The 278,841-nt window shown below is 35.0% G+C and overlaps 1 protein-coding gene across 3 annotated transcripts; it reads right to left on the bottom strand.

The window, feature by feature from the left end:
• Nucleotides 1–51,377: 51,377 nt before the first annotated feature.
• CNTN1 (contactin 1) lies at nt 51,378–209,855 on the bottom strand (the record flags this gene model as incomplete). 3 transcript variants are annotated; one of them, XM_082635858.1, is made up of 23 exons in its annotated part: nt 51,378–51,454; nt 86,779–86,935; nt 87,722–87,834; nt 95,679–95,865; nt 103,685–103,788; nt 106,053–106,287; nt 108,712–108,782; nt 117,577–117,726; nt 128,534–128,692; nt 152,846–152,966; nt 168,623–168,798; nt 169,109–169,236; nt 174,834–174,984; nt 178,927–179,044; nt 179,704–179,828; nt 183,035–183,216; nt 183,370–183,469; nt 186,745–186,951; nt 194,127–194,222; nt 195,978–196,150; nt 199,585–199,717; nt 208,388–208,420; nt 209,795–209,855. In XM_082635858.1, the coding sequence occupies 23 exons, from the start codon at nt 209,853–209,855 to the stop codon at nt 51,378–51,380; spliced, it is 3,057 nt and encodes a 1,018-aa protein (XP_082491984.1). The 3 variants fall into 3 exon arrangements, with proteins under 3 accessions (XP_082491984.1, XP_082491985.1, XP_082491986.1); XM_082635859.1 differs by lacking the exon at nt 208,388–208,420; XM_082635860.1 differs by lacking the exons at nt 51,378–51,454; nt 86,779–86,935; nt 87,722–87,834; ... (4 more) ...; nt 117,577–117,726; nt 128,534–128,692 and adding an exon at nt 136,233–136,570.
• Nucleotides 209,856–278,841: the final 68,986 nt, after the last annotated feature.

Below are 278,841 nucleotides of genomic sequence, written 5' to 3'. Positions count from 1 at the left end.
ACTTTCATACATGCATATTGGGAAGACCATGCTTTAGTTTAATTAGGCAATATAAATTGACTATAATTTATATTTTAATAAAGTAGTAACATTTGTGAAAACCATTTTAAGAAACAATTAATAAAATGAAAATGATGTGCATGATTTGTTTCCTATTGCTGCCAAAATAGGAAAAACTTGAATATTAAAATGAAGAAAAAATGGATGAGAAAATTATGATACATCTATTAAATGGGATAGTATGTAACTGTTAAAATAATTAGGAAAACTATGTTGCTATATGACCAAGCAGGTGTAAATGCTACAGTGTAAAAATCAGGATATAAAATTACATGTGTGCAAGGATTGCAAGCAAGTGAAGTAATATATGGAGAACTATTAGATTGGATTATAACAAAATTATTGTAGTTAGATGTTCTGTTGGGTGGTGAGATCATGTTGCTCTCCTACAATTTCCAATTTTCTGTCCGGGAAAAAAACCTAAAGATTTATGACCTATAAACTGACATGACTTACCTTTAAAACATAAAAAAGTGAACCTATATTATTAAATAATAATTTAATAAAATTAAATTATTAAAATTAAAGATTAAAAGAGGCACATCATTAAAATCTGGTGGGTAAAGTTAGATGCAACATACTATCGTTTGTGTTGGACATTTTGCTATTCACAGGACAGCTGTCTTCATAATTCTATCCTTTAATTAGTCTTTACAATGTATTTATTTAAATTCTTAAACAAACTTCCAGTAATTAATTATCTGAATTAATTCTTATCAGATGTCCTTTAAAAGTGTTCAGAATACAGTTAAAATTATGTTTATTTAAAGATACAAAAATTCCACAATATTTCTGTAACTTTTTATGAAATTACTTTCCACTTCCTATTCTTATTATTTATTTTTCTTACATTGGGCTGCTTCCATTTCCATAATTCTGCCAAACTATGTCTATGGTATTTAAAACACTTAACATTTTCACAAAATGATTTTTTATAGGTAATGGGAGAGAATGTTAATATAAATTTTATAATTAGAAGATTAAAAAAAGGCATTTTTGATGCACACATATTAGTAAATTCCCCCCATTCGGGATCCTGTTACCCAAGTTTAGTTAGGTCCTCATTCTTTTTGTTTTCTCCATGGACCTCTGGTATTCACTACATGAGTCTGTTCTCCATTTTAATGCTTTACTAAAAATAATTGTTGTAATGTTTTATGGTGAAGCTTGTGTGCCACACATATTTTCCCTTCCAACCATGTATCTCAAGACAATTTTTTTCCTTTGAACAAATTATATTACCTTCCTTGAAAGAAGATTGCTTTTAGAAATTTTGCAGGTTGGATTCTGGATTATGTTCTAATAGTTGTGGTAGCTTCCTCAGGAATAGCTATAATACTTGAGTTAACTCACCATTATCTCTCCTTTACATTATACCTTACTACTTTTAATGGTCTTTTCCATCTCCAACATGGGGGAGTTTCTAAAGTCTGTCTTCAAGCTATTGATTTTCATTATTACTTCATTTTTTAGTTAATTAAAAAATTTTTTCCTCCACCCCATTTATGTCTATCATATCTATATTCTCTTATCTGTGAACTTTGAATCTATACCTGCTTTTATAATTCTTTCTGCTCCTGAGTCTGGGTCTTTTTTTCTTAATTTAGGATGTCAATTTCCTAAAATTTCCATCTGGTTTAGTAATCATTGGTATTCCTCTGAATCTTTATGCTGCTGGACCTTTTCACTTGTTCTGCAATAATTTTGCATGGTCATTATGTATGGCTTTTTAAAAACTCATCCTTGGCTTCACAGAGATCATTACAGAACATGACACAGGTAGAAAACTGAAGTTGGTGATTTGCTCTGTTCATTTGATTGATATGGACTCTTATCACTTAAGTGATGATCACAACTAGTCAGATATTTTGCTTCTGGATGTCTACAGCTCCAAACCACGAAATCAATGTCTAATTTATATCTGAGAGGCAGATATGGAACATCTTAGAATTTCTTAGCCTGTTACTTTGACATAAAACAAAAAAATATATTAAAATAATTACCCCCTCACTGTTAATATTTCCACATTTTTCCAGTGTCTACTCTACCTATATAATTTTCTTGTGGGGACTCTGTTTCCAGAGTTGCAACATGACATCACTAATATCATTCCTTCCTACCTACCTATCTCCCTTCAATAACATTGCCTTTTTCCACCAAACTCTCAACTCAGTCCCCACCACACCACCTGCTTTATATCAAATACTCCTGGAATTTTAAGCCCCTGACTAGATATAGCAGGAAAAGAAAAAATGTTTAAGGAGAGAGAGAAATATGACATTGAAGAATTAGTACCCAAGAAATTGAGGGTCAATGGTTCATTTTTTCTAGTTTATCACCCCATCAATTAAGCTTCTCTATATGCCAGGGACTGAGCTAGGTGGTAGAAATACAGCCTTAGCAAAGTAATAATAATAATAATAAACCAAAAAACTATGATCTCTGTGTTCGTGAACCTCACATTCTAGTAGGAAGTAAACATGAATAATTAAGATCTATTTTTCTATTTCTCAGGTTTCGTTTTATTTTTTACTATAAAGTGTGGTAAATATAACAAAGGGAAAGTATAGAATGCCATTAGAGAACAGAGTGTTAAATAGATTAGTGGTTCAGAGAATGATTCTCTGGATAAATGGCATTTGAGCTGAGGACTAAAGTATGAAAAAGGGTTAATCATGTGATGAGTACATATGTGCTTGTTAGGAGAGAGCTGGGATGGTGAGCAGGCAGAAGGAACACAGCCTGCTAAATGTCCTGAGGTAGAAGAGAACTTGGCACAAATCTCATGTCTGTGAAGCAGAAACCATGCAGTGAAGGAGATAAGAAGCATGACATTCCCTGAAAGTGAACCTGATACACATAGGCCACCATCCTTTCACTATTGCTTTATTTTGTTACTTCTATTTCAACAGGTAAATTATAAATTCTGTTTTACTGATATCATGGATTTTCTATCTTTAACAGAAGAATATTTATAAGTATTTTTGTTGGCAGTTGGCAGAATTTGCAGCAAAACTTGCTAACCAGATGGCATTTTAAGAAGACTCTATCAAGTGGTCAAACATTCCAAAAGCAGCATCATGGTGGTAACAGGTCACAGGTTGCCTTGTTACCCTACCATCGATATGGCCAGTACAGAGTCAATGGCCCCAAATAGATTTAGACAGTTTACTACTTATGTCAAAGCAAAGTGAGATCAGCATGGTCTCAGCTCCCCAAATTCTCAGTTTCACATTATGAATCTAAACCAGAAACGTCAGATGACACACAACACAGGTGAATGGTCACTCTGCCATTGGGGATCAGTTTCTAAACCACAGCAAGCAGTTTTGTAAATTTACACAGAAGCCTGCAGCTGTATTACAGAGGATGAGGTGCAGTTGAAAGTCCTGTGCTCAACTGAAACTAGGGAGATGACCAGGAATTAGCTCTGCGTCTTTCACAAGATCAGCATGAAAAAATGCCTGTGGCAGTTTCTCACAAGGCTTACCTCTGGTTGCTCCAAAAAGAGTCACAGGACTCTGGATCAAAACTTGGGTTAGACTATGGTCACAGTTGGCCACATGGATTATGTGGAGGCAAAATCACTAGGGCACCATGGCAGAGCCATTTCCTTATAGAATCCCCAGTCTATTTTTAATGCTGCTTTGTGTCCTTGTGTCTTTATAATCATCATAAAAATTATATAGAAGTGACTTACAGAAAAATAGTGTAAACTAATATGATACCAGACTAAAATGCCAACTCTCTATCTCTAAATATCTGTCTGTGTATTTATCTATTTATATTTCTAAAGTATAAGTATTTGCCCTAAGTATTTGTTGTTCAAGATGATTATATTGGATCTCTGTCCTCTTATTAGGGAGATTTGAATAATGCCTAAATAATTTTAAGGCTACAGAGTAATATACAGGCAGTAAGCATAGAGGTTTGTACAATTATCTATAACCAAAGAAGAGAAAACTTAGCCTTGTTTGAGGCACTCAGGAAAGCCTTCTGGAAAAACATGACAACTAAGCTAATACCTAAAGGAAGAGGATGAATCTAGCATGTAGTTCCCAAGCTTTATTCTTGGCATATGTTGTGGCTGGAAATGAAGTAAAAAATAAGTCAGTATATGGTCTTGCATAATAGTCTAACAATCTAAGTATTATAGATTTTATCTAGAGGGAGTGTAACTTTAGGAATTAAAATTGAAAGGGTGATATATTTGTGTGTCAGGTCACCCTGGCATCAGGGACTATAGATTTAATACTGCAACCCTCCCTCCCCAAACTAAATCAACCCAAAATAGAACAAATAAAGCAAATAGATTCACAGTTTTTAAAAATGGAAATTGACAACCTTATTCTAAAATTTGTTTAGAAATACAAAAATCCAAGAATAATTGAGATAATCTTGAAGGCGAAGAAAGGGTAGAAAGGCTTGCTTTAATGGATATCGATGTTTGTTATAAAGGTAATACAGAGAGTGTGACTGAAGAATAGACAAATAAGCCAACACAACGTATTAAATAACCCAGAAAGAAATCCACATTAGATATAGACATTTGATCTATGCAAAAGTTAGCACTTCCAAGAAATGGGAGAAAAATTGTCTATTTGATAAAGTGTTGAGTCAATAGGATAGTTATGTGGGGAGAAAAAATTACCTCTTCCTCATGCCTTACTGAAAAAAATATTTCCAGTTAGATTTTAGATTTTAAAGATGTGAAAGGAAAAACAAAGATAAAGATAACATAGGAAAAGGACTTCCCTTGCAGTCCAATGGTTAAGATATTGCACTTCCATTGCAGGGTCATGGGTTTGATCCCTGGTTGGGGCACTAAGATCCCACATGGCACATGGTGTGGCCAAAAATTAAAAACAAAACAAACAAAAAAAATAGGAGAATATCTTCATGACTATTGGTAGGAAATCGTTTTTTAAAATAAAACAAAAAAGCATCATTCATGTGTTTCTTAAACTGACTACTTCAAAATTAAGTAAATCTTATCAAAATATATCTTTTGAGAGTGAAAAAGCAGATTATAGAGTGGGAGAAGTATTTACATCATCTATAACTGAACCCCAAAGTAACATAAAATATTCTTACCAGTCAATAAGAAAAAGACAACTCAGCATGGAAAAAAGGCAGGAGGCTTGAACAAGACCTTCACAAAAAACTCTCAAGGGCCAATACATATGAGAAAGGGTATTGATACCATCAGAGCTCTGGATAGGAAAACAGAAGCCACATTATGTATTTGGGGTATGAAGAATTTTATTATCGCAAATTAGAAGCTTAAATAGACATTTAAAGAGTCTGAGGAGTAAAGCTCAGGGAAGCTCCCATGTCTCTTCCTCTGCATCAGTAATGTGAGCTGTGCTCAAGAGCTCATCAGAAGCTGCTGAGATCTCATGTCTATCTGTCAGTCTGACTACAACCTTCTCTGGAAAATATGACCTTTCCTTCCCTTCTTAAAATTCTCTCAACGTCAGACTTTAATCAAGAATCAAACAGACAGGAAGTTCTTGGAAATGCAATCTCTGGCTTCTCCTCTGTAACAAAGAGAACATCTTGGTAGTGATGCCAAGTTGAGAACAGATAAATCAGAACAATGTATAACCTCACTGGTAATTGGAGATATAGGAGTAAGCTTGCAAATAGGTTTACTACACACCCACCAGGTGGCTAGAAATAAAAAGACTGGCAATTGGAATTTTTGACAAATATGTGGAGTGAGAGCAATTCTCCTACATCATGGGTGAAAGCATAAATTGGTAAAACAACACTGGAAAACCATTTGGCATTGTCAATGAAGTTGAGCATAGACATATCATATGACTCATTCTATTCCTAAGTATGTATCCAACAAAAACATGTGAAATGTGTAGCAAGGACCATGTTCAATAGTGTCCACAGCTATCTGGCATATTTGAGGAAGCCAGTGTGGCTGGAGTGAGGTTGTAGGAGATGAAGTGAAATGAGGAACAGGGTGAGATTGTGCAGGGCCATGCTGGCCATTGTTAAGACTTTGAAGGGTTTCCCTCAAAGGGTTGACATAACTGTATTGTTTTTATAAAAGGATCATTCTGGTTCTGTGTTGAGAAGTGACTCAGGGGACACAAGGGCAAAGCAGGGAAACAAGGTAGGAGGCTCTTGCAAAGACCCAGGTGAGACTGATGGTGTCTTGTACCTGGGTGGTGGAGGTGAAAGTGCTGAGAAGATGGGCAGATTTTGAACGTACTTAGAAGGTAGAGCCAGGCAGGATTTATTTACGGTCTGGATGTGGGGTGAGAAAGAAGGAGAGGCTCAAGAACTACCCCAGGTTTCATGTACTGAGCAACCAGAAGACTAGAGCTGCCGATAACCAAGATGGACAAGACTGTAAGAATAGGTTTTACGCTCCTGGTGAGCTGGGTGTTGGGCATAATAAAGTTTGAAAGGCTTATTAGGAGGCCAAATAGTCACAGAATAGGGTGTAAGTGATATAAAACCTTCACAATGTAATAAAAAACAAAATACTATCTAAACAAACAAGAAACATAGACAGTATAACAAATGTTTAGCTATGTGGAAGAACAGGAGGTAGGTGGTAGCAGGATGAATTTGAATGTTCATTTCTTCACCTTCATAATAGGCAGTCAGTTACTACTCCCTGAACCTGAGATATTTAGTTCAAAAAATGATATAACATCTTTAGGTTTTCATGAACATTTAAAATTGAATTTTGAAAGATATTTTAGGATATGCTACCTTTTTTGGTGAAGAAACAATTACAAAATCTTCAATAATTCATTTAGTTTCAATTCAGCTTTTTTCTTTTAAATTAAAATAAAATGACATTGATAATTTTTAAAATAAAAGAAGCATGTACACTTCCATTTTAATAACATTATTTTGGTCTCTCAATCTAGATATCTGTGTCTCTATGCTTATGTAGGATTAGACAAATGTCTGGATTAAGGTCACTTAAATTTAACAATGATTATATCTAGGTGATGGAATAGTTTGGTTTTTTTTTAAACTTTGTTTTTTTTAAACACTGAATGGTTTGGATATTTTTTTAAACATGCAAATTTTATCTTCAAATAAACGTACAGGAGTTTCTATATTTAAGGGTAATAACAAAGTACAGATTATACAAGTTTTTTTTTATTTCATATTTTTAAAATTTGCAAAATATTAAGCAAAATGTCTGACAGTACTTCTGGGAAACCCATCTCCAAGCCAGACTCATGCCTAGGTGTGTCTATATTTACCACGTTGATGGTGGTAAACTTATAAACAAACACCTCTTTTATCTAAGGTGATTAATGTATTACTTTGTTTGAGAAAGTAAGTGAATATAATCACTTTTGTGGACCAGTAGTTTATCACATTAAATAATGAGTCCTGATTATTCACTAGCAGAATGTTTGACACCAAACAACATCCAGAGGTAAGAGTAAAGCAATCAATTGGTTTATCCATTTTGGGATGACTTAATCCATTGTCTATCCATTCCTACCCAGAGGAGCTGAGTTGCTTCAATTAGTTTCACTGTTTCTCTTTTCTTATAATTAAAAATAATTATCATTCCTTTGGTTGAGTAGGTAGTCTACAGCCTATAGCTGCAATGTCCAACATAGTAGTCACTACTTATGAGGCTATTTAAATTTAAATTTGTTAAAATTAAATAAAACCTAAAATTCAATTTCTTCTTACATTGGCACATTCCAAGTGGTCAATGGCTAGTGGGTACCTTTTTGAACTTTGAAGATACAGAAAAATTTCATTATCTCAGAATGTTCTAAAGGACAGTGCTTTGTTCCATGAAGAAAGCTTTTTGAAATGCTTCTCTAAAATGTGTTATCTCTCTTTTACTTCTCTATATCACTTTTTTTAATTGCCTTTGCAAAAAAAGCAAGGTATGTTATGCATTATCCAGTGATTTAACTATTGTAAGAATTTGGAACAAAATATGAAAAATAACTTCTTGTGAGTAGGTGTTAAAGTTGACTTTCAACTGATGATGTCACTGTAGAAAGAGCTCTGATCCCAGAGCTAACAAGGATCTGAAAAAAATCTTCAAATTTGAATATAAAAATATTGGCCATAGAGTTGCATATAGGGTTAATCTAACAACAAAGGATCATGAAAGTTATAATTCAGAATAAATGCAAAAAATTTTTCATTACTTTAGGTTTGTTTTTGAGGCATTTTATAAAGCTTATAAAAATATTTATTGAACACATCAAAAGTTCATTCTTAGATGTATTGGCATAATTTTTCTATTTCTGGGAATTTAAATAGTGCCTGCATCAAGTACATTACTTTGGAAGATGATTTTGTTCTTTAACAACTCAGGATCTGAGCTAATAATGGCAGTCAGCCACCCAATTTCATAGATTAGTTTAAAATATCTCTTGCTTACTAAGCAAAATGTCAAGGCCTTAGATATTAGCATTTACTTAATTTCCTTTGTCTAAGAGTAATCAACACCTCTCCCCATAACTTGGGAAAAGCATTTATATTAATGAGTTATTCTGTTGACACCTATTTAATACCAATAATTTATATTAATTGCTTTTCCAAAATAATAGTGTTTGTGGTTTCCAGTACTACACACATATCATTATTCATCAGCATTTAAAACACATTTTTCTGTGAACTTGGAATTGCTTTCTGTAAATGTTCCAAGAACTTGTTATGAGATTGATATTGCAAGCAGCTATGCTTTGCACATTTTAGTACAGAATGATTCTCTCTTCTGCATTATTTCAGGTATTTGGTTTCACATTTTCCAAGTTTTAAAATATGTGCTGGCAAACAAATTCCCACCTTATTGCATGAAAGTTGAAGACACAATTTAATTTATATGTTGTATAATTGAAAATATAGTCTTCTTAGTTATATTTCAGGAGTTAAGAATTTTCTTATCTCTCTTAGTATTTTTAATAGAGTAAAACAAACAAACCCATTATAAAACACAAAAAATAAAATCAAGGTGTATTAAAAAATCTACTCAAAATATTTGGTTGATTGATTATTGGTCTTATTTTCTAAATTGCAAAATTCTATATACACATTTTCCATCTTGAGCATTTTTGAGTACTCAATAAATACTACTTGGGGTAAATACTACATTTACATAATTATCACTTTACTGCTGAAGTAGAAGTTTAGCCCAGACAGAAAAAAAGTCTTCATGTCTTAAAGGCTAAAGTTCCACATGCTTATGATCTTCTCTTTCTAAAGATGTCATGGAAATAGTGGAATAAAGTCAGTGTTGGACAAGGGTGTTTGGGAGTGCACATGGATTCTTTAACCTAATACAAGAGGCTTGGTAGGATTCACACATTCCTGGAATCTGGGGATCCTCAAGGATCAAGACTGACCCAGTGAAAGATGTCTTCTGTGTATTGCTATTTACAACATGGCAGAAGGGAAGAAGGTGCTGAAGACCAGTGACTTATGTGGGGCCTACCTCTCTGTTGAAGCTCTGAGTGAAGTCCCTGACCCTTAGCTATTTTGGATTGCCCAGTTATTTATCTCCTCAGCATATTGGAGACTCTGCCTCCATTCTCTAGCTGCACTGAACCCGGTTATACTAACTGATTTCTGCTGAGCTCAACTGTCTTTGCTCTGTGAGTTAGGAGATCTATATGTCTGACAATATCAAAATAACAATTATCTGTATGAAAAAGCACCATGTAAACAAAGTTAAAAGTAAAATCGTTGACTGAAAAAAGTATGCAACAACATATAACAGAAAATAAATGGCCAGAATATTCCATAATGTCTGTAAGAAAAGACAAAAACACAGGAGAAAAATAGGCAAAATTTTGAACAAACCATTTGCAAAAGAGGAAATACAAATGAGTAAATACATATAATGGATGTTTGCCTTAAATAGGAAGCAAGGAAATGCAAATTAACACAACTGTGAAATATCTTATTCTCCCATCAGATTGAGAAAAAAAGTGGTAATATCAAGTGTTGATGAAGATTCTGGGATATTAATATTCTCGTATCTGTTGATTAATTTAAATTGCTTTAGTTTTTTTGTTTGTTTGTTTGTTTGTTTTTTTGCTGTATGCGGGCCTCTCACTGTTGTGGCCTCTCCCGTTGCAGAACACAGGCTCCGAACACCCAGGCTCAGCAGCCACGGCTCATGGGTCTAGCCACTCCACGGCAAGTGGGATCCTCCCGGACCGGGGCATGAACCCGTGTCCCCTGCATTGGCAGGTGGACTCTCAACCACTGCACCACCAGGGAAGCCCCTAAATTGCTATAGTTTGTTTTTAATCCTAGGAATATCCTACATATAAGTAATAATAATGAACATTTTTTTTACCCAATTGTCTTGATTATTCAATATCCATGCACCCTTTTTTTTTTTTTTGTAATAACATTCTGATATTCCTTTAGGAATCCAACTCATCTTCATTGGATTAAATTTTGTTGGAATTACCAATCACCCTCCCCAAGGACAAGGGATTATCATATGGTTTAAGTAAGGTTCCTCAGTGCCCTCTTTGGAATCTGAATCTCAATCAAAATTACAAGGAACTAAAAATATAGGAGTGCTAAAGACATTCCAGATTTTCAGATTTCATCAGTTTAAGATGCCATACATGCGAGATGCACCATTATTGCATGTATCACCAAAAAAGGGGTACCAGTTACACAGATAATGCTTTCCTTTCAATTAGAATTTTTTATATTTAGTAAACAAACTCCTTTAGATATACTTACAAATTCATTTTTGTCATATTTCATTACTGAACATAAAAAATAAATGTATAAGTGAAATAAATTGACTAAGGAATACCTAAATCCTTTGTGAATAACTTTTTTTCTCAGACTTATCATTATTCTTGATGCTCTGGGGTAATTGAAAGAGGGTAATTGATGGAGTATGTTTTAGTCTCAGATATACTTTTCCAAGCCACTGATACCCATTCATCACATGTTGGTGCCTGTAGTCATTTCTTCAGTGGTGAATATTAAATTCACTAATAAAACATTTATGCACTGCTGTTGCTTTTATGTGTTTTTGCATACACAATCATTTAAAAATAAATATGAATTAATAGTATAATCAAGATATTTTAAGTGTAATTAAGCCAAATGTGTAGGGTGTCAATCAAACTCATTAATTAACTGTAGTGAGAAAAATATTGACAATATTGGTTGCTCAGTGGTTGGAAGTCTGCCTGCCAATGAGGGGGACATGGGTTCGAGCCCTAGACTGAGGGGATGCCACATGCCGCAGAACAACTGGGCCAGTGAGCCACAACTACTGAGCCTGCGTGTCTGGAGCCTGTGCTCCACAACGAGAGGCCGTGATTGTGAAATGCCCATGCACTGCAATGAGGAGTGACCCCCGCTTGCTGCAGCTAGAGAGGTCCCTCATGCAGAGATGAAGAGCCAACACAGCCAAAAATAAATAAATAAATTTACAAAAAAAAAAAAAAAAAAAGAAGCAGCAAGGGAAAATCAACAAATAACACACAAGGGAATCCCCATAAGGTTAAGAGCTGATCTTTCAGCAAAACACTGCAAGCCAGAAGGGACTGGCAGGACACAGTTAAAGTGATAATTACCAAGATTAATCTAACCAGCAAGGATCTCATTCAGATTTGATGGAGAAATTAAAACCTTTACAGACAAGCAAAAGCTGAGAGAGTTCAGCACCACCAAACCAGCTTTACAACAAATGCTAAAGGAATTTCTCTAGGTAAGTAACAAAAGAGAAGGAAAAGACCTACAATAATGAAACCAAATCAATTAAGAGAATGGGAATAGGAACATACATATTGATAAGTACCCTAAATGTTAATGGATTAAATGCTCCCAGCCAAAGATGCAGACTGGCTGAATGGATACAAAAACAAGACCCTTATATATGCTATCTACAAGAGACCCACTTCAGACCTAGAGACACATACAGACTGAAAGTAAGGGGATGGAAAAAGATATTCCATGCAAATTGAAACCAAAAGAAAGCTGGAGTAGCAATTCTCATATCAGACAAAATAGACTTTAAAATAAAGACTACTACAAGAGACAAAGAAGGACACTACATAATGATCAAGGGATCTATCCAAGAAGAAGATATAACAATTGTAAATATTTATGCACCCAACATAGGAGCACTTCAATACATAAGGCAAATACTAACAGCCATAAAAAGGGAAATCGACAGTAACACATTCATAGTAGGGGACTTTAACACCCCACTTTCACCAATGAACACATCAGCCAAAATGAAAATAAATAAGGAAACACAAGCTTTAAATGATACATTAAACAGGATGGACTTAATTGATATCTATAGGAGATTCCATCCAAAAACAACAGAATACACATTTTTCTCAAGTGCTCATGGAACATTCGCCAGGATAGATCATATCTTGGGTCACAAATCAAGCCTTGGTAAATTTAAGAAAATTGAAATTATATTAATTATCTTTTCCGACCACAACGTTATGTGACTAGATATCAATTACAGGAAAAGAGCTGTAAAAAATACAAACACATGGAGGCTAAACAATACACTACTTAATAACGAAGTGATCACTGAAGAATTCAAAGAGGAAATCAAAAAATACATAGAAACAAATGACAATGGAGGCACAATGACCCAAAACCTATGGGATGCAGCAAAAGCAGTTCTAAGAGAGAAGTTTATAGCAATACAATCTTACCTTCAGAAACAGGAAACATCTCGAATTAACAACCTAACCTCGCCCATAAAGCAATTCGAGAAAGAAGAACAAAAAACCCCAAAGTTAGCAGAAGGAAAGAAATCATAAATATCAGATCAGAAATAAATGAAAAAGAAATGAAGGAAAAGATAGCAAAGATGAATAAAATTAAAACCTGGTTCCTTGAGAAGATAAACAAAATTGATAAACCATTAGCCAGACTCATCAAGAAAAAAAGAGAGAAAACACAAATCAATAGAATTAGAAATGAAAAAGGAGAAGTAACTACTGACACTGCAGAAATACAAAAGATCATGAGAGATTACTACAAGCAACTCTATGACAAAATGGACAACCTGGAAGAAATAGACAAATTCTTAGAAATGCACAACCTGCCAAGACAACCAGGAAGAAATAGAAAATATGAGCAGAGCAATCACAAGCACTGAAGTTGAAACTGATTAAAAATCTTCCAACAAACAAAAGCCCAGGACCAGATGGCTTCACAGGTGAATTATATCAAATATTTAGAGAAGAGCTAACACCTATCCTTCTCAAACTCTTCCAAAATATAGCAGAGGGAGGAACACTCCCAAACTCATTCTACGAGGCCACCATCACCCTGATACCAGAACCAGACAAATATGTCACAAAGAAATAAAACTTCAGGCCAATATCACTGATGAACATAGATGCAAAACTCCTCCACAAAATACTAGCAAACAGAATCCAACAGCACATTAAAAGGATCATACACCATGATCAATTGGGGTTTATTCTAGGAATGCAAGGATTCTTCAGTATATGCAAATCAATCAACGTGATACACCATATTAACAAACTGAAGGAGAAAAACCATATGATCATCTCAATAGATGCAGAGAAAGCTTTCGACAAAATTCAACCCCCATTTATGATAAAAACCCTGCAGAAAGTAGGCATAGAGGGAACTTTCCTCAACATAATAAAGGCCATATATGACAAACCTACAGCCAACATTGTCCTCAATGGTGAAAAACTGAAAGCATTTCCACTAAGATCAGGAACAAGACAAGGTTGCCCACTCTCACCACTATTATTCAGCATAGTTTTGGAATTTTTAGCCTGAGTAATCAGAGAAGAAAAGGAAATAAAAGGAATCCAAATCGGAAAAGAAGAAGTAAAGCTGTCACTGTTTGCAGATGACATGATATTATACATAGAGAATCCTAAAGGTGCTACCAGAAAACTACTAGAGCTAATCAATGAATTTGGTAAAGTAGCAGGATACAAAATTAATGCACAGAAATCTCTGGCATTCCTATACACTAATGATGAAAAATCTGAAAGTGAAATCAAGAAAACACTCCCATTTACCATTGCAACAAAGAGAATAAAATATCTATGAATAAACCTACTTAAGGAGACAAAAGCCCTGTATGCAGAAAATTATAAGACACTGATGAAAGAAATTAAAGATGATACAAATAGATGGAGAGATATACCATGTTCTTGGATTGGAAGAATCAACATTGTGAAAATGACTCTACTACCCAAAGCAATCTACACATTGAATGCAATCCCTATCAAACTACCACTGGCATTTTTCACAGAGCTTGAACAAAATATTTCACAATTTGTATGGAAACACAAAAGACCCCGAATGGCCAAAGCAATCTTGAGAACGAAAAATGGAGGTGGGGGAATCAGGCTCCCTGACTTCAGATTATACTACAAAGCTACAGTAATCAAGACAGTATGGTACTGGCACAAAAACAGAAATGTAGATCAATGGAACAGGATAGAAAGCCCAGTGATAAACCCACGTATATATGGTCATCTTATCTTTGATAAAGGAGGCAGGAATATACTGTGGAGAAGGGACAGCCTCTTCAATAAGTGATGCTGGGAAAACTGGACAGGTACCTTTAAAAGTATGAGATCAGAACACTCCCTAACACCATACACAAAAATAAGCTCAAAATGGATTAAAGACGTAAATGTAAGGCCAGACACTATCAAACTTTAGAGGAAAACATAGGCAGAACACTCTATGACGTAAATCACAGCAAGATCCTTTTTGACCCACCTCCTTGAGAAATGGAAATAAAAACAAAAATAAACAAATGGGACCTAATGAAACTTAAAAGCTTTTGCACAGCAAAGGAAACCATGAACAAGACCAAAAGACAACCTTCATAATGGGAGAAGATATTTGCAAATGAAGCAACTGACAAAGGATTAATCTCCAAAATTTATAAGCAGCTCATGCAGCTCAATAAAAGAAAAACAAAAAACCCAATACAAAAATGGGCAGAAGACCTAAATAGACATTTCTCCAAAGAAGATATACAGATTGCCATCAAACACATGAAAGAATGCTCAACATCATTAATCATTAGAGAAATGCAAATCAAAACAACGAGATATCATCTCACACTGGTCAGAATGGCCATCATCAAAAAATCTAGAAACAATAAATGCTGGAGAGGGTGTGGAGAAAAGGCAGCACTGTTGCACTGCTGGTGGGAATGTGAATTGGTACAGCCACTATGGAGAACAGTATGGAGTTTCATTAGAAAACTACAAATAGAACTACCATATGACCCAGCAATCCCACTACTTGGCATATAACCTGAGAAAACCATAATTCAAAAAGAGTCATGTACCAAAATGTTCATTGCAGCTCTATTTACAATAGCCTGGAGATGGAAACAACCTAAGTGTCCATCATCCGATGAATGAATAAAGAAGATGTGACACGTATATACAATGGAATATTACTCAGCAATAAGGAGAAACGAAATTGAGTTATTTGTATTGAGGTGGATTGGCCTAGAGTCTGTCCTACAGAGTGAAGTAAGTCAGAAAGAGAAAGACAAATACCATATGCTAACACATATATATGGAACCTAAGAAAAAAAAAATGTCATGAAGAACCTAGGGGTAAGATGGGAATAAAGACACAGACCTACTAGAGAATGGACTTGAGGATACGGGGAGGGGGAAGGGTAAGCTATGACAAAGTGCGAGAGTGGCATGGACATATATACACTACCAAATGTAAAATAGATAGCTAGGTGGAAGCAGCGGCATAGCACAGGGAGATCAGCTCGGTGCTTTGTGACCACCTGGATGGGAGGGATAGGGAGGGTGTGAGGGAAGGAGATGCAAGAGGGAGGAGATATGGCAACATATGTATATGTATAACTGATTCACTTTGTTATAAAGCAGAGACTAACACACTATTGTAAAGCAGTTATACTCCAATAAAGATGTAGAAAAAAAAATCTATGGGACACAGCAAGACCAGTTTTAAGAGGGAAATTTATAGCAATCCAAGCCTACCTCAGGAAATAAGAAAAATTTGAAATAATCAACCTAACCTTATACCCAAAGGAAATAGAATAAGAACAATCAAAACCCCAATTTAGTAGAAGTAAAGAAATCATGAATATCAGAGCAGACATTAATGAAATAGAGACTAAAAGAAAAAGAAAAAATAGAAAAGATTAACAAAGCTGAGAGCTGCTTCCTTGAGATGATAAACAAAATTAATAAACCTTTAGGGAGACTCATCAAGAAAAAAGAGAGAGGGTTAAATAAATAGAATCAGAAATGATAAAGGAGAAATTAGCACTAACACAAGAGAAATACAGTGAATCATAAGAAGTTACTATGAACAGTTATACACAAATAAAATGGACAACCTATAAAAAACTGGACAAATTTCTAGAGGCATGCAATCTCCCCAAACTGAATCAGGAAGAAATATATAATATGAAAAGACTGATTACCTGTAATGAAATTGAATCAGTATTGAAAAAAAAATCGCAGCAAACAAAAATCCAGGACCAGATGGCTTCAGAGGTGAATTTTACCAAACATCTAAAGAACAGTTAATGGCTATCCTTCTTAAAGTGTTCTAAAATCCTGAAGTTGAAAGAACACTTTTGAAATCATTCTATAAGGCCAACATCACCCTGGCCAAAACCAGATAAAGACACCACACAAAAAGAAAATTACATGTCAATATCACTGATGAATAGGAACATAAAAATCCTCAACAAATATGAGAAAACCAAATGCAAGAATACGTTAAACTGATCATACACCATTATCAAGTGGGATGCATTCCAGGGATACAAAGATGGTTTAATATCAGCAAATCAATCAATGTGTTATACCACATTAACAAACTGAAAAATAAAAATCATATGATCATCTCTATAGATGCTGAAAAATATTTTGACAAAATTCAACATCAATTTATGGACAAAAAACTCTCCAGAAAGTGCATATAGAGGGAACATACCTCAACATAATAAAGACCATATATGACAAACCCATAGGTAACATCATACTCAGTGGTGAAAAGCTGAAAGCATTTCCTATAAGATCAGGAACAAGACAAGGTTGCCCACTTTCACCACTTTTATTTCACATAGTATCAGAAGTCCTAGCCATAGCAGTCAGACAAGAAAAAGAAATAAAAGGATTCCAAACTGGAGAGGAAGATGTAAAACTGTCACTGTTTGCAGATGACATGATACTATTGATATATATAGAAAATCCTAAAGATGACACCAAAAATGAGAACTAGAGTGAAATTAGTAAAATTGTGGAATACAAAAATAATATAAAGAAATCTGCTGCATTTCTATATACAACAATAAACTACTTGAAAGAGAAATTAAGGAAGAAATTCTATTAACCATTGCATTCAAAATAAACAAAAAATACCTAGGAATAAATCTAACCAAGATGGTAAAACATGTGTACTCAGAAATGTATAAGATTCTGTTAAAAAAAGGGTAAGACTACACAAGCAGATGGAAAGAAGTACCATGCTCATGGACTGGAAGAATTAATATTGTTAAAATGACAATACTATCCAAGGCAATCTACAGATTCAATGCAACCCCTATCAAAAATACCAATGGAATTTTTCAGAGAACTAGAACAAATTGTTCTAAAATCTGTATGGAAACCCAAAAGACCTCAAACAGCCAAAATTATACTGAGAAAAAAAGAGCAAATATGGAGGTATCTTGCTCTGATTTCAAACTATATTACAAAGTTACAGTAATCAAAGTGGTATGATACTGGCACAAAAGCACACATGTAGAATAGAGAGCCCAGAAATGAACTCACATTTATATGGTCAATTAATCTATGACAAAGAAGGGAAGAGTATACAGTGGGGAAAAAGACAGCCTCTTCAATAATTGGTGTTGGAAAAACTGGACATGCAAAAAAATCAAACTGGAACTCTTTGTCATACCATATGCAAAAATAAGCTCAAAATGGATTAAAGACTTAAACATAAGACTTGAAATGATAAAACTGCTAGGAAAAATAAAACAAGGCAACATGCTTTTTGATGTTGGTCTTAGCAATATTTTTTCCTTTTCAGGCAAAGGAAACCAAAGCACAAATAAATAGTTGAGATCACATTAAACTAAAAAGCCTTTGCACAGCCAAGGAAACTTATCAACAAATGAAAAGATTGCCTACTGAATGGGAGAATATATTTGTAAACAATGTATCTGAAAAAGGGTTAATTTCCAGAATTTACAAAGAACTCCTACAACTCAATATCAAAAACCAAACAACTTGATTAAAAAATGGCAGAGGAGCTGAAGAGACATTTTTCCAAAGAAGACATACAGATGGCCAACAGGCACATGAAAAGATGCTCAGCATTGCCAATCATCAGGGAAATGCAAATCAAAACCACAATGAGATATCACCTCACACTTATCAGAATGACTATTATCAAAACAAAAACAAATAACAAGTGTTGGAAAGGATATGGTGAAAAGAACATTTGTACATTGTTAATGGGAATGCAAATAGGCAAAGCCACTATGGAAAACAGATAGAGATTCCTCAAAAAAGTAAAATAGAACTACCATACGATCCAGCTATTCCACTTCTTGTTATTTTCCAAAGAAAACAAAAACACTAGAAAAGATATATACATCCTTATGTTCATTGCAGCATTATTTGCAATGACCAACACATGGAAGCAACTAATGTGTCCATCAATAAATGAATTAATAAAGAAGATATATATATATATATATATACACACACACACACAATGGAAAATTAATCAGTTACAAAAAGAATAAAATTTTGTCATTTGCAAAAAGATGTACGGACCTCGAGGGTATTTTTGTAAGTGAAATAAGTCAGACAGAGGAAGACAAATACATACAATTTCATTTATATGTAGAATGTAAAGAATAAAACAAATGGATAAACAAAACAAAATAGAAACAGACTCAGATACAGAAAAGAAACAGATGGTTGCTACAGGTGCAGGGGGTGGGGGAATGAGTGAAATAGGTGAGGGAGATTAAGAGGTGCAAACTTCCAGTTGCAAAATAAATGAGTTATGGGGATGAAATATACAGCATGGGGAATATTGTTAATAATATTGTCATAATTTTTATGGTGACACGTGGTAATGAGACATTTTTATGATTATTTTGTAATGTATAGAAATTTTGAATCACTATGATTTGCAACACAGTGTTCTAGGTCAGTTATACTTCAATTTAAAAAAAGCAAAAACATGCAATCACAGTGTTCTAATAGGTTCTGCAGTGGACAACATTTACATCATCATAATGATGCAAATGCTAATTATTGATGTAATTAAAAGTATGATAAAATGGTTAGAGAATGAAGAAGGACAGGTGGAGATATTAAATCTTCATCTCATACATTTATAAATTTAAAAATAGCTTTTTTCTTTTTATTGTATCTATTTGCAATGATAGATGTTAACTAAACCTATTATGGTAATCATTTTACAATATGTGTTATCCAAACCATCATGCTGTACATTTTAAACTTATACAGTGACATATGTCAATTATTTCTCAATAAAAATGGACAAAATAGCAATCTGTAAAAATGATAATACATCACACCCAACTGGTATCATCCCAAGAATACAAGATTGGTTTAACTTTTACAAATCAATCAATATGATTTACAATATTAGTAGAATAAAGAAAAAACATGACAATTTACTAGTCAGCCCCTCTCATTTTATTGTACACAAGAGCCCTCATTTCTTCTCTCATTTCTCCTTCCTTCCTCCCCCATTCCTCTCTCCTTCCCTCCCTCCCTCCCTCCTCTCCCTTCTTCCTTCCTTCCTTCCTACTTTCCTTCCTCTTTCCCTCCCTTCCCCCTTCCTCCTTTTCTCCCTTCCTTTGTCCCTTTCTTCCTCCCTTCCTTCTTTCCTTTACCACCCTCTTCCTTCTCTCTCTCTCTCACTCTGTTCTTCTCTCTCTCTCTCTCTCCTCATTATGGTCTCATGGATACACATTTTTTAAGGATTTGTAATTCATTTAACTGTTCTTAATTGTCTTGATTTTCAAATTGTCCTGGATTTGACTACTAGTGCTGCCAAAAATCTTGGCTCCCTGTGCACTGATGTTGGATAGAACTATGGAGACAGAGATTTGGAGGATGAGAAATAGAGGCTTTTTATTTTCTTTGCCAGGCAAAGGGAAGACACAGCAGGCCAGCACCTCAAGAATTGTGCCCCCCCCCTCACCTGGGGAATTACAGGGATTCTTATAGGGGGAGTTTGCAGTCCAAAGTGAGTGATAAGGATCAAAATGGCGAAGGTCTTGTATTCTTCTTCTTTTTGCATTGTTTCAAAACAGTCACCGCTGGCATCAGGCAACCCAGTGACTGGGTCTGGCAGCCTGGTAATTGGGTCCCTTAGTTTCTGGATTATCTGCCTGTGACCTCCTTCCTGAAATGTAAAGAGCTACAAGGGGTGATTTGCTACAAGATATTATAGGGAGAGTAAATGCCAGGTGCAGGATGTAAATTACACAGAATTAGGGGTGACAGGTTAGCTTTGTGAAGGACTAATCTAGTTAGAGAAACTACAGATTAGTAACAGCTAAAATAAAACTAGGATTGATTAACCCTTTCAGGCCAGTTTATGTTTCTTCTCTAGCCTGTTCACTGTCCCCTTTACTTCCCTTGATTTCAGGAGAGAAAAAACTTCATTTCTATTTTTGTTGCAACAAATAACACACCGCTAGTTCAGTTCCTCCATATCAATGGAGGAAGGGAAACGCTCATCGTTCTTGTCTGGTTGAGGACAAAATTTCAGTAGTGTAAGCATCTGCATTATCTATAGTTTGGACTAGGTTATTTAAATCATTCAGAAACAAAGATATATTTCCTGATTCATCTGGTATGAAAGTGTAACACTCAGTATATATGATAGCACATGTTCCCCCTTGGGCTGCAGTTAGGATATCTAAGGCCATCCGGTTTTGTAAGATGGCTTTTCACATTAATGTAACCTCAGTATTCAGTAAAGACAGACCTTTTTGAGTAGCATTGACGGCCTGCTTTGTAAATTTAGCTAATGCTTCTATATGCAATGGCACACTTTCTAGGCTGATATTTGGGACAAAGAAATTTAGGTGATCATACCATTTAAAAATGGATCTGGCCCATCTAGAGTGGATATACTGTAAATTAGCAATCTTGGTTTTTGGTAAGGACTCTTGTGGGCGTCCTTGGGCCCATGGAAATCCTAACGTACATTTGCTTATCCACCCTAGAGGGAGCCATGGCCACAGGTTGGTTCCACAAAGCCAGCAGGTCCCACTGGGGGCTCTCCAATAAATACCAGGTCTTAGACCCCAACGTGTGGCAAACCAGTCACTATTCCTTAATAGCATGATGTTTTGACAATGTTCTAGAGGCATCCAACCCAGATGTCTGGTGGAATTTATCCAGTGCTGGTATGAATGGTTTCTCTGTTCCCAGCACAACGGCGCCTGTCACTCAGGCAGCCATATTCAGGGGTTAGCCAAAATAGTCCATACCAAATTTGGGTGTGCCCTTCTATTCTATGCTATAGGTTTTGTACTGACGCAGCTTTTTTTTTTTTTTTTTTCTCTAGTGTTTTTGCGGTTGCCACATCTAAATATATTGTGACACCACGAGAGAAGGTGAAATTATGGCCTGGCTGATTGATTGTGTCTTTAACTGGCCATTCAGTGAGGAGGAAATTGGTGACTTCAGAAGTGACAACCCCAGCTTCCATTACTTCAAGAATGAATTCTGCCAAATGTTTCCAATCAGAGCATTTAGGGGAAAAACCCACCAGGGCAATCTGGAGGATGCAGACACAGGTAGTTGGCAACATATCCAGCAATTAGAGTCCTTAAAAGAGTCAGCAAATGAATAAGCCCATTGTAAAAAGATATTTCTTAAACTAGGAGACTACATAGTTACCAGTATAATACAAATCTCTAGCCATCATTTCTTTTGCTTAAAGTGATACTTAAGGTCTCCAGTGGGATGTGAAGTCCACTCTTGAGGGTTCCTTTCAGTGGTTGGAGTCAGCTCTGAAGTTCCGGGGTGTGGGCCCATCTCTGGAGGTCTTTTCATCCGGGGTTTGGTGAATCCACGGCTTCACCCCTTCAAGCTTGAGAGACGTATGGGTGGTTAGAAGAACGTCGTATGGTCTCTTCCACTTTTCTTCAAGTTGATGATCAGTCCCTTGTTCTTTTCACACTTTTAATAGCACTTGATCTCCAGCCTTGAAGGGATGTAGAGGAATTTCCAGGCGTAGAGGAGACCTGTAAAATATAAACTCATTCATAGACGTTATAACATCATTGAGCTATTGGACATAGTGTTTTACTTTGGATTCATGTAAGAGAGTAACATTTCCTAATTCTGTATGATGAGCAAAGAATGGTCTCCCATAAAGAATTTCATAGGGGCTTAAACCTAGCCTGCTTCTAGGAGCCATCCGTATGTGGAGGACAGCAAAAGGCAACACTTTGTCCCATTTTAGCTGAGTCTCTTGGCATAGCTTGGCAAGATTTTCTTTAATGTGTGGTTCATCTTTTTTGTTTTTCCTATTGATTGGGGTCTCCAGGCTGAGTGAAGCTTCCACTTTATTCCTAGAATTCTACTTATGGTTTCAGTTATTTCTGCTATAAAGGCCGATCTGTTATCAGTTCGTATGGATGAAGGAAGGCCATACCTGGGTATAATTTCTTTAAGTAAGACTTTTGTCACTTCTTGAGATTTCTCAGTCCTGGTTGGGAAGGCCTCAACCCAACCTGAAAAGGTATCAATAAACACAAGTAAGTATTTTATGCAGCCCCTAGTCTTTGGCATTTGGGTGAAATCTACCTGACACTCAGCACCTGGGTGTTCTCAAACACATTGGGTTCCTTCAGGTAATCCTAGCTTACCTGGCTTAGGCTTGCTTTTTATACCAATGGGGCAGCTTTCACTTACCGTTTGTATAGTATGGTGTAAGTGTGGCCCACATATATGAGGTTTGATATAATCCATTAGTGCCTCTGGGCCATAGTGAGTGTTGTCATGTAGAAGTTTTATTATTGGCCATGCTAGGGCAGCAGGCAGCAAGATAAGACCACGTGGGTTAATTTTTCATTGTCCACTCAGGTTTGTGGAATCAAAACCTCACTCTTTTGCTCTCTGATTATCTTCTACAGTATACTGGGGATGGTACTGTGACTAGTCTATTTGGGGAAGCAAGGGTCCCACCATTACCCGTTTTAATGCAGCTTGTTTTGCTGTGGCATCTGCATTTTGGTTCCCTCTGGCTATGAATGATGTAGGTTTTTGATGTCCTGGGCAGTGTGTTATAGCTATAGCCTTTAGCTCAGTCGCTGCTCTCAAGAGGGCTAGAATTTCTGGAGCATGTTTGATGTCCTTATTGTTTGAATTCAGTAGCCCTCGTTCCTTCCATATGGCTCCGTGGGCATGCAAAACCATAAAGGCATATTTAGAGTTTGTATAGATGTTGGCCCTTTTCCCTTTTGTTAAGGTTAGGGCTCGGGTTAGAGCCATCAGCTCTGCTTTCTGTGCAGAGGTGTCGGGAGGACAGGGGCAGGGCTAACACCTCAATTACCTGTTGTTCGGTAGCCACCATATATCCTGCATATCTTTGTCCCTCCTTCACAAAACTACTGCCATCAGTAAACAGGTCCCAATCAGCCTTGCTCAGAGGTTTATCAGATAAATCCAGTGAGCTAGAATAAACAGTCTCTAATACCTTCAAACAGTCATGGAGGATGTCCTTTTCAGGGAGTGAGGGAAGCAGGGTAGCAGGATTTAAAGAACTGCTCACTGGAACAGTGACATTGGGGTCATCAAGGAGAACTGCCTGATATTTTCACAGCCTCCCTGATGTCAACCAGGATCCACCCTTTTGTTCCAAGAGCGCTAAGACTTGATGTGGAACATATACTGCTGTTGGCTGACCCAAAGTGAAGTTTTCTGCCTATTTTAGCAGATCACAGGTGGCGGCTACTGAGCGTAAGCAAGGGCGTCAGGCGGCGGCTGTGGTATCCAGCTGTTTTGAAAGATAAGCCACTGGTCTGGGGATGTCTCCCACCGGTTGTATGAGTGCACCCATGGCCAGCCCCTGTCTCTCATGTACATACAGTTTAAATTCTTTCTGAAGGTCGGGCAGGCCAAGGGCTGGTGCAGTCATGAATTTAAGTTTTAAAGTCTCGTAAGCCTTTTGGCAGTCTCCTGTCCAAACCAAGGGTTCAGAATCTGCGCCTTTCAAATCATGATATAAAGGCTTTGCAATTAACCCGAGGTTGGGTGTCCATGTGCGACAAAATCCAGCCATCCCTAGGAATCCCTGGAGTTGTCGGTGGCTTTTTGGAATGTCTAAGTTACAGATAGTCTGTTTTCTGTTGGCTATCAAGCTCCGAGTTCCTTCTTGTAATTGGAATCCTAAGTAAGTGACCTGTTGTTGACAGATTTGAGCTTTCTTTTGCAAGACTTTGCAGCCACACCAGGCCAAGTGATTTAATACTGTGACAGTGTTAGATAAGCATTGCTCTATATCTGAGCTTGCTATTAACAAATCATCCACATATTGTAGGAGGACTCCTTGGTTTAAATGTAGTCCCTGTAAATCTTTGGCCAGAATTTCACTGAAAATAGTTCTTAAATCCTTGGGGCAGTACTGTCCAGCAGTACTGACTGATTGCTTTTGTTCTCCGGTCTTACCATTCAAATGCAAATAGCTACTGTGATTCCTCCTCTACCGGTATGCAAAAGAAGGCATCTTTCAAGTCAGGTACTGTAAGGTGGAGTACTCATAGTCTCCTGGAATGTTAGTGAAAAATGTATATGGGTTGGGGACCGTGGGATGAATATCCTGCAAGATCTCGTTAACGGCTTAGGTCCTGAACAAACCGGTATTCATTTGTGTGGGGTTTCTTTACCGGCAATATTGGGATATTGCATGGGGATCTGCAGGGTCTGATGAGATCATGTTCCAAAAATTGTGTCAGCACCGGTTGGATTCCTTGAGTTGCTTCCCTTTTTAATGGATATGTTTCTTTCTGGGGCATTTTACTCCATCCTGTAGGGTGATGGAAACTGGAGTGGCAAATCTGGCATGCCCGGGCTCCCCATTGGCCCAGACAGCTGTACTCACTTTTTCTTTGATTTGTTCCAGAAACGGTTCCGTTTTATCTTCTTCCTCTTCCAGTGACTGGTGAAATCTCAGGGCACTTTCCGGCGTTATCTCTGGCACAAAAGCCACTTTTCAGGTGAGAAAGTTATTTGAGCATTCAGTTTGCACATCATATCCCTCCCTAATAGAGGAATGGGACAATCAGGCATGTAGAGGCTTTTTGTCCCCAATCTGACATTCCAGTGGTTTCAGGAACAGAGGGTTTCGCCCATTCCTGCCCTGAGACTCCTGCTACTGATATTGCATTTTTGCTCAGGGAAGTCAGTTTGCAATTGAGAACTGAGTGGGTGGCCCCAGCATCCACCAAAAAGTCCATCATTTTGCTCCCCACTGCTAGTTGTACCCAAAGCTCCTCTTTTGCTATGTTAATGGAGCTGTTAACATAGCTAGGAAACTGAGCTCCTTCATTCACAGTCACCATACTCTTCCTCAGAACTTTTTTCACTCGAGACCCCAATTGTTTTGTTTTCCCCAAGCTTCTGGGTCTCTCTGTATTTTCTGTTCAGCTTTGGGCATTCCTTTTTCCAATACCCTTTTTTTTTTTACAATATGCACATTGACCTTGGTCTAATTTGTCCCTATCCTCTTTATTTTATTGCCTAGGCTCCCGTTTTTGTTTTTCGCCAGGAGTCTTTTCCCTTGTATTTAGAATTGTTTGATTTGTAAGGGCTTACTTTTTTTTAAGCCAATTAAATAGAGCTCATTTACAAATTAACCTCGACAATATTACCCAAAAACAAAGACACATACTGAGACATACACATATATCCAGACAGACAGACCTGATAGTTTCCACTTGAGATTTAAAATGTCTCTTTGCCTCTTTTTTTTTTCTCTTGCCTTGAAGTTCTACTAATTAACCCAAGGCTGAAGTCTCAGGCAAAGCAGGCTGTGTTTGTAGCTCAAGGACATGATAAGAATTAACTTCAAGCTTTGTCCTAGGCATATTTTTGTTTTCTCAGGGTCAGAATTTTGAACAGTATTTTAACAAGCTAGATTTTTCTAATTGCACATGCAAAAAGAACTGGTTTTGCAATTTTAAAAAAGTTTTATTTTAACCAATTTTCTCTGGAGTTTAAAGAATATTGTGGCCATACTGACAAAAATTATCTTTCTCTTTCTGTGGTCATGGTTTCATAGCTAAAATTTAAACCAGATAGTACTCAAATTGACTCTGATAACAGGGGCAGACTGGCTGATAAAATGTTGTCCCAGCAGGAATTTTCCCTCTTGGGAGGTGGGGTGTTAGTGTGATCTGAAGGAGTAAGGGAACTTGCAGAAGTGGGGGAAGCTCTGTTCCCCGGCTCGGAGAGTTGGGAGAAGTTAGAAGGGGATCATTTAGAATGTGAGGAGAGTTTTTCTGATTGCTCAGGCTTTTGATTATAGGAGAAAGTCCTAGACATAAGGGAGCCTCAGTCCATTTTTCCAATCCTGTGACAATAAAGATCTAATTGTAGAAGACCTATTTTCAGGTAATTTTTCTTTGTCGTTGGATCATAGCTATAGGACGACCAGTCATTTAAAATTTTCCCCAAGGGTTCCCAGGTAGCGGTGCAACCTTAGAGGAAGTGCTTCCCATTTTAGCTGGAGTTAGTACCAGATGTCTGCGCGCTGAAACCAAAGTAACCAAAGCAAATCAAAACCTCGCCAGAAGGAAGTCACAAAGTAAAACAAGCAGCGAAGAAATGCCCAGAAATCAAAAGCCAAATGGCAGAAATGCCCCAAACGTGACTTCCAAGTCCTGCTAAACTTGTGACGTTTGTCCAAAGCGGTGCCTTGCAAATGGAATTTCCCTTCATAGGGAGAGTTCCCCAGATTGGAACCGAAGTTACCAAAATGGACAAAGTCAAAGGATCTCGGGGTGCACCCCCGGAGACTTACCAAAATGCTGGCGGGTGAGTCGCGATGTACCAAATGCCCTCTTTCTGATCCTCCAAGAGTTAATGCCTTCTTGGAGTAGAAGTCCGGGCCGATGTGGGGAAGGGGAAAAGAAGGTGTCCTCCAAGCAAAGAAAGCTTCAGCAGCTGCTAGGGCAACCTCTCCACCGTTCCCCGCCGCAGACTCGGAGTTTCGCAGCCGAGTAGGCAGGTCGGGTGTGATCGAGGCATGGTCCTGCCGCAGGGAGGCCCTGGCTATCTGGTTTCAGAGAAATCCCTCAATCCTCTGCTCTCCCAAAGGAGGCTGGTGTGGAGAGAAATCTCCAAGCCTCTATTCAAGCCGAGGGGTCCTGCGGGGCCACCTGCCCGTGATCAGATCCCAGACGAGCCCCCAAATTTTGCTGCCAAAATCTTGGCTCCCTGTGCACTGATGTAGGATAGAAATATGGAGACAGAGATTTGGAGGATGAGAAATAGAGGCTTTTTATTTTCTTTGCCAGGCAAAGGGAAGACACAGCAGGCTAGAACCTCAAGAACTGTGCCCCCCTCTCCTGGGGAATTACAGGGATTCTTATAGGGGGAGTTCGCAGTCCGAAGTGAGTGATAAGGATCAACATGGTGAAGGTCTAACCTTCTTCTTCTTGCATTGTTTCAAAACAGTCACCGCTGGCATCAGGCAACCCAGTGATTGGGTCTGGCAGCCTGGTAATTGGGTCCTTTACCCAATTTCTGGATTATCTGCCTGTGACCTCCTTCCTGAAGTGTAAACAGTTACAAGGGGTGATTGCTACAAGAGACTACAGGGAGAGTAAATGCCAAGTGCAGGATGTAAATTACACAGAATTAGGGGTGACAGGTTAGCTTTGTGAAGGACTAATCTAGTTAGAGAAACTACAGATTAGTAACAGTTAAAATAAAACTAGGATTGATTAACCCTTTCAGGCCAGTTTATGTTTCTTCTCTAACCTGTTCACATTCCCCTTTACTTTCTTTGTTTTCAGGAGAGGAAAAACTTCATTTCTATTTTTGTTGTAACACTGACAGTCTTAAAGCCAGTTCCCGTTTCGTTGAGAAGTACATCGTATCATTTATTGGGTATCTTCTTACTTTCTGGCATAACAAGTGTTCCAGGTTCATCTTTATCTACCCTGCCTCAGCCCTGGAATTAGCCATTAGTCAGAAGAGCTCTGGTCCCTTTTAAGTTTGAATGGTAGTAGAGACTAAAATCTGGGAGCTGAGTATGCTGCTTGCAGTCATTGCTATTGAGGTGTCTTTGTCCTTTCAGTAGAGAGGGCTAAAAATATGTGCATGAATATTCACATGCATACACACTCACATACATCATGTATATGTTCATGTAGATAATCATACATGTAAAGACATATTCATATACACACATACGTAGGTAGATAAACACATATACACATTCATACATATGTATATATGTATTTATACACACACACGTATATATACATTATGCACGTATTTTGGAAATCATGAATTTACATTATTATCTGCAATTCCAATCCATCCCCATGGGGTTCTTTCTTGCCTTGCCCATATCATATTTATATGTCCATTCTTCTAGGTGGGAGGACATTTTTGTGTTTTGGTTTCATTTTTGGTTTCTAGCTGTATTCATTAAGATCAAAGAGTGTTTCTGAATAGTTCTAATTCATGGAACTTACTGTTTTTAAATATGCGTGTCTCCTAATAACAGTCAACTTTTGTGACTATTCAAGTGTGGTTGAGAAAAAGATATATTATCTTTCATTGAGGTACAGTATTTGATATATATCCAAAAAAATCTATAGTACTACGTTGTGTAGAACATTTATGTCTTTATTTATTTTTTGACCACTTGATCTGTCTTATACTGAGGAGAATATGTTAAAGTCTCCTATAATTAGTATGTTTCTATTTACTTCTCATTGCATCTCTTGTAGTTTCTGTTATATATAGGTAATTCCTGTGTTACTTCGTGCAAAACATTCATAACTCATATCTTCGTTGTAAAACATCCATTGCTTTAATACTAAAATGGGTCCTTTTAGTCATTTGGCTAATGTTGCATCATTTGACTAATGTTTTTCCCTTGAATTCTACATTTTATACTTTCAAGATCTCCACTCCTGGAGGAGCTTCAAGATGGCGGAGGAGTAAGACGTGGAGATCACCTTCCTCCCCACAAATACATCAAAAATACATCTACATGTGGAACAACTCCTACAGAACACCTACTGAACACTGGCAGAAGACCACAGACTTCCAAAAAACCATGTGGCTAACACAGGTTTCGTGCTCCGGCCAGGTGTCAGGTCTGGATCTCTGAGGTGGGAAAGCCAAGTTCAGGACATTGGACCACAGGAGACATCCTGGCCTCATATATCAATCAGCAAGAGGTCTCCCAGAGATCTCTGTCTCAATGCTAAGACCCAGCTCCACTCAATGACCAGAAAGCTACAGTGCTGGACACCCCATTCCAAACAACTAGCAAGACAAGAACACAACCCCACCCATTAGCAGAGAGGCTAAAATAATAATAAGTTCACAGACACCCCAAAACACACCACCAGAAGTGGCCTGCCCATCAGAAAGACAAGATCCAGCCTCATCCACCAGCACACAGGCACCAGTCCCCTCCACCAGGAAGCCTACACAACCCTCTGAACCAACCTTACCCACTGGGGGCAAACACCAAAATCAATGGGAACTGTGAACCAGCAGCCTGTGAAAAGGAGACCCCAAGCACACTAAGTTAAACACAATGAGAAGACAGAGAAATGAAAGAACAAGGTAAAAACCCACCAGACCAAACAAATGAAGAGGAAATAGTCAGTCTACCTGAAAAAGAATTCAGAGTAATGGTAGTAAAGATGATCCAAAATTATGGAAATAGAGTGGAAAAAATACAAGAAATGATTAACAAGGAACTAGAAGAACTAAAGAGCAACCAAACAATGTTGAACAGCACAATAAATGAAATTAAAAATTCTCTAGAAGGAATCAATAGCAGAATAACTGAAGCAGAAGAACGGATAAGTGACCTGGAAGATAAAATAGTGGAAATAACTACTGCAGACCAGAATAAAGAAAGAAGAATGAAAAGAACTGAGGACAGTCTCAGAGACTTCTGGGACAACATTAAATGCACCAACATTCAAATTATAGGGGTTCCAGAAGAAGAAGAGGAAGAGAAAGGGACTGAAAAAATATTTGAAGAGATTATAGTTGAAAACTTCTCTAATATGGAAAAGGAAATAGTCAATCAAGTCCAGGGAGTGCAGAGAGTCCCATACAGGATAAATCCAAGGAGCAACATGCCAAGACACATATTAATCAAACTATCAAAAATTAAATACAAAGAAAAAATATTAAAAGCAACAAGGGAAAATCAACAAATAACATATAAGGGAATCCCCGTAAGGTTAACAGCTAACCTTTCAGCAGAAACTCTGTAAGCCAGAAGGAAGTGGCAGGATATATTTAAAGTGATGAAGGAGAAAAACCTACAGCCAAGATTACTCTACACAACAAGGATCTCATTCAGATTTGATGAAGAAATTAAAACCTTTACAGATGATCAAAAGATAAGAGAATTCAGCACCATCAAACCAGTTTTACAACAAATGCTAAAGGAACTTCTCTAGGCAGGAAACACAAGAGAAGGAAAAGACTGACAATAACAAACCCAAAACAATTAAGAAAATCATAATAAGAACATACATATCGATAATTACCTTAAATGTAAATGGATTAGATGCTCCAACCAAAAGACACAGACTGGCTGAATGGATGCAAAACAAGACCTGTATATATGCTGTCTACAAGATACCCACTTCAGACCTAGGAACACATACAGACTGAAAGTGAGGGGATGGAAAAAGATATTCCATGCAAATGGAAATCAGAAGAAAGCTGGGGTAGCAATACTCATATCAGACAAAATAGACTTTAAAGTAAAGACAATTACAAGAGACAAAGAAGGACACTACATAATGTTAAAAGCCTCAGTCGAGGAAAAGATATAACAATTGTAAATATTTATGCACTCAACATAGGAGCACCTCAATACATAAGGAAAATGCTAGCAGCCATAAAGGGGTTAATCGGTAACACAATAATACTAGGGGACTTTAACACTTCACTTTCACCAATGGACAGATCATCCAAAATGAAAATAAATAAAGAAACATAAGCTTTAAATGATACATTGAACAAGATGGACTTAGTTGATATTTATAGGACATTCCATCCAAAAACAACAGAATAAACTTTCTTCTCAAGTGCTCATGGAACATTCTCCAGGATAGATCATGTCTTAGGTCACAAATCAAGCCTTTGTAAATTTAAGAAAATTGAAACATATCAAGTATTTTTTTCTGACCACAATGCTATGAGAGTAGATATCAATTACAGGAAAAAATCTGTAAAAATTACAAACACATGGAAGCTAAAGAATACACTATTAATAACCAAGTGATCACAGAAGAAATCAAAGAGGAAATCAAAAAATACCAAGAAACAAATGACAATGAAAACATGATGACCCAAAACCTATGGGATGCAGAAAAAGCCGGTCTAAGAGGGAAGTTTATAGCAATAAAATCCTAACTTAAGAAACAAGAAACATCTCAAATAAACCATCTAAACTTACACCTGAAACAAGTAGAGAAAGAAGAACAAAAAACCCCAAAGTTAGCAGAAGGAAAGAGATCATAAAGATCAGGTCAGATATAAATGAAAAAGAAACGAAGGAAATGATAGAAAAGATCAATAAAACTAAAAGCTGGTTCTTTGAGAAGATAAATATAATTGATAAACCATTAGCCAGACTCATCAAGAAAAAAAGGGAGAAGACTCAAATCAATAGAATTAGAAATGAAAAAGGAGAAGTAACAACTGACACTGCAAAAATACAAAAGATCATGAGAGATTACTATAAGCAACTATATGCCAATAAAATGGACAACCTGGAGGAAATGGACATATTCTTAGAAAAACACAACCTTCTGCGACTGAACAAGGAAGAAACAGAAAATATAAACAGACCAGTCACATGCACTGAAATTGAAACTGTGATTAACTTCTTCCAACAAACAAAAGCCCAGGATCAGATGGCTTCACCGGCAAACTCTATTGAACATTTAGGGAACAGCTAACACCTATCCTTTGCAGACTCTTCTAAAATATAGCAGAGAGGGGAACACTCCTAAACTCATTCTACAAGGACACCATCACCCTGATACCAAAACAAGACAAAGATGTCACAAAGGAAGAAAACTACAGACCAATGTCACTGATGAACATAGATGCAAAAATCCTCCACAAAATACTAGGAAACAGAATCCAACAGCACATTAAACGGATCATATACCATGATCAAGTGGGGTTTATCCCAGGAATGCAAGCCTTCTTAAATATATGCAAATCAATCAATGTGATACACCATATTAACAAATTGAAGGACAAAAACCATATGATAATCTCAATAGATGCAAAAAAAGCTTTGGACAAAATTCAACACTCATTTATGATTAAAAAAACCTCTAGAAAGCAGGCAAAGAGGGAACTTACCTCAGCATAATAAAGGCCATATATGACAAATCCACAAGCAACATAGTTCTCAATGGTAAAAGACTGAAACCATTTCCACTAAGATCAGGAAAAAGAAAAGGTTGCCCACTCTCACCACTATCATTTAACATAGTTTTGGAATTTTTAGTCAGAGCAATCAGAGAAGAAAAAGAAATAAAAAGAATCCAAATCAGAAAAGAAGTAAAAATGTCACTGTTTGCATATCACATGATACTATACATAGAGAATCCTAAAGATGATACCAGAAAGCTACTCAAGCTAATCAATGAATTTAGTAAAGTAGCAGGATACAAAATAATGCACAGAACTCTCTTGCATTCCTATACACTAATGATGAAAAAATCTGAAAGAGAAATTAAGGAAACACTCCCATTTACCATTGCAACAAAAAAAATAAAATACCTAGGAATAAACCTACTTAAGGAGACAAAAGACCTGTATGTAGAAAACTATGACAGTGATGAAAGAGATAAAAGATGATACAAACAGATGGAGTGATATACCATGTTCTTGGATTGGAAGAATCAATTGTGAAAATTACTATACTACCCAAAGCAATCTACACATTGAATGCAATCCCTATCAAACTACCACTGGCATTTTTCACAGAGCTAGAACAAAAAATTTCACAATTTGTATGGAAACACAAAAGACCCCGAATGGCCAAAGCATTCTTGAGAATGAAAAACGGAGCTGGAGGAATCAGGCTCCCTGACTTCAGACTATACTACAAAGCTACAGTAATCAAGACAGTATGGTACTGGCACAAAAACAGAAATGTAGATCAATGGAACAGGGTAGAAAGCCCAGAGATAAACCCTCGTATATTTGGTCATCTTAACTTTGATAAAGGAGGCAGGAATATACTGTGGAGAAAGGACAGCCTCTTCAATAAGTGGTACTAGGAAAACTGGATGGGTACCTGTAAAAGTATGAGATCAGAACACTCCCTAATACCATACACAAAAATAAGCTCAAAACAGATTAAAGACCTAAATGTAAGGCCAGACACTATCAAACTCTTAGAGGAAAACATAGGCGGAACCCTCTATGGCATAAATCACAGCAAGATCCTTTTTGACCCACCTCTTAGAGAAATGGAAATAAAAACAAAAATAAACAAATGGGACCTAATGAAACTTCAAAGCTTTTGCACAGCAAAGGAAACCATAAACAAGACCAAAAGACAACCCTCATAATGGGAGAAAATATTTGCTGATGAAGCAACTGACAAAGGATTAATCTCCAATATTTATAAGCAGCTCATGCAGCTCAATAACAGAAAAACAAAAAACCCAATCCAAAAATGGGCAGAAGACCTAAATAGACATTTCCCCAAAGAAGATATACAGATTGCCATCAAACACATGAAAGAATGATCAACATCATAATCATTAGAGAAAGGCAAATCAAAACTACAATGAGGTATCACCTCACACCAATCAGAATGGCCATCATCAAAAGTCTACAAACAATAAGTGCTGGAGAGGGTTTGGAGAAAACAAACTTGCAGTGTTAGTGGGAATGTAAATTGATATAGCCACTATGGAGAACAGTATGGAGGTTCCTTAAAAAACTAAAAATTGAACTACCATATGGCCCAGCATTCCCACTACTTGGCATATACCCTGAGAAAACCATAATTCAAAAAGAATCATGTATCACAATGTTCATTGCAGCTCTATTTATAATAACCAGGACATGGAATCAACATAAGTGTCCATCAACAGTTGAATAGATAAAGAAGATGTGGTACATATATACAATGGAATATTACTCTGCCATAAAAGGAAATGAAACTGAGTTATTTGTGGTGATGTGGATGGACCTAGAGTCTGTCCTACAGAGTGAAGTAAGTCAGAGAGAGAAAAACAAATACTATACGCTAACACATATGTATGGAATGTAAGAAAAAAAAAGTGGTTCTGAAGAACCTAGGGGCAGGAGAGGAATAAAGACATAGATGTAGAGAAAGGACATCAGGACACAGGGAAGGCGATGGGTAAGATGGTACCATGTGAGAGAGTAGCATTGACATATATAAACTACCAAATGTAGAATAGATAGCTAGTAGGAAGCAGTTGCATAGCACAGGGAGATTAGCTCGGTGCTTTGTGACCACTTAGAGAGGTGGGATAGGGAGGGTGGGAGAGAGATGCAAGAGGGAGGGTATATGGAGATATATGTTTATGTATAGCTGATTCACTTTGTTATACATCAGAACCTAACACACCATTGTAAAGCAGTTATACTCCAATAAAGATGTTAAAAAAATTAACATAAATCATTAACTGTATAAGGCTCAAATTGCTTATGGGAATCTATATATTGAAATTGTCACTCTTAGAAAAGAAGTATAAATCGAAAGAACAGATGACTTTTCTTGTAGGCTGAATAATGACCCCCAAAGGTCTTAGATCCTTATCCCAGTAATCCAAATTTATACTTGTAAATGCTAATTTATACAGCAAAGACTTTGCAGATATGATTAAGGATATTGAGATGGGAAGACTATCCTGGATAATCAGAGTGGCCCTACATGCAATCCCTTATGAGAGGGAGGTAGAAGGGCATTTGACTACATATAGAAGAGGAGGGTCTCCCTGGTGGCGCAGTGGTTGAGAGTCCGCCTGCCGATGCAGGGGATACGGGTTCGTGCCCCGGTCTGGGAGGATCCCATATGCCGCGGAGCGGCTGGGCCCGTGAGCCATGGCCGCTGAGCCTGCGCATCCGGAGCCTGTGCTCCGCAACGGGAGAGGCCACAACAGTGAGAGGCCCGCGTACGGAAAAAAAAAAAAAAAAAAAAGAAGAGGAAAATTTGATGTGAATGTGGAGGCAGAGATTGGAATGATGTAGCTACAGGCCAAGAAATGCCAACAGCTACCCAAAACTGGGTAAGGAATGTACAGCAAGGAACATACTCTCCGCTAGGGCCTCCAGAGGGAGTATGGCCCTGACAACACCTTGATTTTAGTTCAATGATATTGATTTAAGACCACTGGCCTCGATAACTGTGAGAGAATAAATTTATATTATTTTAAACCATCAAGCTTGTGGTAATTTGTTATAGCAGCCGCAAGAATCTAATACAGTTATCAAAGGAGATGGCAATTATTTTCTAATTATTTTCTAAAGAAATATCAATTTTGCCACCTAAGAGATTATACATTGGAAGCTATCTAATGAGCTATTATTATATGTGATCTACAATTGTAAAATTCTTGGATGCCACTGGTTGTGGGAGAAAATAATAGAAATTCACTGTGAAAGTTTAACTAAGTCTATATTTACCTTTGCACACCTTTTCCCAGAGATAATAACCAAAAATCTAACCAAATCTTACCAAATCTTGTAGACTCTTTAAATAAATAAAGAGAAAATATATTTAATTGCTTTAAAATAGTCTGCATTCAAGTGTGTCATGAGGTGCCTTTCGGCTCATGAGAAACAAATGTTGTCTATTACTCACCTCTCCACCCTTCATTGATTTTATGGGTCTGCTTCTTTAAAGCCAGAACAGTCCAACCTCCAATCTTTTAAAATTTCTTTTCCAAATAGCAATTGCCAGATTTTCTGTGGTTTAGTTTTTTTAAGTGGCTGCATATTTAAATAAAATATTGACATCATATAAGCCCCATAAGAACTTTCTAGAACACTAGGTTCTTTAGAAGTATTATCAAATGACTCAGGTAAATGAAAGAATGAATGTTAAGATCTCCTTTTTGATAGCAGATTCTAAAGAATGCACAGAAAACAAAAGCTGCTCAGGCACCCAATCTTAAGGTGAGCCTGTTTCAGTAGGTAGAGGCAGATAGGACAAGCTGGAGATCAAAGAGCTTCATGTGACTATTCCAGGACACTGAAATCTGAGGCAACTCTTTGCTTTTGGTGTTGCCTACCCACGTGGCATTTTATGCTTCTCTAGAATGGCTACCCAAACTAAGCTTTTCTCAGTGCCAGACAACAGATTATGTCATGGAAAAAAAACCTGAGATCTAACCATCTTGGTTTTATTTGCCTTGAAGAGACTTCAATAGGAAAAACATTGTTACATTAATTAGAAGTTTAAAAAAAAGGAGTTAAGGGGGAGAAAATAAAGAAAAAGAAACCAAAATAAAAAGCCAAAACAGATTCTTAGCAAAGAACTATTTTAGGAAGTTGGAAACGTCACATTCTTTATTTGATCATTAATGAACAAAGATTTTGTATAGTTCTGTAGTGGCCTTGAGGCACCATTCCTTTGGTGAAAGAGAAATGATTATGCTAAATAAACAGGAAAATAAATTCATTGTAGAGTCCTTGGGATAGGTTCTTTTCCTGGGGGTGGCAGTAAAAAAGACCAAAATGATTTATTTTCAAAGATTGAGACAATAAAAACAGCATTATAAAAATATAGTGTATTTCTGCAATTGAAGCACAGAAGTAGCTTGTTTGTCAGTAGTTAGGATTTAGCACACAGGCTCTTAGGAGCAAGCACATTTTTAGGGTGTGATGGAAATACTCTTTATATGATACGTGTGAGATCCAATGGAATAATTATAGGGAGAAATAACTTATTTCTCTTTTTGTTTAATATTAATTTTGGAGAGGTTTACTATGCAGATTAAAGGAAATTTCTTTAGCTGTAGGTTTAATGATCAGAGGAGTTGAGCCCATGATTATTTTTGCCAACTTCCTCCTGCTATAGGGAACAAAAGTTAAACCCATAGGAATCGTGAAGCTAGCTCAATATCACTAGATCTGGGACTCAGATTTGTGGTTTAAGACTCCGGTAAATTATTTGTGTCAAAGAACTGGTGTATTTCCTAAGATTTTTCAAATGGTAAAACCCTTCCCAAACTGGGCTGCTTGGAATATTCTATTTCATAAAAAATTAACAATTTCTAAAGTATATAATCTGTCAGTTCTTAATAGAATTATTTAAAAAATAAATATTTCTGTTCAATCAAAGAAAATCATGAACATGCAGGATCAATGGCATTTCATATGCCAAAAATGCCAATCATTAAATCTTTTCTGAAAGCTTGTTTGCCTCAGTTAGCAACATAAAAAATCTCTCTGAGGATTGAAACTGTTTATTTTAGAAGTCTACCTCTTTGCTTTTTTGAATACTTTAATTCTATATCAGCATGGCTGAATTGAATAGAATAATATACTGCATCTATAATATTTACTAATGTCACAAATTTTTTTAAGTATCCATATTACGCTTTACATTCTTCCTCAGATCCTTTTTAATCATCTTCTTCTCTCTCCTGTATTATGGTCACTTTGGTCCCTGTTACCTAGTGCCTTCTAGTATCTTCCAAAAGTTTCATATCATCATTATAAATGCTTTACTGACAAATACTTTATTCCCTAGCCCCTTAACTCCAGCCAAAGAGGATTGTCTTTCCTTTTCTTGAAGGTCTTTCCCTTCTCTACTTTAATTGTTTAAGTTAGAGTGTGAAAAGATCTGGTGGGCTATTCTTTACAAATATTGAATAATATTTGCATTTTAGCTCTTGCCTATCAAAACTTAATCCAGTGTTCCTCAAGCTGGGTCTAGTCAGAGAAATTTCTTTCCACAAATTCTGAGTTCTCAAGGAGAATGTAAAAGTTTTGATCATCTTTGGATGATAGCTTTAAAAATAATGTAAGCATGTTCTGGATCCTCTGAATGACTGCTGGATAGCTTAATATTTCCTATAATTTTAGCCCTGGAATTTGTATTTACAAGTCCATTGGTGCCAAGTGGTACTATTTTATTGTCCCTGGATAATAAGAAATAAAGAGATATTCACTTAATGGTAATTGATGAGCTTGCACTAAGTGATGCCCAAATGTCAGCACTGCTTGCCAGAAATCTTTATTGTAATTATCATTGAGAAATGGCCGAAGAAGTCAGTCATCTGGTACAGGGCTGCAAGCAGCAAATTAACTTTGGCAAAACAACATCAATTATCATATTAAATCAATTATTAATTTCAATATTGCTTGCCTTGTATCTTTGTTTATTTATTTATTTATTTATTTATGGCTGTGTTGGGTCTTTGTTGCTGCATGCAGGCTTTCTCTACTCTTCGTTGCGGTGTGTGGGCTTCTCACCACAGTGGCTTCTCTTGTTGCAGAGCACCGGCTCTAGGTGCACAGGCTTCAGTAGTTGTAGCATGCAGGCTCAGTAGCTGTGGCTCGCGCGCTCTAGAGCACAGGCTCAGTAGTTGTGGCACACAGGCTTAGTTGCTTTACAGCATGTGGGATCTTCCCAGACCAGGGATTGAACCCCTGTCCCCTGCATTGGCAGGCAGATTCTTAACCACTGTGCCACCAGGGCAGTCCATTGCATAATTTTAAAGTGTACTTTGGGGTGAGTTATAAGTACAAGAAATTTATAACTAACTTTATGCTGTATATATTTAGGTAACATTTTAATAATCATAATTTTAGTTAACATGGATGGCTGTGGTTGTTTGATTTTAGCTGTGCTTTTCTCAAGTTTAAGGTCCACAAAGCCAAAAGAATAAATTATACAGAAGTCTAAAATTCATTAGACAGATGTCCTTCTGGCAATTCTCAAATCATACAGTACCAGAAGCTGCCTTCCAATATTTGGCTTTAGAAATGGCCAACGTGTAAGCAGTCGATGAATATTTCTAAGGACAGCAGATTAAATGAGGAAGGGAATGTTAACTTACTCTGTTTTTCGGTACGTGGGCCTCTCACTGTTGTGGCCTCTCCCGTTGAGGAGCACAGGCTCCAGATGTGCAGGCTCAGCGGCCATGGCTCACGGGCCCAGCTGCTCCGTGGCATGTGGGATCCTCCCGGACCGGGGCACGAACCTGCATCCCCCGCATCGGCCGGCGGACTCTCAACCACTGCACCACCAGGGAAGCCCAACTTTCTCTGTTTTAAAGTATCTGTATGACCATGTTCTCAAGAGAGATCGGAAAGCTCATCATTGATAAACCACAAAAAAATTAGAGAAACTTTGGAACAATCTGATTTATCTCTGTTCATGTAGGCAAGACTTTTCAGTCTCATGAAGATTTTTCAGACTTTTACTTTACTTCATCAGATTATCATGCATTAAGCTGTCGTCCTCCAGACATTGTATTATTTTTTTCTAGTCATGGCCATGAACAGTACGAGCATAATAAAAACGCTAGAATTATAAAGATTCAGTGCAAATATTTAAAAGTATTCAAAATCATTTCTGAAGTCATTTGAAAGCATTGGTTATTTTTTAGGAAAAATAGCTAAACCTGAAACAAGTAAATAATTCTCAACATTTTTCATTTCTTCTACTTACCATATCCAATCAAATGATGAGTTCTCTTAATTTGGCTTATTAGACATCTCTAAAAGTCTGTCTACTTTCTTTATTTTCCTCCACGACAAAATGATTTCAGGCCACCATCCTTTCTACCTGGATTATTGCTACTACTGGCCTCTAACTGTTTTCCCTCACTCCAGTACTGCTCATTTCCAAGCCACTGTCTACACTGTAGTCTGAACTAGGCTTAAAAGGCAAACATTATTATTTCCCCTCCAATGTGGTAAATTAAAGCACAGTTTCATTACCAGGACTCACAGGGCTCTCATGATCCACTAAGATATCACTCCAGCCTTGATGCTCATACTCCAGCCATACAGTCCTTTCAACTTCTAAATCTCATTTAGCCACTGTCAACTTGGTCCCTTCACAGTGACTTTCCCTTGCCAGGCACATTCTTCTCATCTCAGTGTTAACACTTTTTCCCAGCCTCCCTTCACCGCCACCCCACACACACCAGGTAGTACCTTAAACATTATCCTCTCTGAGAAGTTTTTCTTGATTCCTGGACTGCATTGCCAAGCCCACTCTACTCTGATAGCTTCTTGAATTCTCCCTATCATAGGACTTATCATATTTGACTATAATTTCTTCTTCAGTCATCTTTCTTGTTGATTAAGAATAATGTTTTATGGGCTTCCCTGGTGGCACAGTGGTTGAGAGTCTGCCTGCCGAGGCAGGGGACACGGGTTCGTGCCCTGGTCCGGGAAGATCCCACATGCCACAGAGCGGCTGGGCCCGTGAGCCGTGGCCACTGAGCCTGCGCGTCCAGAGCCTGTGCTCCACAACAGGAGAGGCCACAACAGTGAGAGGCCCGCGTACCGCAAAAAAAAAAAAAAAAAAAAAAAAAAATGTTTTATAACTCCTTTGTGGGAGATACATGTGAAGTCACATTTCCTAACAATGTTAATTTAAGACATAATTAGAAATGCAGACTTATGCACAATTAGGTTTATTGAATTTTTAACCAAATCTATTTTTTGAAACATACTATGCATATTGAAAAATGTGTGAGTCCTAAGTGTAGAGATTAATGAATTTTCACACAGTGCAATTACCACCAAATCAGGAAAAGCCATCACCCCAGAAGTCTCTTCATATTCCCTGCCAGTCACTACCTTTACCCATCTTCTCAAAGGTAACCAAATATCCTGATTTTTAATGAAACAGATCAGTTTTGAACACTTGAACCTTGAACATTTAAAACAGTACAGCATGTACTCTTTTGTGTCTAGCTTGAAAAACATGTGCATGTAAAATTCACTCTTATTGTGTGTAGCAGTAGAATATTCTTATTATTTACTGTATGATATTCCATTATATTAAAAATACCATAGTGAATTTATATAAGCCACTATTGACGGGCATTTGGGTTGATTCCAATTTTGAGTTATATGAACAATGCTAACATTGGTACTTGCTAACTTGGTACACCTATGCACACATTTTTCTATCATATATACCCATGAGTGAAGTTGCTTATTCACAGGATATGCATATCTTCATCTTCAAGGTTTCTATAGACTGTTAAGATTTTTTTATAGGCAATTCATAGGAGAAGAATATACATATAGTAATCATGCAAAGAGATGCTCAGGATATTTAGTAGTCAGAGAAATATAAACTAAAACTCTTCACACCTGGTTAGATAGGCTAAACTTTGTATCTATATAACTTTAAGTTCAGATGGGAAAATGGAAGCCATCAGGTGCTGGAAGAAGAAAAATTGGAGCCACCATTTTAAACTGGTGTCACTTTCTTTCGTTTATTGCTATACCTTCAACCACAGGTATAAGACAATATAAGTTATACATATATACTATAACTTAGTAAACTTCCACACTGAATATATACTCCAGGAAAGTTCTCCCAGAGGTGCATAAAAAGGCATGTAAAAAGCTGTTTGTTTTCAAATTGCTTTCAGTGAGGAGATTTTAAGAGAGAATGGCAATGAAGGAATGAAATATAATAAAGGCAGCTAGAGGAATAAACTAAACCTACATAGAACAACATGGACAGATTAGAACAAATAATATTAATTGAAAGAACGGAGAAACAGAATAAAATATGCAGTGAAGTATAATTTATGTAAATAAAACCAAATATAACAATACTATTTATTGTTCATGCAACAACATGTGTAAATAAAACAAAGAAGATGAACTGAAGTGACAGTGAAGGCATGGCAGGATATGGAACTGGAGTTAAATGGAAAAAAAACATAATACAATATATAAATAAATACATAAATAAATGATAAGTATGAGAGACATTGTGCTCAGACAGTACTTAGTGTGTGCCACAAATTGCAGAATATTATTGATCATTTCAACCTGATCCTGTGCTCCTGAGGTGTGAACATTTAGAAATAAAGTGTTACAGAAATAATACTCAGAGAAGGAGGTACTGGCTATTCCCTGAAAGTACAAGTGTAGATGAATTCCTTCCTCTTTGGTGATGGCCTGTTCCCCACCCAGATGTTTTCAAAAACTCAGACTTGTAAACACAACATTGTCAAAAGCTTATTATTCTCTTGTAATATTAGAATATTCAAATATTGCAATATTAGAATATTGTTCTCTTATAATATTAGAATATTAGAATATATGTAATTATCATTATTATTATATCAATCAAGTAATATGAAAATTATTTATAGAAATGTAATAGAACACTGAAAACTTAAAAATTTGTTTTTCATTCTATATATATATATATATATATATATATATATATACTGAGTTCTTATTACATACAAGGTCTTATACTGCTCTATGAAGATGAAAAGAAACACACTTCAGCCTGGTGGAACACTTTGAGCTGTAATCTTTATGGTAGATGTAAATGTAGAGAGGCTATTTCCCTTGGCAGCCGTGCTCATCTCAGCTCACCACTGCGATTCCAGCCACCTAAGCTGGTGTCTTGCTTCCTCAGTAAACTAAACAAAAAAAAATCAGCAACCTAACCTAAACATAACTCTCATCTTCTTTAAGTCAAATTTGGTCCAGAAGCTGTAAGTATTCATAAGGGTTGTTAAATACCATATTTTATCATTTCTAGTACACCCAGTGATTTTTACATGTTAATATCTCTGAAAATGGACTGCATCTTACAATGTATGGCATCTCTTAATTGCTGTCAGTGAGAAGACAATAATGACTTAGTTGTCACTGCCTGCGCATATGTGACTTTGGTCATAGCTGTTTATATTGGCATTACTTCAGTTGAGTTAGGAGTATTTTGGGGATAACACATGTTGAGTTTAATTGCTTTTTAAATGTCTTATGATTCGTCATTAAAACCAAAAATTTTTTATGTACAGAAATTTATGGAAATAGAGTATCTGGACATATAGGGATAACATTTTTTATTCCTGTTGGCAAGATCAGACAACTTCATTTGCTTAAAATTCTTGTCAGCAAGAGTCTTTATTTTATTCTATGTATAACATACTACCCCCAAAACTTAGTGGCCTGAAACATCAAATATTTGTTATCTCATGCAGTTTCTGAGGGTCATGAACCTGGGAGGATTTTCGTTGGGTAGCTCTTGCTCAGTGTCTTTCAAAGACTGCAATTATGCTTTTAGCCAAGGCTGTAGTCATGTGAAAGCTTGACTGGGACTGGGATGTGCCTGCAAGATGGCTCACTCACATGGCTGTTGGTAGGGGCCTCAGTTTCTCACTATGTGGGTATCTTCATAGGGCTGCCTGAATGCTTCCACAACATGGCAGTTAGCATTTCCCAGAACAACTGATCTGAGAAAGAGAGAGAGACAGACAGACAGATAGACAGACCAAAATGGAAACCATGGAAACCACATTGGTTTTTTATGACCTAGTTTTCAAAGTCCTGCACTGTCACTTCTGCTTTATTCTATTCACTAGAAATGAGTCATTAAATCCAGCACAACCTCAAGAGGAGGAGAATTAGTTTCTACCTCCTGAAGGGAGAACTATCAAGGAATTTATGGACATATTTTTTAAATGGCCCTAATAACTGTCTATTAATGTTTGATAAGATTGAGAAAATACTGGCAGAATGAGCATCAGAAGCTTGGAATAAATGCTGGAGCATTCTTTTAAGAAATTATGCATATACCAATACCACCAAAGAATAGTATTTTGTGCCAAAACACAAACATCATTTACCCAGAGTTTAAGATTGATTTAGAAGAGTCATATTCTGAATGTGGAAATATTTAGGACTATGTTACACAATTTATTTTGTACATAGTTTCCTCCTTGTCTATGCATAAGAATCACAAGTCCTAAAAATTTTTGTGTAAATAACTATTTCCATAAATATAAAATAAAATTCTACATGATAAACAAACATTGTGTTATGATTTAATTAGGAGTATTTTTTCTTTCTTAATGGTAAAATTAATGGCCTTTTAGATCCAATGGGATTTGGTAAATGTCTGTGGTAGACTGCATTGTTTGGCTCCAATTCGTCAGTATTCCCTATAACCACACACTTTGCTTGTAACTATAAGGTGCCCACCCATATACGTGAAAGACCTGCCCTGCTCCTTGGCTCTGGGTTTTATAATGTGACTTGATTTGGTTAATAGGATATCAGCAGTCATGAGGCAACCGAAGGCTTGAAAGTGTACATGCACATTTCCATTTGCTTCCTTGCACCTCTGCCACTGTCATGACAACATGCCAGAATTAGCCTGTTGGAAGATGAGAGAAAAGTGGAGCAGATCCAAGTTGCCCTAAAGGCCCCAACTAAAGGCGGCCTCTAACATTTGACAGTCAGCCTCCTCTCAAGCGAGTGAGAAAGCCCAGTTCACATTAGCAAAGCCACATTTCTGATCTACTGCTGACCCTGATGTGTGAGCAATTAATGTTTATTGTTACATGTCACTGAGGTTTTGTGGTTGTGTTTCTGCAGCATTATTGTGGTGATAAATAACTAATATAGTTCACTTAAAATGGTGTATGTGTTTTCACCACTTTAATATGGTATGTCCCTTCCCATTGATTAATTGGCATGATAATCTATGTGGATAAGATTTTCCACTGAAGTTCTGAAGTCCCTTGAAAACTTGTACTATGTTTGGATATACACATCATTCTTTCTTAGAAATAATGAAAAAAGTGTAGACAGGACTGCTTGACAGTTTCCCCTCACCCCTCATCACTGAAAATGTTATACATTTAAATGTAGTAAAAGGAAGATTTCAGAGCCAACAGACCCTTTTCCTTATTCTTTTACATTCTGCTATTGAGTTCAGTTCAACTAAATCAGCTCTACCTGACCAAGGATAGGTGACTTTGAGTTGACTGTGAATGCTAAGCTCTGTTCTAGATATAAACAGACAGCTATGCAATCACCTGAATTAAGATTTTTAGAAGCCCTAAATGCTAATTTGCATATATCTGGTGAAAAGTCATGGTGGGAGAGGAAATTTAAGATTTTGGGGGAATATATTAATACTATATGCCAGGCATTTTAACTCTAGCATCTTTTTGACTCATAGAATTTTAGGAAGAATAAGTGGAGTGGAGAATGTTTTTGTCTGTCCAATACCCTCCTTCTGTTAATAGCACCTGATATTTCTTTTAGGGAAATCATCCCTTTCCACTCCATGTGGCCCTGGTGGAATTTCTATTACAGTGCTCTTGCCACCTTCCAATTATTCAGAAGGACAGGCAGGAGGCCAATGATGGCCCCTGATGGCCAACCTCCTGGGCATAATATGAGTCTTTAATGAGATTTGGTATCTGTATTAGGTCAGAAAAAGAGTCCCTATTTCTTTGGGGCCACCAGCCAGCAGGATGTAGGCTTGGAACGGTCAGCACCCGTGATTCCTGTCACAAGGAGATAGCCTGCTTAAAAATGAAACGTGCACAGAGAGAACTAGAATCAGTGGATGGAGAGACGGTCTGCTGAGAACATTATTTAAGCCTTTAAATCCTGACCTTATATCTTGCAGATGCCATTATTTGAGCCAATAAATTCCTTGTTTTTCTTAAGCTTATTTGAGTTGAGTATCTGTCATTTGCAACTGAAAGGATTCTGAATGATTGAAAAGTGTTATCCTCACTTTATGGGAAAGGAAACTATCTTCCAAATGTCACATTACTTGCCCAAGGTCTCACAAGGTATCTCACAAGGTAGTAACAGAGTTAGAACATGAAAACATGATCACAGGTTTGTCCAATGCCCATGATCTTCACATAACTGCATTTTAAAAGTTTTTTAAATGTACATGCAGTAAAACTCACCCTTTTGTTGTATAGTTGTATGAGTTTTGACCAATAGATTTGCAACACTGTCACCAGTTTTGCATCCCCAGGACTTCCCTCATGCTGTCCCTTTGTAGTCAAACTCTCCTCCTATTCTTATTTTTTTTTTATTTTTTTAATTTTTTTTTTTTGCGGTACGCGGGCCTCTCACTGTTGTGGCCTCTCTCGTTGTGGAGCACAGGCTCCGGACGCACAGGCTCAGTGGCCATGGCCCACGGGCCCAGCTGCTCCACGGCATGTGGGATCTTCCCGGACTGGGGCACAAACCCGTATCCCTTGCATCGGCAGGCGGACTCTCAACCACTGTGCCACCAGGGAAGCCCTCTCCTCCTACTCTTAATGCTTGATAACCACTGACTTGTTCTCTGTCCCTAGAGTTTTGTCTTTTCCAGAATGTCATATAAATGGAATCACACAGCCTTTTGAATCTGGCTTTTCATTTAGCGTAATGCATTTGAAATCCATCCATACTGTTGTATGTTATCAACATAAATGTTTTATGAAAGTATGCTTAGAGCAGCTTTTCAATCATATTCTCATTAGTGTGAGTAGGGCATATACAGGTTTTAAAAAGATGAAAAGAATGTATACTGGGTTGAATATTCTACCAAGATTTATATCCAGCTGGAATCTATGATATTAATCAAGATTTATATCCAACTGGAATCTATTTGGAAATAAGGTCTTTGCAGATGTAATCAAATTAAGATGATGTCAGACTGGATTAGGGTGGGCCCTAATCCAATGACTGGTGTTCTTATGAGAAGAGAGAAATTTAGACACAAAGATACAAAGGGAGAATGTCACATGACAATAGAAGCAGAGATTGGAGACATGCAGCTGCAAACCAAGAAACACCAAGAATTGCCTGCAACCACAAGAAGCTACAAGAGAGTCATGGAACAGATAGACTGTCCCTCAGAGAACCAACCTTGCTGACACCTTGATTTCTGACTTCCAGCTTCCAGAACTGTAAGAGATAGATTTCTGTTATTGGAAGCACTCAGTTTGTGGTTATTTGTTGTGGCAGCCCTATGAAACTAATACAAGAAGGTATGAAGGTATAGGGGATTGCTTTTAGGGCAGCTTCCATCAAGCAAAAGAGCCCGACTGAGGAGATAGGATAGATGAAGACCAAGTTCTTTCACTTTACAGTTTTGCCTTAGGATGAGCCTGACTGAATTCTAGAGCCAAACTGTAATAGCATCATGGGTACTGGTATATTTCCCCAAGCATCAAATCTATTACTAGTAACTGAAAAGTGAAACTTGTTTTTAAAATATGATAAACAATGTAGCAACTTAATTTTGGCCTCCCCATCAACTAATTTTGAAGTCAACACATTCAAAACCGCCATGTTTCCATTGTGAAGAAAAAAAAAATGTTCAAGTTGGAGAGGGGGCACCTTTCATCAGTCTTTTTATTAAGCATCTCCAGAAGATTAGAGATTCAGGAAATTAGGTATTAAAATTTAATTAACTTTCCAAGTTACTTGAAAAAAGAAAGAAAAAAGTAAAATCCACATTCCTCTAGAGAAAAAAATCTTCTGAAGTGCATTTCAGTCTGCTGCTTGGATTTTAGACACAAACAAATTAGGGGATATTTTCAATAGACAGAAAGTATATAACCTTTTGATACTTAAGACATAGAAGCAAAAGAAAGCAAATGAACAAACTAGCATTTTAGACAAACCAAGAGAATGGATTTTTTTCTAAGAGTATTTAAATTATGTATCCATGATGTTAATATTGTCGATTAAGTTTAAAACATCAGTTAATCTACCTGTAATAATGATGAAAATCTGTGATTTTCACACCTGGCTCCTTTTCAGACACTCCTGTACAACCTAGAAAGATCCCTATGCCTCACTGCCCAGATTCTGAGTTGGTAAGTCTGAACTAACACCTAAGGAATCTATTTATTTTTTCAAGTTCTCCAGGTCATCCTGATGGACATCCAGGTTTGAGAACAGCTAACGTGGAAAATGCTCTCACAGAAAGAAGCTTTGATCTCCCAAAGCCTGGGGAATTAGAGATGGGGTCAATCCAAGGTCAAATACCAAAAGCAAAATATTAGAATGGAAGTAATATAATCCTTAAGGTCAAGAAACAGAGGCAGGGTCTAAAAGGGAAACCAGGATGCAGGGTGGAAGCAAGCTTCATGAAACAGGAAAGGAGGTCACAATGCCAATGAGAAATCACAATCAGAACACAGGGGAGGATTGTAAGCCAGAAACACAGGAAGCTCTGGCATTCAGAATTTGGGGCTCAGTCTGGCTCAGGACTCAGAGAAATCTTTACCTGAACCAGATTCCTGTCTGTAGAGTTATGCTTTTATGTAAATTCCTCTATTAAGAGTATCAGTTCATTCAGGGTTTTTCTAGTCTCTTATTTTTTCAGCATCTAGCAGCTTGCTTTAGTGTCCAGCATTAGACTGAGTGATATGCACTGACCTCTCCATAAACTGAAGTTATCTCCCAGGCGAGAGTATTTCACTGTAATAATGCCTGTGTGTGTGTATGTGTGTAGCTCTATGTTTGTGTGTATATTTTTTGTAGAATGCTTCAAACATTGAACTGTTGTTTAGCATGTAATATTTTTTTCCCATGCTATTAAACTTTTAATGAAAACCCTCTAAAAACGAATTTTCAACTTCAGGTAAATTGAAAGGACAATTGTTATTTCTTGGGTAACAGTAAGACATTTATTTCTTTATAATTTGTTTTCATTCATAAAAAGGACAAATCACAGTCCTATACTACTCCATTGAAAAAATGATAAAAAATAACTAAAAAAATCAATTCAATATTTATCAGTATCAAATAAAACTACTATCACCTTTCCTTGAAATACAAAGAAACAACAGATGTATCTATATCTATATAAAGTTTAATTAAGAATCTTGCGTCTTAAAGCAGATGGTACATTAGTTAGTTTGACAACAGTTTAAAACTGATGGTCCCAGTCAAATTTGTACACTTGTATGAGGAAATGAAAAGCTTGAGTTATCAGCGTATGAGAGATTTTAATCTACCTTATCTCTGCCACAAATTTAAAATTAAACAAACAACCTCCAAAGTCTGTTTTCTTCTTACCTTTCAGAACCATTTCATGCAAAACCAGTTTTGCTCTTTATTATCATACATTAGAAAATAAAAGGCAAGCATGCATTTGGCAAAAGATTTAGTTGTTGACTATATAAAAATGCCCAACATGGGTCACATTGCAAAAGGAAAACCCCAAAGTGTAACAATGAAAACACAAACATTTGTACAGAAGGCTCACAGAGTATTCGTTTCCCTAAAGTATGAAGAGATTTTGTGGTTTTTTTCAAATAATTAAATATTTTATGAAATCTGGTAACAATCTCAAGACTGTTGACATACTTCCACTGGAGAGTCATCCCTGTCACTTATTTTTAAAAAGTTTCATTTTATAACAAAGAGTTAAATGTAAACTAATGAAATATTTATTGGTATTTTCATAATGAAAACTCTAAACATTTATACATAGGTATATAGTACAAAAATTATACAAATTAAAGAAAGGGGGGTAAAATAGTAATAGATCTATTTTGCTTCCTGTAAATATTTTTTTTTATGATCCTATAAGGTATCCTTTCTAAAAAGATAAACTCTATCTCTAATTAGCTAGCAAGGTTGTGCTAATAAAATAGGATTATGCGTCTTGAAGCATCAGACATTGCACTATTTCATAAGCCAGCTAATCCTTTATTACTTGATTTCTTTCACATCCACACTCAAACACATTTCCGTTCACACCATGGAGAATGAAGAAATGTGCATCTTCCTTTTCACAACTTATAAAAACCTAAAGCACCAACACTTGGGAGACCACTGGACAGACACGTTATTTGTCTCCTCCTGGCCTTCCAGTTTTGCATACTCTTCAAAGTCCCATTAGCAACATCTTGATTTGGTATTCATAGCCAGTTTTCGGTATTGCATTGAAGCAGGAAATGAGTTTAAAACTAAATTAAAAAAAATAGGGAATACTGTAGTTTTTCCAAGTTACAGGTGATTTCTTGATTCCATACCTTTAATAAAGAGAGGTTTTACTTAGAATGAAGCACAAAAACAAAGTCACTAGAATATTAGATAATTCTGATATTCACTTGTCATTTATTCCTAGCTGTGTAAAGACGGTCACATCTCAATTAAAAAATGGAAGCACTCTACTTCTCAAAATTCATCATTTCACGTATGAATAAATACAGCAACATGATGATACTCTAACACAAGAGCTGTGATTTTTTGAGGTTTGAAATTGATGATAAGAAAAACATAAAATAATGTCAGAGTAGAATACAAAAGTAAAAAAAAAAGCTTCATGTAGTATATTAATTTTATTATTAAAAAACTAACTTAAAAGTATTACTGATTCTGAAAACCAAATATTTAGAAAATTACTTACTTCCAAAATAAGAATACTGAAAATAAGTTCTAGAATTTGGTTTTCAATATTCAAAATCATCCAACTCATTCAGTAGAATGTGTTGGTATTGGAAATTATGTTAAATGCTTTAGTTATACTTTTTTTTTTAAGATAACTCAAAATGCCATGAATGATAGGGGCCATTCAAAAATATGCAGGACCCAAATCAGAGAGGATAGTACAAGAGACTGTATTACTCTTACATTTACCACATACGATCAACGTTTCAACCTCTATTATATTTCACAACTTGTTATTAAATTTAAAGCACCTGTGTATGGTGATTTTTACTTTCACTCTACAGCCTATGGTATTGAATTGAACACTGTAAATTGTCCCATTGGATTAAATCATGCAACTGTCACAGAATTAGGTTAAGTGGTTTATAAGGCATATTGGAACAAGTTAAAAATCATTTTATATCCATTTAAAAGTTTATTCTTTTGGATGAAGGGGTTCCTGAATGCCTCAGTCATAACATATGCTGTAAATCAGTTGGATAGTTTGTTAAAGTACAATTTATTTGGCTTAGGATGGAGTTGAAGGAATTGGAAGGAATTGTAGTCATCACAGAGATGGAGGGTGTCCTCTGAGCTGGGCTGGGAGCAGCAGTTGTCATGCCACATTCAGAATTCCAAGTACACAAGGATGCCAAGGGCAGGCAGCAGGAAGCCAAGAAGACATGGTGATAGGATGGATGCACCTATAATGTAAACCAAAAAAGTGCATATTATTTCATTGATAATAGTCACTGTTGCTCTCATTTACCCTGCTATGGGTATTATGTAACCCTGAAACCCAAGTGGTTACTTTAAAAAAATACTAGTTTCACTTAGTCTTAAGTGACTTAAGAACAACAAAAATGTTTGATCAAGGATTGTGTGTGTGAGACTGTGTGGACTGTTTATACCAAAAGTTCATATAAATCATTTAAGATAATAAGATCACAAATGTTTCTGTTTTTCCTGTGATCCAGCAGTCCCAAACTCCCACCAGAAGGCACTAGGTCAGGAAACATGTATAAATAAGTGAAAAATCATAAGTAAGCTGTGAAAAAATAAGATAAAGAGATGCAGCAAAAATGCTAATAATGTTACATGGGGCAATGAAATCATAGTTATACTGGAAGTTCCTACATGATTTCATATCCTAATGGTTTTAAAATATTTAGGGGCTTATATGTAATGATTTTAGAAATGTATTTTTGATAATAATAAATAGTCTATTCAAAATTTTATCTAAAGAACAATTGTTCTGAGAGATGTTATGTAAATGAAGAATAAAAATGATGTAATATTCTACAGACTTAAATTACGTCTTGAATGCCACCTAGAAGGGCTCTTCCTGTGGTCAGGTAAGTTTATGGGTCCAAGTCCAGCTTCACTGGAATTCTTGAGAAAGGGCTGAAAAGTGGGACCAAGAAGGTACACTCTTCCTTTCCACTCTCCACAATTATTAGGTGCTCTCTTCAATGAGCAAAAAATAGAGTCAACAGCTTGTAAATATAATAGATTTGTGTCCATTTTTGGAAGTTTATTCTCTAAATTTGAAACTTTAAATCATTGTTATCTACTATATCAACAGTTGCCTAAATAGACCTTTCTTTGGAATATTCCTCTTACGTTTAGGAAGATTCAAGGCCATTTCTCTCGAATTTGGTCATTGAAAGCACAGTCATACTCCCTGTAAGGTGGAAGATGATTGTGTCTACATGCATTCCGCTATTGCCCTGTTAGCAGCGTTCAGTGCTGCATGGAAAATATAAGAGAGAAAACATTATCAGTCACTGATAAAGGGGTTCTTAGAAATGAGCAGGACAGTGAAGGTAAAAGTGAGGGCAGAACAGCAAGCACTATATAAACAGCCCTCAAGTAGCTGCTTATAGCTTCTTTATGATAATGCATAACGGCATTATCGGTAGCAATGATGACACAAATAATGACCATGATAGCTGCTATTCACTGTTCTACAGCCACAGGACAGACACCACACTGGCCATTTATATGTATTATGACATATATACAATAGATTATGATGGCAGATCTTATTTTCCTGACTTTATAGATTATGTGACTCAGATTCAGGTAAAATGACTTGTTCAAGGCCAGTGGCCAGTAGAAGGCAGAGCCAGGATTAGATCTCAGATTGGCCTGGCTCCAAAGTCCATGCTCTTTCTACCTCTCTGCCACTTACTACAGATAGCTTTGGAAAGGTACCAGTTCTGGAAAAGCATTAGGACACTACATCTTGCACTTAAAGTGTCAAGGCAAGGGCACAAGAGGAAAATAAATGACATACAGGAAAGCAGAGAACTTAAACTGTTTCAAAGTGTCTTTATTCTTGTAGCATTTTTCCTTCTATTTTTCTACACAGATATTTTAAAACTATGCCACAGCCCACATATTATTTTATTCAATAAGATGACCAATAATAAATCTTAATCACCAGAAAAACATTAGCTTTCAATGTTTGACCTAATTTAAATGATCTTTCCTGAAGACCTTTGTCTGAGAATGACTGCAGGATCTCTACAGTGCTCTGTCTTTGACCATGAATTACATCAGTGATGGGTACACATTCATGTATTTGCCTGAATATGTGGGTTGGCTAAGTACAAACTGTGGCCACGGAAAGAAGTTTCGTCAATTGTGGATGCCATTTTGAAGTTTTGGTGTTAGTATGAAAACCAAACACAATTTCATAATTTATGGCTTCAACATCAGGATATTTGATTTATTTAAAATAAACTCTTCATGTTTATGTGTGTTATATTTAATTTCTCTAATGGCTCAAGCTTATGTAATTGTGGTCTTCATCTTCAATTCTCTTCCACATTACAAACAAAAATTAGAGACCTGACTGAATTACTATTTTAAAGTCATTTTAAATGTGGGATCCCTATATTCTTGAGGGGTTTTAAACATATATTGGTTTTCCATCTAACAAAATGTATATCAAGCATAATTTCAGTACTTAACATGGTATGTAGTAAACGTATATTTTTCTTTTCACATAGCTACTGAATATCAAACATGAAAAAGTCATCAGTCTGGTTAATTACTTTTGCCTATAAGAACAAATGTAAGGCCAATTTAGAATACTATGTCTCTTCCATTGGATTTCTTGATTTTTTTAAACCTAAACTGCCCAGATTTATTTTTCCCTCAGGAAGGATTCCTGCTAGAGGGAGTTATATATTGAGAAGAGAAATTTAATTAAAAGTTAAGCAGTACTTAACAATCTCTCCAGGTTGACTCTAGTCAGTTTTTAATACAAATCTCTTTTCTGATGCTTAAGTTTATATACCATGGTCCAATCCAAATTGCTAATGTTTACTATTAATACTTGGAACTTTCTCCTTGTGGTGTCATGTTTATGATCGCACCTGTTAATAGCTCTAGATTGTGAACAACTTCAGGACAGGGAATATATCCAAATCATATTTTCAATTGTGTTGTCTAATACCAAGCCCAGCATATAGTGAGTTCTTGAACCCTAAAGTTATAATATGAATAATTCTTCCAGTTAAAAGCCCTGAACCTTTTCTGATTGTAGAGCACAAGGTGTGAGAGAAAGTGAAGGGGTAGGACACGGGGGTTTAAAGAAAACAAAGGCAACCACTGTGACCTGCATCTCTTATCAGAGAGATGATATTAAAAATCTGCAGTATCAGAAAGACCTTATATTACTGCTCAGCCCAAGGGGTTCTCCAACTTATCTTAATAGAATGTTACTTTGGACTCCTTCAAAGCCTTATAATCCTGGGCTGAGGGAAGAAAGCGTTTTGATAAGATGATTGATCCCCATGCCTAGGGGTATGTTTCATATATATTGGGTGTGTTAGGTACACATCAGTGGGTGTTTACTGTTGAAATTTGTCGAATTCAATAAAACTCCTGCTGGGATAGCAGCAAGTTTAGAGAAATATAAGAGTAGAAGTCTGTTTGGGATTGAGAGTAAAAATCAGATCAGAGGGAAAAAGAACAAAGTCACCTGCCTTTATTCAGGTTAGTAGTATGACAGACACAGATAATGCCCGCTTGAACTTAAATGGAGACACTGCTAAGGTCATGCAGCAGCTGGCAAATGCACAAATGACCCCTTCATTGAGTGGCTAGTGCTGTGTTACCAATGTTACTCCATACCTGCTTTACTTGTCTCATATTTTACTAGGAACACCCAATTGCTAAACTACTCTCCCCTTGAGATGGCTCCCAACCCTAGTTAAATCCTGATACTCCTGCCCTCATCTTAGAAACAGCAACTGATCCAGAACTGATTGCTTCTTCCCTTAGACCTTCCTCTGGATTCTTCAGTAAGAACTCAAACCTTACATAAGATGTTTCTCCTTCCCACTTGAGTGGTTTTCCACTACTGCTCTGGGGTACGTTTCCTTGTTACATCCAGTCAATTACAGGTAGTCCGACTGTCTATCAGACTACAGCTTTGTAATTGGTCCTTGGTTGTTTAGATTTTTGAGAACAAACAGGCAAATATGGGGGTCTGTAAGCAGGTCACTGTCTTAGCAGGAGATGTAAGGGGATACTGGGAATAGTGTAATGGGGCTCTAGAGCCAGGCAAAGAAAGCAAGAATCCAAATACTGCCTCTGCCTTTTATTGGTTAAGTCATCTTGAGCATGTTCTTTAATATTTTTATGCCTTAGTTCCTTCAAGTATAAAACAGGGGTAATATATCTCCTAGCTTTATTGTGAGTATGGAGAAGATGTATATCAATGATTCTTATATATATTTTAGCAGCATAACCTTCCTTCAGAAACAATCATATGTGGAAGCCCATTTACTGAACAAGCAGGGAGAGGGGATGCTTTATTTAAAGATGGGCCTGGGGAAGGAGACCACAGATTTGTTGCCTCCTTTATGTTCATGCTTGTACCTGTGCTCCCCCAAGCCCATCACTCCAAGCAATGTGTAGGGCTCTGCTTAACACAGTTGAAAACAGCTACTTTATGTAGAGCACTTCAAAAAGTGCATAGCTGGTAGAAAACTTCTGTAAATGATAGTGATTCATACTACATTTGATGTTGTTCATCTCTGTATACAGTCCTACACTGTATTTTTTGAAAAGTAGTTAGATAAAAACAAAGCAAACCAATAGATAAAGCAGGTGTCCCTTGCAGACAACTTACATTTGAGACCTGTATGTCTACTTACTGATCCCCAGTTACACATTGTGTCCTTTTAGATCACAAACATTCCTGAACTGTCCTTTCACCTATCAACACGGGGCATATTGGACTTTTCTGTAGTAGTCTAGCTCAAGTTGATCTCCTCTGTGACATGGCAGTCTGGGATCTTTTGTTTTAAATAACTGGAGCTCAACTGGAGAAAAAGCTGATTTTGCACTGCATTGGGACAACTAGAGCTAGTTAACTGAATACCTGTGTCTGCCACATTTCTGACTTTCATGTCTTCTTCCTTTGCAGATTGCCTCACATTCTCAGACTGACTTCTCAAGATAGACAAGAGAGTCAAGTTCACAATCATACATTCTCAAGATCAAAGAGATGATTTTTTTTTAACCCCAATTCCAGTGAGAAAACTCTCAAGGAAAGATTCTTATTTTCAAAGTCTGAGTCATATATGTACTTTCAGACCAATATTGTGGCTGAATTAGTACATTTGTGTGATTGAACTAGCTTGGAACAGGTTCCCATCCCTCAACCAATCACTGTGGCCAAGGAGGAGGGTCACTTAAGAAGACATCAACACTTTCTGATCTCAGGTATTGATTACGAGCTTTGTTTTTGGAGTTAGCCTGACCTGTTGGCAATTCTGGGTTTATCATTTACTGGCTGTGTACCCTTTGGAAAATTATTTGTGTCCGTTTACCCATTAGCTTGTTGTGAGGTTTAAGTGAGAAAATGGCACTTATTTTCTTAAATTTTGTGGCAGAAATGGGTGAAAACAAAAGTTGAAGGAGGAAGAGCTGTTTTTTACTTTCAGATACTGACACATAATTTAATGTATGAATGAATTTTCTGACCAAGAAAATTTTTTAAAAATTCATGTACTCTAATTTTCTTACAGGACTTAACACTTGAAGGATGTGAAGCCATTGAGGCAAAAACAAATACTTCAAAATTTGTCTTGACTACTGGGATTTTACAGAATGTCTGAGATAAAACAATTATAGATTCGTTATTGGTTAATTCATTTCTGGAATTTCTATCTTATATGTCTCTTCTCCCTTTCATATTTTCTTTCTCATGATTCCCCCCACCCTTTTCCTGATTCCAACCTGATTTTTTACTCTTGACTAGAAACTGGTATAGAATTTGGAATAAAACTCCTGTAACTCAGTGAGGTTAATGTTAAAATTTTCTTTGGGCCATATATATCAGAATTTTTATTTTTATAAATTGTCTAATGCTTATTAAGAATTAAAAGATGTATCTTTTTAAAAAGTTAGTTGGCTCTGCTTCAAATAGGTCTCTTGGGGAAAATGCTGTTACAGTTTTCAATTTTAAGTCCATTATTATAAGCATAACTACCTGCCTTTGACAAAATGGAGTTATGGATATTTACCCCAATCGGTTTTAAGAGTATCTGGAAAAGAAAACAAAAGAGAAAGCAGAAAATAAAATTGATTTTTTCTTTGAGATACAGCAGACTTTTTATATTTGATGATTTTTTTGGCCTTTGATATCTATTATATTATAGTGTCTATGTGTATCAGCTTGCTTATTCTGTGTTTGAGAATTTTATCTCCTTATGCTTCTTTGAGATAGCAAAATACTAAGCTATGTGAAGAAAAAAAAAGATAATTTAAGACCCATTTGCAGTTCTGTCAATAGCTAGTTGTGTAACTTTGGGCAAAAGAGAATATTTGGACTCAAAATATGGCTCTGAGGCTGGTGTGATCTTTGGCCATTTTACTTGTCAAGGCTGTGGATTTTTCCTTCTGTAAAATGATAGGGTTCAATGTTATAACTCCTTAGGTGCCTAGCATTGCCATTAGTGTATGATTCTACGCAAACCATAATGTGTTTAAGAATATCAAGCACTGAGCATAAAATTTGCAAAGATATTTGTTATATTTCCCCTTATTTATGATAAAGTTGATATTTGTTTACATATATATATACATTAAAAGCTTGATCACATAAGTGATAGTGGCTATGCTGGTTTTTTTCAAACTGGTGAAACCCACTAATCTTGCTGCTCCTACTTATTTGGCTATTATAAACACATATGTCAAACAAAATAGTTTTTTGTTCTTTTTTTGGCAAGGGTGTATGGTTTGCTGACAGCTTATCCTGACAGTCATATATTTTCCTTACTCTGGTCCTTTCCCTATCAGGAAATGTTAGATTGAAAGGATGCATTTCTTCTCTGAGAAAGGATCAAGCATCTCCAATAGAGTGATGACTAATTATTTGCTGGGAAATATAAAAGTAACTTCTAACAGTCCATTCACTAACAAACACATTCTAAATAACCTAATTTTGATATAATTCTGGGGCAAGATGAGACTATAATTCTGAGGACTTTTAAAACTGGTTTACCTACTTTTTTAGAAATGCAAGGTAAGACTTTCACAAAAGCTTGAGACTTGGCATTAGAAAGAATTCTACTTGAATACTGTTGCCCTCACTTGAGTGTGTGACCTCCACAAGGTACTTAATCTCTCAAAGCCTCCATTTCCTTATCTGTAAAATGGGGAGTACAATATTTCCCCAGCAGGGTATTTGTGATAATTAAATGAAAAAAGTTAAAAATACATAGTAAAAGCCATCTGATAATTGTGAATTTGAAATATGAAATTTAGTGTGTTCATTTAAAAATTATTATCTAGTGAATATGAGAATACACTAAGCATGGGATGAGACATAAGAGACTCAGAACTCTCTCCTATTCTATAAAATGTTCAACACACATATAATGGATTTCATGGGTTTAATTTTTTCCTCAACTTATACAAAATCTTTAACAAATAACACTCAAGTTCTTTATTCACAAACAACCAGAGCCAGCTTATTAGATCATCTTTGCATTTGGTATTGGAAATAGCTGTTTGGCAGAATAATCTTACATGGGTAGCCCTGGTTTTGTGGAATGCATCAAACTAGGACTGAGATCAGTTTTTCTCAACATCAATAAAATTTAGAGAGCCTGGGGACTTTCAGATGCTCATTCTCTTTTGCAATATTCATAAAAACAAATATTAAATTATTCCCTCCACTGCCCCAGCCTTGCCATTCCCCAATCAATTTTTGAGGCAAAGCTTTAACAAGTAGAGCCAGAAAAAAGTTTAAAAATTTGTGTGTGCTCCATGCCAAGGCTAATGGTTCCTCTTTAGTGCTAGGCTTGAGGGCCCAGTTGAACACATCTATGACTAAGACTTCCTAGACAACTTCAGGAGCTACAGACACATTCCCTACCAGGTTTACTTAAGAAGAAGTACTGCTCCCTGCACCTCTCCTACATCCCCCACAGACATACTTGCTTCTTCTATAGTTTTGCCACTTTACATTTTTAGGAGAACAACTGGTGTTTTGCGGTACTGACAATGAAGAGTAGGAGTAAAACTAATTGGTCATGACAGTCAATTTTCCTTAAACTTATCAGTGTATGTAATCAAAAGAAAGCTAAACAAAGGGAAGCAGGCAGGTATGTTTTCTCACAAAGCCCACTGAATTTTTCTTAGCTGTTCATTTACATAAATTTGAGTAAAGGATCTTTTGCTGATTTTAATACTTATGCTCAAGGTCATGATGGGCACAATGTTTACTTGTAGGTGAGACCATGGAACTAAAAAGGCTTAGTCTATCATGCTCCTGGACATCATGACTATTTATTCATAGAGGGTCTATTTTGTTTAGGCATCCCTAAAATTATAGGAGAGATGACATATTTTTAGCAGACACATATTTGCATGCCTATTTCTAGTACCAATATTTGTGGGACAAATCATTCCCCAGTTCTAGGAAAGGATAGGTATTTTGCCTTTTAAATTTGCATAGAACAGCAGGTTTTTCAAGAGATGAGAGGATGGGATGACACAGAAAAGCCCCTGTTAAGCTTTGGCATTGTGAACCCCAAAGTGGCAACTATATCCAGTTTCATGTGACTCTTTTGTGGGACGGAACTAGCAGCCATCATTCACCCAGCTGGCCTTCCTGGGGGTGGTTTCCAATTCACATGTCAGGGTTTATCAAAGTATAGATGCAGATTAATTTCAATTTAAGTATTACCTCTGCTTTTCTTTTAAATCAAATCCTCATCTGTGAGGAAAACTCCAAAAATTTAAATGTACAGATAGCTATGATATAAGAAAAATAAGAAGATTTCTTTAAATCATTTATTCATAAGTTTTCTGGACAGTCTGGTCTATAGCATGTCCTCAACAAATATTTGTTCAATGGATTATTATTATTTTTTAACTTATTAAGTGCCTATTCTGTCCAGGGAACTTTTGCAACATGTTATTTTGTTTAATTATTATAATACAGTTGAAGTGTGTCTCATTATTCTCATTTGCAGATTAAAGGTCTAAGAGTCAGATTTGCCGACCTAGCACAAGGCAAAATTGGTTATTGAACTAAAACCTGGTTCTAAGTCCAGTGTTATTTTCTCTACCCCAAAGATGCTTCATGAATCCTTCTTAATATGGCCAGACAATGCAGTGGTCCAACTTTCCTTAATGTAATGAGTTGAGAGTTGGATTTTATTACCAGTATATAAACACCCCCATGTCACAACAGCCAAGGATCCTAGTCCCCCACTAGTTTCATGTGGTGGTTCAGAGTCACAAATACCTGGGAAGCTTTCCCAGCACAAACCAGAGCAAAAGTCCCATTTGATTTTTCTTGATTCATCTTTGCTTTGGGGCTATGACAAATGAATGACTCACCTGTTTGAGGTGGTATTTTGTTATGTAAGATTTTCTTCCCTAATATAATCCTGAACTCATTTGTTTGTCAGACCTCGGGGCCTTATTGTAGGCTCCCTACTTACTGTAGGATTCAGTGTCATCCATCTATCAGCAAGGATTAATTGGTGCTTCTCTGTTTTTCCACATGAACATGAAGTTCTTATAAGAAACAGTCTGAATTCATTGAATCTTCACAACTATTAAGAGGATCAAAATCAACTGAATTTTCTTTTTGTGCTTTCACAGAAGAGACAGTTTCTCAGCTATTTTCACAATAGTCTGAAACATGTAAGGAGGTACTGGCTGAAATCAACACTAATTACTCCAAAGGATTTCTAAGAGTTTGTGCTTATTCAGTAGAAGGTATAAAATAATTTCAATCACTTTGGATGGCATCTACATGGAATTTTTGTTCTTTTTATATATTTTTCAGAGTTCTTTTTTTTTTTTTTCCAGAAGGCTCACTCTTAGTCATGTTTTCATGGTGTTAAACCCTGAAATTTTAAGTTCTTTTCAAATTCTTTTTAGGTTAAAAAAAGTGGAAAAAAAGAAGGTTGACTTTCATTATGTCTGTAAGGAGTTTATTTTAAAAAATCAACAGAGTAGTTACTCCTTGCTAACCAACAGGAATTCTGGGGAATGCTTTAAGAAACCATATTGTCTATACTGAACAAATCAAATTCTCTCACTGTGAGTGGAATTGAAATTCTTTTGTCAACATCTATATTTCTAACCAGTAATACCAGTCTTCTCCCAGTCATTTCATTATAAAATTTTGGGAGTCATTATTGACTATCTCTCCATAAGACTTGTGCCTTGTGTCTCTATGACTCGTGAGAGTGTGTTTTATACAGAGGGACTTTTGGATGTTGATTGATGATGATATACCAATATGCTTAAAATAACATAATTAATTTTCAAGATATTGAAAGAAATATAAAATCTAGAAAGAAGTTTGAGACCAATGATTTGCTTTGACATTTATTTCACCTGGCCTGTCCTACCTCTTATTTCCCTTCCCTGGCTTTTCCATATTAGGTTCTTCAGAGTTTGTCAGAGCACCACTTCTCTTGCCCTCTACACCATCTCTTCCATCCTTATTCTTATAGCCTTTTCCCATCCTTCTAAATTACTTAGCTCAGTTAATGATTGCCATGCAATCAGAATGTTAAACATAGAGTCATTTTCAAAGTGCTTTTCCCTCTCACTTGCAATACAATGTCTTGGTCACCAAGTACAATTGATTCCGTCTCCAACATCGCTCTAGAATCTCTCTGCTCCACTTTCTCTCCTGTCTCTGCCATAGTGATCCAGGACCTCGTCACCTCTTACTTAAACACAAGAAAAGTAAAAAGATGAAAAAAACAAAACCCACAAATCCAATCTGCCCCCTTTTCACAGTCTATATATAACCTATACTCCAATTATATTACCTGCCTCTCCTTTTTGAATCCTGCATTAGAGACTCACTGAATGTGATGCCATTTTTATGTATTCTCAGAGTCAACACTTGTTTTCTCAAACTCATATGCCCTATTACCCCCTTTTACGCCTGGAAAATGCTCATTGATCTTAAAAGAGTCATCAAAGTATCATTCTTTTAGGTAACTGTGCATGAATTTAATGACTTCCTCCTCAGTGCTTGCTTGTACAGCACTTAATACATTGTGCTGCCAATTATTTTTTCACCTGCCTTATTTATCTGTGACTTTATGGTTCCTTAAGAACAGAGACCATTTCTTATTCATCTTCCAACTTCCAGGGACCAAGTCCTACCTAAGACACATGGTGCTCAGTACATTTTTGTTGAATGAGTTGAACTAATGGTCCTGCTTCGGATCCCCTTCTGCTGTCATTCTACCCATGATCTCTCTTTCTCTAGGCATGTGTGAGAAGGACCATTCCTGAGAAAATGTGGTGCAATGAATTTTTTTCCCTATCAAATCTCCACTTCTAGGTAGACTCAAAATCAAGCAATCATCCCATTTAACCAACATCCAGTAGAGTGCTCAAGATGTAAATATAAACAAACAAGGCTCTTCACTGATAGTCCATATTCTGAGGATGACTGTTAGCCAGAGGTTATTTTATAATTTGGATCAAAAAGGAAATAGAATTCACTGAGAGAAATTAGCTGCACGCCAAAACTTTGCTATTTTTTCCTCTTGTGAGAGTTTTGCTAATAAACTTGTAAGCTTTTAAGTGTTATTTAACATCTTTCTTGCTTTCTGTAGTGTCTTGGCCAATTTTAAGTTGCAACTGTGTTCAGAATATAATCTTGGACCAGGAAAACAAGACTGTTCCTTTAAAGGGACATATTTAGATAATATTTTAATTTGAACACATAATTTGTACTTTAAGAATTTTAACTTTAAATCAGATGAATTTTCCACTTGTACAGATAGAGTCTAAATAATTAAAAGAAAGTAATCTGAGTTTATTTAACTTCTTCAATGACCATTTGGATGCTGCCTCATTAGATAATGGTAGAGGCTGTGACAGGTCCTGTCTACATAGTTAACAAAATGTGGTTTGGGTTTGGCTGCCAGAAATCTCACTTCTTCCTATCTGGCATTTACTACTCATTCTGCAATAATGAATTACTTATAGAAAGACCTTGGTATTTCTGGGTGTTTTCATTTATCCTCCATTGTGCCATGTCATTTCCCAGTATCAGGTTTTTGTTAAAAATTGCCACACAAAATTAATCTTCTCTGGACATAGTATAGAGATTAAGAGTACATGTATTAGAGCTATAAATCATTTGAATCCTGGCGTCTCACTTTAACAGCAATGTGATTCTGGGCAAGTTACTTAAACTCTGATGCTCAGTTACTTCATCAGTCAAATGAGGATAGTTTTACCTAATTGTGTCTTATAACAATAAAAGGTAGAGAAAGTGCATTGCTATTATATAAAAATACATCAGAGTTGGCAGCTCTTCCTATTGAAATGACTGGGAAGTTGTTTTTCTGATCTGTTCCATTTGTCAAGGAATGGATTGCCATTTATCTGTGGTAGCTGCAGGCCACATTCCAAAGAGTTCTTTACTGGACTCAGGAAGGAAAAGGTACTGGGCCAAGCCCAAACTGAAGGGCGTTTGCAAGGTAACAACTAAGATCTAGAAAACCATTCAAGACTAGCCATGAGGCATCACACTGTATTGACTACAATTTAACCACTCTGGATTTCAAAGGTTGTACAAATTTGAAAACAGACCTTAGGTACTGAAGTGAGGCCTCTGCTTCTTTTAAAGTAAGAGTAGACCCTAGGCTATAATGCCTCAACTAGAAGCTGAGAAGACAGAGAAAGAAGTCACTGCTGAGAAAGGTACACAGACATAATCTACCTTGTAGTTAGAGTTACTGGATGTCTTAGCTAAGTAGGCAGTAACCATCTGGATGTGATTGAAATTTAATTCTGATCAACTCTGCTTTGATTTTCTTTTTCTTTTAAAGATAGCTTCTCTAAGTTTTCATAGAAGAGAAAGAGCTTAACTGCCTAATATTTGTTCATGAATTCAATTTACACATAATGAGAGCTTACTACTATTCTGCCCAGTGCTAGGGTAGAAACAGCCTTTCTTCCCCCTGGAGATCACAGCTGAATCACAAGTCAACCACACTGCAGTGTTTTTTGTACTCAGAATGCCCAATACACCATGGAAGCAAAACTGAAATGAGGGGCAGCTGCAGGTGGTGGCACAAAAGGAGTTTTCTGGAGGAAAAGGGACCTGAGCTAAGAAAGAAGAGATGGGACAAAATATATGTATATGCTTCACAAATGCCCTTCTATTGTGATAATAAAATATTTACCAAGAAATGCATACTAAAAACAGAGAATCTAATGAAAAGTAATCCTTGATATTCAAAAGGAAATAAACTCTTATTCTAAGCCACTGCTTTATAATAATCTAATTTAACTTAGTTATAGTTAATCCCCTCAGAGATATTGATTTCCATGTCATTAATCCATAGAACACACCAAAATTATAAAAACATGAAAATACTTTAAAATTTAAGAAGATATTTCATCATGATCCTCTTGAACATGAATTTAATAGAAGATGAATACACATTTTGTTAGACTGTATTTCAAAAATAGTTGCTCAATGTAAGAGAAGTTATTAACCTGGGAAAATAGCCACAACAGAAACATCTGCTACTTGGAAAAATACATAATCTTCCATAAAAATATGTAATCTTTCGTTTAAAACTGGCAATGTTGCATTCCATCTACTTTTTAAAAGCCTGAGGATAAACCACAGAGGATATACTCTTCACTGACCATATAGCATATCGGTATAGAAAATATATTAAACATTAGAGCTGTGGCATTTTAAAATTAACACAAATAAATAGGAATTTATCAAATTTGCACAAATGCATCCTATGACTTGACAATCTCTAAATCTAAATGTATATAAATACATTTAGTTCATCTTGTCACTAAAATAATAATTCTCTAAATATGACATGACAATTGATAATGTGATATGAAGACATTATTCTGTGTAAAGTACATTATTCATGTGCTGCCTTGTACTGTTCACTGTAACTGCTGAAGATTAAATAAAATTATTGAGTAATTGCTATGCACTGTGATAAGCGTTCTTGCCTATGCTATCAATAGGTTAATTTTAAAGACAAGAAATTTGCTCAAGTTTAAAGTAAGGAGAGAATACCATTTCATTTCTTGCTAAAGCAAAAACTGTCTGATCATATTCTCACTGTGATTTTCCATCTTTTATATAGTTAACGTTGCCTCATACATCTGACATGACAGCAAAACATATAATCTAGGATACTAGGCATTGACAGCAATCATTAATTTATAGAGAAATGATTACAATCAAATGTGCTCTAGGAAATACTTATAACACTGAATTTAATATTGCCTGTAGAATATATGCCTTATTTTTCTTCCCAATATCAATGCTGGAACTCCTAGCATAATTTATTACTAATTTTATTAACCTCAAATTTCAGTAAAATAAATATTCATCCAGAAAGAATAACAAAGATATTTTAAAATATGATATAATTTCAGGGCTTCCCTGGTGGTGCAGTGGTTGAGAGTCCACCTGCCAATGTAGGGGACACAGGTTTGTGCCCCGGTCCGGGAAGATCCCACATGCCGCGGAGCGGCTGGGCCCGTGAGCCATGGCTGTTGAGCCTGCGCGTCTGGAGCCTGTGCTCCGCAACGGGAGAGGCCACAACAGTGAGAGGCCCGTGTACCATTAAAAAAAAAAAAAAAAAAGATAAAATTTCAAATAATCACATAATAATAAAAAGCGTCCCTATTTTCACTTTAATTTCTTTTAAAACAATGTAAATTTCCCCCTCTCTGAATTAAGGAGTTAGTTTATAAAATTTAGATATAGAATATTTGTATACTTCTTTTATCTGACCTAAAATATTGATTATTTAAATAAAATAACTCTGAATATAATTAATAGTTACAACTATATCTAATAGAAACTACTCCTTGAAGAATTAGAGAATAAGGAGACAATAGAGTAATTGGGGCTCTTGATTTAGTGATAAATTATGTTCAATTGATAAACAGGCAAAAAAGAATTTAAAAAATCAGAGCAAGAAAACTCTATGTTAAATAATTTTCTTATGTTTTAACTGAACCTAAAGTTCTACAAAAGCGTATTAACTGAATAAATATGAGATATCTTTTTGTAATGTAATTTAAATATACCTTAGTTTAAATATATTAATAATCATTAAAAATTTTTTGATAAAGGCAGTTTTTTAATCCTAAGAAAAACACAAAATAATATGTGGCTTTAGAGATCTGCACAAAGATGTGTTCAACTATCAAAATCATCCATATAAAGGGCAAAGTTATTAACAAAACCATAAAATAACCAGGGTTCCCAGAAATAAGCAATCTTCTAAAGGACAAAATCTATGTTATCAGCAGAAAAATATATTCAGTGAAAACATAAGAGACAGAAGCTAAATAACTTATCCGTGTAGTACTTTATTCTCTACATCAAATTCACTTTGGATATCAGGTACCCATAACAATATATTTATATATTTGGAGGGTTAGGCAGCCACTTATGGTGACAGTATAAAAAGAAAGAACATGTTTTCATTTATAAAAACCAAAGATTTCTCAAAAACCTTAGAATACATGAAGTTACTAAATTACTTGACGTACTTGGAAGAATATAAGAATTATGATGGCTATATATTTCAAACGTGATGGCATCATTTTTTTATGCTTCCAATCTTTTTTCTTTTAAATTTGTTTGCTTTATGTTTTGGGTTGCTCCTTGGATTACAATCTCTTTGTAATTTTAGAATCACATATGTCAGTTCTCCATTTGTCATGAAAATTATTATACTAAAAATATAAACACTTTTAAATTGTGTCAATTTTTCTTCATTTTTAGCATTTTTTCTTTAGATTTTATTGGCTCTTACATTTTATAATACATTCTTTATGACTTTATGTTTTAAGAGTTCTTTTTAACTTGATATTGCAAATCAAATACATGTATCTTATAGTTCTAGAGGGTCAACACATGTTCTTAAGGCATTTATGATCTAAGTCTTTGAAGCATTTTAGTACATCAGTATTAATTTAGATCACTTATTTTTGCTAGTTTAATTGAAAAAATAAATATTGAGTCAAAATTCTTTGCCAGGTTCTTTGGAGAATAAAACATAAATATTTACTTATTAGTTATATGGTACCTCATTTTAAAAAGGCTTTAAGATAGTTTACAAAGATACATAAATTATGATAAAGAAAAAAATATTAATTGAGGGGAAGGGAAATAAGTTTAGGAAAATTTAGATAAAGCTGAGATAATGATACATAAATAGCAACAACATCCACTAATGCTACTATTGAAAAACACTTTAGCTATATTCACCTATATTCAGTTAAAATATACAATGCTCTATGTACTGATAGTTTGCTTAAGGTGTGTTGGAAATACGGCATTGAGTTTTGGCCAGGCAATTCAAATAGAAAAATAAATCAATCATAAAGTTGATTATCTCAAAGATAAAAACAAGTATTGTGCTCAAGAAAAGTGTTCTACTTCTGGTCCTCTGACCAGAGAAAGGATGCAGATTAAGGGACAGTCTATCCCAGGGCAGTACCTGGGATAAAGGATGCTACACAATACTGGAAATGCATCTTCTCCCCCTCCCATCACCCCTAGATCGTCTAAAGGAGAGTACTGTATTGAAGGAAGATATTGATAACATATTTAGAGTGTGTATGTGTGGAGCATAAGGTTCCTATTAAATATGGTCCAGTAAGTAATATCTAAGGTGTCTACAGAGGACAATGGATTTATTTACCTGTATGAATTTTTCTTGTGTGTGTGTATGAAGCATGGGGTGGTGTTGAGGAGATAAATTTTTCTAGTATTTAGATAGAAGCAGTCTTTCTTCATATACTTCCTCTAATAAGATTTCACCTTCTCCATTAAATTGTGTACAGGAATTTGAAAAATACTGATTTAATATTAAATATCAGACATTTTATTTAAATATTTATTTATTAGCCTGGCCCAGTGTGTTCACTTCTCTAAGTTCAGTCTCACCTGAGAAAATTTTCAATTATGTTTCCATAAAAGGAGGACACTGTAGCACAGCAAAACATGTCCTCAACTATCAATGAATAATATGGTAGCAGATTTTGTGTAATTGTTTTTTGCTTTTGTTGTTTTTTTCCCTATAATGTTCCTCAATATAAGCCAATAGCACAATACAAAAGTACAATTCAATAAAAATCAATCCTATGAAGATGGAAAACACTGTCTTCTAAAGACACAGCTCACTGAAGTTTTAGATTGACCAGTTTATAAAATTGATTGGATCTCCTGGGAATGGATGGAAGGGTGTATCTCCATAGCCCATGTATTTTCTACAGGAGCAATATGGCTTCCACGGAGGTGAAAATTGGTTCTTGTGAGGTGAAGAATATCTGGGCTATTACAATGGTTTTTGCATCTCCAAAGGGCTACAGTACATAAACAGATATGCAGTCTTTCTGTGGTATTAAAATTTCATGGGTGGCAACAGCTGCTAAGGAAAAACATGTAAAAAGGATTATGAGGGAGAAAAATAATGAAAAAAGAGGGCCTCCCTGGTGGCGCAGTGGTTGAGAGTCCACCTGCCGATGCAGGGGATACGGGTTCGTGCCCCGGTCTGGGAGGATCCCATATGCCGCGGAGCGGCTGGGCCCGTGAGCCATGGCCGCTGGGCCTGTGCGTCCGGAGCCTGTGCTCCGCAACGGGAGAGGCCACGGCAGTGAGAGGCCCGCGTACAGCAAAAAAAAAATAATAATAATAATAATAATAATAATAATGAAAAAAGATTGAGAAACTCTGGTACAGAGTATTATCTCTCCCAATCATTCTTCTGTTTGGAATTGGGTGGCAAAATTGTAAGGTACAGGAAAATGGATTTTAATTTATTTATTTATTATTATGTATTACTCATAAAATATGGACACTATTGTCCCCATTCTACATGTAAAATATAGAATATACCCATGCTAAATAATCAAGCCATATAAATAATAAAAATATATACAAATATATAAGAATATTGTAGGCCTCTTGATTAGAGGAGTTAAATTTGCTAATTTGCAAGATATTGGAAAACCAATTTAAAATCTCACAGAAACAGATTTATGATTTATGAGCTAGAGAGTTAATGGCAATGACCAAGGTTGACAAAAATCAGACAGAATATAAGTATGAATATGATCTATTCACATTCTGAGAAGATGAAAGTCATTGGAGGTTTTTGCATAGATAAGACCTGACATATTTTAAAATGATCACTGTGGTCGTTCTGCTGAGAATGAATTGTAGAGTTGTAGCTAAGTGCAAAGCAGAGAAAACAGTTGGATGGCTAATCAGTAATCCTGGAGACAAAGCATGATGGCTGGATCATGATGGTGGCAGCAGAGGTGGAGGTTTCTAGATATATTTTAGTGGTAAAACGAATAGGATTTCTTGATGAAATGAAACTAGTATATAAGAGGAAAAAAGAAGTCAAAGATAACTTCCAGGAAGACTGGAGATGCATTGTTGAGACAGGTGAAAGTGTAGGAAAAGTATATATATAAAGAAAAAAAGTTTAGTTTAGATATCCAAGTGGAGATAGTGATTAGACAGTTGGATAAATCAGAGATTTATGTTTGAGAGTTTTTAGCATTTATAGCCTCAAAACAATAAGATTGCTTATGGACTAAGAAGGATAGAGTTATTGGAAGGATGATCAAGAACCAGCAAAAGAGACGTAGAACAGCATCCTATTAGGGAGGAGGAAAATCACAAGAGACTGGTGCCCAGAAAGCCAAGAAGAAGAAAGTGATCAACTGTATTCAAACTACTAAGAAATGGAGTAGGAGAAAACTAACTTCTGCATTAAAAACATGAAGTTCATTGGTGATCTTGACAAGGGCTATTTTGATAGAGTGTTGGGAGGATGCAAATTCAAAACAGGATTTGAGAAGGGGAATTAGAAACACTGAAGAAGGACAAATTATTTTTTTCATTTTGCTCTATAGAAAATCATAGAGCAATGCATTAGTTACAAGGGGAGATTTTCCTTTTTTCTTGTTGTTGTTTGTTTGTTTTTGTTTTCCCTTAACAATGGGCAAAATTGCAGAATGCTTGCATAGTGATGAGATAAATCAAAAAGAAAAATGATGCAGAAGAGAAAAGAAAGAATGGCTGAAGCAATATTCATGAATTAACAAGAGGTGATGCCATCTTGCTCACATGTGGACGGCTGCCCTTAGATAAGAATATAGAGCTCAGCCAGGGCATTAGGAAGGAAGGCAGAGCACATCGACACATATTTATGTGTTGGTTGCTTCCAATTCCTTCTATTTTCTCAGGGAAACAGGAAGCAAGTTATTGACTAAAAAGGGAAGATAGGAAAGATACTTTGGAAATTTAAGGAAGGAGAAAGAGGTATGTAATTGTTGTCTAAGGGAGAGAAGAATGAAGGTACTAGGAAAACCTAGTGGAATGGCCCAGCAACACTGTGGGCCCACTTGACATGGTCATGAGTTCAAGGTGTAACCAGTCTTAATTTGGGGTATTTTTCTCTAGCTACCATTAAATGTGAGAGTGTAGGTTTTGAGTAAGTGGACAGTTAGATTTAATCCACAATTTTTCCAAGTGAGTATGATGAAGTGAAAGAAGTAAAAGGGTACCGGTATGTATGCCAAGAAGTAATGATAATTTATGGTTGTGGGATTTCAGCTAGATATGGAGAGATTGAGAAAGGTAGGGGACATAGGAAAAGTGGTGAGATAAAGTGTTTGTGGTTCCTGGTGGGTCAAAAATTTTCAGGAACCTGAGTACTAAAAAAAATGAGAAGAAAGATAGGTGTCTTTCAGAGATGAGAATATTTGAGATTATGAAGACAGCAATGATAAGGGTAAAAATGGAGCCATGGCAAGGACAACACAAATTGGAGTAAGTGTTTCAAAGAACTGAGAGGACAGTGTGATGTAAGGATCATTGACATGTATATGGAAATCAGCAAAAGGTAGGAGAGAAGTGGTGTTGGAGAGAGTGCCAGTGATCTGTGCACCAAAATCTTCAAGGAATGAGTAGGAATGATCTCAGGGACTCATAGAAAACTTCAGGAAGGGGAAATAAGTGAGAAAAACGGATGATATGAGGTTCTAAGCAGGGAACTTGGGGCAAGAAAGATGGAGGATACAATGGAAGCATCATCAGGAAGGAAGGAGAGCACCTATCTTGTCACGAGGCCCAGTGTTCAAGGCATATGAATAGATTGCAGGGGGAGCAACATCATTGGGAGCGGTGGTCGGGGGGGGTAGTAAGGTTTCTGGTAAATTAAGAAGGTGAAGGAAACATTCAGTGAAGAGATGAATATTATAGGAGGCTACTGATGAGTGATAATGAATTCCAGAGGCAGAGTAGGCAGGTTTTAAGAATTAAGTTTGGACAGAAATGATGTCAGAAAATGGGGCACAGAGTAGTATTAATCTGTAAGACTTGAGGGTCTCCAGGCAGTAGTGCTGGGGAAGTGGTGAATGTTGGGGATGGGGATTGAAGAGGAGATTTTGGTGGGAGCACATGGAGTTCTGCTTGTATGCAGGCATAAGATATGAGGAAAGTTGTGTTTAATCAAAATTTGGATTCAACCATGTGAGGAGCATAAAGAGAGAATGAGGCAAGGTACAGTGGTTTTAATTATGAACTATGGAATCTGAGCTCTTTAAGGCCGCAACTGAGGACATCAAGGAGAATGAGGGAAAGGAAAACAAGTGATAGGGTCAATGGCAGGTCTGGGTGGGGGAAGGTGAAAGAACTGTTGGAGATAGAAGGAGATTTGAAGGAATAAACTGGAAAGAGAACAGTTAGTGGTCAGAGAATAAAAGCTTAAACTTAAGTTTTTAATATTTTGTAGCTATTGGTAAAGCCAAGATTTGCAAGGATTTTTGTGTCATAGACACCTTGGCATCCTGTGAATCTCTGAGAACACTGAAAATAATGCTTTTACATACATAAAATACAATACATAGAGTTAGAAGGAAACACATTAGATTAAAATGCATTTTTAAAATATCAAGAAAACAAATATATGTTTGTTAACACATAAAATAGTGTGCTTATTAGAACATTACATAATAAGAAATAGGATAAGTCTAATAAATATGTTTTTGAAAAAGCGATATTGCAACAGGTGAACTATTATATGAGAATATCTGGGATTGTTACTGGTGACAGTGATTTGTAGCTTAAATTCATATTTGAAGAAATCATACATTTTAGTTAGAAATTAATAAAATTTTTTATTAATTTTTTCTCAGTCAAGTTTCAGGGACCACTCAAGTTCTAATTCACATTCAAGTCTGTGAAGCCCTGTCTAGACTGTAATCATGGGTGGGTGGCTGAGGCAGGCAGAGGGCAAGATCATCAAGAAACAGGAATTAAGAGGCCAGGACATCGGAAGGATCATCTCCACACATGTTGATATCCAAAGATTTCAGAACTTCCAGGTATATCTAGACTTTGGAGCAATGACTTTGGGCCAGGTGTCTTGTTGCACTAGTCCTTTGTAATCTACAGTATCCTTGACTCTTCCTGAGTCCTCTGTAACCTACAACAAACACCCTTCCCTCTTTCTACTTCTCACGGCCACGTGAGGAAGGCTGACAATTTGCTTTAGAGATGAGAGGCAATTATTCAGGGTCTGCCTGGAATGATAGGTTGTAGAAGAAAGACTACTGGATGGAGAAATTCATACTCTTGGATTATGTTCCAAATGATTTATTTTCTCTTTATCTGGCTCATTTTGCATAGAAAGTGCCCTTGGAATGTCATTTGCTTCATTACATTGTTTTTATACTGTGAATAACCTACCAAAGAATCTGGCTTTTAGCCATACTCAACTGTGAGAAGTACTTTGAGACCTAAACATTCCTTCATCAATCACTAAAGCTGGTCCCTAATGTAGTATCAAATGGACCATTTTAATATGTTGATATATCACTTTCCAGTTTAAGAGTTATATTCCCTCTTATTGGAGCATTAAAGGTTTCCTGTTCTATTTGTGAGAATTTTGCAGGATTTTATTTTTTAAAATAACAAGCTCATTTTCTTTTCTAAATGTTTTTCAGATTTATGTTACAGTGAGTAAGTGTCAAACCTCAGGAGAGAAAATTTAAAACCCAACTCTCTTCTCAGTACAGACAATTGCCTCTATATTTTCCTAAGAAGTTTACAAATTTCAACAGAGCCTATAATTTTTCATAGGAAACTTAAGTTTGAAATGGTATTTTAATGGTTGATGTATATATCATTTTAAGATAATTATTTTAATTCACTTATTTGTTGCTCTTCTTTCAGGGGAGAATATAAAGTAATATCTTATAATTTGAGGGCAGGTACATTTATCCTAATATTCCTTCCTCAGGATCATAGAATATTTCCAACCCATTTGAGTGTACAGAACAGATATCTTAATGTACTATTTTAAGCTACCAATATATAAACATTCATAAAATGCAAAATTGAGTTTACTAATAATTAAAACTATACATTTAAGATATACCATTGCACAAGATTGCCCATCTTATGACTAATTTATTGATGCATAATATTATGACCCATTATAATATTTGTTGAAACTTTATATTCCACAAAACTTGGTATTATGTAAACAAGGTAAAATAAACAGATTACTATTTAGTAAGACTGTAATTTTGCTGATACCCAAAATTCAGAAAAAGAAAGCCCATTTTGAATGTACCATTTGTTCATTTTCTGAAACTTCTTCAATGTACTTACATTTTTCAAAAATGTTAAATTCCTTAATTTACGACTCTGTTTTGGAAAGCACTTATTACATATGGAAATTCCTTCTCAAGCTAGTTTCCAATTTTAGTTACATCAACAGTATTCTTTCCTGATTCCATCCTCCTAGTATAATTTCCTAAATGTAGCAAATACCACCAAATGCAGCTCTTGAGGGGAGGGGATTGTCTCACAGATTTAAGTATTGTGGAGTATATAATCTAAAATGCAAAACAAAGCAAAGACATGTAGAATTCTCCTGTGACAGTAATAACTTAAACTGTTCCTATGCCTATTTACCTACTTACATGTTCTTTAACAGTGGTAGTGACAAATATATAATTTTAAGGATAAACTTGTGTTTATTGACTTTGGATCAGAGTTCTCTCACTTAGTTTATTGACATACTCTTTGGTTACTTGTTTGGCATCATAAATCTTTGTTTTAGTCTCAGGATCCATGTGGTGATCACCACTTATTACCTAAATAAAAAATAATCCTGCCTAAATTTTCTGCTTTTGAAGCTAACTTTCTATCCTTCCTATAACTTTCCTCTCTCTTCTTCTGCATTTTTATGAAGTTGCTCTTTGACCTAGTTTCTTCTTCTTCCTTTTCCTATATCCACGTTTATTTACCTCGCTATTTAACTTTTAATATTAAGCAGAAATCTTTTTCTCTTTGTTTCCTTGTGAATAAAGTCTCCATTTTTTTTCAGATGTTCATTCCTCAAGGAAGATTTTTCCATCCTCAGATTTGTGGTAAATTTTATCACATTGAGCAATCACGAAAATGCCATATTATTTATTTAAGGGTAGGCTTGTGACTCCGTTCTAGACAATATGGGAAAGATTTTCTGAGGACGTTCTGGGAAAGGTCCTTCATTTTAAGAATAGAGTTTCAAAAGAGAGAGACCCCTTCTTTCCTGGACATCATCAGGCCTCTTTGTAATAATTCCTAGCACTGCGGCAGCCATCTTGCAACCACAGAGAGCCTTAGATGAGCCTTAGAATGAACCTGATTCTGAGACCTCCCAAGTAGAGAAAGCTGGAGAGGGGGGAGGGGCAACTGGTCCTTGATTATATGTTTGAGACACTGATTTCATGAAAGACATAAGGCCTACCTATTTCTCAAGCAATTTTGAGTTGAGAGTTTGTTACTGACAGCTGAAAATATTCTAATAGATACAAACTCTCTGTCCAGCTATTTAGATTTTTCTTTAACTAAAAGTAATGAATCCTTTTTTCCCTCGACCTCCTATTATATTAACAATAACTTTGGGTAACACCAGCAACAATCTGCTATCTCTATTTCTGTATCAGGCTGGTATGGGTTGTAGATACTTATACAATTATGCCAAGTGGTTCTCTGACAAATTTATTATCTGATCTCAGCTGGATTCTCAGTTTTGCTAGATAATATTTTTTTAAATCTATATACACCTGGATGTCTAATAGATGTAGCATGAGCTAGCATGCCAAAATTTGAACTCCTAATTATTTTCTCCAGTGATCTATTTTCAGTAGATGATTCTGTTAAGTAGATATTCTGTTGGCCATTTAAGTAGATGATTCCATTGGTTAATCTAAATTCCTAAGAGTTATGCCAATTCCTTTTTCACACCCCTTATCATCAGAAAATATTTTTAGGTCTTCTTCCAAATAAATCCTGACTATAACTATTTCTCACTTCTTCTACTGTGACCACACTAGTCAAAGCTGACTTCATCTCTTACTTGGACTATCACCTTTTGGCTGCTATTTCCTGCCCTACTTATTTTCTGATATTTACAGAGATTTTCCCCACAATTCACAGGATTTCTACTTCCTTCCAAAGAATAGCAAACATACAACTTGTATAATATAAATCTGATCATATCAGTCCACATTTTAAAATACTTCAATAGTTTCTTGTCACACTTAGAGTAAATTCCAAAGTCCTTAACCTTGTTATGATTCAGGTCCTATCTACCTCTCCAGGCTCATTGTGCCCACTCTCCTCATGGCTTGCTCGGCCCCAGTCACACTGGTCTCCTTGCTGGAGGCCCCAGTCACACTGGTCTCCTTGCTGGAACATTGAACATTCAAACCTACTCCTTCCTTGCGGCTTTTATTTTTTTATTTTTTATTTTTTATTTTTTTGCTGTACGCGGGCCTCTCACTGTTGTGACCTCTCCCGTTGTGGAGCACAAGCTCCAGACACACAGGCCCAGCGGCCATGGCTCACGGGCCCAGCTGTTCCATGGCATGTGGGATCTTCCCAGACTGGGGCACAAACCCATGTCGCCTGCATTGGCAGGCGGACTCTCAACCACTGCGCCACCAGGGAAGCCCGCTTGGGGCTTTTTAATGTTCTTGTAGAAATACTTTTCTTTCCAGATAACTGCATGGACAATTTCCTCACTTCATTTGATCTTCTTTTCCACTGTTACCCTGTCAGAGCAGGCTTTTCCTGCCACTCTTATTGAAAAACATGTTTTGAAAGGATACATGTACCCTAATGTCCACTGCAGCACTGTTTACAATAGCCAAGACATGGAAGCAAACTAAACGTCCATCAACAGATGAATGGGTAAAGAAGATGTGGTACATATATACCATGGAATATTATTCAACCATTAAAAAGAATGAAATAATGCCATTTGCAGTAACCTGGATGGACCTGGAGATTATCATACTAAATGAAGTAAGTCAGACAGAGAAAGACAAATATCATATGATATCACTTATATGCAGAATCTAAAAAAAACTTATGATACAAATGAGCTTATTTACAAAACAGGAACAGACTCACAAACTTAGAGAATGAATTTATGATAACAAGGGGGAAGGGTGGAGGGGAGAGATAGACTGGGAGTTTGGGATTGACATGTACACACTGCTATGTTTAAAATGAAATGCCTTTCCATGGGACAAAAAAGAAAAAGAAAACATAGGCTTTAGCCCTCTTCCATCCCTCCTTACCCACCTGACTCTGCTTTACTTTCTTCATACATTATCTCTATCTGACAAAAAGTTATATATCAATAGATTGACTTTGCCTCCTCCCTATAGTATGTAAGTTCTGTGTAGTTTGCTTAGAGAAATAAGACTTTCACCCACACTATTTTATGGAAGTTTTTCTCTTGAAATTACCAATGATTTTATTATGGGCTGAATTTTACCCCTGAAAATTCCTATGTTAAAGCCCTAATCCTTAGTACCTCATAATGTGACTGTATTGGGAGACAGAGTCTTTAAAGAGATAATTAAGTTAAAATAGGTTATTGGGGTGGGCTCTAGTCCAATATGATTGGTGTTCTTATAAGAAGGGGAAATTAGGACACAGACCTACACAGAGGGAAGACCATGTGAGGACAGAGGGAGAAAATGGCCACCTACAAGCCAAAAAGAGAGGCCTCCAAAGAAGCCAAACCTGCCAACACCTTCATCTCAGACTTCTAGTCTTCAGAATTGAAAGAAAATACATTTCTGTTGTTTAAACCAGTCTGTGATACTTTGTTATGGCAGGCCTAGCCAACTAATACAGACCTATAAAATACCAAATTCAATAGTCTTTCTCCACTCTTCAATTTCGTCAAACCCCTTTTTAGTCTTACAACTTTGAAATAAATTAAGTAAATTAGTATTTTTAAAAATACTGTTTGAAAACAACAGAAGACACCTGTATACTTATCAGCAGGCAAACAAATATTGATAACATTGTTACCATCCCATAAGCTTCTTCCTGATTGCCCCTCACAACACTGTGCTGAATTTTGTGTTAATCATTCTCTTTTGGGGGAAGTTTTACAGGTCATATATGTAACTCTTTAAAGGTTGCTTTATTATATTATTTTTGAACTTCATATAAATAAAATTACATTTAACCTATTATTCTATTACTTATTGTTTATGTGCATTAAATATTTGAGAATTTTTATAACTTCATTATTTTGCTTAAAAATAAAACATATCAATCTAGTGTCAATAACATTTAAATACAAGTTTGAAAAATATTTGCTACAAATATGGCATGAAAATGTTAAAAATCTTGCTTTATAAATTGGTCATAAAATTTAAAGAAAGTTATTAATAGTAAACAAAAAAAGAATATAAACAACTTCATAGAACTGAAACTAAGTAGCTATTAATCATATTAATATATTCATCTCAATAGTAATTAAATAATAAAAATTATGAGATAATATCTTTGCTTAATTAATGAAAAAATTTTGAATAGAAAAATGCTAGTAAAAAAAGACTTGTTTAATGATAAAATGTGGGCATCGTTATTTGGATAGCAATTTGGCAATTGTCAAGTGTTTGCCAAGTCTTTGAAAGGTCCTGCCCTTTAATCCTGTATTTCCACTTCTAGGAATCTTTTCTAAGAAAAACTTGGAAATTCAGAAAAACGGTCTGTATACAATAATATCCATTATGATGTTATCATAATACTGAAAAGGGAAATATGGGGAGTGACTAAATATAGTAGCCACATTGTTATCTGTGAGTCCTAGTGATCAGGTGATATTAATCATTATTTTCCATATCTTGGGCAAATCTCCCTTTTAGATATTTTCATGATATAGCTTTAATATCTGCAGCTTCTCTTATCCTGTAATTTTAATGGTGCTTCTAATAATATGAATTTCTATATCATGAAGTCAGTTTAGAGGTTAAAACATATTTATTTTCTCTCTTTTATTTAATTTAACTTTCCCTAAAAATCCATATTTAGCTTGGTTCTTCTTGTTAGTTTTGATGTAAACCTACTTATTTTGGGAGAAGGACATATTTTTCTTGGAATTTCAGCACCATTCCTCTTGCTTCCTATGACCTCCTGACTATCTCTGGGGTAAAAATGTGAAAACAATATTTCCTAGATTCTCTTGCCACTGAGAGGCAGGAGGGGGGTGAACTGGGAGGTCATAGAAAAACAGAAGCCACTGCTGTTCTGGCTGTGGTGGGCAGGACTGTGGGCCTCAACTGATATCAAAGGAAGGTGGTGCCACTGCCTTTGGGATTCATCTGTGGATCCCCTACTTTGGGACTGCAAGCAGATGGAACACCAGTGGGGGTTCCTTTCAACTACTTTGCTTTTCTTAAAGCCAACAGACATTCATTCTCACAGTTCTTATAAAAGATTTTCTTTTTTAAGACTCTAATACTTGATTAAATTATCCAGAGAGGTTTCATTTTTCCTGAAAGCTGAACCATCTTTCTCTGACAGAAGAGAGAGAGAGGAAAGAATTTTATAGTATATGTGGGTTGATCCTGATTTTATTGGAAACTAGTTCAATCATTATAGAATTGATCAGAGATCTGTAATCTGTTGATTAAAGTTATTGATAGTCTAAGGGCTGCTTGTAAAATGGGTGAATTCCCTCCTCATCACCAACAGTGTTTAAGCTGATGTTGAGAGGGCATAAGTCATCAATGTCCTGCAGAGAATTCCAGCCCTTGGGAAGGAGTTGAACAAGATGGTCTAGACATTTTCCTCCAGCAAGCCTATGAATACTTTTATAATATTTTTATCTCTAACTTTTATATTCCACCTGAAAATTTTTACAAGAAACACTCTAAAATGTACATTTTTACCCTCTGAATAGTATATAATATCTTCTTTAGTCATTTATCCTCAAAAAGGTCTTGTAATTTGCTTTGCTTTGCAGAGCAAGAAAAAATTAAACTATCCTATATATCGATTCTTTCTGAAGAAGAATCTGCTTGTGCTGATTGGGTTTCAGACTTTCTCTTTTCTCACCAGCCCCACCAATTCCCCTTTTGTTCCACTCCAATTTATTTTCTGCACTATAGCAAAAATGATCTTACATCAGATTGCATCACTCATCTCCTAAAGGCTCCTCAAAGTTTTCCCATTGAACATAGAATAAGGTACAAAATTCTGACAAAAACCTTTAAGGATGGGATAAGGGAGACAGTTAAAATGAGAGGAGAAGGGTATGAGATGAGTCTGAGATGGAATCAGGGCTGTTCATGGCTTTGCCCCTCTCATCTCTCCAACTCATCCCACACCTCTACGTAATGGTCACAGGTCTCCTTGAACATGTCAGGTTCTTTCCCTGTACCTGGGACTCTTAGCCCCACTTGAGTGGTCTGGCTAGTTACTTTTCTTTAGGCTTCAGCCCAAACATTTCCTACTTAAGGGAGGCTTGAACTGATCATCTCATTTAAATCAGTTTTACCTCTTTTATTCTCTATATTAGCCACTTATATTTTCCTTATAATCCTTAATAAAGCTAAATATAAATAAACTTTATTATTTGGTGTTAGTTCTTTATTTTCCTGATATCTATTAGTTTTCTTATTTTTTAAAATTGATTTACAATGCTGTGTTAGCTGCTGGTGTATGGCAAAGTAATTCAGTTTTATATTTTTTTCCATTATAGTTTATTACAAGAGACTGAATATAGTTCCCTGTGTTATACAGTAGTTACTTGTTGTTTATCTATTTTATATAGAGTACTGTGTATCTGTTAATCCAAAACTCCTAATTTATCCCTCCCCCACCCCCTTTCCCCTTTGGTAACCATAAGTTTGTTTTCTATGTCTGTGAGTCTTTTTCTGTTTTGTAAATAAGTTCATTTGTATAATATTTTAGATTCCACATATAAGTGATATCATATGATATTTGTCTTTCTCTGTCTGACTTAGTTCACTTAGTATGATAATTTCTAGGTCTATCCATGTTGCTGCATGTAAGCTTCAGAAGGGCTTGCCAATTATTGTAACCAGTAACTTAGCAGAATGCCTGACATATTGTAGGTGTTCAGTAGATGTTTAATGAATGAATCAGTTTCCTGGAGAGCAAAAGTATTATACAAATATGGAATATTTTAAGAGTAAGGTTTATTTATTAGAGGAAAAAACTATTTGCACATTGCACATACTAAAGTATAGCTTCAAAGACTAAGACCAAATTTTGTAAACCAAAATTATTTTGGTAGTAAATAAATCTTGGAGTATTATTTCTAATTTTCCTTTCTATTTTTATAATGTATTCCACTGATTAATTTTCCTATCAAATTATGTCTGAATCTAAGTTAATGAACAAGTTATGTTGGGACTGTTGTGTGAATTTACTAGTAGCTTAAAAAAAATTGGGGAAGATTCAGGAGACCCCAAGTTAATTTAGGTGCAGAGATGCCATCCATGGCCTGACAAAGTGGCAAAATCCCCTTCTAGAACTACTGCTCAAAGCTTCAGAAGGGTAAGTAAACCTCTGAGAACTCCCTTTGCTGGGAGTTCCTAGCCCTGCCCGTCAACTGCTGAAACAACCCTGAGCCATTCATAGAGCTACATTAACAATAATCAAGGCAGTGAGTCACTGTTCTAAGTCAAATTCAGAAATGTGAAAAAGTATTAGTTTGTTCAGATAACTTCTCGTCCTTTTTCATGTTTTTTTGTAAAATGAGGAATGCCAAGTACTGCTTTACAGTTGGAAAGGTTTTAAGTGTGTAGTCGGGACTGAATGGTAATAAAAGGAATTTATATTTTAGAGGTAATTTTAAATGTAAGCTACTTGTCAGCCTAGAAATACATAGGTTGAATTTACCCTCTTAAACTCTTGAATCCCACACAACATGTAGCAAAGTAAAACAAAATATTTGGTAATTTCAAAATAGTTAGGGTGATAGCATTTCCTGAATGATAATATCTGATTGTGTCATAATCACAAGTACAAGACTTTAAAGTTATGATGAGGGACCTATAAGAATGGCATGCAACTGTAACATTATTGTCATATAATATGCCATTCCAAAATTTTAGGTTAGTAGTTAATTTATTTATGGAAATATTTTTCCAAATGATACAGGACATTTACAAAGTTACAGATTTGGGGATCACTTATATAGCATCCTGTCATTAAAGAAGGCAGGATAAAGTAAATCTAAGACCACCATGCATATTACCCTCTCCTTCTATATACAGGCTATTGTACAAAATTAGATGTTCAAACTATTTTTGGTTTTTGAAAATGCTTACCAAAGATATTTTGCAAAATTGCTGACATTAATTCTTTATGAATTTTAATTTCATAAAGCATGAATTAAATCTAAACATTCTGACTATCCTCTTGTTCCTTTTCTACTACACTACTTACATGGGTAATGGAGAAGGAGCATGTGAGTAATGGAATCAAACATCTAAATGTTCCACCTAAAGACTGGTTTTCTAGCACTTTGTCTTCTGCTACTGGGAAGAAAGGACAAAGTGGAAAAAAATGTGTTTTTCATCAGTGTTGAAGTCAGTGGCTTTGGTTATATATATAGTTTAACTTAATAGATTGGAGTTACCAAAAATAGTAGGCTAAATGTTTAGATTACATCATCTATGGTGACATCAGGATAAATTACAGATTTATTCAAAGACATGAAGTCAACAAAATAAATATATAGTACCTTTAAATCAAGTGGAAAAGATGCCTTGTTCTTTTAGAACCTACCCTAGACTTTACCACTACCCTCTTTCCAGTCCAGACCATCATCATCTTAATCCTTCTATGACAATAACCTTGTAATTCATCTCCTTATATCTTACTCCCCTACTATATATATTTTCCATAATCACGAAAGTGATTTTTTAAGTGCAAATATTTGATCATATTACTCCCACCTTAAAGATTTCAAATGACTACTTTTTGCCCTCAGGAAGAAGTCCAGACTCTAGAATGTCCTTGAAAGTCTTCATCTGACTAAGATAGCTATAGTGTGTTTAAACCAAAAGAAAAATAAAAGCTCAAAATATGCACATTCACACATTAGTAATGAAATACACGCTTCTCTGTGGACATTTATTTATGACAAAAGATCCTTGTTAATCTATATTCTAACATTTGTAAGTGAATATGTCATAAGCTAAATTAATTTATTAAAATTTATATTTAGAATATTGTAGCTATCTTCACCAGATTCTTAATTTAACTCACAATGATCTATAAAAACAAAAGATTCTTAAAAGACAATATAGAATGTATTAGACATAGTATGTTTGTAACGAAACATTTACGGTATTATGTTTGCCTCACTGTGAACTATAAACATCTGATAGGGAGCAATTTATTAAGACAGCAACTGACAGTGTTTAGGTCAAAGATAAGTGGAGTTACAGATTACCATGTCTAATAAATTTTCTAGAATATTTCTAATACTAATTCTTAATCTTTGTAAGAATCAAACCTATGGATGAGTATGTCATAATGTAAATCAAGTACCCAGTCAGAAAGCATATCAACATTCTAGACATCTAAATTATAGTTTAAGTTGCCAAATTATTTTTACTCTATACAGAAATCATGAATTCATTCAAGAATTATTTGTTAAAACCCTGTTATGTGCCAGATATGTCCTCTGAGTGCTGGGGATTCAAGGGTTGAACAAGGCAGACAAGAACTTGCTCCCTCAGAGCTTACATTCAAGTAAAGATAAAGATAGACAATGAACAGTATAAATTAATAAGATAATTCTAAATAGCTATAAATATTATGAATAAATTTAAAAAGTGAGATGATATGACAAAACATTGGAGTAGAGGGCTATCTTACATTGATGGCTGTATAATAATTCTTCATTGAGAAGGTGACATCTGAGCAGAAACAAAAATGACAAGAATGACCTGCTGTGCCAAGATCCAGAGAATCCCAGGCAGCAGCAAGAAAAAGTACAGGTGGTTAAAGGTAATATGAATAATGTTGGTATGTTCAAGAAGCAAAAAGAGGTCAATGGACCAAGGGTGAAATCAATTAACTGAGGGGAGAGAGTTTGGCAAGGCCAGATTATAAAGGAATTTAGATTTCATTTTATAGGATATCTTTCTAAGAGGAGAGTTATATGATTTGACATGTTTGAAAGGATCAGTCTGGCTGCTGCATAAGGAATGGACTATAGGAAGTCAAAACTGGAAGCTTAAAACATTTCTAGAATTGTAATAGAGCCAGTGAGGAATGACTGTGATGAGGACTTGCAGGCATGTGGAAACATACAAGCAGTAGCACATTTTAAGTATGTAAGCTATGCCTTACATATTTTAGGCATTTAATGTATATTTGTTGAATGAATGGACAGCATAATGCATAAAAATATGAAAATGTAGCAGTGTATTATATTCATGGCTACTTATTTTAGGCATGAAAACTGAAACAAAGGAAAGTACTGGGAGTCTTTTAAACTTATGAGAAAGCCTAACATTTTCATTTGTATTTAAATGCTTTTCTCACTACAAATAATTTAAACAATTTGAAAATAAATCCAAACTTAAATGAGAAAATTCTAAAATGGTGCTATTCACCAAACATCTGACATTTCCTAATGTTAATTCTACAGTTGTTGTTGTTTTGGTACTGTTATGGTCAGATTGAGATAAATAATAGAAATTCTGCATTAATAAGAATATTTCCCATTATTTAGCAAAAAAGAGGAAACTATGTTTGAGGTTTCTAAAAAATCATACTCTGTGTCTTCTGCACATGGGCTGTTTACATTGGGCAATCAGACTATAAACTTGGTGTGCTGCAGCTGGTCCATACTACCTTCCAAAAGGCAACCATTACATTTTAAGGAAGTTTATGAGTGAGTTATTGAAAACACAGTTATTAAAATTGAAATTATGTACACTTATTAGTTAAATGAAAAAGTTTAAAACAAAGGTAGTAAATATTCAGTCTCTTCACTTCCTAAGTATTTACTACATTTTAATTGTCATCAATGCTCTTGAGGTTATGCCTATTGCATCTGTATGGTGACAATCCTACCACAGTGTGCTCCTAACCACCTCTTTCCAACTCCACATTTAGTGACATCATGTGGGAAGCTTGAAGTCAGACATGATGAAATATTTACATCACAAAAATTGGCAAACACGATAAACCAGGTCTTCCTCCTACCCAGGAGAGTCAATTGTTTAACATCTACCAGCACACCACTAGTTATAACTGTACTGATGCTACTGTCACTGCTACAGCATCTGTCCCTGCTACGAATTTCTACAGTCTAAATTCCAGACACTACATTCTGCTTTGCATTAGAAATGAATCAAGGGTAAAAATGAAGAGAGCAACAGTGTGCCACAGCTGGCTTTTAGACAGGGAAGGTCAGTGTTCAAAAGTACTTTACTTAGTTTGTTTGCATTTTACCACCCTCAAAATAATGTCCACATTTGCCTCTCATTTCCTTTTGTGAAACAGCCCTGCTGAGTGAGAAACTATTGAAGCTGTGTGTTATCAAAGTTCAAAATTTAGAAAAAGTTTCAAAAAAAAAAGATGCTATTTTCTCCTATTAAAATAGTGATGACTTAAAAGAAAGAGACTAATGTTGGAGTGGTGCAACATTAGTACTCATACACAATGATAATAGGAATATAAGTTGATAAATATTTTAAAATAAATTTTGAAATATAGAAGTAAAACTCTTTAACTTATTGTTTAAATTTAACCTGCAGAAAGATTATTTAAATTTAACTTGCAGAAATATTTATAAAAATGCATTCAAAATAGGGTTATTTATGATAGGAAAAACTGAAATGGGTAGAAAACTTTTGTACATTTGTTTGAGAGAATATTATGTATAATTTTAAATAAAATGCATAAAGTTTTCAATGACATGGGGGATGTTCATAAAACATAATTGATAAAATTTGGATATGACATGATATATTCAATAGAAGCCAACACATGAAATTGTATATGTATATAGGGTAACTAAAAGTAAATTCCACTGAACATTAATTAAGCAGTTAGAGTGTTTGGAATATGACTATTTTCTTTTCCTTTCATATTTTCACAATTTTCTAAAAAGACATAATAATAATGTCTAAACTAAAAGTGTTTTCAATGTAAATTATCTGAATTTATAAGAAAACCTAAAATTTCCATTTGTATTTACATGCTTTCTCACTACAAATAATTTAAATAATTTGCAAATAAATCCAAACATATTTTTAAAAAGTCTAGAATGGTACTATTCACCTAACATCTGACATTTCCTAATGTTAATTCAACAGTTTCTTTGCATAGCCATGATTGGACAAAAAACACTGGAATTGTTTTAAAGGATTTTTATTTTAGGTTCATATGTAACATATTCATCTATTTAGCTATAAATCACCAAATTTTCTTCTAAATCAATTATTGCCATCTTTGCTTTAGCATCTTCTGGCACTTCATAGTCTCATAAAATTCTCAAAATGACCTCAATTTTAATTCAGTATAATTAAACTATACCATGCATACAGGGTGAGAGAAAATATCAAAATTTTTAAAATTAGTAGAGTTCTACAGGAAGAAATAACTGCCTTAAATATTTATTTCAAATTAACCAATGCTGTGAGAAATAATTAGAGTCTGCAGAAAAGGAATAGCTATACTGAGACAAATAGACATACTGGTAAAGGAAGGAACTATCATCTACTGTCTTTCTATCTTATTATATTAATGTGTGTAAGATAAAGAAAAGGGGGTGAGAAGAATACTGATAGTTGTCCAGTGAATTTCCTTTTGATATAAGAGAAGTTTGGATATTATTATCTAATGATCTAGTATTATGTACCATTTTAATGCATTATGGTATTTTAATTGTGCTTTGCTGTCCAGATAGTAACCAATAGGTATCTGATAGGTTGCAAATGTACTTTTGTGACTCATAAAGGGAGAAGTTTCAAGTTTCAGGGCATCCTTACCATTTCAAATCTACTTACAAATGATACTGATATTAGTGTGAATATCAGTCCCACATTTACCCTTGAGAAGTTATATGGGCCTAGAACTTATGAGTACTTAATTAAAACATGTCTTAAATGATTGGCTTACCTGAAATTTTGACTTGAGACACCACTCCATCTCCTCCATCACTGTGTGCACGAACCTCTACAACATATTCTCCATCCCTGGGGATTGGGACTTCTATGGAGTGTTTATGAGTTGAATACAGCTTGCCATCATGCTGGCCATCAGGTCTATAGAGTACCTTTAAAAGTTTCAAAATATGTATATTTAATAAATTGGCAATAAGGAGTCAATGCCTTAACATTAAACTGGAATAAAAACGCTTATACTTTGTATTAATTAAAAAAAAAATCTTAGGGAGCTGTGTGTAATACTAGCTGGAAAATTCATGTTGTTTTTAATTCACAGAAATTGATTTCATCTATTTTTAGGGGGATCCAAGAGGATGCATCTTAGGCATCTAAATTTTATTTTTTGAAATTACCAAAATAGAGAGAAAGAATGTGTCTTTTTATGAAAAAGGTAAAAAATGAGGCTCTTTCAATATATTAAATTAGTCTAAAAATTGCCTAGTAATTAAAATTTTTCCACACTGTTTCTAAAAGTTAGTGTTGACTGAAAAATGTGATAGTGTGATATAGAGAATATATAGAAATAACCTTTTTTTTCATTTTTGTTCACTTACAGAGGGTACCTCATACATCAAAGAATTCACTGTGTGCTTGGTGACATTATCTTAATCATTGTCAAACAAAAATGGATTCTTTCTCTCTTTTTTAAACACTAATTATTCTAACAACTCTATTCTTTAAAGCAGTTATTCTATCTTGCTCATTTGACATAGTATTTTTCTAGAATTCACTGAAGATCTTTTCTCATTTCAAAATTTATCATGTCATCTGATTCTTCCTCACAGCTAGAATAAGAGAGAGCTGTTTGGGTTTTGGCAAAACAAAAAACCAAACATCAGTCACTCTTTGTAAGAATGAAACTTGTGTGGGAAATAATCTAGTAATCTTTTATATACCTTATATCCTGTCACTGTGGATTCATTTGATAGTGCAACCACATGATCCCAGGTGATTATGTAGCGTGAACCAGACCTTATGGAACTGATGATCCTTGGAGGCTGGCTTGGAGCTGTGAAAGTAATAACATGCAACTGATAGTCACCATATCCAATTTCAATTCTGCAAGCTGTATCACATCGGGAATTATAATACTGATAATGATGTGACAACAACAATGGCTAATTCTGATGTTTGTACTGTTTGCCTGGCACTATGGTATGCACTTTACATCCATGGGTTCATTTAATGCACTGGGACCCTGGGAGATAGGTAATAAAATAAAATGATCTCTTATTCTCTTCTCATCAACCTTCATTTGGATGTCTCTCTCCACCAGTCTTTTTTTTTTTTTTTTTTTTTTTTGCGGTACGCGGGCCTCTCACTGTTGTGGCCTCTCCCGTTGCGGAGCACAGGCTCCGGACGCGCAGGCTCAGCGGCCATGGCTCACGGGCCCAGCTGCTCCGCGGCATGTGGGATCTTGTCGCACCGGGGCATGAACCCGCATCCCCTGCATCGGCAGGCTGACTCTCAACCACTGCGCCACCAGGGAAGCTCCTCCACCAGTCTTTTAAAACTTCTGTTTTCAAGGTCATCAATCATCTCCACTTGGCCAAATCTAATGTCACTTTTTTATTCTTTTAAAACTTAACATCTTCGCAGTATTTCACAGAGTTGACCTTCCAATTCTTTCTTGAATATCTTTTCTTAAATTTCATAATCTCTTATAATCTTTCCTCCTATCTCTCAGGTTGTTCCTTCTCATTAATCATCCTTTGCTAGCTCCATGTCCTCTGCCCAGTTTCCAAATGGTGGAATGACTTAGGACTTGATCCTGAGCACGCTTCTCTCCTCTATATATGAATCTTCCCTAAACCTTACATCTGGGCCCATGGTTTTAAGTACACACAATTATATCTCAAGCTCATCTCTCTCTCGACCTCTAGACATATATGTGCAACTTCCTATCGCCTCTTAAATGTCTAAAAGATTTCTCAAATGCAATATAATCAAGACAGAACATTTACTATGTACCCCCAAATCTGCCTTTCTGTGAGACTTTCCCATATTTACTAAATGGTACAACCAAACCCCCAATTTCTCAAGCCAAAATCGATTCAGTCTTCCATTCCATTTATTGCCAACATCCAAATTAGCTGCAAATTGTCAACTCTGCCTGCCGAAAATTTTCCACTTCTTTCTATCTCTATTATCACCCAATGCTGGCCACCAACGTTTCTTCCTCAATTACTAAAAAAGGTCGCCTAATTTGCTATTCTGACTCAAATACTAAAAGAGGTCTCCTAATTTGCTATTCTGCTTTCACTTTTATTCCACCAGTATCCATTGTCTACTCAGAACAATTAAAAAAAAACATAAATTAGATATCACTTTCTGCCTTACTATCTTCCAATGATTTCTTATCACACTTAGAAAGAATTTTAACTCCTTACTATGATCTATGAGACCCTTCTTATTATGACTCCAGCACACTTTTTCCTCCTCAACCCAGAGCCTATGCTCTGGAACTATTGGCCTTTCTACAAGTAAAGCATACTGCACTCTTTTCATATAAAGTCTTTGTGCTAGTTATTTTATCTGCCTGATAGAATCTCCTCTGCAAAGACCTCCTTCTTATTACTCATATCCTAGGTCAAATGGCATCTTCTCTAAGAGGATATTCCCAACCATCAGATTCGAATTTGGCTCCTACCCAGGCAGTTTTAAATTGTATTATCTGTTTATTTATTGTATTTTATTTATTATTTAATTCTAATTGAAGTGTAGTTGATTTACTATATTATATTAGTTTCAGGTGTACAACAGTGATTCAATATTTTTATTGATTCTACCCCTTTAGAAGTTATAAAACATTGGCTATATTCCCTAGGCTGTACAATATAGCCTTGTAGTTTATTTATTTTATATATAGCAGTCTGTATCTCCTAATCCTACCCCTATTTTACTCCACCCCCTTTCCCTCTCTGCACTGGCAACCACTGGTTTGTTCTCTATATCTGTGAGTCTGCTTCTATATTGTTATGTTCATTTATGGGTTTTATATTTTACTCCACATATAAATGGTAACATTAAGTATTTGACTTTGTCTGACTTACTTCACTAAGCACAATACCCTCCAGGTCCATCCACATTGTTGCAAATGGCAAAATTTCACTCCTTCTTCAATGGCTGATTAATACTCCATTGTATATATATACCACAACTACTTTGTCCCTTCATCTATTGATGGACATTTAGGTTGCTTCCATATCTTGGTTGTAATAAATAATGCTATGAATGCTGGAGTGCATGCATCTTTTCAAATTACTGTTTTTATTTTCTTCAGATATATATCTAGGAGTGGAATTGCTGGATTTAAGGTTTTTGAGGACCTGCATATTGCTTACCATAGTGGCTGCATCAATTTACATTCCAACCAATGATACACTAGGGTTCCCTTTTCTTCACATCCTTGCCAACATTTGATATTTGCAGTATTTTTGATGACAGCCATTCTGACAACTGTGAGATGATATCTCATTGTGGTTTTGATTTGATTTTGTCAGTGATTAGTGATGTTGAGCATCTTTTCATGTGCTTATTGGCCATCTGTATGTCTTTTTGGAAAAATGCTTATTCAGATCTTCTGCCATTTTTTTTACTAGGTTGTTTGTTGTTTTGATATTGAGTTGAATGAACTGTTTACATATTTTTGATATTAATTGCTTATCTGTCATATAATTTGCACATATTTTCTCCCACCCAGTAGGTTACCTTTTCATTTTTTCAATGATTTCCTTTGCTGTGCAAAAGCTTTTAGGTTTAATTTGGCTCCATTTTTTAATTTTTGATTTTGTTTCCTTTGCCTGAGGAAACAGACCCAAAAAAATGGCAAATAGTGTTCAGCCTATCTTTTCTTATAGGAATTTTATGGTTTCTGGTCTTACATTTAGCTCTTTAATACATTTTGAGCTTATTTTTGCATATGGTATTAAGAAAATCTTCTAATTTCATTCTTTTGCATGTATCTATCCAGTTTTCCCAGTACCACTTATTGAAGAGACTGTCTTTTCCCCTTTGTATACTCTTTTTTTTTTTTTTTTTTTTTTTTTTTTGTGGTACGCGGGCCTCTCACTGTTGTGGCCTCTCCCGTTGTGGAGCACAGGCTCCGGACGCACAGGCTCAGCAGCCATGGCTCACGGCCCAGCCGCTCCGCGGCATGTGGGATCTTCCCGGACCAGGGCACGAACCCGTGTCCCCTGCATCGGCAGGCAGACTCCCAACCACTGCGCCACCAGGGAAGCCCTTCCCCTTTGTATGCTCTTGTTTCCTTTATAATATATTAATTGACTATAAGAACATGAGTTTATTTCTGGGCTCTCTATTCTCTTCTATTGACCTATGTGTCTGTATTGTGTCACTACCACACTGTTTTGATTACTGTAGCTTTGTAGTATAGTCTGAAGTCTGCAAGCATGATACCTCCAGCTCTGGTTCTTCATTCTCAAAATTATTTTGGCCATTCAGGGTATTTGTGGTTCCATAAAATTTTAGAATTATTTCTTCCAGTTGTGTGAAAAATGTCATGGGTATTTTGATACGAATTGCATTGTCTTCTCTATTGATTTGTTTTGGTCGAATTTTATTTATTTCCTCTCGTCTCTTTATTATTTCCTTCTTTCTGTTGATTTTAGGCTCTGTATCCTCTTCTTTCTCTAATTCCTTTAGATGGTAGGTTACGTTGTTTATTCAGATATTTCTTCTTTCTTCAGGTAGCCCTGTATGGCTATAAACTTCCCTCTTAGAACTACTTTTGCTATGTCCCATAGATTTTGGGAAGCTGTGTTTTTATTTTCATTTGTCTCTAGGTATTTTCTGATTTTCTCTTTGATTTCCTTCATTGACACATTGTGTTTTTAGTAGTATGTTTTTTAGTTCCCTAGGTTTATGTTTTTCCCATTTTTCTTCCTGTAATTGATTTCTAGTTTCATACTATTTTCACTATAAAAGATGATTGATATAATTTTTATCCTCTTAAGTTTTTTGAGATTTGTTTTGTGGCCTAGCATCTGATCTATCCTGGGAAGCATGCCATTTGAACTCGAAAGAAATGTGTACTCTGCTGTTTTTGGATGGAATGTTCTATAGATATCTATTAAGTCCAACTGGTCTAATGTGTCATTTAAGGCCACTGTTTCTTTTTTTTTTTAACATTGTTATTGGAGTATAATTGCTTTAAAATGTTGTATTAGTTTCTGCTGTATAACAAAGTGAATTAGCCATATATATATATATATATATATATATATATATATATACACACACATATATCCCCATATCGACTCCCTCTTGTGTCTCCCTCCCACACTCCCTACTCCACCCCTCTAGGTGGTCACAAAGCACCGAGCTGATCTCCCTGTGCTATGCAGTTGCTTCCCATTAGCTATCTATTTTACATTTGGTAGTGTGTATATGTCAATGCCACTCTCGCACTTTGTCCCAGCTTATGCTTGCCCCTCCCTGTGTCCTCAAGTCCATTCTCTATGTCTCCGTCTTTATTCCTGTCCTGCCCCTAGGTTCTTCAGAATCATGTTTTTTTGTTGTTGTTTTTTTCTGTTTTTTTTTTGTTTTTTTTTAGATTCCATATATATGTGTTAGCATACAGTATTTGTTTTTCTCTTTCTGACTTACTTCACTCTGCATGACAGAACTTCACTCTGCATGACAGACTCTAGGTCTATCCACCTCACTACAAATAACTCAATTCAGTTTCTTTTTATGGCTGAGTAATAGTCCATTGTATATATGTGCCACATCTTCTTTATCCATTCATCTGTTGATAGACACTTAGGTTGATTCCATGTTCTGGCTACTGTAAATAGTGCTGCAATGAACACTGGGGTGCATGTGTCTTTTTGAATTATGGTTTTCTTAGGGTATATGCCCAGTACTGGGATTTCTGGGTCATATGGTAGCTCTATTTTTAGTTTTTAAGGAACCTCCATACTCTTCTCCATAGTGGCTGTATCAATTTACATTCCCACCAACAGTGCAAGAAGTTTCCCTTTTCTCCACACCCTCTCCAGCATTTATTGTTTGTAGATTTTTTGATGATGAAGGCCACTGTTTCTTTATTGATAATCTGTCTGGATAATCTACCGATTGATGTAAGTGGGATGTTAAATTTCCCTACTGTAATTGTATTAGTGTCAATTTCTCCCTTTTTCTCTATTAATATTTGATTTATATGTTTAGGTGCATACATGATAACAAATGTTATACCCTCTTCTTGTATCATTTCCTTTACTATTTTATTATATTATGCACTTCTCTATCTTTTGTTATAGACTGTATCTGTTATGAGTATTGCTACCTCAGCTTTCTTTTAGTTTCCATTTGCATGAATCTCTTTCCATCTCCTCACTTTCAGTCTCTGTGTGTCTTTAGCTCTGAAGTGTCTCTTGTAAGTAACAGATAGATGGGACTTTTTCTCTATTTAATCAACTACTCTGTGTCTTTTAATTGGAGAATTTAGTGTATTGACATTTGAAGTGATTATTGATAGATATGTACATATTGACATTCTGTTACTTACTTTCTGGTTGTTTTGTAGTTGTCTTTTAGTTTCTTCCCTTGTGATTTGATGATTTTCTTTATTGGCGTGCTCATGTTCCTTTCTCTCTAGTTTTTGTGGATCTATAATTGTGGGTTTTGACTTGTAGTTACCATGGAGTCCATACATGTTGACCTACAACTCTATCTACTTGTTTTAAACTGATAATCATTTAAATTCAAACACATTCTAAAAGATCTACTTTTTAAACTCCCCTCCACACATTTTCTGTTTTGATGTCATATTTTGCTTCTTCATGTTTATCCTTTAACCCTCTATTGTGGTTATAGTTGATTTTACAATTTTCATTTTTTAATCTTCATAGTTGCTTATTTAAGTGGTGATCCACAGCTTTTACTATATATTTGCTTTTACTAGTAGGGTTTTTTCTTTCCTATCAACTCTTACTACTTGTTGTAGCCTTTTCTTTTCCACTTAGAGAAGACCCTCTAAAATTTTTTGTAAGGTTGGCTTTGTATTGATAAACTCTTTTAGTTTTTGCTTCTCCTATCTCTCCTTCAATTCTGAATGATAACCTTGCTCAGATAAGACAGTCCTGGCAAGCCAGTCAGAGCTTGAGACAGGTCCCAATTTGGAGCCTCTGTGAGCACAAGTAATGGCTGCCTTTGCCCCATTCAGATGCAGTGCTGGTTCTTTTCCAGTTCCTTCCCCCACAACTGCACACTCTCCTTGGTAATGTAGCCTGTGTCCTATCTGGGAACTTTTCTGAAGAAGGCAACTGGTGCAGGTTGGGACACATGCTGGGAAAGTCCAAGGAAAACCATCAGAGGATTTTCAATCTGATTCCTCTGTCTTGTTACCAGGAGTAAGCAACTGTGTGTGCACACTCTTCGTGAGTGGAGTCTTGTTTTCTACAGCCCTCTCGTAAGTCCCACTGGTGGTTTAATCTGCTATGGGGACTCATCTTCCTGGTGCTGGACCCCAGGGTTGGGGTGTCTGATATGTGGTTCAAACCCCTCACTCCCCAGGAGATCTCTGAGTCTGTGATATCCCCCTCATCTTTTATGTCCTGTACTACGGTCATGAGTCCCAATCTGATTACTTCTTCTCTCTTCCTACTTGACTCCATGTGGATATTACTTTACAGCCTTGGTTGTAGAAGAGTATTTCTGCCAATCTTCAGTTTGTTTTCAGGGAGAATTGCTCCATGTCTAGATGTATTTTTAATGTGTTCATGGGGGGAGGTGAGCTCAGGTCCTCTACTCTGCCATCTTGGTCTCCTCCTCCCATATTATCTGTTTATTCACTTTATTGTTCTGTCATCTGATGTTATACTTATTTATTTGCCATATTTCTCTCCCTCTCTCTCTCTTCCTCTCTTTCCATTAGTTTGTTAAACCCTGTGAGAAGAGGATCTGGGTCTTGCTTCATCCTTTCTGTATTGTCAACACTTAGACCTGTTCTGGGCACGTAACATATTATTGATGAATGAATAAATTGAAAAAAGAACAAAGGAATGAATGCTCTTTTTACAAATTAGAAAGCTGAGGTTTAAAGATTTGATGTAATAAGTCTACTGTCACACATTGAGTAAGTGATAGAGACAGATTTGAAACCCCTGTCTGATACCAAAGCTTGGATCTTACCACCATGTTCTATTATTTCATTAGAACTTTCTTTTCCCCCAAGTGAATTTCATAAATTTTCAAACTCTAATGGTAATCATGTCTTCAAATTCTTGTGAAGTTTCCCTAAATTCTGAATATAAGTTCTCCTCTTCCATCTGTTCAACTTGGGTTCCAAAAAGAGCTATCATAGTGAAGCCAGGGAGATGGGTATGATCAAAAAATGTGAGCAGGGCAGGTGGTCTTGTTATATTAACAATGAGAGCATACAGTAATAAGAGAGTGAACATAATGTTACAACATTTAACTTGTATTTGCATTGTGCAGTGACAAAGGTTTATAAATCAAAGCATAGAAAAATTATAGAATTTTCTTTTTCTCATGTTGTTGATGCATTCCTATAAAACCAAGTTTAAAACAATAACAAATTAATTGTCTAATGATACAAAATTTTGTGGACAGTCTTTACAAAGGGAGGTTCTGTAATGGAACATTAAATGTGTGAAGGTATTCTCCACATTTTTTCATCATCTACAATAACAATCAATGCTTTTGTTTGTTTTTGTTTTTTTAAATCTTGTGTGATTTTAAAGGTTAAAATTGAAAACCAAAAGTGCTCAGACTGCTAGGTAGTAATTTTCTCTCAAATATACCTACATCATCACTGAATCAATTGGGAGTTTTTGACAAGTATAAAATGAAAATATTGAGACTCACGTGCTTTCTTTGTGAAGGTCTCAATCATATCACTGGGAGGTCCACACCCTGCGCTATTGCAGGCCCTGACTTCCATAAAGTACTGGGTGTCAGGCAGAAGGTTCTCCAGCCTGGCAGAGTATTCTTGGCTAGTGACTTGCACTCTGTGTGCAGCTGCTTCTTTATCATGGACGGCCCAGTACCGAATCTGCAAACATACAAGTTGAGTAATATTTTTTCATAATTCAGACACTTCAGTTGCAAAAAATTCTTTTCAAGTTGTTCTGACACTTGATGTTGGCTGAGCATCATATTCTCAAATGTTACTTAATGTTACTTACATTTCTATCAGTCTTAGAAAATGGCAAGGCACACAATGCAGATCTGATTAGAAGTGTCAAAAGCAAATGAAAGGCTCACCTCATTGCCTGAAATAGTCACACACAGATGAAAAAAGAGAAAAAAGCCAAAAAAATGTGCATAAGATTTGCTCTCAAACTATAAAACTGGTTTCTGTTTGGAAGTATTTGCCATAATAATTTATATCATTTATTTCCAGCTTTATTTGTGTTTACATGATTGCAAATTTTTTAAGGGCCATTGATAAACAAAAATAGTCATGTGGCCTAAAACATGCTAGCTTAATTACTTTCTGCCAGCTTATTTCAGAAGTATGTATAAAAAAATTATTTCCTTTGAACTTATATAGAGGCCAGAAATCAAAGAAATATTATACCTAATAACTTGATTAGTTGTAGAAATTATCTTTAAAATAAGTTTTAAAAAATTTCATTCATGTTGTGATTAGAAATGATTACTTTTACCAACAAGCATATCAATGACAGCCTTCCTTGTCTCTTAAAGTTTAAGTAAAAGCTATGAATTATAATATTCATTCTTCTAATAAGGCTGTTTTATTGGTTAAAAATCTATAATTACATCTCAGTTATAAATAAAAAGGAGAGGATTATTTATAAGTATACTGCAATTTTATATTTTAGATGCCCTAAAACAATGGGATTTTAATTTCACAATTAACCAACATACTAGAAGATAATATCTAATATTTATATAATCCTGAAATTTTTATTTATGTAAACACATAAAAAAAATTATAAAATGGAACTGGATGGCTCAAATTCCCTTAGTAACAAAGTGAGGTTTATATGAAAAATGAGCACATTTCAGAACAAAGGCTAGTTACTACTTGCTTATTGGTTTCCTTTGTAATATTTTTATTTTGTTTACTAGGGCTCATTTTTTCTGTTGCCAATAATATATTTCCTAATAGTTTTGATGTAATCTCTTTGGCTTTTCTGTCCTCTGACCAGAAGGATGGCTTCAGAACCGAGGAAGTGGAATATTACAAGTGGTTCCAAAGGCAGATCTCAGTTGGCAGAGAAAATACTTTATGAGGATGGGACCCTCCTTGTGAAGGCATGAGTTTCCTGGTGTTGAAAACATCCAGGCAGTGCCTACATTCATCTGAGAAGGAGGAAGACGGCCTATATTTTAGTGGAAATTTGAACTGTGTGACATGTAAGGCCTCTTCCACTGCATGACTGAAGAGAAATAAAATGAACATTTATATTCTAGTGAAATGCCAAGTACTAAAGTAGGATCATCTACGTGTATTATTTTCTCAACAAACCAATAATGGTAGTATTTAGCCTGTTTTATAGCAATCAAAACTGACGCCGCCGAGGCTCAGACATTTTTATGTGGATACTTGTTGACTGAGAGCACATTTTAAAATCTTCATTCATTATAACAACTTTTCTATACCGTTTAAAGAGGAGAAGATTTTTAACTAGACCATTTCTAAAAGACACTAAGTATTAAAATGAGGACTTAAAGTGACAAAATTTTTTGACATTTTACCCAAATTCCATGAGGCATTTTGGCAATACAAAAGGAAAGAACAAAATTTTCTTTAATTTACTCTTTGCACCTATATCTTACATGACCAATTATTTTATTCATCTGATTTTGACAGGGATCTATATTACACAGTCTCCATAGAAATTCACAATAAATTTAAGCAGTGACTTAGTTATGCCCTGGTAACTCGGGAACAGAGAGAGTTATTGAGTGTATCAAATAATCTCTGACTTTCTTATTTTAGAATATGAGATTTTTTACAGACACTTTTAGAGTATTTTAAACCTCTACTAATGAAAGCATCTGATACAAAATTATTTTGGTTGAATAATCTGTCTCTCCCTAATTTAAAGCATACCTTTATATTTAACTTGCAATGTTTTCAAAGAATTCTAAAATAAATAGTGGATAAGGGCTTCCCTGGTGGCGCAGTGGTTGAGAGTCCGCCTGCCAATGCAGGGGACACAGGTTCGTGCCCCGGTTCGGGAAGATCCCACATGCCGCGGAGCGGCTGGGCCCGTGAGCCATGGCCACTGAGCCTGCGCGTCTGGAGCCTGTGCTCTGCAACGGGAGAGGCCACAACAGTGAGAGGCCCGCGTACCGCAAAAAAACAAAAAACAAAAAACAGCAAGAAGGGGGCTTCTCTGGTGGCGCAGTGGTTGAGAGTCCACCTGCCAATGCAGGGGACACGGGTTCGTGCCCCGGTCCGGGAGGATCCCACATGCCGCGGAGCGGCTGGGCCCGTGAGCCATGGCCGCTGAGCCTGCGCGTCTGGAGCCTGTGCTCTGCAACGGGAGAGGCCACAACAGTGAGAGGCCCGCGTACCGCAAAAAAAAAAAAAAAAGAAAAAAAAATAGTGGATATATGTAAAATGTAGCATTATTATTATTATTATTTTCATCTGAACTAGGCACTGGCCATGCACTTAGAAATAATTTCCACATAGATAATTTGGACCACAGTGTTTGATCCCTGCAGTGAGTTGCCCGTTGTGGTGAAGAACGAATATTAATCTGTGAGAAAATTGTTTGGATTGAAGTGTTGAACCTGTAGTCATGGAGCAGATCAAATGCACTCCTTTTGATTAATCACTAGGGAGACCAAAAGGCAGGCTGGATGAACTAGTGGAAAAAAATAAATAAATGAAGCAGGTCCTGCTTTATGGACACTAGACCATAAATTCATTTTCACATGCTAGAGCAACATATAGTGTATTTATTTCTATTTAATGCTGTGGCATTATATAAATTTAACTCTTTATTTACATGTTCCTAAAATCTCCACAACACCCCATATCTAGTGTTAACTTATCTTAGTGCTTATTAAACAATTATGGAATTATCTCATTACTGGTCTCTACTATTGCTAGGTTATAAACTCCTTGAGGACAGGTGTTCATTATTTCTAATGCTGTGTACATAGGACTGCATTTGATGTATGACACTCATTCACTCATTGAACAAATATTTTCTGGGTATCTACTTTGTACCAGCTATGTGCTAGATGCTAGGAATATAGTAGTGAACCAAGCAAACATGTTTCAAAATGTTTAAGTTTACATAAAATTACTAATATATTTGATGGAATGACCTAAGTGTATAATTTTGTCCCAAGAAAATTTACTCTTTATAGCAGTATTGGGAAGCTGAAAAGAAAAGCCTCAGAAAAAGTGCTAAATCATATAACAAAGAATAATTATAATTTCCATACATTTATGAACTATAATAACACCACTTTTGTACAAAGATAATAGTTATATCCCTTCCGGGGAAAATTTAAGAAATTTGTAGGAAAAGCAGCTCTTTAATCTCATTTTCTCCAAAGAGGCTTAGAATAAAACCTGGATGTTACAATTATGGAAGTATTTAAAGATATTTAGTACTTTTGAAAATTAGGCTTGCTCCATTTTATTATTTTCTACTTCAGTAAACTTTTGTATCAGATTTCCAAACTTTCTTCTTCAAATTCCGAATTTTCTGGAAAAAATATCTTCTGACAGCTGAATATTCTTTTGTTGTGGATTTAATACAGTTTTTAGGAAAAAAAATCTAAATACGGTTATTTAAGTGAAAAATATCTAAAAAGATATTATATGATAACTTTACATTATCCAGATCCCGGACTAATTCAAGTATTAGTACATTCTATGGGTTAGGAATAGTAATAATATATATCACTCAAAATCGGTATTCTCACACTTCTTGGAACTTATTCAAAGTTCTTTTTTATTCTAGCCATTGGTGCAGGAACCAAACAATTGTATGTAGGCTTCAACCAGCTTCCCATAAGTACTACCAGTTAGCATTTTTCCTCTGCTATTGCTGCTAACTTCTCACTCCCTGTCTTGGGTCATCCTTGATGCTGCAGTGTGAACCTTGAACTGCAATCAATGCAGGGAGGGGAGGTGATGCCCCTGGGGACACTCTTAACCAATGGGGAATAGCAGTGGATGAACGCTTCCCCTTTCATTCTATGTGGGGTAATTCTCAACCACATTTATGAAGCTCCTTAAAGATCACAAGGGATGGAGTACCAGTGCCCACAGTGGTTGCCAACAAGATAAAGCATTTTTCTAACCTTCTCCTGTTCATATTGCTTTTTCCTCATATCTGCTCCCTGGGATCATATTTAAAACAAACAACAATAACAACAAAAACACTAACTTCTTCTATACCTGTGTGTCAGACTTTGCTTTGGGGAGATCCGGATGAAGATAGATCCCTTCTCCAAAATAAGAAAATACAGCACTTCCTAAATATGAGCTTATATTCACCATAATAATTTAACGTTTAAAGACATCTGTGTAAACTACTCAGGATGGTTAATCTTTTAAGATAATTGTGAAATCAATCATCTGCATTAATCTCCAATTCAGCTGCTAAGAGGTCTTGTATTTATTATTCCCGATAGAATATTTTGCTTGTTTTAATTAAGTGAATTCTTTACCTTCTGGGTGAGTAAACTAAGTCTTTTGTGGATTCCTGGGCAGGAGCCCAAATTTCTAATAAGACTTTGATAAGAAATACTTCTCGCATTCTTCTAGTTCACCTACACTGCAGGAAATTAAGATTAAAAGTGGGGAGCTCTTTAACTAGGCCAGGGGGGGAAAAGAATAAAACTTAAACTTTCTACAAGATACACTTTCAAACTAGAAGGGATTTTTTTAAACCCAATAGCCTGCAGTTCTCACTTGAAATGTCAGGAAATTAACCATGAGATGGGGTCAATCACACAGGACTTGGGCTTTTCCAACTTTTTTTAAATCTTTCTTTATTTATTAATGTCCTGCTTTTTTTCTCTGTTTCTTTATAACTTAGACCCATAGTACATTTTCATGGGAAGTGCAGTAGGATATTAGTTTTCTTAATCGTCTATCTTGTTAAACCATTGGCTTATTCCTTCATATTTAAAAATAGTAACAATAAACACATTATAGTGAGTCAAGCTTTTCCCCCATAAAGGGGCATTTTCTTACAGGAGAATAAATGTTACAGATTTTCGCTTTTAATCATTCATGCTTGTCTCTTTGATATTTAAGGATCTGTGTGAAAGACTTAAAGGCTTTTTAAAGAAAGAATAAATGGAAACAATAATTCTATGATTTATTTCCAACTTTTTTTTGTGGTACACGGGCCTCTAGCTGTTGTGGCCTCTCCCATTGCGGAGCACAGGCTCCGGAAGCGCAGGCTCAGTGGCCACGGCTCACGGGCCCAGCCGCTCCGCGGCATGTGGGATCCTCCCGGACCGGGGCACGAACCCGTGTCCCCCACATCGGCAGGCGGACTCTCAACCACTGCGCCACCAGGGAATCCCTTCCAACATTTTTAATTAACCATTCTCTGGAGAGGCAAAACCTAGGTTCAAGTCAGTTTATACCAATTATTACTCAGATAAATGTTTTTAACTTCAAGTTCTTCACCTTTAAAATGGAGAAATAATAGTGTTTATCTCCTGGGATTGTGCGGATTCAATACAATGAGCTTAATTAAATGTTTAACATCATAGGGCTCAACAAATATTATCATTCTTATCATTATTAACATTATCATCATTGGCATCATCATCATCATCATCATCATTGTCTTCAAATGTCCAATGATATAAAACAGGGAAAAGCGTTAAACACAGGTTATTTCATTTATTCCACACAACAGGATATGAGGCATTGATTACTCTCAGCTTTAAAAGTGAGGAAACTAGGGCCCAGAAAGTTTGAATAAATTTTCCACAAAGTTTCTAAGTGACAGAGCTGAGAGATAAACCCATGTCTGTTCAGCAGCAGAGCTCATAATTTTCTAGTATGGAGTTGCGAAACGTCAGAAATCTGTGAAACTAAACTTCTCCATGGCATACGGTTTTTGATCATTTGAGAAAATCTTAGCTATTAAGATTATTTTTTGCTATTTAATTGAGAATCCTCTACTTAGCTTATTCCGCATCAAGAACGTATATTCTGATTATTGTCTAAATTCACTGGTACCAGTGCATTGTTTCACATCTCATATTTCCTTTTTACTCTGCATGTCAGAAGTTATAAAATAGTCAACATATAATTCTCAGACAAAGAAAATATCTATTTCTGTGGCATGTTTTTAGCAAATAATAATATATCTTTAGCACTTTGAGTTAATGCATGGGTTATGTATTAAATAATCATTTTTTCTATTTTTTATTGCTTACAAATGAATAATATTAAAAAAGAAGAAATCCTATGTCCAAAATATGGCTTGAAAGCTCTAAATATTGATGTGTTCTCCTAAGATACCTCAGACTTATTTATTACAGGGCTTTCTAACATCTAGTGAATTTCTCTCTCTTTTTCATTTCCATTTCTTTTCTACCAGCTGCAAATGTAAGTTTAATAAGTTATGAATATTGGAACTTCACAGTCCACTCCTATAATTCCACTCTCTTGGTGACAACTTCAGCTGATCATTTGCAAAGATGATCTGAAAACACTTTGACGTCTACCCAAATCATAACCTATGATACCAAGAAAAAAAGCTTCCTGTTAGCTTGTGAGTTTAAAACTTAAAACCTTAGGCTGCTTTTGTGGTTCTACCTCAGAAACATGGTCTTGAGAAAGCCAGGTTACAGCACTTTATTTGAGCATACTTCATTATTTCTATCAGCACTCGGTGAATATTTCCTTAGTGACCACTCTTCTTGGCACTGAGAGCAAAACAGACAAAATCCTGCCCTCATGAAATGAATATTCCATGGACAGATGATGAAGCACAAGGACTGAGAGGGCAGCTCACCAGCCATGGCTCCAGAAGGCCACTCACTGTCCACTCACTGAATAAAAAAAAGGGAGTCTGTGATCTGGCAAAAAGCACTGAACTTTGAATCAGGACACCTGACGCTTTTCCTTGGTGCTAACTAAGGCCAGTTGTTGAATCCCTTTGGTATCCATTTTCTCATCTGCAAAGGTAGGATGATGTCAGTTCCTCTTAATTTTCACTCTTTGTGCTTAAAAATATGAGATGACTTCACTTTTCCTACAAAATCAAGTCTAAATTTCGTATTAAAGATCCCAGCAGAACTAGCTTCAATTCCCCAGGTCTTATTTCCATTGACTAAGAGAAGTCCTCCCCTATCCTTCTGGCTAAATACTACTACACTTTTAAGACTTATTTTGAAGGAAATTTCCTTTGAGACATTTTGAATGTTGTCAATTTCCTGCCTTCATAGATAACATAATGGGATACATATTTAGTATATTTAGAAGTGTTTCCTTTGGAGGGCTTTTTGGATGTGGAACTAATGAGTCAAATAGGGTAAAAAAAATTAAATTACCAAACTACCAATATGATTTCCCAAAAACTTGAGATTCACCGGCATTTTATGAGAATATTTGTTTCAAAAGATTGTGCTTAAGCCCGAGTGTTATTACCTTAGTTTTTATTTTGGCCAATTGTTTACCTACACACAGGACTCTACATCTTTTATAGATAAGTCAGTTGGGAACCCCTGCTTTACTCATAAGGTAGTTAATAAATGTCCAACATATTAAACACAGAGAATATAGTGTTAGTTGTCACATAAATCAGAAGGACACAGAACTTTGAGAGATGCAACATATTTGAAAAGGTATGCTGATAATTATGAGCAAGTGTATTTAGTTTGGTAAAAATTGAACTCACCTGATAGCTTTCCACTATTTTTTCTACAACATGCTCCCAATGAACAGATATCTCAGAAGATGATAAGACTTTTACGCCTACTGCTGTTGGGGCTTCACTGGGAGCTGAAATTTGATGAGAACATTAAATTCTTACAGAAGATGCTTATTTTGTGGTCATAAGTAATACATACACACATATTCATATACATGAATGTTAATACAGACAGATACATATACATACACATGTACACACACTTTTTACAAAATATGGAAATCCATAAGGATTTCTCTGATATCTGTGAGCAAGAACCATACTAATATTTTTGTATTTCTTTTAACTAGCCTGTTTATGAAAGCCTGTGGATGCAAATTAAAATTTATTATGTTTAGCTTATCAACTCTATACTGTCAAAGAGGAAATTTTGTATTTATTACAGAAAATTACTCATTACAATTAATTTTCAACTCTCTCACACTTTCTATTTAATATAAGCTAAAGATATACAGCAATATTTCCCTCTTTCTCTTTTATGTTTAAGCTAAGATCTTTTTTTTTTTTTAAGATCCTTTGAAACAAGTTGTGACATCTACCACTTGTGCTCAGTAAAGCCTTTATAAGTCTAATCGTCCAACTGGGCATCTAGTCAAATATGTATCAAAAGGCTCTGTTCAGTGAAAAAAAAAGTAATTTACATCCCTTACAAAATTTACACAAAGCAACTAAAGAAATCTTAGGCAGGAGTGATCAATTCTTATTGTCTTTTATTAACAAGCCATAATCCTCTTTTATGCTAAAATGTTCTGCACATGAACACTGTTGTCATTCCAAATCAAGGTAAATGTGTGGCACTGTGACTGATTTCTTAGTAGTAGCAGTGAAGATGAACACTTAAGTTTTGTCACATGCACGTTTTATGAGACTCATGAAACATTTAGGAAAGAAATGTAATTAAATTCAGATGGCCATAACCAAAGAGATGACAAGCATGGCTTTTGCCTGATTACTTTAGCATCGAGTAAAACAGTAAAAAAATATATCATATTGGGTGTGAAGGTAACTTGTAAAATGCTTTACACTTTCATTTTCTCTGTGAGATGTACTTAAGTTGTTCAAACTATTGAGTCAAGTTATCGTACTTCTGCCAAATCAGAATGAATGTAGATTAAATAGTCCTGAATTATTAACTTAGAAATTTCTACTTGTTATTCTTTCTATGTATTTAATTGAGCTAACTTTAGAAAAGTATGCACGTGTTTGTGTGTGTGTGTGTGTAAACATATATATGATTGCCTTTCATGTTTGTATTGAAAGTAAAGATCATGGGATAATTTGAATAGATATTAAATTTTTAACAAATATGAAAGCTAATAACTCTATGACTGAAGAGCATAAATTCTAAGGGATAGCTAAATGTTTATTGTGGACTAAAATTAGTGTAAATTGGGTAAATTAATAGATATTGTTTTTCCTCTAAGAGATCAGAAGAGTATTTCACATAGTTTTAAGTTTTAAAACCCTTCCATTTTTGCTTCTCACACATGTGCAAAGGGAAACTTGTCCAAGCACAAATGTGTTAGGTCAGAAGGCAACGAAAAACTCTATTTGCCTTTCTAGCCATTAATTATTTACATAATGCACGTTGAGTACAAAGGTATAATAAGGAAGTCTTACCTTTTTAAATAGGAAAATAAATAATAAAAACGTGTAGCAGCTTAAATGGGAAATCATAGAAATCAATGTAATTAAGTTTAATATAAAAATATGTATCATTTAGCAGAGATATATAAAGTCCTCCAGAAGCATGCTCAGTTCAGTTAAAGTTTCTAGAAAAACAAAGAGCCAGTATCTGTATTTTTTTTCCCCGAATAGCCTTTCAGATATCTTTTTTTCTTTCCAAGAAAAAATTTCAACTGGCTTTCTGACTCCTTTTTCATAGAATTATGCCTAAGTTCCCTTTAATGAAATTCTAGCATGCTACTGTAATGACAAAAGAAGTTACATAAATGATACAATACACAATTTTGAGTTAAAAGGAGAAATTTTATCCAAAAAAAAGTGTATGTTAAGATTCCATCAAGTCTGGAGAATTTCTGACTGCAAAATTATAATCAAGAGTCCAGGAACAGGGGTCTAAGCCAAGGATTTTAGTGGAGATTTCCTAACTACCATAAACATGATCTAAAGGATGAAAGAGATTTTGGCAATTTTCCTGTCATTTAAATAGGGAGATTGACATTTTAATTTGGCACAAAATTTACTAACTCATTTACTAAATGTGTGGTATCTTAAAAAGATCTTAATAAGTAGGCCCGAAAGACAGCAAAAAGAATGCCTACTGGAGAAACAGAATCCTTCATCAGGTCAGTGGGGTCTTTCTTTCACCTACCGTCTTGCGCGGAGTGGATGACAGCTGTGAGGCTGTATGGTCCATCTCCTTTGTTGTTGAAAGCTTTGACTTTGACTTGAAATGCAGTGGAAGGGCGCATGGTCTCATCTTTATGAACGTAGCGGCCAGTATCTGGGTTAGTAACTGTCACTTTTTTCCATTCTTCCCCATCAAATGGCTTAAATGCCACTATGTAACCAAAATTGTTGCCGTAGTGGTATTCTCTTGACAACGGCTGAATAGAAATTGAAGTATTTAATAGGTTTAAGTAATACGGTTAACATGGGGAAAATCCTATGCAAACAATAAATATGCTACATATGGAAGCATGCTTTCTGTAAAAACATTCTTAGTTCATAAGTGAGAGCTGCCTGAAAAAGCCAGGGCACAAATGTACTCCAACATGTGGTGACTTCATTTACCAAATTCGTTATTTCTGGAACACTCCACGGCGGCTCCCACTCTGGCCTTTTTTACCTTCAGTTCCTTCCTTCTAGGATGCTTTCCCATTTGTCAGAAGGTCCCTCTCTCACTTTCTTGAGGTTAAAAAGCCACTTGATGTTTTCCCTGACCACAGGTTCTGCCATTTCAAGACTCTTTCTGGAATAATCCATATAGAATCCCCCCCACTTTATTTTTTTCTCTTTAATACAATAATAATGATCTACACTACATATTTTACTTATTGTCTACTTTACTGTCTCTCTCCACTAGTATAACATAAGTTTCATGAGGGCAGGGTTATTGTCAGTTTCATTTACCTAGACTCTAGAACAAAGCCTCAAGTAGTATTTATTCAATGGACAAGTAAATGAATTTCTTTAGAGTTGAAAGGTTATGGTAAGATAGTTAACAATGCTCTGGAATATCTGTATTGTAACCAAGCAATAGAAACTGGTCAGAGGAAAAAGAATGCGAAAGGAGGAAGGGATAACATTGCACTCATCTGTAGGAGACTGGCTATGGGTTCCGTCTGACTCCAGTGCTGAAGTAAGAGCCCTGTTTTGCATTATTTTCTCAGAGTTATTATTACATAACAATTGCTCAATAAAGAAGTCTGTGTCAGCCCTAACAATCCATTATTTATAAATAGTGGCTCAAAGCAAGTTCTACTGAGTATCCATCATTTAGTCTTTTTTAGCCAATAAAGTAAATGTGCCCATTGTATATTGACTTTTTTTCACTAGAATATCAAAGTTACGTTGTCTTGAGGAAAAACCTTGAACTAAATACAACACAGTAGCTTGAATATCCATAGGTTAAACAGGAATGTCTGTAAATGTACAAAGTTCAAAGGGAAAATAAGTTGTTCTTGGTTGCACAATATAGAAATCCTGACGCATGATCACAAGGATGTACAAAATATGATTTTACATCATTAATAGAATATCCTAACATCCCCACCATAATTTAAACATTTTTTCTTATTGATAGTTCTATACTTAATTTTCGAATTTTAGTAGATCAGAATTAGCTACGGAGTTTTCAAAAATTAGTGATTCTCAGGCCCTAGTCTCAGAGAATTGATTTCAAATTTTTGAAATAGGAATTTCCAATTCTGAATTTTTTGACAAGCTCCTCATCTTATTGTGATGCATATACCTACCTACACAGTTTGAGAAAATCAAACCTAAAGAAAGGAGTAAGATGTTAAAATTTTTCCAATATCTTCAGTTTTGTGTGATACACTGGCACTAAAACTGACAAATCATTTGAGATTTGAATAAAGAAAAGGCAATTTTTTTCTAAATCTTACTTAAAAATGTGATTTAAATGCCAAGTATAAAATATGACTACAGAGCACAGAGTGAAGTCAATTTCTGCTAAATATCCATTTATTATATAAATCAATTTAACTCATGTAAAGAATAAAACCTGTCATTTTTCCTGTAGTTCTAAGAATCCTTTGGAGCCTTAGTTGTGTTCTTTGACTTTCTGCAGTGATTAAATACTAAAAATACGGATGCATAGAGCTATACAAAACATGTTACCTAGATAAATGTCAGATGTCTAATTCAGGCAAATCTATGTTACCAAAGCCTTTCCCACCCCCAGTATCTCTCTCACTTCAAAAATTCAGCTAAGATGCATTGTTTTCCGGACATTATAGTCTCTGAATAAAAGCTCCCCTTTGGGTCATAAAAATTTAATACAATGTTTTGGACACCTCAATAATAAGTCATTTGTGGGGACTTCTAAGACTGACTAATGACAGATTACACATGGTGATGAAAGTAAGTCTCAAGTGAGAAAGCAAGCTCCAATTTGAAAACAGATGCTGATACAAAAGATTTTTTAACTGAATCTTTGGAGTTTTGAAAGTCCAGAGCAAATGTTATGAATTGCACTTGGGTTACCAGGCCACAGTGAGTACAAAATATCTCTCTCTTGAATGAGACAGTTGAATGTTTGTTTAATCTTTAAACCTATGGATACTTTAGCATCAATAATCTGTTTTGGTATAAGAATTGCACTAAGCCATAGTAAGCCAGGTAAAATATGGCATGCATTTAAGAAAAAAATAATAATTTTAGTAATTTATTCTTGTTTGGGTTTGGGGCATTGTCTTTTATTTCAATTTATTTCAGGAAGCAAAATGGGTTTGAGATTAAGTATAGATAAAGCAGCCTATTAACATATGCAACTTCTTAGCACTTACCGCCCATGTTATGGTCAGTTCTCTGTTGCTTCCACCCCCACCTCCTACATCTGAAGGAGCCACATTAGGTGCTGAAACAAATAAACAAGTAAACAAAGCTACAAATGAGAGGCCCTGTAATTATTTTCTTATGTTAGAGTTCCTATTCACTTAGAAACTGTACATTTTTTCTTTCACCAGGAAAGACAAGCTGCACACATGATCCACTCAGATACACTAACAATGCCGCATAGTTGCTGTAATAATGTTTTACTGCCAAGAAAAGAATTGGTTCAGTGCCACAGGAAATGTACTAGTTTCCTTCAACAAAGTAGTGAAGCAAATTTGCCTTCCCATCTTTTTTTTTCTGTGTTCTTTTATTTAATATGGTTTTGAAAGATTAGATGTCCTTTATTGGGAAAATATTTCACAGCTAGCTTTGAACTCTATGACCTAACAACTCACTGTCGTGTTAGTTTTACGCCTCAATCTACAAATAACTGTTAACAAACAGTGCATGTGCATTAACATAGGATTATGCTTCCCTGAGATATTTGGAAACAGAAATCTAATGCTGTTCTTATGCTCTTATTTTCAATCCCTAAATCTCTTCTGGAACCCTGTCCCATCAGTGACTCCAGTTCTCACCTACTTCCATCTTTTTATATCATCCTTCTATTTTTCAGTCTCTACTGTAATGACTATCCTTTTCAGTCTCTCCAGCCTTAAAAATCATCCTGTAATACTGTTTTCCTCTTAATCTCACCCTTTCCTGTCACTGAACTGCAAAGAATGATATCTGACTATTTTTATACTTCACTCCATAATCACTTTTTAACAACCCATAATCTGTTTCCACTTTTTCATATTACTGAAATCACTCTCTCAAAAATCACAAAATTGCTTTTAACTACCAAGTGTGATGGCCTCTTTGCTTTTCTCTGAGTTATTCTCTCTCCTTGGAAGTCCTTCAAGGTGGGTGCTGTATCTTATCAGATTTGTATACTCTATCTTATTGTAGGATTTACCTTATTGGATTTGCATCTAATTGGAGTTGTACAGATAATACTAAAGCATAGTTTGTTCCTGCACTCCAGGCAGTTGGAGACCAGCTACCCAGCTACACAGGTGGAGACCATGTTTTTACTGAGACATACATTTTCCCACACAACCGCTGGGGCTCAGTCTGAAATATCATTCCCGGCTCTTTTAGCATTTTAAAGAACAGATGAAATGTCAGTTCTTCCATGATTCCCCAGATAGTCCTTCCCTAAAGGAAACAGTCACACCTTCTACAGAGTACTCAGTTACTGAATTACAGATCCTAGCAAGTAATTGTGATTCACAGATAAATACTTCAAAACTTCCTCTATGTTAGCCACGTAAATTCTTTGTTGAACTATGTACATTAATTGCACAGAAACAAACAAAATACAGGCTTTTCTTTATATCTATAAAACTATATGGTTTCCTTTCCTGATTAATAAATTAATGTGAAGTTTGAGAGATATTATTTTATTATTCTATTTTATTATTTATTATTAACTCTCACTACTTGAATGTTAGAAATTAAACTGAGTGCATGGGAATGTTAAAAGGTAATTTACTTGTAGCAGTTTAGATGAAATACATATTGAAGGCTGGGATATTAAAATACTGCTGGAAACCCTTTAAGCCCCATAACTCATATTCTGAGGTTAAAATTTTACATGCTATACAGAAACAAAGAACATGTCTTATAATCAATGAATAAATCAAATTTTGTGTTTAAGTACAAATATTGTGGTCACAGGCAAATAATTTCAAAAATAACTCTAGAATAATTTAATTTATTATATTGCAATTTGTTGAATCAAATATTGCCTTCATCAGGACAAGTATTATTTGTCAAAACATTTCACTATAATCTTTTTAATTATAATCAATATTAACCTCTGTTATTTAGAACAGAGCTAAAAATAGAGTATGTTTATATTAGAGTGAATATTTTCCCCATTTCATCACTTTTAGTTTCAGGTCTAACACACTTCAAATAAGTAATTCAAGATTATTTTGCTCTTCAAAGATCATCCATTGAGCTCACGATGCTGAAAATAAGACAAAACAAAAGCATAGAAATAAAGGTAGCTGTTTTTATTTTTTTTCTTTTTTGCGGTATGCGGGCCTCTCACTGCTGTGGCCTCTCCCATTGCGGAGCACAGGCTCCGGACGCGCAGGTTCAGCGGCCATGGCCCACGGGCCCAGCCGCTCCGCGGCATGTGGGATCTTCTCGGACTGGGGCACGAACCCGTGTCCCCTGCATCGGCAGGCAGACTCTCAACCACTGCACCACCAGGGAAGCCCTAGCTATATATCTTAATAGAGTGTTTTATATCTTACTTGGAATAATAGAGTGTTTTATATTTTAATTTCCTTCTTTAAGCTTTGAATGTTCATTTGTAGCTTTAGGAGCTAAGGGATATTTTTTCACAAGTGGAATTGGCATATAACCTACATATTTGACATGAATCTGAGTATGTAACTACTCTGTATTTGTATTCAGCCCTGCAGAAACAGGAGGACTTGGCCAAATACTGATTCCTTTCAGGGAAGTAAATCACCCTGAGCACAAGGAAGTTTACTTAACTTTAGGCTCCAGGGCATCTGACGTGAGCAAAATAGATTTTCTCTTAACAATAAATTATTAAAAAGAATTTAAACAAATATTTAGGAAAAATACAAAATTCTTGAATTAACAATGAATAAACAATTAAAGATAGTGAGGCTTTTAAACTTGTCTTTTTGCCATGATTTCAGTCTAATAATGATCCCTTAATGATGTTTATAGGAAGGTTTTCATATTTCAGTTGTAGATATAAAAAATATTTAAAAAGAAAATCAAGCCAATGTCATGATTATTCTTTCCTATGAAAAGAAACGGTTGCCAATTTTACTTGTAAATTTGAATGCTTAAATAATTTGCATATAAGTAACATTTGGGGCTTTGGCGTTTTATTTAACAATAAAACTGGCGTTTTATTTAACAATGTACAAACTGCCTTGTGACAAATCCTAAATTATAAAAATCATGGAGTATAGGAAGAAAGGCCCTTGACTTAAAATATATGGACTAGGGCTTCTCTGGTGGTGCAGTGGTTTGAGAGTCCACCTGCCGATGCAAGGGACACGGGTTCATGCCCTGGTCCGGGAAGATCCCACATCCCGCGGAGCGCCTGGGCCCGTGAGCCATGGCCGCTGAGCCTGCGTGTCCGGAGCCTGTGCTCCACAACGGGAGAGGCCACAACAGTGAGAGGCCCACGTACTGCAAAAATAAATAAATAAATAAACAAAATAAAATATATGGACTACTCAGTTTTTGTTAATTATTGCTTTCCATTTTCACAGAAATAAAGTTACCATGAATGTAGCTTCTCATTTCAATTTACATCAGAATTTCACTGTGATTCAAAACAAACTTTTTAGTAAGAGATTCAAAATGGTATGTAAATAATGCTCTAGGGTCTAGATAAACAAAGGGATTAAAGCCTTACATCTGCTTTTATTCTATCTATAAATATATTTTCTTTCTGAAGACATTAATAAAATCAAATGAACTGTATAATATTTGGATATTCAAATGAGTTCTTCATAATTCTTATGATCTCCTGCTCTGATGGTGGACCAGATTGCTAACATTCTTTATGCATCTACCATGTTAAATTGATGCTCTTCCCAGGTAAAAATTATATAGAGTCTGAAATAGTTCACAAAAACATTAATGTCTTTAGATCTTATCAGGCCAAAATTGTAGTTTGCTTATTAATCTAGACTTTGTTCTCAAACAGGAAAGTTAAATGGGCGTAGCAGAGTAAATCCGTTAACTGTTCAATAGAATGATAGTCTAAAGACAAGTCATCTGGGGGAATGTTTAGATGGGCAGAAAAGAATGCTACAAACTGAAATAAGCATGATGCCTAGTAAATTTATTATAAAGAACCCAAACCGATTATGGATTTTTCACTTAAGTGAAAGAATGAACACTTCCTAGTTTATCTCAGTGTATTAAAAACAAAAGCATCTAATGCATATGTTAACATTGTTTCAAACAAAACAAATTATATTTGGTAATATATTTTTCTAAATTTTAATATTCAAATATCACAGTAGCTTTAATCACTACTTTTAATTATCCTCTATTAACTTACAATTGCAAGAACCATCCTCTTTCCCTTCCTGTTCCTCTCTTTTCCTTCTATAAATAATTTTAAGTACCAATTATAGACACTGTGTTGTGTTAAGCACTAAAGTTAACAATGTGAATAAAATCTGATTACGATCCTGAAGACGCTAGTGTAGTAAAATTAAATATGTACAACTGGTTTTAATTCAATGTGTTAAATATCCCCAATGTGTTAAAAATCCCTAGTAGAAGTTGGCTGGATGAATGGATGAATGAATGAATGAATAAAAGTCCCAGTTTATTAAAAGACTCATCTAGAACTTAGAAATGATTTTTACATATCATACCTAATTGGATACTCAGGTCAGCACTTTAAAATAAATATACAGAAAAGTAGCATTATTCTCTTTTTACAAAAAAGGTGAATGAGTCCCAAAAGTAGTCAGTTAACTAGCCCAGGTCACACTACTCACATGTAGAGAAGCTGCAACTTTACCTCAGGCCTCCTGATGGCTTAAAAATCTACACTCTTTGCTTCTTAAAAAAAAAAAAAAAAAAAAAAAAAAAAAAAAAAGATTTTTCTATTACATAACTAGTGACATCTACTAACTTTAACATAGCACCTTACTAGCTATAAAACATGTTCTTAGCACCATCCTCCTCCTTTATCAAACATATCTAAAAAATAAAAAAAATAAAAATAAATGGCACAGCCGAATAGCTTCATTAGACATGAAATTAAAGCTCTCTACATAGTATGAAAGTGCTGATTACAGTGTTATGTTACTTTTTCTCTTTTTCCTTCTTAGTTTGATCTGGCAAATAAATAGCAAAGTTGTCAAAACAAACCTGAATGTATCATTTTAGGATATCGACTTACCAACTGCACCTGCAGAGCTATTAGCTATGGGGGTATATCTTACAATGACACATCACTTTGAAGGATGCTTCTGTTATCTCTTATTTACAGTCAAAATTAAATGGGTTACAATGATTACAAACACATCTTCTAATTCTTCATTTGGGGCCATCCATTTTATAATGCACCTGTCTGAAACCAAAGAATATACCCAACTGTGCCTGGCAATCTTAAAATTAAGTAATTAGACAGATAAGGGCATATGCCACACTAGATAATGTCCTGTCTTTCAATCAGTATAATGAGGCACAGGAGCAACTTTTCCATCAAATGGGAACCAGCCTTTATCCCACATAACATATGCTGGCATCTCTTAGAGAGTTGTTATAATGGTACATGACAGGACAAACATCCCCCTGTTTCAGAAAGTATTTTTATTTTTTTGTAAGGATAAAAAATATAAATGTCCAATTTTATGAATATTCAATTTTTCAAAAACAGGATGAAATGAAAAACAGAAATTAAAGAGAAAGTCTGTTGGATTGGACTGTATTAAATATAAAATTTATTCCTTAAGATGATTAAAATTACATGAAATTGTATGATCCTCTTTTATGTTAATAACAATGGAAATATATTGCCAAAAAAGGTGATTTATTAGAGTAGACAGTATTTTCTTATAAGCATATTAAAGCTTAAAATGAGCATTAATGGCATAATAAAAATTTTATTCAGCAAATATTTTGCACTAGACAGCACTAACTTTGCTTTATTTACATGTTTTAATCATAAAAAAATTCATAAGATAAATAATTTCCACTTAGAGATGAGAAACCTGAGGCTCAGAGAGGTTAAGTAACATGCCTCTAATCACAGAGTTTTAAATGATGGAACCAGTATTCTACTAAAGGATCAGTGTCCCAGAGCTTTAATGCTGCATATTGCCCTCCTAGAAAATTATTTAGGAATGAAGCTTTTAGAATTGCAAAGCCCTGAATTTGAATCCTAGCTCTGCTTCACATTAACCAAGTGTAATCTTGACTTCTTTGTCTGTAAAATTAGGAAAAATAATACCAGTTGCATAAAGTTATTGTGGGAATTAAGTGGAGCAATGCAAGTAGAGTTTAGCACTCTGTGATAACATACAGCAAGTGCATAAATGATAGTAGCCATAAAACTTGATTAATAAAGGATCCAAAAATATTTTCTTATGAAAGGTTAACAAATGCATTAGAGGTTATAGGATTTATTTTTTCACAATTGAAAGGAAGGCATCATCTTATTATATCACGATTGGGCCACATCTTGCATTGTGAATAAGACCGTTATCACTTCATATGTTTGTTTTGTGTCTGAAGGCTTTTAAGAGAAATTATTTTCCAAGTACACTAGAGAGAGAATTAATTCCTTAACAAAATACCATTTGAGCAAACATGTTAGAGGTCATGCTTAATGAAGGTGATCCCAAAAGTTGTTAGTTGAAAGTAACAACCTTACCAAAATTTTAGGTTTGATATCACTAAAACAAATTTTTCCCAGCATTTCTAAAGATAAGAAGACATTAAGGTTGGAAAGTCATCAGAGTTACATACAAACTACAGGTAGCAAGCACATCAAAAAGTATTCTTATCTCCTAAATATGATACTAAATATAAATTATATTTATAGATTCACAGATGAAAGAATCAGATTGGATCTTTCTTTCTGAAACATGTTTTGCTGTTGTTGTTCTTAAAAACATATTTAATTTAATCAAATATACACTGAGACTTAAAAAAAAATCCAAGTTCTTATAATTCTGTCCAGACGATCAACCAAAGTATACTAAAGCAATCGTTTTTGAAATAAATAATACATAATTTTTTGGTAACAGAGTTCCTACAATTTTTTGGTAACAGAGGAGAGGGTCAACTCCTATCATCAATGCCAGAGAAAGTATCTTCCCTCCCCATGAACAATGTTGTTTTTGGATCAGAAATAATTCATATTGTAATAGTCAACAGATCACAGAAAATTAATCAAGCTCATTGAGATAAAAAAGGCCTATATCTGAGATAAGCATGTTATAATTTTTAACTGAAATAAGTTTGCTTAGACCAACTTAATCATTTGATATTTTTGCAATTTTATTTTGAAAATGAATACTTGTTATATCAAAGCAAGTGCATGATCTCTCAGCATGAATTATGTGGTTGAAACCACCAGTCAGATAATGTGCCAGTTCCTTTTTATTTTTGTTTTTCAAGAAAGGGCAACTGTGTTCAGTCCATCACACAGAAACTTCTATTACAAACATAGGAGGCTCTAGGGAATAATCAAAACCAAACAAACACAAGGATCCTGGGTATGTGGTATCTGTGTTCTCTAAAGCTGCAACATATATTACCTCCGTATCCTAATGAGATTTCTGTGAGGCAGAGAAAAAGGAACAATCGTGTTCATTTCACAGGTGGATATACTAAAAACAAAAAAACGGTGTTTAAGTCATATCTAGCTCTGTAACTGAAAATGAAATATGAGCTTCTATTAGAACGCAAAAATAAAGGCTCATATAAATGGCTGTGTGTTTAGGAGTCCTGCTTGAGAAAAAACCTTTAAGAGAGAAAGTTGAATGTATCAGGTCTATGTTTAATTCTGAATCTTGCAAGTAGTTATATTAACCTAGGTAAACTGTTTAGTGTTTCGGAGTCTATTGCCTATTAATGAGCATTGGATTGTAATACCTACCTCAAAATATTATTGTGAGGATTAACTGAAAAATATCTGAAAATGCTCAGCACAAATCAGTATTTTAGTGTTTCTGTTCTTCCTTTATTACAGAATCATCAGTTTTATCTGATAAATTACATGAAATTACATGAAACTTTAAGAGATCGTTTGTTGATGGCAGTCTCTGTTAATAACTTGGCTTTAAAAACCAAAGACAGTACAATTCATAATTCTATTTAGAAGTTAGACCAAGGAATTGACGTAGCCAGAAATGTGGATAAGTGATATTAAGATATCACAGCAGAATTTTAATGTCATTCTGTCATCCATTTAAAATATTTTCCCCCAAATAAAGCACTGAAGTTTGGCAAGGCGCAGTAAAAGTAAACAAACTCAGAGAGTCTACAAAACATTTTCTTTTTCATAGACAGGGAATAATAAAGAAGAGTTATTATTAGAATAAGAACAATGTTTTTGCCTAGAAATTCAAGGGAGAAGGAAAACAGAGTGGGGTATTTCTTGTATAAAAGGCTATTAAAATGGAGTTGGTATTCAGCATAAAAATGTGAACCTAAATTGGAAGAATAGCCATAGTTGAGCTGTGATAAAAGAGCACATTTAGAGTGACACCTAATATTAAAAGAACACATTATAGCTATTTCTGAGATGTTCTGACTCCCCAGGTGGTATAGATCCATCACATTCCCTCCTTGCCAGGCTCACCCTACTCTCCGGCCCATACCCTCCATCCATGTGGCTGTTCGGTTATCCATGTCTTTGAGAGATAAGACAAATTGTGAGTCTTCTAAATCATGGAATCTGCTTAACCACGACTCTGCCCGGTTAAGATTCAAAATTTATATTAAAGTTTATATTCTAAACACCAACTTCATTTAAGTGGTGTTCAGTGGATCATATAGTTGCCTCTATTTACCTCTTTTCCATTAATCATGTAAGAATATTCTAAAGCTTTATATTTTCTCTTTTGGTTTTTGACTGTCTTGACACAGAATGCACACACCTGTGTGAGATATATATACACACATTTTTTAGATAAATTACTTACCTCAGAGAATTATTTCCAAATACATTCACTTATATGCTAAAGTGTCACTGAATTTATAAACGTTTTAAATTTTAAAAAGTTTCTTCTACATACCAGCACCATCTGTTTTAATTTTGCTTGATGGTATACTGGGCTCTCCTATACCCAATGTATTGGTTGCTAGCACACGAAATTCATATTCCATCCACGGGATTAAATCCACTGCTCTTGCTGCCTCCATATTTCCTTCAATAATTGGGGGATCTAAATAAAATAAATATTAAATAGAGAATATTAGTTGAATAACATAATTCTTATAATTCTCTGTTTTTATTTTACTGTTTTGAGAAAATGGCACATGTTCCATTGAGTTGAAATAAAAATAAAAAGTAGGAATGACAAAATGTTAAGTTCAAGGGAGTGAGAGGAGAGGTCCTTAATAGATAACACGTTAGAAAGAGAGGCACATGGATCATTTATTTATTAAGTACCGGGTGGGAGCACTGAGATTCTGCATTTTTAACCAGCTCCCACCTCTTGCTTCTTCTGCTCGTCCACTGGCTACAACCCAAACAGCGAGGGGCTGTATTCTGAAGACAGAATCCAGAAAGATTTCTTGAGGCAAAGGTACAACATGTGCAGTTAAAATTTTTATGGACTGCCACTGATGTAGTGTATGGGTAGTGAATGATTTATTACTAGGGTACCTGTATGTTTATACTTTTTTTAATTAGCTTTTTAGATTTATACCCAAATCATTTGGGGCACTGATAATAAAGGTTATAATAATTCATTCAGATTTATTAAGTATTTCTCAGAATTGATGCTACTAGATACTAGCAGGAAAATTATAACTTAGGGGTAAGATACATTCAAGATTGCTTATTTAATTGAGTTATGATAAAACATACAACCAAGGCAGGACTATACATTATTTTAAGCTCTCCTAAAATATTCTCACATGTGTTTTAAATAATTAACCTACACATACATATGCATGTAAATACCTGTACATCACTTATTGGAAAATGTGTTCCCTTAGGCTTATATATGACTTATTGTATTACTTAAGGAATTTTTATCTGGCACTGCAAACCATGAATAAATAGCTTTTTAAGATGTTGTACCCATCGTCACAATAAATGTTAAGCATCTCAGTGCCCAGTTTCTACTTTTAGACAAATTCCTAATGGCTCAGACTATCCCATGCCTCACACTGTCATGTGTGGCATGTGTGGTATAACTCTCCGAGGCACTAATTTTGCCATCCAGTCTCTTATTTTGTTAAGAATTTGTTTTATATATTTGACATATATTTTTGACTTTCTGATTAAAAGTTTGGCTTTCCTTCTCTTCTGTTTTAATTCTGCCTCTTTATCTCCTGTTTTCTCTACCCCTTCCTCACACCAAATTGGGATTTGTTTGTCTTACTTCATGTGCATAGGAGTTATTTTAGGTAATTGGAAGAGGGAAGATGAAGTTTTGATTTGCCAAGGACTCTTCATGGAGAAAAGGAAAACACAGAGCTGGTTGTTATGACACTGGGTAGAGTGGCCCCCTTCTTCACTAAATACCTTTTTATGATTTTGAGCCTCCTATAGAAGGAGCCATTGTAGTGGGTTGAATGGTGACTCCCCCCACACAAGAGATATATCTATGTTCAAATCACCAGAACCTATGAATGTGACCTTATTTGGAAAAAGGGTCTTTTAGACCATTTTAATTTTAAGACAAATTAAGTTAAGAATTTTTGGATAAGATATCCTGGATTAACTAGATGGGCCCTAAATCCAATGACAAGTGTCCTTATAAAAGAAACACAGCAGAGACATATAGGAGAGTGAAATGTGACCACAAAGGCAGAAATTAAAGTGATGCAGCCACAAGCCAAGGAGTATTTGTAGCCTCTGGAAGCTAGAAGAGGCAAGGAATGGGTTGTTCCCTGGGATCCTTGGAGAAGGTGCAGCCCTGTCAACACCTTAGTTTTGTACTTCTGTTGTTTCAAATCATCAGATCTGTGGTAATGTGTTATGACAGACATAAGGAATTAATACAGAGGTTTAGAGGCTGAAGCTGATGGAAATATTTGTGAGTTTGTGAGTCCGGGGTGTCCAAGTAAAAAAGTATAATAGAAGGGTCAAGGAGGCAGTCTGATCCTCTCTCCTGCTTCTTATGCTGCAAAACCCCAGCACCATTTAAATGCTTGAAGAATGGAAATGCGGGAACCATTCTAAAGGGTCCCTCTTGGCAAGGGCATGGTGTTCTCACGATGGTAAAGGCTACCCTGGGGCTTTTCCAATCAGCTGGGCAGTCAACATGTAGGGGCAGGTGAAGGCTGGGTCAGACAGGAAGAGGCAGATGGATGTGCAGTGAAAACTGCAGCTGATAGACTGATTCTGAGCATGTATGAGGATCCAGTATGAAAATATCTCCAAACAAATGGAAGATCAGGAATGTGTTCAAAGAGTAGAAATTAATACTTTACTACAGAAAACATTTGGAAGAATGAGGAGAGATAAAGAAAAGTCAACTGGAGTCATTTTAGGGTAGGTTTTAGATTCCAGATGAGGAGTAAGTCCTGTGACTAAATGAAGTCTGAGATGAAGAAAGGAAGAAGAATAGGCAGAAAGCCTTGGAGTTACAACCATGAGAAGACAGACCTCAGTGGGAAACCCTTGACCCAGTGATGCAAACAACTTTCAAAAGGGGAAGCTGGAAGTGGATGTTAGGAAGATGGACTTCCAAAATGTACCTTCTGAATGATTAAGGAAGGAATTTGATATCTATAAGTTAATAATATAGTCTACAAGGATAGCTAACAGTTGTGAACACCTCTCTTTTTAGAACAAAACCAATTATGATCACATTACACATTAATATCAGTACCTATGAGAAGATAAGTATCTAAAACAAATAAGTTTTTGCCATATCTTTATAATACCCCCTCTATAAAACCATTTATATAGGGCTTCCCTGGTGGTGCAGTGGTTGGCAGTCCACATGCCGATGCAGGCAACATGGGTTCGTGCCCCGGTCCGGGAAGATCCCACATGTTGCGGAGTGGCTGGGCCCATGAGCCATGGCCGTTGAGCCTGTGCGTCTGGAGCCTGTGATCCGCAACGGGAGAGTCCACAACAGTGAGAGGCCCGCATATCGCAAAAACAAACAAACAAAAAACATTTATATAGGTAATAGGGCTAACTTAGCAAAAAATGGCTAATGCCAATCATTTTAGAAAAATGTATTTAGGATTAAAAATGGCTCTGTATCTGGCCTGCTTTCCTTCCCCAGAGGGGGACAGGACTTTGGATGCATACCACATCATAAGAACAGGGTTTAAAAGTTTGCTCTCTAACTTTTTTCCAGTCCAATCTTGAGCTCAGTAGCCCATATCACCACTTTACAACTTGAACTTCAAGACCGGCTATGTCCATACCAGGCCACACCTATAATATGTCTCTATGTCCCCCCTTGTTTGTTCCTGGTTATTATTTATGGACATGCATATGTTTCTTTTACTTCTTAGTCATGTTTGGGAACCACTCAGTGCCAGGTACACCTAGAATGATGTTTTGTAAGTAGAAGTACTTAATAAATATTTGTATAAATTATAAGTAAACTACAAATACAAAAGTTGTGCTTATTTAGAGTCGACAATGTCTTAATGCAAGAAGCACAATTGTGTGTGTAACTTTATTGTCTCCTTCAACCCTGAATCAGGCAGGCAACTGGTAGAAGAAAAGAGGACACCCTATTACCTTGTCCCACCACAAAATAGCCACGCTCTATGGCTCTTATGTCTGTATTTAGCTCATAAATCATCCTGCCTTGTCTAAAGCAGAGGGTAGACCTCATCTCCATCCTCCTAAGCTCTCTCCCACCCTCTTTAACTCTGACTTGATCCTTTTCAATTTCTCTCTTCCACTGCTACTGTGTTTTACCTCTAGTACTCATTTTTATTTATTTTATTCTGAGCCCTAAATGTCCCTATAAAAGGATTTGTACCTTCTCCAACCCCTTCAGCCCTGGTAGGGACTATTGGATGGATTTTATTTTTCCAAAACCACCCACATAGATAGGTTGTAAGCAAAGGTCATCTTTGCTTTGGAAAGAGATTCTTGCTCCAAGCCAACTGCACAATAATCAGGAGCAGAGGGACTTTGTGTTCCCTCTCTTCAGCCAAGTTCCTTGCAACCTGTTTGCTATTCCTGGAGTCAGAAGGAGAGGAGAGTACTTGGCAAAATAGAGGCAAGTACCAGGAATCAGGACTGTGGTCTCAAGTTCCTGAGTTTTAACTGGGTCATTTCTGAGTCAGCCCACTTGTTACAGACAATCTCAGTTTTGGAAATCAGATTTTAACTGTATAAAGGCTGTCAGAGGCTTCTTTCTATATAAAAAAAAAAAACTAAAATGTTGTATATTAACCTGGTAGGTATTTAAATCTTGATTTTACTTCTAAGTGTAAATTTCAAGCAAAGGGATACAGAATAAGAGACATACTCCTTACTTTAATATTCAGGTCAAAAGACTCCCTTTAGAAGGTTTTATTTTGATAACCAGCCATGAGCACTAATCTACAGATCTATTTTCAAATAGCTTTAGTCCATAAGGTTCAGAATAAAAAAAAAATTCTGACTATTCTTTGCAGGAAAAGAGAAGCAAGCCTCATGGGTATCCCAAGGCCAATAGTCACAATTGCCTGGCAACCATGATTTGTGGTGCTCTGCCTTCAGACCACAACAACTAGTTCCCTGAGCAGCTTCAGAACTAGGCAGAATGACCTCCAGACTAAAAAGCAGATGTTTCAAAATTAACTCCAGGTTATATAATCACACCTGTTCTAGATTCTTGGAAGTTGCCATAGTGAGTTCTGCTCTTTCCTCGGGGTTTAAATACAGTTTGAACCCTTAGGATCCTCCATCTCAATCTAAAACCCAAGTATTTGAAACTACCCAGAAAGAATTACCCACTTGGGGATCTAGCTGAAAAAGCTGGTCCATTGTTTCAGAATGAAAATGGACAATTAAAGGCCTCTCTCTGGCTCTGACACAACTACTCAGTGTGATGTTAGAGGCTCTAGACCCAACCTGTAGATATCTGGCAGGATTCACAGAAGAACCAGAGGTGTGACAATGTTCCTTGCAGAGAAAGAGAATCGGATTGTTCTCTGAACTTCCAGAAAGTGTGATTCATTGATTATTCTCTATGGAAAGTTTGCATGCTGCCTCATAAAAACCCAGAAGTTTATCTTTGAAATAAGAGCAACAAAAGTGAAGCTATGGAAAGGCAAAAAATAAAACAGTAAATTCTAAAATGTAAATCTCCTACAAGGAGCCTAATGTTTTTTCTTTTTTTTTTAACCTATCAATTTGACAAAGATTTAAAAAGAAAATACTAATCCTAAGTAAAGGTATGGTGGAAGAGACGCTTATATACTGTTGATTGGAATAAAACTTATTCCACCTTTCTACAGTATAATTTTGTAGAAAGCTCATGGGCTTAAGCATGCGTACACTCAATAATTTAACTCACAAATGTCTATTCTGAGGAAATAATCTAAAATTCAGAGGAACATTTATGTGCCACAATGATAATTGCAGAGGATTGGTAACAATTAATTCTAGTCTTCCACAAGACAGAATTTAAATATAAAGACACTTTTCTGCCCCTTTTTCAAGAACATATCTGAGGTTCTCTCAATTGCTCCTCATAGCACAGTTTCCAGGCCATTTTATGTTCTGGCCAACATTCCTTTTCCACACAAAGACACACACACACACACCATCACCAACAATATTCTATAATTTTTCCTCTGAAAGTAGCAGCATAGAATCCAACACACATTCTAAATGTGACCTGAGCATCTTGTAGAACCCTAGGAATGGTATCAGGTTTCTGTTGTCCATCCTCAAAAATATTCCAGAGAAGTAATGCTTACAGTTGATTGTTTTAAAGATCTACAGTCTATTATTTCATCTCATTATTCTAAATGTAATCATTGGAATGCTGAAAGTTGGTATCTTTGAAAAATATTTATTGGACACCTTAACTAATTACCTGCATGAAACTGAATTTAATCTTATACCTTCTTTTCTCAGTGGACACCACTGTAAATAAGAACCATGTGATTTTTATTTCTGCATTGGTTGTAAATTTTTTTTCCACTTCCATTTAGAACACAGTCACAATAACTTTACTGACCAACTAACAGGAAGAACATGCAAGATAATCTACAAAATAATAGTTTTTTAGAGCCCATCAGAGAGCTGAACTTGTGAAGAAATCCAATGAACTAAAGTCATCATCAGTAGAGTCATGGGGAGAGGAGAATTTAGTCATAGACGTTCATAAGAAAAAGGCAGTTTAACTTTTCATAGATATTTAAAGATAAAGTGCAGGTTGGCATGGCTATTTTGAATCCCTGGGAGCCCCAAATCAAGGAGAGTCCTTACATGTTGACTAACTCTTTCTCTGTAGGCTTTACCAGATGCATTCAAGAAAGTTCAGAAGCTAGACAAGAGTGCTGAGAGACCACCCTTAAAGGCATAGACACCTCAGATCTGCTCAAATCTAAGAGCAGAGCAGGAAAATTGAGACCCTGCATGCACTCTGAGCCTTACATTAGATATAAGTGAGTGCCCACGTGTGGCTGGGTGAGTGGTAAGAGGGTAACAGAGATTTGCCTCCCATCTGAGGAACAGGTGCTTTGGATCTGTGAAGTCTGAGGGAAGGATAGGAGAACTGAGAAAATTCTCCCCCACCATCCCAGCACTCTGTGCTTTAGACTGTTTAGCAGACAACAGCTGTCTGGGACAGGAGCAGGGGAGGAGCAAGAGCCCTTTCTGATGTGCAAGCTGGAGAAGAAAGCTGAAGTCTGATAGGAAGACTGGAAAACCTCCAGACATGCAATATGGGGGAAAGGTTGTGATCCTGTACTCAAAACACTTAAAGCCTGTATAGAACTGAATTTAACAGCAAAGCTCAGATCATCTCAATGACAGATTAGATTGACTCAACCCCTGAAAGAATGACATGAATTTTCCTGGGAAAAAAAATTTACTCAGCTTCTACTGTTCTTTTACACACAATATTTGAAAATCAATCAACACACACACACACACACACACACACACACATTGTCCACAATCTGTGGAACACATCAAACACTCTAACATATATTTCACTAGAGACCAAGAAGAGCGAGAGTGGGACAGAGGAATATCTAAAGTGATAATGTCTGAGAATTTCCAAAACTGAAGGAAGATATCACCTCAAAGGTCTAAGATGCCAGTAAACTGCATCTGGATAAATATATTCTCATCAAGCTGAAAAGCAAATACAAAGGGAAATCTTGAAAGCAGCTAGAGAATATGGACACATTAAATACAGAAATATAAGGTAAAAAGAATAGTTGACTTCTTGTCAGAAACAATGAAGGCAAAAAGACAGACACTTTATTAAGTGCTCAAAAAAAGCAGCTTAGAACATATATCCAAAAAATCACTTAAATATTAAAAGAAAACTATTTGTTAGTGTAAAAAAAAGCTGAAGGTCTTTGACTCCAGCAACCTGAAGAGTTAGACATGTTAAAAGAAGTTCTTTACTTAGAAAAGTTATAACAGATAGAAATCCAGTTCTACAGAAAGCAATGGGAAACCCAGAAATAGAAAATATATTGGTAAGTATGAAGGACTTAGAAACAACTTTCAGCAACTGAGAATAGAAAAGAACTTCCATCCAAGATGCCCTTTATCACCAGGGGCATAAAGGGGGGAAAAGAGCTGTCAACCAAGAAAATAAAACTACCTTTTGAAAATGAAAGCAAAATAAAGACATTCCCAGATAAACAAAAACAGATGATTTGTTGGGAGCAGACCTGACTTACCAGAAATATTCCAGAAAGTTCTTCAGGCTGAAAGCAGTTGACCATTGACAGTAATTTGAAAAAAAATCCAAAAAAAAAATAAGGAGCACTGGTAAAGGTAATTATGTAATTAGAAAAGTATAAATACATATTTCTTCTTTCTTCTCTTATCTGATTTAAAGGCCATTGTACAGAATATCTATCTATCTATCTATTTATCTATCTTTATCTATCTACTTATGCATTTATCCATACACATATACATATGTATAAATGTATATATACGGTGTGTGTATGTAATAAAATTGTGTTGTTGGGCTTACAGCATGTAGAAATGTAATATATTTGACATAACTTAAAGGGACAGGTAGAAGTGAAGTTGTATTACAGTAAGAAAATAACATCAGATGATAATTCAAATTGACAGAAACAAATGAGGAGGATCAGAAATGTTAAATATTTAATATGTTGCTTAATATAACAAACTATAAATATATACTTGTTTTCCTTTCTTCTCTTAACTTCTTTAAAAGACATTAAAATTATATAAAGCAATAATTTCAGCAGAAGTTTATTGAATTTGCAACATACATAGGTGTATAATATATACAATATAGATGTATGAATAATAATCCATAGCACAAAAAAGGGGCAGAATGGAATAGTGCTAAGAGTAATGTTTCTGTATCTCACTGATATTGTTGGTAAAAATATGAAGTTTATTGTGATAAATTCCATTATACCAGGTAAGCTCTAGAGTAATCATTAAGTTTTTATATTTAGAGAATTTCATTAAATTAGTTGAATTTTTATGCTAGAAAATATTCATTTAATGCAAAAGAAAGCAATAAAGAAGAAATAAAAGGACATAAACAAATGAAACATTTAGAAAGCAAAGATACAGTGGCAGATATAAATTCAGCTACGTCAATGACAATATTAAACATCAATGGATTAAATAATCTAATCAAAAGGCAGAGATTGTCAGACTGGATAATAAAAAAGATCCAACTATATGCTGTCAACAGAAAATATACTTTAGATTCAAATATACAAATAGGTTGGCAATTGTAAAAGATATAACATGCAAGCAGGTGCCATAACAAATTGAAGTGGCTATGCTAATATTAGAAGCATCCTATTTAAATGCAACTTTTGCCTCCCCATCTCCCTTCTCTGTTGTTTTTCTTTATGACTAATCACCATGTGACTTATTATATATTTTAATTAGTTGTTTATTACCATCTTTCCTACTAGAATGTAAGCTCTTTGAAGGTAGGGTTGTGGCTTTTCTTTTGATTTTTTTTCTCTCTGTTTTATTCACTGTTGGTCAACTATGTATCTAGGACAGGTTCAGGCACACAGTGGGAGCTCAATAAATATATATTTAATGAATGAGCACTATGGGCTCTGATCTAGTTGCTAGGGATAGCACAGTGAATCAAACAAAAGTCTTCCCCCTCATGGAACTTAATTTATAGTGGAAAAAAATTTTTAATGGGAAGCATATTTTAATTGAGCCATATGTTAAGCATAATGTGGTAAGTATGGTAAGCACTAATGGAAATGATTGCAATCATTATTCCTTTTTCAAAGCCAAACCAAATTTTAACCATATGTTTATTTATTTCATTTGCTCTCTAGTATCTATAATTAATGTAAATTTGGCTAGATATCAATTATTATCTATGGTTTTATCATTATCATCCATTTTCATTCTATTTAGAGAAGTAGAAACTGCTCATGCTTTATGTTTATCAAATATCTAAATGGTTTTTAAAATTGTTTTTCAAAAGGTCTGATTTTGCCAAGTATATTTATAGATAATTCTTACACTCACAAGCATAATGTAATAGAAATGTTTCACTTGTTTCTAATTCATCTGAACTTCATACACTTATGTGGAGAATTACTTAATGCTAAAATATATCCTAAACACTTGTAACAGATTTCAAGTTTACATTTCATTTATTTCCCATGATAGGAAGAAATTATCAAAAAAAAAAAGGTGAATCTAAATTAAAACTTATCAGGGAGCAATACAAATAAATTCTGTTATGTTAAGATTAAAGTGAGCAGGTTTAAGATAGGCTGGGATTAATTCTTTTTCATTTTTTAAAAAAGAGGAACATTCTATTCACTTTTGTCTTTTTTTCTCCCCTCTGGTGACAACTGAGAACATATTTTTATGCCTCTTTATGCATGTAAAAGAAATTCTGATAACTGCAAGTTTGGTTAAAAATATTGTCAACAATGACAAAGATAAACGGGTTATTTTATCAAAACGATCCTCTATCTTCTTTCATGTTCTATGAAAAAATACGCTGATGTGTGATATTTGAAGACTAGTGATGACAAATGGCAATGGTAATAACTTATACACAAGGAAAAGTACCCACCTGCTCTTAGTTGGTTTTTGTCTGTTAGAAAATCTTAATATGAGAGAAAAAAAAAAGGTTGAGGTACTAAACTTCTTAAAAAACCTGTTTTGAGGAAATTCAAGCCAGATAAGAACATATTCAGAAAGTAAAAAGTTATGGTAGTAAGATTTAGGTGCTTAATCTTTATGATTAATTGTGTCTTTTTTTAGAATGCAGAACTATAGTGCCTATATAATTGGACAAAAAGGGTCATAAATAATAAGTTATAGATGTCATTTGCCAAATCCACCTTCCTTATATTTTTCTCCTAGTACATCTTAGAGTTAACACGTAGCTCAAATAAGAAACCCAGGAGACCTCTTTGCTTCCCCATTATAGATTTAGACATGCTGCTTCTTCTCCTATAGCTTTAAAACATTTATTTTGCTGTGGTTTTCTTTACTACTAAAACATCGGGATTGTTTGTTTTAAGAAAGTTTTCAGGGTCGATGATAAAATTCCTAAAACATCCAGGGTTTTTTTGTTTGTTTATTTTTGATGAAAGAATTCATCTCAAGGGCTTCCCTGGTGGCACGGTGGTTGAGAGTCAGCCTGCCGATGCAGGGGACACGGGTTCGTGCCCCAGTCCGGGAAGATCCCACATGCCGCGGAGCAGCTGGGCCCGTGAGCCATGGGCGCTGGCTGAGCCTGTGTGTCTGGAGCCTGTGCTCCGCAACGGGAGAGGCCACAGCAGTGAGAGGCCTGCGTACCGCAAAAAAAAAAAAAAAAAAAAAAAAAAAAATTCTTCTCAAAATATGAACAGATTTATCAAACAAATAAAACTCACCTGTCTTTGCATCTTTCCAGTCATCTGAAAGAATAGTCTTGGTCTGGATGGTATATTTAGATATAGGACTATGATTGTCTGAACCACGGCTCCAAGTAAGTCCCACAGAAGTGGCCCTAATGTCTTCTATTCGCAGACCACCTGGAGGGCCTGGAGGGCCTGTAATGAAAATTTGGGTAATGAATCAATGAATCCCAGCTAGTGAATTAAGTGGACATTAGAATACAAAAATGCCCTCTTTGCAATTAATCTAAAGAACATTTACACGATGAAATCAGTGGTGTCACATTCCATTTAAACATAAACTATAAGAAGCAGTAATAATGGTGTTTATGTTTTTTACTAAATGCTTTCATGATGTCTCTTTTTATGAAAGGAGATAAATTCTGTCCTTTAAAAATGGCATTATTATTATATCATACATATGATACTCCTTGACTCATAAAATGCATTTGGCATCAAATGAACCTGACATAACAGATTGTAGCATAGCGATAGTTAATGAATGTTTGCTGAATATATGGATCAGAGCTGACAGCACAGTCCAGATATGAGAGTAGTCAGTCATATGTTTCATTCTGTCTACCCAAAAGGAGGCAGTACATATAACTCTAAATGTTATAGATAATTTATGTTACTTGGAGTAGAAATTTCTGAGAATGCTTGTATGTATCATTTTGGATAATACATTTCATGTTAGTTAAACTAATAGAAATAAATAATATTAAAAGAAATATTTCTATTTATATAAAATGTAGAAAACAACTGTCAATTCAGATATACGAGGAATGATCTGAAAACATCAAATAATATACTGAAGAGTCTTAGGCCAGAAGAATTTTTACTGCAGAACATAAAACAATGTTAAAAATAGGCTTTCAGAGATGCTTCGTAATTCAGTATTAATATTATTCTCTAAACTGAGAACACTGTTCTGGGTGGTAGAGATGACAAGATAAATGAGACATAACTTTTAGGTTTTGAACAGCACTTTTTCTTGAAAAGGGTGAATTGGCCCGGTAAATAAATAACAGTAATAGACAGTAGTGAATGCTAGGATTATGGCATACATAGTATACGTTTCTTCTTTGTAAAAATGTTAAAAAAAAAGTCCTTTAGGTGGTAATGTGGCATCTATCAGTTACAATGCTAAAGAAGGCTCTCAATTGCCAGAGAACTCCTAGAATAGACATTTCAGACAGTGACATCACTTGTTGTCTTTGCACCAGAAAGGACGCCATCCCCAACTGAATTAGGCATAGTGAATATAATAATCAACAACTTTGTTAAGTGGCAACTTTTTTGTTGAAAAAGTATTAAATAAAACAAAGCTTTAATCTTTTAGCTGAAAATAAGTGCCTTCCTATTTAAATGTCAGATCAGATGCTTTGTCTACTTGACCTTTTTTTCTCCACATGGACTTTGGTCTTTGCAAAGGTATAGACAACACCACAAACCTTCACCAATTTCCTTGCGGTTGGTCCCAAGGAGGAAAACGTGTGTGTAGATCAACACAACTGCATTACTACTAATATTAAAATAACACAGGACACAGCCTATTTGATGGTAGTAAATTTTATTTGGAATTATATGACAAATTAATAAAGGTAAATAAATTTTTGTAAATGTATCATCTGTAATAGTATTCTTATACTTCCTGATGTTAATTAAAAGTAATAATAATACACCATCCACAATTAATGAAAATAGACACATAAATTATATAAAACACGTTTGATATTCAGAAAGAACACGTTGTATTTTTCATATGTAAAAACCACATTGAAATACAATGCACATTCTTGATCAGAACCACGAAATTCCTTATCTCACATGAAGTATCATCCCAAGTCAATTACTGACTGGAATATTTCAGAGTATTAAAATTAAAAATTAGAAATGAAAAATAAAAAATATAAATTTTAAAAGGAAGAGAAAGTCTTATAGTGAAGGCATTCAGACACTTTTTCTGAGCATAAAGTTATGGCATTCAGAAAATGTTAAAGGGAATTTAAGGCAAAATTGCCATTGGTTAGTCTTTTACCGTTAAAGTGAAAATAATTTCACTGCTATTATTCTGTGAAGTTCTTTGATGGCAAATGAATGACCTTCACAAAGTCAGATTAAAGTCACATACTATTAGTGTATCTGTTGGGACATTATATGCATGATAATTTATCCAGTCACCCATTCACTGAGGAACAATATTGTTGAGCAAAAGACTGTAATTATACTTATGCATTTTTTCCTCTGATATATGCCTGGCCTATAGTGAGTTCTTAGTAAATATTTGGTGAAGACATAAATAAATTTATCACATTGGGCTTCAGACAGTTCTGTAAACATAACAGTCATTCACAATACAATCTGTATTGAAATACTGTATCATCATAAGAAGGTGAAATTGAGAAAACAAATGGAACGGAGTTGGTTGATATTCCCAAAAGCACTGTGTGGCAATATTATTTGGTAATGGCTCACTTTGATATAAAGTAGATTTTTCCATCTAGTAATTAAATACAAATATCCTCCAGAAAATACCTGAGAGAAAATATACTATTAAAGAGCAGAGATTTTAGAGTTAAAAAAGACTTGACTTTAAATCCAGTGCCTTGATTTATCTTGGGCAAGTTTCTCAAATTTACTAAACTTTCATGTTCTCATCTATAAAACAGGAGTAATAAAAATTGACCAGATAAGATTGTTGTTAGGACTGAAATAAAAACTTTAAAGAATGTAGTTAGGCCTGGTCCACAGGAAGTCCTTAGTAAATTTTAGCTATTAATGTTATTATTGTTACAACTGTAAGAGCTTTCTGGGCATCTGAGCTATAGGACAGGAGTAATACTTGTTAACAATTAACAGGGATTTGTTTACCAGATTGTTCATTTATCACTTGTTTCCACTCAAAAGTAAGGTGGTTCTAGTAAATTTGATGGAGGTAAGGAATGGCTGGGGATGTGAAGGCTCTCTAATGTGTACTAAGGAATCAAGATGCAGCAAAAATAGAGTGGTTCTATGGAGACAAACTGGGCCAGCCCTGCACTGTCTCCCAGAAGGAAGGTTTTCTAAGCAGTGTAGCTGATGTTACTTGTTCAGATTTTCTGTTCAGAATGGAGAAAAAAAGTGTTGTGGTAGAAAATGAAATAATGCAGCCACTAGTTCCTCAGCACAAAGGCAGGCATTTAGGAACTGGCAGTCCTGATTCTTTCTTCAGTGACAAAAAAGCAATACATAATTCTGACTCAGAGTTTGTTTGTTTCTTTTTTAAGCTCTCATCACTGTGCAAACACTTCCAAGAAATCTTTAAGGAAATAATTGAAGCTAGCGAAAATGTAAGTGAATGGACAGTTAGATGCAGGTTATTTCACTATTACTCTATCCGTATACCTTTCCAGTTTCTTAGGTGTCCTCAGGCAGATAGCTAATGATTGCTAAGAACACTAAATATACCAAATTTAAATTATCATGAAACAGAGAAATTGGTCAGAGGGAAAGGACCTTTGGAATTTGACCTGTATTTTAAATGCCTAAGTATATTAGATGACACATTATTTTATTCTTCCATTTTTTTCTGTCTTTTGTTTTTATCATTAATGACCCATAGTGGGAATAAAAAAAGAAGGAACTGGAATATTTCTCTGATTAGCCCGGCAAAGGCTTTTCATCAGTTCTTCTCACTATTAGTAAATACTTAAGGGAGTTGGAAAGAGAAGAAAATGAGAAAAAGAGAAAAAGAGATAGGAAGGAGGGGATAAAAAGTTATTCCAAGTATGTTTTTGTTTTTAGTTTTTATGAATATGGTTTTATCTATACTACTTGCTTGTCACTACATACCCTCCATGCCCTGGAGTTCTGAAATTCATTTTATTAAGCTTATATATCATGTCTGTAAAACAGTGCTGCTATTTTTGTTTTCCGATTCTTCCAAATGCTGATAGATGTCGTTAAGTGTGGACATCACTAACTGTGTTAGGCCCGTCCAGCTGACTAAATTCCTCCTTTATAAATTAACAGTACAGACTTCAGTGTTGATTCTTTGCATCTTCTTTTCCTTTTCAATATCAGAGTGTTCAACCACTACCTTTCTGTACTTCTTCAGGTAGAGGCTGCCACTATGGACTGTTCTTCCTTTTTTATTTGCATTACCCTCTATCTTTCAATTCTTGTGTTTCACCCATTATAACCTTTCTCTCTGGCTTTAAATATCTCTCTCAGAGATTACTGACTGAGAAAGCTCCAAAAAATCTCACCTATGGGGGATAATTAGTAGTCTATCAAGATCCTTGTTAGTGTTATGTTTCTACATTGTGAGTTCTTCAAAATCAGGCAAAAGGAGTCTATAATTACTGAGGCTTTTTTCTGTCACTTTTTTTTACATAGTGGAGGCTTTGGAAATAGCCAGAATAGTCCTTTATCATCTGTGGCTCAATGCAGTTTCACTGGCCACAACCATATTCTCTTTTCCTAAATTTTTCTAGGTTCTCAATGTTTTTACTATTAAATCACTGACTACAGGCAAATACTGAAAACATTTGGTTATGTAATGTAGATCACACACACTTTAGAGATCACTGAAGCCAATACCTGTACATTTTACAGAAGTATGCTGAAGGTCAGAAAGGTTATTGCCAGAATCAAACAGCTGGTCTGTGACAGAGTACAGAAAAAGACAAGAGACTGAGTTTCCTGGTACAACCCAGGCAAAGTGAGAAGAAGCTCGCTTGAAATTCAAATCATGCAGCCCAAACGTGTCTGTCCACAAAAAGCCTGCAGAGAACTACCTGATAACTGACACATTTATACTGTGCTTCTCTTGGATTTGTCTGCATGTTTAAAAAAGTATGAACTCATAAGAGCATAAAATGTTAGTGAATCCAAAAAAGGAAATTTATATTGTCTATTTTAATAAAAGTAATATATTTTACTAAGTCCTTATTATATCTGAGTCATTGCTAAATCTTTTATAATTCTTACAAATAACGCTATGATGTAGGCACTATTATTTCCACTATTTTACAAATGAGGAAACCCAGACATGGACAGATTAAATAAAATAACCACAGTCATCTAACAAGCAAATGGCAAAGCTAAGACTTGAATTCAACTGATTTGCCATGCGACTTTTCATTAACTATAGTAAAAACAATCATTTAAAAACAGCATTATCAGCTTCAAATTCAAAAGTGGTATTTACTGCTTTCCTTTAGAGACCTTTTTTGTTGGTGAGAATATGAATTACTTGGGCACTAGTGTATATTGTGGGAAAAATGACAAAAACTGTGATATATTGACTACAGCTTTTTAAATCTTTTTGTGATCTGTTAATTCAGATAAGTGAAGGTAAAGATATCACCCATTTATAAATTCCTACTACATGCCCAGTTTTTTTTTTTTAATTATCATGAAGGGATTTGTTAAACTTTCCTGAATTTTACTAGTGTTTTTAGAAAAAAAATACCTATGTGTGAACAAAATACAGATGTTATTTCCACTCAGTTTTCTTTCATATGTAAAGTAATTAGAAGGAAAAATGAACATAAATACAATTATTTCTCAATTCTGCCATTTCTTCTTTAGGAATGTAGTAACACTCAGTGAAGTAGTTTTTAGACATTTGAGGAAAAATAGCAGGAAAACATTTTTCAAAATGATTATTCACACATTATAAGCTGACTATATTTTCTCAATCAATAACAGACTAATTTTCCCATAAGTCAAGTGGGATAGAAGATTTGAAACTGGGATCCTTCAGGATTAAACACGATGGATGCATAGTAGCCATGACTATACCCCAGGCGTCACTTGAGTCAGCATCAATACTTAGTCAGTAACCCTAACACACTTTCTCCCTCCAAAAGGCTGACCGGCTCTCTGAATAACTGTAGTTGGAACTGGACCCAGAAAAACTGCTGGTCCTTCTGGGACTCCACTCCACATAGCACACATTTAATGCAAGCCTTGGCGCTAAGCAGGAAAGACATCTCAGTGTCATCCTATTTCCATTTGTAATTGCTCCGTAAGTAATTAAAAGCAAAGCACCACATACGAATATCCTGTGGTTCACTGTTTATTTTTACCAAAAGAGCAAATTTTAATGAAAAGTTTAAATGTTAAGAAAACAAAGAACTTTCAGTACAAATTATCATCCCTTTTAAAATAAAATAATCTGAAAATAACAATGCTGAAACAACATCAGTTATTATTAAGGCACATGGCTTCTTCTTTACCAAAACATGTCAGTTAGAGTCTCCTTATTACTACATGCCCGTTCTTGTTCTGAAAATTAGTTAAGACAACAGCTTTATTATAAGGTAATAAAACACAAATTTGTGTGCTCTTGTTAAAGCGTTAAGACTGTACTAAGATGAAGCTGAATATTAAACATCTCTACCATTTAATAGGAATATAGTAGTTTTTAACCTCTAAAATTGGTATTTTAACCTCTTACATTGTCAAAAATGAACGTAGATCCCTATTAGAAATTAGAATGAGGATAAAGGAGCTAAATGAATCTATGTAATTCTAGTTGATATTGATGCAGTTTATCTAAACAAAAATATTCTCCTTTTCCTGCCACTTGTCATACTTGTCATGTGGTTTCCTTTCTAATTTTTATTCTGTCTTTCCCAACTATATTCCTATCTGATCTTGGTGGTATACTTTCAGTGATGGACTATGGACCACAAAGCTGGTTCATGCACATCTCCATGGCAACATTTATGGATACATGACAATCTCGAATTATTTTAAAATATCTTATTAAAATGACAGTTGCCCTAGATCTCCAGTCTAAATCCTAAGATGCTTCCTTCTGTGAGAATAATTAACACTAGAAAATGAAAAATTGTGGAAATAAGTAACATTTTGAGCCAGAGACATGTATTCCTTTACGATGACTAATCAATTATTTTTTAACTACATACATATTTAGGGGTCATTACATATCTCTCAAAGCTTTCCTAAGAGTTCTTCCAACCACAGACGGGAATTCTAGAGTTACTAAATGAAAAGTTCATATAATATCCCGCACTTAACCATAAACCTGTTTAAGAAGAGCAAATTATTTCTTGTGAAGAAATAAGAATTTTAAGTTTGTGTCTTTGACCAAAGGGCAGAAATGAAAATATTTTCAAATAATGAAATTTAAGCAGTTCCAGAAAGAATTATATACACTTCAATTTTAATCTGCCATTTCTGTTCATGTCCTTCCCAAAAGTCTTGACCTTCCTCTCAAAACAAAAGATCCAAGAAGGCTGAGGCTAGGAGTTAACAGAATTAAATATGCATACGTGCTGTTAATGGCTTAGTCATCTTCACTTAAATCTTGCTACTGAGATGACAGTTTTCTCCACATGCTGACCAATTTCACTTCCCAGTCCCAGGAATTGTTCCAAAAACCTTACAGAGCCATGGGCAGTCTTCAGTTGTTTATTGCTGCTTTTCATCTTTTCTTGCCAAAAAATATATATGGCACCAGGATACAAAAGGCCACTGGAATAATGCCCCTTAGCTTACATCCTAACTAAGATGACTCATCAGTGAATTTGACAACAACAGTGTTCATTACCTGCTTGGGTAAATCAAACAGTCCATTCAGTGGCAACACTCCTGTATTATAATTCACCAGTTCTTCATTTTTTTTTTCAGATAATGAGCTAATTTCTGAGATATGTAAGTTCAAAGAAAAACAGGACATGAAAACACGAAAATTTTACTTGGCCATTATATGATGTACTGGGTTAGTTCAGTAGGCATTTTTCAGATATTAATAAAGCTATACAATTATATTTTTAAATATCATTCTGCTTTAGATATTCAAAAGGGAAAAAAATCCTCTAAGAACTAGATTTTGGCAGGGGGAACTGCAGAAGCTACAAGATTGAGTTAATTAGTAAAATCTAGTATAATATGTTAAAAAAAAAAAAGTTTTCCCACAAAGAGTGAGTGTCAACGATCACCAGGTTGGAGGCAGGCTTGCACAGACAGGGAGAAAAGGATCCGCCATGTTTTTCTCTCCATCTTTTCTGTTTTTACCTGCAAGAGGAAAGATCAAGGCTGAAGGGCAAGTGTGGATGCCCATTTAGGAGCAGGAAGCCATATACTTCAGGAATTTGCCTAGTATCCTTAATGGGTAAGTTGAAATAATGAACAAAGAAAAACATCTTCTAAACACTGTAGATGGGAGTCCAAAAAGGAGAAGGCTGAAGTGACAAGCTTTGGCCCAATCAAATCTGTTTCCCTCAGAAATAGTTGACTGACTTTGTAAGGAACAAGAATTGTAACTGGATCCCTTCCTCCCATTTAAAAAACCCTCAAATTCCTAGAGCCTTTGTAATTCCACTCCACATAGTACAAGTCTACCTACCCAAACATATGCTCATGCCTTCAAGGCTTCTAAGTAAGAAAAAAATCCTGAGGATAAATTTAAGCAGCGATTTGTGAAATTTAATCAGAGGTTGGGGCTGGAAGTCATGGGAACCTGTGTCTTGATTAATATTATATTTATTGTTTATGTCTATATAGATGTTAATAGCAAAAGGGAGGGAAGTAAAAGAAAATGTTTATAGAAAGTCATCATGGGCAACGTGTGAACTGGAGTTGTTATTATTCTTTCATAAATATGGACTCTGAGGCTTATGATGATTAACTGACTGGCCTAAGACCACAGGTTATTCAGCAGGTGAAGTGCGTTTCTAATCTATGTTTGCCTAATGCCAAAAGCCATACATTTTCCATTGTGTCATGCGGATCTTTTTTTTTTTTTTTTTTTCCGGTACGCAGGCCTCTCACTGTTGTGGCCTCTCCCGTTGCAGAGCACAGGCTCCGGATTCGCAGGCTCAGCGGCCATGGCTCATGGGCCCAGCCGCTCCGCGGCATGTGGGATCCTCCCGGACCGGGGCATGAACCCGTGTCCCTTGCATCGGCAGGCGGACTCCCAACCACTGCGCCACCAGGGAAGCCCCATGCGGATCTTTTAATGACTATAAGCATATATTAGTATAACTATATTATTATAAAAATATGGTATTAACAAGATGATCATCCTCCCTATGGTTATGGTTCCCTAACCATAACTAGGGATAGTTTGATTATTATAATTAGACCACTTTATAACTACTAGTGTCCCCCTGGTTATAGTTATTTAAGTAGGAGAAATAGTATCTAGGAAAACTGCTGACTGCTTATTGTAAATTTAGTCCTATGATAAATGGTAACAAAGGTCACAAAACGCATTTGTCTCTTACATTTGTCTTTCAAACGCAAGAGATTTCCAAGTCTTTTGATGAGAACTGAAATTGCTAATTTTAAATATATTCTTTTTTTTTTCTCCCTTTTAAATGAAGTTTTGGTAGTTTTGTGGAGAGAGGGGGCTGTGAACAGTCACACAGGGAGCCTCCCCAAACTGTTGAACATTGGAGTGCCATTTCTTGAATTAGTAACGGAGGCTTCCAACCTCTGCAGGAACATATCAAGCAGTGGTCCTCCAACTTGTTTAAACCACAAACATCAGAAGTACCTGGTGTGTTCCAAACAGGGACAGTCACTTGCCCCAGAGAAATTCTCAGGGATGTGCAGCAGGGGGGCTCAAGCACTAGCTGTTGAGAGCCACTAAGACTGTAGTGAGATAATTCTCAGAAGTATATTCCTCAGTGTGACAGAGCCCAGACTGTTCAGTGACACACAAGGGATCACTACCTTCTAGTGGGTCACAAGTTATTTGCTACTACGAATATTGAAAATTCATAAGCTTGTACATTTTTTTTTGTGTAAAAATGAAGTAGATTCAGGGTTATCCTTTTAATTATGCTAGCTCTTGTTCACTGTTCACTTTCATCCCAATGCACTTTCAGATAAGGGAGTTGGTATTCCAGCAGTGCCCTGGGAAATGCATGTGGGCCACAACCAAGTCCCTCCCCTCATCCCATGTCAACAGAGTGACCATGCCAAGCATTGGGCAATTAGAAATTAAAATGGTGTTTTAATTGTTTGGAAAATAAAAAGGAATTTATTTTATTTTATTTTTTTTTGATTTATTCCACAATCTGCATTCACTCATGAGTGTACTGGGCAGTTAAACATTATAATGGAAAGATGCTGTGGCAGAGAGAAGATTGGGAGCTCCCCGCTGTGTTGATCTAATGAGATGTCCTAAGCCAAATTTAGATAACGGATGGGAGACGGGATTCTGTCACACAAGGACCGGATCCTGTAGTCACCTCTGAAGAGGAAATAGGGAAGGTGTAAACTATGAAATAGCTGGATTTGTAGGATACCAATGGAGATTCCATAGTTGCTTGTAGTACCCTTTTACATTTCTCCCTTTCCCTTTGAGTATGTCTCTATTTATGCCAGTGATGATGGTAGTTTGAGGACCTATGTGATAGGAATTTAAATGGACTAAAATCTCCTCTCTACAGCTTGTTAAACTGACTACAGGTTTAGAGGGTAAAAGTTTTCTGAGTTTCCTTCATTTTCATTTACTTAGGTGTAAGAAATTCTGTGACCCAATCAAATTCCCAGGGTCTGGGCTGGTGAGGTTGGCTGGTGGGAAGGAGATAGATGGTGGTGGCAGGAAGCCAGTCTGCAAAAGTCACCATGAGGAAATAATTGAACATTCCTGAGACTTGAAATGGCAGACTTTACAAAAATCACACCAAAAAAATAGTTATGCTTAAAAAGGATTTTATACCATTGAGTCTTCTGTTGGTTATTTTTTCAATAATTAAGCTAAAGCATTTTCTCTTCTTTTTTAAATAAAATGAACCAAAAAGAGAAGACATTATGAAATTCTAATTTCAAATAACTTAAAATTTTACTTTCTGAATTAACTTTGAATTATCAATGCTTCAGAGTATTTGGGTGGACAATTTAACAAACAAACCATATACCAACGTGAAATAGATGTACAATGTGATTGTACATGTACAATGATCTGATTTTTATATTTGGGAAGTTAAACACTAAAGAGAAGTGAGAAAAAGTAAGTTATGTAGTGAATTCGAAACACTGATAACTGGCCAAGTTCTGGTTTGATCATGTGAACTCTGAGGAATATTTTCATTTCCTTTTTCTTCTTCTGTTTTAAACTTCCTTTGCCTATGAATGGATTACCAGTCCTTGCATGACTACCACACAGCAGTTTTGTTAGGATGACATGATAAAATTTATATGAAAGTCCTGTAGACACATACATTCTAATCTAAAACACTTAAAAATTTTGAATGTACTATTTTTAAGGCCAAAGAATACATTATAAAATCAAGCTTAAAACCATCTACTATGATTTATTGTTTTTGCTGTTGTAATTATAATTGTTTGACATTGACTACATGAAAAAGAATTTTAATTATTATAGCTTTCCCTTTTTATTAGACCAGTCATAGATATATTATGGGCAAAAATAAAATTGCAAAATCTGCATCAGTAACTTTTCTATAGAATAAACATTTTTTACCAAAAAAGAAAAAAGCCTACATTTTAATTTTTCCACATTGATTATTTTATCTCATTGAATATATCTGAATTAGTGTTTGATTATATTATGTTACAGCAATGAACTGGGTGTTATATGTGAAGCCAGACTGCTTCTTTTCAAATCTTGTCCTTTCACTTAGTAGCTAAATGATCTTGGGCAAGTAACTTAGCCTCACTGGTACTCAATTTCCTTATGTGTAAAATGGGGATAATGATCATATCCATCTCTTAAAATAGTGCTGTTAAAATTAGCCTTTAGGGACTTCCCTGGTGGTGCAGTGGATAAGAATCTGCCCACAAATGCAGGGGACATGGGTTGGATCCCTGATCTGGGAGGATCCCACATGCTGCAGAGCAACTAAGTCTGTGTGCCACAACTGAGCCTGTGCTCTAGAGCCCACGAGCCACAACTACTGAGCCCATATGCCACAACTACTGAAGCCTATGTGCCTAGAGCCCATGCTCTGCACCAAGAGAAACCACCGCAATGGGAAGCCTGAGCACCATGCGAAGAGTAGCCCCTGCTTGTCGCAACTAGAGAAAGCCCATGCACAGCAACAAAGACCCAAGCAGCCAAAAAATAAATAAAATAAAATAAATAAATAAAAATAAGACTTTAATAAATATTACGTATCCTAACATAATATAATAAATATATGCTATGTAATTTGTATTTTGTTATAAAATATAATTATGTCATATATTATACATTAACTTATATAATTACATATCTTTATTTTTTAATTTTATATTCATAATATATGTCTTTTCACAGGATAAAGATTAGAGTTGGAAACATATAATATTTTGCCAGCATAATTTAAAATTATTTTTTAAAATATGAACTAATTGCCATTTATTCATGTCCATAAAGACTTTTGGATATCACTGGTTATCTGTAGTGCTTGTAATTTGATGTAATTGTCAGCTTAATTTGACATTACTGTCTGGTAAGTAGACACTGATGTATAAAGCCCATGATGGGCCAGTGAGGTGGAGTGTCTAAAAGCCTGCCAGACTATTAAGTTCTGTAAATCTTTCCTGCTTTCTCTCCTGGAATCAGAGTGAGGAGAAGCAAGTTTGCTGATTATTTTTTAAGGGAATCGTGGATACAGGCTGACTGTGTAGCAAAGAATAAATTCCAGTTTGCCAAAAGCTGACCAGTTTGATTATGAGACAAAGAGAGTCAGGAGCAATTAATTGAAGAAGAGAAGAAAACCTACAAGGAAACTTCTCTCACTGTACTCCAGTGAGGAAAAAGAAAAGTAATCTAAATTTATATCAGTGCATCCTTCACAGTGTCATCTACCAGTTTAAAACCCTCACACAGTTATGTTTCAATTTTTGAATTTGTAAAATGAAGGGTTAAACTAAATCACTTTCAAGATCCATCTTAAAGCTTAAAATATCATGACTCATTCTGAATGAACTACATAGTTTGTTGATATATTTGAACACTTCCTTAAATTTATGTCAATTTACATTGAACTGACTTTGAAAAATACAATTTCAAATTATTGATGTACTTCATAACTTTAGTAGTAATTGGGAAAGATGCTACTTTTACTAGAGCTTTTATCAAATAGAACTACTTGTAAGTTCTAGCTTTGAAACAATCAGGCTACCTGGTAAATTCTGTATTTATTATAAACAGATACACCTTTCAGCTCATTATTTCAGCTTTAGCTTACAACAGTTATGGAGAACTGGCCCTTAGCAGCTTTTGAATTTGTTGATTCTCAATGGAAATGAGAAAGCTTAATTTCTGGGTAGGTTTCACTATTAATAGATGTATGGCTGTGGTTTAGTGCCAAGTGGGGTCAGGATGCCTCCGAATGGCGCCCTGTCAGTCGTTGCTCCAGCCAATGTGGGCAGTGAGGGCCATTTTCCTGTCTCAGTCCTGCAAGGACTGACGAGATGGAATCTTTAGTCTGTCTCTGTGGCAAACTTTCTTGGCCAAAGCAAGTGGAAAGCAGAGGCAATTATCCAAGTATCTGAGGTAAATGTGTGTTTTTCTGACCGAAATACTTGAAAAGCTACCTAAACTATTCTCTTTGATTTGACTCTGATGATCTGGACACATCTTTCTGCCTGTATAAGTGAATCTCTTTTCAGGATGTCTTCACATATGCATGTGTGTGTGAGGCGGGTGGAGGTGGTAAGCTGTGTGTGTACTTGTGCGTCTGTCTGGCTTTGTATGCACACCATGTGCAACTTTTTAACTTGTTCTTCCTAATTTTATAGTGATTAAACTAATTAATTTAAAAGTCCTTTTGAATTAATTTAGGCATGCCATGCTTAAATAATAATTTTGAACATAAATCCACATTTGGTTATTAATAATAACTTGAATATAGGAATTCTTTTTTTTTTTTTTTTTTTTGCGGTATGCGGGCCTCTCACTGTTGTGGCCTCTCCCATTGCAGAGCACAGGCTCCGGACGTGCAGGCTCAATGGCCATGGCTCACGGGGCCCAGCTGCTCCGCGGCATGTGGGATCTTCCCAGACCGGGGTACAAACCTGTGTCCCCTGCATCGGCAGGCGGACTCTCAACCACTGCGCCAACAGGGAAGCCCAGAATATAGGAATTCTTGAACACTGGGTAAATATTTATGCCAGACACCGCAGAAATCTAAATCCTGATTTAGCACCAAGAGTTCCACTAACTTTTAACATGACGGCAGACTCACCGTCCTTTTGCTTTCACAAATAGCCAGGGTCCCTGAGTTAGCCATACAAATAGAATGCTAAATAATCCAACTGGTGGTAATTTAACCTTTTTAAATAAATGTCTTTGACTTTATTTTTCCCACAATGTTTTAAAAACTCAACTACTATTTATTAGCATGTGCTGGACAATGGATGGGAAAGCAAGAAGAGCAGAACTGCAGTGAGTAACTTTCACCATTTAGTAGCAGCAGTTCTAGAACAGACTTGGTAATTGTTTGGGTACTATCCAAATTAACTATTGAAAGTTTTAGAATATTAAAGTATTAAAATTTTAAAGCACTAACTACAGAAGTTTTAGAAATTAACTATAGATTTTATTTATTCCTACTGTCTGGAAGAAGCCTAGGTTCCAAAATGATTGTCATGAAATAGATGGGTAATACAAGACAAGTCTCTTTCCCTTGAAGTCTAAATTTTGTAGTATAAAGGGATGGAAATTTTCTAGATGACCTCCAGGGTTAATTCTAGATTTAAAATTGTATATTCCAATTTTAACATAAATGCAGATATTTCATGTAGCTACTCTGAAGAAGTTGGAAGGAAAAAAGATGTAACTGGTTCATGATTTTCCAATAATAAGACCATTAGAACCCTTTTATCTGAGACAAAGAAAATGTTTACTTCATATTTTTTAAGAAAGAGTACTAATTAATCTGGAACAACATCTCTAAGTAAATGGTTCAAAATTGTTTGCCTGGATAGCGAAGAGAGGTGTGCTCTGGATATGAACTCTGCTAACATAGAATATCTGGGAGTAACAAATACTCAAGAGCATTTTCTGTAGAAAAGACCATTGGCCAACCGTTATGATTGTTTAAAATGCAGCAGTATTATTCAGACTAAAAAGTATATTGACAGCTTCCAGCAGGTTATTTATTTGGCTATATTACCTTAACTTAGCCAACACAGGATTTAAAAGTGGATTAGTCATCAACCAAAATGACCTCCTTAAGAAAGAATCTGGTAACCATGTCATTAGGCCAAGTAATAAAAACTTCAGGGGATTACATCAAATAAAGATGACATCTAACATATCCATTTCCATTCTGCAACTGTATTTTGACATTAGAATCACACACACACATTTTGGCATTCTTACATACACACATGCACACACACAATATTCTAATCTAAATGAAAATCTACATAAAACTATGAATATAAGCTTCTAATATAAAAATATAAACAATACAAACAATTTGTGGATGCAATGATTTACAAAGTTTTGTATTATCAACTGGACCTTTAGTTACACTTTTTCCTAAATGTTTCCAAATTTCACATAGCACAGGTTAGTGAGAATCAGACTAAAAGTTTCAGAGAGTGAAAGTCTTTTTCTTTTGTTTGTTCTTAAATCTCAGCCTTGTATTAAGAAATTTTGTTTAATATGGTATATAACATGTAAAAGAGGGGGCAGATGTGAAAAGTATAATCGTGATTGCATTTTCTGTTTTGGCAATTTTAGTGACAAATATTATGTTCAGCCAGGTGTCAGGAAGGTCCTCCTAACAGTTGGTAGCATTGCCAAGGATATTTATAATACAGCAGAAATGCCATGGAAAGTAGTAAAAAACAGACGTCAAAGCCTCATTTCTTGCTTTTGTGGCCTAATTTTATGGTCCATTTTTGAATGTTGTCCAAAAGTGCACTCATAAAAGAGAATTTAGATTTGGCAAGCTACATAAATGTTCCCACAAGTGCTGTCAGATAAATCCTGAAACACCTTTCCTTCTAAATGACACTTTTTTAAAAACTGAAAAGCACTAAGTCCTCCAGAAACATCTTTTGCTAAAAACATTCATAAAGGGCTGTTGATATGCACCAAAACTTACTTGATGAAACAACCCAAAATACACTTTTGTGGGACCTATTAAGTACAACCTTTATTACAATAACAACAAGAAAAAGGAAATTTGTATCGATCCTCTTGATTTGGATTTTTATATAAGAAGCCTAAAAACATTTGAAGTCTAATAGCTGGTTCTTTTTTTTTAACTAAAAATAGTTTTAAACTGTAAAGGTCTTTTAGATATTAAGCAATTAGTAGCTGTTTGAGTTCTAAATCCCTTTGGCTATATTATACGCACATCTGTTTTAAAGTTTTATTCCGAAATTACCTCTTTCACTAATACAATAATAATTTAAATTGATGTCAATATATGCTCTGATATAAAAAAATTTAGAAAAATCTTCTATAAATTACTTGAAATGCCATAATACCAAGAAATGGCATTACAATCTCTTGTAAAGTTATTTTCATTTTTATATCAGTGCCCTAGCTGGGAAATATTTCATCATATTTTTTTTTTTTTTAACTTACTGTTGATAGATAGATTGAGTGGTTCTTTATTAACTTTAGAGTTTTTGAAGCTATCTTATTTGGTGTGACTTAGGGCTTAAGTGTAGTTGTGCTAAAATGATATGAGGGTAAGGGAAAAAAGAGTTAACTCTTTTTCTCACCACCTGGACTGCCTTCCTCCGTTTCCATGACACTCCTGTCCTTAAGTCAGAGCTCCCTTCCCTGACTTTTAGCCAAATATTCATAACAGTTGTTCAATTGTCTGTTGATTGACTTCCATTTGGTTTGAACAGGACGAACTGGAGGAAAAGGGGATCTTACCATCTTTTTGAAACACATTTCTAATGTAATTTACCCATTCCATAAACAAAATAATAGGACTTTCAAACTATTTTCCAAGAATTCCCTAGAACAATAATTTCCAAAAACCATTTAAAGACCACTTCATCACAAGCTTCATGGGACATTATTAAAAATACAGATTTGCCAGCCCAGGCCAGGTTTAAACACTTGGTCACTCTGGAATGCTGTAATTTGATGCCCTCCGTAATGACATTCTTTAAAAATATATCCAGTATTTATTTAAAGGGGAGACAGAAATTCATAGGGAAAAAGGACTGAAGGAGGATTCTGGGGAAAGAAGTAGAACACACACTCTCTTCTACTGCCTTCGGTAATTCAACCCTGGTCCCAAAGCTGCAACCCCACTAGATCCTTCTCAGGCCTGGATCCACTTCCTTAGAAGGCAGTTTGGTGGCCACCACTTGTTCAAACATTACCTCTTGGTGTGCCATACTCTTTGCCTTCTAGTAATATTATACTATTTTTGAAAAAAGAGCCCATATGTACATATGTTCTTTATATTTTCAGTGTATTTTATGTCCAGTGAATTTTTTCTTAAACTTTTTTTTGGAGATAATTATAGATTCACATGCAACTCTGAAAATTAATACAGGAAGGTCCTGCATATCCTTCACTCATTTACTCACCATAACTTTCTGTATAACTAAATACAATAACAGAACCAGAAAATTGACATCGACATAATCCATCAACCTTATAGTACAGATTTTGCTAGTTTTACATTCATTCATTTGTGTGTTTATGTGTTTGTTTAGTTCTAAGAAACTTTTAGTTTTATCACATGCGTAGACTTCTGGGACAATGACCACAGTTAAAATACAGAACAATTTCATCATGAGGATCCCCTGTTGTACCCTTTCATGGCTACAGCTACTCCTCTTCCTCTAGCCTCCCTAAGCCACTATTAATCTACTCTCCATCTCTATAATTTTGTCATTTCAAGAATGCTAAATCAATAGAATCATACAGTATGTAACCTTTTGAGGTTGGCTTTCTTTCACTCAGCATTAATTCCCTTGAGATGTATCCAAATTGCACACATCAATAGATCATTCTTCTCTTATTGCTAAGTAATAGTCCATGGTACTAATATACCACATTTTGTTTAACCACTCACCTGTATAAGGGCATTTGTTTCCAGTGTCGGGCTATCATGAATAAAACAGCTATGAACATTTGTGTATATATATTTTATGTGGACATAAGTTTTAATGTCTTTGAGATAAATGTCCAAGAGTGCAACTACTGGGTCCTGTAGTAAGCACATGTTTAGAAACAGCCATACTCTTTTCCAGGGTGGCTGTACAATTCTATATTTTCACCAGCAATGTGTGAGTGAGTGACTCTGTTTTTTTGCATCACTATTTCCTTTTTATTTTAGCCATTCTTATAGGTATGTAGTGATATATCACTGTGGCTTTAAATGTGCATTTCCCTAATGGTTAATGACATTGAACATCTTTTATGTGTTTATCTACCATTTGTATATCATCTTCAATGAAATGTCTGTTCACGTCTTTTATCTTTTTTCATATTAGGTTATTTTAATTTTGAGTTTTGAGAGTTTTTTATATGTTTTACATACAAACTTTTCTTGGATACGTGGTTTGCAAATATTTTCTCCCAGTCTGTTGCTTGTCTTTTCATCATCTTCACAGGGACTTTCACAAAGCAAAAGTTTTTAATTTTGATGAAGTTAAGTTTATCACTTTTTCATTTTATGCATTATGCTTTTGGTGTCAAGTCTAAGAACTCTTCATCTAGTCCTAAGAGCTGAAGATTTTCACCTATACTTTTTTTTTCCCAAAAGTTTCATAGTTTAAAATTTACAAGTAAGTCCATGATCCATTTCAAGTTAATTATGTATAAGGTCTGAGGTTTAGATCAAGGTCCTTTTTTTTTTTTTTTTGGACTATGAATCCTCATTTGTTCTAGCACCATTTATTGCAAAGTTTAATCTTCCTCCACTGAATTAATTTGCATATTTGTTAAAAATCAGTTGAGCATATGTGTATGGGTCAATTTCTGTGTCCATTGTTGATGCACCAGGGTTCACCAGGCCAATCTTTAATCTAGCTTTGCTAAACCCATCCCAGAGCTATTAATTTAGGAACTTCCAAAAGTGGCTTAGAATTGTGTATTTAAAATTAATTGTAGTAGTAAATCTGATGTACAGCCAAGTCTGGCACCTGCGCCCAGAGGTTACACAAAGATTTTTCATGAATCTTTGCTGAGAAGGTTGGTGGAGAGGAAGTAGGCGATAGCAGGTCACCTGTTTAATTAAATATATTGAGAAATATTTAACATTTAGGTAAAGCTGTATAAAATAAGAAATGACCACCTACAAACTCACCATTCAGCTTAAGAAATAAAACATTACTTATTCAGATGTAGCCTTTTGTGAGTTCCCTCCCTCCTTAACCACATTCACCTCCTCTCCTATCTCCAACCCAGAGGTAACCACTCCCTTATATTTTGTGATTATCATTTTCATGCATTCTCTATATTTGATCATATAAAATATGCACACATATTCATAAACATACATACATATATATATATATGTCAGATTTGTTGTTTTAATAGAAACTTGAAGTAAAAGCAACTATCAACTTGATCAGTGTGCAACTTATTCTTGCCAGTTCTCAAACCCAGACCACAGCATATTCTGAAGTCTAGTTTAGCTCTGTTTGCTTAGATTTGGATATGTTTACTGTTTTCTTTATTCATCATGCTATTTGATGTCTCAGAACTTTACTCTGGCATTATTTTCCTTCTTCCTGAAATTTACCCATTAAATATTCCTTTAGACATAAGAGTCTCTTGGGAAATAAACTCTGTTTCTGTTGGTCTAAATATAACTATTTTTCCTCATTATGAAACGATAACTTGTCTGTATATATACTTCTTGGTGGAGAGTTATTTTTCTTTTAGCACATTCCATGGTTGTATTAGTTATCTACTGCTGCATAACAAATTACCCCAGGCCTGAGTGGCTTAAAACAATAGTAAACAGTTATCTCTTTTTCTTTTTTAACATCTTTATTGGAGTATAATTGCTTTACAATTGTATGTTAGTTTCTGCTTTATAACAAAGTGAATCAGCTATACATATAAACAGTTATCTCTTACAGTTTCTGTGGATTAAGAATTCTTGAGTGGCTTAGCTGAATAGTTCTTGATCAGGGTCTGCCATGAAAGTTATAATCAAACTGTTGGCCAAGGCTACAGTCATCTGAAAGCTTGACTGGAAGATCTGCTCTCTAGATGACTCACTCAAATGACTGGGAAGTTGGTGTTGGTTATTAATAGGAGGTCTCATTTCATCTTCATGTGGGCTTCTCTACAAGACTGCTGAAATATCCACATGACATGGCAGCTGGTTTCCTCCAAAATGAGAATTCCAAAAACCAAAGCAGAAGCAGCAATGTGATTTATGACAATGTTCAGCGCTGTCACTTCTGCTGGCACATACACCAACCCTAAGTGTTAGAGGGATTACACAGGGACTGGTTTATGAGAAAGCAAGGATCACTGAGGGTCACCTTGAAGTCTGGATCCCCCAATTACCTTGTGACTTTTATTACTGCTTCTGGGTAGTTGGCCATCAGAATTGTTATGTCTTTGCAAAAAATAATTTTTACTCTTGCTGTTCTTATAATAATCTTCTATTTGTCTTGAATGTTCTGCAGTTCTATTTATTTTTATTAATTTTCTTGTGTTTTATTGTGACCCTTGAAAATGAGAAGTCATAATTGTCACTAATCCTCCCAAATCTATAGTCATTATCTTTTTGAAAATTATTCTTTCTTACTTTCTCTAATATTTCTTCTGGTAATCCAATGGGACTAGCATTGCTTTCTCATTGTGTCATTAATGTCATAATCTTTTTTTTTTCCATACTTAGTCTTTGTTTTTCTCTGATGAAATATGATGATTTCCTCATATCTGTCATTCAGGTCCCTAATTTTTTCCTAATTGGTCTCTAATTGTTGTTTAACCCATCCATTGATTTTTTTTTTATTTTCAATGATTGTTTATTTTTTATAGTTCTTCCTTTTCCCCCCACACTTCCTCTTTTTTATAGTATTTTATTTCTAACTCATTTTTATCATTTCCTCTCTTATTTATCTAAATATTTAGGCATGATTATTTTTATTCTTATTCTGTTGATGAGAGTATCTGATGTACTCTAGACTCTAACTATATTGTTTGTTTTTAACTCTTCCTGATTCTCTGTTGTTATGGCTTGTCATTTTTTGCATAATTCCATATTTGATTTATCTAAATTTGTTAGAATCCTAAAGGGGCTATGTTGAATGTTCACTATTTCAGAGAGTGTAATCCTTTACTTTTTTCAGGGCTGTGATGAAGAATGTTTGTTGATTTATCTAAAATCTTTGGTGCTTTTAGAACAGTGGAGTTTTTAGAACAGTGAATGAACATTTTGCCATAAAAAACAGTTTTCACTTCTTTCAATCAGTGTAGTTTGAATTCTATATATTAGGCTTCCAGGGCAACTTTGTTTAAATAAAGGTTACTTTTACAAAAATAATGTCTATACTATAGAAATACTAGGAGAAATATTTCCAAACTGAAAGGATAGAACTAGTATAAAAGGCAGTTTTGGACATCAAAAGTGAAAATTACATGACCAGTACTACCTCATGACTTGAAATTGTTTACATAACTGGAGAAATAGGCAATGTATGTCAATTTTATGGTCTCTTTTCCTTGAGCACCTATGAACTCAATTAGTAGGTAAATAAATTGAAGTACTATAGGTTTTTACAAGTAAACACTTATGACTACTACAAAAAGACAATGGCTTATATTTGATTATTGGGCCAGTTTTCTATAAATTGTTTTTAGTTGACAACAATTGCTATTGTCTTCCTTGGTTCTCTGTTCTACCAAACATTATACAGATAAGTGGGGGAGTGAGTTTTATCTGGGTAAGAAGCTTCATGAAATCAGATGCAATGTTACAGAAGCACTCATATCTAACTAATTCACTGCCTCCATTCTAAATTCAATTCTGTTCAATTTCAGGAGATCCATAGACCCCTTGAAATCTGTCCATGGACTCTAGGTTATGATTTCCTAGACTAAATAAAAAAACATAATTAAGAGGATAAATGGACCAATAATATTATGTTAGGCATACTATGTCATTTTATTATAAGAAATAAAGAAAACATTTTTATATTCCATGATTTAAATATACAAATCATATTTGAAGGTCTACTTCATATACATTTTTGACACAAGCTATGCAGACATGTATTTGACTATTTGAATTGCAAATTTCTCTTGATATAAAATGAATACCTTTTATATTATTAGAAATAACGTTTGGAGAATGATTACAACTTTCAGACTTTTATCAGTGTTAAGCAATACTTTTTATTTACCTATATAGTTTTTTCAACATCCTGCTATAGTGCAGGGACTTAAAATTCTATATCGTATTTCTACTAAGTGCACTTGCCAGATTGCTTTGCTTTAAGTTATATTTCCTATGACTAAAGGGCTTTAGAAAAAAAAACTTTATATTTTCACATAATACCTGCTATAACTTTTTAATATTTTTCTGTAAAAAATACAGAGTATGATGATTATTAATTACCTAAGTATGAGTGGATAAGATTATTAATATTCTTTGACTACTTCTGTAAAACTTCATCTTCCCTGTGAATACTGAGAGTTTACTGCAATGTAATTATAAGAAGACACTGATGCACAGGCATTGTAACATAACCCCTATTGTAACACTAATGATAATCTTTTAATATGCAAATAATTTCAATTAAATACAAGCATAGACTATTGCTGGAAGTGGCTTAACAGCTAGTGGTCTGACTAGAAAGAACAGTGAATAGTCCCTCTCCCTGATAACTCTCACAGACAGTAGACGTCCCAGATAACAAAATATTCCTAATGGAAATACTGAACATAAATGAACTTCCTTTAATTTAGCATTTTGTAGCCTTGGAGTTTTATTAATTTTCAATAAGGGTTGTGTGTAATAAATGCCTAAGTTCATTTGGATAAAGAAATTTCAGCTAGACTTCCATTACTCTACTGAAGAATATATTCAACTGGAATAAGAGGGTTTTCAATATTTTCCAATGTGACTGAGGGACTCCATATTACCATTGTTCTAGAGGAAAATGCAGGAGGTGTATGAGATTAAGTGAAATTATATTGATCTGGATCCAGAATGGGTATTAAGATAAACCATGAATATCATCTCATTTACTAATTGTTTATCTGATTGTGCAAAAGCTGACTGAAAAAAAAGTGCAATAAATAATGGTCAATAAATATTTCTAGTAGGTAAAGTGTGAAAAAAACAAATTTTAACATGTCACTGAGACAAAGGGAAAAAGAGAACAATGAAACTATGAGATAGAATTCTGCAACTCACTAAATATTAATAAAAATGCATATGTGAATTTCACAACTTAATAGAGAAGGTAGCTCATATGTACAGATTGCTATAAAACATATTAGTGAAAGTAGTAATTGTTATGAGAGTTTAGAAGAGAGGGCTCATATTTGGGACATCAAAAAAATGACTCATGGGTTTGTTACTTCTTGAGCCAAGTCTTGAAGGATGGATAAGATTTGGGCAACAATCAATGAAAACAGCATATAGAAGGAATGCTGTGAACCAAGGAACAGAGGTAGAAATCCTAGGGTATTTCCGTGGACTAGTTGGTCAGGAGGAATGGTGAGAGATTAAAGCTAAACAGGCCGAGGTCACCACACCTCATGGAACTTCTTGGGCACTTAGCTAAAAGGAATGATCTTCATTCTGTAGGCAAGGAGTAAAGAGCCGATGAATGATTTTAAATAAAGTAAGGCATGTTCTGAGCTGGCCTCCCACCTATATAGCAGAGGCCAGTAGCAAAGGCATTGTATTTTCAATAAGCATGTATTCAAACACATTCTCAATCATTTATAAGAACAAAAGCACTAGTCTGAAAATCAGCAACAAATAGAAACACGATACATGTACAAATCATTTTTTATTCAAAGATGATACTGGTAAATGTATAACACTTGAGGTTATAATAAACAGCACCAGTATATTTTTCCATAAAAAATAAAAAAGGAAACAAAACTCTACTCAACACATGAAAACTATTAGCAGGGACTGAGAACTTCTGGTAAGTACTAAGTTTAAAAGCACAAACATTTAGTAGGAGGTATGTGGTGTAAGTTGCTAAAAAATACGTAGTTAGTAAAACAAACAAAATCAGTTCTGTTTACTACTTGGCTGGCATAAATCAGTCTTAGACATGGGTGAAGAACTGTTCTCAAAGATCGAGACTCTAGATATATAAGAATTCGTACCAGAGTTACCAGAAGATTATACATATTTATGTAAGTCAAATAGCTTTGGTTTTGTGATTCCAAAATGTTGAAACTCTTACCTCGAACAACAAGGTCAGCTGAGGCTGAAGAATTGTCCACAATTGTCTGAGCTGTGCACGTGTACCTCCCAGCGTGTTTTAGCTGGGCATTTCGGATGAGCAGCTCCCCATTGGAATCCAGCTGTCGGCAAAAACAGCACTCATTCAAATCAGTACATTTTTTTCACCAACTAAATGGTATTTAGGATATGAGAGGTACATTTTCCCCTAACAAAATGAACACCTGTTTTAGATGTGCTAACTGTCTGTGTGTTCTTAGGTTACTCAAACTCTGGGCTTTGGTATCTCAAGTGAAAAATAGAGTGAATTACCTAAGGTCCTTTTTAGCTTTAATGTCTTTAGTATTCTATTATTTATATAACCAGAGGGCATTTTGAGAGAAAACACAGGATGAAACTATTTCATTGGTGTCTTTTAAAAAGAAATGTGAAGGTCCAAAAATCTTGATGCTGAATATCAATGAAGATACATAAATGCTGTATGTCTAGGGAGAATTATTAATTTGGTTATGTAAAACCAATCTAAACAACTAATTTCAAGACGTGCCACAGTTCATTTTACAAAGATACTAAAAGTGTGCAGAAACTGTCAAAATGGACAATTCTACTAACATGTTCTGTTTTGGCCAAATATAACCTTATGGGCAAGGATTTTTATCTTGTTCACTGCTCTATTCCCAGTGCTTAGAATAGTGTTTAACGTATGTTTTTTTTTTTTTTAAGGAGGCTTGAGGGAATTTTGCTGTGAATGATAAGGCACCATCCCAATGCAATTTCTAAAAATAGCTAATATTTATCAAATGCCTCCTCTATACAGATCCTGGGATTCTCTTCTGAAAACAGTCCTATGAGATAGGTCCTATTTTGTCCATTTTACTAAAGATAAAAGTGAGACTTAGAGTAGCCAAGTAATTTAACTATGGTTACTCGGTTTGCTTGGTTGGAGGAGCATAACATAATCCATGCTCATTATCTCCAAAGTACTCTCTTAAGAGAAAATTTGGAAAACTCGATTTTTAAATAGACATTTGGTTTTCCTGAGAAACAAAAATATTGATTTACTATTGCAATTATAGATATCCAGATAGATTAAAGGATGAAAAACTAATTATTAGGTTAATATTTCACATAATAGATGAAGGTATTGTTTCTGTTATATGACAGACCTGCAAATTTTAAAATTTTGATTATTTAATGACTATATGTGGAATAAATGCTCTGCTTCACCGTTGGTTCTGCTGGTGGCCCCTTCACATATTAAGTTCCCTGCCAGTCTTGGAAAGTATTTGGGTTGCAATACTTGCTTGATTAATAAGATTAATTAAAAATAATAACGTTATCATCTGAGCAGATTGATTCAGTTGGTTGTAATAGGACACTACTATCTCCATATTAAGAACTGGTCAGTGGCCACACACCTTGTTCCTTGGTTTCAGTAATTAAAATCTCTGTAAAAATGAAACTAGTGGTCATACAATTTAATGTTAGTTGGGGTCTTCCTGTCCCTTGAGGTCTAAGATTGGGTAAAAATCCAGTTTCCAAGATTTCTTCAAATTCCTAAGGTAGGGAAATTCTTTCCTTCTGTTCTCTTGACCAAGGAGCTCCAGACCAACCCTTTCTCTATTTTGCCATGAAACCTACTAGCATGAAATATTCCCTAGTAAAATAGGTGTACTGAAGAGTTAAAGGTCATGGAATTGGTTGTATCCCACAAAGTAGGGCAATTATCATCCACTGTACATTTCTATTTTTAAAAATCCTGTTGGTCATACTTTTACTAAGGATTTCTCAGTGACCTTCACCTCTCTCTGTTCCCTATCATCTTGTTGGCACTCACTCCCACTCCCATATCTTACCTCTCTCTGCTCTTCTCTTCTTTCCCTTGGAAGCAAACAACTATTCTTCTTTCCTCATGTTAAGCTGCTTAATTATTGGATGGTTGCTTGGATTCTGCCAATACTTCTTCCTCAAACCCTTATTTTCTGTTTTTAGCTTTTGCGTTTCTTTACCTCTTACCCCTCAGTCCATTTTAATTTGGTTCCCAACTCTTCAACTCATTTTACTTGACTTCTAATAGCATTTGACCTGCCTTCCCCAAACACCCAACTTGTCTAGTCATCTGTGACAGCACATTTTCCAGAAAGTTTGAGAAAATTCTTAACCTCTCATCTTCTTCAACTTCCTTATAATTCCATCATAAGTTATTGAATTTATCCCTTCCTTTTCTTCAACACTTCCTCTGTTCTTGTCCAAGCTACCAACATCTCTCACTGATCTATTATGTTTTATTTGGTCATGACCCTCACCCCTGTCCCATCTATTCTTTTCTCCACTTAGCACCCAGGGTGACCTTTAAAAAATGCAAATTATGATCAAATCATCCCTTTCTATAAAAACAAGCTAAAACCTTTAAAAATGTTCCACTTCTTGGAATAAAAGCCGTAAGTGTTATGATAGTCAACATGGCTCCATTCTCTAAATTCTGTCCAATATTCCAGCTCAACTAGTGCCACCATTTCACTTACACTCTGCTCTCCAGAAGAACATTCCCTTTTTAAGACCTTAAATGTATCTTGTTGTCTCCTATCTCTGGTTCTCCAAGGTGTTTCCTTTCCTGGAATTTGATCTCTTCATACCCCACCCTCTTACCACTATCATCTAAATAACATTTACCCTCCCCCACCAATATCAGTTCAAATCATTTCCTTAAACAAGTCTTTCTGTTTTCTGTTGTTACATTTTGCCATAGTACATTTTACTTAATGTGATATTATATATCTCATTTACAGTAAAATATTTTTGCAATTATATGATTAAAGTTGGTTTCCCTGAAGGACTGTAAGTTTTATGAGAGGAGGAAGCATGCCTGATTTCTTCAGCATTGTATCCCTGTGTTACATGTGTACAGCTGTATGTGCTGTATCCCTAAGACCAGCACGGTCCCAGGGATATAAAAACACCAAATATCCATTGTTTGAATGAATTATTCAGCATGCTTATTAAGACTTCTGGCATCTGCTCTTAAGAAAATACATGTTTACTTCTTTTCAGGTACAAGCAGAGTTAGGATAACAAGTTCATATAGCCCATCACAATGGCAGAATTTTGTAAGCACATAATGAGACATTTTGATGTCAGGATGAAGTACACACTCTTGCTACCTTTTTTCCCACTTCCTGTGCCCCAGAAACTTACATTTTACCATATGTTCTCTTTCCTGCAGACCTTTGTACATATTACTTGCATTGCCTGGATTCTCCCATCTCCCACTTCTATCACTTGGCTAACTTCAAGTCATGGTTTAGATGCCCCTTTCTTCTCTAGAATCCAAAGTCCTGGTTAAGGGCTTGCCCCTTGCATATTTTCATTTTAACTATCCCTTTCTATTCTAATTATTTAGTTGTTCATTTCTTCTACTAGACTGTAATTCTTTGAGGAAGGGACTAGGTCTTATTTATTATTACATACAAATTATGTATTGTGATATCTGACATACAGGAGGAATTCAACAAATAAATATTGAATAAATGAATTAAAATACCTATTAACTAAAATGTTTTTATTAAATTTTTTTAGTAATTTCATATGATTTTTCAGGTAAGATAATGATATTATAAGGTAAAATAGCTGAATTGAGAACAACTATTGCTATCCATAAACCTGAGATCAGCTATCAATTAATAATATATTTCAAATTACTTGTAAACTAATTTCATGAGTAAATATAAACGTTTTAGGAATAATGTGTAAATTTATAGAGAAAAGAATGCAGTACACATATAAGAAAATGGACACCTCTAAGTTTTTCAATCACCCATATTTGTTGTAAAGAACTAGGCCTTTACAAATTCAAAATTTGTAATACAAATCACGAATTTACAGAGAGATCTGCCCTTTCCCTCAGCTTCTGGAAGGTAACCTGTAGTATTCTTTCTTTGCCTGGGTGTCTTGGGTCATACTGAATAGTTCCAACCATGTGATTTAGGGTGGCAGTTAGCCACACCTGTATAGTTTTAGAATAGAGGCTGACCATGACAGAAAGACTAACATTGTGACTTAGGTTAGGGGCTTTGGGTCATGTGTTATCAGTCAACCTAGATATTGTTATTAACCATTTGGGCAATCAATCAATGCCTACATGATTAAGCCCTGGTTGAATCTCTAGATATCAAAGCTCAGGAAATCATCCCTGGTTGGCAGTACTCTATGCCTACTGCCACAGACCAAAACTGATAGAGTAATGCATCCTGACTCCATGGGAAGAGAACAATGGAAGCTCTATGTTTGGTACATCTTCTGGACTCTGCCCCATGCATTTCTTCCCTTCATTGATTTTAATCTGCATGCTATTTGGGTAATAAATTGTAACCATGAGCATAATAGCTTTCAGGGAATTCTGTGAGTTCTCTCTAGCACAAGGAAACTGAGGCTGTTTTTGGCAACTCCTGGAGCTTGCAGTTGGTTTCAGAACTGAAGATGGTCTTGAGGACTCTGCCTGATTTTGTAGTTGGCCAATTCCACATATCATACTAAATAGAATTCACCTAAGGGGGGGTAAAGAAATATTATTTTATTACCTATAGCTCTCTTTTTAAAAATATTTAAAGTAGGGGCTTCCCTGGTGGCTCAGTGGTTGGGAGTCTGCCTGCCAATGCAGGGGACACGGGTTCATGCCCCAGTCCAGGAAGATCCCACATGCCGCGGAGTGGCTGCGCCCATGAGCCATGGCCACTGGGCCTGCGCATCCGGAGTCGTGAGAGGCCCGCGTACCACAAAAAAAATATATAAAAAATAAAATAAAATATTTAAAGTAAGAAGAGAGTAAAGTTGTGTATATGGGGAAGGTAATAATAAAAGAGTTTTTCTTGAGCCATTGTAGATGTGACACATATTTCTGAGAAAATTTCTAGTGAGAAAAAATAAAATAATATAAATTAATTATAGTAAAATAAAATAACTTAAACACTATATATTAATAAAACAGGCTGCTTTAATGTGCTTTAACATCCTTAAAGTTCAATACATCATAGTACTGAACTTTGACATTAAACATTAATGGAAAGATATTAAAAAATATTTTTAAACTATTATGACATAAGATAATAGCTATATTTGAGAAAGAATAATGTTTTCATAAAATGAAAAGCACTTAGCTCTATTGCATGGTTTTATTATGTGAACTCACTACTTGGGTTGCTTCATGTATCCAAATGAAAGATAATCCTGTTGCTAAACTTCCACTATTTCAATGAACCATGGGATTAGATTGGAATTTAAAAAATAAAATACTTCAGAAATTAAAATTTAAAAAAATTCAACCTTATAATAAAAAAATGAAAGCAGAAAAATAATATAAAAATAAACAATTTGTGACACCATAATTACCCTTTGTAAAATATTTGAATGCTGTACACCTAATAATCTTCTTTAATGAAATTGCTATAATTTTCCCCAAAATCTCAGTTTGAAACACAGTGCTGTTTTTATGTTCACTTATTTAATCCTGAGAGGAATAATGTGGTCATGCTTTTCATACTTTTCACATGTAATGAAAAACACAAACTATTTTGTCTTAAAATATCATATTAAAGTTATACTTACTGAATCTTCAGAATAATCTCCTTAAAAACTTTTAATTAAGCTATTCTAAAAGTTTAATGCTAAACTCATTTTAAAAGTTAGCCTTAGGTAGGACTTAGGTAGGTAATGATAAGCTGATTTGCATAAAGCAGTAATAAGTGACTTTAACATTTATTCTCATTCGATCTATATTTGGTGAAGGTGTGGCACTGAAACACCTCAAAAGGAAAGTAAAGAAAAAATATTCTATATAATTTCCAATAGAGTTGTGTAGGTATAAAAGCTTTGCTGAAGTTTTTATAAATGGCACTAGCATTTTCCATACCTCAGGAGAAGTTGAGGTTCTCAGTGGTCGACAGAACGCTTACAAAGCAAGTAAAGATCATGGCTCTCAGCACATTCTAGCCACAAATTAGATACGAATGCTCTCTATATTTTCACTAAAAACCACAGCTTGGCTGAATTACAAAATGCTTCCCTGCATATGAGGAGAGTTGAATCACATACTGGAAATTGTGATAGCACAGCTCAGGGATGTTCCAAAGTGTATATGTGGTTTACCACTTAGAAATTTCCCAAGTTTAAATCAAAAGACTTCCAAAATATAAATGCCTATTCCTTCCTTTCCACTCCCCCATGAACTAACTTTGAAAAATCAGTCCTGCAGTATAAATGAGTCTGAATTACTAAGTTGTATTAACAAATTCAGTTAATCATAATGAACAAAGAAATATGCCATAAGGTATATACAAGGTCTATATAAAGCTTAGAGGTCATAATGGCTCTACAAAAACATCTCTTTTGTTCCATTGAAGTTCAGAATGAAGAGACAAACGTGGAAGACTGGAGGAAAGCATAGCCTTTAAAGAGAATACTCTAGAAACCTGTAAGCAAAAAATTATTAAGTATGTATGATACATGATATATCCATGAAAAATAAACATTTTTCTTTTTCCTTTTTGGCTTGCTAGGTTAAAGAAGGAATAACTGTAGCAAATGAATCGGATGCAACTGCAAACTTTAACACCACCATCACCAACACACGAGCAAAAAAAAAAGAAAAAAAGTAAGGGTTTTATAGGTGCCAGGGACTATTATAAATACTTTACATGTGCAAATTCACTTATAACAACAACCCTGGGAAAGGGGTATTATTCTTAACTGTATTTTAGAGATGAGGACACAATAATGCTGTAACTATAACCACTACTACTGCTATCACTGTTGTGTTAATAGGATATTATTACTGCTGCTGCTAATATCAATATTAAGATTGCTACTACAACATCTGCTATTGCTACTGCCATTGCTGTAGCTACTATGAACTCCTACTAATACCTGATCTAGCTTATTAAATGCCCTTAAGATGCCTTGCAATGTGCTAGCTACTTTACATATATATTTCCTATTTAATTTTTATAAGACTCAGGGAGATATGTTTAATCTTTCCATTTTACAGATAAGGAATTTTAGATTTTAAGTTAAGCTACTGGTAGAAGGCTCAATAGTTAACCTGTTTTCCCTCAGTTAAGCTGTTGCCAAAGTAGTGTTTCATGGATCAAACAATTGAATTTAGGTTCATAGTTTGGTAGGTAAAAGTGGATATTTTCTCATAACAGGAAAAATACAATATGTTATATTTTCTTTCTTTCTTTCTTTAATTTTTAACCTATTTAAATGCTCAAACATAAGAAAATAGAAAGAATAGTACAATGGCCACCCATATACTAACCAGTTAGATTCAACAGTTGTAAACTTCTTGCCATATTCACTTTATCTAATTATCTAGCTGTCTATCTATTGTTGAACCCTTAAAAAACAAATTACTGATACCATCATAATTCATTCATCAAAATATTAAATTGAATCTCCAAAAAGGTAAGACCATTCTCTTAAATAATCACAGAACCATTTTCACACACAACATAATTAACATTAATTTCCTAATATGATCTAATATTCAAGTTAGTGTTATTTTAAGTAATACATCAGCATTAAGTTTGCCTGAATGTAAAAAAAAGTTAAAAGATATAACTTACAAAATCGTATGAAAATGAGTGTTATCATTACAAATATACACACTTAAATATATTAGGGAAATAGTTTAGGATAATTACTGAGAGGTCACCACGTACTTACACGATCAATGGAGATGTTGAATATCCCTAAATTTGGCTATTTTGACGGCTGAAGAGCTCAATTTTGATCAATCTGACCATTTTTAATTAAAACTCACAAGGAAGGAAATTTTCTTTTCGATGTCTACTAAGCATTTTAAATGATGGACAAAACCATCAAAGCCTTGGGTTTAGAACCCATATTTTTGAGTTGAAAGAAAACTTGAACACTGTTTAATTTATATGGTTTTTAAAATGGTTTCCATTAGCCTTAGGGTTCTGAAGACCTTCATGGATCACTTGGTAGAAAGAAGGGATCAGAATGGGATGTGTTTTGGGATAGGAAGATGTGAGAGGCCCTATAGTTAAGGTTTTGGTCTCCTACACATGCTCACAAACATGGGTACAATTTCTTCAGTCAGACCAACCTTACCTTCATCTTTGATATTTATTGGGGTTCTAATTTAAATTTTCTTTGCAGAAAGAATTCTGCTGCTAAAAACTTTCTGTTGCTGTTTTTCAAAACTTCTGCTGTGGCCCAACTTCCTCATATGACAGATGAGAAGCCTGAGGCACAGATTGACTGTTTTGCCCAAGATCATACAACTTGTCAAGGGCAAAACAACAACAAAATTCCAGGTCTTTAGATAATGTTCTGTTTTAAAAACTAGCTTTTCAAAAAATTAGTTAGCTTTTTTGGAATATGAGAGCTAATGACAAAATAGTATATTTCTAGTGTGATATAGTAAATAAAACATCAAAATTGACAATGTAAAATTATAAAATAAAATTCCTAAGACACCAAAAGTTTATATGTTTATTTCCCCTTCTTTTTATTTTATATACACACTGTATTTTGCAAGCATAAAGAGCCAGAATAATTATTCCAGTGATGATTAAGTATGCAAGGAGTTCTATGTAAAACAAATGGGACTTTAATTTTGAATGAATTTTTGGAAATTTCTCCAAACCAGTACATTTCTGAAGAAAAAAGACTTGCTGCTATATGTGCTTAATTCCAATTATTTAATATTATCTTTGCCAAATGCTTCCTAAAGGCTAAACTCTGGGAGTCTCTGCTAGAGAATAACTTTAGCTGGCGTGATCTCTGCCCTGGAAGTGTGATGATCTAGAAGAAGCCAACCCAAGTATAGATACCTGTAGGGAGCATAGGTGCCTACCTTCCTCCATGTTTACTGGTGGAAAATAGCAAAATAAAATAGAATAGTTAGGTGTAAGTCAAGTTTTATTAGGGTAATGAAAGGGAGGTAGAGAAAGTTCAGACAGAATGAGGGATGATAGAATTCTCTTTTCCAGTTAATTACTCTTAGTAGAGAAACAATTTGGGCACAGGTAGCGTGCCTTTGTGGGTTTTGTGTGGACCACAGAACTATGTCAGGGGACATTTCACATATTTCTTTCTTTCTCCCAAAAGTTAAGAGTCTTGAATTTGCAAAACACATGCAATCTATCCTCTACTACTGATACTATTTTGAAAAATGCTTTATCAATCCTCTTATAATTTCTTTTTTTGTCTTCAGCACTCTCATTTGCTCAAAATAATATAACTTCTCTTTACTTCCAACATACTATGCTTAAAACTTTTCAGTCCCTTTATTCTTAAGTCTTTTTTGTTTTTTAAATCTCCCTTGAGAACAGCATTTCTCAATCTTGACCCTATGGATAATTTGGACTAGTTAATTCTCTGTGTGGAAGACTGCCCTTGGCATTATGGGATATTTAGCAGCACCCGTGCTAGACAGGTGCCCATAATACACCACTTGCCTGCAGTTGTGATAACCAAAAATGCCTCCAAATATGACCAAATTTCCCTAGGGAGAAAAATTGTTCCTGGTTTAGAACAACCATTTTAGGACTTACATCATCTCACTGTGCCCTCTTGGTTTTCTGTTGTTTCTTCAACTCTAATTTGATTCTTGTCTTAGTCTGGATTATGGCCTAACACTCCTTTTCTGCTGTAACCTGTTGCCCCATAACTCCAGACAATCTTTACCTTCTTGTTCAATGACAGAGAGACAATGAAATTGAAAAAAAAAAAAAAAGACTTCTGTTTATTACTGCTTCTCTTTCTCTCTTTTTGCATGCACAGAAGAAAAACATCTGTTCAAATTCTGTTCTTCTAGAATGAGATACATGTTTCAGATTTAAACACATTTTTGTGACATGTTCAGTAGAATTAATATTTTCTTTCAGCCTTAGGGTAAGAAATCTGTCTACTTTGGTTTTGAATGCTGTCTATACAGTCAGAACAAATGCCTGTCCACACACCTGCAAACACACACACATAACCTATCTCTCTAAAGGAGATCACTAAGAACTGCCTAGAATTTTATAGTTAGACAATCTGAAACTCTGTAGACTTGACTTACAATGTAATGTAAAGGTTACTAATCGTGTAGGGAGAAAAAAGTAATTTGGATAACTTTGAACATAAAAAGTTCATTAAACAAGATTATAGAATAAGTTAGGAGTTGAACTGCTGTTCAACTGCTGTCTTATAGTGTTTCAAATAATGGGAGGGAGGTTATTTAAACAGATATAGACATGAGTACTAGTCAATGGATTAGAAACAAGTGGTGAAGACCACAGGGTCTACAATCAAACCACCTTGGTTTCAAATACTCTCTCTGCCACCAGCAAGTTGTATGACTTTAGACAAGTTACTTAACGTTTCAAATTTTGTTTCCCCATCTCAGAAATTGAGAAAAAAGTCACAGTGATATGTGCTCCATAGAGGACTGCTATGAAGATCACTTGAGAAATACATGAAAAACATTTAATCCAATGCTGGCTAAACAGCAAGCACTCAGTAAAATGTTGACTATTATTACCTCTCCATTGCCCTCAGCAAGGAAATACCTAGGATCTTTTGTCTCAAACTAAGTATCCAGTAGAGCAAGCAGTGCAAAATATAAATCATGAAAAATGAGATCTATAACCAGAAAAAAACTATCTGGCAAAAGCTTCTGAAATTTTCGATGTAGAATGATTGCTCTATTATAAAAAGTATTAGTAATAACCACTTACAATCTGCCAGATCTTGTGCCAAGAACTTTATAGGCATTCTCTCATTGAATTCTCACAAAAATATTATGAAGTAACCAGTATTGCAAACCCAATGAAGTAACCTGAATGAAATAAGTGAATTACTAATAAAATTTTACAGAGGGGGAAATCTGAAACTTAGAGAGGCTAAATCACTGACTCTAGATTAATCCTAATGAAGCCTAGAGCTCTGCTTGTGGCAAAGCCTCTGGACAATTCATATGACAGTTATGAATTCAAAGCAGGTATGTAAAATCTTCTAACTGAACTATAATTTTATCATTTATTTGTAAACAGAAAAAAAGCTATTATAGCAGCAGTTAACTAAAATAATGGCTCTGACAGGGAGAACTGTCAAATAGTTGAAGGAAAATGACTCAAAGTGGGTGTCAAAAGTTAGGTAGCTCCTGAAAAAAAAATTCTGCTGATCAGGTACCACCATGAGAGAGGCATAAAATGATATATTACAAATACATATTTTTTGGTAGATAGTCTTACATCCTTTATAGAACAAAAGGGATTATAAATTAAATTGTTAAGTAAAATGACTCTGCTTTTGTATTTACTCTAAACGAGTAAGTAGCTATTGAACTGGAAAATCAAAATAGAAATCATTTTATATTTGGACTTGAAAAATATGTGTCTGCCATATAAATTTGATAGAATAAAATAATGCCAGATAAATTACTTATAAGCTTATTGTATCAAAGCTCCAAAGTTATGAAATTTGTAATTCATATATATATGTATATATACATATATATACTTAACATCAACGCATAAATTCAAGTTCAAATGAAACATTTACTGACCCTAATTACATAACGATGTTGAACTCAGTGAACATTTATTGAATAGTGAAAGAATAAATAACATGACAGGCAAATTAGATATTTAACTTCTTAATATTTTTCTATAATCGGTATTGTTTACTTACAACTTTAAAATTAATAGCTACATTTTAAAGCTAATTAATTCAAAAGGGTTTTACATAAAGCAGGATCATAAATGTAATAGAAATGTTATTTATATATTTAAATTTTATAGGTCACTATAAATTCTTAAAAGAAATGCACATCTTCAAAAATATATAGTTACTTTTTTCCTGATAATTATATTAATATAATTGGAAAAAGTATAAAGAAAAAAATTTAAATCACACATCTTAGATATAATTAATTTGATATAGATATATTAGATATATATTAGATATATTATAATTATGTATATAATAGATATATTATAATTTGTTTAATTTCATAAAGCTTCAAGTTCCAAGTAAGTCAGGCTGTGAAATTTGAAACCCTATGCACGGTTGCCACAGGGTGGTCAAGATCAAGAATAGCAAGCTAAACTCACAGCATGCTTGATTATTGAATATAACGTATTATTGAAGCCAAACTTGAAAATAAAAACTTAGGTTCTTAAAATTAAAAATTTAAATTTTTATGTCTATATTCTTCATGAATTAGAGTTTCTGATATTAATTTTTAGCAATTAAAATTATTAAAACATGATGGAGATAATGACATCAGTTTTGTTAACTGTGATAGCTACCAAGTCATTTATATTTAAAATTTAAACTCATAGGGTAGCTCTAATTTAGAGCTACCCTATGCTTGTCTTTTTCTCTACAAAAAGTGTAAAGTTTTTTTTTTTTAATGTGTAACACAGGCAAAATTATTTGTCAATAAATTTTTAAGGAATTTCACATGTGCTTGTCTTTTTTTCTACAAAAAGTGTAAAGTGTTTTTTTAATGTGTAACAGAGGCAAAATTATTTAAGTCAATAAATTTTTAAGGAATTTCACACGTTCTGATTCCTTCCACTGCCAATCACCTTGGTTTCTCCAATGTTTGATCCATAATTTTCAAGATAACCCTTTCAAAAAGAATTTTGTCTCAATCCACAGTTGTCATGACGTCAGTCCACAATTCTTTTAGTTGGACTTCTTTGATCTCCAGTGGAATATGGACACACTTCAAAATTCCCCACCTGTAATCTTTAGGATCTAATTTCCTCAAGCAATTTACTTTAGGACCATGTTTAGGGTCAAAGGAGATGGATCTGCCTGGCACTGAATTTTAGACACCCTCTAAACATGCATTAAGTTCAAACCATATTCAGTCTTAAGCTATCACACCTTAGAACAGTACAGATCATTGGGATATGCCAATACCCAAGATAAAAAGTTTGACAGTTAGGTTTTTCATAGTTTATTAGCAGCTATCTTGAAGTTCTTTCCCACAGATCTAACATGTATTTCTCTCAGTAAAGGAAACCACACAGTTACTCTATGAGGCGTTTCCAACAATGTAGGTCTGCAGAAAAAATCCCTTTGGGATAGACCTCAACAGTGCCTGTGTTTGTCTTATTCACTGTTTTATACATCCTAGTGCCTATCACTGTTCCTGCTGTGGTATGGGTTCAGTACTATATTTTTAAACGAACAAGTGATATTCAATAATTACAATGTTGCCAGAATTAAATAAAATATAGAAACATGATTTAAAAAACCAAAAAATTATATACTGACATATTTGCTAGTGCAATTTGAATAACAGACAAATGCAGGCAGCAGTGTTCCTTCCTTCGAATTTGCTTTCCCCAATACCTGCCATCCCTGTTATGTTTTCATTCACTGAGCTTTAGGTTGGAAGAGCCCCTCCTTCTGAGTGCTCTATTAGTGACCCCAGAAGCAATTACTAGCCATTAGGACTATCTTCCGAAAGGTGGATCAGACACATAAGGTGTTTTACTCAAATTTGTGTGGTACATTTAGCAGTGAAGTGTGACTTTGAAGTTTGCTTTAAAAGAGGAGGATGCAAGGGAAAACTTCATAAATCTTTCTTAGGTTCAAAAGGCAGAATTAAGTTTAATAATTTAAAATACATTTCTTATCTGGGTTTTTTAATTATTTACAGAGTTAAATCGACTTGTCCATCTACAAAGTGCTAAAAATGTGTCTTTGATACTTTTACTCACTGAAGTTGCATACTTAACCAGTGAGTATGTTTTTTGCCGCTGATTGTTATTATGCTGCTTATTTGGTGGAATGAAGCTGAAACTGAGCCCCTGAAGCCAGAGTATGGGCTCAGAGTCAGGGTCTGCTCTGGCTTCCCTGAGGGGCAACAACCTGAACCCCTGTGGCTAACATCCACAAAAGGAAGGAGTACAGTTAGTGATGACCAAAGTCTCTTACATTGTTATGACCTAATTTAGTATTTATTTCTTAATTAGTCTTTCAGTGGTTTACTTTTCTCTTTTTTCAAGCCATGGGTCTCTTTTATCTTATTTCTCTTTTTTTTTTTTGTCTTTTTCTTTCTCCTCCTCCTCCCCCCCGCACCTCTCTCTTTCTTTCTCCTCTTTCCATCCCTCCCTCCCTTCCTCCCTTCCTTCATTTCTTTTTTTGAAATGTTTATTTACATCAATCAACATAAAGTAACTTATTTTAAAGAACATAAAGAGGCTCCACATATGAAGTTTCAGCTTAACTCAGGGTGAGTTTTACCTTCAAATCTATTTTCAGAGACTCCACTGCAGCTATAAGTAACTACTTGTATAAACTATACTTGTTGCATTTCGGAAAATATTCAATATATAACATCAAGCAAATTGAAAAGTCTACTTTTTTAAAATAAAATCTCTGTTTAGCTCACTTTTTTCTTCAAATGAGTAAAAACTGGTATTTGCTTTTCTTGCAAAACAAAACACAATTTGAAGAAATTATTAAAGACAGTGGTGCCAAATTTATTAATGTTGGGCATTCTTATAATTAAGCACATCAAAATAGACATATAAGGAAAAAAATCACATGGTATAATGTTAAAATCATTCTATACAAATTCCCAGTTGTTTATTTTTAAAGTATAAATTTGTTTCAGAAACTGAAAGACAGTAGATTCACTGTAGATGTACAGTTTAACTAGATCTGTTAGATTAAAAAGAAAGAAACTGGAATTACAGTTAACATATAGAAGGCACAAACATTGACGCTGTATTGATAATTGTTCTATGAATCTATCTAATAAAAATTTAAGAATAAATGTTTCCATCCAGTTGAAACCAATCTTAACCTGACTGAAAACTTGTTTTGGCTTTTTAAAGTGGAAAGTTCTAGAAGAATTTTTTTAAAAGAGTTAGACAATTTGAAAACATAATATTATAACAGATACATATCAAACTTCAGAGTTCAAAGGACTTGAAAATCTTAAATATTCTACTGAGTTAATTCAAACTTTTATTAATAATTGACTTCTAAAATTAGAATTAAAGTTTTCTTAACTAAGCATATGTTCTAAATAGGTCTTTAGGTTCCTAAACGATTGCCTTTCTAGAGAACAGACTGGCAGAAGAGGTGATCAATTTGCCCTGTAAATACACTGTAATTTAGGCAGCCCTATCAGTGCAACAATTGTGCTCCTATGCAAGTTGTTATACTTGCGTTACTTCCCAGTCTTTTTCCTCTATTTTCATTTCTATACAACAATACCACTATGCTTAATTATAGGACTTGTATCATGTAAGCTTTCTTATTCTTAAGATACAACCATTTAACCCTTTTAAAAATTGCATGGACTAGTTCTCCAAACCGTCCCACATATATAGCTTGTTTATTTCTTACCCTCAAAGAATAAAATAAATGCCATAAAGTCATCACTATAACAAAGGATAAGTTCTGCGCTCTTATTTCGTTTAAAATGAATGTGAAGGCACTTAGAACCTATAGTACAGATATAATGAGGCAGAGTACACATTAATATAAAAACTGTATTATAATAAAGAGGGCGTGGACCTAAAGCACAATGAATATGTATTGATTAATATCACTACCAAAATCCTCAGGGCTAGCCATTTTTAGAAAGGTTCAGGAATACTACAATTAATATAAGGAGACCCATGAAAAAGTTTTGCCTGTTTTCCAGTCTCATGTACATGATTATGGTAACAGCAGTTTCAATGCAGACACATGGGGGGCGTTGGGATGTTAGTAAGATGAAAAATAAAACACATACCATAAAATTCCGCTGGTAATGTATGTTCTCTTTGTTAAAGTCGATCACATAGCCATTGAAGGACCAAACAAATGTGAGATCCAGTGCAGGATCGAAGGAAGCGGCACACTGCATGGTTGCATTTTCTCCAACAGTGATATCGGCATTAATTGGAGCCAATATAATTCGTGTGGGATCTATATATTTTTAAATAAAGGAGTAAACCACAATTCAAAAAAAAATGAGACACCATATTATCTGGTACATTAAAAAATAAAAAATCAATATAGTTGAAATCTCTGTGCAAAACAATAAGATGTTTACATATTCAAATTCCAAGAACAGTTTCATCAAACAAGAGATTTGCACAGAAGCCTTTTGAAATGGAAACATCAAAATGTGGATTGTCTTATAAGCTTAGTGCTGAATCATGTCTTATAGTACATTCGAAATTAAGCACTGTCAAACTTAAAAAAAAAAAATAAAGTTAATCAAATGGTTTCTTACCTGTGATAACAAGAGTCCCAGTGCTATTAGCCTTCCCTTTATTATTTTCTACAAAGCATGTATAGACACCTCCATCATTCCTTGTAATGTTATTGATTTCCAAGCTGCCATCTTCCCAAATGAGTATTCTATTGAAATGAAAGAAATACATATTTCACAAAATTAATTTAATGAAATATGTTACTATTCTATGTCTTAGATTAGAAACACTAACATCTTAGTATCGTTAAAGTTTTACATAAATTGCTTGACAAAGACTTTTTTCAAGATGAAACATTCTAGCCTTTGTTTAGAAAATTCTTTCTCAGCATCAAGTTTTTTAGGAAAACCACCTTCATCATTTTCTTGGACTTATCACAGTAATCTCGAACTGTCCTCCTGCTGCCAACCTTGCCTCTACACAGTTTCTTTTCCCACGTGTCAGCCAGACATGAAGACATACATCGCATAAGTAATACAATGTCACTCTTTGGCTCAGTGATGTCACTCTACAGCTCAGAAGCCTCCAGTGAGTTTCCCATCTCATGCATAGTAAAAGCCACAGCCCGTGGTTTGCCCTTTTAGGCCCTGGTCATTTTCACAATCTGTTTCTCACAACCTTCAGGGTTTTGCACAGTGGTACCTTCAGTAAAGCTTTGTCTGATAAATTCTAGTTAGTATGGCATGCACGCATCCACCCATGGCACTGCTGCTGTCCTGGCATTCCCCATGCTATCCCTCTTCCCAGATTTTTCTTCCTAACACATATTTCATCAGACATACTTCAGCTTTACTTGTTAATCTATCCCCGCATTAGATGGTAACATCCTGATGTCAGGAATTTGTATCTGCTTTGTTTGTGGCCCCATCTCAAGGTAACATATTCATTAATGTATACAATCATTAGGAAAAAACAAAAAACAAAAAACTATGTTCCAGGATTTCCTTAAGGAGTGAGACACGAAACAATGCGTAGGCACTCGATCAACCTGTTTTTGAATTTATGAACTACATAGAGTTTAACTGAAGCAGTGGCTCTCTACATGCCACCATAAAATGACTTTTAAACCACTGTGAGACAGACTTAGACCAGTCATAGGCCTGAAAGAAATGAGCCCAGATCTTCCAGGAACATGACCCCAGGACTTCAGACTTGGTAGTTAAAACAGACTGTCATTTCCACAACCACAGAGGAATACAAACATATTTTAATTTTAGGAAATTTCAAAGAATGATACTGTAAAACCTACCTTAGCAAAAGCTTCTGTAACAGATTACTTTTAGGAAATTCTTCTATGAACAGAAACTAAATCTTTCATACTAATAGAACTTAAATGTATTCCCTCTGCCTGTCTGCCTCTTCCTTGGAGTCAGGAGACCCAAAAATCATTATTTGTAACCTTATTATACCTAACTCTTACATATAATTTATATTATATTAATATTACATATATTATGATATTACATATAATTTATATATTTATTATATAACTTTATTATATAATGCCTTGCACTTACATTCAGTATTGGATTGCCTGTCATTGGATTTTACTTTATTTTTAAATTTTTGATATTCTTTTCCATTATGGTTTATTACAGGATATTGACTATCCTGTGTTTTACAGGAGGACCTTATTGTGTATCCATCCTATATATAATACTTTGCATATGCTGATCCCAAACTCCCAATCCATTCCCCCCACCTCCCTCCCCCTTGGCAACCACAAGTCTGTTTTCTATGTCTGTGAATGTGTTTCTGTTCTGTAAATAAGTTCATTTGTGCCATATTTTTGATTTCACATACAAGTGACATTATATAGTATCTTTCTCTTTTTCACTTACTTCATTTAGTATGATAATCTCTAAGCCCATCCATATTACTGTAAATGGCATTATTTCATTCTTCTGTATGGCTGAGTAATATTCCATTGTGTGTATATATATATATATATATATATATATATATATATATATATATACACTACATCTTTATCCATTTATCTGTCGATGGACATTTAGATTGCTTCCATGTCTTGGCTATTGTAAATAATGCTGTATGAACATTGAGGTGCATGTCTGGATATATGCTCAGGATTGGGATTGCTGCATCATACAGAAACTCTATTTTTATTTTTTTGAGGAACTTCCACACTGTTTTCCAGAGTGGCTGCACCAATTTACCTTCCCACCAACAGTGTAGGAGGGTTGCCTTTTCTCCACACCCTCTCCAGCATTTACTATTTGTAGAGTTTTTAATGATGGCCATTCTGATCAGTGTAAGTGGTACCTCATTGTAGTTTTGATTTGCATTTCTCTAATAATTAGCAATGCTGAACATCTTTTCATTTGCCTGTTGGCCATCTGTATGTCTGCTTTGGAGAAATGTCTATTTAGATCTGATTTTTACTTTCCTTAAATATATAATTTCCAAAACCTTAATTTATCTCTGAAGTTTTGTACAAACACAGGCCAACAATTCTCCATATATTCCATTTTAAGAGCAGAGCTTGATAAAGGACAATTACAACATACATACCTTATTAATAAAAATCTCCATATAAGAAAACACCAAAAATTTCACCAATAATATATTCCATAATTTCCTTGCTAGTCTTTAACTCTCCAGTTTCAACTTAAGCTCACTTCAGAATACTTTTTACTTATTGAAGAAATAATGTAGTATCATAATATAAACATAAACATAAAAGTAATTATTTGATATTGTGGAAGCTATGCCAATGTCCCTCTATGTTCTCCAACTGTGAGGAGTGTAACTGATCCTCAGCTCCAGCTGCTACATTCAGAAATCCATCACTGTGAGCCAAGAAAACACTTTCCACAGGTTGCTCTCAGCCAATGACCGAGTCCAGGAGGAATTTAAAGGCTGCATATTCCAGGTAGACATCGGGCTCTTCTGATGGGCATTTTTAGCTGGAACACTTTCCAGTGGTCTTACCACACTCTCTTAGATCTGCACTGCAGTCCATTTCTACCCAGCCTTTCTTCCTTCCTTCCCTTTCCCATTCATTTGGAAGCAGACCTGAATCTCAGATGGCTGTCTCAGCCTTCACCAAGAGTCTTCTCTGTTTTCCTTCCTAGGCATTGCCATTAATAAATCTCTTGCATGGTTAATCCCGCATTGTCATCTGCTTCTCATAGAACTCATGTTAACACAGTACTAACATTAATGTGTCTCATTTTTTCTCACTAAGCTCTAGTGTAAGTCCTTAGACAATTTTCCACCCCCACCCATTTAATTATTTTGTAGGTAAAGCAATGAAAATTGTCATCAAGTTGCAATGGAAACAACAATAGCAACAATTAATCTTTCTAAAACCCACATTATATTCTTAGTTTTCTCACATATATTAGCTCTCAATTGATCATTGTCATCTTTAAAGGGTATACTTCCTTGTGTTGTTCAGCTCACCTACACTTTCAGGTACTTTGTCCATGACATGAAAATTAATTTCAGTAAGAGTATTTAGGGAACTTGATGTTTTTGAATAATGATCCATATTCTAAAGTCAACGTAGTTAAATTATCAGAATCTTATCCTTATTTTCAGATTAGATCATACAGATAAACAGTCAAACAAGCCAGGAACCATTTGGTCTTTAATAAAGTAGTCACTTATTGTTGCCAAATTTATTCCAGTATAACCTCCATCTTACTTGTTAATATTTAAAGCACACCAACTCTGGGGTAGAAAAGAATCTTGGAGAGACTCTCATATAAATGGCTCAGATAAAGACCATTTTAGAGTTGATAGCAGTCCATTGGATATAAATGAACAACTACAAAGAAATTCTTTTGGAGAATGTATATCATTTTAACCTTAAATAAAATCATACAATTGAGAACTTAATTACAACTTATCAAGATTTATGTTTCCTCTTTCCTGATTGCAAATACTGCAAATGCTATTTTACAAACCATTTACCAGGCACAGAGATAACTTAGTAATGTGGAACGGTTTTTAGGTAATTATATTAATCAGAATGAGATTATAGTTATGCTCAAAGACAGTTATTCAGTTACTCCTTGAATATTATTTTCAACAGAAATATTTCTCTAAAAGTAATTATTAGTTTAACTTTTCTTAATACATACTATTTTATAACATTCAAACTTATTTTTACATGAAGTACCAAATTTATAATAAAGAGATACTTAAATAATCTGAGATACTAATGGGTTAACATAGTGAGCAAAAAGTAGATTTATAGACTCTTTCATCAAAAGGTCATACAATTTGATTCAAATACTTTAAAAATATTAAGACAGGACTAAAATAATAAGATTTTAGGAGCTAGACTTTTCTTTTTTTTGAACACATGTTGGTATTTAGGAAAAACAAATCCATGAAGCATGGTTCTGAGAAATTTGTGGTTGCAGAGGCCCATGGCATGAGTCCTCATCAGAATCAGAGCAAGATCCTTTTCATTAAGGAGAGAGAGCTAATAGTGCAGCCAACAGGGAATGCTATGCTCGAGGCTGTTGCAGTAGTGAATACCTAAAATTGGAAGTAACTTATGATCATGGTCTGCATCACTCATTATCTGACTGCTAAAGCTTCAACCCCGTATTGCACAGATTGACTTTTCCTTTAACATTGATTCTTCTAGTATCATTTTGTTAAAGTGTTAATAAACCTTAGTCAGACATATTACCTTGTAGAATTTAATGTATTCAGGGAAGCAGCCGCTGTCCTTGCACACCCCTCCCCAACCACAGCTTTGTCTCATGCACAACCATACTTGTGATTATCCTAATAAGAGAACTGTGTTGCCATGTGTTCATTCCATATCAGCATGGCACAAGTTCAAGTTCTGGCTTGGAGATTACTGATACATTTTCAGAAGGTCACTTTAACCTTTCTAGGCTTTAGATACATCAAAACAGAGATAACACCCACCTTACATTATTTATTGGATTACTGTAAGGATTTATCTTTTATACTTTTGCTAGAATATTTTTTTAAAGGCAAAAACTACTTTTTTCCTCCCTTATTTAAGCCTTTAGACAGATTTCTATTGCTCTTAGATGAAGCCACAGAAAACGTTGTTACTAATGACCTGGCTTACTATGTGTCATCCCTTAAAACTGTTCTCCATTTTATTCTAAAGACAGCCATGTTGGTTTTAGTTCTTACATTCCTTATACATCCTCTGCTCTCTGCCTTAGGGCCTTTGCACATGCTGTGCTCCCTGCTTGAAATATTTGCTGCTCCCCAACCTTCACATCCCAATCCTATTTCCCAACTTTCCTTCTCTCCATAGATAGTTAGGAAGATCAGAAGTTCCTGTTCACTTCAGAACAGGGAAGAGGTGATTTGTACTTTAAAATCACCTTTTATTTCCCTACTGAAATATTTAATAGGCTAATTGCACAAAATTAAATCAAATATGAATGGCTATAGAAGCCCTTGTTAGGGGAAAAATTATAAAGACCCTATTTTATTTCCCAGTGTTAATTAGTTTTGTGGCCTTGGGCAATTTGTCACAGACCGCTGAGCCTCAATTTTTAAAATTCCTTATAAACTCTAGAAGTCTAAAAATTTAATTCTGTTTATAATAGATACTGACAGTGATGGGTATTTCTGTTTACCTTAGAACTGTGATATCTTCTGGGGAGAAAAGTTAGAACAAAAAATATTTACATTATGAATATGAAAACAAGTTCTCTACAAAGTAAACTTTCCCAAGTACTGAGTTGCAATTGGATTTCTAGTTTCTGGACTGACCTGCTGCTATTGACAAGCCATTCTGTACCTTTACTCCATAAAAATTTTGGTTTGGGTGCAGCTTTAGGTTTGCATTCAATTATAACTCTTCCTCCTTTAGCAGCCAGGATCTTCTTCTTCATAGGATTCATTTCAAAAGTTGGAGCCAAAGCTAAAAGAAAGTAAACTATTATTTGTCTCTTTTGCTAAAAAAAGACACAAAAGTTTCTTCTATACTATAGCATCTTTTATTCCTTTTTGATTAATAATCAATAGAAAAGATTAATCTCACCAAATGTTATCAGCAATGACCAACAGACGTTCCATGCCTAATAATAATAATTGTTTTCTTTTATTTAAAACTTTATTGAGGTATATTTTACTTATCAAAAATTTACCCATTTTAAATGTACAATTCTTGGTGATAACTGAATTAATTATTACACATTTAAGTTGTAATCAAATGCTGTATGCATATTTACCTTGAAGGTAATACCTAATTCAAGTGTCTTGACTAAGTTGCTCAAGGGAAGTTAAGTGAAAGGATAGAGGAAATTGAGCAATTATTAATATTGACAGATATTCATAATCAGTAATCGCAGTCACACTTTGAATGAACTGTCCCCAGCTTACGGATGAAAGAACTGATATCTACTAAGATTATATAATTTGCCAAAGGTGCCACAGGCAGTAAGATATCAGATGGGATTTACATTTGAATCTAGATCTGTCTGATTTGCAAGCATGCTCTTTTCAGTAAACAATGTGAGTCCTCCTTCATTATACAAACATTTATTGAGCACCAACTGCATGCAGACACTATGAGATGCCTTAATAAACAGAGACCCCTGCCTTCAGGACCAACCTACGAACAGTTATGGGAATGATGTTTTCAATTAATTGAGAAGTACATGATGCACCTGTAACTCATCCTTACCTCAAAGTACAGATCAATAATTATGAAAACAGGCTATAGAGTCTCAAAAATGGTACTCTCTTGATGATATGCTCTAATTTTCTTTAGTGTCTGCACATCTAGCTCATTTCTCAATCTCTTTGTCATTTTGCAGACTCCAGGGGGATTCCATCTTTTTATTTCCACACATCACAATCATCTATAAAACTGTCCTTTCTGTGGTCTTTTCTAGGCCTAAGTATATCTTTATGCAGGTCTTGACCCTTCATCATCTAGTCCCATGATTCTAAAATTTTATTTGTGCATCATAATCATCTGAGGATCTTGGTAAAAATGCTATTTAATAGATCTGGGGTGGACCTGAGATTCAGCACTTCTAACAGGCTCTGAGGAACACACTTTTTATAAAAATGATTTAGGTTATCCCATTGTTCTTTTAGTCTGAGTTTTTATAATTGGAAATAAATAAGCGAACAACCAACCTGTGTTGTACACCTAACACAGCATGTGGTATTTTGTATAGGCTCAATAAATATTGTGGGTGATGTATTGCTTATAAAATATGAGAGAAATTTTAATCAGATTACATTTAGAAAGTCTAAATTTATCTAGAAAATAAGACTTTTTTCTGAATCTGTTCAGTCTTAATAAAATCATTGATTTGGTGCAGTCATTTAAATGACCCATGCTTACCTAATATTTGAATTTCTAGTGACAGAATCTAGACCATGTTCATGTATACATATGTATACATATATATGTGTATATATATATTTTTTTTTCTTTTGTTCTTTATTGAGCCTATTACAGACTAGTATCTGGTGCAGAGTAAGCACTCAATAATCATTTAGTGGATGAATAAGTGAATTAACTAAATAACTCAGGAAAGAAGAGAGAGAAACACTGTTCGTAAAGGTAATAAACAAAAATAGATTGAAACAAATATAAAGATGGTCATGAATTAGTCTCAGTCTCAAAATGATCAATTTGTTTAATTACTACCTTAATAGATTAATGATTGCAAGATTTAAGTTTGAAGACAGAAAGATCTTTCAGTCTGAGTTGTTAAATTTTCATTTTCTCTTGTAATATATAACAATTAACAAGAAATTTTAACAGAAAACAAAAGCATTTACATTTGGAAGGAATTGAAATTCACCTCATATCTTCTCTAAGAGTCAAAATAATTTTATTGCACTTCATACTAAAGCGATAGGGTATGAAACCTAAGCCTAAACGTTTCCTTGATACCCAAAGAAACTAGATTAAATATATTAGCAAGGAATTTTGACTTTAGGGGGAAGAAATGGAATATGATACTCAGCATTATAAGAAGAGGCAGGAAAAGTTAAAATCAAGAAGGCCTCAAATCTTTTTAAAGATAGCTTTCTTTAATACTTTCTTATAACTGTCTCACAGTCTTTCATGTTCTTTTAGTGTCACTCAATTTGTAGTGATACCAATGTTTTAAAAAATTTCCCTTTAGTGTCTCAAGAATAAAAGAGGCTGTGCTGAGTCATTGTTCTATCTTTTCAGTAATCATTTCTAGCAGAGAAATCCAGCCCACCTGATTCATTACTTACAATATGACTAAACTTGGTGACAGCCACTTCAAATAGTATGAAAAGGACATGATAGTATGAAAAGGACATGATACTTTTTTTTTTTTTTTTTTTTTACGGTACGCAGGCCTCTCACTGCTGTGGCCTCTCCCGTTGCAGAGCACAGGCTCTGGATGCGCAGGCTTAGCGGCCATGGCTCACGGGCCTAGCCGCTGCACGGCATGTGGGATCTTCCTAGACTGGGGCATGAACCCGTGTCCCCTGCATCGGCAGGCGGACTCTCAACCACTGCGCCACCAGGGAAGCCCGAGGACATGATACTTTTAATTAAAGTAGTTGTAATGAAAATAAGAAGAAAGTAAAAAATCTCAGAGATTTATGGGATAAAAATGAGAAATTTAATAGATGTAATGGGGGAAAGTATGTAGTGGATTGTGTCATCCTTTAGAACATTAAATATTTCAGGAGGAGATGATGTGAATGAGTGAGAAATAATGAATTCGGTTTCAGAGAAGCTGAGTTTGGGATATCTGTGAAGTTACCCAGATGACCATTTCTACCAAGAAGCTTTTATAGTGAGCTTGAAGCTGAGGATAAAATTCTGGGCCAGAGGTATAAATTAAGGGGTCATTGATAGCTAATGGGCAAAGAAGAAGATATTATCCAGGTTTTTTTTTAAAAAAATAAAAATAATAATAATTGAGGAATAATATTATAAAATACGTGAAAGAATGAGTAAGAAAATGGAATGCAAGCAGAGGAATGGAACTCTAGAAGAGAGCAAGATTTCCAATTGAGCAGAGAAGGGGTAAAAAGGAAAATGAAGGCTATCAAGACAAAATAATCTGGGAGGTATCGGAGCATGGCATCACCAAGGACAAAAGGGAGGAGAATTCAAGAAGAAAGCATGACCAGAAAGAGAGGCAGCTTGAGAGTTATGCACACACACTCACACACACACACACACACACACATGAAGAAGGGATGTCTGTTGAGGGCAGATATAAAGAGATTATTTTGGGGCAAGGTACATCGTCCTCTGGATAAAGAGTATCAAAAGGACAAGTGTAGTAAAGATTCAGATAGTCTTGAAGAGGGATGGGAAGTTGAAATATTTTATTTCAATGGTTTTCAATTTTCATGGAGAAGTAAGAAAGTAATATGAAAGTAGGAGTGAGGGTGGGGTAAGGGGCTTGAGGAATGTCTTGAAGGTTTTCAATAGCAATTTTAACCCAGGGACCCAGGGACTGATAAAGCTACCAAGTGCTAAACACTCAACTGAGGCTGGCTCACAGGCATTGCGGAAGCATCAGTCTTCACTATGTGATGTCCTGGCAGTGTTTAGCTGCCCAAACATAGGAGAGAACAAGACATAAAAATTGGCACGTGTAAAGTTTGCTTTACCATTAAAAAAATCTTAAAAACCTTTATACTCCATGTTGCCCCCAATTTATTTACAGTTCTTTAATGAAAGGAAAATAATAATATCATTCTATTCCAAACCACATTTTAGAAATGTTTAACTTCTAATTCAAGAAAGTAATGTGAAATTAAATATAATCTGTATATAATGCAGGATCATTTTAACGTGTTGCTTTCTTGCTGATTGTTAACAGAAACCAGAAATAATACTGACCCAAGATCTTCAACTCCGCGTTTGCATAAATGGCTCCATGTGTATTTTCAGCTATGCACTGATACATGCCAGCATTTTCAAAAGTCACGTCATACAGTCTCAACTCCCCTCTATGATACTGGAAAGAACACAAAGTGAAACACATTTTCTTGATAGACTTTAATAGAAATGGTTTCATCTGGGTTTGGGCTTGGTTGTCTTTCCATTTAGGTACATTATTTTTGCCCCCACTGTTAACTAAGTCTAGTGGAGTGGGGTTTTCATGGTATGGGGAAGTAAAACCCACTTACCATGCCCAGTGGCTCTTGTTCTATTCATTCTACAGAGCAGAGAGTCCACCTTTTTCCCTCTTGGCCCAGCTGGGAGATTACAGTGGGAAGGTAGAGAAGGATCCCACTGCTGCTACTTGTCCCCAGGGCTAAAGGTAGGACCTTCATTCTTACCTCTGTTTCTGTGGGGTCAGGGAAACAGTGGCAAGAAAAAGAGGACAATATCAGGTAGTAGAGATGGACGCATAGGAAGAGGGTGAAAAGTGGAACAAAGGAAACAATAAGGAGAGAGAGAGAGAAGGTAGATATAAGATTACAGAAAATTGTTTAAGCTGAAAAAAGACATTTTATGTTCACTTTCTGTTTTTTTCTTTTAAAGGAGACTTTTATATTTCAGGGGCTAGATGCCCTTAATCTATTGACATTCCTGCTAACTTTATCCCAGGATCACCCAGAAATGTTACCTGAACATAGGCTCAAGAACTGCAAAGCACTTGAACATACATACCGAATATCCATTCTTCAGCCATCGGATGGTAGGGATGGGCTTCCCTGTGGCCACACAAGGCCAGTAGAGATCACTGCCTATATCCACCTCTGTGTCATTGATGTGTTCTACCCACTCAGGAAATGCTAAAAAGTAAAGAACATTGAAAATTGTCAAATGCAAGTCAACATTCATCATCATCTCAAGAGGACAAATATTACACTTAGTTGATCTTCCTCTGGAAGATATATCAAATACTCTGTGTGTCTTAAAATCAATAATAGAGTCAGTGAAATTGTATTTCTACAGGTCAGCAGGTAAACTTTATCCTACATTATTACAGCACTAGGTAACTGTAATTCAATTCATAATTGTTTTTCCATTTGTGAACCATGTTTTGCTGGAAAGCTAATTCACGAATAGCACTAAAATAATTTATCTTTTTCTTATAATGTAAATCTTTCAAAATGACATATATGGTTTTAAAGAATTATGTGTTAATTTATTATGTAAGAGGGGTAGAGTCTAGGGTACAAGTGGAGATGTTGACCTCAGAGAGCAGCTGAATCTAGAGTATAAAGAGATAAGGGTAGAGAAGTAGGTGTCAGTAGATGTGGAGTGGGAGTTTGTGAAAGCTCCAATTTAATTACTACCATTTTCTCTGTGAAAAAGGAAGCCAAGTTATTAGCTGAGAGGAAGGTTAAAGGAGGAGGTACTGTGGGTTTGAAGGAAATCACGAAGGCATGAAATGGTCATCTAAGAGAGTGAGAGAGTAAGTGAATCTGGAGAAATGTAGTCTAGTTGCCAGGCAACAGTAAGGGTCCATTTAAAGTTAATGATGCTTCCTTCAAAATGGGCTAATCAGCTTGGTAGTGCTCATCTCAAGTCATATTCAAGTTCCTTGGTTCTGGCACTAAGGCAGAGAGCTAGATTTTTCCAGGATTAGCCTTTGCCAAGGTAGTAAGGCAAAGTGAAGAGAGGAAAGTGAGCTGAGCAGGTGGGCAGGGGAATGATAATAATTGAACCCAGATTTAGGAAAGAGATGGGTAGGGTTAGAGGAGGTCAGAGTAAGTTAAAACAGAGTAAGATTAACTGATTATAGTTGCTGGTAGATTCAAAGGATTGTAGGAATCTGGGTATTGGAGTTTGAAGATGGTGATCAGAGTGAAATGCTTGAACTTGAGTTCGTAAAGGGATTGTAACTTGGTAACAATAAGGTCTGAAGCATGGCAGTGGGAATGAGTTGCTGAGGAAGGTTGTAGGACAAGATCATTGGAGGAAAGGAGTTCAAAGGAACTGAGAGGGCAAACTATTGGAAAAGTTATTATAGTCTACATGAATTTTTTTTACTTAATTAATTTATTTATTTTTGGCTGTGTTCGGTCTTCGTTTCTGTGCGAGGGCTTTCTCTAGTTGTGGTGTGTGGGCCTCTCACTGTCATGGCCTCTCTTGTTGCAGAGCACAGGCTCCAGATGCGCAGGCTCAGTAGTTGTGGCTCAAGGGCCCAGGTGCTCCGCGGCATGTGGGATCCTCCCAGACCAGGGCTCGAACCCGTGTCCCCTGCATTGGCAGGCAGACTCTCAACCACTGTGTCACCAAGGAAGCCCCTAGTCTACAAGATTTTATGTCACCAAGAATGAAGTCAGGAGTAGAGTTGTAGTTGGTGAGAGTTGTCAATAGTGAAAATCTTAGGGCAATGGCGGGGGTGGTGGTGGTGGTGACCTGACATAAGACTGTAAACTGGATGATTAAAGGAAAAGAAAGATAGTCTAACAATGGCAGTGAAGAGCAGGGAGGGCAGGTACTGGCAGTACTGCCAGTCACTCCTGGGGATGAGGCTGTGAAAGAAAAATCAGCCACTGCTTGAGTGGTCTACAGGGGAAAGTGTCTTTAAGGGAGAGCCAAGTTTCAATTAGAGCAAGAGAATAAAGGGAACGTTCAAAGAAGAAGTTGAGATTATAGGGGATTCTGATAATGGACTATGTGCTCTAGAAGCATAGTATAAAGACTTCAGAAGTTGGGAATGTGGGGGAAATAGAGACTGAGTAGGACATGTGCAAAGCTCTGTGGGTATTAAAGTGCAGGCCATAAGGAGGCCCTGGGGTCCAAGGGCTTCTTAAGGCAAATGAAATGCACAGGGTGAAGGTAAAATGATCCTAATCTTAGTGGACTTTATGAGATGGTGGTGGTGAGGCTGCATATCCTGGGTCATCGGAGACACTTACTTTATTCCGATATAGACAGAGGCCTGGGGTCTGAGGGATGGGTGTAGGGGTTGGTCTTGATCCTGTCACAGTACCCTTTCAGCCTTCTGGTATTCCAGTTCAGCTGAGGCATCATCTCCAGTTTTTCCTATCATGCATCTTTTTGATGAGGCTAAGGTACCCCTTTGCCATATGCTTTATCAATATCTTATGTAATTTTCCATATTGCACTCTCGCTATTTTCTTTATAATTATATATATTGGGGGTATATATTTATTTGACTGTATATGCTTGTATAAATTTGGGGGTTTTGTATGATATGACTAGAGTATGAACTCCTCAAGGACAGAATATTTCCTTTAAGTCTCCTTGCTCCTATCATAGTGTCTGCCTCTGAGGACACACTCAGTATACACTTGTTGAAGCCTTAGCTGTTTATTTAGATGTGACCTGCAAACTTCACATTGTGGATTTGTGAATGGATTTGTAGGGATGATTTCAGCCTGAAAAGTTTCAAGCATTGACTGAGAAACAACATTCTCTCCTCCCAAACATAAGCTTATTTTAATGTGTGAGAATCAAACACTTGTGCCAAGAAAATTGTATTAAAGAAAAATTTCCCTTAGACCAGTCATTCTCTAAGTGTGGCTCCTGAACCAGTAACATCAACATCTCCCAAGAATTTGTTAGGAATACAAATTCTTTGGTCCCAAATAGACCTTCTAACTCAGAAACTCTGAAGGTGGGAACCAGCAATTTGTGTTTTAATAAGCCCCCCAGATGATTTTAAAACATGCTAAAGTTTGTGAACCACTGGATTAAACTAAGTCATAATGCATAGTTTCTTGTACAAATAAAAAAGAGAGCTTGAAGAAAGTCTACAAACTATATGAATTATATTTTCTGAAAATTATCAATAACACTACTATTGATCCATTGGTGTTCCTATGATACCAGTGGCTTAAATTCTTAACTTATATACTCATATTTGTGACTTAGACATAAAGACGAATATTTTATCCTTTTGCATAATGTAATGCACATCACTATCTTTAAACTAATCATTTTATGTTAGTTTTTCAAGTACGAAAGTGGCTTTCAATAAGGTATTGATTATATGTATGGAAAATTAAAACAATATCTCTACCTTGAACATAAATTCTTGCCTGGTGTTTATCCTTTCCTCTAATGTTCTCAGCCTCACATTCATATGTGCCTTCATCTTCTAGTTGAATATTGAAGATCTTCAGGACAGCTCCAGAGGTGCTGATCTCAGCCGTGCTTGGCATTGGTTCTAGGACCTTCCGCCAACGGATGTCAGGAACAGGACTTAAATAGGAGAAAGTAAGAGCTAATGGTCCACAATGCTTAAAAGACAATTTACTCTATGTTTATAGCTAAACATTTACAACATTTATTTCCTAACAATACAAAATTTAATGTATTTCTATATATGTTAATAAAAACTGTGAGTATACTTACTTGCCAAGTGCAAAACACTCTAAAGTCACATTTTGGCCCATCAATGCATATATGTCCTTGAACTGAACTACAATATCAGCAGGATATGGTTTTGTTGTTCCTAATTTAAGAAAAACAAAAATATCAACTAATTAGTAAACAGAGTACCGTTTGTTTAACATTGTGGTTTTTATAGGATTAGAATTGCTTCAGTATGGAAGACTTCACTCTGTACAAGTACTGGAAAATATCTGATCATGTCACAATGTATAGATTTGTTTATTTATGCATAGTATGCATACAGTATGAATTTTATTAAGCATTTTCAATCATATTGGCTCATTCTGACAACAATGTAACTAATTTGACTCAAATCACTAAAAAATTCAACAATTCTTTAGGAAGCATCAAATAGGTATAAAACAAGCATAAAAGAGGTAAAAAATGAGCATCCCAGGCGATTCTGATGAATTGGATTTTTGATCTGTACCTTGAGCAAACATTGATCCAAGGGGCATTCCTTTTGATTCTGCCTCTAAAATACAACTTGGATCTGCCAGGTACTCTATGGGAATCAGGAAAAAAGAGGAAAAGAAAGGAAATGAGGGATAAGGGAAGAAAGAAGAGAGAAGAGTGCAAAAGAAAGAGGCAAGGCAAGAAAGAGGAAGAAAAGAATAAAGGAGTTTCCATGGAGATGAAGGCAAAGAGAAACAATTTTAAAAGAGGGAAGGAGAGAAGGAAAGAAGAAAATTGTTTATTTAAACATCACCGTGTTCACCAAGGACAACATTTATTTAGCATGTCGGTATTGAAGGATGTAATTCCCTCTATCTTACAGTGGAAGAAATAGGCTCAGAAAGGCTAAATACACTGTTTAGGATCACAACATGAGTGTGTATTTTACACTGTATAACACTAGAAAGACAAATAGATACACAAAGACCTGAAATACAAACCAAAACAAAAGTAAATGCTCTGAAAGAGTGGCAGCCAAGGAGGATTGTTGGAAGTATATAGGGGGCAACGGAATTTCAAGCAAAGAGGGCATTTGAACCAGACCAGTTCAAGTTGAGGAAATAGCATACTATGACACAACTTCAGGAGTGTGCAGGGAATTATAAAAGGTCTAGGAATCAAAATGATATTGAAGCATATGTAGTTGAAGATGAGCTTGAACCTACAACATAGAAGACTTGAAACTGTGATATTAAAGAGTTTGAAGCTAATTTCCTCAATGGGTAAATACTAATAGGTTTTGATAAAAGAAGTAATATGAATCTTAATTTTGGTTTAAGTAGAAGACCTTGTTGTCAGTTTTAAAGGAAGGAATATGGAGAAGAAAAATAGCAGAGAGTCAGAGGTCTAAGGAAGTGTGTTGCATAAATTCAGAAAAATAGATGAGGGACTAAACGAGGGCACAGTTGCAGTGGGAACAGAAAGGAAAGGGCAGATCCAATTTGTATTTTACAGGCAGAATCAAAAGGACTGCCCCTTGGATCAATGTTTGCTCAAGGTACAGATCAAAAATCCAATTCATCAGAATCACCTGGGATGCTCGTTGAACCTACAGATCATATCCTAAGGGTCTAGGATGGGTCACATCCTAGGTCTGCTGAATCACTATCTTTGAGTTCCACATTTTCCTCAAACTTCCCAAGTGTTTATGTCCTAAATGGGAACCGCTGTTCTCACTGTCCTGAGGATGGCAGTGGAGAGGAGTTGATGATTAAAAATGCTCCCCCGAGTTATTGCTAAATGAGAAATGACAGTATTGTTAAATGAGATGAAGAACACCAGAAGAGGAGGTTTAGAGAGGAGATAAAAGATGTACTTGGAATATTTCAAACTTAACATCCTTGGGAACTTTCTGTGTGTCAAGCCCAGGATGTAGGTAGAATTCAGGATTAAATATAGGGAAAAGTTTTGTAGATGCAAATTTGGAGTCATCACATAGGGCTACTAGCGAAAAAGGTGTAAATGAGTGAGAATATTTGGAAAAAGATTAGAAAGAAATATTAGAAGGAGAAAGATCTGATGAAGGATACTGCATAGAATTTGTCAGCGAGGCAGGTGGGAGATGAACGGAGGCAGAAGTAGTCAGAAAAAATAGGACAAGAAGGGAGGGTTCAAGAGAGGCAGAGAGATCAACAAGTGTCAAAATTCATACAGTATCAGGCCTGAAAATGTCCTTTGGATTTAGCAGATAAGAAGTGGTTTCACTTACTCATTGAATACAAAATAATACGCAGAGGGAAAGGAATGGAGGAGAGTTTGAAGATTCAGAAAAGAAAGGAAAGAGTGATGTAGTGATGTCCTTAAATGAATCAAATGGACTGTGAACTAGGGCAACTTGAGGAAGCAGCCTGAGCAGCAGGAGAAAACTTCTTCCACTGAGAAAGAAAGAAGCACTGAATTTCGAGGGAAGCATAGGGAAGCAAATTAGGGAAATTTTTACATGATGGCCTCTTTTCACTCTGTGAAGTAGTGGTGAGAGTATCTCCTAAGATTTGGGAGTGGATAAAAAGACAGAAAATCAGAAGATATTTACTGAATTCTAACCATGTGACTGCTATCTTGAGAAGAATAATAAAAATAGAATCTTTGTGGTATGATGGACTTTTCCCCGTTGTTATATACAACTTAGGGGTAGTGGTAGGAACCAAACCTAAGTCTGCCAACAACAGTACCAGTATTTCCTCAGAAGATTGAACTCAGTGATATGAGTGTAGCAGCAGGACTGAGATAAAGATAATGTGAAGTAAGAAAACATTGTGATCTGATTTTCTCAGGAAGTGGTACATTAAAAAATGGAATGCAGTTCATTCAATTGAAGCCTGAGAAAAGGCCAGTCAAGAATGTTAGTGGTCATCAAATATGTTGTCACGGTAGTCATATCCTACACTACTTACAGTAGAAAGGCAATTTATATACTTATTTGCTTCATGTAAATAGTTCCTTAAAAATATCAAAATAATCCAATTGCCTTCTTCCCCCCACCCCCCAATTCTGTAATCACTATAGTTTGTTTTGATCTAATCATTCATTCTCTTTCATGAATTTACTAAGAAGTAGGATTGGACATGAAACAAAAAGCAGTTGCTGGTGATTCCCATTGTAAATGATATACTGGTATTTTGCTAATGAATTGATTGGTTCTCTATGCATTCCCTGAGCTAGAGGCAACCAGTCCAAACTCAACCACCTTAGGACACTTTTATGATGTAAATCTTCTCTATGGGAAAAACTAAGGAAGGGCACGGCTTACAAAGTACATGTCCTCTGTTTGCTTCGACAGAGCAGTCAGTTGTTCTCCCCACTGGATATCTCTTTTCATTATTGTAAGTATGCCATAAGCAGACAAACTTGCAAAAACAGAGGAACAAATATGATACTTACGTTCAGGTAGTGGAATGAGTGGGATAAATTTGCTGAACACACTCTTTGTAATAGAGGGACTGGATACAAAGCAGGAATAATTCCCTTTGTCTGATGCCTCAACATTAGCAATGTAGAGATTGCCATTTGTCTGAGACACAAATCTTCGTTTATCCATTGTGATAAATACAGGAAATTCATTTAGAAGCCAGCGGTAGCTAAGATCATCTAGAAGAAAATATTGTTGACTAAGTATTAAGCTCTTCTCCAAAAGCAAAGATTTTGCTTCCTAGTAATAAGCACATAATCTAATCTAGGCTTTTGTAGAGCCAAGAAGTTGGAAATAGGCCAAGATAAACTGAAAATTTTCTAAAAGCTACTGTAGTTTGAGTGAGTATAAAGTGATGCTAAGCAATTATATCTATCTCTCTCTCAATTATTTATGGATTACTAATATATTTTTTTTTATTTCATTGATGGGCAAAATGAAACTCAGAGACGTTAAATGACTTGCTTAGAATTTCATGGCTAAGAAGAATTAGGATTCTGAATCCAGGTCTAATAATTCCAAATTCCATCTTCCCTACTACATTTAAAAGATAAAATCGGACTTCCCTGGTGGCGTAGTGGTTGAGAGTCCGCCTGCCGATGCAGGGGACACGGGTTCGTGCCCCAGTCCGGGAAGATCCCACATGCAGCGGAGCAGCTGGGCCTGTGAGCCATGGCCGCTGAGCCTGTGCGTCCAGAGGCTGTGCTCCGCAACGGGAAGGGTCACAACAGAGAGAGGCCCGCATACCGCAAAAAATAAATTAATTAATTAAAATAAAATAAAATCAATATACCGTGGCTCTATATCTTTTTATTTTTATACTCCTATTTTAAATGATTGATTTAGGAATGAGTTTACATAGCCTATTCTGGCCACATTAAAAAGTGAAAACTACAGAAACAGAGGAAGGCATCCTACTTGTTTTCTTAAATATTAGGAAGCAGATCATATGGTAACTTTTAACTGTAGGAAATTCTTTGGCTAAACATACTGACTGGCTAGGCCAAAAGTTGAATTTCCTCATTAAATTGCTGCTTTTCATGCAGTTTTCTATTCCTATCTCCCCTTCCAGCTTTGAGGAATGACCCCCCCCCCCCAGTAGTCATGTGCAGCAGTAATGTGAAAGAGGGAACTCTGGGCAATGCATATTTCTCAGTCACAAAATGCTGATTCCCTTTAAAACATCATAACCATGTGAAGACAACTGCCACCAGGAATATCACCTCAGAAAAAGAGGGGATCTCTTAGTTCAAGTTAGAAAGGATTTTAGATGTAAGATGGTGGAAAGTCATGATCTTTTAAAAATGAAATAATTGTGACATAATACCCTTTTGCTTTAGGGAACTCAAGGTGATTGGTGAAGCTGCTAATGGGAGTGTGAAAGAGAGCTGGATAGGAAAAACTGTAAGAATTGCACACTATATACATCCAGCATGCTTGAGAATAATAATCCAGGGGATTCCATTTAGATTAGCTATGTAATTTTCTCCAGCAATATACAATATTATAAAAGTGAATGAAGATGATTATTTTTTTTATCTGAACTTTTAATTATAGAAGTTTATTTTTATTAAAAAAATAGGAAATACAGATAAAGTTAAAAAGAGAAAGAAAATTAAACCACCATAATTCTCCAACTCAGAGTTATCATTGTTAGTATACATCTTTCTAGGCATTTATATCTGTGAATGATTTTATTATCTTAACTGTTATTCTTATGCTCATTTAAGGTCAGGTAAAAATCACAGGAGAAACAAAATAAGAAGAAACTTTGGGGGCTGCTTAAATTGCTGAAATCAGGTTCTTGGAATTGGGCAACAAATAATTCCATGTAATCTTTGATCCAAAATAATATTTACAGAATATTTTAACAACTGTAAACCTGTCTAATTTTGAAATAATTTTTTGTATTCTCACTTAAAAAGAAAATTAATAGTTTTGTAATGATTTCTGCACAAAATTAAATTCCAAAAAGTCAGAAAGAGTCAGGAAAGTATAGATTTCCTTACAGAAGAAGGATTTCCTTAGTTATACAATGATTTCAAGATACCACACACAAAATGCATTCAGAATAGTCTGAGTACTCCATAGTTATGTGAATATGGAGAACTGTATTTTAATTCTAGACTAAATATGACTTTGGTCAGTCTATTTTAGTTACTGTATTATTCAGTTTCTGTAAATTTTAAGAACGTTTTCTCTTTACCACTCATTAGAAAAGAGGAATGGGATAATGTTTTACTATTTGAATCTTCAAGGGAAAAATGCTAGGTCAGAGAAGTTATTTCCATGATGGTGATAGAAACATAAGTCTTGGACTACAGAGCAACTGGTCTGGCTGATTTAATGCCTAATGTGGATTCTTAGGTTTACTGAGTTATCTTCTATATGCCACTAAACAAGACAGATTTGGTCTTTGCCCATATTGGACTTGTAATATTAACAGTTAATCTAAATTTATTTAACGAATTTTTGCCTACTGGTAAGCCATCTACTTGGACTAAAGAATAATTGCAATATGTTGGAAGCTATCATTTATCATTAAAATAAAGGTAGGAATTGCTATTGCCATTTTAAAACAGGGACACAGAGCTTTAGCTGGTTGACTTCCCCAGGGATATAGAGCAGTAGGGAGGCAAAACAGATCTTCCAACTTCCCTTTCCACCCCAGAACTAACAAAACGGTTCCACGACTGGTGTGGTAGCTGCCCTGCTGCTCGGACTTAAGAATGAGACTGAATTTAGGCAATCAAGAGCCAAACTCTGATCAAGTTCTCACAGGGGCTCAATCGATTATCTATCTGTCTTCCCCTGCCCCATGCAGATGGTAAAATTAACCATCTCTGAAGAAGCCAACACCTGCTTTCTTCATAGCCCTGCTGTCTGGATTAAAAACTAAATTATTATAAAATAACTTTTTTTAAAAAAGTAATAAGTACAATCACCTGTTTCAAAAACATTACTTTTATTGATAGATGTCTGGGATGTTTTTTCCTTTGCCTCAAGAGAGTCTGGACCATATTACAGGGGGATTTGTTTTGGCCAATTATAGTGCATTTGACTAGTTTCATTGTGTTACTTTGAAATACATCACTTATCTAACCTTGATAAATAATATATATTTCTCCTTGAAATAGATTTAAAGTACTTAAGTGTTTCCTGGATGAATAATTCACAAACTTTTTAGAAGATGTTTGTACTTTTTTTGTTAATTAACCTCGATAGAACAGAATATACTTATAACAATAAAATCACTATAGCTTCTAATTTTTCTTTGATACTCACAGTAAACTATACATTAAACTCTTTTAGAAAGAAATTTATACCAACTTATACTGTGGGCTCATATATTCCGTACCATGCTCTGGTTTTCGTGTCTATTTTTGTGCTTACCTTTTTAGTCTATTGAGATTCATTCAATATCATATTCAACATTTCATGAGTTATTTCTCTTAGAAGTATTCCCACTTTCTTATTCATTTAAAAATTCACACCATGTCTATTACTAGGTATTCCATATTTTGTCAATAGTATCCACCCTTTGAATGATGGATTTCATCTTTATTCTCTCGCTTAATATACACATATATGATTTCTATTTCGTGAGACGTATACCTCAATTTCTGATGGTTCTGAAAATTGGCCGGAAACAAAGCCTCATGTTTTCATTTTCTGAGGGTCTAGGGGTTTAGGAAGTCTTACACATTCATGAATTATTGATTGCTATTTAATAAAACAAAACCTTAACAGGAAAATTTATCTTTTCATGAAATTGTAATCACTACATATCCACCAATTTAATGAACACATTTATTTACTCTTTCAGTCTCTCAGTCCTCAAATATTTTTTGGACGCTTATTCTGTGCTAGGAATTAGGCAATCCATTATATATCAAATGTTGTTATAAAATTGAATCAACATCTGTACTGATATAGTTATGTATAAGTATTCTTGATAAATAAGTAAACTGGTTCAAATCAGAGTTCTCCCCTTTGCAAGAAACTGTAGAACACACAAATCCATAGAAAAATGTAATGGATTGTAAACAATGAGACTTCCCTCCTAGATCTTTTTCCTGTGCATAAATGAGAAAGACAACATTGCTATAATCGTGAAGAAAAAATTCTAAGTAGAGTAAGAAGTACTTTATTTGCTTTAATAATAAGATTCAAAATACTAAATGTATTTTATTTACTTGAATAATAATCCATTTTAATTATATATCCATTTTATCATTTAAAAATATATTATTAAATTTGAATCTCATAAAAAGGTCTATGAAGTAGGTGGCACAGGAATTATTATTCCCAAATTTTAAACAAGGAAACTGAGATGTAGATATGTCTAAGTTGACTTGACTTAGTAAGGACTAAATCCTAGGTTATCAGATCACCAAGTAGAGCAACAGGGTTTGACAACTATAAATAGTTGCATATATAACATTCTTTGAGGCTCAGAATCCAAAGGTAGGTTCCTTTACACCTTCAACGCCATTAAGTTTTAAACTTCAAACACAAAACCTTAACTGCATATAGGAGGAAGATAGATTTATGGCATGGAGATGGTAAAATAGTACACATATAGACACACATTATGGTTTTGAAGCATATGTCCATTCTTATGTTTGAAGATGGCATGTCTAATATTCAAAGAGGTCATAATCCGCTAAGGACACAAGCGGACAAAAGGAGATGAAGAGCTGCTCAGATTCTATTCTATGATTAATGATGTTTCTCCGGCTTATTTAAAAGACCTACTTAGTTGAACCCTGCCCTGCCCCTGCCCATATAAACATATGTATCTTTATCAGGATGAAGAGGTAATTAGTCATGTGGCTTAATGATTTGAAGCTTCTATCAACCTTGTTTTGGTCCATGAAATTCTTCATTCGGCACAGTAGTAAAGATGTCACAGAGACTTGAAAACAAGACTTATCTCAGAAAAATCTCAAAGCCTGTTCCCTGGACATTTTCCCCCTTTCTATTTGTACTAATTCCCTAAGTTATCACATGCATTCCTATGGCTTTTAAAACTATATAACGATGTATCACAAACTGATATTCCTAGCTCAGATGTTGCCCCTGGGTTCACATTCACAGAACTGCCAATCTCTGACAGCTCCTTTTGAAAGTTTAAATCAGGCACCTCACTCTTGTGTTCATAGCTATTCTTCCAGGCAATCGCAGCTTCACCCTCTCAAGAGCTCATGACAAAAACTTTGATGTCATCCTTGACTCCTCTTTTTCTCTTATATCTCACAGAAAGTCTACCAGCCAGTCCTCTTGGCTTTTCCTTCAAAATATATCTTGAATTTAACCATTTCTTCCCACCTCCAGTGCCACTGCTCTGGTCCACCATTCATTGCCTAGATGATTGCAATACCATTTAACTGATCACCTGGTTTCACCTTTACCCTCCCCTGAGTCTTTTCTTACAATAGTAGCCAGATTTAACTTTCTATAACTTAAGTGATGTCATATGACTCTTCTGCTTAAAGCCCTTCAATGTAACTCTCACTCAAAGTAAAAACCAATGTAATTGCTATGGATTACAAGGTTCCACCCAATATATCTCTTGTATCCCTTTGATTTCATTCCTTGCTACCCTGTATCTCATTCACCATTTCAGCAACCTGGCTCACTTTGTCTTCCTCCATACTCCCATTTCAGACCTTTGTTCTTGCTCTGGCATATATCTGGCATGTCCTTCCTTCAAATATCTGCATTTTAGCTTCTTCATTTCCTTCAGGCTTTATTTCAAAGTTACCATCTCAGTGGTGCCCTTTATAAAAGTTTAGCCATCCCTTCAACACTTCCTCTCCCCATTTTCCTGGATTATTTTTTCTCCCTTTCACTTATCTATTAATATCTAACATGCTATGTCTATTAACTATTTATCTTGTCTATTGTCTCTCTCCCTGTAGAAGGTCTCTGAGGGAGAGTAGCTTTTTCTATTTTGCTCACCAAGGTATTTCTGTGGTGTAAACAGTGCCTGATACATAACAAGTGCTCACAAGAGATTTGTTGAGTGAAAGAGTGATTGAATGAAGTCCATCCAGTGTTGAATATGGTCAAATGTAGACACTGGTGACTTATGATCATTCAGTTTGTGGGAAATACTATGAACATGATATAACTTTTTTTCATAGTTTTGTCAGTTCTTCAAAAAAAAGACTACTCCCTCTTTGAAAATTTTTTTACAACATTTTAGATTCATAAATTCCTCCTATGTTTATCAATTAATTATCTTTCTCCCATAGCTATTAGAAAGAAAATGATCAATAAGCAATCTGAATTTGTATATATATAATTGGAATAGTATATATATACATATGTATATATATGCCATATTAATATATTCCATAGAAAATGATTTATACTAGCCTGTTATGAATCATTCTCTGTGGAGATATTTAAAGACAATTTTATGACATAATATTAAAACTATAAGAACCCAAAACATTTTTTCTCTGTGAGAAAAGTGGTATTAATATATTGTTTGAAGAGGATATTCGATAAATAAAACAAATGAAATGTATGCAGTGTTCATCTTTTAATTAACACTTTGGTGGCTTTTCTTTTAGCCATATCAAATTACTGAAAACATGTATTCAAAAGTTGAATCTTGTAATAGATGACACTTGATTTAGCCCCTTTCTTGTGGATTGGTACTCCTACAGAGATTAATAATTTATTATGTCTTTATTCCTTTCTAGTGTTTAATTACAGTTCACAGAATACTGTAGATGCTAAATTGTTAATAAAATGATTGATTATATATTCTTCCTTGGTACTATTCTATTTCAGGAGTCATTTGTAGAAAAGCTACAGTGTTTTCTCCTGTGTAACAGGAAATTTAATAGGGACATAATCCAACATATATATTGTTTATAAACTGAAATGACCATCAATTTTTGGAATTAAGGCCCAGTTATTAAGGAATTAAAAAAGCAAGCATCTATAAGCACTAGTAAGTCAAGCATTATAAGGTTACACAAATATTGTCTTATTTAATTATAAATGTTCCATTATTATATATATATATATTTGTGTGTGTGTGTGTGGTACGCGGGCCTCTCACTGCTGTGGCCTCTCCCGTTACGGAGCACAGACTCTGGACGCGCAGGCTCAGCGGCCATGGCTCACAGGCCCAGCCGCTCCGCGGCATGTGGGATCCTTCCGGACCGGGTCACGAACCCATGTCCCCTGCATCGGCAGGCAGACTCTCAACCACTGCGCCACCAGGGAAGCCCTAAATGTTCCATTATTATTAAGAAAAAAAAAAAGAAAAGAAAACAGAAACTTCCCCATTTCATTTCCTAAGTGCTTATAATCACAGAAGAGCTAAGTTTACCTGGGAAATGGTATGGAGGGTCACAGAGCAACACCATTCCTTTCCCTTCTTTCACTCTGACCTCAGGACGTTCCTCAGGTGGGAAAGGATCAAGATCTAATCATGAAAACAGAAAGGAAAACATTCACTCTCTGGGCAATAGAAAGATTGATACTAATTAAAGTTTATTTTTCAGCTACTAACTCACTTTTAGATACAATAATTCTCTGTTGGTTTGGTGAAACTTATCAAAGTCAATTAATTCCCTTTTACACACACTGGAATATGCACACACTACAGTAGAGTATGGACATTGGTAGCACCTGGTAACTATTTGGACAAACCTGAAGACTGAGCATTTCCTAAACTTTGTTTCAGATTTAGGAAGAATCTCCATAAGAGTATCTGGAAATAGTGTGTTCAGACAAACCCAGGGCTCTACCAGAGAAAGTCTTAGGGAGGCCTCCAATGGGGAGAAGGAATAAAGATGAAGGGCAGGATCCTAGATGAGGAATGTTAAGGTCAACAATCTCTTGCTCTTTTCCAAATTCTGGGTTTTCCTGTTTTTATTTCCTCTACTCTCTCCTGTGTATTTGGAACTCACATTTTGCTTGTTTTTTTGATAGCCTACTGTTTGATTCTTCATTTGTTTTACTGGTTCTCATTCTGTTTCAGTCTTGCCTCATCTCCTATTCCTTACATGTGATCAGTACTCGAATTATAAAATCTAGTTTTTACTTCTCTCAGTATACTTATGTCCCTGAAAATTTATCATTCCAATAACTACCTTTTTGCAAAGAACGCTTCAAATCTACTTTTCTTGTCCTGATGCCTCACTGGAATGCCATCCCTGTCCTCAAAATTTAGCTGACATCTATCTCACTGTGGATAACTTAATGTCACCTCTGCATGTGAAGCGACAATTTAAATGCTTCCTCCCATCCTTGAAATTGGTTTTACTTGCGCCCATCCCATTTTAAAGAGAGCAGAATGTTCCTGCCTTTTGACTAGACTTTCCTTAAGAAAATATTGAAGGTCCTTTCATTTCAATGCAATGCAATCTGTTGTGTATTTCTTCAAGGGCTGAGTTTATTATTTACATTCCCACTGTCACCACACCAATTTAATCTGACTGCACTTCCTGACCCTGTCTCACTCCCTCCTGGTAATCACTACCACTTGGGTCCTTTTAAAATGTCACTTTCATCCAATAATTCATTTTGCAGAATATTTAAACGCTGACATAAAATCACTCACGGAGAACACCTAGTCCAGCTCCTCTCCCAACACATATTTTTCTTTCAGAATAACCTCTAACTTTTAGTTTAGCACAATGTTTCTCAAAATATTTTTCATTATTATTGTCCCCAAAATGAGAAATTTTATTTAATTTATTCATAACAAGAAAAATTAAATACTAAAGAATAAGATTTTTTTGGGTGGAGCTGAGCATTGGAGAGCCATAGACCGTTATGTTGTAATATCTAAGATGGTTCCCCCCACCTCAAAAGCCAATTTTCACTACCTTGGGGGTGATATTACCCCCACTGAGAATGAATAACTTAGCATTTCCATTGATAGTAATCTTTAGAAACTTATTCAAGATCTTTTTGAACATGGCCTTAGTTTATTTTCCAGTGTTATCTTTCACTACTTCAAGTACATTCATAATACCCCTCGTGACATTTTGCTCTCCTGAAATTTTTTCTTCTCCACACAATTAAGGCCCACTAATCTGGTAAGACCCACCTCATCTATGGAGTCCTTCACTTTCTTTTTTCTGGATTTCTCCTTTTGTTAAACTCTTATGATAACATCTAAGTTTTACTTCGCCTAAATTCATTTGCCCTTTTTAAAGTTACAATTACTTACATCCAAAGCTCAAGGTTGCTTCAGTGCTTCTGACCATTCCGTAGTTATTTGATGCTAAACAGTAATATACTCCAGCATCTTTCTGTTTGTCAGGATTGTTGATAACAAGGTTTCCTCCTACCATACTGTACCGATCACTTGTCAGATCAATATCCCCATTATTCATTCTCCATCTATGACAAAAAGAAATAAATGTCATATCAAAGGCCAAGAGAACTGCAAGCAGTGTACTGGGCTAACATTGTTCTAAAATAATATGAGTATAGCTCCATGTGAAGTCAGATGATTAAGTAGTTGACTCAGAGTGGTATTTCTTCACATCCTATAATTCTGTGCCTCTGGGCTCATGATCTATAATTCAGCTCAGGCACAGAAAGGTAAATGTGCAAGTGTATGAATAATTTCCTTTTTTTTCATGAGGCATCCCAAAGGACAAATATTTCATTGAATTTTGTTACATAAACTGGTTTCTTAGCAGATATACATGGATTATAAATGATAACCATTTATGTACTAGTTTAGATTCATGCATATAGATACATTGTATAAAATATTAAAAACATTCATATAGCAGAAATAAAATATAAAATATCAATATCTGATTCTAAATATGAGTCATTTTTGAAGAAAACATGCTAATTGAAATCAGGATTCTTCTCAGTAAATGTCATATTCTGACCACTAGAGGTCGATCACACTATTTGAACATGATTAAAGTCAACAGGGTCTTCGTTTCCAAGCTACAAATACACTTTTGCAGGTATATTTATATGGAGATGATGTTATGAATAAACCAACTAGAAACAGGAATCTAACTTTCTTGGTGAGATGATAAGATTGCGTATATAAAATAGTTGTCAATTAAGTTGACCACCTGCATAATTTTATAATCATGTTCTCTCAGGGTTAAGGTTCCATGTCTTCTGCAATGTTATAAGACAAGAGCCATGGTCAACCAGTGGGCTGTGGTCCCATCATTCATTGCCTGGATGCACAACTCTGATTAGGGACAGAATCTTGCCGAAGAGGTCTAATGATTTTATAAGATTTTTTAATAAATCAAATTACTGGAACATTTTTAGTTTTAATTTTTACTGTGTAGGAAGTAATTCAAAAGCGAACAACAGAAAACTGTGCTTTGCTTCTGAAAACCTACCAAATACCAACCCAATTAATAAATCATACCCCTCACCCCAGCTGATGGCAATATTGTCCCTGACTGAACCATCCAATGTCAAGTCACTTAGTACTTGCCAAGGCAATGGGTTTCTTTGTTAGGCAGTTCCAATTGTTATGTTTTACGCCCCCTCATTATATTTACTTTAAATTTCTATTTATTGCTTTAACTTCTTCCCAGTCAGTCTGATTCTGCCCTTGATGTCATATAATGGTTAATTTTGCCGTGATAGGGTAAGTTCACAGGTCTATTTTATTTTTAGGAAGATTCACCTTTGTTGTAATTCCTTTTACACAGCTTTAAACACAAATTTTATTGGGGTTCTTGTTATTGTGGGAGACAAGGCAAGATAATGAAAACCTCAAGGCTGATGAGTGAAAGGTAAAGTTCCCTGTTGTAACTTTCATGATATTGTCACGAATAACAAATTATCACAGAACATGACATAAATATAAAAGCACTATATGAATGACAAATTGCATGATTACCAAGGTAAGTATGGCTTGCCCTGAATATTAAATAAATGTTCATAACTGCAAGTGTTCTTCTGTCAGACAAGCTGCATCATGAGCTGAATATTTTTTATTTTGTTGTCAAATGCAGATCACCTTCCTAACAATTAAACGTCTACTTCTCCCCTTCAGCTCTCTACATTAACGTGTAGATAATCAGGCCATACTTGCCCTGGGGACTTACGTGCCGATGCAACCTTTGGGAGGGAGTTGGTGATGTATTTGCCAAGCAAAGTTTTGCTTTTCATTGTTCTTTTTTATATTTTAATGAGAAGACTAAGTGGGACTAGCAGGAAGGAGCTAGAGAGAGGTGCTAATCAATATGTACAAAATTGTATTGATGTAAAACTTTGCTTCTTACTGTCTCTGCTGGATGGTGGTAGTGGCAGCAGCAAAGAGAAGTACACACTCGTAGAACACTATCTGAGAACAACCTCTGCTGTTCTTTTCTCTTCCATTGGAGCCTGGAGGCTGATTTGCTTAGGTTCCATGTATGAATGTCAAGGACAGACTGTCACAGAATAACTGTCACAGAATAACCGTCACTGAAATAGTTTTTGAAATGCTATTGACCCGTCTAGATAGATAAATACTGAAAATAATTATACGTTTCTTTGAAAGTCATAAAACCTGTATTTCAGTCCTGGATCTGTGATTTACTAGCTCTGGAGTAGAGCAAGTCAACTTACTTATTCAAGACTCAGCTTCCTCTCCTATAAAATTTTGTACTTGGATTACATCTTCTCTAGAGCCCCCATTAGTTATATTATGCCACGTCCACAGTTATGTACATAAACTCCCATTATATATGACTTAAGGGTAGAAATAAATCTAGCCCATCAAATATTTTCAGAACAAATGTGTTATTTATAATTTATAAAATATCTACTTCTACTTTTATAAAATTATTAAAATAATTTTAAAGAGATGGTGATTTTATAGATAAATTTATATTTATTTTAAGAAAATTTTTGTAATTATAACCAGAGGCAAGAGAAAATGAGTTCAAGTGTAATTAAATGGGGGGAAGGGGTATTCTCCATGATAACAGCTTTTTAATAACAATAGAAAGTTGTTTTTCTATCCATGAGAAGAAAAATCTAGTACTAAAATCAACTTTGTTGAATGACAACCTTCAATTAACTCAGGTGACATTAACACACTAGAGCCCCAATTTCCCCATCAATCACTTGCTTTGTTTTCCTGGAACCAAAATCCAGTGGCATTTGCTTAAGTTTTAAATCTTATCCTTTGCATCAGGCTAGAAACTGTTAGTATACTTTTCTGAACACTCTGAAGCAAGAGAACCAAATGTTACTTTTTATAAAGTTATTTTTGATAGCATAAATATGTACCCCAGAAAAACATAAAGAGGTATGTTATATAGATTGTCCGATATGTAGACATTTAAGGAATTTGCTTTGTTGTCTGGAATATAGATTTGAGACTACTGAAAAAATAGTGCTTTCTAGAGTTATCTATGTAAGAAGCTCTTTAAATGTAGTTAATATAGAAATACTATCCATCATCTGTAGGTATGAGTTATCCAGGCCAATACATACAAAACCAGGTTATCCTCAAATTCATATATTTAAATTGTGTATATTATTCATATAACCATTTTCTTACTTAATAGCATGATCTCCAATAGCAAGTTTTTAAGTGGATAATGTCAAATGACACTGGCATTATCTGTGCAGGAAATAGGAAGTGAATTATTTGCATATATTTGCAAAAGCTATCTATTTGGGTATTAACAACTTTTAAAAAATAACCTGTATGACAATATTTTTGTTAATGTTCCTGGACTTCATAGAAAGCTTTATGCCATAGCTTTCTCTATAGATACAGGGTCATAGATGCTGATGTAATCTTTACTCCAATACTTCATTCTGAAAAGAGCAATGAGGTACATTACTTGTAAACTGGGAAAGGGCTGGCTCGTGCTCTACAGTTTAGTGAAACTTTTCCTTCCGGTGACTCCTCTGGATAAATGGTATTGATTGGTTGTTCTTCAAAAATTGGTCCAAATCCTTTGTCTTCCTCAGAAACTATAAGAAAAATACAATTATTTTACATTGTTCTATTTTATAAATCAAAGATAATTTGGGTACATTAAAAAGTTTTTTGAAAAAAAGGTCAGAAACATGGAATCTCCATTTTCATTCAAACCAAAGATATTTGCCACTATAATCCTGAGGAAAACGTTCAGGTTCTTTATTCAAAATTCTTTTCTGCTCATCTCTCATCATTTCTCCAAAAGCACTCTGCGTTGCCATGCTTCACTATTTATGGCTCCTCATACAAGTTATGCTTTCTATGCCCCTGACACTTTGCACATACTTTTCCTCTTTTTGGAATCACCATCTGACTTTTCTCCTCTTATCAAAATTTGTACACTCCTGGGCTTCCCTGGTGGAGCAGTGGTTGAGAATCTGCCTGTCAATGCAGGGGACATGGGTTCGAGCCCTGGTCTGGGAAGATCCCACATGCTGCAGAGCAACTAGGCCCGTGCGCCACAACTACTGAGCCTGCGCGTCTGGAGCCCATGAGCCACAACTACTGAGCCCACGTGCCACAACTACTGAAGCCCATGTGCCTAGAGTCGGTGCTCCAGAAAAACAGAAGCCACCGCAATGAGAAGCCCACGCACCACAACAAAGAGTAGCCCCTGCTCACCGCAACTAGAGAAAGCCTGCGCATGGCAACGAAGACCCAATGTAGCCAAAAATAAATAAATAAATAAATAAATTAGAAAAAAAGTTTAAATCTAAAAAAAAAAAATTGTACACTCCTTTATGATTTAGTCATAGAGTTAGTTCCTTCACGAAGCCACCTCTCCAAACCCTCCTAGCTTTAGTTGGTCCTCATTTATGTTCTCATAACTCCCTATCAGGCTTATGACACTTAGCACACCTGCTGTGATTCTTGATACAAACTTCTGTTTCCCTAGATCGCAGATGCCCGGGGACAGGTCTGGAACATACTAGGTGCTTAAAAACTTTTGAACAACATAACGAATGAATTTCTAGATGCTGTGGGGAAATGAGTCATTTTTGGGGGTCAGTTCTTGTTTAGTTTTTGTTTTTGTCTTTAAACATGTAACCAGCACTAGTACTTAGCAACATCTAGAGCAATCAGTAAACTAATTATATAATATGGGATATGGCCAACTTGTTTAAAATCTACCACAAAAATACCACAAAATCTACCACAAAAATAAAAAATCTACCACAAAAATAGTGTTGAGAAGCAGTTGTTCCTGACTGTGTATCCTCTCTGGAGGGCAGGTGTGACACCTCATAGCAGGATGAGGAGAAGAGAATCACTCCCATGTCATCAGTGTGGCACAATTTACAGAGCACAGCTAAGAGCCATATACCCCAAATGAATTAATACTGATGTATATGACTAGAAATGAGGAATAGTCTTACATGGGATCATTGTAATGTCTCTGCTTGATCAAAGGTATGGTTCACTCCTCCAATTTATTTTTTTAAGAGAGAGTGTAAGGCAAATGCTACACTGAAATTTTGGTTGTTCTAACATTAAACTTAAGGATAAAAGCTTTCTCCCAGTTTCTCTTAACAAGCAGTTTAATTATGTCTTTTAAATCTTGCTTTAGTACTGTTTAGCAGTGCTTTTGGAAAAAATTATTTAATGTCTCCAAGACTCAATATCATGCTTTATAAAATGTGGATAATAATAAAATCTATCTCATTGGACTATTGTGAGAATTACATTGAGACAACCCATGTAATCAATAATCAATAACTACTGATTTTACCAACATTCTCATGAATTTGCCAGTCCTTTCAAAATTTAATTTAAATATCTTATGTATATCAGCTCTTAGACTAATTCCAAAAACTTCAGGGGCCAAATTTTATTCATTCTTGTAGCTATGGTGCCATAAGCCTTATGTCAATACATATTTCTGTGTACATAGATGACTAACAAAAACCTTCAGTTAGTTTCTCCCAGTATGAAGCATTAATTTTTCTAAACTGACCTGAAATATTTCAGAAGGAGAAGCCTCATTTTTAGTTGGAATTTGCTGAAATTGCCATTCAAGAATTTATAGACCTTAGTTACATTCCAAAACCACCATTCTATTTCAGACCACAGATAAATTGCTGGATCAGAATTGGAGGAACCAGAGAAACCGGGATTTAGCTCCAGCTGTGCAGTGTTCTAGCTGTTGTTTTATACAAGTTGTTTGTTCTACATGGTATCTACAGTTTAAAAAAAAGAAAGGAATAGGGGCACGTGCCCTAAGGACTTCACAGGCCTACTGCAACCATAAGTAAGGCAATGAGTGCAAGGTGTTCACAGAAGTCCTCTGCTAATGCTTTTGAAGCCCTGCTCTGAGCTGTGTCTAGTTCCATATCCCTGAGGTTATAAAAAGTAGAAATGCATATAATGTTTTCTGCTTTGTTTCTATAATTTTCCTGATGGTGTCCAATGTTTTCTGGCCTTTCAGGATGTAATAGCACACCAGGGAAAAATGAGGAATGAAACCCAAATCCCTGATAATTAGACCTTCATTTGGATGTAGGGTCTAGATTTTCTAATCTCTGAAAGAAATGACCTTGTGCTTATCTATGATAAAAATCATATGCAATTTTTTCTTCCCACTTGGACAATCTCATAAGCTCTTCCTTGAGTCTCTCCCAGTTGCACAGCTTTTCTGACTGGAGCAATTTAGTAACACTGCTGCCCTGGATAGTCTATTGTTTTTTCCCAACTCCCCCCCCCCCAAAAAAAAAAAAACTTACAAAGACAAGCAGAGGAGTTCAATTTTATTAATATATTTTGATTCTCTTCTGGAAGGTAAGATGACTTCTCTTCTCACTTTACCCCCTGATGAATTATGAGTTTAGTATGAAATTTTTTGAACAATTAAAAAAATACCTAAATAGACTAAATATTTAGAATACTAAAAATAAATAGTGTTTAGGGGAGTTTAAAGCTCATGAATATCTTCTAAGTACATTGTATTTATATACAAGCCTGATGATTATGGTATTACTATCATTACCAATAGAAAAGATCATCAAATTTAAAGAGGAATGGATGTTTGGTGCAATTATGCATATAATTTAAGCAGAAGCCCCCTGATCTGCACTGGATTAGATCTTGAGTTTCCATTTGTTACATCAGTGGCAGCATAAGAATTTTAGATGGTCATCTGTGAGGCTACAGTTTGGTGAACTAGAGGTATTGGTTGTCCTTAATTCAGTCAATGACTTGATTCTGACTTTGCATATGGTGATGTTTTGAGATATAATGCCAAAAACATGATCCATGAAGAAAAAACTTTGATAAGTTGGACTTTATTAAAATTTAAAAGTTATGCTCTGTGTAAGACACTGTTTTAAAAAATTTATTTTTTAAATTAATTAATTCATTCATTTTTGGCTGCCTTGGCTCTTCGTTGCTGTGTCTGGGCTTTCTCTAGCTGCAGTGAGCGGGGGCTATTCTTTGTTGCGGTGTGCAGGCTTCTCATTGTAGTGGCTTCTCTTGTTGTGGAGCATGCACTCTAGGTGCACGGGCTTCAGTAGTTGTGGCCCGTGGGCTCAGCAGTTGTGGCTCGCAGGCTCTAGAGTGCGGGCTCAGTAGTTGTGGCACATGTTAGTTGCCCCGTGGCATGTGTGATCCTCCAGGACCAGGGCTCGAACCTCTGTCCCTTGCATTGGCAGGTGGATTCTTAACCACTGTGCCACCAAGGAAGTCCCCTATGAAAGACACTTTTAAGAGAATTTCAGGTCTTTAAGGTTAGGGGTTTTTCTTTAGGTCGACTCCACCTTGCATCGGAGAATTTTGCATTAAGCAACAAACTGAAAAGACTGTCAACTAATTAAGTATCTACTTCATTTAATAATGGTGATTACACACTATTTCACAAAATTTGAACTCATCTCAATAGGTGCAGGGTTTCATTACCTAAAGATTCTTCAACAGTATTATATTTCCAACGTAGAAATAGTTAATCCTGGCCTGCTAGCACCTGCTTCTAGAGTGCTCTCTGGTAGTGCTAGTATAGGGTTTGTAATAATCCTGAATTCCCAATTTAATTTATAATTTTATTAGCCTTCTCGAAATAACTACTTTTATCACTTTGAAATAAAGTGAGTTTTGTTCATTCCAAGTTGCCTTGATTATTTAAAGTACTGTACAGTGCTTTGAAATACAACAAAGACAGTTGCACATAAACATACATCAATATGGAGGTAGAGATTAGTAGATTTGCATATTTTCATAAAATGCATGGTCTTTATTTTTTTTGATAGTGTATCTTTTTCTCATTTTTACTTTATTTTATTTCTTATTTTTTTTTATTGTGGTAAGTCACATAGTATAAAACATACTATTTTAACCATATTTAACTGTATACAGTTCAGTGGCACTAAGTACATTCACACTGTTGTGCAACTCTCACAATCATCCGTCTTCTGAATTTTTCACCTTCCTAAGCTGAAACTTTGTCCCCATTAAACACTAACAACTCCCCATTCGCCCTCCCCACCCCCCCACCTCCCGGCCCCTGGCATCTACCAACGTACTTTCTGACTTTATGATTTTAAGGTATATGCCTTTCAGATAAAAATCGGTCATCTTTTAGTAAACTGAAAATATGTTTATAGTTTCTTCATCATGATCATAATGCTTAGTTTTTTTTTTCTGAAAAAGATACCAGCAATGAATATTTCCATTGAAAATAATGGAATGCCACATGTTAATAATGATGGGACTATATCTATTGATAGGCAATCCCTCAAAGGCTAGATGTAAAAATAAAACACTTTTGGGATGAGCTGGGTTGAAGTTTATAGGCCAAACTGGATATTATCAGTGCCCCATGCTATTTTTTATCAATGACAAGTGCTTTTCCAAAATTATATGCAGAAATTTTCTAGTACTCCACTTCCATCTGCCCTTTATAGGAAGAGACAACAAAACATTTAAGGGATAAAAATATGAAGCTAATTTTTGATAAAATATTTAATTTATTTTTCATTTTGAGAAAATATTACATTTAAGATACTTCCCTTTGCCCACTTTCTAGATCAAAAAGCAGAATATGACACACCACATGTTTCTACTCAGTATATTTTATAAATGTGCATTTCTAGCTTTTGTAAAATTTTTGAGCCTGATTAAAATAATGCTTAATATTCCATTAGGTGGTTTACCAATTACTCTATACATTTTACTTTGAGAACATATTTGGGCTCTGGGGAGATAAATTAATCAACACAAGGTTTTAAATTGTTGTGGCATGCTCAGTGTGAACTTCTGAATGTGAACTTCATAACCCCCTTGAATACTATCTGAGCTCATTGCTCTGTTAGCTCAGCTAGGGAGCCCAGATCAAGGAAAAAGAACTTTCAGGGGGAATACAACACAAGTTTCAGCAAAGGATCCATTAATATAAGCATTATAATCTCCATCAACAAAAATTAAGCCACCCATTGCTTTTCTTCTAGGGCCATGGAAATAATTAGATGACAAATTATCATGCTTTGGAAGTATTATGGGGTTAAAGGGTACAAGAAACACATGGATAATATGTTAAAAAATAAGATTATTTTTAAAACACATGCTCTTTTTTGTACTGGATATATTCTAAAAAGGAGCACACAATTATATAGATGACTTCTCAAGCTAATTGAAGACAGCACTTCACTCTGTTTTTCATCTACTCAATGCAAATTTGTGTATTTTCTACCATATAGTGGTAATATATTGCAGAAGTAAGTTCATTTCTTAAATCTGATCAAGAAGATTAACAGAAAAAAAGAAATCATGTATGAATATTTGCTGTCAAATTCACAGATGTGAGCAACAGGCAAAAACTGCTGCTTTTTTCAGTAGCATTCTCAGTTTCATGGTTAATGTAATCAGTTAGTTGTATGATCTTAAATGTTATTACTTCACTTCTCACTATATAGAGATGGTTCACTGTAACCCTGTTATCCTATTTTATCTCTGGAAATTGAAAGTAGAATTACTATCTGTGCTTGAGAGTTATTTTTTATTCTTTTTTTTTTTTTTTTTTTTTTTTCAGTACGCTGGCCTCTCACTGTTGTGGCCTATCCTGTTGCGGAGCACAGGCTTTGGACGCGCAGGCCCAGTGGCCATGGCTAACGGGCCCAGCCGCTTCATGACATGTGGGATCTTCCAGGACCGGGGCACGAACCCATGTCCCCTGCATTGGCTGGCGGACTCTCAACCACTGTGACACCAGGGAAGCCTATATTTTTTATTCATTTTATATTCATTATGAATCAAATCCTATCTCTTACTCTGTAACATGTCATCTCAATCTGTTAGTTTTCAAACATAATTTTATATAAGTATGCTGTAAAGATTCTCAGGAAAAAATCCATTAGGAAAAAGTGATGAAAACAAAATTTTAACACAGTCTAATATTAGAATTTTTACAATATTTACAATGCTACAGTGGTTATGGGATAGGGGGTGTTGTAGGATCTGTTGAAATACAATAAACTCTCCAAACGAAACAATATTTAAACTGGCTCAAAGCATGCTTCTTGTCTTCATTGTCAATCGTTCCCCCACTGATAAGAGAACAAGGACATTTCGGGCTTAGGCTTTGAATACTCTGGTGCCCTAATTCTTTAGTCTCATGGGTAATAGGTAACATTGCAGTAATTTATCATAACTAAAATATAAGGAGTTGGCCTTGAGAATGTGCAGAAATCCAATAATTAGAAGGAAGGTTAGGATCTGGTTAGCAGAATGGTTAAGTTGACTAAATTTTCCTTAGCATGGCATTACCTGCCTAAGAAGAGCTTATCACATTTCTTGATGGCAACAATTTCCTTGACCTATGGTCCAACCCTGAAGCTCTAGACACTGTTTTGCATAACTATCTGGGCATCTGTCCACACCTACCTTATGTCTACCTATGTATGCTGCCACAAGCCAAGGAATGATGGGGGTACCAGAAGCTAAAAGAGGCAAGGAAGGAGGTTTCCCCTACAGGTTTTAGCAGAAGCATGACCCTGATATCTCCTTGGTTTGGGACTTTTAGAACTGTGAGACAATACATTTCTGTTGTTCTAAGCCACCCAGTTGGTGGCACTTTATTATAACTGTAGCTGTCCTAGGAAACTAATACATGTATTACACTTAATAATAAACTGTTGAACTTTAATGAACTAGCCTTTCTCAAATTTATTTGACAATGAAGTCCTACTAACATCCTGCAGAACGAGAGTTCTTTGAATTTGTGATCTAACACAGCCCATATTTGCCCACATCTGCACTTTATTTGTGCCACTGCCTCTAAGAATTAGCTCCATTTCTAATAATTGAAATACTTCAAGTTTCCCTTACCTACTAGCTTCATCATTAAATACTCATTTATTCCTCAAAGTAATTGTTTTAAAATGCTTATTTCTCTTATAAATCTGTTAATCTACTTACTTTTATTATTCCCTATTACATGTAAGGTTCTTGAAGTCAAGAAACATATCTCACTGATCTTTATGTAGCCTAAATGTAGTCATTCCTAACTCACAAGGAGGAAACAGAAATAGCTTTGATGTGCTTCATGCTAGGACTATCCTTTTTCTTAATCCCCTACAGATGGAAATTCAGACCCAGTCTGGCATGAATATCTTGCTTTGGCATGGAAATTGTTGCATTGGTTGCTCAGTGATTCTTCCTAATTATTCATTCTCCTACCACTATGCTGTGGCTTTTATCAGTTACCAGTTTTACTATGTTTACTGGGCACCTACTATGTAGGTCAATGTGCTGGAAGCTATTGTCACATTATTATTATTATTTTGTGGTATGCGGGCCTCTCATTGTTGTGGCCTCTCCCGTTGCAGAGCACAGGCTCTGGATGCGCAGGCTCAGCGGCCATGGCTCACGGGCCCAGCCGCTCCACGGCATGTGGGATCCTCCCGGACAGGGGCACGAACCCATATCACCTGCATCGGCAGGCGGACTCCCAACCACTGCGCCACCAGGGAAGCCCTGTCACATTATTTTTTTAGTTCTCACAAGAAACCTGTGATTTTTACATATTGGAAACTTGAGTCTCATAGAAGTTGAATAATTTGCACAAGATCACATAACTAGTGAATACCAGGTTGACTATGTAAATCCAGGCTGGCCTTACTCTAGATTCTTTTTTTTTTTTGCAGTCTACAATATTGCCTATATTTCTGGCAAGAACTGTTCAGTGGTTGAAATAGAATCCAAACAAGCAGTATTGCTAATTATATTCAATAAAAAGTAAACAATAAATTTTGCAAGGTCTTTGGATTTCTAATTAAACTGAATCTTAAGGTTCCAAGTTCATTAACTTTAGTTAAAGAGATGTGTGCAGCAAAGCAGGAGGCTTTCAAAATAAGCTAGATTTTTATAATATTGAAAACATTGCTTCAAAATTTAGTAGCATAGGATTGTTACAAAGCATGCAGGAAAAAATACAGGTTGCATTGAATATATTCCATCTGCTACAATCTTCTAGTTGGATATTTGTTTGTGGTGTATCCATTCATTCATTCTGGCAATCAAACAAGTTGCCTGAAGACCTTAGATAAATCATCTTACAAAATTTCCAAGTGCTCTAACATTAATCACTTGCTTGAAGTTTGGAGAATTAATAGCTTAAAGCAGGATGAAATATGATTTATTTGAGAAAAGCTATTTAAAAATTAACACTTTCATCAACTTACCTCCATGACCATACCTTCTGTGCCATGTAAACTCTAAAATGAAAAAAAAGAAAAAGAAAAAAAATTAATCCCCAAAGCAGCTCTTCAGGTTGTGGTCTCAAACATTACTCAGATAACTGAGATATTACTTAATGAAATAAGATTACTGGCCTTTCACTATTAAGGCTGAAGTATCATCATATCTTTGCAAATATTTATTCCTTGTCTTTGCAATTTTATAGTTGTAGCACTAAAATTTATGGTCAACAGAATTAGTATGGATTTTCAGTACTAATAAGATTATTTTTGTTTTATTTTATTCATAAAGGTAATACAGCAATAATAACCTTACCACAAAATTTTTCTTTCTTATATTTATATAATATATAAGCATATAGTTATATATGTGTGTGTATGTGTGTATAATTATGTGGTTATATCAATGTCATTAAAATTTTTAAGTACTGATAAAATTATTATACTTTTCTTGATTTTGAAGTCATCATAATAAAAATTACTCCCTAAATTAAAATAGCTTTTTTATTTCCTTAATAATAAATAAGAAATACAATAAGATGCCTATCAAATTCATCATTAAAGCAATCAAGGGAGGCTGATAAATGATAAGATGATATCCAACTAAGTCTTGAACTTAATAGCAACTCAACAAACACTGACCTAAGGTAATTGAGACAAAGGTATCAGAAAAAACTGACTGTTAGAAAACATGCTGCTACCTCTCCTTGTAGAAAAATATTTCTGAATCTTTCACACTTGTCTTTGAAAGATAGAAATATAGTATTTGTTTGTCCTAAAACTACAACATTCTTAAAACTGTTTTGTTATTCTTAAGTCCCTGAATACACTGTAGATTATTTCTGAATTGTTTTTCATAAGATTGACCAGCCAATAATAAAAATTAAATTATATTAACTTATAAATAAAAAAGAACAAAGGTAACAAAAGTTTAAAATCCATTATTTTCTAATTATTTTACTGTATTTTACTTTTATGTATGCTAACGAGGTTAAGTCTATTATAATTATATAGTGAACATACTGTATAATGGTGAGCTGTTACATATCTTTTCTGCCACCACATTAAATGATTTCAAGTTGAAATTGAGAATAATAGGACGATTTACTCTCTAGGAATTGGCAAATGCTACACAGCAGGGATTTTTCTTTTCCTCCCAGAGATCCAGATTTTAAACATTTACCAGCACATCACTATATAAGACTGATTAACTAAATCTTGTGAAAAAAAAAGAAAACAAGGGCCAACCTTAATATATATGAATTTACTTGTCTGACCCAGGTGTCAAAAGAAAATATTAATTCTAACTTTATACACCAAATTCAATGAAGTGAACAGCATGTTGTTTACATTGACATAATTTATGGAGATTGTACAAAGGATATTTCTTACCTGATAGACAGGTTGTAAAAGATACAATCACAAGGTGATTGACCAGCAACCACATTTTCATCTTGTATTCAGTAGAGGTTAGGTTCAATTTTCAAAAAAAGCTTTAACTTTATGGCAGTTGGAGAATATTAAACACCTGCATAAAAAGAAGAGAAGAAGAGAAGAGAAGAGAAGAGAAGAGAAAGAAGAGAAGGAAAAGGGAAGAAAAGGAAGGAAAAATGTTAATCATTTGGGGTCAACAACATTACCAATTCTATCTTATTTTATATTTCTTATTTGTAGAATGTTTTAGTTTATTTATGTACATTTGTAAACCCCATGTTGTAACGAAAAGAGTAGATTCTGAATCAGGGCTTCAGCTGCCTCCCAGTATTGACATGGCAAGTCACTCAATTGATATGTTTTAGTTTTTAACTTTTTAATAATTGATCATAGTAATATCTTTTTTAACAAATAGCACAGTTGTGAACATTTCAATGTCAATTATTTTAATTGAAGATTAAATTTACTTGAAGGGCTGGTATAAAGATTTAGTAAAAGATATATTTGTAAGGGCTTTGTAAATGCATAGACACTGTATAAGAGTTATACGTTAGCATTGCCTGTTGATGGCTTATGGAAAATTGCCTGTTGGTGGCTTATGGAAAATTTTTGCCAGAAATGCTAATTTTTAGACATTAAAATATATTGATTAATAATATATTCATTCCCTTTCCCCTTCCTCATTTCCTTCTTTTATTCATTTAACAGAAAGTAAATAATTACTCCTTATAAGGAAGAATCTAGGTTTTGTGTGGCCAAATCTTTAAAATTTGGAGAACCATCTTTAAAGATAGGAAGACAAAATTACTAATATAAACTAAGCTATGAAACTATTCGGCAGTCTAAATAAAATATCTTGCTTTTATAAATTCTGTAAAAACTTATGACCACGTGATTATACTGGTGAGGTTTCAGGGCACTGAAATAGCCCCATGTAAGTGAGGGGTCCCATGACTTAAGCTTCATCATCTTCTTTGTAAATCCATCTGTGACCAAGCATACAGATAAAGGAATCTATAAGAAAGTCAGTCTGCTTACCCTTAAGAAGTTCACAGATCAATAGGAACACTTATGTGTACACAAGTCAGTGCAGTGAAACTTTTTTGGATCTACATGCTATTAAACTTGAAAGCATGTTAATCATTTTAATTAAAAGCATTGCAAAATACATCACAGTGGGAATGGGCCTGGTGGTGACAGGCAGGGCATTATGGTGGAGGTATAACAAATTTTTTAATGTTCCAGGGCATTAGAAAGAGACTTCTTCAATTGGGACACAGTAGGCCCTTCAATTTGAAAGGATATTAAATCAAGTTTTCAAAGAATACATAAGAAATAAGATAGAAAAACCTCATGATATAAAATTGAATGTAAAATATTAAGATAGAGCATAAAAGCAATTCTGAAAAAAAAATACGTAATGTTATCATGATCAATATATAAATATATTTAAATATTATCCAAAACAGCAAAAATAAAATGGTACTGATTTGTTGCATCATAATGACATATAAAGGTACTACTTATTTTTTTTACTATGATGGATTTAAAGACTATATTTACCACCACCCACTACTTTGCCAGAATCCTAACATTTGCAGAGACTGGTAAAAATATTTAGTTGGTACTATATGGACCAGGAAGAACATATGTGTCCCTTTTGGTGTATACGTTATTTTACAGTGAAAAATCATTTATTTCTAGAAAAAAATTGAGTTGAATTCTTAGAGAAAACATAGCAGAAATGGGTCAACTTAACAACAGGAGATATTTAAAATATCTTTGCAAGAGGAAACATATTCAACAGATAATTTTTAAATGCCAGGATTGATTTATGACCAATTTATTTCCCTTGGACATATGTTAAGACAGCGAGAACTACACATCTGTATAAACTGTATGAAGTCTACACTTCTAAATTTAAATTTTATTTTATTTCTTTTACTAAGCAGAACTGATCAGAGAGAAAAAGAAACAGGTAAATAAAGGTGAAGAATGAAAAAAAAAATTCTTTCAGGAGGCAGGGAAATCAATGAAATGATCTATGGAAGGATATTAGCTTTTTATTTTGTTATCATTAATATTTAAATATAATCTAAATTAAAATTATTGAAACATGTGCACATTGTTTATGTCTCCTAAAGTTTGTCTCGAAAAATGTACATTTCAGCATTTTCTTGGCCTATTGGTTTCTAATTACTTTCATTGAGTTATGCACACTAATTAGGACAAGTTCCTTTAATGAGGAGGAAGGTAGAAAGGCAAACATAAACTGTGCCAAAACTGCTGTGTCAATCAAACAGTTCTTTTTGTAAAGATTAATTTAGATAATATATTTGCAAACTTTTTGCAAATTACAAAGCATGTTCAGTTTAATGTGACAGTAATTATTGGATTTTAAATAGTTCAAATTTATCAATTAATAAACTGTTATAAATTGATAATTGTAAAGTAATTCTAAACAGTAACTCTACATACTAATAATATTTAACGTAAGAGCAAGGGATGCTGCTGCAGTTTTTGTATTGTGTGTAGAGGAAGCAGTACTGACCAGAAAGAAAAAGAATCAGGTAAAAATGAAGGACAATTACAGTGAGAGTATCCTTCAGATTATTAATTTTGATGAATTGTGTGAGTGAGATTTTGGTCTGTTTACCTCATTGAGTCTACAGGGAATCTGGGAAAGAAAGAGGGCAGGTCTAAAGGAAGGTTAGCTGTGTCTACACAGAACAAATGATTTCAGGAAATTGTAAATAAGGTACAGAAGGAGTTTCTAGGTCAAGGATATTATTTTACATTTCCTTCTTAGACAACACCCACAGTATATGGGAAAGTGAGGTAAGGTATAGTAAAAAGAGATCTGGGGAAGTCAGCCAGATCTTGTCTGAAGTTTGGCTCAACCATTATTTAGCTTGTAACTTTGGGCAAATCACTCAAGCTCTGACTCATTTTCCTCATGCACAAAGTATGAAAAAAATGTCTATTTCATAGGAATATTACAAGCATTGCATAAGATTGTGCAATGTGAAATGTTTACTGTGAAAATATTCGATAAATATTAACTATTGTTCTACAAGATCTTAGGCCCATTAGGCTACAGGAGAAAACAACATGTCATTTTTTATTGTTATGCCTCTAATGCCTGGCACATAGAAGCCATTTGATATATATTTATTGAATAAATGAAGAAATGACTGGATCATTCCATAACTGTATTCCAAAACACTTGCCACAAACAAAATTAAACTTTAGTTCCTTAGAATAAGGATAGGATGCTGACAATAGGTAATAAGGAGTATCTCTTACTGGGGCTCTGGTCTTTGATAGGGATTATTGCTGGACGTAAATACACTCTAGAAGAGGAATATTCTAAGTAGCAATATTTTAAAGCATTTTTAATGTGCACTTTATTGAGTGTTGTTGGAAGTCTCTGTCTTCTGATTTGAATATGCTCACTATAGTCAGAAGTAAAGGTTTTTCATTATTTTGGGCCACACTATCTTTTCCTTCACTCCAAAATATTGCCTATTTCAATAGGATAGTGAGTCCTCATCCTGGCAGCATATATTTTATTTTATTTTATGGATTTCTTGCTGTTTCAGTATAAAAGCATCTCTTGCATGTTGTGCACCCATTTGTTTTCTGCTGCTGATTTGTTTTCTTGTGTCACTAGTTATCCCATCACTGTTACTCCTGATCCTATCCTCTCAGCAGTGCAGTAGAGGAGAGAGGCAGCAAGGCTGTGCCCATGCTTGCTAGTGTGGAAGAAATGGCTCTTCTTAATAATGGCTCTTCTCAGTAATCCACGGACAGATCCCAGCCCCCATGGGCCTGAAAGTGTTTCAGCAAATGAAGTGGTATAGGAAGAAAACAAGTCAGACAAGGATATGCCAGTTAAAGGAGTAAACATTTTCCTTCTCAATAACCAGAAGAACAGAATGACCAGCTCCTGGATCCCGGGGATGCATTCCTGTCTCCAGACCATGCTGTGCTGTCTAGCTCCCGGGTTTCTCCTACTCTCAGCTTAGGCCTTACACCAGGCAGTGCAGATGCTTCCCCCCAAAACTCATCACAGCTCTATAGGTGTCTAGTGACTGGTGTTTTTCTAACATGTATTGCAACTATAGTAATTTCCAAAGAACTTAACTTCTTTTCTCCAACATCGTTTACTAAATCTCTTCTTACTCATGTATTTAAACAACTACAACAACAAAAATATAATAAGGTAACACAGGGTGACAATCTCTATTCCCTTCCTTCATTCTCCCTTCTGTTTTTCCATGCTTTTCTTTCTCCGACCTTTCTCTCTTTACTTTAGATGATGCTATGGTTCTCCTTTGAGAAATTTGGTCCATATCTATGTATGCATTTTTTATTCAAAAAAGCTTCAACAGTACCTTAGCAAACATTTAGCCACTAACAATTATTCACAAAGTATTTAGTGCTGCTGTATAATCAAAGTTTGTTCCATCAATATCAATAAATCTAATATTTCATTGAACTGATGCTTATACAAGCATTTACATTGAGAGAGAAAAAAATTTTAGAAATATTGAGAAAATACTAATATGTATTAGCAAATTGTCACATATCTTTCAGAAAGAAAAAAGATTTGGGGGGATATCAGGAACCTATTCTGATTTATCCCCAGCACAGCTCATGAAAGGCCATGTTAAAAAATATTTAACCTAAAATTTTACTTATGATACTCATCACTCTGCTCTGGTTCTAAAGAATATTTGCTATAAAGTTCCATTTCCAGAAAATAGAGGAAGCTTGTTGGTGTTGAGCACAGATGATCCTAGGTGAAAAGACATCAATAGCTCTTACTCTACAAAACCAGGGGATATTTTATCCTCGACTCAATCTGAAATTCTGTCTTTGCTGCACACATCACTTCATCTTCCTGAGGTGTCAGTCACCCAGTCTGTAGAATGGAAATCTAAGTCCATTCTTCAGAAGATTGCTGTGAGGAGTAAATTATTTATGCATATGGATACATGTGTGTAAGTAAAAGCCCTTTTACATCTGTAAATAACAGAAGTCAAAACATTAAAGTGAAATTAACTAAAATTTTCCAGAAATAAAATTAGTTTTTTTGATTTGTTTTGTTTTGTTTTTTGGCTGCACCACGCAGCATACAAGATATCTTAGTTCCCTGACCAGGGATTGAACCCATGCCCCCTGCAGTGGAAGCACAGAGTCTTAACCACTGGACCACCAGGGAACTCCCAAAATCAGTTTTGAATTTAAAAAATGGGAATCTTTTAAAAAGAAATATTATATATTTAAAAATTATTATCCTTTAGAAAGGAGATACTGTATATACTACACATTAAGCATTTGTATATCAATATTTTACAGCTCCAGTTAATTTTCAGATTATTAAAAACAATTTAAACATAGGAGACACAACTCCCTCTACCTATATAATTGCATACTTTAGATGGCCTTCTCCAGCCTCATATTAACTTCTTTAAACTCTATTATCAAATTATTATTGTCTCAGTCTAATAGTTTTTAACACTGTTTTAGCAGCTTACAGATGTAAAAAATTTTGAAGAACATGCTGTTCTAAGCCAAGAAAAAGCAGTACACAGCCAAGAAAAACACCACATTTTCTGAAAATGATTATAAACATTATCCTTCTTTTCCAGAATAGAGTCATACACTGCTCAACTAATAGGTAGAATGTGATGGTTTTCAGATTGCAACTGCCTTAGCTGCTGAAGCAGCCTGCCACTTGATTATGTGTGAAGTATATGTAAAAAGAAAAACAATATAATAAATACATTTCAAAACATTTCAATAAATATAAAATTATCAGACTGTGAAATTAATGACTTGGAGGCTGCTGAGGGAAAAATATCTGAAGGCTTTCTGAAGATATGGGTATTTATTGTATACTGACAGCACACCTTGCATTTTACAGAAAACTGAATTCTCATATTTTTTAGATAATTGGATTTATGATTAAATAAATTACTTGCTTATTTCTAAAATGATGTAATGCCTGCAGAAGGACTTAAAAATACTGGAACCCTGTTTGTGATATTTATAGCACATATTTCTTGCCAGCCCATGATGTCATGCAAGATTATAACTGATGTAGTCATGCTTTTTGTTGGGATAGTTTCAGGAAACCATCAGTTTTATATGATAAATAAACTGAGAGTCCTACAGACTTTTTGTCCCACATTTCAGGAATATGTGTATGTGTGGTTAGATATCTCTTGAAATTCAAGAAAATGCAGAAAGTTCCTGCTGATTCTAAACTATCTCCCCAATGGAACTGACATGGTACCAATACTACATAATTATTTTGCTTGAAATTACAAAATTGAGATGCTAATGGAAAATAGATATAGTAATAAGCAAATAATGCAATATGATTTCTTCATTATTTGAAATTCAAAAAATCATTGATTCAGTAAATGAATAAGGGAGGGGCTGCTTTGTCAAGCAAGATTTAAAACTCAAACATATACATGTGGGATTCCACTCAAACCTCTTTCTCATCAGTGTACTAATAAGAATAACTTTATGAGGGAGATCAAGATGACAGGGCAGGAGGATGCTGGGCTGACCTTCCACCATGAACACATCAAAATACATTTACACATGGAGCAACTCTTGTTGAAAACAACCTGGAGACTGGCAAGAAACGCTCTTCTACAACCAAAACTTTAAAGAAAGATCCACATGCAATCAGGTAGGAAGGGAAAAGAAGTGATTCGGTCAGGGTCCAAGCCCCTAGCAGGGGACACAGAAGAGGAATGAGGATATCACTGGCTTGAGGATCCTCCCTGGGGATCAAATCACATATGAGGCATCCTAGCCCTGGAGTCGACCCTGGCTAGATGAGTCCCCTTAGCTGGTTTGAAAACATGTGAGACTTACCAGAGGGCTATGAGAAACCAAGACTTTTCTTGTGAAGAAAGCATGCAGATGTTTGCTTACTCCCAAGAGTGGTGCAGAGGCTGTAGATTGAAAATTGCCTGGAATTCTGACCAGTTTCCTGTGATCATCCCAGCATGCACCTCAGTCCATACCAGGCACTGGATCCAGCCTCTCTTGCACTGGTGCTGCTCTCCATTAGGGTGAAAGCTGCCATTGCCAAGGAGACTTTACACAATTAGAATGAAACCAGCTCAGATACAAACTTTAGGGCTTCTGCTCCAGCACCTTGGACACCAACCCTGCCCTTGATTAGGGGCTGATTGCCACTGAGCACAGGAGAAGCCCTGGCTTAAACCTGGCTCTGGTCCTAGCCACTCCATCTTCAGCCCTACCTCCCTCCAAGGTGGTAGTTGCCAGCACACTCCAAGGGAAGACATGACCCATGTTCACTTCAGATCCAGCTCTCCCACCAAAGCCACTGGATACATGCAGACTGCATAGGAATGCTCCCACACTAGGATAACCCTTCAAGATTGGGGTAGGTAACTGTTACACCTAATATTGTAGAGACAAAGAAAGTTAAACAAAATGAGAAGACTGTTTCAAATGAAAGAACAAAAAAAGAAGAAAAAAACCTAATGAAATAGAAATAAATAACTTACCAGACACAGAGTTCAAACAAGTAGTAATAAGAATGCTAACTGAACTTGGGGAAATAATAGATGAACACAGTGAGAATTTTAATAAGAACTAGAAAATATAAAAACCAATTAAATCAGAAAAATATAACAGAACTGAAAAATACACTAGAAGGAACTAACAGCAGAATAAGTGATACAGAAGAATGCATAAGTGATCTGAAAAATAGAATAATGGAAATCACCTAATCAGAAGAGCAAATGAAAAACAAACTTTAAAAAAATGAGGATAGCTTAAAGGACCTTAGGGACAACATCAAGTGCACTAACATCTGTGTTATACGGATCCCAGGAGGAGAAGAGAGAAAGGGGTAGAAAATGTATTTGATAAAATTATGGCTGAAAATTTCCTGAAGCTGAAGAAAAAAACAGATTTCTAGGTGCAGGAATCACAGAGAGTCCCAAACAAGATGAACCCAAAAAGACTCATAGTTAAAATGGCAAAAGTTAAACTGGCATAGTTAAAATGGTAAAAGTTAAAGATAAAGAGAGAATTTTAAAGGCAGCAAGAGAAAAACAAAGAGTCACTTACAAGTGAATTCCCATATAGCTTCAGCTGATTTTTTCTGCAGAAATTTTGCAAACCAGAAGGGAGTGTCATGATATATTTAAAGTGCTGAAATGAAAAACCTAAAACCTAGGAGTCTCTAACCAGTAAGGTTATCATTCAGAATGGAAGGTGAGAAAGATAACTTCTCAGACAAGCAAAAACTAAAAGAGTCCATCAACACTAAACTGATCTTACAAGAAGTGATAAAGGGACACCTTTAGTTGGAAAAGAAAAGGCTACAACAAGGAGAATTTATAGGAAAGGGAAAATACCACTAGTAAAGGCAAATATATAATAAAGGCTGTGGATCAACAATTTAAATAAATTAGTATGAAGATTAAAAGACAGTAAATGTAAAATCAATATAACCACAAAAAACACTTAAGGGATAGACATGATAATGCAAAATATAACATCAAAAACATAAAGCGGGGCTTCCCTGGTGGCGCAGTGGTTGAGAATCTGCCTGCTAATGCAGGGGACACGGGTTCGAGCCCTGGTCTGGGAGGATCCCACATGCCACGGAGCAACTAGGCCCGTGAGCCACAACTACTGAGCCTGCGCGTCTGGAGCCTGTGCTCTGCAACAAGAGAGGCCGCGATCGTGAGAGGCCCATGCACCGTGATGAAGAGTGGTCCCCGCTTGCCACAACTAGAGAAAGCCCTCACACAGAAACGAAGACCCAACACAGCAAAAATAAATAAATTAATTAATAAACTCCTACCCCCAACATCTTTAAAGAAAAAAAAAAAAAACATAAAGCATGGGGGAGGAGAGTAAAAACTGTACCTCTTTCAGAATGTGTTTGAGCTTAAATGACTACCAGTTTAAAACAAGTAGATATAGTTACAGGTCAACATATGTGAACTCCATGGTAACTGAAAATCAAAAACATACAACAGATAAGCAAAAAACAGAGGGAAAGGAACAAAAGCATAACACTAAAGATAGTCATCAAACCACAGAGGAAGAGACTAAGAAAAGAACAGAGAATAACTACAGGACAAACTGAAACCAAATAAGCAAAGGCAATAAGTACATACTCAGTGATAATCACACTGAATGTCAACAAACTAAATGCTCCACTCAAAAGGCATAGGGTGGCTGATTGGATTAAAAAACCAAACAATGTCCTTCCTGCTGCCTGCTGTACACTGTGGGGTGTTGCTCCAGAACCCTTTGTTTTAGGCTTGTAAGATCCCTCTCTCCAAAAAATCACTGATGTCTCTGTCAAAACAAAAATCAAAACAAAACAAAAAATGCTCCCTACAAAAGATTTACTTCAGACACACACGGACTGAAAGCAAGGGGATGGAAAAAGATATTCTATGAAAATGGAAATGAAAAAAAGTTGGGATAGCAGTACTCATATCAAACAAAGTAGACTTTAAACCAAAGTTACAAAACACAAAAGACAAAGAAGGGCATTATGTAATGATAAAGGGATCATACAAGTACAGGATATAACATTTGTTAACATATATGTACCTAATACAGGAGCACTTAAATATATGAATCAAATATTAATAAAGGGAGAAATTGACAATAATACAAAAATAATAGTGTACTCTAATACCTCACTTACATCAAAGGACATATTATCCAAACAGAAAAACAATAAGGAAACAGTTGTTTTAAAAGACACATCAGACCAGTTGGAATTAATAGATATCTATAGGACATTCCATCCAAAACCAGCAGAATACACATTCTTTTCACATTTCTTTTTGAAATGCTCTCCAGGATAGATCACATTCTAGACCACAACACAAGTCTCAAGAAATTTAGGAGGATAGGAATTATATCAAGCATCTTTTCCAACCACAGTGGAATGAAACTAGAAATCAATTACAGGAGGAAAAATGTGAAAAACACAAACGTGTGAAGCCTAAACAACATGTTACTAAAAATCTAATGTTTCAATGAAGAAATCAAAGAAGAAATCAGAAAATACCTTGAGTCAAATAAAGACAAAAACACAACTTTCCAAAATGTATGTGATACAGCAAAAGCAGTTCTAAGAGGGAAGTTTGTAGCAATTCAGGCCTACCTCAAGAAACAAGAAAAATCTCCATTAAACAACCTAACCTATCATCTAAAGGAATTAGAAAAAGAACAAGCAGAGCCCAAAGTTGGCAGAAGGAAGGAAATAATAAACATCAGAAAGGAGATAAATAAAATTTAGACCAAAAAAACCAGAAACGATCAAAGAAACTAAGAGCTAGTTTTTGAAAAGATAATAAAATTGATAAACATTTAGCCAGGCTTATTATGAAAAAAAGAAAGAGGACACAAATAAGCAGAATAAGAAATGAAAGATGAAATATTACAACTGTTATCACAGAGATACCAAAAATAATAAGGAATACTGTGGCAAAAAATGGACATCCTAGGAAAAAGGATAAATTCCTAGAAACATACAATCTTCCAAGACCAAATCAGGAAGAAATAGATAATCCGAGCAGATCAATCACAATAGTGAAATTGAATCAGTATACAAAAATCTCCCAGCAAACAAAAGTCCAGGACTAAATGGCTTCATAGAGGAATTCTACAAAATGTACAATGAAGACTTAATACCTATCCTTCTCAAATTATTCCAAATAATTGAAGAGTAGGGAACACCCCAAATTCAATCTATGAAGCCACAATTATTTTGATACCAAAACCAGACACAGGCACTACAATAAAACCTGAAAATTATAGGCCAATATCTCTGATGAATATAGATGCAAAACTCCTCAACAAAATATTAGCAAATCAAATTCAACAAAATATAAAAAGGATCATACATCATGATCAAGTGGAATTAATTCCAGGGATGTAAGGATGGTTCAATATCCACAAAACAGTCAATATGACATAACATATTAACAAAACAATGGATAAAAATCACACGATCCTCTTGATAATGCTGAAAAAGCATTTGACAAAATTCAACATCCATTTGTGATAAAAGCTTTCATCAAGGTTGGTGTAGAGGGAACATATCTCAACATAATAAAGGCCATTTATGACAAAGCCACAACTAACATCATACTCAGTGGTGAAAAACTAAAGGTTTTCCTCTAAAATCAGGAAGAAGACAGGGATTTTCACTTTCACCATACCTATTTAACATAGTTTTGGAAGTCCTATCCAGAGCAATCAGACAAGAAAAATAAAAGGCATCCAAATTGGAAGGGAAGAGTAATACTGTCACTATTAGCAGATGACCTGATACCTTATATAGAAAATCCTAAAGTCTCCACCAAAAAACTATTAGAACTAATAAATGAATTCAGTAAAATTGAAGGATACAAAATTAACATACAAAAATCTGTTGCTTTTCTATACACCAATAATGAAATTTCAGAAAGAGAAAGCAGGAAAACAGTCTTGTTTAAAATCACATCAGAAAGAATAAAATGCCTTGGAATATACTTAACCAAGGAGGTGAAAGACCTATACTCTGAAAACTATAAAACATTGTTGAAGGAAATTGAAGATGGTACAAAGAAATGGAAATATATCCCATGTTTATGGTTTGGAAGAATTAACATTGTTAAAATGTCCACACTACCCAAAGAAATCAACAGATTTAATGCAATCCTATCTAAATATCCAGGACATTTTTCACAGCTTTAGAACAAATAATCCAAAATTGATATGGAAACACAAAAGACTGTGAAGGCAATCTTGATTAATAAAAAAAGAATAAAGCTGGAGGTTTCACATTCCCCGTATACAGACTATATGGCAATGCTGCAATAATCAAAACTGTGTGGTATTGGCACAAAAACAGACACATAGATTAATGGAACAGAATAGAGAGCCCAGAAATAAGGCCACATATTTATGTTCAATTAATCTACTACAAAGGAGGCAAGAATAAACAATGGAGAAAAGACAGTCTCTTCAACAAGTGGTGCTGGGAAAATGGAACAGTCACATTTAAAACAAGGAAATTAGAACATTCCCTCACACTATATGCAGAAATAAACTCAAAATGGTTTAAAGACCTAAAGTAGGACCTGAAACCATAAAATTCCTAGAAGATCAGAGGTGAAATACTCTTTGACATAAATTGTAGCAGTGTTTTCTTGGATAAGACTCTCAAGGCAAAAGAAATAAAAGCAAAAATAAACAAATTGGGCCTAATTAAACTTAAAAGCTTTTTCACTGCAAAGGAAACCTTCAACAAAAGAAAAGATTTCCTACAAAATGGGAGAAAATATTTGCAAATGATATGATATTATATGCATATAATATACATGTATAATATAATATAATATAATATAATTATATATAATATAATATATATAGTATATAATATATAGTACTCAGCCATTAAAAAACTTTGCCATTTGGAAAAACACTAATGGACCTGTAGGGTATTATGCTTAGTGAAATAAGTCAGAGAAAAATAACTACTATATGTTATCATTTATGTGTAGAACCTAAAAGATAAACAAGTGAATATAACCATACAGAAATAGACTCACAAATATAGAGGACAAACCAGTGTTACCACTGAGAAGACAGATGGGGTAGGGGATCAGAGGTACACACTGTTATGTATAAAATAAGATACAAGAGTATTGTACAGCACAGGGAATATAGCCAATACTTTATAATAACTTTAAGTGGAGTGTAATCTATAAAAATATTGAATCACTACGTTGTACACCTGAAACTAATATAATATTTTAAATCAACAATACTAAATAAAAAAAGAATCAGTTTATTATTCAACTCCATAATTTATTCTACTTTTAATCCTCAGAATCTAGTGCTAGCTGTGGCAAAGAATTGCTGCGCAAAATATCAGATAAATATTAAATGAAAAGTAAAACATAGCCAGTGAGTTTTAGTAAGACTTAGAGAAGAACAGTGGGGAGTGGAAATAATAATCCCTCTGTTGTCAATGATGTACATTATGGTTCATGTTGGAAGGAACTGAACAGAGCCAGGTGGATGAATAAGAAAACTGAAGGTAACAAGGTAACTTCAGACACATGGGAACAATTAAAGAGCAATAACATAAATGTGCTAAAAACTTTACAAGTTCCCAATCTACATGTTATCTCATTAGATCTTGCCAAATAGAACGAGTTATGAGGATCATGGCAATTGCCCAAAGACACATAGCTGGTAACAGAGCCGGGTTTGAATTCTATTCCAGGCAGATTTAAATCTTTTATTTTCTACTGTTTAATTTTTTTTAAAGATACTTAGAATCTGTTCTTGCTCTAAATCATAAGAAATGATACTTTGTACACTCAATGATTAACATATCTTTCAAAACAATGTCAGTGTTTCCCAAAATATGGTCTAGGGGCCACCTACATTAACAGTATTTGGTGTGCTTGTTAATAAAGCAGATTTCTGACAACTCCCAAGAATAATTAGAGTCTCTAAGGAAATAGTCCAGATGTCTGCATTTTAATCAAGCTTCCTATGTAATTTGTAGGCATACTAAAGTTCAAGAACTATTGCAGTTAATGTGTTAAGTGAAGGTTGGAATATTTCCACTACTTGCAGAGAACATGCAAATGTGTTCTGAATTCATTAGGCCACATCTTTAGCCAGTGCACTCTCCAAATCAAAAGATATGCAACACTTAATAAACTACCACTTAAAATTATGTCTGCACTGTACCTTGTTGTGGCATTTGGTCTGGGTGAGAATTGAATATCCTCTCTGTCTACATCTGATTTACTTTACTTCTGATTTATCATAATGAACAAGGCATTTTGATATATTGCTTTGACAAATACCTGGAAGTTTTCCTACTTTTAAATGAGACTCTCTTGTTGGACTATAATGACATGACTGAACGTTCTATTAACCTCTCTTGTTGCCTAACTGAGGTTCAAACTGATCTGAGATAGCTGGACTACTACAAAGAAACGTGCTCTGTGATACCTTCCCTGTGAATCATATCTAAAAATCCAAAGTAGGATTTAATAAGTCTTTGACAGCGGAAAAATTTCCCATGCCAGCAAGATAGAACTTTTGCTTTCCCACACATGCACAAAAGGACAAGACCTGTGAAGAAAAGGTGGCAGGTTGAAACCACTCACTCAACTTACACTGGGAGTTTTAAAGACTTCCTGGACCCTAATCTCCCCCTTTGTATGGCTTTATTCCTCTGTGGAAATGGCCATATCTAATAACAAGGCTTCATTGCTGCTGCCACTCTGCTATTGAGGCTCCACTCTAAGTCCTTTTCCCTAAAGCAACTGCAAAGGCCCATGATGTGAGTGACTCCTCCTCACTGCACAGATCTTTCTGTATGTCCTGCATATAAAAGAACAGACCTTTGTTCTACCTCACCAATCTAAAGGTACATCGAATTTCATACTGTTTTCTGACAAGTGACCCATCCATGATTACAGAATGAGGCTGATGATCTTGCAACTCCTATTAGCTGCTGTTCAGGTTAAGAGATATACCACACGGAAGGCACAGATCTTCGGAAAGAACAAGATGTAACCGTTGACATTTTATTTTAAATAACAGGGAAGAGTCACTGACTCTTGTCATTGTTTCAGTACTTAAACTCATGACTGATTTCTACCCAGATAATTTAGGTCCTTATTTCTAGAAACAGCATAAGAGAATCATTTTTTAGTGTGCTTCAATTCAAACAATTCAATAAGTATTTTTGAAACACATGTAAGAAGATGTCTTTGGGGGCTTCCCTGGTGGCGCAGTGGTTGAGAGTCTGCCTGCCGATGCAGGGGACACGGGTTCGTGCCCCGGTCTGGGAGGATCCCACGTGCCGCGGAGCAACTGGGCCCGTAAGCCAAAATTACTGAGCTTGCGCGTCTGGAGCCTGTGCTCCGCAGCAAGAGAGGCCGCGATAGTGAGAGGCCCGCGCACCGCGATGAAGAGTGGCCCCCGCTCTCCACAACCAGAGAAAGCCCTCGCACAGAAACGAAGACCCAACACAGCCAAAAATAAAGAAAGAAAGAAAGAAAGAAAGAAAGAAAAAAAAAAGAAGATCTTTGAATGTTCGTGCAATTTAATAGACCTTGTTTTTTATTGAATGCTGTTCAAAGACCGAGAAGTTTGTTTCATCTTCTTTTGAAGAGTATAAAATAAAATAATCACATAAAGGTAGCTGGATGGTAATTTTTAATTATTCATTCATTAATTCCATACATATTTGTGAAGTAGCTACCAAATGGAGACATTTTGCAACAGCAACATAAGTATTGTTAAATCAAAGACGTATATTCAGTGAGGGAATTTCTAGGTTATAAATACCTCAATAGAAGATTGTATTTTTCAGTGTTCCATATTACCTGATGTGATGCCTTACACACTGAAGATGCTCAATTTAACATCTGTTGAATAAATTTATTGAGCTATTACTAAAAGTATATCACTGGTGTACATTTGGCTCACAGAACCAAGCAAGCAGGAGGACATAGAAATAGTAAAAGCATAAAGTGGGAAAGTATACGTCAAAGTCAGAGAACTCAGGTATTTAATATGGCCAGGGCCTACGCTCATGGAAGCATTTGAGAAAGATAAGTGGGGAGAAAATATCCTCAAATTATAGGACCTTAAATGTTGTGTGTTGAATTTCCGGTTTCTTCCACAGGCAGTGAGTAAGTTTCCATTGCTGAATTGTTCTGAAAGAAAATGTCATCATAATGTTTAATCCTAAGTGATTTGGTTGAAGAACACTGTTCTTCAGGCTCCTTTTCAGCGTTCCATAACCAGAACAGATATTGGTGAAACTCCCTAACTCCTGCATCCTTATGTCCTCACAGCATCAAGATTTCAGATTTATAGTGACAACAAGGTCTTGGGCTGTACCCTTTTTATTCAAATTTGTATCAAAGATTAATTAAATTGCCAGTAAGTCAAGAGTGGATATCCCTCCATTTATATGCAATTACAGAACAAAGATGTAGATTATTAAAAAACTGAAATATAAAAGAGGGATCTATAACTTCTGAAAATAATTTTATGCTCTCTTAATGCAAGTAATGATTTCTTTCTACCAAATCCAAGTCTTATCAATCAGCAAATACTGACTGGGTACCTAATATGGGAAAGTCCCTATACAAGCCCCAGATGCAAATAGAAGTAGAGGCAAGTTTTCAAACTTCAGAAGCTTTGAGTCTAGTTAAGCAAAAGAATCAGTGCAATCTCAATGCATCTGTCTTTGATCCCTGCTACCAAGAGAAACTCTTGCCTATGTGCTTGTTATTTTAATGAACATGTATCCAAATATCTGAAACCTAGTGAATAATGTAAAATTAAATTTATCTTTAGAAAAATTCACTTGCTTGTACTCTCTGCTTCAAAATTTATCAGTGATACACCATCATTTCAACAAATATCTATTGAGTATCTATTGTATGTGGTACACATTATACTATGTTACAGAAATAAAAAAAAAAACTCAATTATAAGTTTTAGCTTAGTAGTTAAGATATCCACACTCTATTACCTCTCATTTTGTAAGCCAGGCTTTGTTCTAGAAGCTTAAGCATTAACTCAAGTAATCTTCACATGAACCAATAATGTAGCTACTACTATTAACCCCAGTTTATGGATGAGAAAACAAAAACCTCTCCTATTATCAAGACCTAGATCAAGATCACCTTTGTAAGAAAAACTGTCCTCTGACAACATCCTTCTGTGAGGTCCCATCCCTTGTCTAAAGTCTTGGAGCAGCTGTTGGACTCACTGATACCTTATTATTATGTGCTTGCTTGTCTTCCAAATGCAAGGCCACTTCCAAATGAATATAGGGACATTTGATTATTAAACATTTGAAGACAATTTAAGAGGTTGAGAAAAAAAAGTATTTTGGAGAAGTGGTTTCTTTGCCAAAATCTGCTATTTCTTTCTTTCTTCTTTCTTTCTTTCTTTCTTTCTTTCTTTCTTTCTTTCTTTCTCTCTCTCTTTCTTTCTCTCTCTCTCTCTCTCCCTTTCTTTCTTTCTTTTTGGCTACGTTGGGTTTTCGTTGCTGTGCACGGGCTCTCTCTAGTTGTGGCGAGCGAGGGCTACTCTTCATTGCAGTGTGTGGGCTTCTCATTGTGGTGGCTTCCCTTGTTGTGGAGCATGGGCTCTAGGCACACAGGCTTCAGTAGTTGTGGCACATGGGCTCAGTAGTTGTGGCTCATGGGCTCTAGAGCACAGGCTCAGTTGTTGTGGTGCACGGGCTTAGTTGCTCCGTGGCATGTGGGATCTTCCCAGACCAGGGGTCAAACCCGTGTCCCCTGTATTGGCAGGCAGATTCTTAACCACTGTGCCACCAGGGAAACCTCAAATCTGCTATTTCTGATAGATCTTGATGGTTTATGAAGATAATAAGTAGAGCAAAATATCTGACTATGAAACTGTCCTGGGAAATCTATACATATGGTCACAGTATTTTAGATTTTTGTATTATCAAAAGGCAATGAGATTGAGAGACAAGAATGTGGATAATGTCAGAACTCACTCATATAGCTAGTCCATTTTGGGCAAGTTATTCCAGCATATGTCAATTGTGAGAATTATTTGAAAAATATACACAAAACATGTGTGCTAATTTCTCATTACCATTAACTAGATTAGAAGTTAGGGAACAGAACATACCTTATACATATATTTATATTCTTATTAAGGATTAAATACTTTGCATGGAAGGTGTGATTAATAAATATATGTGTGTGCACTTGTGTGTGAGTATGTGTGTGTGTGTTTCATGCCACAGAAGCTTTAGATGTCACAGAAGAAAGCTGATAACTAAAGAAAAAGCACCACAGTTGTGAATGGCTATGAAGCTGCCATCATTTAGAACACTTAAAGCACAAGAATCACTGTTAAACAGTTAACCCTGAATTGAGGATAATTCCACGCATTTATCCAATTGGGAGGAACAAAATGATACCATTTCTCTTCCAATATCTAATGACTTCTCTAATGCAGTGCAGCTGCCAATACAATTTGCAATATAGGTAGGTAAAATCAGCGATTTACTTAGCAGTAGCAGTAGTAGAAGCAGTTACATAGGCAACTTTGTTTTAAAATATTTGTGCCATGTACGCTGGGCTAGATCCTAGAGATTGAATAGAGCCAAAATATGTGGGTCTTGGCTTCAAGTATGGACCAGTGAGAAATTAACACTGATTGGAAGTAGGAGGTGAGCAAAAGGAAGGAGTTCAGAGATGAGTCCTTATCTCTTGGCTTGCCCATGGGAGTGGAAGATGCTTCCATTTGGCAAAGGGGAGGTAGTGTTTAGGTGGGAAAGTGAGTTGATGAAGAATTTACTCTTGAATGTGCTAGGTTTGAGTTTCCCATTAGACATCAGAGTGGTGATACCTAGTGAACACTTGAGTAAATGAGACCAGAATTTGGAGACAAGCTGGGGGAGGGAACAGGTATTTGGAAGGGATCTGCATAGAAATAATATTTTTGACGTTCAGTAATAGGTAGAACCTCCTAATCAATTTGTTTTATACAGTGGAGAAATGAAAAGAAGATAAATTAAACAGCAGAAATATAAACCTGAGATTAATTTTTCACCCATCTTGGCCTGCTCACTGGCTTAAAAATAAAATAAAAGAACAAAGCAGCTACAGCTGTATATTGGCAGGAATCTTGCAGCTCTTTGCACTCTTGCCAGAATTATTTACTTTCTTTATGATGTTAAAAGAAATATTTTGGCTTTTGTTCAAAATTTCTTGCTGAAAGCTCTATTTACGATAGCCAGGACATGGAAGCAACCTAAGTGTCCATCACCAAATGAATGGATAAAGAAGATGTGGCACATATGTACAATGGAATATTACTTAGCCATAAAAAGAAATGAAATTGAGTTATTTTTTAGTGAGGACATAGAGTCTGTCATACAGAGTGAAGGAAGTCAGAAAGAGGAAAACAAATACCATATGCTAACACATATATATGGAATTAAAAAAAAAAAAAAGGTCATGAAGAACCTAAGTGCAAGACAAGAATAAAGACACAGACCTACTAGAGAATGGACTTGATGATACGGGGAGGGGCAAGGGTAAGCTGGGACAAAGTGAGAGAGTGGCATGGACATATATACACTACCAAACGTAAAATAGATAGCTAGTGGGAAGCAGCCACATAGCACAGGGAGATCAGCTTGGGGCTTTGTGACCACCTAGAGGAGTGGGATAGGGAGGGTGGGAGGGAGGGAGACACAAGAGGGAAGAGATATGGGGACATATGTATATGTATAACTGATTCACTTTGTTATAAAGCAGAAACTAACACACCATTGTAAAGCAATTATACTCCAATAAAGATGTTTAAAAAAATTTTTCTTGCTGAAGATTTTTTAAAAAGATTTACAAAACAGTTTCTTAGGTGTTCTGAAGATTTAATAAATAACACTAGTGTAGTTTCAGTTTCTTAGAATAAAGATCTCACAAGTTTTAGAATGCAGAAATGTATCTGCTCTTTTGTGAACTAATTTTGAATGCACAATATAAGGTTTATCAGGGCTAGTCAAGGACTTTTAGTCTTAAATAACTATTAGTGTTGAATTCCATATGTCCATATTTCTGTCCAAAATCTTGAATTATCATTGACATTTAAGGGATTTTTGATTTCACTTGAAAATTAAATTCCTTACATGACTATCATATAGCGATCTCTACAGTTAAGGTGAAAAGGAAGGTTTTGTAATTAATCAGGAAACTTCAGGCAAAAGGCAATACTTTTACTTGAATTATCTAAGTGACCATTCTTTATTTGTATTTGAACAATGTCTGAAATCTTTAATAATAATAATAATAACCAGAATCTTCATGCTTAATTTTGTGTATCTTAATAAGTATTTTTTTCCAATCAATAAATGCATTATGTTTTCAACTCCATCATATTTTTCTTTATTCACTCTCCAGTTGTTTTCATTTTTGTTACATTTGTTTTGATTGATGTCTTGAATTTCTGGGAAAGGGTATTTGTAATGATTTGTATTCTGCTGAACCAAAACTCTCAGCCTTCTAGTAGAAACAAAAAGTACCATATAAAGTACCTTTATATTTCTTTTAAAATACATTATATAATGAGATGTTGGCAAGTTGCCTCACAGACAGCTCAGCTAAAAAGTTACAAAATATCAGACTGCAAATCTCTTGCCCTTGGAGAAGTGAACGTCCATTTAAGAAACTATAAGTATGCAGTTGTTGAATAAGTTATGTCACAAAAATGATTAGCATTTCCATCAAATGACAGTCAATATCTCAACTAAATCAGGTGTTATTCCTCACATACACAAGAAGGCTGGTCAGTTATTATAGGCATTCATCTTCAGGGCTTCCTTAAAAATGCCAATAGTAATGATTATTTAGTTATGGTTCTATTATCTCTTCTGTTGGTCTGTTTCCTTTTATGGGAGGATACCATTTTGTTTTCTGCAATTAATATTTTTATATGAGTAGGAGTCAATAATATAATCTTTCACAGTAAAAATTCTTAGTTGGTAAACAATGTTTTGTTGAGAATGAGAAGCTCCCCTGACTCTTCTGGAGTGTTTGTAATCATATAGATTTTGAACCTGAGGTAAGTTCAGCTACACTGTAATTATGTTCTTTCTCTCACCTTCTGCTAAATACTTCTAATCTATACATCCTTCACCCTCAGACAGGCCTGAGGCAAAGATACAACCTCTCAGTGTTAGAACTTTGTTTAATCTCATTAGCCAGCTGATTATTTGGCCAGTGTTAAGCTGTGGAAGGAAGATAAAATTTTGAGATAGGGCTGTGGTATGGAGGAGTTCAATTTATTCTTTTATTGAACAAATATTTTAGTAAATTTTCATGCAAAGATGAAAAGATAGGAAAGAAGATTCAGTAGTGTCAAGATGTCAGTTCTTCCCAACTTGATCTATAGATTCAATATAATCCCAATCCCAATCCCAGCAAGTTATTTTATGTTATTTTGTATATTGACAAACTGGTTCTGAAGTTTATATGGAGAAGCAAAAGACCCAGAATAACCAACACAATACTGAAGAAGAAAAACAAAGTCAGAGGACTGACACTACCCGACTTCAAGACTTAGTATATATCTGTAGTAACCAAGACACTGATATTGGTGAAAAAAGAGACAGATGAATGGAACAGAATAGAGAGCCCAGAAATAGACCAATATAAATGTAGGCAACTTTGACCAAGGAGCAAAGGCATTACAGTGCAGCAGTGATAATCTTTTCAACAAATGGTACTAGAACAATGATGTATCCACATGAAAAAAAATGAATCTAGACACAGACTTTACATTCTTCACAAAAAATAAACTCAAAATGGATCACAGACCTAAATATAAAATGCAAACTATAGAACTCCTGGAAGCTACCATAATGCCTAATTACACAAGAAGTGCTTAATAAACATTAAAAAAAAATCTCTGAATGTATAAATTAACAAATGCCTTGAAAGTCAAAATTAATCTATTGACCTAAAAACAAGCATAATTAGCTAATATTTGCACAATACCTGAAGGGATAAATTGAAGACTGAAAAGTAATGACATACCAAGTGCCCTTTTCCTTTCTTCAATCACATTCTAACTGTACCACTATGTTAAACTGTCTTAGTAATTTTGTTTTGTTTTAAACCACTCATAATATCCAAATTTTTTGTCTTTTCTGCTTCACATTATGGTATAAAATTCAGTTAATGAGGCCAGTGATTCTTATTGTAGGCCTAGCTACTTCTCACCAACCTTTTAATGAATCTCTCACCTACATTAAGTGGATAGATAAGAAGTGAATTTCCTAAGACAAGGTTGAACCCTTACAGAGAATAACCTAAGAAGGAATTTTTAAATGCTTTAATTTTTTACAGCTCTAGTCAGAATACTTTAAAGAAATTTCAAATGACCTGCCCCATGAAGCGAATATCTGCAGGCCCAAACCTGTGCCCTCACTGGCATATTTGGAGTGAACTGAGAGGCAGTCAGGGAAGGGAGACTTGTTTTTTGTCCTGATGCATTCCCCTCCCATGAAGGTTTTCTCCTAGCTGCTAAATCAAGAAAGGTGATCTCTTCCCTCTGATGCGTCTCTCACAGGGCTCGATCTTGTTTGTTGAGAGCTACTCGGCTTATTCGTCTCTAACTCTGATAAAGTGGTCCCATAGTCTCTCCACCAAAACCTGAGAAATCCCCCTGCCTTCCCTATGAATCAGGCAATTTTATTAGAGAAAATACTTTCTATCTTTTCTCTGTTTCAGCAATAGAAATGTGAAAAAGAACAAACACACACAAGACTATTTGTTTGCTTTTTATTTTATCAAATACATTTCTTTACAATTCTATTGTCTAGAACCACAAGTTATGATTGAAAATCATACCCCAACTTATTCCTATGTTTCTTAGGAAGCTTAAGTGATCAATCGGTGATTATGCACTTGAATTATGTTTTCAGTATTGTCTTTTAACATTCAAATATTTTTTTTTTACATTTAAACTAATGTATCTATAAAGAGTCCCTTTTAGGTTATTTTGGAGTTCCGTGTATGTTACTTTACCATACTTCTATGGAAAATCAGTAACTGATTTTTGAGGATGTGGATTATTTTTAATATATATACCTATAAGGAAACTAGTAGCACTATACAGGTTCTTTCACATTTAAAAAGTCTATAATAGAGAATAAGAACATTTAAATCATCATGAAGTAAAATTAATCAGTATATAACTAAGGTTACAACTTATTGCTATACATTAAGGTTAATGGTTCTTAACTTCTTATGGACATTAACTCTTTTGATTATCTAACGGAAGCTATGTAACATCTCTAAATAATGTAAACCCACATAAAACATTTGATAGATTGATACCATGTTAAGACCACAGGATTAGATTTAAAGTTTTATTAGGACAAGCTCTTTAGCTTTTCTGTCTGTTGGTTTATCCCAAGTGCTATCCACCATATCTGAAACATGGAAAACACCCATTGAATATTTGTTCAATGAATTTAGCACTATTCTGGAAGCTTAAGCAAATACAGTTTAAAATGAAGTAAAAATCAGATTTCAACAATTAGAAAAGAAATAGGCAAAACTATTATTTGCATACAGTATGATTATATACCAGAATAGCAAAGAAAATGGATTTAAATGAAATACTAGAATTAAGAGAGTTCAGCAAAATGGTTAAGCAGAAGATAAATATAAACCAAACAATGGTTTTCTTGTGTACCAACAATTAACTACTTAGAAGTAAGAAACATAGATACTATTTACAATATTAAGAACACATAATTAATTACCTAGTAATGCTCTTAATAAATAGTGTGAAGAATAACAAGCTATAAATATCTATTAATAGATCTAAATGAATCACTGAAAAATTCAAGAAATATACCAATTCCCCTGATAAGAAGACTCAGTATTATTAAAATTTTCCAGAATATGGTACATTTCAAACAACAACAAAAAAAGGATCTCTCTGAACTTGACAGAATATCTCAATTTCATTAGAGAATAAAAATGGATGAAAAGGTCATTAAGAACATCTTGAAACAAATAATAGCTAATGCTACCATCACACTTACCACTAACAACTTTAAACATATTTAATTCTCATTTAATCCCCACAGTAAATCTCTGAAATAAATGCCATAAATATCTCAGTTTTACAAATAGATAAATTACAACACAAAGATGTGAAGTAATTTACCTAGGGTCACACAGTTAATTAGTTTGGATATTAAGATTCACACCAGGGTAGTCTAGCTCTAGAATCCATGTGCTTAAATGCTGTGCCAAATTGTTTCCCAAGGTGAATAAAATGAGAAAAATATCAACAGATAGAAAATTATAATAAAGCTCCATTAATAAAAGTGTGATGATATTCTAATATAAACAGATTCAATAACAGATAGCATTTTTCTGAGCATTTACTATGTACCAACACTTTAGATACATTACATCACTGACCCCTCATAATATCCCTGTGATTTATATTTTTTCTTTGTGTTTATTTTCAGGATGACACAACTGAGACACATAGATTAAGCAAATTGCCCCAAATGGTGGTGTTAACAAGTAGTGAGGTGAGTTTGAAACCATGCTTACATTTCATTTTTTTTTTTTTTTTTTTGTGGTACGCGGGCCTCTCACTGTTGTGGCCTCTCCCCTTGCGGGGCACAGGCTCCGGACATGCAGGCTCAGTGGCTATGGATCACGGGAACAGCCACTCCGTGGCATGTGGGATCTTCCCGGACTGGGGCATGAACCCGCATCCCCTGCATCGGCAGGCGGACTCTCAACCACTGTGCCACCAGGAAAGCCCCATGCTTACATTTCATACTGCTATATTCTCCATTTGTAAAAGCACTAACAGATAAAGATATGAAATATGATTTAATAAAAGGCGTTAGGTAATCAAATAGCTAGCTGAAAAAATCAGTAAATGTTCTAATCTTGCTTCATACATCAACATGAACTCAGATGAATTAAACATTGAAATATAAAAATCAAACCCACTTTGAAAAGCTAATAGAAAAAGGAAATAAATGTAGCAGTCCCTGACTAGAAGAAAACACGAAGAAGAATTTTTAAATTGCATATACAAAAAAGGATGAAGAAATTTAAAAGTGAAAATACAAACGGGAAAGGCTTCAAGAAGATTACAGGCTCAGCTATAAGGCACTCACAGTAACAGACCTAAAAATATATTAATGTCACAATAGATAAATTGATAAAGGACATGTTTACAAACTTATATGAAAGACTAAATATGAATGACTAATAAATTAATCAAAAATACAAATGCTTAAAAATGCTATGTATATTTAATTTGATCAAATTTTCACACCATTAAAAATAATAGTACTCAGTGTTGGAATAAATACAATGATTGATATTTTTTTGTATTGCTACAAGAAGTAGTAACTAAGAAAATCTTTTGAGAAAATAATTTTGTACTATTCATTAAAGGTTTTAAAATAGTTCAGATATTTTTATACAGTGATTCTCTACAGAGAAATCTATTATAATTAAGTAATTTGAGTTATTTACATTATGATAAGGTAATATGATGAAATATTAGGGAGGCCTTAAAATTATGCTTGCAAGTGCTTTATAATAATAAGAATCAGAATCAGAGAAAGTTTACTCTATTATATTATGTAAAATAGCAGAAATAAATATTACAGAGTATGACCTCAAAAATACAAGGTATCAAAAGACTTTAAATCAAATAGAAGGCAGGAAAGGAGAAAAAAGAGAAAAGAAACAGTATGGGCAGTAAATAAATAAATAAATAAATAAGAATGTAGAAATACATCAAGGTACATAAGAAATTACAGTAAAAGTAAATGGATTAAATTATCTGCTAAAAGGCAAGGGACATACTTTATTTTTTTGTTATTTTTGAATTTTTGAATTTTATTTTATTTATTTTTTTATACAGCAGGCTCTTATTAGTTATCTATTTTATATGTATTAATGTATATATGTCAATCCCAATCTCCCAATTCATCTGACCACCACCACCACCCCCGCCACTTCACCCCCTTGGTGTCCATATATTTGTTCTCTACATCTGTGTCTCTATTTCTGCCCTGCAAACTGGTTCATCTGTACCATTTTTCTAGGTTCAACATATATGCATTAATATACGATATTTGTTTTTCTCTTGGGAACATACTTTTAAACAAAAACAACTTTAAAAACCCTAGCTAACATGTGCTGAGTATTTAGAGGAAATAAAGTATGAAGCAGTAACCCCAAAATATGGTTATTTCTGTGTGGTAGCATTATGGATTATCTTTATCTTCTTTATATTTTCCATATATCCAAATTTTCCTGTGATAAAGGATATATTATTTTAATTGTCAGAGAATTATTATTAAAGCAAAAATTAAGATGAGTTTATTTTTCATTTATGTGTATTTCTTTTAAAAGTGATTATTTTGACAAAGTATTATTATATGCTTACATTTTTATCCTTACACACACACACACACACACACACACACACCAGAATATCTGGAAGTTTCAGTGGAACATAAATAAACCAAAACTATTTCCAAAATGAAACTATTTAGATGAAACTATAACAGATTCCCTTTGGTTACACTTTAACAGATTATTTTTCTACTTTTTAAATCAGGACATGCTACCACTTTACTTTCTTGTTATGGGATGATAGACAGCTCTGTAGGACATTTCATCTGCAAACTGTGTTTCTTAGCAACACTCTTTAAGCCAGAGTGTCTTTTTCATATCTATCACAATCTTCTGTGGAGAATGCCTAAAAACATTTCTTTCATCCTGTGAATAAACAATGTGGATTAGGCTAGTAGGCAGCTGCAAAGGGAGAAAAGGAATATCAATTCTGTAATCACTAGCATTCTCTTATTCACTTTGGTATACTATAATGCTTTAAGTTTGGGGGAATATATTTGAATTTTTCATTCACAGTTATATAATTTCAGTAACACTTTTCTTTGTCAAGGGTTTGGACTGAAAAAGAACAGAAACCATAACTATGTTATTGTTTTCCTCTCAAGACCTGAAATAGCCACTGATCCTAAAAAATCAGCCTTCTCATTAGATCACTCACTCTCTACCTTAAATGCAAGGTAGAATCACCTAGAAATCTTTTAAAACATACCAATGCCCTGGTTCAAAACCCAACTTATTACTTCTGGAGTGAGGCTTGACTAAAATCTCCCCAGGTGATAGTAATGTAGTAGAGCCTGGATTGAAAACCACTGCATTATTACAGTGTTCACAGTACCAGTGTTTGTTTCCCTAACAATATGCAAGGCATTTAGTAAGTGATGAATAAAGTTTCTTAAAAAACGAGTGAAAGATGATACCTGGACATATCTCAAGTATATTAATTTAAACACAGATTTGCTACAATTACTCAAATGTTAAGTTCAAATAATAAAACAAAGAACCCCAAATAAAAAAATCAATGCCTCATATGTTAAAAACAAGTAAGAAATGAAGAAATAGTTTTAAAGTGTCTTCATTTTACTATAAACTATTTTACTTATACTAAATATGGAGTATGTTAAATTCAAAGCATTTTCAAAGGAGATTATATGTGCAATTGTGTTAATATTTATATTGGCTATAGAAAGGTGTCCATACCACATGGGTTTATTGAAGATGGAATATTATTTTGAGCTCTAACATACAATTAAATGTGGCACAGATCCTAAGGGGTGAGCAATAGGAGAAAGAGGTCCAGTTGCCATTGTTTCCTCTGATAGGATTAGATCCAGTGGTCTTAGAAGAGAGAAGATCTAGAATAGTGTTCATATTACTCAGTTTTCTGGGTTGCACATTCCAGCCAGTCTGTTAGAGAACTCTTTAGGAAAGTGAATTGAAAACAAAAATCGTCTGGGACACTACACCATTTATTTTCATTCTACAATGCTTTAGAGTTGTCTACTTTTATTGTTGTTAATGACATTTCTTCTCATATGTAATAGTCCTTGAATCAAATTAAGAAGGGACACAAATAAACTGATGGGTTTATTTAGCTCATGTGTTTAAATAATCAAAAGGAATCACTAAGAGAGTTTAAAGGATTTTAAAATGCTTGTTAATTCAACTTGTTCTCTATATATCATTCTGTATACTTATTTTCCTGTAACTTCTCTTGCCTTATCCAATCATAATCAAGGTTAACTCTTAGAAAACTAAGTGACCCAGGCTACTCATAAGTTATTCTTGCTCTACTTCTGTGTATCTTTCCTGTCCCTGTGCCCCTTTATCTCACCACCTGTTGCCCATTGTAATGAGGCTTCATCCTCCTATCCTTTCCCTATTCCCAACAAAAAACTGTTCTCTGATAATTTACAGTAAGTTATAAATGGCATAAAAATAACTTCACATGTCCAAAAACAAATCACACTTTGCAAAGGGGGGCAAAATGGTCTAGACTAACTATATAGAAAGGAAATCAATTTCTTCTCCAACTACAAATGCCTTATTTGTAAAATTAGTTTTATCAATTTTTACTTTCTAATCAGACTTCATTAATCAGAACTTAAACTGGGAAAAAATTGGACAAAATGGTATATACCAATTACCTACTTAAGAACTGCATAAGTGAGTTTGATACTCTTTTATACACAATGTTACTGAACTAGTATCTGTGAAACTCTTGTATTATCTAATTTTGATTTCCTTATTACTCTTAAGAAGTAATGAAACACTTTTGTAAGTCAATAACTATAGCTATGGTTCAAAAAAATGGGACCCATGGGGCATTTAAAATTTTTGGAGTGAAACCCAACCATATTATTTCTCAGACCTAAATACTTATTAAACAGATCTCTTAGGTATTTATTTTGGTGTAGGGATAACATACAAAAATGGCTCAGATACTAAGGCTGCTGTAATTTGAAAAGGTTTGGGAACCTCTGGGCCATAGTATAACTCTAAATCAGGTATAACTATGAAAATACCAACTATTGGAACAGCTAATGGATCAACAAGCTAACCATCATTATCATCATCATCATCATCACCATCACCACCACCACCTTCATCACCATTGGTAGCTAATCAATTAACAAGTTATATCAAGTCATCCTTGAAAAATTTTGCATATTGATATTATCCTTTCCATTCCAATTTATAGAGATTGGATTCATACAATTTATGTCAATGGTATTTGGTCTTCCTGTTTTGGGGCTTTCTTTCTTCCAATCCACTCTACAACAACATCCTGGAGTGGTATTTTGGCACCAAAATTCACATTCCATTCTCTCTCTCTCCCTCAAGAAGAAATTTGCTCTGCGAAACAAGCCTTCCTTCATTCTGATTCATGTGAAAGTGGGGATGGTACACAGGCTCTATGCCCAATCACTCATAATAATGAATTATCGAGTTATTTTATTCACAGGAGGTATGGTTCAAGAATAGGTCTGTGACCCACACCTGGTAAATCTATATAATTCTGTCCTTTTAGCCACGATGATTGGCTCAGGGATAAGTTTGTGACTCTAGAAGTTTCAAGCATAAAATACAGTAACATTATTCAGGAGTTAGATATTTCCCTCTTTTTTCTACTGGACTTAATCCTGGGACGATGTGAGCCTAAAACTGAAGGAAATTACGATATGGAGCCTGAGAATGAAAACAATGTCAAGACAAGGATAAAAACTAATTCTTAATTAAATCACTCCCAGAATATTCCTGAAGCCCTGTTTACCTCTGAATTTTTCAGTGATATGTTCCAAACAAACCCCTTCTTCAGTCAACTGTAGTTGGGTTTTCTGTTCTAAGTGATGCACACTCTTTCATGATGCTGTTTACTTGCTTAAGAGTAGATTCATTTTTGCCCATAACACCAATTGCAAATATCATGGCTAGTGATTAAAATCTGTCTTTTCTAGAACTTTCACTTCTATATTATTTTAACACAAATCTATTTGTACACTGCATTCTAGCTAAAGTAATTTACTGCTACTAAACCCTGAGAACGCAATGAATTTGCTTTACTTAGTAAATGTACACATACTCAGAAAGAATGCTCTCCCACTTCTTCTTCTAACCAACCTACCCATAAGAACTCAGCAAAAGAGAATCCTTTTCCTAAAAGACTTCCTAAATCCTATAACTCAAAATGATCTTTCAACCTCTAAAATCTAATTGACTCTGAATTTTTTGATACTCAACAACAAATAGTTGTTGAATTAATGAATATACTCAGTATGTATTAGCTAAATAATTTGCCTTTTCTTTATTGCTATTCTGTCTTATCTCTTTATTGCATAAATTTTACTTTATCTCTGAATATTTATCACCCCAAGTAAATTTGCTCCTAAGAAGAATACTCTGTATTACACTGTGTTCCTTACATATAATAGCTCCCCAGGTCACAGGTATAATTACAGGTATTTTTACAATCTGTATTCAGTTTATTTGATGATAATCCTATTTATTTTCATATAGCATACAATTATCACTAAGAATTTCTTGCTTCTACAGAGTTAAGTGTTTTCTTTTTCTTCTTCTTGTTACAAAATTGAAAATTCCCAACAGATGAACAAACCATGAAGTAAAGTTCTATTCAAGGTAAAAGTCACAATATATGTAGAATTAATTTTAACAAAAAATTATGTATCTCTATGACCCTCTTATTCTCTCTTATTATAGGAGACTGTACTTTCCTCCTATACATGGGAAATCAAGAACAAGACTGAGAGGATTCTCTTATTCCATCCTTCAGCTAGTTTCTCTATATCCCTTCCTGCCTCCTGGAACATATGTCTTGTTATTTTGGGGTGGTAACACTAGCCGCTTCCTCAATTCTAAACTTCTCACTCCTTTCCTGATTTTCTCCTCTTGTTCCTAATCTCCAGCCCTTGGATTTATTTGGCATAAATGTAAAGAAAGGAGAGAGGAGAAGAGAACCACTCTGGGGGTGACATAAAATATTTCTCTTCTTGGGAATCCCATATCTGTTATTTCTTCTAGCAGCAGGATCTTTGTTGTTTTCTCAGAATTTTTTAATAAGCTAAGAGATTCCAAAGAACATATACCAGAGAAATGGAACTTTCTTTATTGTGGGAGAATATAAGAAAATCTTTTAGAGAAAGAGTATATAAAATACTAATTAGGTGAAGAAAAGGGCAAAATGTGCTGTGTATAATATTTGATAAATGATTTAATACATGTAATTAAGGTCATCTTGGTACTTTAAAATCTCAAATTGAAAAACTGTTACATTGATTTAATTCCTGCACATGAGCCAACTCCAAGGCACAGTTAGTTATTATTCAATCTCTGAATAAACCAAGGCTGAGAGTTCTGACCTTAGCAACCTTCAGAGTCCCCAGTCATGTTGATTTTTTTCATAATATTATTAATTTTAGATGGAGTACAAAAAAATTAACCTAAGAAATCTCATAGGAAGCTAAATAATGTGAACAAATCTCATTAACTGATAGAAAGTGCATTAACCATGTCAACCTCATAAAGATTAAGATGATTTCTTCCTTTGAATGGAAAGATTTAAAAACATGTTTAGGTTTCTCACTTTCATTCTTTCACAAAAAGAAATTCTAGGGTGAAAAACCAGTGTTTGATTAAAATTAAAATTTTAAAGAATTATAGCAAGATGGTATGGTTGTATTTGCTAGTCATTCAAAAGTCTATTTAATTGAACACATCATTTTACCTATTAACCTGGAATAGTTACTAAAGGCACAGTACTTGCAAGGATACTCAAGGTAGAAAATTTCAACTTTCACATGGAAAATTCTGATTAAATATCCCTGACCTTCACCGATCCCAAAGCAGGAGAATTAAACTTAAATGTTAGGCTAGCTATCATGGCACATTGGCAGATGATGAGGGCTGATGAAAGGGAAACAAGCGAAGTTGTCATGATAATAAGGTCACAAAACAAGAGAATTCACATTCACAACTATATTGGTGAAATTCAGTTCTTAGAACAACTCAAAATCAGGTGATTAAATTTCAATAGAAAATCAAGATACACTTGAGGGCTTCCCTCGTGGTGCAGTGATTGAGAGTCCACCTGCCGATGCAGGGGACACGGATTCATGCCCCGGTCTGAGAGGCCCATGGGCCCATGGGCCATGGGCCATGGCCGCTGAGCCTGCGCGTCCAGAGCCTGTGCTCTGCACAGGACAGGCCACAACAGTGAGAGGCCCATGTACCGCAAAAAAAAAAAAAAAAAAAAAAAAAAGAAAGAAAGAAAAAGAAAAAGGTACACTTGAAACTTTAGGCTTCAAAACATTATATATAGGTAAATAGTTCATAATTATCTAGGCTAAATTTTCAAGAAAAATAATGCACAGAGGCAAACACATTGGATTTATCAGTTCCTTTATAAATATACTAAACTCATGAAAATGATAGCATCACAAAGCTCTTCTATTAAAGTTTTGTTAAAAGTGGAAAATAATATGTTTCCTATAGAGGAAGATAATACAATTATGTTTCTGTCTTGATGAAGCAGAGAAATCTCTGTTTGCAGCAGGTAGGAAAAGAAAGGCTAACAGCTAATATATGTTCAGTTCATATATTTAGTAGGAAATGTTTTAGTATAGGAATAGACATATTAAAATATTTAAATAACTGTAATAAATTTTAAAAATTTGTGATAATTTAATTATATTTCCCATACTATGGAATTATGCTTTATTTTTGTTGGCTCTAGTGTCATTAAAAACAAAATAAAACTTTGAGAATAAAGGTGGCTATATTGATGGATTAGTCAAATTTAGCAGAAGATACTACAGGTTTCTAGGATGTGAATATCATTCAATATTATTCAAGTTTTCCATGAGATTCTACTAAGTTTAAATGTCATTTTATATCCAGTTTACTTTAAAAAGTGTTTTTTTTTCTTCAAAGCATCCTTATTATTTTGATTTCAAGTCAATGAACATATTATTAGAAAAATACACTTCCTTTAATTTGGTTGTAGGGAGTGAACACTGCTTAAGCATTTAGATTTTTTTTTCTCTCATCTGCTGTATCTAGAAAACAAAGGTAGGAAAATGAATGAATAATGATATTAATTTCCTAGTAAACTAGTAGTATGCATCATAGATTAGAAAACCTTAAACAATAAGTTCTGTTTTTTCACTAACTAATGCTAGCAGTATTTTTTTAAACATTTTTAAAATTTATTTTATTTTATGTATTTTTATTTTTGGCTGTGTTGGGACTTCATTGCTGCATGCAGGCCACTCTTCTTTGTGGTGCGTGAGCTTCTCACTGTGGTGGCCTCTCCTGCTGTGCAGCACAGGCTCTAGGTGTGCAGACTTCAGCAGTTGTGGCTCACAGGCTCTAGAGAGCAGGCTCACCAGTTGTGGTGCATGGGCTCAGCTGCTCCGTGGCATGTGGGATTTTCCCGGACCAGGGCTCGAAACTTTGTCCCCTGCATTGGCAGGCAGACTCCCAACTATTGCACCACCAGGGAAGCCCATGCTAGCAGTATTTAACCTGTGACTATTTCATGTTTTCCAAGATGTTAGAAATAACATTTATCCTCAAAATTAAAAATAAAAGGTTGGTGATAAAAAAATCATCCTCAGAGTAAAAAAACTTAATTTTACCTTGAGATAGACACTGTATTTTACCTTCAAGTGTGATCAAAGAAAGAGGTTGGTGAGTTAACATAATTTTTTTAATGTCAAGAATAAGTCAGGATGTCTGCTTCTACTCCTTCTACATAACTTTATATTTGAGACTTGAGCCATTAGGTCAGAAAAAAATAAAAGACAGAACTAGAAAGGAGGAAAGAGTGCAGTCATTATTCAAAGAGTATGACTGTCTACAAAAAAAATCTAAAACAAAAATTACTAACTATAGCTAATAATAGTACAGCAATTTTTCTATAAGATATAAATTAGTTGCAATCCTATAGACAAGCAGCAAGTAGTTAAAATGTCATAAAAATAATATTTACATTAACAAAAAAACGATTATACATCTAGGATAATATTTTACAAAAGTAGTGTGAAACCTTTCTGGAGAAAATTGTAAACTTTGCTAAAAGAGTTTGGAGAAGAGCTAATTTAAATTTAGAGTTAGTATTAAATGTCCTTAGATAGGAAAAATCAATATATTAAAGATTTCAATTTTCTCCCAAATTAGTCTGTAAATGCAGTACAATTCCAGTCAAAATATCAACACTATTTAGTAGAGAATGTAGTAAGATGATTTTAAACTTATGTTAAAAATCAAACAACTAAGAATAGTCAAGACAATTTTGAAAAAGAAATTAGTATTGTAAATAGTGCTGCAGTGAACATTGGGGTACATGTGCCTTTTTGAATTATGGGTTTCTCAGGGTATATGCCCAGTAGTGGGATTGCTGGGTTATATGGTAGTTCTATTCTTAGTTTTTTAAGGAACCTCCATAAATGTCCATCAACAGATGAATGGATAAAGAAGATGTGGTACATATATATAATGGGATATTACTCATCCATAAAAAGAAATGAAATTGGGGGCTTCCCTGGCCTGCCAATGCAGGGGACATGGGTTCGTGCCCCGGTCCGGGAAGATTCCACATGCCGCGGAGCAGCTAGACCCGTGAGCCATGGCTGCTGGGCCTGCATGTCCAAAGTCTGTGCTCCACAACGGGAAAGGCCACAACAGTGAGAGGCCCACGTACCACAAAAAAAAAAAAAAAAAGAAAGAAAGAAATGAAATTGGGTCAGTTGTAGAGATGTGGATGGACCTAGAGTCTGTCATACAGAGTGAAGTAAGTCAGAAAGAGAAAAGCAAATATCATATATTAACGCATATATGTAGAATCTAGAAAATGGTACAGATGTACCTATTTGCAGGGCAGGAATAGAAAGGCAGGTGTAGAGAATGGACATGTGGACACGGTGGGGGAAGGGGAGGGTGGGATGAACTGGGAGATTAGGTTTGACATAAATACACTATTATGTGTAAAATAGATAGCTAGTTGGAACCTGCTGTATAGCACAGGGAGCTCAGCTCGATGCTCTGTGATGGACTAGTTAGGTGGGCTGAGGGGAGGGAGCTCCAAGAGGGAGGGGATGTGTGTATGCATATGGCTGATTCACTTTGCTGTGTGGCAGATGCTAACACCACATTGTAAAACAATTATACTCCAGTAAAAAAAAAAAAAAAAAAAAAAAAGGAAGAAGTGGGGTCCTTACTTCAGCAGATCCATGATTTATTATAATATTATAAGAATTAAGTCAACATAGTAACAGTGCCAGGGTGGAATAATAAGCCAACAGAACCAGACAGAAGGTCCATAAAGAGACCCACCATACAAGGAGACCTGATCAATGATAGAAATATTCCTGCAACTAGTAGGGAAAAGAAGGATCATTTAATAATTGGGAGCTGGGACAACTGATGATATAAGCAATGGATGATTACCCTAACCTCACATTAATTCCAAGTTTAATTTTCTTTTAATTTTTCTTTAAAAACATTTGAAGCATAAAACTTCTAGAAAAATATAGAAACATACTTATGACCTCATAAGGGGAAATACTTTTTTTTAAGAAATAAAACCACAAATCACAATGAAAAGAGATTATAAATTTGGCTATGTTACAAAAACACACACACACACAAACTTCTATTCATCAAGACACCATGGACAAAATAGAAAAATAAAAACAAGCCACAGCTCAGAGGAAACTATTTGAAATTCATATAACTAATTAATTTCATGTCCAGAATATGTTTTAAAAAGTCACACTAATTAGTATAGAAAAAGACAAAAGAGAAAAGAATAGACAATTGGGCAGGACTTTGACCAGGAAGCTTAGAAAAAGCTGCAAAGTTGATAAATGTATAGAAAGATGTTTAATCTCACTAGTAAATTGCAAAACAAAACCATAGTAAAATGTCATTAAACACTCATCAATCTGCAAACATTTTAAGATTTTGAAAATACCAGGTGATGGTGAGGAGTGAGCAACAGAGTCACACACAGGAATATAAATCGTCACTTTCAGTTTGGAAGCCAATTTGTCAAATCCTAGTAAAGTTGAAAATGTATATGCCCTATGCCCTAGAAATGTCATTCCTAGGTATAAACCCTAGCACAATGACACCCAAATTATGAGAAACTATGAAAATACTCACATCAGGGCTATTTAGAAGTTAAAAAAATTAAACACATAACTACTATATGACCCAGCAATTGTATTCCTGGGCATTTATCCCAGAGAAATGCAAATATATGCTCAAGCAAAACTTATAAATGAATATTCATAACAGTTTTATATGTAACATCCAAAAAACTAGAAATGATGGAGATGTCCTTCAACAGGTGAATGGTTAAACAAAACAAACCTCAGCACTTCCATACCATGAAAAACCACTAGCAATAAAGAAGAACAAGCTATTTTGATACATGCAACAACCTGGATGAATTTTCATACAATTATGCTAAGTGAAAAAACTCAATTCCAAGTAGTTATATATTGTATAATTCATTTACATAATACTCTTGAAATGACCGAATTATAGAAATGGAGAACAGAGTTGCCCAAGGCTTAAGAGGGGAGTCAGTGGGAGGGAAATGTGTGTGGCTATAGGTGAGCAATAGGAGGGATCTTCGTTGTGATGGAAATGTTTTGTGTCTTGACACTATTAATGTCAATCCTGGTTGTGATATTGTACTATAGTTTTGCAAGATTTTATCATTGGGGGAAACTGGGTAAATGGTCCATAGGATTGCTCTGTATTATTTTTTTACAACTGCATGTAAATTTACAATTACCTCAAAATAAACATTTAATTTAAAATAAGACTAAAAAATATTTATCTACAGATCCTATCCCGAGAGATTTTGAGTTAACTGATCCAGAGAGAGGATTGGGCACATGTCCTTTTTAATTAAGCACCTACATGATTCTAACTTGCAGACAGGACTGAGAGCCAGTCTTAGACCTGCTCTCACTTGTGTGCCTAAAGAGATATATGGTTAAGAGAACTGACTCTTGAGCCAAATTTTCTCATTTGATTTCTAGCAACATCATATACTAGTTCTGTGATGTTGACTCAGTTTCCTCATATATATGTGGTATAAAATATTAATACTTATAAAACTGATAGAGAACTAAATGATTTAACATATGTAAATTACTTAGAACAGTGCCTAAAACATAGTAAGTATGAGAAAAGGGATTAAATTACTTTCATCATTTTATTATTTCTGTAGCAGTTTATGAAAGAGTAAAATTTTGAAATCAAATATAAATATACATCAGTAAGAGAATAGATGAAGAAATTTGTTTCATTCATGAAATAGAATACTAGATAGTAGTGAAATTAAAGGAGCTAGAACTTCATATAGTAAGTCTGATGACTTACACAAATGTAATATTTATCATTAAAAGCTGGGGTACTGAATATAGTTGGTCTTAGTTATTACAAAATTTGAAACCATTTCCATATATTGTTTAATAGTTTATACCCCTGTAGGAAATGAATACAAGCATGCATGAGAAGGATAAATATTGAAATTTTTAAAATAGCTATATCTGCAGAAGATAAGAGGTGAATGTAGTTAGGGGTGAATATATTTATGTTTCAAATGATTTATAATGCTCTGTCTTTTCAGTTTTACTGTGAATACTTTGATATGTATTATATTCTCTTTATAGCTTTTGTATATCTGAAGTATTTCACATAATTAACTTATTTAATCCTTACAGCAAATGAACAAGAAAGTAGGTATCCTTTAGTGATATTAATGTTGAAGATGGATGGAGTAGCAAACAAACAAATAATACAAACCAGAGAAAAATCTAAAATTCTTACCGGTGAAAATACATGAAATATTTATCATTTCATTGACATTTCTGAATTTGATAGATTAAAAAAAATCCTGCGTAAAATAACTACACATCCCTTGTAGTTGGTTACACAATCCTCAGATTCTCTAGTTTTCACTTACACAGCATTCACATTCTCTCTGAATTATACCCTGACCTATTTTAGAAATTAGGTTTAAACTACCATTTTTATTTTTTTTTTGCAGTGCGCAGGCCTCTCACCGCTGTGGCCTCTGCCGCTGCAGAGCACAGGCTCTGGACACGCAGGCCTAGCGGCCATGGCTCAGGGGCCTAGCAGCTCCGCGGCATGCAGGATCCTCCCGGACCAGGGCACGAACCCATGTCCCCTGCTTCAGCAGGCGGACTCTCAACTACTGCGCCACCAAGGAAGCCCATTAAACTACCATTTTTTTAATATAAATATTTTAATTGAAGTATAGTTGATTTATAATGTGTCAATCTCTGCTGTACAGTACAGTGACTCAGTTATACATATATAGACAGTCTTATATATATATATATATATGTATATGTGTGTGTGTATATATATATATATATATATATATATATATATATATATATATATATATATATTCTTTTCCATTATGGTTTATCACATGATATTGAATATAGTTCCCTGTGCTAAACAGTAGGACCTTGTTGTTTCCAATTTTTATTTTAATGCAGGCCAATCTTTGGTTACTTGAACACTCTCTGGTCTATTAACTGGATGAATTAAAATGATAGATTTCTCTATATTGATTTACCCTTCCTAATTTAAAAAATGAATTTGAGTTAGATGTGGTTAGAAATGTTCCACATATTTTGTCTTGATTGACTGATTAGTGGAAATATCTCTATGTGTATTGCCATATTTAAATAAGACAAGCATAGAAAATATTGGAATCTTTGAATTATTTGAAGATATTTGGAGATGAATGATGTCAGTCCATTTGGACTACTATAACATAGACTGGGTGGCTTATAAACAACATAAATTTATTTCTCACAATTCTGGAGGCTAGGAAGTCCAAGATCAAGGCACTGGCAGATTTGGTGTCTGGTGAATCTCACTTCCTGGCTCATAGATGGTGGTCTTTTTGTTGAGTCCTCACATGGTGGAAAGTGAGAGAGCTTCCTAGTGCCTCTTCTATAAGGGCACTAATCACATTTTTGAGGGCTTTTTGATCATTGACCTAATCACTTCTCAAAGGCCCAATTTAAAAAAAAAGTATTAAATTCTCCATATATAACTTACACACCTTACACAAAGGAAATACAGTTTTCCAATTGATCTCTTCACAGTTCAGCATGTCAATGATAGCTGCTGAAGCCTGTGACCTCACGATAACAGGGTTTAAAAATATTTACATCACTAAGTACCTTGGCATAATCAGCGGGTTCTATGTAAGATATTACTTTGAAAGGAAGGTGGGGTAGATAACTTTCAACGTTCCTTCAAATGGCAAAAATAATAGAAATAGATACACTCTGTAATCCTGTTTAACAAATTAGATCATAGTCTTCGCTTTGAAATTTTACTTACGAATTACAAATATCTGTCCCAATTAAAATCTTAATGCAAGAGGGAGGAGATATGGGGATATATGTATATGTATAGCTGATTCACTTTGTTATAAAGCAGAAACTAACACACCGTTGTAAAGCAATTATACTCCAATAAAGATGTTAAAAAAAAAACATAAAATCTTAATGGCTTCTGTATAAAGAAAAGTTAGCATTCAAATGACCACCTACTAATTAATATAAAATTTCAATGGGGACAATTATTTTGGTTTATGGAGATAAAGATCTTATCTACTGGAAGAAAGGAATTACATTATAAATAAAAACTAACAATGGAAACAGGAGCCATCATCTCAAGAAAGAATGGAATGTAAAAAACCTTAATAAGTTGTGACTTTTGCTCAATGAAACTTTTAATTCCTCAAAGTGGGTAATTTTTCCAGTAGTTATTAATAAAGGCAAAGCCATAAATTACAAGTCCCATAATGTTTGAAGTTAAGAAATAATCCAAAGTTGTTTCTATTCATACTAAAGCGAACATAAAAGTACCACCAATGATATTATCAAGAAAAATTAATTATAATAAATAAATAAATAAATCCAGAAAGGCCACCTCTATTCTTCTCTCCCTTTACATAAAGAAGTCAGCATTGATCCTTTATATTATTAAATATTTAACAAAAAGCAAAATACAAATTAGAAGAAAATAAATTTTGAGTATGTTGATCTTCAGTACTAGGCTTCTACAAAAGACTAATCTTTTAAAAACACTCCCATATTTCTATATGCTCTAATCAAGGTGACTAGGGAAATTCATTTAAGATTTATAGGATAATTATAATTAGATGCATGGAGCTGCTATTTAGTATATACAAGTGATTCATAACTGCAAAATCAAGAACATGATCCATTCAGGAGCAACTAAAATTTAACTTGATTTATTGTTTTAAAATCTGACTAGGCCACACTTATTTTCAGCCTGGAAGGCCATTATCCTTTGTCTATCCAGAAAGACAGGATTCATGTGTCACTTCCTTTGACTCTGAGAATTAAAACCTGAACTTCTCCAATAGCCCAAGGCAAAGTTAAACACTGTCTCTTCTTGTATCCCTCTAGCATTTTGGATAATGATGTACATATTACATTACCTTTTGATTATTTATATGTCTGTCCCCAGTACTCCTTATCTTTGTTTTCTAAGAGCTTCTATTGTTCTAAGCATATTGTATGTGCTAAATAAATATTTTTAAATAAAGCATTAATTAATGAATAGATTAGAAAGTCAGTACTGTGCTTGACAGTACTGTGCTTGAAAGAAGGCTGTGGTAAAATAGTAGGTTCATATTGATTTTATGATGATAAAGTGTTTTAATAATTGGCAGAGACTACAAACACTATCTTTTTGCTCTTCTCTTCTGCATTTATAAGTTTAGAGCCTTATAACTGCTTTTGGTCAATGAAATGTAGATAGCAATGGCATAAGGCCTTCTTCTAAGCCTGGCCCTTAAAATTCTCTAGCCATCTCTCTCCCTAACACAGTGGCCTTTGAGGCCACATATTCCAAATGGCAAAGTAACAGATGTGATGTGAGTAAATAAGCCTTTTAGGTTGAAACAGATATTTAGATTGTTTATAGCTACAGCATAGTTTAACATGTCTGACTAATAAAGAAATTGGTACCTTAAAGAGGGATGCTGCTGCAAATTCAAAACTCATCCTAAAGTGTGAGACAAGAGTATAATGGTCAGATTGTGAGCAGTGGGGAAGCTAATATTGGATGCTAGAAAGACCTTGATTCATATTAAGCAAGGGCAAATTTTGGTAAAGATGTTTCTTGCAGAATCCTGGAAAGCAGATCACATGAGTACTGGCTTAGCATATAAAGTCTTGTAGTGAGTGCTGATTATTGCTGGTTGTGTTTCGCTAAGTATTATCAAAAATAAATTAGCTCAGGAAACAACTGGCTAGTTTGCAAGACGAATATAAAGGAATAGAGTAAGTCCAGAAATGAATAGTCTTTCAGGGTTGAAAAAGACAAATGCTTGTAGATACCAAATGATAAGATAAAATAATAAAACAGGTTTTAAATGAAAAAGAACCAGGAAAACTCATTTAAATAGAGAAAAGCTTGATTAATGGTGTGGCCTTCCCATCAATTGTTCCAGATACCCTTGGTCGCTGCCATAGAGTTGATAGGCAGATGAAGGAAGTGTCATGATAAAGGGAAAAAAATAAATCAGATTTCAGAACAATGTGTAGAAAATATTTTGAGGTGTGTTTACTAGAACATGGTCAAACCAGAAGTAAAACATCAGGTCTTACTAAAATTGTGGAGAGAATTTTATTCCAAAGATTCTAAGAACTCATGCCAACAAAGTTTCTGAATTTGAAAACCTAAACCAAACTCTCCATAAACTATGAAAATTTTGTAGATTCCCCCAACGGTATGACTCCAAAATGTGCGCTCAATGAAGAGGAGGAAGAGGACAGAGCAAGGGTCCAGAAAGGAAAACAGACAAGAAATTTTCTTCTGGACAGCAGAGCATGAGTCTTATCAGGGGACTCTCCCCCCACTTCCAGGGCAGAGAGACTGCATAAATTGTCCAGTCACCACAATTCTGTAGGCAAGTCATCTTTGTATGTTATCCAGGCTTCCATTTTCTGAATGGTACATGTGGTTATACTTTTTCTGCCCCCGCCCCACTGTTTATGCTAGGTGCATTTATGAATGCAGAGGAGGGGAGAAAGACCTTGTCTTTTTATTTTTCAGATCAGTAGACCAAGCAGATGCATATGCTGACCTGAGAGTTCCTGGATTTTGAACTGGATGCAGTAATTTTTGGTGGAAACCCCCTAGAGAAGAGGGTGATGGGCACACGTGTGTGGAAAAGGATGACTGGAAGATTGGACTGTGGCACAGATTTTTGGCATTCACCAAATAACACTAATTCTCTACCTTTCCCAGCCCCTCTGGCAGTTAGGTTTGAGTCACGTGTGTGAATTCTGGCATTTGGGATTGGGGCAGATGTGTACCTTTTAAGTTTGGCCTTTTAAACAGTTCTGCACAGAAGTAGATTTCACAGAATATTCCAACCAAGTCATTAAAAAAATAAATAAATGTCCCCCAAAATCCAAACAACAACAGTAACAACCTCCTGATAAGGGGGATTGGTATCCAGAGTTGCTATAATATTATTACCTAAATTGTCCAGTTACCAACAAAAATTTATGAGATGTGAAAAGAAACAATGTGACCCTTAAATGTAAAAATTATCAACAAAATACTAACAAAATGAATCCAGCAATATATAGAAAGGATTATACATCGTAACTAAGTGGGATTTTTCCCAGGAATGCAGGTTGGTTTAAAATACCAATAGATACAATACACCCTATTAATATACTAAAGAACAGAACCACATGATCAATTCAAAAGGCACAGAAAAAAACACTTGAGAAAACCCAACACCTTTTACAATAATAATGTTCAATTAACTGGGAATAGCCAGGAACTTTTCAATTTGTAAAGGGCAGCTATGAATCATATTACTGCTTATATATTACTGTAATGATTAATATTACATTTTAACACTGCTAACATCATATTAATGATGAAGGATTGAAATGCTTTCCCTTTGAGATTAGGAACAAGACAAGGATGTCTGCTTTTGTCACTTCTGTTGAATATTTTGGTCAAGGTTCTAGCCAGGGCAATTAGACCAAAAAAACCCCAAAAAACAACAAAAAAAAAAACAGTGTAAAGGAAGAAGTAAAACTAGCGGTATTTCTCTGTTTGCAAGTGACTGATCTTATACACAGAAAATCTCAAGGAACCCAATTAAAAAAAGCTATAGAATTAATAGATGAGTTCAGCAAGGGTGCAGAATATGAGATCAACATACAAAAATCAATCACCACTGAAAATGAAATTTGAAGTTACATTTATAATAACATCAAGAAGAATAATATACTTAGGTATAAATTAACAAAAGTGTAAACATTTTACATTGAAAATTACAAAGCATTGTTTAAGAAACTAAAGAAGACCTAAAATAATGGACACCCATCTTGTTTTTGTGGATCAGAAGTCTTAACATCTTTAAGACGTTGATATTTCCCAAAATGTTCTACAGATTGAATGTGATACCTTTCAAGATCCTATCTGGCTTTTTTGCAGAATTTGACAAGTCAATCCTAAAATTAATATGGAAATCCAAAGGACCCAGAATAGTCAAAGGAACAGTGAAAATAAGCACAAAGTTGGTGAATTCATAGTTCCGAATTTCAAATTTACTATAAAGAAACAGTAATCAAGACAGTGTAGTCTGGTATAATGATAGACATATAAATCAATAGAATAGAATTCAGAGTATGGGAATAAATCTTTACCTTTCTGTTCACTTGATTTTGAAAATAGTGTTATGGAATCGTGATTTGTAAGAAATATACATGTGGTCATTCAGATGGCCAAAATATATTTTTCATTTATATTTGGTCTTTGTCCACGGTTCCTGGCTCATAGCTCCCCAAACAACTGATATTTCCAAAGTGTTGAAAGTGATACAGGTGTCTTTTGCTACATTAATAAGGTGACTTTTGGAAAGCACCTGAGAATGGGGGCTGGTTGCCAAAGGAGCCAACAATGTGATTAAAGGGTTAGAATTTGATGTTATCTCCAGGGTGATAGTGTCAAAATTGAGTTGAATTCTTGGATACCCAGCTAGTGTCTGGAGAATTGCTTGTTTTACAAGAGCAATTTCAAATATTTTTAACTGGATAATGATGAGCATGGACTCTCAATACTCTTCAGACTCTTAAAGGATATATTTAGGAGTGAAACAACAGATTTATTTTAAAATGTCAAAATTTACAATATGCTGAAAATTACATCTTTGCAACCATTTAAACTTATGATGAGTTTTTAAGTTCATAAGTATATGAGAGAATATTTAAATTTAAAAAATTCTTTAGGGTGTGTTTAAGGAAAAAGGTTTGAAAACCACTGGTCTAAGCCATTATTATCTCTCACCAAGGTTACTGTAATATCTTCTAGTATTCTTCCTGCTTGGCAGCCATTCCCCACTCAAAAATGTCTTCAAAACTGCAGCAAGAGTGATCATGCTTAAATGCAAAAATTCAATCAAGTCACTACTTAATACAATACAATGGTTTCTCAGTGTCCTTCCTTGTGTACCTTTCCAGTTACTGTTGCCACTGCTGCCCTTTATCACCATCCCATGGAAACGGAACTGCAAGAAATCCCGGCTTCCTCTCTCTGGGCCCTTTCTCAAGTTCTTCTCCCTCCCTGATTCATTCTCACTCCCTTCCTGCTCTTCCCCTGCTTCCACCATCTGCCCTTCTCCTAATTCACTCCTAATCATCACTCTGGTCTCAATTCTGAAATCACTTGTTTTAGAAAATATTCTTTGGCCCTCCAATTATGAGTTAGAAATCCCCTTAATCTGTTGGCATAACACATGGCTTCAGATTAAGAAACAAATTATAATGGAAGCATAACACTTTCACTTGCTCATCTTGCTTTGGCTCCTTGAATCCTCAAATTTTAAATGGTTGGATGTTTACACGGTGGTAGTTTTTGTTTCCTTATTTCTCCAGATGATTTACATAGACATGTAAACTTAATTCATATCTTCATAAAACAAGACCAAATTTGTAAATCTAGAAGTATGAGAAGGTGGACTGAGGCTAACTCCTAATTATTCCCCCATGCTCTGGCTTGGAAAAAAATCCTTACCCTTCCATATTCAAAATAATTGAATTCACACTTCCACCAAGACTCTTTCTACCTTCATCTAAATTAGGTGACAATCTATAGAAAAAAAAGGCAGTATATCTATTGCTTAGCACTGAGGTTCCAATGCCTAGCATAAAATCTCACACATAGTGGGTGTTCAATAAATAGTTTCTGAATGAATCAATGAAATCATACCAAGACAATAAACACATGAATGATTTCTGTTTTGTTAATTGTTGAAAATAGTTTTGACTTCATATGTGCCTTGGACTGAGCCCTCAGTTTAGTTTTTCACTAACATTTAACATGTGGGTAGGGCCATTCAACAAGGACTCATCTTCAGTTTCCTATGCTTTGCTTTAATTTGCCAACCAAAATAGAGCCATTCTTTGAGTTTGAATGAGTGCAATCATTTGGAATCTTATCTACCTCTGCTTTTCCCCTAACTCTTAGAGTCATTCATTTGGACACTTTAATTTTTTTCAACTCTGACTTTCACTCTGCTCAGGTCCTGTTATCCCTGCTAACAAAACCTACACAGGTTAAGGCAAAGATAGAAAAGTTCAGCAAGAAATTCTAAAACTAATTTTTTTAATATATATTTTCCCCATTAATTTGAAAATGTACTGGGGAGATATCACGAAATACAGGTAAGTTTCAAGATAGGTAATGTTTACAATAACACAATGGAGGAGATTGGTTCAAGATGGTGGAGTAGAAGGAGGTGCTCTCACTCCCTGTTGTGAGAGCACCAGAATCACAACTAACTGCTGAACAATCATCAACAGGAAGACACTGGAACTCACCAAAAAATATACCCCACATCCAAAGACAAAGGAGAAGCCACAATGAGATGGTACAAGGGACACAAACACAATAAAATCCAATCCCATAACTGCTGGGTGTGTGACTCAAACTGGAGAACACTTATACCACAAAAGCCCACCCACTGGAGTGAAGGTTCTGAGCCCCATGTCAGGCTTCCCAACCTGGGGGTCCAGCAACGGGGGGAGGAATTCCTAGAGACTCAGGCTTTGAAGCCTAGCGAGATTGATTGCAGGACTTCGACAGGACTGGGGGAAACAGAGACTCCACTCTTGGAGGGCATACACAAAGTAGTGTGCACATAGGGACCCAGGGGAAGGAGCAGTGACCCCATGGGAGACTGAACCAGACCTACCTGATAGAGTTGGAGGGTCTCTGGTGTAGGCAAAGGGTGGCTGGGTCTCACCGTGAGGACAAGAACACTGGCAGCAGAAGTTTTGGGAAGTACTCCTTGGTGAGAGACCACCCAGAGCCCACCAATAGCCCCATCAAAGAGCCCAGGTAGGCTTCAGTGTTAGGTCAAAAAAACCAACAGGGAGGGAACCCAGCCCCACCCATCAGCAGACAAACAGATTAAAGTTTTACTGAGCTCTGCCCACCAGAGCAACAGTCAGCTCTATCCACCACCAGTCCCTCCAATCAGGAAACTTGCACAAGCCTCTTAGATAACCTCATCCACCAGAGGGCAGACAGCAGAAGTTAGAAAAACTACAATCCTGCAGCCTGTGGAACAAAAACCACATTCACAGAAAGATAGACAAGATGAAAAGGCAGAGGGCTATGTACCAGATGAAGCAACAAGATAAAACCACAGAAAAACAACTAAATTAAGTGGAGATAGGGAACTTTCCAGAAAAGGAATTCAGAAAAATGATAGTAAAGATGATCCAGGATCTCGGAAACAGAATGGAGGCAAAGATGGAGAAGATTGAAGACATGTTTAGCAAAGACGTAGAAAAATTAAAGAACAAACACCTAGAAGAATTAAAGAACAAACAAACAGGGATGAACAATACAATAACTGAAATGAAAAATACACTAGAAGGAATCAATAGCACAATAACTGAGGCAGAAGAATGGATAAGTGACCTGGAAGACACAATGGTGGAATTCACTGCCATGGAACAGAATAAAGAAAAAAGAATGAAAAGAAATTAAGACAACATAAGAGACCTCTGGGACAACATTAAACATGGCAACATTTGAATTATAGGGGTCCCAGAAGGAGAAGAGAGAAAGAAAGGACCAGAGAAAATATTTGAAGAGATTATAGTCAAAAACTTCCCTAACATGGGAAAGGAAATATTTACCCAAGTCCAGGAAGGACAGAGTCCCATGCAGGATAAACCCAAGGAGAAACACATCAAGACACATAGTAATCAAATTGGCAAAAATTAAAGACAAAGAAAAATAATTGAAAGCAGCAAGGGAACAATGACAAACAACATACAAGGGAACTCCCAAAAGGTTAACAGCTGATTTCTTACCAGAAACTCTACAAGCCAGAAGGGAGTGGCATGATATATTTAAAGTGATGAAACAGAAGAACCTACAACCAAGATTATGCTACTCAGCAAGGATCACATTCAGATTCGATGGAGAAATCAAAAGCTTTACAGACAAGCAAAAGCTAAATGAATTCAGCACCACCAAACCAGATGTACAACAAATGCTAAAGGAACTTCTCTTTGTGGGAAACATAAGAGAAGAAAAGGACCTACAAAAACAAACCCAAAACAATTAAGAAAATGGTAATAGGAACATACATATTGATAATTACCTTAAACATGAATGGATTAAATGCTCCAACCAAAATAAACAAGCTTGCTGAATGGATACAAAAACAAGACCCATATATATGCTGTCTACAAGAGACCCACTTCAGACTTAGGGACACATACAGACTGAAAGTGAGGGGATGGAAAAAGATATTCCATGCAAATGGAAATCGAAAGAAAGCAGAGTAGCAACACTCCTATAAGATATAATAAACTTTAAAATAAAGAATGTTACAAGAGACAAGGAAAGACACTACATAATGATCAAGGGATAAATCCAAAAAGAAGAAATAACAATTATAAATATATATGCACCCAACATAGGAGCACCTCAATCCATAAGATAACTGCTAACAGCTATAAGGGAGGAAATCGACAGTAGCACAATAATAGTGGGGGACTTTAACACCTCACTTGCACCAATGGACAGATATCCAAATGACAGATCATTTGGATGATTAATAACCATCCAAATTAATAATCAGATCAGAAAATTAATAAGGAAACAGAAGTTTTAAATGACACAATAGACCAGATAGATTTAACTGATATTCATAGGACATTCCATCGAAAAACAGCAGATTACACTTTCTTCTCAAGTCCACATGGAACATTCTCCAAGATAGATCACATCTTGGGTCACAAGTCAAGCCTCAGTAAATTTAAGAATATTGAAATCATATCAAGCATCTTTTCTGACCACAATGCTATGAGATTAGAAATCAGTTACAGGGGAAAAAAACGTAAAAAACACAAACACATGGAGGTTAACCAATACCTTACTAAATAACCAAGAGATCACTGAAGAAATAAAAAATACCCGCAGACAAATTACAATGAAAACACAATGATCCAAAACCTATGGGATGCAGCAAAAGCAGTTCTAAGAGGGAAGTTTATGGCAAAACAATCCTACCTCAAGAAACAACAAACATCTCAAACAATCTAGCCTTACAGCTAAAGGAAGTAGAGAAAGAAGAACAAACAAAACCCAAAGTTAATAGAAAGAAAGAAATCATAAAGATTAGAGCAGAAATAAATGAAATAGCAACAAAGAAAACAATAGTAAAGATCAATAAAACTGAAAGCTGTTTCCTTGAGAAGATAAACAAAATTGATAAACCATCAGCCAGACTCATCAAGAAAAAGAGGGAGAGGACTCAAATCAATAAAATTAGAAATGAAAAAGGAGAAGTTACAACAGACACCACAGAAATACAAAGCATCCTAAGAGACTACTACAAGCAACTCTATGCCAATATAATGGACAACCTGGAAGAAATGGACAAATTCTTAGAAAAATATAACCTGCCAAGACTGAGCCAGGAAGAAATAGAAAGTATGAACAGAACAATCACAAGTAATGAAATTGAAACTGTGATTAAAAATCTTCCAACAAACAAAAGTCCAGGACCGGATGGCTTCAGAGGTGAATTCTATTAAACATTTAGAGAAGACCTAACATCTATCCTTCTCAAACTCTTCCAAAAATTTGTAGAGGAAGGAACACTGCCAAACTCATTCTATGAGGCCATCATCACCCTGATACCAAAACCAGGTAAGGATACTACAAAAAAAAATAAAATTACAGACCAATATCACTGATGAATATAGATGCAAAAATCCTCAACAAAATACTAGCAAACAGAATCCAACAGCACATTAAAAGGATCATACACTATAATCAAGTGGGATATATCCCAGGGATGCAAGGATTCTTCAATATATGCAAATCAATCAATGTGATACACCATATTAACAATTTGAAGAAGAAAATCCTATGATCATCTCAATAGATGCAGAAAAAGGTTTTGACAAAATTCAACACTGATTTATGATAAAACTCTCCAGAGAGTGAGCATAGAGGGAACTAACCTCAACATAATAAAGACCATATATGACAAACACACAGCAAACATCATTCTCAATGGTGAAACAGTGAAAGCATTTCCTTTAAGGTCAGGAACAAGACCAGGATGTCCACTCTCACTACTAGTATTCAACATAGTTTAGGAAGTCTTAGCCTTGGCAATCAGAGAAAAAAAAAGGAATAAAAGAAATACAAATTGGAAAAGAACTAAAACTGTCACTCTTTGTAGATGACATGATAGTACACATAGAGGATCCTAAAAATACCACCAGAAAACTATTAGAGTTAATAAATGAATTTGGTAAAGTTGCAGGATACAAAATTGATGCACAGAAATCTCTTGCATTCTTTTACACTAATGATGAAAAATCTGAAAGAGAAATTAAGGAAACAATTCCACTTACCATTGCAACAAAAAGAATAAAATACCTAGGAATAAACCTACCTAGGGAGAAAAAAGACCTGTATGCAGAAAACTATAAGACACTGATGAAAGAAATTAAAGATGATACAAACAGATGGAGGGATATACCATGTTCTTGGATTGGAAGAATCAATATTGTGAAAACGACTATACTACCCAGAGCAATCTACAGATTCAGTGCAATCCTTATCAAATTACCAATGGCATTTTTTATAGAACTAAAACCAAAAATCTTAACATTGGTATGGAGACACAAAAGACCCTGAATAGCCAAAGCAGTCTTGAGGGAAAAAAAACAGAGCTGGAGGAATCAGACTCCCTGACTTCAGACTATACTATAAAGCTACAGTAATCAAGACAATATGGTACTGGCACAAAAACAGAAATATAGATCAATGGACTAGGATAGAAAGCCCAGAGATAAACCCACCCACCTATGGTCAACTAATCTATGACAAAGGAGGCAAGAATATACAATGGAGAAAAGACAGTCTCTTCAATAAGTGGTGCTGGGAAAACTGGACAGCTACATGTAAAAGAATGAAATTAGAACACTCCCTAACACCACACACAAAAATAAACTGAAAATGGATTAGAGACCTAAATGTAAGACCGGGCACTATAAAATTCTTAGAACAAAACATAGGAAGAACACCCTTTGACATGAATCACAGCAAGATCTTTTTTGATCCAACTCCTAGAGTAATGGAAATAAAAATAAAAATAAACAAATGGGACCTAATGAAATGTAAAAGTTTTTGCACAGCAAAGGAAACTACAAACAAGGCAAAAGACAACCCTAAGAATGGGAAAAAATATTTGTAAATGAATCATTGGACAAAGGATTAATCTCCAAAATATACAAACAGCTCATGCAGCTCAATATTTTAAAAAAACAAGCAACCCAATCCAAAAATGGGCAGAAGACCTAAATAGACATTTCTCTAAAGAAGACATCCAGATGGCCAAGAGGCACATGAAAAGCCTCTCAACATCACTAATTAATAGAGAAATTCAAATCAAAACTACAATGAGGTATCACCTCACACCAGTTAGAATGGGCATCATCAGAAAATCTACAAACATTAAATGCTGGAGAGGATGTGGAGAAAAGAGTACCCTCTTGCCCTATTACTGGGAATGTAAATTGATACAGCCACTATGGAGAACAGTATGGAGGTTCCTTAAAAAACTAAAAATAGAATTACCATATGACCCAGCAATCCCACTACTGGGCATATATCCTTTGAAAACCATAATTCAAAAAGACACATGCACCCCAATGTTCATTGCATGACTATTTACAATAGCCAGGACATGGAAGCAACCTAAATGCCCATCAACAGACAAATGGATAAAGAAGGTGCAGTACATGTATACAATTGATTATTACTCAGCCATAAAAAGGAACAAAACTGGGTCATTTGTAGAGACATGGATGGATCTAGAGACTGTCATACAGAGTGAATTAAGTCAGAAAGAGAAAAACAAATATCGTATATTAACACATATATGTGGAACCTGGAAAAATGGTACAGATGAACCGGATTTGCAGGGCAGAAATTGAGAAACAGATGTAGAGAACAAATGTATGGACACCAATGGGGGAAAGTGTGTGTGTGGGGGTGATGGTGTGATGAGTTGGGAGATTGGGATTGACATATATACACTAATATTTATAAAATGGATAAGTAATAAGAACCTGTTGTATAAAAAAATAAATAAAATAAAATTCAAAAATAAAACAAAACAAAACAAAATAAGACAATGGAGAAAAGAGACTCCAACAAATCAAGCTGTTATTGAAAAACTTCAGTAACTATTCAGTGAAATCACTGAAAAACTGATAGATATTAGATCAAATTCTCTCAGAAAAGAAAACTATACAATGAGAATTATCTTCTCAGGAGGAAATCAAGTAACTTAGAAAAACAAGTTTAGAAGATTATGAAAATTAAAAAAGTAAGATTTGACAGTGGTTTAGGGGAATTATAAGAACAGAAATAATGAAATAGTATGTGAATCTTCATATAAAGATTTTATGCAAAAACAGGGAGAAGAGAATCAAAGACATATTATGTATGTTCCTAAACATAGGGACAGAAAAACTGCCTTCTCAGATCTTTCACTTCATTTGTTTTAACAATTTAATTTCAGATTCTGTAAAAATGGCATTGTGACATTAATTTTTGTGACATCTTAATTTTAATAGCATTAAAGTGGGGGAAACATGCCATTAAGAATTGAAGAAAACATCATGCTAAAAAACCCACATGCAGTTCATAAATACTAATAAACATTTTTGGATAAATAAAATGAGATCTAATAAATCTGATAAAAAGCTTGGAAGCCAAGCCACAATCATACCATGTACAGAAACAGCAGTGATCCCAGGCCGAGCTGACCTAGATTAAAAATAATTATTGCTGCTCAGTCTCATGACGTTTATTAAGCCAACTTCTCTGAATCTGTTTCCTCATCTATGAAATGGTAATAAAAATATCTTTCACACCAATCTTAGGAATAGCTGAGGAAGAGGAATTATTATGAAAGGATAAGACATATATATAACACTTTACAAATTAAAGCTTGATTTAACGAAAATGAGCATGTAGCTCTGTAGCAAGACTAAGACTAAGGCCTGAGAACCTAAGATGTGAAAGATTAAAAGTCAGATGTCCCAGAGGGCTCCCAAAATGTTGATGGAACTTCCTTTTTGACAGGTTATTTCACATTAGTATCTACTCTTTTGTTAAATATGATTTAAATCATATACACATGCATGAAAATGCATGCACACAGGCACTGCACGTGTGTGTGTGTGTGTGTGTGTGTGTGTATATATATATATATATATATATATATATATATATATATATATATATATATATATATGATGTTTTTTCGTTAGGGCTTTCATCCCTAATGCACTGGAAAAGCAAAGAGCATAAGAAGGAAAGAGAAAAGTGAAAAGAATACATGCAAATTAAAAACCGAGTCATCTCTATTTCTAAGCCTTGTTTTTGCATAAGTATTCATTGATACTCCAAGCACATGGGAGCTCTGTCAGTACCTTTCACTAAGAGCTTGATCTGAAGAGCTCCAGTTTCCACCAGTACTAGAAGACTATTTTTTAATTGAAGTATAGTTGATTTTCAATATTATATTCTTTTCAGGTGTTACAGCATAGTGATTCAGTATTTTTACAGATTACACTCCATTGAAAGTTATTACAAAATAATGGCTATGATTCCCTGTGCTTATATACATACATCCTTCTTACTTATCTATTTTATACATAATAGTTTGTATCTCTTAATCCCATACCTGTATCTTGCTCCTCCCACCTTTGCTCTCCCCACTAGTAAAAACTACTTTGATTTTTATAGCTGTGAGTCTGTTCTGCTATATACATTCATTTGGTTTATTTTTTAGATTCCATATATGAGTGATATCATACAGTATTTGTCTTTCTCTGACTTATTTCACTAAGCATAATATTCTCTAGGTTCATCCACATTGCTGCAAATGGCAGAATTTCATTCTTTTTTAAGTCTGAGTAATATTCCATTTTATGTATGTGTGTGTGTGTGCGTGTGTGTGTGTGTGTGTGTGTGTGTGTGTGTATATATATATATATATATATATCTCACATCTTTATCCATCCATCTGTGGATGGACACTTGGGTTGCTTCCGTATCTTGGCTGTTGAAAATAGTACTGCTATGAACATTGGGGTGCATTATCATTTTAAATTAGTGTTTTTTGTTTTTTCTAGATATATACACAGGAGTGGAATTGTTGGACCACATAGTAGTTCTGTTTTTAGTTTTTTGAGGAGCAGTCTATGCAAAGACTTTGGAAATGACTTTGTAGAAAATCAAAATTTCACTGTATGATAAATACAATCCCAAACAGAATCCCAATTGGACTATTTCCCTTTTATGTCCTACAGTCTGAAAGTGATCTAGATGAATGATGTCTAGATGAATGGTCTAGATGTCCTTGTTGAAGGCAATTTAATGGACATAACCATTAACACTGAGTTCGATTTATCATCCTTATGCCAAAAAGGGGGGTATTTTAAAGCTAAAAATGAAAAAAATAATAAAATAGGAGACTGGATAATTTGTAATCAATTTTAGTTTAGTGCAGTAGTAATGCAAAGATGAATAAATAGCCTCATCCACAACTCTCATTAACAAATACTTTACTCCCATAAAAAAATACTTTCAAGTCAATTGGTGTATATCTGAACCAAGTATAATCTCATAGACAGCTGAAGAATACAAAAACTATCTAGCTTATTTATGTAGACAAGGAACTTACTCCAGACAAGCTCATATTTTGATATCATCACTTTGGATAACTTTGATTATGTCAGCTGAAATAGGAACAATAATAGATTCAGACTGTGTGTCTGCATTTGTGAAAGCTTCTTCTAAAATACAAAGCATAATCAAGGGATAGATTGGAGGCTTTAACAATTCCATTCTGTTTTATGACACATAAAGAAGCAGAGCTTTTAGTTACTATTCACTCCTTTTACCACACTCCTTCTGGGGAGCCCTGCAGGACTTTGGATTGCAGCTAATGCAACATTTGAAAAGTACTGAATCAATTCAGACTCTTATCTGAAAAATCAAGAGAAAAAAATAATTCTGGCCAAGTTCTCAAAAACTTTAAGCTGACAGTCTTTTAAAAATATGAAATGAACAATTAGATTTGTTGTGAGTTGATTTCATAATGAACAGTATACTCTCCATAGTAAGGAATATCCACAGTAAGAATGTTAAGAAAAAATGTGCAAATTCTGAGGTACCTTTGTATAAAACACAATTTAATTTAAATAGAAATCAACAAGCAGCACTTATAATGCTAAAGTTGTAGCATCAACAAATAGACAACTTTAATATCCTCTAAAGAGTTGATTGGTTGATTGATTGATTCTTTACTAATTCATCTATATATTTCCCACTAAGATAGTACTCTATGTCTCACAGCAGAAAAAATAGAGAGGCTCTTCCTAATTTGAGTTTGTTTTGCTTTGGTTGTACCTGGCATGGCTGAGAAATTGTTTGAAAATCTTTACTTTAATAATACAAGTCACTATTAGGTATTAATAATTATTACAAAAATATTTACAAAGGTGTTATCTCTGTTTCCCCTTGTAAATCCCACCTAAGCGCTCTTATTAGTATTTGTGAGGATAAGGAGGACAAGAGGATAGATGGATAGACTGGATTGGAGCATAACTGTGAGTCAGTTTTGCAGGAAATGGTTCAAAAATTAACTATGATTTCCAACCTACAATACACTTGTTTTGGGGGTCAATTATTAATGTAAATTTTGCATTTGTTCATTTTTTACTTTCCCTGAATGAGACTATATATATATATATATAAACATATAAATATATGTAATTATGATATTAAATTAACCTTCTTTACCAAGAGTATAAGTTTTATTGCTGCTATTAATGTTGTTTACTTTTTTGGTTTTTATACCTTTCCTTTTACAGGTGTAAAAATTATTAACAATTCCATGAAATTTTTATGTGTACTCCACAAGCAGTCTGAGAATTGGTGAGGCCAATATTACTAACTCCCGTTTTAAGATTAGTAACCTGAAGCTTAGAGGGGTTAAGTTATTTGTCTAAAATTTCAAAGGAAATACATTCAGGTTTTCTGGTTCTTAATCAGTCCAGTAGTTTGATGATACTACCACATTCATATTTATTGATACTTTTAACTGCACAGAGATGTTTTCTTTTGATACTTCATTATCTATTGCTTAGTTATATGGATCTATTACAAATATTATCATATTATAGTCTTATATTACATTTGATTATTTTGTCTGAGAGGTCAATTCATAGAGAAAGAAGTGATTTTTGTCCTTTCTAACCAGTCCCTACTGCCTTTTTTTCTTTTTCAGATGCTCTAGATTCTGTCTGTACTACAAAGCCATGATATATAATTCAGTACTGTACAACTTAAGTAGGAGTTTCATCTTTGAGAAGCCCTAAAGACTATACTGGCTGCCAGACATATGAAACACATCCAGCAAAAGCCCTGAAAAAGATATATAATTAATCAGAAAAGAATCTTTGAAATATTCTTTCTTCATTTCATTACATTTTATCTCTTTTAAAGAGAACTATATGTGGTCAGATTAGTGTTGTTCATAAATTCCAAAATAGCACTTTAATCTCTTGACTCAATCAAAACCAGTGAGGTCTAGATGCTAACTCTCACAAATTGTTCACATATTTATTTCTTCATTATATATTCACTAATGCTTCCAAAAGTAATCTGTTATAGCTTACATAGTCAATGAAGCTTTTAACACAGTGATAGAAGAATGAGATCCCAGTATGAAGGAAACCATGTAGCCTAGCTTAGGGCACATTACTTATTCATTGAATGGAATATTTAGCTAAAATCTGCATAGCTGACAATGCAAAAAAAAAAAAAATCCTAACATTGAGCACTAAGAAAAATTTTGATGTTATAGAAATGTCATTGGGAAAAAAATAATTTAAAAGAAAAAATCAATGCATTCTTCATATACATATTCTTATCTTAATTCTGGTATCAAATTGCAGCTGTGAGAGTTCATTCTATGTAGGCATAAAGCTTTCTTCTCCTATGACAATATATGTGTAGAGTTTAGAAGTTTAGGAGCTCTGGAGGAACAACTCACTCCTTCAAGCTGTAACTCTACTGCTCCTTATTTAGGAATGTGTCTGTGGCATAAATAGTAAGATATAATTCTAGTTGTTAGTCACATTATTAACTCACTATTTTTCAAGCTTTTCCTAAGATCTTTGCAAACAATAAAATTCAAATAATTTTTAGTTCACAATTTTAGTTAGCATAAGTAGGTCGCACAGTGCTTGAAAGTGACACAGATTGAAAGAAGGAGTAACCACTAGTAAATTCGATTTTCATTCTGAAATATGCAAGTAGAAAACTAAAAAGAGAGTTTCGGCTGATTTGAATTACTTTGTTAGAAATATTGAAAATGAAAAACTGTTCTATGGGATGATGATGCATAGGAAGAAAGGAAGTGAATACTTAAGTCTTTAAGGAAACTTAATGGAAGCATTTGAGTTGTTAACACTCTCACCCCCAATCCTTGCCATCTTTTTTTTTTTCCCAACAACTGGTAGATTTGCTCTCCTCTTTTTATATCAATTATTAAATCTCAATATGTTTTTCTAACTTCCACTACAGCGCATTGCTAAAGTAATCTTTTCTATCATCAATAAACTGGATCTTTTCCATTGATTTGTCTGCTGAATTCATTTTATTTAGATCAGGCTCTAAAATTAACACATGATTCAGGTTCCCCAATTAACTCAATCTGTGTATAATTATTTTTACTGTCTATGTGGAATATTTGATTTCCATTCTACTCAAATGCATTTTGATATGTTTCTTTAGAGCTCAAACTTAATTGCTCTATTCTTACCAAAATAATAATTAAACAGGAGGCTATATTTCTTTGTAATTTATCTCATATTCAGTTATGTATTGCATAAATAAAGACTTAATACTAAATTATTTTTAAATAACTAATCACTTGTATTTGACACATATATGACAAAAATATCATTTCTTACACAAAATTAAAATATTGGGTTTTATTAACACATTTTAAATACTTATTGTTACTCCAGTGATAACATTTTAATAAATATGCAAAACACTTATCACAATGCCTAGCACAAAGTGAAAAATGAATAAATGTTGGTGTACCAATTTCCCTCTTTAAATTATGCTTTATTCTGTCAACAAAATACAATAAACAGTAATTCTGCTGTGAAACAGGAAGTAACATCTACAGGCAATTAACAAATATGTGTTCTTCATTCTCCCTATTTTAGCAGTTGCTAGGCACTATGATCATCGTTTTTCTGCATTTAGCATCTATTGCATAACTACACTTTGCTCGGCCAATTTAATCCTAATCAATCTTTCATATGAGCAATAGAAATTCATACGGCCTCCATTTCGGCTTTAACACATTTACTCCTGTTTCTTCCGAAGTTATAAGCTACTGAAAATTCTGTTTTTAAGTCATATAACCAAAACATTTATTTTCAGCACATCGATTGACACATGACTAGCTCTTTTAAAGAAGAATTAAGTTTATATTGATACTGAGCATTTCTCAAGGGGTGCCCATTTCCTAATCAATGTTCATGAATGAGCATTATAGTTCTGTGGTTAATATCTAAGAATTATATGTGTTCTGAATCACAGAGAAATAAATTTCTTTCATTTAAAATTTCTTTTCTTAAGAATGGTTCTTGAGATAGATAATTTAGAGAAGCAAAAGCAATTCATTAAAAACACTTTTCAGATGAACCTGGAGACTGTCATACAGAATGAAGTGAGTCATAAAGAGGAAAACAAATATCGTATGTTAACACATATATGTGGAATCTAGAAAAATGGTACAGATGAACCAGTTTGCAAGGCAGAAATAGAGACACAGATGTAGAGAACAAACGTATGGATACCAAGGTGGGAAAGTGGTGGGGGGTGGGGGAGATGAATTTGGAGATTGGGATTGACATGTATACACTAATATGTATAAAAGAGATAACTAATAAGAACCTGCTGTATAAAAATAAATAAAATAAAATTCAAAATTTCAAAATAAATAAATTAATTTAAAAAATTAAAAAAAACAAAAAAACTATTTTCATTAAGCTGAGAAATTAATTACATGAAGAACATTACATCTGAAAAAGAATTCTAAAAAAAAAAGAATTCTATATTTAAGGGAAAAAGTTACTGCAATTTTTATGTTATTACTGACTTTTTAACCATGTACACTTTGAAACTTGTTTTTCTATATGTAGGTATGTCTAAATAGAAGGTCTTAAATTGTAGCTCTCAATCATCAGAAAGTCAGTTTCCACATGCAAAAATTAAGGATTAGTTACAATTTCATTTGACACATTCCAACTCTAAAATTTCATTTTATACTTGATGAGGGACTAGACAGACAAATTCTAAATAATCTTCATCTTGGATTACCAAAAATATTTTCTTCATTACTGCATGAAGCATCTATTTAAGTTCAATTTAAATAAAAGGAGGGCTTCACATAAAGGCATTAACATTTGCATAGGTGAGTGCTATATCCTACTGCAATAAAAAAGAGACAGAAAATTATTAGATTAGATTCTTTTTTGCATTTAATAACTTCAAAATAATCACTGTGCCCAAAATTTTCTTTTTTGCTACAAAAGTGATTAAAGTATATCATTTACTAAAAAATCAACAGTATTTGTTATTCATCCTCTTCTGTAAAGGTCTTATCCAAATATATCTATGTAAACAAATTGGCCATGTTTCCTCTCTTCTAGCTGAGTATTCTGGCACAAATAACCACTTCTCTCAGTATCTTTATTATTATTTCTGCTTAGTTCTACTCCCCTCAAGAATTTTCTATGTATTTAACATCTTGAGTAAGTTCCAAAGAACCAATTTACAATTTTGAGTCATCTTTAATAAATGATACAAATCCAGACTCAACAAGACATATTCTTTATGGCTTGGATCTCTACTTATCTTGCAGGTCACTTACATCTAAATATATTGTTTTATATAATTTGTCATTTAACTGTGAATAAGTCACAACTTGGAATACACACACTGATATTGTAAATACTTTCTTAATATTCCTACTGCCTCAGTGTAGTCCATTTCACTATTACTATTATGAATGAATTATGTGAATGAAGAAGACCTTATTATCAATATATTAGTGACAAATATTTACCAGCTGTTTACAATATATCAGGCAATGCACTAATTGCTGGAGATATGGACATAAACAGGACAATTGTTCCCATGGTGTCTGAAAATATGTTGAACATCATTAAAAATAATTTAAAACATTTTTTTATTACTTTCATCTCTGCTGTTGACATAACTTCTGCATAAGCCATGATTTATCTTTAATTAAAATAGCCACAGCACTTTTGCTGGACAGAATATTTGTTCAAGTCTTAAAGCACCAAGTGTTTTTGCATTAATATTCTAATCAATGATGTAAAAATAAAAACACTTTGTTCGTTTCAGTCACCTGAACTTGCCAATTTCGACATAATCTTTGTAAAAACTATCACAAAATACATTCACCTAGTGGTGGAGGTGGGAGAGAAGGGGCTATAAGATAGAAAGATATCTAAATCTTGGTAGCCAGGCATGTTCCCTAAGGCATATATCAAAGTTGATCTTCACTGAGATTGAAAACCACACTCATAGAGAAGTTGACACTTTTGATATGGCAATCAGATATCCCGGTACAGGTACACTTTAGGTCCAGCTACATCACAACCCATCCTTCCCAACATTTGCTTGTACAGCCTTGAGTCACATGACACCATATCCTTCTAATAAATCTCCCCTTTCGCTTAAGCTAGCTCGAGATAGATTTTTGCCATTATTTTATAATAACTTTAAATGGAGTATAATCTATAAAAGTATCACTATGTAGTACACCTGAAACTCATGTAATATTGTAAATCAACTATACTTCAATAAAAAAAGAAAAAAGAGAAAATAATCTTCTACTACAGGATTCACCTTGTATTTGATATGTATAATTAACATAGAGAATATTCTCCCCAAAATCTATTCATTTGATAGTGTGACTTAAACAGTAGTGTCTTATAATAAATAAAATGTGATAACATTAATTCATGTGAACGTTCATTCAACACAGATTTATTGAACATCTACTATGTTCATGGCACTGTGCTAGACACTGGGAATGCAGGCACCCTTTCTATTCTTCAATCAAATACAGAAGACTCCCCTGGTTAATATCATTTTTTTCTCCTGAAGGAGTTAAGAAGAAGAAAAGGGTTCTAAAAGCATTTCCCCCAACAAAATAATTTTAAAATTACTCATCATTAATTCATATTTTAGAGGAACTAATAATGAACTAATTAATATAAATTTATTAAAAACATTATTCATCAGACTACTCTGCAATAAGCTGGGTACATGTATTGGACATCTTGTAAAACTTATGTATTCTTCAAGTGTCATTTTCTTCCTTATCCACTAGTCAGATTTTCCATACTTGAGCAAATTGACCATTTTTGACCTTAGATTATGCTTATGGATAGTTTCTTTTTCAAATTAAACTTGACTTTCTTCTAGTAAACCATAATAAAAATTAATTTTCAATTTTGCACTGCCTCCATTATGCCCATTTTAGTTAAAATGAAAGGAAGATTAACAAACTTATGAACATAGGGGTTCAAAATGTCATTGATTATATATGTGCATTGACATTTGAAGATTCCTGCAGAGTGCCAAGAAAATTTAGTAGAATTATGGGGATATAGAAAAGAAACTTTAATCTCCTAATCCTGAACCTAGAGTTTTAGTAACAGTATAACCTCTATCTCTCAGTTTTCACATCTTTAAAGCGAGGATCTCATAGTCTCCTAGAGAGGATTAAATGAGATTATTCATTTAAGCATGATCTCAGCAAAACCTTTTTTCCTTTCAAGTTGTATTTTAACTACCTATCTCTTTTTAGTGTGAACCTCTGAAATTTACAGTCAACACCATTTATTTCATAACTGCACTGATTAAATCATTATACCAATATTTCTAAACTATTTTAAGTATCCTTTTTTTTTTTTTTTTTTTTTCTTTTTGCGGTATGCGGGCCTCTCACTGCTGTGGCCTCCCCCGTTGCGGAGCACAGGCTCCGGATGCGCAGGCCCAGCGGCCATGGCTCACGGGCCCAGCCGCTCCGCGGCATATGGGATCCTCCCAGACCGGGGCACGAACCCGTATCCCCTGCATCGGCAGGCGGACTCTCAACCACTGCGCCACCAGGGAGGCCCTTAAGTATCCTTTTACTACCTCATTCAGGAAGTTATTTTTGATGCCCTCCCTTAATTTTAGCTAGAGCTCAATTTATATGTACATGCTTCTACCTTTACAAGTGTTAGCTTTGTCCAGTGGGCTTTCAGTTATTTTCTCTCCTTCTTTTAACAGACTATTCTGTCCATGGAAACAAGGAATAGAATTCCCTTTGCATAGCCAACACACATAAAAGGAGCTTAATAAACATTTGCTGAATTAATAAATTAGTGTGTTCCCTGACCTCAACAGATTCACAATCATGTAGGGTAATATACATATCTATTACATATGAATATAACAACATTCCATCAATTAGATTGTACCATAGTATCTGGTGTATATAAATCTATTTATTCCATCTGAATATAAACTCTTTGATGGAAAGGTTCATGTTGTACGCATTTTTGTATCCCCAAAGTCTGGCATAGTAGCTAGCATATGTGCAAGATTTGCCAAATATGGTTCTTCAATTCAAGAGGGTTGTGTGTGTATACACACACACACACATATGCACACACACATAAATTGGGCACTTGGAATTTAGGAAGATACTGTTACTAGCTTTGTACTCAAAAGTTTAATTCAAGGGATTGAAGTTGCAACTAAATGCATCACCCAAAAAGAACAGTCATACAGTCTAGACAACTGTTGATAAATGATCCTTGCTTCTGTCTGTGGGATTAATTGGAATGCAGATATTTTAGAAATAATTATGCTGGCAATAAACATAAGAGTTTTAGGCACAGTGGCATAAGGGCTTTGGTTAGTAAAATAGTTAGCAATAAATTGGCCTGAGTAATATAGTTGATGTATCAGAAAAATAAGTTTATAGGTTAGATTGGAGAACAAAAGGAAAGAGTGGAGTTAATTCTAAATTTATAAACGTGGCGAATGACAGTGTCTCTTGCACTTAGAACCCATGTATCTATCTGAAGATCAATCAAGATAGCCATAATGCCAAGATTCTCATACAAATGTTCCTGTATACGGCACCTTTATGTTTGTCTATAATGACAAATAAAATTTTAAAGTACTTAACTATGTTATGTAATTTTACCAAGTGTTTGTAAGCATGGATGATTGTCCATGAATGTAGTGATTTAAGGATAGATAAGTCCGAAGACAAAAATGAGACAAAATGACTTGTAATCATCTTCTTAATGTTCACTGAGACAGAGCTACTATCACTTTTAATAGGCAAGTACAACATAAGACATTTTTTCTAAAGATAATATTATGTTCAGATCTTCCACAGTCTGATAAATCCTCTTTTGGTAAGGATTAAAGTTATTATTCTCTACAGGTATTACCTCTCAGTATTATTTCCAGCCAAATCCTCCAAGCCAGGGCCAGAACTCAAATTATAGGAAACACAAAACTAGTAAATAATAAATAAATTTTATGTTCATGATTATTTCACAGAATACATTTCCTCAGTAGTAAGCATCTCAGAATTTTCTACTAAAACTGTTCCTCTGTAGAATATCAGTGTTCCTCAAGGTTTCAAAGCACTTTAAAAATTATACTAAAAGTCATTTCCTAGGTTCAAGTAAAGGGAAAAATTGCAGTTTTCCATTATTCTTACCTATTTATTCTGGAACTTGGGTGCCCTCATACTGACCTACTTAGTTTATCACTAGTCCGCCTAACTCACCTCTTGGCTTCCTGTTCACCCAGTTCTTCAACAGATTTCTTCTGTTTGTCACCCAGGTTCTCGTGTTGCCAACTTTATATCATCTTCCATCTGTTTAAATTCCTATGTTCTTTCTGGCACAGCTCCGCCTCCAGATTCTCTCCCAGCCACCTACCTTGCTGTCCTTCCATCTGCTAGCATGACTAGTGTCTTTTCTAACCTGTTCCCAATCTAAATTGTCTCCAATTATCTACTTGAATTTCTTTATCAAAAGTTTATCTCTTAAAGGACTATTGTGATTGCAATAGTTACTTATAATCACACAATCTTGGAGTAGTTAGGGAAGTTAAAAGCCAAAAAGCTCAAACACGCATTTAATGTTTTAATTATTCTACCCTTTAAAGTCATTTACTTTTCTCAGCTTCTTTTAATGATAATGTTTTGAAGGAATAGCGTGCACTACTGAAAGATACCACTAATGTCTTTTCATATACATTTCTTCTGCACACTACTTCTGTGTGGCTCAACTCTTCTTAGTCCTGTGGTTAAGTGCATTTGTCATTGTTCCAAAGTTCTGCATTCACTGATTACCAACAACCTTTTCTTGAACACCACATTCTCAAGACAGTTCAATTCAAAGTTTTAGGCTTAATGTAGCAGAAATATTTTTTATTTAGGATGTGTGTTATAGTTGCCTACTGGATGCCAAAGAGGTTATATAAACACTAGCATTTGATAATTACAGTTTCAGAATTTGCTATTTAAGGAGCATAAGGTGGCATTTTCCCTTGACATTGATTTAGTTGCTTGATGAGGTAGATGCTTATTTTCATGTAGCAGAGGTAACCTACTACAAGTTAAAGTGGACTCAGGAAAATATTTAAAATTTTAGACCTATGTACCTTGTCATGAGACTAAAAACTAATTGTCCACTCACATTTCTGGAGTAATACCCTTCCTCTATCAACCACAACTTAGAAAAGAATTAAGCTTGTGTTTACAGGAGGTTCACTTAGAAGTTACCCTTATATTCAAAATAATAATGTAACAGAGCAGGACCCTTATGGGGCCTTCCCAGGACAGGCCTTCCCCCCATATCCTCTGCTTTAGCTCCTCTCTGGAGTATGTAGATTACAGTATCTGATGCACATTTCCTGAGTTGTGTTACAGATGTGAAAACCCCCTACCAAATGGAAAATATTAACTGTTTGAAGACCATAAGCACATAGCCCCCAAGCCTACTGGAGAATGAGGACTGATAATGTTAACCCCTGTGACACAGCCGTTACCTCATTCATCAGCCAAACAAAAGAATTGTGCACAAGCTGATCACATACCCTGCAATCCCCTTCCCTCACCTGGCTTTTAAAAATGCTTTGCTAAAACCCTTTGGGGAGTTTGAGGTTTCTGGGGACATGAGCCATCCGTCTCCTGGCATGGCCCTGCAATTAACCTTTCAGTGCTCCAAACTCCGATGTTTCGGTTTGTTTGGCATCACTGTGCTTCAGGTATATGAACTTGTGCTAACAATATAGCAGTTTAATAAAAAGGTAATGATTTCAGAAAGACTTGACTGCTTTATTTTAAATACTAGGAATGTAATACTTCTACTGATGTTAATTAACATTAAAGAAGATGTTGATAAGTTTTTCATGTTTATTTTAATATGTTTTATTGTTATCTAGGTATGGTAAGGCCAATAGATCTGGTGATTACTGTCATTGAAAAAAATAGCTTGTTATGTTCACAGATCCCGAGAAGGCGGGACATGCCTGGGGACATACAAGGAATCATGGGGGTGCAGGTTTGGTCAAGAGGCAGGGGAAAAGGGCAACTGTGGGCAAAAGCCTTTATTATGGTTTTCTCAGGAAGGAGACAAGATAAAAGTGGATTTAGGATTGGCCAGTTTGAATTATTTTAGGGAGCTCTGGGGCATTGGGGCTGTACCTAGTTGTCTTGATGTGAGAATTCTAATAAGAAGGTAGGACTTTGGATTGGTTGGTTTGCATTTGAAAAGGGAACTTGAGGGCCAGTGGCTTACTAACTCCTGTGATTGGCTCACCCTGGGAGGTGCAGTCCCTCCAGGGTTAGCAAGGCAAAGCATAAGAATACAGAAAAATATATATAGCTAATACAATATTCAATTCAGGATTAACAATCATTAAAAAGAAATGTTGAGAATTCATCTGATTCAGAGATTAGAAATATCTTTAGCATTAAATGCCTCCAGTGTGATTAAATAATGTCTGTGAGTACCCAATAACTATAAGACCCACATCTAAACAAGTTATCCTGTTGGTAAAGTTCTTAACAACCTGCTCCCACCTTGTTTATTCTCATCTACACCTATACAATTCCTCTATTTCAGTCCTGACACCAGAATATATAATATTGATTTTTGTTTCCACCTCTTTATGCACATTCTCCTCCTGGGCTCCACTTAGCATTTCTGAGCTTGGTTCCTCCTCTCTCCTGTGACACTAAAACTTTTAACCAAGTATTTTGCCTGATGCTATGCTCTAATTTTTTTCCTGCATTTGAACTATTTGTTCTATTGAAAGCATAGCCTTTCATCTTTTTTTTTGCATCTACAGTGAGTACCTAGAAAAAGCACACAAGAAGACCTTAATAAATGCTTCTTCATTGCACTGAGTTGTCTTGTAAGATTAAATTGATTAGGAAGCAATAAATAATTGGGTAAAATGTATATTTATAATCAGAGGGAATAAATTGGTGAAACATGCATGAAGCTATATTAAAATGACACACTTATCAGTGTCAACTCCTAAGAGCATATATAAAAGGAAAATGTTTCATAAACTATAATTTCTTAGGGAAAATATTTTAAGGAGGAACTAATTTTATCATTTTCTCCAATGTAAGAGAAAAGAATATAAAATCTCTTGGTATCACTTTTTGTTATAAACTCATACTTGAAAAAAGTTTTCTGTGTATTTAACAAAGCTTGTATCACATGAGGACTATTTACTAAAGAACCCTATAGGGGATTACCTTGTCTTATAAACGTAAACTCAGATTTAATCAATTTGTATGTGTTTTAGGTTTGGAAAATGGGCATACCATCTCTCATCTTTTACTCTTCCAATCTTCCATAAATGATTCATAACTTTTCTATAATCTTATTTAATGCTGAATATAGTATAGAGATATAGTTTTCTTCTTAGATTTATTAAAATGTAGGTGAAAACATCCCTTATTAATATACATATTTATTCTCTATAAGGAAATTGCTTGTTTACCAGTTTAAAATATTCTTCTCAACTGATTAATCACTGTAAGTCACCTTTAAAGTTCATTTTTAAGCTAAATTACCAAACCTTATATTAGTGAATCATAATATTTCAGAATTCTTATAAATTGATTTTAGAGACATTAATAATATATATCAACTATGAATTAAATTCACTTTTCTTTCAAAAATTTTACATTTGATATTTCATTACTATATAGATTTCTCATTCCATTTTCCTTCTTTCCATTTTATTATACCCTTTTTATAATTTCAGTTTCCTTTCCAACTGAATTTAATACTATTATACTTTGCCATAATAATCATTATCTAAACTCATTTTGGTGTTTCAACTCATATATTGTGGTTGATTTTCATATATTCTCATTAATCTCTTGTTATTTTCTCCCAATTGATAACCTATAAAAATTAATTGCAACTAATGTGGGAATTGGGAACTGAACACATCTCATTCCAGATTCCCCTCACACGACCTGGGAAATATTCTTTATCAAAACCATTAGATATTTTCAGTGAGATTGATTAATGCCCTGGGTTGAGACTAGAACAATGACAAAGAGGCTTAGGTAAGTACAAGTGCAATGTTACATAGGCCCCTTTGTGTATACAATCTCCCCAAGTTGGTCCATTAATTTCACTGCTATGATCTTGTCACCCACCATGGGGGCTTTTCTTCTACTGTCACCTCAGCCAGCTCCAACAAGTGCACTGCCATTGTACTCATTATTCAGAATTTAGTATGTCATTAGGTAAAAAATACCTTTAAGTTTCTGTTCCCTCCATTCTTTCTCATTTTCTTTTAGATTCCATTTTAGTAGCCGTTAAGGGGACACCTCATCCAGGAGGCATTTAAGCAGAACTGAACGCTATGACTCAGCAACGGGAGACCTCTAAGACGTATAGACAGTTACCTATCCTCCCTTTCTTCCCCTCCCTAAGTAAAAACTCACACGTGAGTGTCCTCATAAAACACACTCTACAGTGCTGGGAGCTCAGTGCCACACCACCACCAGACAGTTGACAGGAAAGTCAAGTAACAGAGTAACACTGTAGCAGAACTGAAATGCACTGTGAAATGCTTGAAGGGTATTTTTCCTGTGGTCTTACTATCATTACTCTATTTCCTTTTTTAATTTTTATTTTTTAATAATAATCCTTATTTTACAAAAAATACTGGCCTTATCTATTACTGGTTCTAGATAGATTATTTAGTAAACAAATTTTTAAAAACAGCATCAATTAACATACTTGAGAAGTAGGTAATGTTATATTATCTAATTTATATGATATACCTGTTATATTGCATATATTATGTTTCATAAATTATATATTGTAGTGCATATATGTATGTATGCATATATGTACATATATGCATATGTGTATACATATATATACTAATAGTATAAATGTACTGTTGAAAAGCATCCTTAAAAATTTTTACTGTATCTAGAGTTTCTTGCCGAATGTTTATTAAATGCTATTTTCCCACCCTAAAGAAAGGTTTAGGAATTTATATCATACTGCACATTATCTGCATATTTATTAATTATTTGTCATGATATTTAAGCAAGCAGCTTTAATTCACAAAGACGGGCAAATATAGTAGTAGATAGAACTATATTTTCCAGTTTTGCAGAGTTTTTGTAAATTTTATTTGGCTTTTATACAGTGGGTTCTGCAATTGTATAAGCTTAATTTTTAAAAGACCAAGAAAGAAAGAAAACTTTTTTGGGGGGTGGGGGCATAAATTTCAAAATATTACATCCATGCATTCTTTTTGGAGTAAGGCATTCTGGACAAGAGGGAAAAAAACCCCAAAACACTACAGCTAGAAGTCAAACTGTTTTGTTTCTGACAACAAGGTCTTCCTTCAAGGACAAGCTAGTCCAAATTACTTTAATTCCATCTGTTCTATTTGTATGCAACACAGTATTTGAGTTTGAGTACCTCAGTGCTTTCCTCTGCTTCTGGGGAAAGGATTGAGCATTTTTGGTGTTTACCAACATTTTTTACCATAATCTGAAATTATTGACATTAAGGAAATAATACGAGCCGAAGGAATACCACAGCCCTGCTAAAACTTCTCCACGGGAGGTAATTTTTTATTGATTCAGCTCATACTTTCAGCGCTGCCCCTCCCCAGTTTGCAGGTTTCTGTCTATCTGAGACACACACATCTGAGCTCTGGTACATTCTTGAAAAGCTTTTGCATGAAAAATAAAATACCCTATGGCAACTTGTCAAAAATATAAAATAAAATCAGCTTTCAATTAACATAAAAATTGAGAACCCTGACACTGCATAGCAATACTGAGGTGTGAGTCAATCCTACTAATACTGCATCACCCTTTCCTAACTCAGCACATTCTCCCTTGGAATTTACTAACCTAGAGAAAAACCTCGGACTTACCTGATATGTTGAATTATCTGACGTTCTGGGTATAGTATCTATTGCAAGCTGTCCATTTGAATGAATGCAGCGACCGTTACACCACAGTACGTCTCTCTCCTGCAGCAGAAAGCAAGTTAAAAGGACTTCAAGCTGTGACCTCAGAGGCAGGCACAGCCGCTCCCATCCTTCAGCCAACCTTCTGGGGAG

Source organism: Mesoplodon mirus (assembly GCF_964341445.2).
Source record: "Mesoplodon mirus genome assembly, chromosome: 11".
Taxonomy (NCBI): Eukaryota; Metazoa; Chordata; class Mammalia; order Artiodactyla; family Ziphiidae; genus Mesoplodon; species Mesoplodon mirus.
This window is presented reverse-complemented; position numbering and strand designations above follow the sequence as displayed.